Source organism: Aotus nancymaae, unplaced genomic scaffold, assembly GCF_030222135.1.
Source record: "Aotus nancymaae isolate 86718 unplaced genomic scaffold, 86718_ANA_hifiasm-v0.15.2.pri h1tg000041l, whole genome shotgun sequence".
Lineage (NCBI taxonomy): Eukaryota > Metazoa > Chordata > Mammalia > Primates > Aotidae > Aotus > Aotus nancymaae.
Genome location: NW_026988455.1, coordinates 26,190,840 through 26,479,197, shown reverse-complemented (window position 1 = coordinate 26,479,197; position 288,358 = coordinate 26,190,840). Strand labels below are relative to the sequence as shown.

At 44.6% G+C, this 288,358-nt stretch overlaps 2 protein-coding genes, 1 long non-coding RNA gene and 1 pseudogene across 5 annotated transcripts; 2 read left to right on the top strand and 2 right to left on the bottom strand.

Annotated features, from left to right (window-relative positions):
- Positions 1–68,010: 68,010 nt before the first annotated feature.
- Positions 68,011–277,388, top strand: DAPK1 (death associated protein kinase 1). 3 transcript variants are annotated; one of them, XM_012463619.2, is made up of 26 exons: positions 68,011–68,050; positions 69,263–69,432; positions 172,871–173,092; positions 204,995–205,133; positions 206,410–206,539; positions 206,706–206,754; positions 206,842–206,868; positions 207,348–207,500; positions 207,852–207,897; positions 209,093–209,182; positions 210,487–210,579; positions 213,306–213,425; positions 213,870–213,968; positions 214,676–214,774; positions 216,802–216,900; positions 217,887–218,084; positions 219,501–219,698; positions 224,941–225,039; positions 235,384–235,461; positions 249,011–249,233; positions 255,039–255,227; positions 265,858–266,055; positions 267,473–267,611; positions 268,926–269,046; positions 271,825–272,013; positions 274,897–277,388. In XM_012463619.2, the coding sequence occupies exons 2-26, from the start codon at positions 69,371–69,373 to the stop codon at positions 276,127–276,129; spliced, it is 4,293 nt and encodes a 1,430-aa protein (XP_012319042.1). In that variant the 5' UTR covers positions 68,011–68,050; positions 69,263–69,370; the 3' UTR covers positions 276,130–277,388. The 3 variants fall into 3 exon arrangements, with proteins under 3 accessions (XP_012319042.1, XP_012319038.1, XP_012319051.1); XM_012463615.2 differs by lacking the exon at positions 68,011–68,050 and adding an exon at positions 68,157–68,394; XM_012463628.3 differs by lacking the exon at positions 68,011–68,050 and having other exon boundaries at positions 69,187–69,432.
- On the top strand, positions 102,513–123,439 carry LOC135268635 (uncharacterized). Its single transcript, XR_010336929.1, has 3 exons — positions 102,513–102,577; positions 108,794–108,844; positions 122,908–123,439. It is a non-coding gene; the product is annotated as an uncharacterized LOC135268635 (long non-coding RNA).
- Positions 247,879–247,997, bottom strand: LOC135268761 (5S ribosomal RNA; annotated as a pseudogene).
- On the bottom strand, positions 259,885–261,976 carry LOC105725040 (zyxin-like). The gene is given in 2 exon segments (XM_064361290.1): positions 259,885–260,513; positions 260,516–261,976. Coding segments are annotated over 2 exon segments (1,740 nt in total). The 3' UTR covers positions 259,885–260,234.
- Positions 277,389–288,358: the final 10,970 nt, after the last annotated feature.

Below are 288,358 nucleotides of genomic sequence, written 5' to 3'. Positions count from 1 at the left end.
TCTGGTTTACAGTTTTAGGACTCACATGTGAAAAGGTCTCTGTTTACAGTTTCAGGAATCACATATGAAAGGGTTCCAGTTTACAGTTTTGGGACTCACATGTGAAAAGGTCTCTGGTTTGATCTTGCTTTACGTAAAAATAGTGTCTTCCAGAGAGTTTTCCCAAGACCAAGCATGTTATTTTCAGGAAGGAGATTCAGGAGGCGCCAGCTGGTCTGCTCTCTCTTCTATTGAGATGCACAGTGGATGACAGAGGGGGAGGGAATCCCAGATGCCTGGGTCTCCTTCCTCAGTGCAACATGGCACAACAAAAGTACATGAACCCTAAAAGGAAATAATGATTGGGGGCCAACTCTGAGGCTGACTGCCACACCTATTAGCACTCTTTGTTCTCCTGTGACTTTGAAAAGGTTGCCCACCACGGCTCCAATTTCTTATCCTCTGCTCTCTCAGGCAGAGTTCCTGTTTGCAAGCAATCAAAGTTGACACTAGGTATTCCCAAGAGAAGTTTATTAAAAAGATATTGTTGGAAGTGCTGGAAAACCAGAGTTGCTGAAGTTGAGTTTCCAAGAAAAATGCCCAAAACCAGGCCACAAGACTGAGCAGAAGAACCAAAATTTCCCTTGCTGTGGCCACTGCTACTGCTGTTGCTTAAAAAGCCAAAGCTAAAACACAGCTGCAGTGTACAGCTGACCCTTTAACAACACAGGTTTGAACTGCACCTATACATTTGTTTATTGAGACGGAGTTTCGCTCTTGTTGCCCAGGCTGGAGTGTGATGGCACAATCTTGGCTCACCACAACCTCTGCCCCCTGGGTTTAAGTGATTCTCCTGCCTCAGTCTCCTGAGTAGCTGGGATTACAGGCATGTGCCACCATGCCTGGGTAATTTTTTTATTTTTAGTAGAGATGGGGTTTCTCTATGTTGGTCAGGCTGGTCTCGAACTCCCAACCTCAGGTGATCCACCTGCCTTGGCCTCCCAAAATGCTGGAATTACAGGCATGAGCCACCATGCCCAGCCCAAATTTTTTCAACAAAAATTACACTGAGTGTGCTTGCCTCTCCTGTCTCTTGTTCCACCTCTTCTGCCTCTGCCACCCCTGAGACAGCAAGACCAGCCCCTCCTCTTCCTCCTCTTTCTCAGCCTGCTCCACATGAGGATGACAAGGATGAAGACCTTTCTGATGATCCACTTCCACTAAATGAATAGTGTATTAGTTTGTTCTCACACTGCTATAAAGACATACCCGAAACTGGGTAATTTATAAAGAAAAGAGGTTTAATTGACTCATAGTTACACATGGCTGGGGAGGCCTCAGGAAACTTACAATCATGGTGGAAGAGAAAGAGGCACATCTTACATGATGGCAAGTGGGAGAGAGAAGAGTGAACAAAGGAGGAACTTCCAAACAGTTATAAAACAAACAGATCTCTTGAGAATTCATTCACTATCATAAGAACAGCATAGGGAAACCTCCCCCATGATCCAATCACCTCCCATAGGTCCCTCCCTCAACAGCTGGGGATTATAACTCAAGATGAGATTTGGGTGGGAACACAAAGCCTAGGCATATCAAATAGTAAATATATTTTCTTTTTCTTAATAACGTTTTCTTTTCTCTAGCGTATTTTGTTGTAAGAATACAGTATGTAACACATATATAAAATATGTGTTAATCAACTGTTTATATTATCAGTAAGGCTTCCAGTCAATACTAGGCTATTACTACTTAAGTTTTGGAGAAAAAAAAATAATACATGGATTTTTGACTGCACAGGGGTCATTGCCCCAACCCTGCGTTGTTCAAGAGTTAACTGTAGTAAAATATTCCACAAGAAAGCCTGTTTCCCAAACTGTTGGTTTCTGAACAGTTGGTTAATATGGGTGTATCTGATGAGAAGCTGCATGAATTACATTGCTGCATCCCAGCTGCTAGAGAGGCTCAGAAAACTCAATTTTCTGAGTTCTGTTTTGGTGAGGCAAAATGCAAAAGGCTGGAAATATCCCAAACATAATACGGGTTTACAGAAAGTGTAGGCCACCCAAAACAATGACAGACTGTCCGCAACATATCCACTTCCTTCTTTATCCTTGCAATTTGGCTTCTCTCTGAATTCCACTAAAGCTGCTTCTCAGTGGTCCCCAGTGTTGTTACATGGGCCTTCCCAACCTTGGATCATTCCCATGCCTAGTGGGGAAATTAACTCTTGGCCAGCATCTTAGGTCAAGTTCCCCAAAAGTGGACACTGAGTGAATTCATGCCTTTTACTTTATTTTATTTTATTTTTTTGAGACAGTCTCACTCTGTTGCCCAGGCTTGAGTACAGTGGCATAATCGCGGCTCATTGCAACTTCCACCTGCTGGCTTAAGGCAGTTCTCCTGCCTCAGCCTCCCGAATAGCTTAGATTACAGGCATGCATTATCATGCCTGGCTAATTTTTGTATTTTTAGTAGGGACGGGGTTTTGCCATGTTGGCCATGCTAGTCTCGAACCCCTGACCTCAGGTGATCCGCCTGCCTTGGCCTCCCAAAGTTCTGGGATTACAGGTGTGGGCCACCACATCCACCCATGCCTTTGATTTACTAAGGAAGTTTCTCCAGAGAAGTCAGGTTAGGAGGTGGGGGATATAGGGCAGCAGGGTCCTACACAAGGCCCTACATGATTGTGCTCTGTCTCCCCAACCTCATCTCACCGAACATTTCCCTTGCTCACAAAGCTCCCTCTGCAGCAATTTGCTCCCCACTGCTGCTAGGCATCATGCCCTTTGTTGCTTGAGGGCTATTGTCCTTGCTCTTCCCTCCACCTAAAGACCTTTCCCCTGGCATGGGACACGACCTTCGTCATCCTTCAGGCCTCAGCTCTCTTGGCATCCTATCTCAGTGCCCTTTCCACTCCTTCCCCAGGTGGTAGCAATCATATCACTCTGTATATGTCCCTCAAAGACTTTATGATAATCCAGGATTATTAATGGCTTTGTTCAAATGTTATTGTCTCCCTTCTCCAAAGACAATTGAAAGTTGCCTGAAGAGGGTTGCCTAATATATATGTTGGGAGCCAACAATTCTTAGATCGTGGTAGGCATTCCAAAAATAAGTGTTAAAGTAACGAATGGAAGAGTATGCTTTGGAGGAGGAAGATGTTGTTAAACAGGACAGCTAAACAGAACAATGTAAATCAATAGATAATTTAACCTCATAAAAGTTTAAAACTGCTGTATTTTAAAAATTAGTAAACCAAGTGAAAAGTGAAAAAAAAAAAACTTGGAACACAAAAAACAAGAACATAGGTTTGTTTGAGAACCCTTACCAAGTTAAGTGACTGATCTCACACAAATAAGAGGATTTCACTTTATTAAAAGTAGAAAGAGGCCCAGAAGTGAAGTGGTCATACGATACAGTGGAAAAACTAATATACTAGGGATGCTTAATAAAGTTACTGGGTAGCCAGGCGTAGTGGCTCATGCTTGTAATCCCAGCATTTTGGGAGGCCAAGGTGGGTGGATCGCAAGGTCAAGAGATGGAGACCATCCTGGCCAACATGGTGAAACCCTGTCTCTATTAAAAATACAAAAATTAGCTGGACATGGTGATGCATACCTGTCTTCCCAGCTACTCAGAAAGCTGAGGCAGGAGAATCGCTTGAATCCGGGAGGCAGATGTTGCAGTGAGCTGAGATCGTGCAACTGCACTCCAGCCTGGGTGACAGAGTGAGACTGTGTCTCAAAATAATAATAATAAAATTTTAAAAATAAGGTTACTGGCTGGCATGTAATGTACAGTTGAGATTTATGATCATGAAACTAAAGCAAGAACCATTCAATGCAGTTGTGTGTTATTTTCCAGCAATAATTACTTGTCCAGGTGAAGAATGGGATTTAATCAAGATTGCATGTTTGCTAGATGAGTAAGCCATTGAGGAGGGGGCCTACAAATTTGTGGCATGTGCAAGAGGTGATTAGAATGATGGACCTTCTACCTGACCTTAGTAAAAAAAATGAAAATGAATACAGTGCCTGACTGTGAAAATACACTAGGATCAAAGGATTAGAGGCCTCATTGAGACTGAAGAATTGTTGGAGTGAAGACACTAGGGTTAGGGATGTAGAAGGATAGGAGGTGGTGGTCAGATAATGGGATACTGAAGTTAATTTTTAGTAATTATGCATTTAAGATCATGAAATGTTCATGTTATGGCCATGGTGATCAATAGTTGAGGTAGGATAAAAAATATTTAAAGTAAAGAGGTAGAGAAACTGAAACTCTGATATGCAAGATAGATCATCCATGAGGTTAGGGAAATCTCAAAAAACGGAGTGGAAAGATCAGTTTTGAATGAGTGAGCCATTAAATGCTTTGGGGATGTGAAGACCATTTAATCTTCATAAGAATTCTACATAAAATTCAAGAATTTGGCCAGGCACAGAGGTTCATGCCTATAATCCCAGCATATTGGGAGGGTGAGATGGGCAGATCAGTTGAGCCCAGGAGTTTGAGACCAGCCTGGGCAACAGGAGGAAACCCCGCCCGCCTCTACAAGAAATACAACAATTAACTTGATGTGGTGACACATACATGTGGTCCCTGCTACTCAGGAGGCTGAGGTGGGAGGATCACCTGAGCTGGGGGAAGTTGAGGCTGCAATGAGCCATGATTGAGCCACTGTTCTCCAACCTGCGCAACAGAGAAAGACCCTGTCTCAAAAAAAAAAATTCAAAAATTTTACCTCTACTTAAAGAAAGTTTATTGAATGATTACCTAAAGTCATGCAGGATACATAGTTGAGCTGGGGTTTAAACCCAAGTTTCTCTGACTCCAAAGCTTATCAAATTCTTTCTCTGCCAGTATGCATCTTCCATTTCTCATTGATAAGACCAAGCAGAGGGCAAGGTACAGTGGCTCACACCTGTAATCCCAGCACCTTGGGAGGCCAAGGTGGGTGGATCCCAAGGTCAGGAGTTTGAGACCAGCCTGGCCAACATGGTGAAACCCCGTCTCTACTAAGGATACAAAAAATTAACTGGATGTGGTGGCGTGCCCCTGTAATTCCAGCTACTCCGGAGGCTGAGGCAGAAGAATTGCTTGAACCTGAGAAGCAGAAGTTGCAGTGAGCCGAGATTCCGCCATTGCACTCCAGCCTGGATGACAAAGCGAGACTCTGTCTCAAAAAAAAAAAAGACCAAGCAGAAAAGTTAAGGCATGATCCATGACATGCTCCAGTAGTGACTTCTAAGCTCAGAAAATAAATCTCAGCAAAAAAAAAAAAAAAACTATATATATATTTATATATAAATCCTGCTGAAATACTTGGAGCAGGGGCAGGGTGGGGGTGGAATCAGACACTAGAAATGTTTAATCTTGTTGATATCATCAATTTTTAGACGCTACAGTAGAAATATCACTTAACTGCTCAGAGGGATAAATGAGGTTCTGGAAGTAAAAGTAAGTAAGTGAGCCACAGAATCATAGAGCTGGAAGGGATCTTAGTAAATATTTCACTCACTCATTTTCTGCTTAGAAAACTGATACTCAAAAGTTGAGTGACTTGCATAAATTCACAAAGCTAGGTGGTAAAGTCTGACCCAGGTAATGTAAGGATCACCAGCCCTTTCTATCATGTAGACTGTATGTTTTTCCCACTCCAGAGGATTTTAAGTCAGAATTCTTGAGAGTTATATGTCCTTTCCTAGATAACAGTTCCCCAAAAGTTAAATGCACTATGCTTGAGAGTCTTCTCCAAGGTGCATTTCACATGATTGATATGCATTTGGCCCCTTTTTGCTCAATTTTACTGATGGCTGGCCACCTCTCCAATCCAGAAACAACCTACTTCATAGAAACCATGACTGTAACCTGCTCTAAACCTGTGGTCAAATCATGCCAGAGGCTAGAGTCCTCTTCCTGATGGGATCTTTCCCAGGGCTCTGTTGAGGAACTGGAAAGTCCAGTTTCTGCAGCCAAGAGAGAAATCCTAATCTCTGAGCACTAACATGTGAGACAATAGAGGACCCTCACCACCTTCGAAAGGCTGAAAATGGGCTGAACTGTCTTGGCCTCTTCAGTGAACGCAGAGTCAGCAGATGAGTGTGTTCTTGTACCTTCCAGCTTTATGCTTCTCCTGTGGTTGGGAGAAAGGAGCTGGAGTGGATTGGAGGCAAAACTGAGATGGATTAGGAAACTTCCTTGTCTACAAGCTTACTTCAGGAATAGTCGATCACGGCTCTTCAACGTGACTAAACGTTGCGTTAAGCATCCTTTGGCCTGAAGACATCAGCTTTCTAAAACAAGGGCTATTAAGGCAAGTGGCTGTGTAGGGCCTCATGCATTATGAATTTACTAGTCATGGATGAATACAAATAACCTTGCAATCAGGACACAGCTGGTAATTAGAAAAAACTCTTCTTCTGATTCAATTAACCATCTGAAGAAATTAGGTTTTGATTTAAATTTGGGTTTGAATGCTATAGTCCCCTTTAAAACAAGGAGAAAGATTGACAATTCTGAAGCATAGAACATCTCTTGCAGATTTGCAACAGGGGAGTTCTCTCCACTACGGTTAAAAATCAATAAATTAAAAGAAAATGACCCACCATGTCTCATTGTTGGGAATAATTGTCATTGATCAGCTCAGGAGGGAGAATGGAGCAGAGTAGCTTCCATTTCCAAAATCAGATCTTCCTCATAGTTGAGACAGCCTCCTGCTCTAACTGGGTTGACAACAGGAGACGGACCTAGGGTTGGGAGGCTGGCCGGTGATTACCCAGCAAGTAGAACACAGAGCTCCCCATTTTCCAATCCACTGCACACTGCCCATAGCACACGACCCCCACAAATGTGCACAACGAGGGAGGAAATGCGTGACCTCTTCCATACCAAATCTAGTTGTTCTCTTTGAGCCTAGGACTCTGAAATGCCAGATAGAAGCAGAATGTGTTCCCAACCTCCACCCATGACAAGTGCTTTAATAAAATCTAAGAAATGTGGCCGACATCCCAGAAGAAAGGGGTTGCCTAGCAGCAGTGACCTTTAAAGAAAGGTCAGATAGACTTTTCCTAAAGACTTTTTAGGACATTGGGAGCCAAGTTTCCAGATGATTTATCTAAACATAGTACTGAACATTTACCACCTGCATTATCGGAGGGAGCCTTTGAATACTCAGCCTCCAAAGATAAATATTAATAATAACGTCCAACATTTACTTGGTGCATTGTTTCACGAAGTATGGGACACATCTCTGACAGATGACACAGATGGTATGCAAAGTGGTTTTAGGTACTATCTGACGGATATTTGTGATTTTATAGGTTATATAATTGTTTAATTATGTGTTTGAAAACATACCACTTTGCCATTCATCAGATTGAATGGACATGGACTGGGTGTGGAGGCTGAGGCAAGAAGATCACTTGTGCCCAGGAGTTCAAGGCTACAGTGAGCTATGATTGCATGATTGCACCAATGCACTCTGGCCTGCGTGACAGAGCAAGACCTTGTCTCTTAAAGAAAATTTTAAAAATATAAAAAGAATAAATAGAGTTGCTTAAGATGAAACTAAGTTTTAGGAAATGATTTAAATAAACTCAGTTTTAAAATTTAACTAAAGAAGAGCCAGTTCTTAAATGTGGCTGACATTTTGCAAGTAGTGATTGGTGCTTGCTTTCTTCCAGGTGCTTTGCACTGGATTGCAGTCTCTCCTTCATCCCTTGTTTTTCTGGAAACTCAGGCTAATCGTATCTGTAAGTTGGTGAAACTGAACCTACTTAAATTTTGTTTTCTTGTTTTCTTTTTTTTGAGATGGAGTTTCACTCTTGTCGCCCAGGATGGAGTACAATGGCGTGATCTTAGCTCACCGCAACCTCCACGTCCTGGGTTCAAGCTATTCTCTGCCTCAGCCACCCGAGTAGCTGGGATCACAGGCATGCACCACCATGCCTGGCTAACTTTGTATTTTTAGTAGAGGCAGGGTTTCTCCATGTTGGTCAGGCTGTTCTCAAACTCCTGACCTTAGGTGATCTGCCCACCTCAGCCTCCCAAAGGGCTGGGATTACAGGCATGAGTCACTGAGCCTGGCCAGGGTTTTGTTTTATTTTTTAAACATTTCACCCTCTGAATTAAATCCTCTTGGGATATGGAGTTTGCAGGATTATTGACAGATGTATGAAATTATCCTGCTTTAAACAGAAAGCTTTAGAATTATTTCAGGGTTGGGATAGATACCAACTCATGTAAACAGACTGTGTACATCTCTTCCCAACTCTGCATTCAGGTACAGTACATTGGTAGCTTGAAAATGACCATCATAAGAGTATTTACACCACGGATATTGGCAAATGCTATAAATTAGGAACCTGTAGTGGTGGCATGGCCTGTAGTTTCAACTACTTGGGAGGCTGAAGTGGGAGAATCACTTGAGCCCAAAAGTTTGAGAGGCCGAGGCAGGCGAATCATGAGGTCAGGAGTTCAAGACCAGCCTGGCCGACATGGTAAAACCCCGTCTCTACTAAAAATACAAAAATTAGCTGGGTGTGGTGATGCATGCCTGTAATCCCAGCTACTGGGGAGGCTGAGGCAGGAGAATGGCTTGAACCCAAGAGGCAGAGGTTGCAAGGAGTCGAGATCACGCCACTCTACTCCAGCCTGAGTGACAGAGCAAGACTCTGTCTCAAAATAAAAAAAGCATTCAATTAGGGATTTTTGAAAAATTTTCTGGAGCAAATATTGAACAACACAGTTGTTATATATTTTAGAAAATAAAGTTGTATTCAACCTTATTTTAAAGTCTACCTGCAACAGATTGCTAGGTCCCTACAGAATCAGAAACATCCACCTAACCATTAGCAGTAAGTATGATAGCAGAAGCGCATTGCGTAGGATAGGACCGTCATAAGGGGGCAGGATTTTAAAGTATCTCCTTTTTTGTTTGTTGGTTTGTTTAAAATAATATTTATCCCTACCTTCTTTCCAGTCATTCATTCTTTTTATTACTTCAACTTTTACTCTAAGTTCCAGAGTACATGTGCAGGAAGGATGTAGAGGTTTGTTACATAGGTAGACGTGTGCCATGGCAGTTTGCTGCACAGATCATCCCATCACCTAGGTATTAAGCCCAGCATCCATTAGCTATTCTTCCTGATGCTCTCCCTCCCCTCACCCCACCCACAAAAGGCCCCAGTGTGTGTTGTTCCCCACTATATGTCCATGTGTCTCCTCGTTCAGCTCCTACTTGTAAGAGAGAACATGCAGTATTTGGTTTTCTGTCAAAATATCTACTTTTGTTACATGGTTAAAAGTGGGCCATTGACTTTTTAAAGAGATGCCTGGCTACTATATGTTTCAAACGCCACCAGCAAATCAATCTGCTCTCTACCCTTTTATGCTACATATCACTCCTAACACACTGTAACTAACTGAAATCTGATTCATAACAAACACCAGGCTAATATTAAAAGAACAGAGAAGTGGAGATGTCACAAGAAGTCAATCAGCAAGTTAAAGACGGTGTGAAGGAGGAGGGGAACAATGTTGCTAGGCAACCATCCCTAGTAGTTAATTCACATGTGTCGATGCGAGAGCCTTGTTTTCCTTAGCACCAGCTAGCCCAGTGTTTCCGCACCACCTACTCTGATGTTCCTGTAACTGCGAGAAAGTATCTATGGAGGTCATTAAAGTCCAGGACCCAGGGGTCAGCCTGATTGGCCAACCCCCCTGGAGATTAGAACTTCAGAAGATGTGTAAGCATTCTGCTTCCCTTTTAGATTCATACCTGTGGATTCCCACTTGACAAATACTATAATCTCACATGAATAGAACTCATTACAGCAGGGCTGGCTAATTACCCAGTGGACATTTCATCACTGATTTCAAGCACACTCCATGGACTGATGGATTACACCTTGACTGTGGCAAGGGTGATCAGATCGCCTTGATTCAAAGCTAAGAAAAATCACAGTTCTCACTGGGCTTCACTGTGGCAAAAAGTTGGCCACTGCAGGGCCTCCACATTGCACCGCTCCAGGAAATATACTTTACATTTTTGTCTATGCTAAAAATACATTGCATAGAAATTATCAACTCCCTCACAGATGAAGAAAGCAAGGGCCTTAGAGAAGATGCCTTCAAGCTCTTTAACTCACTAATAGCAGAACCAGGATTATACCCCAGGTCTCTGGATCATAATCTTTGTAATACACTAAATTGCCTCCCATATATTTTTCTTTTATGTATTTATTTTTTTGGAGATGGAGTCTTGCTCTGTCACCCAGGCTGAAGTGGAGTGGCAAGATCTCATCTCACTGCAACCTCCGCCTCCCGGGTTCAAGGGATTTTTCCTGCCTCAGCCTCCCAAGGATCTGGGGTTACAGGCACCCGCCACCATACTCGGCTAATTTTTGTATTTCTCGTAGACAGGGTTTTGCCATATTGGCCAGGCTGGTCTCGAACTCCTGACCTCAGATGATCCACCCACCTCGGCCTCCCAAAATGCTGGGATTGCAGGCATGAGCCACTGTGCTTGGCCCCATATATTACTAATAATAGCAATTAAATGATGCTATTTTACTATATTGAGCATTCACTATGTACCAGGCTCTGCAAATGAAGTGATTTACACATATTTTCTCATTTCTAAACATGATGAATGGAATAAGCTCCAGGCCCTGTGGGGCCTGGGTCAATGACATGTTGGCCAAGTCATAAGAAAGGATTTGGCCAAGTTTTAAAAAGACTAATTCTGAAGTACAGTAGCACTTAATGTTCTCCATGCTTCGAAGTACAATACGGGCTTCTCCCTGACTCTTAACCATGCTGCCCCAGGGAGATAAGATAACTGAGCAGGTGTAGCACAGCCCACTGGTTCTCCTCAACTTCTCCATGCTGTAAATCTTACAAGGGCGAAACCAACAGGCAGCCTGAGGCTGGATGGAAAAAAAATTTGGGCTTAAGCTATCACATTAGAAAATAAGATTATTTATTTAGTTATTTATTTTATTTTTGTTTTTTAAGACTGAGTTTCGCTCTTGTTTCCCAGGCTGGAGTGCAGTGGTGGGATCTCAGCTCACTGCAACCTCCACCTCTGAGTTCAAGTGATTCTCTTGCCTCATCCTCCCAAGTAGCTGGGATTACCAACATGTGCCACCACACCCAGCTAATTTTTGTATTTGTTGGCCATGCTGATCTTGAACTCTTGACCTCAGGTGATCCACCTGTCTTAGCCTCCCAAAGTGCCGGGATTACAGGTGTCAGCCACTGTGCTTGGCTTAGAAAATAAGATTTCTTATTCAATTCTACAGTATGAGCCCGTTAAAAAATTCAGAACCATTTGAATGGAGGTGAAGCTGAGCACCATTGATAAAAGGCTGTGCTGTATTACTACCTATGTCTGTCATCCCATTAAAATAACTTCTGTCATCCCATTAAAATAACTATGGCTATTTTATTGGGAGAAACCACCGGATATCAAGAAAGATTAAGTGAATTCTCAGGAACATAGAATGTTATTGTTGTTTGCTGATCAGGGTGATAGGCTGTATTCACTGAGTAGTAAATGGAATGCAAAATTCAGTTTCTAGAGAAACTTTAGAGATTATGTTATAATCGAACACTTGAATTGAACATCTAATGGTTCTTTATGGTGTTCTGATATATTTCTCAGTTTGGCCAGTGCAAAAAAAATCTAAATTTGTATACTAATGGTAAATAATACACTTAATTTCCATTGTGGATGGTCATCTATATAGAATTTTATTATTGGAACACATTTATAAAGGTCTTGTACTTGGTGGGCATTTGTTCAGCTGATGCATTTGTTTTATATATTTTCTGATGTGATGTTCAGTCAGATGCAGCCACAAGAGGAAACAGAAGAAAGACTTAGTAAAGCAGTTTATTACACTCACAGGTCCTAGAGACAGAGTATGGCATACCATGCAGGCCACATGGAAAAACACCAGGGCGGTCAGGAAGCAGAAGACTGGAGCAAGTGGGAAGCCTTAGGCCAGAGCCACTTTTTTTAAGAGAAGGAGTTTTGCTCTGTTGCCCAGTCTTGACTCAAACTCCTAGGCTCAAAAGATCCTTCAGTCTCACCCTCCCAAGTACCTGGGGCTACTGGCTTGTGCCACCATGCAGACTTAGGCCAGAGCCTTTATTGGGGTCTTTTGCAGGAATAATAGGTGGAACAATTTAGAGTGGGTTAGTTTGAATGACTTTGGCAGACCCTAATCTACAGTGGTGGTCTTTAGTTGCCTGCTACCTGACCCTCAGATGATTAAAGCCCAGGAATATTTTCTCCTGGGGTGTACTGGCAGGATAAAGGAGGTATGACTCTGGATTGGTTAGTTTGCATATCAAAGGTATGCTCTTGGCTGATTCTTCTGCTGTCAGTAAGAATTGGCTACCCCAGGGAAAGGCAGTCTCACCCTAGCCAAAAGCTTGTTTTAAAGATGTCAACTATGGTTTGAATATGTTTCTCACGGTTCATGTGTTAGAAACGTAATCCCCAGTGCAACAGTGTTGAGAGGTGGGATCTTTGAGAGGTAATTAGGTCGTAAAGACTCTGTTCTTATAAGTGGATTCATGCTGCTATTTCAGGAGTGAGTTAGCTATCACTGATAAAAGAATGAGTTCAGCCCCCTTAAAAATGACAGCCAGGGCCGGGCGCGGTGGCTCACGCCTGTAATCCCAGCACTTCGGGAGACCGAGGCGGGTGGATCACGAGGTCAAGAGATCGAGACCATCCTAGTCAACATGGTGAAACCCCGTCTCTACTAAAAATACAAAAAATTAGCTGGGCATGGTGGCGCGTGCCTGTAATCCCAGCTACTCAGGAGGCTGAGGCAGGAGAATTGCCTGAACCCAGGAGGCGGAGGTTGCGGTGAGCCGAGATCGCACCATTGCACTCCAGCCTGGGTAACAAGAGCGAAACTCCGTCTCAAAAAAAAAAAAAAAGACAGCCAGAAATGTATGAATGCCGGATAATCTCTTAACGTCTTCACATCATTCTCCCTCTGCTGCATAATTCAATGACCACATCCATATGCTTTTGCTGTCAGTGGGACTCAGACACCCTGGCTTCTCTCAACCACACTGACATCAGGGAGCCCATTTCAATTGCAGTCGTTTTCATCAGCATTTTTGATCTTTCAAGAACAGCTTGTAAAGCTCTTTTTAAACATTGTGTTGCGTCTCTTGTCAACGTAATCTTCATGGCAGGAGTAACGGGAACGTTTTCTGGGTTCTACCCAGGGATATAACAAGGGTCAGGGAAAGAAAAGTTAAAAAGATCCAGGCCAGCATATGTTACAGTAATAATGATTACTAGAATTTCTAGTAATCATTATTCCTGATTATGACCTTTCATGGTTTTTCTGTGCCATTTAGTAGGGGCTAACATGTAATCCAAGATTATGTGAGTTAACCCAGAGAACTGGTAGAACCAAAGTTGCTGAGCTAATCCTAGCCCACTTTATGCTGAATCGCTAGTGAAATACACCCACATGAATATTTGAGTCCTACCTGTGGTGAAACATTCCCAAAATGTGTTTCAAAAAATATGCCTAGACTTTTAATGCCATAAATTTATGAATCCTTTCAGGTTCTTCTGCATATGACATTTGAATTTTGTACTTCACCCTCCAATCGTATTGTGTTTGAATCTCAGTTATCTTTAGAGCATCAGTAAGAGATGGGGCTTGTGAAAAATTATCCTCTTCCTTCTACGTAGGAGATGTGGTTTCCCCAGTCAAGAGAAATGCTATAGATGGCATTTTAGAAAGTTTGGAGGATCTTTAACAACATCTTTCAAATTTTGTCATATATCTCATTCTAATTACTGCGATTTCTGGTCAAAGCCTTAATTTTCAGTAAGAGACCTGGTCAGATTGCAAGTTAGAGTAGCAATCTGTGGAGTTAATCTGTGCATTTGGATTTTAGTTATTTTAGCCCCAGGTCTACAAGCCAAAGGCATACTACAAGCATTCAGTGATGTCTAAGCATTTTTTGGCTTCTACCTACATTATAAAATAAATTTTATATCATAAATAAGTTTATATACAAGTATAATTGAATTGTAAATTACATGAAACATTTCTTACCCCTACTATATATAATATACTTTGATATTTTCTTTTCTGTGTTATTTTTAAACCATTAGTCATGAATACACAATGGTGGGTTTCAACCACAATCTCATAAAGTTTTTGAGTGTTATTTCATGTCTTGTGGCAAGAATTTCAAAGTTTGAGATAGCTGTTAAAATATCCAGTGATGGCCGGGAGCAGAGGCTCACGCCTGTAATCCCAGCACTTTGGGAGGCCAAGGAGGGTGAAGGTGAATCACCTGAGGTCAGGAATTCGACACCAGCCTGACCAATATGGTAAAATCCTGTCTCTACTACAAATACAAAAATTAGTTGGGCATGGTGGCGCTTGCGTGTAGTCCCAGCTACTTGGGAGGCTGACACAAGAAAATTGCTTGAACACAGGAGGCAGAGGTTGCAGTGAGCCAAGATCACACCACTGCACTCAAGCCTGGGTGACAGAGTGAGACTCTGCCTCAAAAAAATTAAATAAATAAAATAAAATATCCAGTGATGTTAGAAGAAACCAGCCTACTCCATCGCTCCCAGCATTTCTCATTCTCTTTAAATGGCCCACAGCCACAGCTACCTACGTCTCAAGAGCTTCCCCCTCAGTGGCACATTGTGTCCAACCTGATCACAGATGAAAATTACCTTAGCAGTTTGCCAGTTTATAACTGGCCTCTATATGTTTTGGTACATAAATGGGAATTTCATTACTTAATTTCAATAACTGATTCTAATAAACCACATTTCCTCTTATCTTGATTCCACAATTCACAGTTGTGACATCTATTATTTGTGTCTGGGAATGTCTCTTTCTTTAGGACGTATTTTCCACCCTGTTCCACATGGCCTCGATGGAGCTGCCAGGCAGAAAGCCCTGCCAGGCAGAAGGCTGGCACACCATGTCAGGCTAGATCAATCAGACTCTCTTTTCCACAAGTTGAATCTTTAGCAAATGAAGTCAGAGAAAAACTTTATAAAGAGACTAAATATTCCTGAAGTTCAGGTTCTCAAAACTTCAGTTACTTTTTTTCAAAGTTTGGTTGTAAGGGAATCATAATATGCCATGCATAAGGATTAATTTGCTCTGAAGGCAATTAAGAAATAGCAGACACGGGAAGAATTCTCTACGCTCACCCTTTCCAGAAGCCTAAAAGGGGACATAAATTTCCCTTAGTAAAAGAGTCCACTTCCTGTCCCTGTACCAGAACACAAAGAATAACTCGGTAACAGGAGACAAAAAGTCACACCAAGACGAGATTGCATGAACAAACCTTATTAAATAACCCTTACCTTCCAATTGTTTTGCTCTCATATTTACCTTCCTACATTGTATCATTCCTAGAAGCCTTTATTAGGCAGGGAACTCCAGAGAGACAGAATCATTAGAATATGTATATAGATATGTAAGAGGGGGCTCACTAGGGAAATTAGTTCACATGATTATGGAGATTAAGAGGTCCTGGCGGGGCGCAGTGGCTCTTGCCTGTAATCCCAGCACTTTGGGAGGCAGAGGTTGGGGAATCGCCTGAGGTCAGGAGTTCGAGACCAGCCTGACCAATATGATGAAACCCTGTCTGTACTAAAAATACAAAAATAGCCAGGCGTGGTGGCAGTCAACTGTAATCCCAGCTACTCGGGAGGCTGAGACGGGAGAATTGCTTGAACCCAGGAGGTGGAGGTTGCAGTTAGCCAAGATCACACCATTGCACTCCAGCCTGGGCAATAAGAGGGAAACACTGTCTCAAAAAAAAAAAAAAGTCCTACAACAGGGCTGGGCGCAGTGGCTCTCGCCTGTATTCCCAGCGCTTTGGAAGGCCAAGGGGGGGCGGATCACCTGAGGTCAGGAGTTCAAGACCAGCCTGGCCAACATGGTGAAACCCTGTCTCTACTAAAAATACAAAAATTAGCTGGGCATGATGGCAGGTGCCAGTAGTCCCAGCTACTCAGGAAGCTGACGTAGGAGAATTGCTTGAACCTCAAGGTTCAAGGTTCAATCCGGCAGCAGTTGCAGTGAGCCAAGATTGTGTCATTGCAGTCCAGTGTGGGTGACAGAGTAAGACTACATCTCAAAAAAAAAAAAAGTCTTACAATAGGCCACCTGCAAGCTGCAGACCCTGGGATGCTGGTAGCATGGGTCAGTCCAAGTCTGAAAGCCTCAGAATCATGGACGCCAATGGTGTAATTCTTAGTCTGAGCCCAAAGGCCTAAGAACAGTGTGGCTGCTGGTGTAAGTATTAGCATCTAAAGGTCAATGAGTCTGGAGTTCTGACACCCAAGCACAGGGGAAGAGAAAAAGTAAATTGCCTTTCTTTTGATTTTTTTGTTCTATTTGAGCCCCTACCTGATTCCCCTGCCTCAGCTTCCTGAGTAACTGGGATTACAGATTACAGGCATGCACCACCACACCCAGCTAATTTTGTATTTTTAGTAGAGACGGGGTTTCTCCATGTTGGTCAGGCTGGTCTCGAACTCCCAATCTCAGGTGATCCGCCTGCCTCAGCCTTCCAAAGTGCTGGGATTACAGGGGTAAGCCACCACACCCAGCCTTTTGAGATTAAGTAATTTGTAAAGAAAAGAAGTTTAATTGGCTCGTGATTTCACAGGCTATAAAGGAAGCCTGGCAGCGAATTTCATGAGTCTGAGCCCATCGCCACACTTCGATTTTTGCTTCTGGGGAGGCCTGAGGGAGCTTTTACTCATTGCAGAAGGCAAAGCAGGAGCAGGCACCTTAAGTGGCAGGTGAAAGAGAGTGAGGCAGGGAGGCACTACACACTTTTAAACAACCAAATCTCATGAGAACTCTATAACAAGACAGCTCCAAAAGGGTGGTGCTAAACCATTCATGCAGGACCCGTCTCCATGATTCAGTCACCTCCCACCAGGGCCCACTTCAGGCATCGGGGATAACATTTCAATATGAGACCTGGGTGGGAACACAGATGCAAACCACATCACAGCTGCAGTCCTAGGGACTGAGGAAGCTTGCCTGAGCCCAGGAGTCTGAGTGAGCTGTGATCACACCACTGCAATCCATATCACACCTGCAGTCCTAGGGACTGAGGAAGCTTGCCTGAGCCCAGGAGTTTGAGTGAGCTACGATCACACCACTGCAATCCATATCACACCTGCAGTCCTAGGGACTGAGGAAGCTTGCCTGAGCCCAGGAGTCTGAGTGAGCTGTGACCACACCACTGCAATCCATATCACACCTGCAGTCCTAGGGACTGAGGAAGCTTGCCTGAGCCCAGGAGTCTGAGTGAGCTGTGACCACACCACTGCAATCCATATCACACCTGCAGTCCTAGGGACTGAGGAAGCTTGCCTGAGCCCAGGAGTCTGAGTGAGCTACGATCACACCACTGCAATCCATATCACACCTGCAGTCCTAGGGACTGAGGAAGCTTGCCTGAGCCCAGGAGTCTGAGTGAGCTGTGACCACACCACTGCAATCCCTATTACACCTGCAGTCCTAGGGACTGAGGAAGCTTGCCTGAGCCCAGGAGTTTGAGTGAGCTATGATCACACCACTGCAATCCATATCACACCTGCAGTCCTAGGGACTGAGGAAGCTTGCCTGAGCCCAGGAGTCTGAGTGAGCTGTGACCACACCACTGCAATCCAGCCTGGGCAACAGAACAAGACCTTGCTTAAAAAAAAAAAAATTCTTACTCCAGGAGAAGAGGTAATGTGTACTTTTCTCTTGATATTTCATAACATAAATACTATAATGTAACACTGGCAATACTTAATAATAAATGTCTAAATATGTTATATGATACAGGATTAAGAGAGAAATGAAAATACAAATACTTGTTTAATATATGTATATATATGTGTGCATTTGTGTATACACACACACACAAATATACAAATATATTCTTAACAAAATAGGGAGGAAATGCTTATAACAATTGTAGTCCTCGTTTTGCAACTGACCACATGGTTGCAGCTGGTATATATAACGTCTTTTTTCTGCTACCAATTCTGTAGTCCCTTTACCTCTAGCAAGTACCTCTTGGTCATGGTTCTTTACCTGATGAGGTGACTCAAATCATCATTCCTAAAGAGTCTGGGCCATTTTATAGTTCTGCTTAGATTGGGTTCTTGTAATTTCCAGTTGACCTTAACCACAGGAGGTGGTAATACCAAGAGATGCCCTAAGGAATCTTCTGTATTGCAGACATACTCTTCCTTACCTGCATTGTGGTGTAGTAGTAGAATTTTCCCTTGGTAGTCAAGATCAACACCCCAGCCAACACCATAATTCCCTTCCTGGCCTGATGACCCAGAGGCATGAAGAACTCAAAGCAGTTGGGTGGTAGTCTTAACTTCCAGTTCAATGGAATCATCATTGTGTCTCCTGAAGGAAGCATTCTTTTCTCTAGAACTAAGGCCTCTAGACCAGCAGGGCACAAAGTCATGATTCAGAGCACATAGAGCCTTCTGGAATACCTTGCCCCAGCAATGCAAAGTATTGTTACCCACATGGCACCGTAACTGCAGCTTCACAAGGTCATTCCATAGTTCTACTAGCCAAATGCTTCAGGATGGTGGGGAACATGGTAGGGCCAGTGAATTGCATGAGTCTGAGCCCATTGCCACACTTTGATTTTGAAGTGAGTTTCTTGTCAGAGTAATGTTGTGTTGAATACCATGGTGGTGGATAAGATGTTCTGTAAGTCCACAGATGGTAGTTTTGGCAGAAGCCTTGTTAGCAATAAAGCCAAATCCAAATCCAGAGTAAGTACTTATTCCAGTAAGGACAAAACATTGCCCTTTCCATGATGGAAATGCTCCAATGTAATCAACCTGACACCAGGTAGCTGGCTGAGCACCCCAGGGAATGGTGCCATATTGGGGCTCAGTATTGGTCTCCGCTGCCAGGTCAGCTTTGAGGGGTGGGCGTCCCTGTCACTCAGTCTATGCATAACCTCCATCTCTGCCACCATGGTCATTGCATTTATGAGCCAATTAAGCCAAGGTAGGGGTGTCTGGTGAAGGATGTTGACTGATATTTACAGAATGGGTCATTCTATTCACTTGATTATTAAAGTTCTCCTCTGCTGAGAGGTCATTCTTTGGTGAGCATCCACATGGAACACAAATATCTTTGCATCCTTCGCCCACTCAGAAAGCTCTGTCCACATATCTCTTCCTCCATTTTCTTTTGTTACCAATTTTCTAATAATGTTCTTTCCAATTCCCTCACCACCTGGCCAGACCATTGGCGACAGCCCATGAATCAGTATATAATCACATATCCAGTCATTTCTCCTTTCAAGCAAAGTGAACTGCTCGAAGTTCTGCCCATTGTGAAGATTTTCTTTCACCATTGTCCTTAAGGATGTCCCTGAAGGGAGCCAAAGTGCTACAGCTCTCTACTTTTGCACAATTTACGTGCCTGTTTATTGTGCAGACTCGTCTGTAAGCCAGGCCCTAGTCTTTTCTTCCTCTGTCAACTGAGCCTAGGGAACTCAAGTACCAATGAGCCTGCGGAATTATATGGCCTAAAACTAACTGAGGGACTGTGTTAGAGGGACTTCTGGTGGTCAGCTGAGGGTGGCATTGTTGAGAGTGCAGGAATTCTCTGGCTTACCCGCCTCAGGCCTTGTTCAGTTTTCCCAAGCAGGCCACGTAGAAATCTTTGTTTCACCTTCCCGCTGCTGGCTCTTGGAGGCGGGGGCTCTGTGACTCAGGGATATAAAACAAGGAGCCAATCCGATAATGGAGTCAAAGAACAATCAATCCAGAGGGAGTTCAAAAGAACTCCTCTCATTGGACGAGAACATGAATGGGGAGGGAATAACTCAAGAGTGAAATATGCAGCTGCCCCTGCCTGGACAGCATCCTCTTTCCGGATCCCTTTCCACCAAAGCGTGGGAGCTGTCCTTTCACTCTGCCTAGTAAAGTGCACTTTCGCACTGTCTTTGGGTCCACGAGTTCTATTTGAACTGTAAAACTCACTGGGTCTCCAGGGTCCCTTTCTCCATTCTTCCGTGTTAGGAAGGCCAAGAACCTAAGCTCCAGCTGCAGTGATGGTTCCTGCTTCCCTGGTGATTCAGTGGCTAGGATTCGGTGGTTTTCACCAAGGGCCAGGGGTTCAACTCCCGATGTGGGAACCAGGGAATCCGGCTGCAGTTTTACTCCTCCGGTAACATAACCATCACACAGCCCAAATTCCTTTTCCTTTGTGTTATTACCCTTTGTTAAAATGTCATAACCACTTCTTGGGGGATTTTTTTTTTTTTCTGTAAAGCCTGCCCTCCTCCATGTGCATAAAAAAATAAACCTTTTCTCTTGTTCATTGGTCTTTATCAGTTTAATTCACAGGCCCCAGTGACAAACTTGAGGGTAGCAGGAAAGTTTTTTTTTCTCCTGCACAAAATAGCCACCCAAGTTAGAATGAGAGTTCAAGAAAAAGATTGATTCAGCAAACTGCAGAATCCTTTCAAGCAACTCCGACAAACAGCCTCATTATCAGAAGAGGAGCTCCTCAGTTACTTAGCTCTGTGATTCAGTTACTGATGCAGAATTCCAGGTATCCCATCTTCTAGCAGGCACTGCTTCCCTAGTCAGGCAAATGGTGGTTGTTGGGGGGAGACATTCTCAAACTAACTCCCCATTTTTTATCTTTGAGATGAGTCTGAAGCATTAAAAACAAAAACTATTTTACATTAATCAGAAATGTCCAAAAACTGTCATTCTCAACACTGAATGCCCACCAGGATGAACTGGGGTGCTTTTTCAAAATGCATATGGTTATAATACAACCTTGGAGATTATAATGGAGTCCAGATACATAAATAGCTATGTGACATATAATGACATTTTGAGCAATGATAGACTGAATATATGATGGTAGTCCTATAAAAGTATAATGGGGCTGAACTATAAAGAGGTACTGTTTTTTTGTGTGTGTGTCTCTTATACCATATTTTTACTATAACTTTTCTCTATTTATATATGTTTAGCCACACGAATACTTACTATTGTGCCACAATTATCTACAGTGTTCGGTACAGTCTCATGTTACACAGGTTTGTAATTCAGGTGTGTAGCAGGCTATACCATCTAGGTTTGTAGAATTACATTCTATGATGTTCGCACAACGACAAAATTGCCTAATGACACATTTCTCAGAAACCTTGCTTGTCATTAAGCCACACGTGACAGTATTTTGAAAAGAGGTATGTTTTGATTCTTGTGTACAGCCAGGGTTAAAACTCACTCACTTGGAAACTGGAGTAGCCGGAAGACTGGAGGTGAGGAGGCTCTGTTAGATCCAGCTCTGAAAAAATCAACAGAGAGCCGAGGGGAGGCCAGCAAGTCTATGGAACCCTGGGAAGGAGATGACATCGAGTATGGTCTTCCATGTGTAAAGCATAGTTGCCTTATGATGTCTCTTCGCCTTCAGATTGCTGCAAATACCTGAAATTATGCTATTAAAAGTTCATCCATACAGTGACCCTTTCATAATAAATATTAAACCCTCACAGACTCTAACACATTAGTTTCTTCCCATCCCTCAAAAAAAAAATTTTAAGGCAGGGAATCAGACAGGTCAGGAAACTTTTGATAATAGAGCAAGGAGAGACATGAAAGACTGCAGCAGGAGTGAGATGGTCTGTGGCAGAGACCACCAACTGCCTCTGCAATATTCATTTTCCCTTTTTCCTCCCCAGCAGAACTGAATGACACCTCAGACAGCCACAGCCTCGATAAGACTACATTTCCCAGAAGGCCATGCTCCTCAGGGTGGCCAATGAGATGTTAACAGATGTATGGTTTCCATGCTCCTTCCTTAAAGGGGACTGACAGTTGAGAAGGTTATTCCTCTGCTCTTCCACTTTCCTTTCTGGATTCCACACAGAAATTCAGAGTTAGTGGCTCAAGCACCAGAGGCCATATTCAACCATGAGTCCATCATGGTGGAAGAGAAGGAATAACAAAGTCCAACTTGCTGCTCATGAGAACTTCAGCTGCCTGATCTCAGCCCTAGACTGCCTGCCTCCAGATCTGTCCTATATCAAAGGAAGAATAACCTCTGTTTTGTTTAAGTTGCATAACGGGGTTCCCAGTTATGTGCAACCAAGATTAATTCTGGAGGAAGAATCTGGAGTATAGCCCTATACCCAAAGTGGTCATTTTCAGGAGAAACTCTCAAAACGAAGGCTCTGAAATGTCTTTATCTCTGATACGGTTTGCTATTGTCCCCACCCAAATTTCATCTTGAATTGTAACTCCCACAATTCCCACCTGTTATGGGAGGAACCTGGTGGGAGGTGATTGAATTATGGGGGCAAATCTCTCCTGCACTGTTCTCGTGATAGTGAATGAGTCTCAAGAGATCTGATGATTAAAAGGAGGAATTCCCCTGACGGAACTCTCTCTCTTTGCCTGCTTCCATCCACGTAAGCTGTGACTTGCTCCTCCTTGCCTTCCACCGTGATTGTGAGGCCTCTCCAGCCATGTGGAGCTGTAAGCCCATTAAGTCTCTTTCTTTTGTAAATTGCCCAGTCTTGGGTATGTCTTTAGCAGCAGTGTGAAAGTGGACTAATAAAACATGTTTTTTAAAAAAATTAAAACGGTAGTCAAGTGGCAAGTGAAAGATGAGCTTGGCTTCTCTTTTGTGGCATAGCTGAATACAGCATAGAACAAGCACCCACACAATGCCTCCGTTTGCAGAGTCAGTCCCAAAAGTCTCACCTCAGCATGCTTCATGCATTTTACCATCTCTTCTTTCAGCTACCTGGCCCCCATCTCACTGCTCATTCTCTCTCCGTCCCTACCCTGACCCTCAGTTCCTGATGGCCATCTCACATGTGGCCATGGCTCTTCTGGGCTCTTCACCCCAGCTTCAGCACCTCATGCTGCTTTGCTTTAGCGTCCCAGGATTGTCCACCCCAACATCCTCACCAAGAGAGGTGCCTCCCACCTGCCCATTGCACAAAACCTGGACAGCATTCACCAAGGAAATGTCAGCATGGTAATAGATGAAGAGCCACGGATTACAGTGAACATAGCCTCTTAAAATGCTTAGTGAGGCCAGGCGCAGTGGCTCATGGCTATAATCCCAGCCCTTTGGGACATCGAGGCAGGCAGATCACTTGAGGTCAGGAGTTCGAAACTAGCCTGGCCAGTATGGTGAAACCCCATCTCCACTAAAAATACAAAACAATTAGCCAGGCATGGTGGCATGCACCTGTAATCCCAGCTACTTAGGAGGCTGAGGCAGGAGAACTGCTTGAACCTAGGAGGTGGAAGTTGCAGTAAGCCGAGATCGCGCCGCTGCACTCCAGGCTAGGTGACAGAGCAAGACTCTATCTCAAAAAAAAAAAAAATGCTTAGTGCAGGAATTAAATTCTAAAAATGAAGATCTGGAAGTAAAAACTTAGTATTTTAGAGATTGTCTGTGTTTAGTTGTTTTGCATGAATTTAGGTATCTTTTCCAAGGTCACATCCTATAAGAGGCAATTAGAAAATTGTTCTAGACCATCTGACATTGGGTACTATAATGTTAAAAGTTTTTGATTACTGATAGAGTTGCTGATAGCTCTAAGTCCTGGTCTCTTTGCAACTATTTGTAGCAAGCACCTAGCTACCTGCAACCTGCCCTGATCTTCCCCTGACAAGCAGCCAGCAGGGTCTGGAGATAGTCCTCCCTAGGCTAATGCTCTAAGAAATGGGCTGTGGTGGCAGCAGGATGAGCAGCCGTGACCACATGGTCCCTAGGTGCCTGCATTCCTTCACCCTCCCTGCAGTGCCCCTCTCTGGCACTCCACTCTGGGAGGGCCTCTCTCTGGGACACTCCATAGTCCTGTTTCCATGGCTGAGCCCTATCTGCATTCTTCATTGTCCATCAGGTATATTCATAAGCAGGAATCTGCATGCTCCACCATTCCATGGTGATCACTTACCCCTTGGCGGCCATAGCCACTAATTGGCTTCTGAGAAAAACGTGCTCCCACCACCATTCCAATACAAACACACACTCGCCTGCTTTGGTTCTCAAGCCCTGTCGGAATCCAGCTTTGTGTTCCAAGCTTTATTATATATCTCACCCTAGGTCTCTCTCTTTGTTCACTACCCCTCTCCCAACTCTCACTTGAAGGCTGACACAGCCTGACCACACTGACTATATTGTCTTTGGCAATGTCTATCTTGGGGACCTTGAATGAATTACTTTGACCTTCTCCACATCAGTTTCTTTATCAGAAAATGATGAGGTTGAACAGTGAATTTAAAGATCCCTTCCAATTCTGAAAGGCTGCAAAATTTTGTACATAGAAACTTCCTCATACATGCAGATGCTGTCTCTCCAATCTATGCCTATATCATTTCTGATTAATAATATTGACACAAACAATGATAGCTGACACCTATAGAGTACCTTCTATGTGCCAGGCATAGTGCTAGGCACTTTACATGCATTATGTCATTTGACTCTTAACTAATCCAAATGAACATGATTACTCTCCCTGCTTTGCTTCAAGAAAAAACCAGAGTGGGCCGGGAGCGGTGGCTCATGCCTGTAACCCCAGCACTTTCGGAGGCTGAAGCAGGTGGATCACAAGGTCGGGAGATTGAGACCATGCTGACTAACACAGTGAAACCCCATCTCTAATAAAAACACAAAAAATTATCCAGGCATGGTGGCACGTGCCTAGAGTCCCAGCTACTGAGGCAGGAGAATCACTTGAACCCAGGAGGCAGAGGTTGCAGTGAGCCAAGATCGCGCCACTGCACTCCAGCCTGGGTGACAGAGGGAGACTCCATCTCAGGAAAAAAAAAAAAAAAAAAGCAGAATGGGCTGGGTGTGGTGGCTCACACCTGTAATCCCAGCACTTTGGAAGGTCAAAGCAGGAGGATCACTTGAAGTCTGGATTTCAAGACCAGCCTGGGTAACACAGGGAGACCTTGTTGCTAGAAAAAGTTTAAAAATTAGCCTGGTTTGGTGGTGCATGCCTGTAGTCCCAGATACTCAGGACACTGAGGTGGAAGATTGCTTGAGTTTAGGTCAAGGCTGTAGCGAAGTGTGATCAACCAATTCACTCCAGCCTAGGAGACAGAGTGAGACCCTGTCTCAAAAAAAAAGAAAGAAAAAAAGACCAGGGTGTTAGAGAAATATTTCCAAGATAATGAAGAGTACAGCCAGGACTGGAAGTTGAATCTGACTCCACAGCTTAGGATCATAACCACTGAACTATTCCAAGATAGTGCCATGAACCTAATGGTCACATGTCGGTGTTCAAATCAGTTCTAGGTTCAAATCACTTTCAACATCTAGTAAGTAATCAATTATTATCACTATTATTCTTATTGTTTCCAAAGTTATTTCATTACTGTCTCCTCCTAGGAGCAATAGATTCCTTTTGATTGTAATACACTGAGATCACCTCGTAAACAAATAAATTAATTAAAAATACTGCAGAAGAAGGAATTCCAAGAAAAAAATGATACCACATTTTGTTCTTAGGAGAACAATTCTTTTTTAAAACTTGAAAAAAATGCAATCTCCTCACATTGTGATTGCTTCTAAGGATTTTTTTTTTCTACATACAGAATTCAAAGAACTGATTTAACGGGAATTTTAGTTCCACTTAAAAACTCTACACTGGTAATAGCACATTCTACAGATATTATGCTATTGGGTAAAGAAGCACCACTGTTCCTAAGCAACAGACTAAAAGCAACTTAGCAAGAAACCACAGCTCAAGGGCTGTGAATTCCACATTCCACTTTGCTTCTGTGACCTTGAGCAGGTCATTTGCTCCATGTACCTTTGCTCTTCATTCTGTTAAACGGGACTAAGTTCAGCCTTATTTTGAAAAAGGAATTTCTAAATGCTATCTGCTAGTAAAATGTATAATTAAAATGTATAATAGAAAGTTATTTGTCCATTAACATAATTGTCTACCCATTAACATACATGTGTGGTCTTGGCTTTCATGCATTAATTATTAAGAATTTTTTAAGCAGAGTCTTCCTGAATATAAACTAAAGTGAAATTTGTGTTCTATATTAAGATTCAAAAATATGCGAATCTCAAGGGATCCCAGGTCTGAGAGCTATATAATTTATATGAAGACACAAACACTTTGGATATAATTATTCTGCTGCCCATAGTTATTGCAGACTAAATTAAGTTTAATTTAGGCAGATCCAGAAACCTTTTTAGCATCTCAGTAGGGAGGACGGCCCACAATTCCTTAAGTTTCATGTACCACTCCTGTATAACTAATTATTATCATCATCCTTATTATCAATGATAGAATGATGAAACCTAATTGCTTAATAGAGTAGTTGAGCATCAGTAAACACAGGAAAGCCCCGTCATTTTTCTTATGTTATTATTTAATAAAGCAGTAAACATGAAATTCAACCTCACAGTACATCTGCTTCTATTTTGATGGAGATAAAAGGTGTTTGTAAGTACCTCTGGGAAAAGATTCTCAATTAGACTGTTCACCTCAAAAGATTCCATAGGATTATCTCTGAAGAACAGCTGAGAACAGAGTGTATCAGGACTTCATTTCTTTTTTTTTTTTTTTTTTTGTCTTTATCTCTTCTAAAAAAAAACAAAAACAAAAACAAAAAAGAAACCAGGATTCGTGTGCAGAATGTGCAGGTTTCTTACATATGTATACATGTGCCATGGTGGTTTGCTGCACCTGTTGACTGGTCCTGTCAGCTTCCTCCCCTCACCTCCGACTTCCCAACAGGCCCCGGTGTGTGCTGTTCCCCTCTGAAAACTTCACATCTTATACTGTCTTTTGTTTGTTAGTTGGTTTTGACTTTTGTTTTTGTTTTTAATTTTTTTAGATCAAACAAAACCATGTTGATTTGGAAAGCTTCCAATAAACAGCATTTTATTTGGAGATTTCCCTTAGCTCATTTTGAAGACATATCTGATGAGCACACACTGTTTAAATAAAAAAAAGTAAGGAAGACATGTCAACTATTATTAATAGAGCTCTCCTTTATTTAACCAAATAGAATTAATAATAATGACTCAAAGCAGGTGTTCTCTCTTTAGGGGAATGGTATATGTATACTGGAGGTATCAATTTGAAAAGTGAAGTCAATATTTGTCTTAGTTTACATAGCAAACAGACAGATCAAACAAACAGCTCTTAGTATAACAAACAAATTAATCTTGGCAAATTTTTTTCTACGTTATTTCTGATCATAACGAGATCAGCAGAAACCCAGAAAATATTTACCAAGGAAGTCATACACAGAAAAGGTAATACACTTTTCCTAAGACCACAAATATTATGACTATGTGATGCAATCCAAATATCCCACAGTTTAGGTGCTGACAGAAAAAGACAACCGCACGGTCTCTAAGGACTGAGGCTGCTGCCTGTTTCCCATCACGTATAATGGTAGATTACCTGGAGAGGTGCATGCTGCAAACAGGGTGTGCCCCAGGCGGGCAGGTCTATGCAAACCTACCCCCAAAAGTACCTGGAAGCTGAGAGGCTGAAGAAAGAGGCTGACACATCCAGTTTCTCAGAAGAAAATATTTAATAGAACCTTACGAACAGAAGCCGTGTCTGTGCCTCAGGTGGTGGTGAGACAAGATGGTGGATCCCTGCCCCGCTACTCCCCAAACCCAGGGCTGCATAACACAAGGAAAGGGTGATTCAGAAGGGATGTGTAGGACAGCTGAAGTACAATAACATCAAGGTGGTTTGACCTAAGAATAGGATATCCAGTAAGTACCTGCCCCTATTCAAGGAACAATAGGTAAACTGGAAATCTTAGAGGTCTCCCTGGAACTGGAGTTAATATTCATTAGAACTCAACATGGAAGATTAGCATCCAAGATGGAGCTGCTTCAGCCCCCACAGAGTGGAATTAGGCATTTCTTGATAGTGGCATCTATGTCACAAAAAGAACTTGAGTTAACCTACCAGAAACCTCTTCCTCCCTTTCATGATCCCAAGGACAGATTTATTTCATCCATGACTGTTCTGGTAATAGCTTTTCATGGTGAAAACTCTTGAGAAGGCTCACTTAAACAACTGTTTCTTTTTTTCCAACATAAGTGTTTTACTGCCAGACTTGCTAGTTAGCAAATAGATTGCTGAACCTACAGTTCAGGCAAAGATATAGTCCTGAGTTTACCCAGAGACACACACGTGGGATGCTTTTGGATTGTGTTCCATGTTTGGATGACCCCAAGTTGTTTTGCTTCGCCTAGAAATGCCATCACAAACTAAATGTTTGTGTGTCCCCAAATTCATATGTTGAAATCCTAACCCTCAAGATGATGGTATTAGGAGGTGGAGGCTTTGGAAGGTGATTAGGTCATGAGGTGGAGTCTCATGAATGGGATCAGTGCCATTTAAGAGAAAACATGAGAGCCTGCTCTTTTTTTTTTTTTTTTTTTTTTTTTTTGAGGCAAATTCTGGTTTTCTCTACTAGCTGGAGTGCAGTGGCGCAATCTTGGCTCACCACAACCTCCGTCTCCTGAGTTCAAGCCATTCTCCTGCCTCAGCCTCTCAAGTAGCTAGGATTACAGGTGTGTACCACCATGTCCAGCTAATTTTTGTAGTTTTAGTAGAGACAGAGTTTCACCATGTTGGCCAGAATATTCCCAATCTCCTGACTTCGTGATCAGCCTGCCTCAGCCTTCCGAAGTGCTGGAATTACTGGAGTGAGCTACCATGCCTGGCCGAGAGCCTGCTCTTTCTTTCTCTCTTCTCTGCCACATGAGGATACAAGGAGAAAGAATTAAGAATCCCCCCAAAAAAAGATTGAAAATTTAGCTTTTACATATACATATATATATGACAGAAAGAATGTGCAGTCCAAAGAATAGCTTCCTGGCCTGTTCCACCAGCGACCACCATGAGCCATCATCTCTTCCTTCTTTGGGGGTACCATACACGATTAGCATATTATGTTCAAACTGTATTTATTAACCTTTAAATTGTTTTTATACCTTATATAAAATTATCATTGATAAACTTTTCTCTCTGTGCAAATTGTGAGCGTATCTGGATACTCATCTGGAATAGATTCTAATTTTTTCTATTAAAGTTTTTAATAGAAAATTTTGTCTTCTTTAATGGATTTTTACTTATTAGCTGCATTTATAGGGATAAATGATAGTTGCTAAGCAAGGGAGAGGTGTTGTATGGTTTCAATCTGATCTGTACAAATGTATTCTTGTACCTTCTCAGTGGAATCTTTTCTCTCAAGTGAATCTGTTACCTTCACTGGGCCCTAAACATGACTCTGTTTTTCAGATCTCTTTCCTTTCGGTGGACTATTTCTGCTTCCTGGAATTCTCTCTTTTCAAATCTACCCTGTCTAAATCACACACATGCTTTACTACCCTACTTGAAGGCCACAAGTGGCCACTGTTTTCCCTGGAATCCTGATTATTTTATTGGCTACACCATTTGTTCTCCCACATAAGCATACCTTATTGAACGTTTCCACCACCTGGTGCATAGTCCCAAGACTTGCTCCCCAATTAGACTACAAGTTACATTGTGTTCTCTCCCCAACACTGGCAGTCCTCACGCCATCTAACAGGAAGCTAAACAAATTGTAGGTGCTCCATAAATATTTATTAAATTGGAGTTTTATGAAATTAATTGTTGTTTTCTAGCCCATCCTGTAATAGGAGCCAAGCCTATGCACACCCAAGTCATTTTAACAAAGTGCATCTTCCTTTCAAGACGGTCTGAAACATGCATATACATATTGCCCTACAGACACTGATGGGAATAATAACACAGAGTTTTGTTTAACACTTGGCTTTGGAGACAGCCCTGAGTGTGAAATTTGGCTCTACTACTTATTAGTAGTGGGACACTGAGCTTGTTTCTTAATCTGCCTAAACCTTGGATCCTTAATTAACAAAATAACAAAATGGCATTTTCTTTTGTAGACTTAAAGAAATGTTATTTCTTCCTTTATCTCTTAGATAATTTTTAACATACCTATTTTAAAGTCATTTTCAGATTGCTCCATTAATTTCATTTCCTTGGGAGTAAATTCCTCACCCAGTGCTAAAACCTGTCTTTTTTAGCATTAGCTTTCTTCATCTGCTTTGGGCTTGGAGTTTGTGGGCTCATGATGTACAAGAGTTTCTACTTTAAACACAAAACAGTATGCTCTCTTTCTCACCAGTAGTTCTACTGTTTCCTCCACAGGACACCCCTGTGCTTGCAATAAGAATCAGACCTTATAGGGGAATCACAGGGCTCTTGCATTAAGATAGCATTGAAGATATCTTGGATGCATAGATTGAGCCACCCACAAGTCACTGGATGCCTTTCTAGAGGGAAGCTATCTGCTGCCTTCCCCTGACCCTCTGTATTAGTCCATTTTCTCACTACCATAAGGAAATATCTGAGACTGGGTAATTTATAAAGAAAAGAGGTCTAATTGGCTCACTTCTGCAAGCTATACAGAAAGCATGATGCTGGCAACTGCTCAGCTTCTGGGGAGACCTCAGGAAAACTTTTAATCATGGCAGAAGGAAAAGGGGGAGCACAAGTTTACATAGCCGGAGCAAGAGAAAGAGGGAGAAAGAGGGGAGGCGCCACACACTTTTAAACAATCAGATCTTGTGAGAACTCTATCACAAGACAGCACTGGGAAGATGGTGCTAAACCATTAAAAACTGCCGCCATAATGCAATTACCTCCCACCAGTCCCTACCTTCAACATTTGGGGATTACAATTCCACATGGGATTTGGGTGGGGACATAGAGCCAATATTATTCTATCCCTGGCCCCTTTCAAATCTCATGTCCTTCTAAAATTGCAAAATACAAGCATATCTTTGACAGTCATACAAAGAGGAAGGAGGAGAAGCAGAAGAGGTGGAGGGCAAGGAACAGAACAAAAAGCTTATAAAGAGGAAGATGAGAGGGAGGAGGAAGAAGAAGAAGATGGCAAGGAGAATGAAACTTTTTCCTTAGAAAGTTTACCTTTAAATTCCAAATGGACAATATTCATAAACAGCAAATACACAGATCTGATTCTCATGATCTTTAGCAAATCAACATATGATAATAAGTAAACTAGAATAAACCATGTGGGTGTGCATGTGCATACACATGCACACACACATGTATGTGTTGTGGGTAGATGAGAAGTAAGGAAAGACCACTAGACGTTACTGGAGATCATCTACTAACACCTCCTTATTTTATAAGTGAGGAAAATCAAAGCCCAAAGAGATTAAACTCAGACTCAGAAAGAATAAGTTACTTGCCTGTGGTCACACAAATGCAGACCCAAGACTGACTCCCCAGACTTCTAACATTTTTACAGTTTTCTTCTAATCTCATCCACAGGAAGAAGTAGGTTAATTGAAAAATACTCCCTGAGTAAATATGTTTTGAGTCAAGCCAAAGGAAGTGGCATTTATAATTTTGGTTCTTGCAAATGCAAATTCTGTAGAATACTATGTTGGTGGGTCTAATGATTTGTAAAATGTAATTAAAATGTCTTTTCAACAAATACAATTCATTCTATTATGAATAGTCTGCATTCTGGAAAATGACAATGTAGACAGAAGAAATGAGAGTCTCCATGGAATAAAAATGGGGTGCTCAATTTTTGCTGGGGCAGCCACCACTGGTCACAGGGAATGATGGTCATGTGTGACGTTGGACCAATAAGGCTGTCACCTCATAACTGACTTCTTAGATCACTGGACTCTGACATTCCTGATTTGGTTGTTAACCTCTGGGACTAATCTCCTGAAGAAGCAAATTAACTTCAAAACTGCATCACGTTCTTCTCTTAAACCAACCTTAATGGATAGATTTGACATCTCTTTCTTTCTTATCAAAGATGACATTCTCTACAAAGGATCTGTTCATAGAGTAGTATTGAATTTTGACATTTTATTAAACTTTGGTTTGTTTTCTGAAGCTAAAGTCTACTCTCAACATCAACTTTGGGAGACACTAATATAATAAAGGAATTTATGGCTGAGCGCAGTGGCTCACTCCTGTAATCCCAGCACTTTGGGAGGCCAAGCTGGTTGAATCACCTGAGGTCAAGAGTTCAAGACCAGCCTGGCCAAGATGATGGTATTAGTAGATACCCTGTCTCTACTAAAAATACAAAAATCAGCTGGGCATGGTCGTGCATGCCTGTAATCCCAGCTACTCAGGAGGCTGAGGCAGGAGAATTGTTTGAACCCAGAAGGAGGCGGTTGCAGTGAGCCAAGATCACACCACTGCACTCCAGCCTGGGCAACAGAGCAAGACTCCATCTCGGAGGAATTAAAAAAAAAGGAATTTGTTGCCCTAGCTACCCATGCTGCACTTCTAAAAATAATATTGTTGATGAGACGATCTTTTCACTGGAAAGACTGTGATTTTATCATTCACAGAGTTCCACTTTTTTTTGGTAAGGAACAGGCTTAAGTATTTTAAGCTAATCATTCTTTTTCTAGGAAACAATCCTAAAGAAATAACCTGAAACTCAGATTAATATACAAATAAGCTCTTAATCATCTATCATAATAAAAAATCAAAATTGGTCTAAATGTTTAACAACAGTAGAGTAATTGAATAAAGTAATATGTATACATATCTGGAATGTTGTACTATTGAATTCATGGTTTGAGGAGTATTTAAAGATATGGGAAAATATCTTCTATGGAATGAAAGCCTCCATGAGAATAGAGACCATGTGTGGGCTTGCTCAGTGTTGTACAGCTGGTCCTTGAACAACACAGGTTTGAACTGCATGGATCCGCTTATACATGATTTTTTTCAATAAAAATTTCACTTACCGTGCCTGTCTCCCCTTCTACCTCCTCCACCCCTTTTGCCTCTGCCACCCCTGAGACAGCAGGACAACCCTTCTTCTTCCTCTTCCTACTCAGCCTGCTAAACATGAAGATGATGAAGATGAAAACCTTTTGATGATCTGTTTCCACTTAATATTTTCTCTTTCTTATGATTTTCTATTTTAAATTTTTATTTTCTTAATAGCATTTTCTTTTCACTAGTTTACTTTGAGAATGCAATATATAATACACATTACACACAGAATATGTATTAATAGGCTATTTATGTTATTACTAAGGTCAACAGTAGGCTATTAGTAATTAAGCTTTGGAGAAGTCAAAAGTTATATACAGATTTCTGACTGAGGAGAGGTGTCCCTAGCCCTCATGTTGTTTAAGGGTTAATTGTATACTCAATTTCTAGCACAGTGGCTCAATGAATACTTGTTGGTTGAGTGAGTGAGTGATAAAAATATTAAGTTAAAAAAAGAACTCAAAGTTAAGTTATACATATGTTTTAAATGCAACTATTCCTTCTCAAATAAAAGACTCCAAAGAGGTATTGTTACTGTTATTTCAAACAAAGCAGTTCCTTCTTATGGCTTTATACCATGTCAACATAATTAAAATGTATTTGCTTTTGAAACAGAAACATGTTTCTGTATGCTAATATAGATTTTTGATGCATATGATAAACAACCTAAAAGTAAAACAAAAGATAGACAGTCAAGCTTTTTTCTAATCAATTTTTCTCTCCTAATTCTATTATATTGAAACTTATTTTTCAAAATCTGCTCCTTGTTGCCATAGCAATGAGCTCCCAATGTGAAATTATATCACACTGGCTCTCTTTCAAGTTTCAATAATGTGCCGTTACCACCCACTTCTCTTTCAAAATGTTCAAATCCTCTAATCAGTGAGCATCTTAATAGCCTCACTTTTGGGGAACTGAAGTAGCTGCTGGGGGGCTGAGGAAAAGGTATTGTATGGAAAGTGGGAGTGAAATAAAAGAAAAAGAAATAAGTGAAATTTGAAAATAAATTAATTTACCATAGAAAATAAGATTTGACCTTCCACATGTAGCAATCTTCTCTTCCCAACATACCTCAAATGTTAATTTTATAAATGATCTGCTAGGGCCAGGCATGGTGGCTCACACCTGTAATCCCAACACTTTGGGATGCCAAGGCAGGTGGATCACTTGAGATAAGGAGTTCAAGACCAGACTGTCCAAGATGGTGAAACCCTGTCTCTACTAAATACACAAAAAAATTAGCTGGGCATGGTGGCACAAGCCTGTAATCCCAGCTATTCTGGAAGCTGAGGCAGGAGAATTGCTTGAACCCAGGAAGCAAAGGTTGAAGTGAGCCAAGATCACGCCACTGCACTCCAGGCTTGGCAACAGAACAAGACTCCATCTCAAAAAGATAAAAATAAAAATGGGCCAGGTGTGGTGTCTCACACCTGTAATCCCAACACTTTGGGAGGTTGAGGCGGGCAGATCACCTGAGGTTGGGAGTTCAAGACCAACACGGAGAAACCCTGTCTCTATTTAAAATACAAAAAATTAGCCAAGTGTGGTGGCACATGCCTATAATCCCAGCTACTCGGGAGGCTGAAGCAGGAGAATTGTTTGAATCTGGGAGGTGGAAGTTGTGGTGAGCCGAGATCACACCATTGCACTCCAGCCTGGGTAATAAGAGCAAAACTCCGTCTCCCAAAAAAAAAAATAGAATAAAATATATACATAAGTGATATGCTAATAGGGAATTGAACTTTAATTGAAAATGAGAGTAATTTGAGAATAAAGGTATATGGTCTGTATTAAAACTCAAGGGAATATCCTTAATATAGAAATAATCGTTACAAAGCAATAAAAAAAATTTGCATTTCAATAAAACAATGGGAGATAGATATAGATAGGCCATTTACAAATGAAAAAAGTAAAACGGTCAATAGACACATAAAAGAATGTTCAACCTTGCTAGTAGTCCAAGAAACAAAAATAAAACAAGATGCCATCCTTTGCTTGATGATTCATAAACATCTTAAAGGCTGAAAATGCCAATATAGCTAGAATTTAAAAAAATGGACATTTTTATACAACTTGGTAAGAATGCAAATTGTTTTGATTTTTCTTAATTTCTTTTGAACTAGGATTTCCACTTGCAAGAATGTACCTAAAGAGACTAAAATAGAGATATATATTCACAAAGATGAATGAACAACTATATTTATCTTAACTTTTTTTTCAGACAGAGTCTTTCTCTCTTACCCAGGCTGGAGTGCAGTGGCTCGATCTCTGTTCACTGCAACCTCTGCTCTCAGATTTAAACCATTCTCATGTCTCACCCTCCCAAGTAGCTGGGATTACAGGTGCCCACCACCACACCCGGCTAATTTTTTGTATGTTTAGTAGAGACAGGGTTTTACCATGTTGGCCAGCTTGGCCTCGAACTCCTGACCTCAAGTGATCCACCCACCTTGGCCTCCCAAAGTGTTGGGATCACAGGCTTGAGCCACCCTGCCTGGCCTCTTAGCTTTGTTTTCATACCAAAAAAAAAAAAAAAAAATGTAATCAACCTCAATGTCCATCAATAGGGAAGAGTTATAGAAATTATAATTTAACTATGTGACAGAATGTTCTCAAATCATTGAACATGAAAATGATGACTTGATCTGTATTTCTTGACATTAAAATATCTCATATTGACATGGAAAGATATCAATATAACATGTGGCAAACAAGAAAGAAAAGCAGATGGAGACTAGGAAGACTTCTGAAAATACCCTAGGAAAAATAAATGTGTGTGGGTCTCCACAGAAACAGGTCTAGATGCTGCCACTCTAAAATATGAACTGTGGTTACTTCTGAAAGCTATGCTGAGCTGATGAGTGATTTTTTATTTTATAAATTCTGTGTTATGTGAATATTTATAATCAGCAGGTTGAAATCAGGAAAGAAAGAGAGACATTTCCATTTCCATTACACACAGGATAATTTTCTTACAAAAAAATTTAAGACATAAGTTCCCAGACACGTGAAGTTATTAAGACTGAAGCGGACCTTGAAAATCATAGTCCTAAAAGGAAGTGGTGGTGATTGGGTTGGGAAAGGTTTATGGAAATCCCTGGTTCGAATCTATTACTGAACACGTAATTATTGACCCCAACCCGGACTTAACCCTCTCATTTTACAAAAAAGGAAGGCCAGACTCTCAAGGGTGAAGGTGCTTGCTGTAGGTCACAGGAGTGAAGGGAGTCTAGGTCACAGGAGTCAGTCCCTGGTTTCCTCACCCAAACATACCACCCTCATTGTGCAAACTGGCTTTTCCCTCCAGCAATTTCAAGTTGCTGTCTATTTTGTATAGCCAAAGAAGGTTTTTGTAGTGGATGACAAATCTTGAGCTAAAAAAGCAACATAGTATGACTCAAACAGTGAGCTGAGTTTGCATAGAAATTACAGGCCTGTGCTGCTGTTGGGTAAGATTTTGGAACTAATTACTAGGTATTCCCAAAACAACACCTCTTTGGGCATCATGTGCATTTCTGAAAATTTCCTGAGGGTGATTGCTGGCCAAGAGCATTTCCTGCATGAAAATCCAAACAGTAGCTTATTTATTGTTACACTCTAGGGCAAGATTTCTAAGAATCTTTCTGTGAATCAAAGACTTCACTGGAAATAAAGCTGTGTGGAGTCCCTTTGCTACCTGGGGACCTGTTCAGCTAAACAAGCATTTCTGTTGCTAATGTAAATCGACTTTCCTGAATCAAAGTGATTCCGGTTTGAATTTGCCTATGACGCACATGAGTATGAATGGAGTAGCTGAATGGGGAAAGCCCACAGTCTTGACCTGACCTGTCTTAGAACACTGAAAAATGTCACACGTTATGTCTGTGTGTTTCTGCTGGTGTCTCCTGCGAAATTTCACATCTGGCCTCAGCCACCTTCTCCAAGAGGGTGCACCCCACGCTCTTCCTTTCTATTTAGCAGTGTTTTCTTTGCTTTCTGATACTCAGGGACCTGTCTCTGCTGCCGGTGCCCATCAGAGGAAGGTCAAAGTCCTTTCCCAAGACTCTCTTGGATGCTCCCAATGGTGTCAAGCCTCAGTGACAGTTGGTAATGCATTCTCTGGAGACTGGGGAGAAAGTTTGGCGGATACTGGGACACAATTTGTCACCTGAAGCTGAAGGGAGCTGAGTCTTGAGAAAAAAAAATCTCTTAGCAAGTCTCTCAAATTATCAGGCCCAGAAAGAAATTTAAATTTAACAGCAGTCATCTCATTCCCCTTTGAGCTAAATAATTACCTCTTGAAGCCTGAGGCCAAGTAGGCACAAAATGCCATACACTCTTTAGTTCAAAAGTGCATAGCCAATCACTAACCAATGTTATTTCTGTAAACCAATGAGAATTCTTGACAAACAACTTTTAGTAATCGGGCCTCCTCTCCTGATTTTTTTTTTTTTTTTCATTAAAAAATGTGAGCCTATCTTTTATTCTTCGAAGCACTCACCAAGACAACTTGGAAGTGTCTTCTCAGCTGCAGTTCTTAACCTTTGCACCTGAATAAACTCTCTCTAAACTAGATACTGACCTTTTTGATTATTTTAGGTTGGCAGTCTGCACCACTGTCTCCACCAGAGCCAGCAAGGTGGAGACCGAGCATCAAAACACCCTCCCTATTCTCTCTTTCCTCCAGGCCAAGATAATCATCCTTACCTTTCATTTAACAATAAACAGACCTGATGCAAATCAGCTCATGCAAATCACCTCTTCAAGACCACCCCCCAGCTCATTGGACAGGTCTAGACAAGTCTGAATGGGCTCAAATAAGGATCTTGGCTACATGCATTTCCCTTGTCATTTTATACTCTAAAGCAAAAACCTGTTTTGGAAGAATGACACCAGTTTGCATGGTGCTAAAAAAAGTTTAACACCTGACTGTCCTAAAAATTTTCAGGTCAAGTTCACTGTGAAGGAAATGTGAAATGCAATACATAAACATAGATCTGAAAACCAACAAAGACACAAAAACCAAACAATAGAAATATTTTCCCTTCCTCTGGTTTCAAGGTGTTGTTTCTGTAAGACCAGATCAAGTCACTGCTTGGACAACTTTTTAAAAGACAGCAACAGTTTAAGCTTAATTTTGTTTTAATTTTTCAAAGTGAGCTTTAAAAAACACCTTATGTGACTTCCATGAATACACTGAAACACCATGTTACACAGCAGCTAAAAGAGAAGACTTGACTCCGTTTTGATAATAAATGGTGGTGCTCACTAATGTCCTCAGATCAATGTCAAACATGCGGGATTATCTACATAAACACACAAAATTTAGCACCTCTAAATTTGACTACTCAGACATAAATGCAACTGGTCTAAGAGAAGATCAATGTTTACAGCTTAAAATCACTCAATATTTAATTTAAATGCAAGCTGGTTTATGCCTAAAAGCAATGTCTGACATAGCAGAATTTTTTTTTTTTTGAGACGGAGTCTCGCTCTGTCGCCCAGGCTGGATGGAGTGCAGTGACGCCTTCTCGGATCACTGCAACCTCTGTCCCCTGGGTTCAAGCAGTTCTCCTGCCTCAGCCTCCCTAGTAGCTGGGATTACAGGCATGTGCTACCATGCTTGTCTAATTTTTGTATTTTTAGTTGGGATTTTTTTTTTATATCCCTAATAGCCCAAACCCAGCAAAAAGCGTTATGCATTTGCACTCAGGTGCTAAGTAGGTTTCAGGACCTCAACAGGCCCACCTGACTAGATATCCAGGAATGAGAGTAGTAAGGCCCGCTCATACATCTGGCCCAGTCTTCAAAAGCCTGCTCATTGGCCACACCAATTTCCTAAGGGCTTTTCTAAAAAAAAAAAAAATTCAGATAAATCTAGACCCAACTCTTAATATTGTTTCTTTAATTGGCTTTTGTTTTATGATCTTTCATTTCAAATGTCATGCACACTTACGAAAGAAAAATCAGAAAATAGAGATAAGCAGAAATGTCAGAGGCATTTGAACCATAGTGACTCCAGCTTGACTAGTGGCTGGGTAAAAGGAGGCTGAGACCTACTGGGCTGCATTTCCAGGAGGTTAGGCCTTCTTAGTCATAGGATGAGATAGGAGGTCAGCATAAGATACAAGTCACAAACACCTTGCTGATAAAACAGTTTGCAGTAAAGAAGCCAGCCAAAAGGCCCGTATGGTGGCTCACACCTGTAATCTCAGTGCTTTGGGAGGCTGAGGCAGGAAGATCACCTGAGGTCGGAAGTTTGAGACCATACTGGCCAATATGGTGAAACCTAGTCTCTACTAAAAATACAAAAATTAGCCGGATGTGGTGGCACACCTCTGTAATCCCAGCTACTTGGGAGGCTGAGGCACGAGAATCACTTGAACCTGGGAGGCGAGGTTGCAGTGAGCAGAGATCACGCCACTGCACTCCAGCCTGAGCGAAAGAGTGAGACTTGGTCTCAAAAAAGCAGGCCAACACCTACCAAAAAGAAGATAGCCACAAAAGTGACCTCTAGTCATTCTCACTGCTCAGTAGATGTTAATTATATTGCATTAGGATGCTAAAAGACACTCCCACCAGCACCACGACAGTTTACAAATGGTCTATATGGTCTAAAAAGGGGAGGAGCCCTCGGTTCCAGAATTGCCCACTCCTTTCCGGAAAACTCATGAGTAATCCGCTCCTTGTTTAGCATATGATCAAAAAGCAACTCTAAGTATACTCGTTTGAGCACCCCGTGCAGATGGAGTAGCCATTCTTTTCCTTTACTTTCTTAATAAATTTACTTTGGCTTTGCTCTCTGGACTCGCCCCAAATTCTTTCTTGTGCAAAGTCCAGGAAACCTCTCTTTGTGTCTGGATCCGGACCCCTTTGCAATAACAGAAAGAACGTAAAGAATATTCATAGTCACTTCCTCTGGGATGGAAAATGTGTCGATTCCTTCAAGAGTCTTCCTTCTGGAACCCCCTACATATAATGATATTTTTACAAAACTAAACAGCTGAAATATGTGCTGTTTTATTACCTACCATAATTTAGGCCAGTGGTTCTCAGATTGATCTGTACCTTATAATCACCCGGGGAGACTTTAAATATCTTGATGGCTAGGCCTCACTTATTACCACTTAAATAGTAATTTTGGGGATGAGACCCAAACATCCATATTTTTTAAAATCTTTCAAGTATATCCAAGATGCAAACAAGATAGTGAAGGATGCCTTACATAAAGAACGGACAGGAGATTAGATGGGAGTGAAGTAGGGCAGTGATTGTCAAACTTTGGCGTGTATCCTGATCATCCGGAGAATTGGTGAAATACGAAGGCCCAGGCCCTGTATTCCCATGACTCTTAGATTCCATGCTTCTTATTGGCTCTACAGGCCATTTACATACTTATCAAGTTGGAGAACCAACAGTTTAGGTGACCAATCCCCTACTGTTTGATCACCTCTTAAAGGACCTGATGCCCCCATCCTTACTAGAGTGAACTTTTAAGAGCTAGGCTGTTCTATCCAGTAGCCTCTCATCACATGTGGCTATTAAGCACTTGAACTATGGTTAGTTCAAACAGAGCACAGCTGCAAATTGAAAATGAGCACTGGATTTCAAAGACCTAGTACACATTGAAATGGCAAACTGTCTGTCATACTGAGTTTCTTCTCTTTCTTGAAATTACATATGTGGTTCACATATTCCTACGGGACAGGTTGCTCTGGAGGCAGGGCCTATGTCTGTTCACCGCTGTCTTTCCAGCAGCAGGCTCATTGATTTTGCGTCAAGTAGGCACTCAATACTATTTTTTCTTTTTGAGAAAGGAAATGAGTCAATGAATGAATGAATGAACACAGCCATATGACAATCCAGTCAGTCATGCAAAATATTACTCTACAGACAAAGCAGAAATTTGGAAAATAGACACAATTTTGGTATGGGTTCCTCTAGAGGCCTTTCCTGAGACTGGGATTCAAGTGCAAGTGATCTATTTGGATTGAGATCTCCAAAAATATTGGTAGAGAAGTAAAAAAGTGAAGCTGGGAAGGCAAGGAGGGCAATAAAGGGTATGTTAGGAGACAGTTGCCATGGTGGGCAGCTGGGACTTAGTCCTGCTGGGAACTTCAGGAAATGGTGTGAAATATGTGCCTGGGAGCTATCTCCCCCATCCAGGGTGAAGGAGCTAGGGTGTTTATACACCATTTCCCATCAGTCCTTCGTGGAAAGCTGCTAGAAGGGGCACATGTGTTCATTCCCAGGCACTTCTGTGAGCCCCAGCAGACGGAGGAACTCTTCAGGCAAACAGACAGCAGTGCTTACAGGTGCACGTGCTAAAATAGTACAGCTGAGGGGACAGGAGCAAAGGATTCAGAAAATGCCCCCGCCAAATATGCTGCTTTGGTGTATTGATTGGCTTCAGCTGAAGTCGCTTGAAAAACAACAAATGTAGTCTTTCTCTAAACTCCTCTTATCTGCCTAAAGACAGCTCCTCCAGAAGAAACTCAATAGTCATCAATCCCCTCCTGGGGAGTTTCATCAACCAGAGAAGATTAAGTCTTATCACAGGAGAGGAGACTAGGAGTGAGTTCCACACCCAGACAAACTTTGCTGCCAGCTCTCATCTGTTCTTCCAAGGGCTTATCCATCTTTCCCCCAAAATCATTTACTCTCCCCTAAATTGCCTATATCCCCCCTCCCCTCTCCCATATGAAGAGGTTATATAAGCTCCTAAATCTCATCGGATTTTTGGAGAGCTACTTTTTTTCCTCCTGTGATGCCTCTGTGCATATAATAAATTTGCATACCTTTTCTCCAGTTAATCTGCCTGTTCTCAGTTATTTCATGGATAAATGGACACGAACTTCAGTGAGTAAAGGAAAAGTCTTCCCTTCTCCACAGGAACATAGCCAGGAACAGCTAACTATAGTCCCTTTTGGTGGGCAGGGAACGGAGTTACACTCTGTCGCCCAGGTTGGAGTGCAATGGTGCAGTCTCGGCTCACTGCAGCCTCTGCCCCCTGGGTTCAAGTGATTCTCCTGCCTCAGCCTCCAAAGTACCTGGACTAAAGGCGCACTCTGCCACACCTGGCTAATTTTTTTGTATTTTAGTAGAGACAGGGTTTTACCATGTTGCCTAGGCTGGTCTCAAACTCCTAAGCTCAGGTAATCCACCAGCCTCAGCCTCCCAAAGTGCTAGGATCACAGGCGTAAGCCACCTTGCCAGGCCTATAGCTCCTTGTTAAAGAAGCCAAGTAATTCCATCACCTAATAACTAAAATTGGTACCACTGTCATGCACATCCCACAGATGGTCAGTAAAACCCCTTGTCAGCTCTTCTTTGTTGACCCTAGAGGCCCCAAACAGATGTGGGGACAGGCTCCCGGCCAGGAGCCCAGTGTTCCTTGATTAAGAGCGTCACACACTGGGGTCTGTGGGACGGAACTAGGGGAGGGACAGCAGGGGTTGGGGAGTTGGGGAGGGATAACATGGAGAGAAATGCCAAATATAGTTGATGGGGAGGAAGGCAGCAAACCACACTGCCATGTGTGTACCTATGCAACAATCTTACATGTTCTCCACATGTACCCCAAAACCTAAAATGCAATAAAAAAATAATAATAATAATAATAAAATAAAATACAAAAGAATTGTCCAAACAGGAGGGTCCAGCTTCTCTGTCACTGAGATCACTGCTCAGCCCTTTATCTGCTGGTAGTTACCCCTAGGCCAAGATGGTAGGCGATTTTCTTTCTTCTGGTTTCTGCATTATGATGCAAACCCATCCAGGAATGTGGCCAGCACTTGTCTTTAGATTGCCCATAATGCATGCACACAGGCCTGAAACTGTACCCACTTAATGTTTTAATAAAGAGTCTCAAGTTTCTAGTTTCAGAAAATATAACTTCTCTGGGTCTTAAATCATTTCACAGAGACCAGACCATAATGGTCCATTTTTGGAGGTTAATTCAGTCTGGTTATAATTTGAAATGAGTCAGGAAAGGCTCCAGAATCCTTTCATTAAGCACAATAAAGCAAAGCAAATAGGACCAAAGAAACAGTAAGCAAATAGGAAATGAGAAATGGCTGCTTTGGGGGGGATTGAACTCAAAGCAGCCCTGAGTTTCCACAGTAACTTTAAATCTACTTGATACCATAAAAATGCATCTGTGGTTTTCATGAACAATTCATTTGCGTCAAGGCCTTTGTCTCATTTGGAGGACTTGGGCCAAAACACTGTCACAAGCTGTCATTGCTGGAATTTTACATTTAAGGCCCTTTCCTCTAGTATTTATTCCCTCCCTCTGGAATGTAAGTGGTATAAAAATCTAGGTTATTTAATGAAATATTTAGGTTATAAATAATTTAGATTAAAAAGTATATATATACTCACACATACATAATCTTAGAGGTTCTGCAAATTGTTAGGCTCCCACAACTTTTAGGTATTGTTTTAGTTTTTAGTTTTTGTTTTTGTTTGTTTGAGACAGAGTCTCACTCTCTCACCCAGGCTGGAGTGCAGTGGTGCAATCTCGGCTTACTTCAACCTCCTCCTCCCTGGTTCAAGTGATTCTCCCACCTCAGCCTCCAGAAGAGCTGGGATTACAGGCATGTACCATGACACCTGGCTAATTTTATATTTTTGTATTTTTAGTGGAGACAGGGTTTCACCATGTTGGCCAGGAGGCTGGTCTCGAACTCCTAACCTAAGTAATCCACCTGCCTCGGCCTCCCAGAGTGTTGGGATTACAGGTGTGTGCCCCACCTTCCCACAACTTTTAAAAGAGAACCAGGAGGCCGGGTATGGTGGCTCATACCAGCAATCTCAGTGCTTTGGGAGGCAGAGGCTGGAGGATACCTCGAGCCCAGGAGTTCAAGGCTACAGTGAGCTCTTGCACCAATGGCCTCCAGCCGGAGAGACAGAGCAAGATGCTGTCTCTAAAAATATACATATAGCTTTTTTTAAAAAAATAAAAACTGTCTGGACAAACAGCCTCCATGAAACTTCACCTAAATGTTGCCATGAAGGAACATGGGCTTGACGTTTCCAAATCTACTGACTTTACATGCTTAACGCCCAAATTTTTATGTGAAATACTCCTTTTATTTAAACATTGGTAACTAATTAAAAAGTTTTAAAACACTGTACAGACCCATAATGAAAGGGCTAAGTAGAACGAAGATTTAGGGAGCATGTTGAGTTGTGACCTTGGAGCATGCAAGATTATGGCCTCAAATCTACCATGGAGCATATACAGCCCCGGGCATGAACTGGGACACATGCGAAGATCTATATAATGTGTTCTGCCCTCCAGGAGCTTCCTATCCTGGAGGGCAAATGATGCCTACAACTAATGTTTTCACACAAAGTAAAATATATATATATAAAATAAATAAGCAGGTGGCATGTAATTATCAGGGCACTTCTAGAGAAACAGAACCAGTAGTAGTTAAAGGATTTTTTATTTATTTTAAGAAATTGGCTCATGCCATTGTGGAGGCCGGTGTGTTTGTGACTTGGAAGCGCAGGGAGGGGTTGATGCTGCAGTCCGGAGGCAGAATTTCTTCTTTTCCCAGAAGCCCCAGTTTTTGCTCTTCGGGTTTTCAGCTGACTAGATGAAGCTCACTCGCATCATCAAGGAAAATCTCCTTTACTTAAAGTCAACTGATTGTCAGTGTTCACCTCATCTATAAGCTACCTTCATGGCAACACCCAGATGAGTGTTTGAATAACTGGGTACTTTAGCCCCGCAAAGCAGACACATAAAAATAACTACCCCAGGGGAATAGTGCTGGCAGAGAGGTGCAAAAAACCTCTGGAGGAGTTCAGGAGAATGAAAAGTGAAGGAAACTTAGAGGGTTGAAAAGAATCCCCATGATAAAAGAGCAAAGAAATAAAGCCTTCTTAATAAAGAAGACAAAAAGAAATGATACTGATAAAGGTAGCCAAGCATATGTCAGCTGTCATATATTAATTTTTTTTTGAGACAGAGTCTTGCTCTTGCATGCCAGGCTGGAGTGCAATGGTGCCGTCTCAGCTCACTGCAACCTCTGCCTCCCAGGTTCAAGTGATTCTCCTGCCTCAGCCTCCTGAGTAGCTGGGATTACAGGCATCCACCACCACACCTGGCTAATGTTTGTATTTTTAGTAGAGATGGGGTTTCACCATTTTGGCCAGGATGGTCTCAAACTCCTGACCTCTGGTGATCCACCTGCCTCGGCCTCCCAAAGTACTGGGGTTACAGACTTGAGCCACTGCGTCCAGCCTATTATTTCTTTCTTTCTTTCTTTCTTTTTTTTTTTTTTTTGAGACAGAGCCTTGCTCTGTTGCCACGCTGAAGCTCAGTGGCAGGATCTCAGTTCACTGCAACCTTTGCCTCCCAAGTTCAAGCGATTCTCCTGCCTCAGACTCCCAAGTAGCTGGGACTACAGGTGCATGCTATCACGCCAGGCTAATTTTTGTATTTCTGGTAGAGACAGTGTTTCACCATGTTGGTCAGGATGGTCTTGATCTCTTGACATCGTGATCCACCCACCTTGGCCTCCCAAAGTGCTGGGATTACAAGCGTGAGCCACCATACCTGGCCTATTATTTCTTTTTAATCATCTCAACTATCCTAATGGGGCAGGAACTATCATTCTCCCCACTTTATAAATAAAGACACTGACCCCAGTTTTCCAATGTCACACAACTATGATAGAAATGGAACTCCAATTCAGGCAGTATGAAATCTCCCGAGCCTTACCCCCACTCATAGCTCCCTAATGAACTCAGACATGACCTCATTCATTCTCACAAAAGCCCTATGAAATAGATATCATTGTCCCCTCTTACAAATGGCTAAACTGAGGCTTACAGTCCAAGGTGGTGGCACTGGGATTTGAACCTGGTTTATCTGACTCTAAATTTATGCTCTGGCCACCCCAGCATGCAGCACACCTCTGCCTTGCTCCAAACATACAAAGAAGAATGTGTCAAAGGATCTAGTTTATGTTCAGATGTAACCTCCGAGACGAATGGAGCTTAATTTCAAGACGTAAAAAATGTTGGTAGAACAGTAGAAGTAACTTCTTGGTTGTCCATCAGAAAAACGCACATATCAACTAGAAAGGAAAGATTTATTCTTGGAGAACCTGGCTGCTTTGAACATTTGCCTCCCCAAAGACCAGAGATAAGGTTATAATCATTGAATGAGAATATGTATTGAGACTCTGAATTTCGGTTATTGATTGGCAAGAATAAAAACACAGCACTTTCCACCCACACAGAAAACAACACTGAAGTTGGCTTCTCTTAAATGAAAATATTTCCTTGGCTTTCTCTTAGCTACATATTTTTAGCAAAAATTAAATATACACTGCAAATCATGTCTTTTTTTCTTGAGTAGGGAATAGACTCATTTCAATCTAACTTCAAAGGAGCAACCAGAAGACTTTTCTTTCCCCAACCACTTTGAAATACTCCTACACTATTTTATCCTTTTCTCTCAGTGAGCTATTTTTTTTCCTCTCAGAACGTAGAGTATGTGAGAAATCTGTACTGTTCTATTTTTGCTGAGGAATGAATTCTGAGCTCACTTCGAGCTCAGAAAATTGTCATCTATTCACTTGTCACCTCCTCTCTAGACCTTCATGCTAGAGTCAGTGCCCGGTCTTTCTCCCTTCTATGATCATGATGATAACATGAAATATAGGCTAATAATTTAGCTATTGTTTAAGACTAAATGATGCCCTTTCATTGTCATTATTTTTATCTTAATTATATCTCCACAATATATAACAGTAATCATCCAGTTCCTCATAATTTTGTGATGGGCATGATATTGCAAATCAGATCATAAACATAAAATCTATATTCATTGGGCCCTGTTGTATGCCAAGCCCCAGGTTATACAGACACTGAAAACTCACAAAAACTCTATGAGGTAGATACTAGTATCCTCATTTTTCTAAGGAGGAAACCGAGGCATAGGTAATTTCAGTAATTTGCTCCTGTTTATACAGGAAGGGAGCCGAAATTTAAAGTGAAGCATCTGACTGCAAAGACAACTTGTGGCTATAACCATGTGTACAACCCCCACTAAATAATTGTGAGGTTTTGCCAGGTGTGGTGGCTCAGGCCTGTAATCCCAGCACTTTGGGAGGCTGAGGCGGGCAGATAACAAGGTCAAGAGATCAAGACCATCCTGGCCAACATCGTGAAACCCTGTCTCTACTGAAAATACAAAAATTAGCCAGGTGTGGTGGTGCGTGCCTATAGTCCCAGCTACTTGGGAGGCTGAGGCAGGAGAATTGCTTGAATCTGGGAAGTGGAGGTTGCAGTGAGCCGAGATTGCACCACTGCACTCCAGCCTGGTGACAGAATGAGACTCCGTCTCAAAAAAAAAATTGTAAGGTTTCATCTTCTTGTTTTTCTCTTTCTTCTTGGAAGTTTAAAACTACATTTTATGGAGGCAGAACAAATGAACACAAATACTCCAGAGGGAAACACCGTGGATAAGTAGGTGGCCTTATTTGTCATTCAGGATAGGTGCCAGTCAAAAGGTAAGCTATGAATCTACTCCCTAGAATAAGCTACTGAGTGGAAGGCGAAAGCTCTGGAGACTCTTCATGAAAACCACCTGACTTTAAGAACCCTGATAAGATTTCCCTGATGTTGTTGGGTGCAGTGGCTCACCTCTGCTATCCCAGAAATTTGGGAGGCTGAGGCAGGAGGATTGCTTGAAGGTAGAAGTTCAAGACCAGCCTGGGCAACGTAACAAGATCCCATCTCTAAAAGTAAAAAATAAGATTCCTCTGATGAAACAAACTATGATAAATCATAGACACAGGGCTTGACATCCAACTCAGCCTCCTGCTTAGCTAATGTGATAATGGAGGTCTGAAGTAGAAAAGTGCCTTACCCAGATTCACAAAGATTTTGGGAGAACTAGAACCCGTTATCTAGTTAACCTGCTGGCCTCTCAAACAGGTGAGTTTAGCCAAAAGTGCATGATTTTAAAAGTCAATTCAACACAGAAACAAGAATATCAATGTGATAGATGTTCACTCTCTGTGTAGCCATTAAAGCATGTTTCGGCAATATCCCAGCAGCCCCAAATCTCCGTTAACTGGAATTTCCATAAAAGATGCTCATAAGTCTTCAAGATCCCATGGTGCCTTCTGGATCATTACAGAAAAGTTAAAATGACAGTTGGTGCAATTTCTTAAAAAAATTGTTTGAGCCCGGCGTGGTGGCTCACGCATATAATTCCAGCACTTTGGGAGGCCAAGGCAGGCAGATCACCTGAGGTCAGGAGTTCGAGACCAGCCTAGCCAATGTTGTGAAATCCCATCTCTACTAAAAAAACAAAACAAAACAAAACAGAAATTAGCCAGGCGTGGTGGTGGGCCCCTGTAATCCCAGATACTTAGGAGTGTAGTATTGGGGTTCAGGGTGCCCTCAGCTCCCCTGAGAGGATGTTTCTCCAGGTTCCTAGTCTCCTGCCCTCTCAAGAGTGAGTGGGGACCACAGCGCAGTGCGCAGTAAATGCCTCAAAAGTGTTTGTAGAAAGTGATTTATTTAAAGCAGAGAGAGAAAAAGGAGAAGGAGAGAGAAAGAAACAGCTAACTCTCACACTGAGTGAGAGAATCCAGAAAGATGGAATCCAGGAGGAAAGCAGCTTCCACACTGAGTGGAAGGGAATAGAGAGAGATGGAGTTTCGGAGGGGAGGACAGGCTTCCAGGAGAGAGTGTGGAAGGGGACCAGAGAGGGAAAATCCAGGAGAGAGAAAGACAGCTTCCACGAAGGGAGTGTTCATGGAAGGGGACCCAAACATGGAGTCCAAAGGGGTGTGGAAGAAGGGGACTTTTAACCTGGGAGGAACCCCCACCTTCTCTAAGACCTCTGGCCAATTAAAGGAGCTCCTTTGAACTTATACTGGAGTGATTGACTTTTAGTTTCTTCCCATGCCCACGAAATTTAAACATAAACCGTTAAATCTCCCGGATGGAGACGGATGGGAGGGGGAGAAAATGTGGCGCTGGAAAGTTCTTGCCCTAGAAACTACACCCCCTTGTGGACCCAGAAAAAGAGCACCTTCCCTCAGTAGGCTGAGGCACAAGAATTGCTTGAACCAGGAGGCAGAGGTTGCAGTGAGCCAAGATTGTGCCACTGCACTCCAGCCTGGGCAATAGAGCAAGACTCCATCTCAAATAAAATTATTGGTTTTTTTTTTTTTTTTTTTTTTTTTTGAGACGGAGTTTCGCTCTTGTTACCCAGGCTGGAGTGCAATGGCGTGATCTCCGCTCACCGCGACCTCCGCCTCCTGGGTTCAGGCAATTCTCCTGCCTCAGCCTCCTGAGTAGCTGGGATTACAGGCACGCGCCACCGTGCCCAGCTAATTTTTTCTATTTTTAGTAGAGATGGGGTTTCACCATGTTGACCAGGATGGTCTCGATCTCTTAATCTCGTGATCCACCCGCCTCGGCCCCCCAAAGTGCTGGGATTACAGGCGTGAGCCACCACGCCCGGCCCAAATTATTGTATTTTTAACTGACAAATAATTGTATATGTTGGTCAGTGCGGTTCTGCTGTTTTGCACTCCATTTTGTTCTGCCTTTGTATATGGCATTTTATCTTGCCTGTCCTGAACTCAGAGTACGTTTATTAACCAGAGCAGCCAGGCTAAGCAGAAACAGTTAGAAGTTGACAGAGGTGGGTCTCCTCGTCTGTCCAAAAAAAATCAGTGGGTTCTAAGTATAATTGGGAAAAAAATCGTGGCAAAATAACGAGAAAAAATAGCTATAATACAGCATCAAGACCTATTAGACATAGAAAATATTGTCATTTCTGCTTTTCATGCAGGGGGAAGGCTTGCTTCAGCTTGTACATAAAACCTCAATAAACTTACCTTCTTCTACATATTTAAAGTAATAGAACTTGGTCTAATTTCAAGAATTACTTGGAAAGTGGGTGGTCAACCAGGTGGGCAGAGTCTAGCAAGGGAATCCAGGTGGCTCTGAAGAGATGAACACAGGTAAGCAAGGGTTGCCGTTTTAGGAGATCTGGAGGTCAAGGTCTGGGGGGAGACTGGTGTGCAGGAGGTTAATCAGCGAGTGCCCTTGGGATTCATACTTGAGAAAGGGAAGGAGAGGAGATAGGACTGGCAGAGGGCAAAGTGGAGCAGCCACGATAGAGGCTACAGACAACCCCTCCAGGAGCTCTAGAACTGGGATAACCCATTCAGAGTCATCTCAAGTTCAGGAAACCACCTCCAGTGGTCACTGGATGCAGCCTGCTCCAGCTAGGGGATGTGGCCTCGGGCCAGAAGGCTGTCTTTAGCTGGGGCAAGTCCTGCAGTGGGCTGACAGCTAAGGGTGTTGTGCCAAGAGCACTTCCCGCAGCCAGCTGAGGAAGTGAAGGCTGCACCCCTGAAGGGGAACCTGGGTTAGGGGCCACATCACAGCACTGTCCCAGGAAAATCAACATCTCCCTCTGCTGGGAGCACGGCTTTGGAAAACTAGGCAAGAGTGTCAGGGCTGCCATCCTAAGATAGTGTTCAGGGCAAGACCCCACCCCACCCCCACCCCCGTTTCTGGGGCAACGGGGAGAACAGGGCCTGGAAGATGAGTCTGTGCTTCATAACAGAATGCAAATGAGATCGAAGGTCAGGCTGTCACAGGGCCAGCCCACACAGAGCAGGAACCAGCCTGAGTTTTGTGGATGCTAGGGGGGCCGCAGGTGGCCCGTGCTCTGCAGCATCGTCTCCTCGGCCACCTAGTTAACCAGGAAGCACAGGGAAGCCCCTGGAAGCCCAGCAGGACCACCTGTGTCAGCCCAGCCTGGTGCTGGTGTAGGGGTGTGAGTGAGGAGGTGGAGGGGGAGTATCCTAGTTTTACCAGCTTTAAGGAGATGGAGAAGACAGGAGAAAGACAGCGAGGGTAAAGGTAAGTAATTAACTGTAGTTTGCAAATGCAGGATACCTTACATTTTACAAAAGCCTTTGCGTAGATATGATTCTAATTTTTTAGTTCTGCCCCTAGAATGTTTATATCTAAAAACATTATCTGTAAATGAATATGATAGAGTCTTTTTTCTCTTTTGTTTTTTTGAGATGGAGTCTCTCTGTTGCCCAGGCTAGAGTGCAGTGGTGCAATCTTGGCTCACTACAACCTCTGCCTGCCGGGTTCAAATGATTCTCCTGCCTCAGCCTCTCGAGTAGCTGGGATTACAGGGGCACATCACCATGCCCAGCTAAGTTTTTTACTTTTGGTGGAGATGGGGTTTCACTATATTGGCCAGGCTGGTCTTGAACTCCTGACCTCAAGTGATCCATCCACCTTGGCCTCCTAAAGTGCTAGGATTATAGGCATGAGCCAGCACGCCCGGCTGAGATTCTTATAACACCGCTGATATCAGAGTGCATCTCTCTTTCCTCTCTCCCCCAGGACTCTGGAGCCACGAGTAACACCCGGCAGGAGAACATCAGGAGTGTGTGGGCCACTGCAAGTTTCCCTGGCCACGTGACCATTCTTATACCAGGAAGACGCCTCCAGTAGCCCTTTCTTCACTTCCCCTTTCACTTCCCTTGTTCACAGTGTCAAGGGACCACCAGTTTTTGGAGATTCACCCACACTGTGAAGGTGGTGAGGTCATGTTGCCACTTTGACAATGACATGGCATTTAATGTTTAATCAAACCAACTATAGCACTCTGTCACTAGGGACAACCTTTTGGACAGCTCCAAAAAAGTCCCCCCTCGTGTTCTGCCTGCCGGATTAAATGAGAGTCTTGTTGAAGAAAACATAAAACAGGGAAAGATAAGCCCTCAACAGTTATAACTGTTAATAAAACAGGACACTGCAAGAGGCAATGTTAGAAAAGAAACTTAGGGGGGAACTAGGGGAGGGACAGCAGGGGGTGGGGAGTTGGGGAGGGATAACATGGGGAGAAATGCCAGATATAGGTGATGGGGAGGAAGGCAGCAAACCACATTGCCATGTATGTACCTATGCAACAATCTTGCATGTTCTTCACATGTACCCCAAAACCTAAAACTCAATAGTATATATATATATACACACATATATATGTGTATATACGTGTATATATATATACGTGTGTGTGTGTGTATATATATATAAAGAAAGAAAAGAAACTTAATGTCCACCTAGGTAATCATATCTTCTTATCACGGGACCAAAGCACAAATGTAACTCATATATGTTTGCCCGTTAAAATTAAGTAGTGGGTCACATCCCCATCCCTGTAAACACTGGTTTGAACACCTCCAGAGGAAGGCAGGGCAATGGGAAATTATACATGTAAAGGCTAAGGGACCAACTGAAAACTTCCATTGCTCGATGCTCACATGACCTCTTTGAGGTCACATCCTCTTATCATAATAGGCAAAGCATAACCCAGTGCCAATTAACAAATGCTTTATTAGGGTATTTGCATGTTTGTAACCGTTGAGTAATGTTCTTGCAAAGTGGCATCTTGCCGTCAATTTACAGGTACTTAATTAATGGCCTTGCCCCAGGATAAACATATCCTGTGTTAAATAAGACAATGAAAGCTTGTAAAAAACAAAAATGTATCATGCTCTATTTTTGGCTTTGATGATGGTAATTTTTGGCCTTTCACCAAACAGATCGAGATGTACATATTAGCCATGTACAGCTTTTTATGTCAATCAGACCTCAGTAAAGTGGTTTTAAAAAACTGTATCTGGCATGTCATTGCATTAGACATTGCCCTTCAACACAAAATTGTAAACAATTATTTTAAACAAAACTTTCATAGCAGCAGTTGACAGGATATTAATTCTGCCATTTCTCTTACGACTTGTTCAGCCACACTTGGAAGATTTCAAGAGGTTACATATACCATAAATTAAATATAACATGTTATGTTCTATCACACACATCAATATATACTCTCTTTCAAGAATTCCAGGAGCACTCTTGATACCATTTTGAAGAAAATTCTACAAATCTTTTCTTTAAAAGAAAGCTTGGCCCAGTGTGGTGGCTCATGCCTGTAGTCCCAGCGCTTTGGGAGGCCAAAGCAAGAGGATGAAGCTAGTTCAAACCAACTTGGGCAACATAGCAAGACCCTATCTCTCCAAAAAAAAAAAAAAAAAATTAAATTAGCCAGGCATGGTGGTGTGCACCTGTGATCCCAGCTGCTCAGGAGGCTGAGGTGGGAGATCAAAGCTGACATCCCACGGGCTGCACTGAGCTGTGATATGCCACTACACTCTAGCCTGGGCAGCAGAGCGAGACCCTGTCTAAAAATAAAAATGTTAAAAAAGCTTTTTGTAATTTATTTTTTTAAGAGTACAACTAACTTATATTTAGTATTTTGTGCAATTCCTTTGAAAAGTGATTATCCTCAGTCAAAAGCATGCATTGAGTTTTCCCCAATCATGTGAATCATTTTAGTTCAAGTATTTTGGTTGCTTCTGTTTCTAGGTTACCGTTTGTACAGAACTCACAGTTCTCAAGAGCTAGAAGACTGAAAGTCCTGGGTTTCCCTGATGACAGATTTTAAGAATATTTCATTGCCTCTGCATTGTAACCAGAATATTGAGAAATCCACCTGGCTAATTCTATTTAATATTACAGAGCACTCCAAAGGCAGGACATGATATGTTAAACATTTGCAATGCTGCTTAGAAGTCTGCCTTGCTGCAATCATATTTTAAAATGGTTTATTTCACTGTCAAAATACAATGCATTCAGTCATCATTAAATACCTTTTTCTCTGCTTCTTGGCAGGTGCCTATTGGTCACGGGGAAAATTTGCCATGGTGTATAACTTAAAGATGCCATAAAGTTTGCACCTTTAGGAACCCCTATGCATTGGTGTTCTTAAACGGCTTGCAGTGAGTTTTAGAAGCCAATGGATCTAATTTAGCACTACTGTTATCCTCTCTGAAAATAGATCTGTTATGCTTGCAATTAGCATATCTTTAATCAAAAGCTAGAGAAGGAGGAAAGGAGGGAGGGAGGGAGGGAAGGAAGGAAAGAAGGAAGGAAAGTAGGTCTAGGAGAAAAAACAATTATTTGACAGTTTTACTTAAAAGTGTCCTGTATGTAGGACATTCTGCTAAGCTGTGGGACACTGAGCAGTAATAATACAGGGTACATTCCTGAAAAGCAAACAATGTACTTTGAGAGATGAGATAATCAAACATGGAATAATGAAGATTATTCAAAGGAATACATATTTAGGGGGTTAATTACATAGAAATAATTAAAGAGTCACCACAGAGAAGACAGATCAATGTAGACCATAAATATTAGAAAAAGTTTCAAGGAGAAAACAAGACAGAAGCTGGACCCAAGGGATGCTTAATATTCCAAGAGGAAGTTTCCAAATTTGGGAGTGCTCTGATATATACAATCACAATTTCCATAGAAGTGGTTTCACCTATATTTACATCTGCCTAAATTGCCTTAGAAATGGCACATAAATAAGAATGTATCCATATGGTTATATACAGAACAATGGAGTTGAAAGATACACAAAACAGTCTACAAATATTTAGTGTTTCTAGTTGTTCACATGTTCCTGGACAAAAATAAGGTTCAATAAGTTAGGGAAACCTGGTGCTCCAAATTCCTGCCTTGGAACACCCCCTTGAACAGTATCCTATTAAAGGTCTGAGAAGTTGTGCTGAAAAGAAACTGTTTAGTTTTTTTTAGTTTAGAATTCCCCAAGTTTATGTAACCACGGAATGCTTTTTTTGCTGACAGATCACTTTTGTTAGCATGTCAAAGAATGGAACTCCATAGAACGCAGTTTAGGAAACAGTGATCCACAATAATACGAGAATAAACAATTCACTAAAAGATGAACCAGAGCTGGGCACAGTGGCTCACACCTGTAATCCTAGCATTTTGGAAGGCTGAGGCGGGCGGATCACGAGGTCAGGAGGTCGCAACCAGCCTGACCAGTATGGTAAAACCTGGTCTCTACCATAAAATACAAAAATTAGCTGGGCCTGGTGGTACATGCCTGTAGTCCCAGCTACTTGGGAGGCTGAGACAGGAGAATCACTTGAACCCAGGTGGTAGAGGATGCAGTGAACTGAGATCACGCCACTGCACTCCAGCCTGAGCAACAGAGTGAGACTCTCAAAAAAAAAAAAAAAAAATGGACCAGAGACCTTAACATGCAAAGATGTCAAGATAAGAGTATGAAAAGATGCTCCACAGCATATGTCATCAGGGACACGCAAACTAAAACAATAATGAGATCTCACTATACTGCCTGTTACAGTGGTTGAAATCCAGAATGCTGATCATACCAAATTCTGGCAAGAGTCTGTGGAGCAACAGACTCTCATTCATTGCTGGTGGGGATGCAGAATGGTATAGCCATTGTGGAAGACAGCTTGGCAGTTTCCTACACACCAAACATAGTCTTACCCTAGGATCCAGTCATCAAGGTTTCTGGTATTTACCCAAAAGAGTTGAAAATGTATGTCCACACAAAAACCTGCACACCAGATGTTTAAAGAAATTTTATTCGTAATTACCAAAACTTGGAAGTAATCAAGATGTCCTTTAGTAGATGAATGGGTAAATAAACTGCAGTACATCCAGACAATGAAATATTATTCACTGCTAAAATGATATGAGCTATCAAGCCATGAAAAACCACAGAGGAACCCTAAATGCTTATGACTAAGTCAAAGAAGACTATCTGAAAAGGCTACAAACACTATGATTTCAACTCTGACATTCTGGAAAAGACAAGACTGTGGAAACTGTGAAACAATCAGTGGTTGCTGGGTGTTAAAGAGGGAGGAATGAATAGGTAGAGCACGGAGAACTTTTAGGGCAGTGAAACTGTTATACATAACATTATTATGGTGGCTACAATTATAAATTTGTCCATATTCTCAGAATGTACATGGTGGGAGTGAACTCTAATGTAAACTATGAACTCTGGGTGATAATGTATCAGTGTAGATTCATCAGTAAGAGCAAAGGTACCTCTCTGGTGGGAGATATTAATCATGGGGGAGACTCTGCATGTGGGGGCAGAGGTTATATAAGAAATCTCTGTACCTTCTGCTCAATATTACTGTGAACCTAAAACTGCTCTAAAAACAGTCTATTAGCTGTGTGCAGTGACATACATCTGTAGTCCCAGCTCTTCAGGAGGTTGAGGGTGGAGGGTAACTTAGGCCCAGGAGTTCAAAGCTATGCTGCCCCATGATTGCACCTGTGAATAGCCACTGCACTCCAGCCTGGACAGCATAGCAAGACCCTGTCTCTAAAAACGTAAATCCAGTCAAGCAGGCATTATACACCAGGGAAATCTGGTTCACATGCGTATTTTCTTTGCCACTTTATTCACATTATCTGTCTGGTACAAAGTTTTGTTTAAAAAAATTAAAAAAGGGGAAATTGGTATTAAGAGCTATTATGCCACTTGCTCAAGACCCCATGGCAGAGTTAATGGCATAGTGATGCATAGAAGGAGGTCTCCTCAGCTCCAGTGTCCAGCTTGTTCTACAAGCTTCTGCCTTACAAAACCTTCCTTATCTATGTCCTGATACTCTCAGAAAGACAGATGAACAGATTAGAACAGTATCAACACTGGTCTGGAGAGGGAAAAAATAGGAGCCTAAAGTCTAACCTGCTCAAATATGGCCAAATATAAGTAAAATTGTAAAAACTTGATTAAAGTAAAATACCACGTGATTTTAAAAGTGTAAAATTGTTCAAATGCATAGAAATGGTCCCAATAAGAATTTGCAATCACTAACCAATTCCATAGGAATATCTGGTCCACTTTCTTCCATTTATTTATTTATTTATTTAGAGACAGAGTCTTGCTTTGTTGCCCAGGCTGGAGTGGAGTGGCGCAATCACGGCTCACTGCAACCTCTGCCTCCTGAGCTCAGCCATCCTCCTACCTCAGCCTCCCGAGTAGCTGGGACTACAGGCACATGTCACCACACCTGGCTAATTTCTGTATTTTTTGTAGAGACAGGGTCTCACTATGTTGCCGAGGCTGGTCTCAAACTCCTAGACTCAAGCAAACAGCCCACTTTGGCTTTTCAAAGTGCTGCGATTACAGGCATGAGCCACTCTGTCCAGCCTGCTCCACTTTTTTAAGCCAAATGAATCTGTTACTTCTCCTTGGGAATGGGTGCACTTCCGCTTTATTCTTGCTTTGAAAAAGCAGACATTAAAATGAATCATGGTTGAATGTAGTGTATGGAGAAAAATCCAGTGCAGTCAAAATATGTGAGAGCCACAGCTCCCACTTGTCATCTCTTTTTGGGTTGAAATTCCTGTGATCCATGCTGCTTGACAGTTGCTTAACAACTGTCAATTAACAGTTAACAAGCTGTCAATTATTTTAAGTTTTGTCCTTTTAACATTTTTAAGTGTGATTCCTTCTCCTATGTCTTTAATCATTTTAAACCTTATTTTATAGTCTCTAATTGTCCTGTTATCTGAAGTTAGTGGGAGTGAAATTATCTTGGTTACTTATTAAATCTGCTGTACCTAATTATGCTATGTTGGTTCCTCAAAAACTTTGCAGTTTTCCATTGTCAGCTCATCTTCATTGGGGTTTGGTTATTCTCCCTGGCGTGGAATGAGGACAGGTCTCTCCAGAAGAGTTCTCCAGTGGAGAAACATTTATTTGACTATGGATTTATTAGAACAGTATCAACACTGTTTCCATGTGAGGATGAGACCTGAGATTATATAAATTCTCATGGATATTATGGCACATCAGCTTTTTGTTATTAATTTTTATAAGTGGGTGAATTTTCATCGAGTCTACCTCTTACTGAAAGTTTTGTCTTTTGGAGATAAAAGTGCTAAAAGTCTCATCTCCTGTCCCACTTGGGTATTAAAAACCCATCCCAATCCTATCCCCCATGCTGTCAGAGCTGGTTGTATCTTCCTTTCTTTCAGGGGCAGATGTGCATTTAAATTATGCTTGCTCTATGTTATTGATATGTTTATAGTACCCCGTAGCTAGAGGGTTTTTGAGTTTCTTGTTCACCATCCTGCCAGATTCAGAACTTTATCCTTTATCCTTCACTGTGTGAAGAATACCTTGAAAAGTTAGGGAATATTTTCTTCTGTGTTAATTGCTTTTTAGTGTAATGAATTAACTACAATAACTTCCTGATATACAGGTGGCCTTTTAAAAACGTTTATTGACTTTGGAATAATTTGATTAGGTATTTGATTGTAAGCCACATTATAAGCTTTTAAAAAACTTGTAGGTGGCCGGGCACAGTGGCTCACGCCTGTAATCCCAGCACTTTGGGACGCTGAGGCAGGCAGATCACGAGGTCAGGAGTACGAGACCAGCCTGACCAATATGGTTAAATCTCATCTCTACTAAAAATACAAAAATTAGCCAAGCGTGGTGGAACAGCTCAGGTTGGTTGGATTTTCTTATATGCTTCACTCAGCAAATCTATGAAAAATACATAAAACTGTTATAGGTTCAAAGTTTTCCAATTACCTGGAAAAGGTTCTTGTTTATTCTTTTCTGGGATCTTTTTTTATTTTTAATAATAGTGTTTGTAAACAAACTGAAGATGCAATAGTGAAGGGGGGATTTTTTTGGTCAAATATGAGATCCTCATAAAAACATCTTTCTGTGTAGCAACCATTGATGTCAGGAACTAACACACTGAATACCTCATACCATTCTTTGGAGCAGCCAGCACTGATGAACTTGAAAGCCTCTTGTTGCTTTATGGAACTTTTCTAAGAGAGAAAAGGAAATCAGCTCAACATTTCTTGGACAGATATTAGGGACCTGGCCCATTCCAACTACCCTCCAAAAGTCCTTCCAAACTCTAGGAAGACCAGCACAATTATTAATGGCAAACTGTTTAATTAATGTTTGTTTTACTCGGTATCCTATTTTAACTAGAATTTATGATTCCATAAACTGGCATTTTATGTGATCTTGTATACACACACACACACACACACACACACACAACTGTAACGATGAATGAAGTGCTATGGTGGTTATGTACAGTACCGCTGCGCCCCTTTTTATTATTCTTGAAGGATAATCTTACCGATTTGTATTTCCAAGGAGGTTTTAGTTGCTGAGCCTTGACTTTCATGATATATTTTTGTTTACTGCCATGATTTATTTGATGCCAAATTCTTGGTCAGTAGTACAGCTTGCAATTATTGCACTCTTTAATGAAAAAGAGCTTTCTGTTACACCAGGAACTGCATAATCCTCACGTTTCCTGAAATGCATTTTGGTTACAAGTAAAGACCACCACCTGCATATCAGGACGTTATTGTAGTTAATCCATGACATGAAAAGGCAGTTAATCCAGAAGAAAATATTTTCTAACTTTTTGAGGTATTCTAAGATACAAATTTCTAAAAGATATAGACTTCTAATGTTCAAGGAGCCTACAAGTTTTTTTGTTTTGTTTGTTTGTTTGTTTGTTTTAGGAGAATCTCACTCTGTAGCCCAGTGGCACAATCTTAGCACACTGCAACTGCCACCTCCCAAGTTCAAGCAATTTTCCTGCCTCAGCCTCCTGAGTAACTGGGATTACAAGTGCACACCACCACATTTGGCTAATTTTTGTATTTTTAGTAGAAACGGGGTTTCACCATGTTGATCAGGTTGGTCTCTTACTCCTGATCTCATGATCTGCCCACCTCAGCCTCCCAAAGTGCTGGGATTACAGGCATGAGCCACCGCAACTGGCCACCTACAAGTTTTTTAAAAGCTTATAATGTGGCTTACAATCAAATGACTAATCAAATTACTCCAAAGTCAAGAAACATTTTTAAAAGACGTATTTAAGTCATTTAAGATATAACTTTGTAATAGATGAAATTATCTGTTAATATTTGAAAAATTAATCACACATGCAAAAAGCTTGGGTAGGATCGTAGGGGTGTTCTTTAAAGCTTAAGAGGTTGAAGTAGACTAAAAAGTGGGGAGCGGAGGAGGGAGTGAAGAGAAGGTGTGCAGGAGAGTTGGGCAATGCATTTTCAACTGTTTTGCCTTTTCTCATAACCTGGATTAGGGGATGGGTTGTAGTTAGAGAGCTCTATTTATTGACTTTATTCGAGGAAACGTAAGCAGGAAAGTTTAAAAAACCCAAGTAGATCCTTTCTTTAAGAGGATTCTAAAGAAATACAGAATGTGATTGTGGTGCTTCTACATCATAAATCCCTGGGTCTTTTTCACTGCCATCCTTATTTCTCAATAAACAATTACATGAGGCCTGGTGTGGTGGCTCATGCCTATAATCCTATCACTTCAGGAGACCAAAGTAGGAGGATCACTTGAACCCAAGAGTTCAAGACCATCCTGGGTAACAGAGAGACCTCATCTCTACAAAAAATAAAAAAGTTAGCTGGGCGTGGTGATGCATACCTATAGTCCCAACTACTTGAGAGGCTGAGAAGAAAGGATTGCTTGAGCCTGGGAGGTTGAGGCTACAGTGAGCCGTGATCACGTCACTGCACTCCAGCTTGGGTAACAGAGTGAGACCTTGTCAAAAAAAATTTAAAAAGAGAGAAAAAATGATAGAAAATGCTTAAGCAACACATTAAATTGCATCCATATTTTTATATGGTTGTCAAAAAAGAGTATATTCGGACATATTAAGTCTATATAAACAGAAAGCACCAATTTTATAGGTGTGTAAATTTAGAGCTCTTGGTATGTGAATATAGCATTGGATGGATCAAAGATTATTGCTATCTTTGCAAATCTTCAATCTGACAGAACCTTTCGGAAAAATTTATGGCAAGTTTGTCTTTTTTTTTAAAGCAATGTTTCTATAAATCCTAGCAAAGTGCTATGAATAAGGCTGTAAATCACTTTTCTGGCTTGAGTAATGAGACTTTTATTTCATGAAACCATGCCAGGAAACCTAGAGGCTTTCATTGATATTGAATCTTCTGTAATATTTAATGTCTATCCAACCCAAAAAGATGAATTTTGATACGGACTGAAAATATTTTTACCACAATTTTCACTGAAAGGAAAATAAATAGAGATCAATGGTGTTAAGTTGGAAGTTGGATGGTTTGAAAGAGGTTCATTAGTCATCAGAAGAGAAAAAAAATTATAAGCAATAGAAAATAAATCAATGTGGATATAAGTTCAGATTTATCTGTAATTATGATTGGCACATCCATTTCTAATGGATGAATAATGCTGACTGTTTCTTTCAGGATGACATTTTTTCCAGTCTTGCTTGAAGTTTATTTGACAAAATGGAAACTCTTGAATGCTTTATTCTGCTCCTTTCCAATTATTATGTTGGTGCAAAAGTGATTGTGGTTTTTGCCATTATTTTTGCGCCAACTAATATATTCAGCTATTCTTACAGGGAAACGTGGTAGAATCTAGTAGCCAACTGGGTAAGATCTCAATAGCTAATGAGTCTGGTGGGAAGAAAAGTGTACATGTTACACAAAAACTAAATTTGTACATGTTAGCAAAATGAGTGACACATACACTATTACAAAGCACGTCCATGACATTCATTTAGGAACCTGATTCACATTCCCAGCCTTGAGTTTTGCAAGTGCTGTTTAATGTTACCCATCTTTTGCTTCAGGTAGTGACAGAACTTCAGTGAAATTGGTCCAGGCATAAAAGAAATTAGGGTAAGGACAAAATTAAACCTGTAACACAGGATCACTGGTCAGTGACTTGTAAGTGCTTATTTGCACACTGCCTGTTTTTACAAAGAATTTAATACATTCAATATCACAGGGCACAATACATGAAAATTGGGGGAAAAAACTGAGTCAGAGGGAAGGTAGGACTAGAGAAGGAGGATGGGCAAAAAAAATCCAACAATGGTGCCTTAAACCTGGGCTCACAAACTCCTAGTTCGGATGGCTGTATAGGGTAATGCAAAACCCCTCATCTTTAAAACTTTGCAGTACAAAAGGGCTGGGAGACTGGAGAAATCTTGGGAGAAGGTGTCTGAGAGGTACTGCAAATCATTCACAGCTTAGCAGGAAGTGAGTAATGTGCATTTGCTATTTTGTTTGTGAATATTCATTTCTGCTCTGAAAAAGAAGAAGAAAAATGAGATGAGGAGACTCATAGGATGTGTTAAGCATAGATAAGGAAGTTTGGGACCTATCAGACCAAGAGGACAGCAAATCTTTATGATGCAATAAATACCGTATACCAGAAGCATAATGAGGCACTCCACATTCAGGAAGTCTTAATTCACCACCCATTGATGATGCCCGTTCTGGCCCCACCTCTTCTCTGCCCAAGAAACAAATGAACAAAACAAAACTCCTTAGCTCCTCATCAGATTAACTGGCAAGCTGCAGCTACTGGCCAGGCATTCTTGCCCCTCTGTATTTGCTTGGGTTTGTATGCTACTGTTCCAGGGTTCTGCCATTAGTACTCTTCTTTTTAACCTTTTACACCCTGTCCTTAGGTGGCCTCATCCCCTCCTATGCCCGCAGCCCCCGCTAGAGTCTACACCAGGCTCACTTTCTCCTCATCCCTCAGGTACCCATCACCCATCTCCCAGACATCTCTCGGACATCATCTAGATGCTCCATAGGTACCTCAATCTTCATAACCCTAAGACTGACCTCACCTTCTCTCCCCAAACTGCATATATATCTGTATTTCAGCCTATGTGACAGCAAGATATACCTAATCACTCAACCAAAACTTGGGGTGTCACCCTGACTCTGTCCTTTTCCTCGGGTACCAAGGTCCCAGGTCCTGTGATTTCTACCTCCTTAAAGCATCTCATTATTTTTCTATACCCACCATCTGTGCTAAATTAGCATTAATTAACTATCTTCAGAGTGATACAGCCACATGCTGAGCATGATGGACAAGGACCTTCAAGGTGAACCTACCTTGGTTCACCTCTCCACTGTCACCCGAGTTCTGGCATAATGGAAGAGACCCTTCTCTCCACTCTTGCCTCTTGCCATTTCCTTGCCTTGGTTCTGATTACTTACAGATACCTGAATGAGTCATAGTCTTTCTCATATCCAGGATTGTACCCTTGCTGTTTTCCTCTATTTAGATGCCCTCCTTGCCAACTCCCACTGCCCCACAACCCATCACACTAATTGCCCACAAGTTTATCCTGCTTACTCTTAATCTCTTTTCAAATTTTTCAATAGATGTCAGCTTCTCTAGGAAAGTTCTCTGAAATCCCAGCCTTCCCTCCACCCTCACCCTCCGCCCAGCCCTTATCTGAATTAAGCACCCTCCCTGCTTGTTTTTATCATCTTCTGAGATTCCTCTCTTATTACACTGTCACTCAGAGATGGCATGCTCAAATCAGGACGATTCAAGGAGATGTGAGAGAGGTGCAGGGGGACCATAAGGGATGGAGCAGGAACCCAAGTTAGTAATGACAGCTGGCACCAACCCTAGGTTTGAAGAGATAAAGGAGAGAGAGCGGCTACCAAGACCCAGAAAGAGAAAACCATGTAAAAGAGGGGGCCTGTGAGGAACAGCAACCTATGTTTAGCTGTGGACTGAGGCAATCTTGCAGGGAGGAGAGCTGAGGAATGACTATCTTGGCTTCACTCTCTCCTTCTTTTTCATCTCATGCCAGGTGCCCCATTGGCTAAGCCTACCAGCAACCAGAGGACAAGGAATGTGTTAAAATAATCTTATGGCTCAGAGAGTAGATTAGATGTAGAGCGACGAATGGATTATATTTAGCACAATCGCAGTTCTATTTGTTGATCCGTCTCCCTCATCAGGCTGAGTTACCTGAGGACAGAGAATGTTTCTCTTATATCTGCATCCCTAACATCTGCTGGACACTAGATACTCAAGAAATGCTTACAAATGGGATCAGAGAAGATGGTAAACTGGGCGTTAGATGGAGGTTTATGCTTTCTGAGCTTGCCGCATGCTTTCTGGAGAATCCAAGGCAAAATGAGAAACAGAATGAGCTCTGTACTTTTGTCTGATGAAAGAAAATATGATTTGGTGAGAAGAGATGAATACTTTTAGCACTCAATGCGGAGAGGAACTGGGATCAGTCATGTGACTGCCTCTATCAGAGGCTCTCAACTCTGTAATGAACAGAATCTTTAAAGGGAAACCACAACGCAGAAACATTCTTAAAAATATTAGCCCTTGATAAAACCAAATCCATATTACAAAAAAGCAACCCAAAAGTGGAACCGAGTTAATCTGGTCCACTTTGATTGAGCTGAGAACATCTTGCCGGGAAATAATGGTTGTCTTAGACTTCAAATCTGACTTCCTACACAAACCTTCAGTGCAATCCTCCCTGTATTTTCTCTTCTCTCCTCAGCCAAAAGATGGAAAAGATCAACTCAGGAACTTACGCTGGAGGAGCATGGATTCACTAGATGGCAGGAACCTGGGTTTCTGAATGACTATCATGGAGCTAATCTCTGCCTACTCCCTGCAAACCTCTGTGCTGAGAACAAGTAACAGAAATTTAATGTGTTAAACCTCTGAAATTTGTTGGGTCTTATAGCAACAGTTATTTTACCCTAATACAGTTGTAAAATAATGTTCTAAAATCTACACTCGGGTTTGTTTAAAATACTATTGCCATGATTATTATGATCCATAGTCCATATCATAATCAATTATTTTTATAGAAATCCTTCTCAACTGGCATCTCATAATTTGTAGCTTCTTATATTGTTGTCTTCTGTTTGTGACATGCCTCTCTCAGTTCTTTTTGCTTGGGACATGATAGAAAATAAAATATCCAACATGTTGATGTATTTTATAATGTACAAAATCTTGTTTCATGCATTATCTCTTTAGATTCTCCCAACAAATCTGAGGAATATGGAAGAGTCTATAATCATCCTCACTTCACAGACAATGAAACTGAGACTAAGACATTTACATATAAAGTGGAAATAACCACTAATTTATTTATTAAACAAAAAACCCAATTTATTTAAAGATTAATTGAGGTAATTATTTTGTCTGTCTGGAACCTGGTATGTGTTAAGAGTTTTCTTAATTTTTCTAACTTTTTAAGAAGATAATCTATTGTTACATAACAAACCACCCTGAAATAATGACTTAAAACATTAAAAGTCATTGATTTAGCTCACAGAACTTGAACTGGAAGATATAAACAATGGGGAGTGAGGGTGAGGCTGGACAACTGGCTTCTTTGGGCATCTCTAGTTCTTTCTGTGGTCTTGTCACACGCCTCTACACAGCAGCCTTAGGGTAATCGTGACAGCAGGAGGCTTTAGAGTGGGTGGAGGGGGAGGAGGGAGAGAGGGAGGGAGAGTGAGAGAGAGAGAGAAAAGCAAGCAGGCAGGAGCTCTAATGCCTTATGACCTAACCTTGGAAATAAATTACACTGTGCCACTGCCACTACCTTTTCTTAGAAGCCAGCAGATAGGGTCACTGCGTATTTATTAAGAGGGGAATTAGACTCCGCCTCTTGATTGGGGGAGTGTCAAAGAATTTGTGGATATGTTTTTAAATGACTACATTTTCCCTTTCTAACATGCTTGTCTAAATTGGTGCACACATGAAGCTCGGGGATCAGTGACACATCCAAGATCATTAAGCTGTTAAATGGCTCCACCAATATTAGATCTAATTTTGTGACTCCAAATTTCATGCTCTTTTCCACTACTCCAGATTATCTCCGGTGAACATCATTGTCCAATAGGGGAGTTAAGACATTCTAGCTGCCAAATAGATTCAATCCTTTTAATTGCCTTAGAAAACATATTTTTATTTTGCAGAAAAAAAATATTACCCATAAGGTAGTCATCCATAAACACCTTCCAAGTTTATCCCAAACATCTGTGTTTTAATATTTTTTCTCCCAACAGATGTATTCGTTTGCATTTTCCCAGATGAATCACTCTTTCTTTTTGTTATTTTTGACTGTATTTCTCACCTCTCAAGATCCTTTTGTATTAATTATCAAGCCCACTGCTTAGGCTAATATCATCTCCCAATTTGGTGATTTCCCCTCCATTCCTGTGGGCCCTTCCTGTGGATCATTAATGCAATGTTATTTAAGATTAGAATTTGGCCAGGCATGGTGGCTTAAGCCTACAATTCCAGCACTTTGGGAGGCTGAGACAGGAGGATCACCTGAGGCAAGGAGTTCGAGACCAGCCTGGCCAATGGTGAAACACCATCTCTACTAAAAATACAAAATTAGCCAAGCGTGGTGACCTATGCCTGTAATCCCAGCTACTGGGTAGCTTGAAACAGGAGAATCGTTTGAACTCAGGAGGCAGATTTTGCAGAGAGCCAAGATCGGGCAACTGCACTCCAGGCTAGACAACAAAAGTAAAACTCTGTCTCAAAAACAAAAAACAAAAAACTAGGATTTGACATAAAGCCTGAGGGGCATTCTTTTGTTTTGCCTTGTTTTCAAGAGGCCCAAATCTTCAGTCGAAAATTTCTGTTGAAATTTTTTTTTTTTTGAGAGAGATTTGAACCAATTCAGTTTAGAAAGCCTGGGGATTTGAACAATGGTGTGGATCGGAAATCTCTTCATCTATCAGTTTTCATCATTCTAGGCAGTAAAATAGATTTCCCCTTAGGAGCTTTTCTCCGTTTGGGGTTCTCCAGCAGTAGGATGTGGGGAATCATCCCTTCTTCGTCCCCACCCAAACATTTGAGGGGAGCATGGAGTGGGAAGTAAAGTGAATAGAGGTCTCCAGTGGATATAGGGTCTTTGTGTAGACCAACACAGTCCTCAGAAATCTAATGCAAACCACGTAGGTGCTGTTATATTTTCTAGCAGCTTCCTTTTCAAAAGTAAACAGGTGATGCCATGCGTGGTGGCTCACGCCTGTAATCCCAGCACTTTAGGAGGATGAGGTGGGCGGATCACCTGAGGTCAGGAGTTCAAGACCAGCCTGACCAACATGGAGAAACCCCTGTCTCTACTAAAAATACAAAATTAGCCGGGCATGGTGGTGCATGCTTGTAATCTCAGCTACTTGGGGAGGCTGAAGCAGGAGAATTGCTTGAACCCGGGAGACGGAGGTTGCAGTGAGCCGAGATCGCACCATTGCAGTCTAGCATGGGCAACAAGAGCGAACCTATATCTCTAAATAAATAAATAAATAAATAGTAAACAGGTGAGGCCGGTCTTGGTGACTCAGGTCTGTAATCCCAGCACTTTGGGAGGCCGAGGCGGGCGGATCATGAGGTCAAGAGATTGAGACCATCCTAGCTAACATGGTGAAACTCCGTGTCTACTAAAAATACAAAAATTAGCTGGGTGTGGTGATGCACACTTGTTGTCCCAGCTACCCGGGAGGCTGAGGCAGGAGAATCGCTTGAACCCGGGAGGTGAAGGTTGCAGTGAGCCGAGAACGTGCGAGACTCTGTCGCAAAAGAAAGTAAACACGTGAAATTAATTTTAATAATATATTTTATTTAAACCAATATATCTAAAATATGATCATTGAACATGTAACGAATATAAAAATATTCATGAGATACTTTTCATTCACATATCCATTCTAAGTCTTGGACTAATGTGTATTTTACACTTACAGTACAATTAATTTGGGACTAGCTGTATTTCAGCTCATCAATAGCCAATAGCATATTGGATAGCACAAATAAACTTTTCGTCTCTGTTGCTTTTTTGGGTCTCGGAGACCTCAACCTTTTCCTCTCGGATTGCAAACCTTTTTGCCTTCAAACCTGGGTTCCAACACCAAACCGGCAGGGGAATCCAGTTTAAGGAGGTCCGCTCCCTTCCTGCCATTCTCTATTCCATTAACCTGTCTTGTGGTAAACATGGGACTGATCCTCCAAAATTACCTTATTAGTTAGTTTACATATTTATTATGTATCTGTTCCACCAGAGTGTAAGTTTCCAGAGGGCAGGGATTTAAAAAACCTGTTTTGTTCTCTGTGATTTTCCCTTGCCAACACCGTGCCCGGCACAAGCTGGGATCCCAGTACACATCTGCGGGGCGAAAGAACCGTGTTTCCCTAGAACCCAGCCGGAGGACAGCTTAGCGATGTGTCACAGGTGGGGCGCCCGCGTTCCGGGCGGCCGCGCTGGCTCCCCTGCCGGCGTGGGTGTGGGGCGAGTGGGTGTGTGCGGGGTGTGCGCGGTAGAGCGCGCCAGCGAGCCCGGAGCGCAGAGCTGGGAGGAGCAGCGAGCGCCGCGCAGAACCCGCAGCGCCCGCCCGGCCGGGCAGCTCGGAGGTGGGTGGGCCGCGCCGCCAGCCCGCTTGCAGGGTCCCCATTGGCCGCCTGCCGGCCGCCCTCCGCCCTAAAGGCGGCGAGGAGCCTAGAGGCTGCTCTGGAGCAGGAGCTGGAGAGCAGGGCCGAGCCGACGCCGGGGACATTGTTCCCTCCGCTGAGGGGACTCGGCGACCCTCGCGGCGGCTGGCTCTGGAGCCGGCGCCTGGGCGGCTGCGTGGGATCTGCGCCCCCCACTCTCTCCCTAGCTGTGTTCCCGCCGCCGCCCCGCTAGTCTGTGGTGCTGGCGCCTATGGTCGGCCTCAGACAGTGCTCCGGAGGGACCCGGGGAGCTCTCAGGCGCCCGGGTGAGTGGCCAGGCGCGGTTCCCCAGTTCCCCCGAACCCCGGGGCCAGCTTTTGCTGTCGCGGCCAGGGCGCGGTGGGGTTTGCCCGGGCAGCGCCTCGAGCAACTGGGAAGGCCAAGGCGGAGGGAAACTTGGCTTCGGGGAGAAATGCGATAGCAGCCGGGAGGCTCCCCCAGCCCCGCGGGACGGGTGGGAACAGGTGGCGCCGGCCCGAACAGGCGCTTTGTGTCGGGGCGCGGGGATCTGGAGCGGACGGCCGCGCCTCGGTGGGCCGCTCCCTTCCCTCCCTTGCTCCCCCGGGCGGCAGCACGCCGGGTCGGCCGGGTAACGGAGAGGGAGTCGCCAGGAATGTGGCTCTGGGGACTGCCTTGCTCGGGGAAGGGGAGAGGGTGGCCACGGTGGCAGGAGAGGCGCGGGAGCCGAGAGGTGGCGCGGGGGTGCCACCAATGCCGCAGGCTGAGAGGGATGCTTCCAGCGAGGCGCGTTGGGTCTGGGCGAGGGCTTCATTCTTCCGCGGCGTCCCTGGAGGTTGGAAAGCTGGGTGGGCGTGTGTGCAGAGAAAGGGGAGGCGGGGAGGCCAGTCACTTCCGGAGCCGGTTCTGATCCGAACACACCGCCCAGCGTTTGGGGTTGCGGACCTCAGGGTGCCGTGGTGCCCGGCCCCACGCGCGCGCGGGGCTGAGAGGTCGGGGGCGTCCCTGACCGCCCAGCTTTAACAAAGCATGCTCCCCTCCACCCCGCGAGGAGGGGCAACTCCTGAGACCTGGTCTCCAGCCAGCGGGTCTTAGCGCTGGGGAGGTCTACTTCCTTTTGGAGTTGCCATTTTACTATTATTATTGCCAATTTTTTTTTTGGTTTGTTTTCAAAAGGACTGGAAGCTGATGCATGAGGGGGCCACGGAGGCACAGGAGCGGTGGTGATGGTCTGGGAAGCGGAGCTGAAGTGCGCTGGGCTTTGGTGAGGTGTGACAGTTTATCATGACCGTGTTCAGGCAGGAAAATGTGGATGATTACTACGACACCGGCGAGGAACTTGGCAGGTAAAGGGGGTGCCAGAAGCTCACGCTCCTGGGTTGTGGAAATGCATAACGATGGGGCCACTGGGTGGTAAACAAATGCAGTTTGAATCAGGCTTCTCCGTCTCCCTCGCCCTTTCTGGAGATGCGCAAATCATAGAGAAAAGAGTTACTAATGCAGAGATAAACCGCCTGATCCAAAGGCCTGGGGGTGGAGGAGAGGCAGCCGTTCAGGGCTAGATTATGATGCACAGTGTATTGATCAAGCCCCCTGGACAAGAACAGATTTAATTGTCTACATTAACTTTTGTCAGCCCTTGGCCTTCCGTGACAACAGGACGAACACTAAGATTATAATTGCAACTGGAGTTAGCTTTTATGTGTGATTTAAACGGAGAGTACAAACTAATTAATTGGCTTTAAAAATCTTAGTACTTTTCCCTTTATCTGAATTTTCAGTGTAATGCGAGCAAATTGGTAGGTGGTAAATGGAAACTTGCCAGATGTTGATGTTGGGCTTGGATTTTGAAACTTCTTCCAACCAGGAATTTAATTACCCGGTTGGTGTTGGTGGCTTTGGTTTCATTTACAATGTTAAATTTTTAACAAATCAATGAGAGTCTAATACGGCTATCTGAATTCAGAGCATACCTCCTTTGCTGTAGCAGCTGTGATTCCAGTGTAAAATCTTTCAGTTTCTAGGTAAACAAAGAAGGGTTTCTTCAGGGGCATCTAAGGGGCTGATTGCTGTTTCCTTTGACTGTGTATTAGACAGAGTGTTTTGGGCTGGGTCAACTTTAGTAGAAAACCTAGTTTTCATACCTACATTTAAAACTGAATTTACGGAATTTGTGGTGTATTTGCATTGTCAGTGGAGCAGGCAAAGGACCTTTAAACAAACAAAATATGTATTTACTTATATGTGCACTGAAATACTTATTTTCCCATATACATCTGATGTCCTGATACAAAGCTTCCTTTTTCTCCATGAAAAGGAAATTCAAAAACACACATTCTAGATTACCTAATGAGAATTATGAAAACTAAGCTTAACTGAAAAATTTTTAAATTCAAATGATAGTGTAGAATTTTTATATACGTCACTGTAACATAATATTTCTCTAAGTGTTTAGTATTGACTGAAAACATCAGTGGGGTCTGTACTTAGGAGGAGCTCTCTGTTTATGGATGATCTGGTGAGTAAATAAGGAAAGCTCTTGAAAAATCACATTTCATGGATATGTTTAAGATTGGTTTAACTGGAATTAAGTAACTTTCTTGTGGTTTTCAGCAAGATGAGTGGGATATGGAGTTTTCCTTTGGGACTGGGGAAAAAAAGCAAAAAAAAATTTTTAATTTGATTTGCATAGTGTGGTCTGATTATTTAAATGTTGTTAGAAAGACAGATGACTAAAATTAGTTGAGATTTTTTGTATTATGGATTAAGTATATTGACCTTTTCATTATGATTTTTTGGTACAGTGATGTGTTATGAGAAAGAAATAGAAAAAGAGGCTTCCCTGTGGTTGGTGAAGGGAGTTTGTGCCCTTTATTTCAGGGGCGTGATGATGAGGGAGGTGGTTTGCTTATTTGTCACCAGCACTTTGATTGACTCCGTGTACATTTCTGTGTATAACTTTCTTCCCAGTGTGGAAGGCACATTGACAAATTGTTTATTAAATAATTTATGTGACCTAGGAATTTTAAAGAAATGCCCTGAAAAACTGGAAGTCTTAAGAATGAAACATAACATACCCATCTGTCCTGTATAATTGCTATTGTTTTTGCCAAAAACTGAGTGAATGGTTGTTTTTTGGAAAATTTTTCAAGTCCTGTGATTTTATGTCTGCCTTGGATGTAGCCACTTCCTGAAAACAAGTCCTGATGTAAGATGGACATGTAGGAAGATGCTGCTTATGTGACATCATGTGTCACTGAGGGAGGATTGGGAGTGAAGGCAGGAGTTTGGTGGCAGAAAATGGAAATGGGCAGATATGTGGCACAAATGCAAGGTCATTCCAAGCAGTGACTTATTAGCAGACCAGTATCTAAGATTTAAGACTTTACTTAGCCAGACAGGGTAGCTCATGCCTGTAATCCCAGCACTTTGGGAGGCTGAGGCGGGGGGATCACAAGGTCAGGAGTTTAAGACCAGCCTGGCCAACATAGTGAAACCTCGTATCTACTAAAAATACAAAAAAAAAAAATTAGCTGGTCGTGGTGGCAGGTGCCTGTAGCCCCAGCTACTTGGGAGGCTGAGGCATGAGAATGGCTTGAACCATTCTCGGAGGTGGAGGTTGCAGTGAGCTGAGATCGTGCCACTGCACTCCAGCCTGGGTGACACAGCAGGACTCTGTCTGAAAATAAATAAATAAATAAATAAAGACTTTACTTATATATCTTTAGCAGTCATCTAAATAATAACGATTCACTTACCTTATAAATGTAATGAGACAAAGTCCATAGCTAGGAGGAAAGATGGGTTTTTTAAAAAGTAGAATACAGTATTATTATGAATATTATTTTACTATTGGGAAAACTGAAAATGTGTGTATTTGTGTGTACTGCCTAAGACTTCCGTAAAAGCTCTCTGCCAACTGTCAAGAACTTTATAAAGTATTACAACTATTGCAGCAGTGATAGAGCAGGTGGACCACTGGACAGACCCTGGTCCAAAACCTGGCTCTGCAACTTGCTAGTTTTCTTGAACAGGCCATTTACCCACTCTGACCCTTAGGATTTTCCTCTATAAAATGAGAGGTCTAGTGCTTAATTCATGGCTGTTGTAAAAATTAAGCAATCTAACTTGTAAAGGTAGTTTATCAGCAGTGGTTAAACAACTATAGACATTATCTGTAGACTGGCTGAGACATGTGGGTGCCCCAGGCAAGCTAATAACTTGGCCTGCAACTCAATATTCTTAAGTATCTGTTTACCAACTTTGGGAGGGGAGCCCTTATGGGAAAAGGGTTATAGGGAGATGGGTTACTGACAGCATTCAGCCTTCACTATGATTCTGAATAATGCCACCCTGGCCTTGAGCTGGCACAGCCTCCAAGCAGAAGCTAGTCCCTGCAGCAGACGGACTTGTCATCTTTAGAACAGTATTTGGTGGCCTTCAATTTCGGCTTCTGGAGGCCCTTTAGGGTCTCATGTTCTATGCCAGGAGGCGGAACAAAGAACGGCCTCCATCATGTTTAACTGAGAGGAGTTCTTATAAATGCAGTTTTCTCCACCTGCTATTACACCGGGTTGTTTTAATGCCCCAGGATGCCCTAGCATCTCTTATCAGCTGGCTTGCCCCATTGTTGGGCTCTAGTTACACCCTTGGCCGTCGTTCAGCCTAACCTGTGAGCCTCCTGGGTACCTCTCTGTGTACACTGCTTTCCTGAGGGACTGGCCTTCTTTCCTAGTGCATCATCTGACCTTATATGATCTTAAGACCTAAGTCCCACTTCCTTAATGAATCTCTCCACAGTGAATTTTCCCTTTTTAAAGTCAAGTGACTTTTCTGAGACTTTGTCCGTGACCATAGACTGCCCAGTGACATGTTCCATCCTGTTTTATATTTATTAGTCTTGTATTAGTCTTTGCAGCCAGCTTGTGAGTTTCTTTGGGGTGTGCTCTGTGGTTTGGAGTTGTTGCAGCCCTTTCTCCCCATGGTGTGCAGTATGCCCTAGACTTCTAGCAAATTGGTGTCTGTGGTCAATATGGGATTAATGCATGCCTAAATGAGCTAATGCAGTTTGGCAGGTGCAATTTTGAGACCAGAATGGGGATGTAAGCTGCAAACGATGATGCAGATGCTGATGCTGTTAGAGATGCAGTGTGCAGTGTGGAAGAACCTCAGGAAGCTCATTTGGAAAGTGGGGAGTTACCTACCCTGGTAGGGTAGGGTGTTGTGAGAATTACAGATGTGGCTTTAAACATCTGACATGCAGTCACTGTCTAATAATCTGTCTATCTTTCTAGTCCATAGATAGATATATTACGCATTTACTGAATGCCTACTGTCATGCGTCATATGTGTGTGTGTATATATATATATGTGTGTGTGTGTGTGTGTATATATATATATATATATGTATATTTTAGAGACAGGGTCTTACTCTGTTGCCCAAGCTGGAGTGCAGTGGCACAATCATAGCTCACTGTAACCTTGAACTCTTGGGCTCAAGCAATTCTCCCACCTTGGCCTTCCAAAGCTCTGAGATTATAGGGCAGACACACTGTGCCTGGCCCCTAATATATTATTTTTAATAACCTGTTTTCTCCATCACAGCATTTACCACATTGCATAGTAACTGCTTATTTGATGATCTGCTTTCTCCATGGGGCCATTACCTTGGACTTGCTCCTCACTTTTTATTTCTAGTGCTCAGGTTGATGCATGGCACTTAGGAGGTGCTCAGTAAATGCATGCTGATAGACTGAGTGGATCAATATACGTAAAGCAACTTGAAAGATATGTATGTTTTAGGCCCTCGATAAATGATGGCTTGTGGTGAAGATGAACACTTAGGATATAATGGCTGCAGCTCATCAAAATAAAAACTGCTTTTGTTTTTGCATTCTTTGTGCCTGAACAGTAATGAGCACAGCAGCCAAAATTTTCAAGCACAAGATCAGTTTTAAACAAAACAAATGAAGTGGAGCATTAAATATTTTACATTGGTTTGGATGGTCATTGGAAGCTAATAACTCAAGTTTAAAACATTCCCCTTTTGGCATAAAATCCATAGTCATTTTAATTGAAGTAAGAAATTGTCATAAGCCCAGGCAGTCCAAGTACATCTCTTGGCTGGTTTACTGTGGATTACAGGAGTTAGTCCTAAGAATCATAGCAATCCTTTGTGGCTCATAGAAGGGGAGAGACTTTCTGGCTTGTTTTTTCTTAGGAAATGGGAGCCACAGGCCACCAATAGGTTTCTACATCTTTATAGGACTGTGCTGAATGTGACATTTTTCTTCTTAATGTTTTTGACTCAGAATGCGCTCAGATGTTTCCTCTGATAGAAAAGGGTTCAAAGTTTTAAGAGAGATAAAGTTCTCAGATACGTAGATTAGAAGCAACGGTTAGTGATTTTTAAAGTGTGTATATTTTAGGAGGTCTAATAGTAATCTTCCAGGATGTGAAAGGAAGGCGTGATGGTGTTAGTAAGTGGTAGTTTGGTTGAATGCTTGCTTGCTGACAGCGGGAGTGTGTTGCTGCATTCGGGCAGGCATCATTTAGGTTCAAGGGGGCCAGGAGCAGAGTGTATGGAGGTGCTTATTGGTTGGAAAGCCAGGGAACATGGAAGCTCACTTCCTGGTCCCCCATGCTCTTTTACCCTAGGCTTGTGTCTCACCTGGCCAATGAGGAGCCTGAAGGCCCCATAACATTAGTACATGCCCCTGCAAAGCCATGAAAAACTCATAGGAAACCTACAAAGATGGATGCCCAGATAAATTCCAGTGCAGTCATCCCTCAATATCCATGGGGGATTAGTTCCAGGACCTCTGGGGACACCAAAATCCACGAATGCTGAAGTCCCTTATATAAAATGGTATAGTATTTGTATATAACCTATGTAATCTTCCCATATATCTTAAACCATCTCTCGATTACTTATAATACTTAGTACAATGTAAATGCTACGTAAAAAGTAGCATTAGAATGTTTAGGGAATAATAATCAGGAAAAAAGTCTGTATATGTTCAGTACAGACGCAGTTTTTTTCTGAATATTTTTGGTACAAGGTTGATTGAATCCATGGATGCAGAACCCACAGAGACAGAGGGCTGACTGTAGTTGTATACAGATGTTACATCAGGAGAGGCAACATCGTCTCTTCCACGCTGTTCTCTTCCCTCCTAGCAGAGTTGTAATCCAGACCACTTCTTTCCAGGTTATTGGGGGTGAGGGCCGGAGCTGCTGGATATCTGATATCCCTGAGTGACATGGTCAAAGTCATACTGCCTGACTCAGCAGGGAAATGTGTTAGGAACTTTCATCCTTCATTCTAGCCAGCTACCATGCGTACCTAACAGTTTGTATAAATGAAGTAAATATTATTTTAGTAGAAATTCATTTTGGATTATGAAGCAAAGGAAGCCACCCACTGACAAGAGGGGAGTGGTTTCCATTGGGAAAGAGCAGCCTAGAGAGCTCAGGGACGTTGTTTGTGTGTGTTTGTTTTTTTTTTGAGACAAAGTCTTGCTCTGTCGCCCAGGCTAGAGTGAGCAGGGTGATCTCAGCTCACTGCAACCTGCACCCTCCTAGTTCAAGCAGTTCTCTGTCTCAGGCTCCCAAGTAGCTGGGATTACAAGCATGCACCACCAAGCCCAGCTAAATTTTTTATTTTTAATAGAGATGGGAGTTCACTGGTCTTGAACTCCTGACTTCAAGTGAGCCACCAGCCTTGGCCTCTCAAAGTGCTGTCATTACAGGTATGAGCCACTGTGCCCAGCTGGGACTTTGACCTGGAGGAAGCCCGAGTGACCAGCATTGCCTCCTTTCACATTTTATCCACTTGTGTTTAGAGAGATCAAGTGGCTTTCTCCAGAGAGCTGGTTGGTTAATAGGTGGCAAGACATGGACCCAGAATTCTGGGTCAGGTCTAATTTCATTATCTATGCTACTTCTGATTTGGCAATTTTTCTTTTTTGAAAGCTAGATGAAGTTGATATTTAAGAGAGGTGAAGTAGGCAGCCGTTTGACGCCAATTTATTTCAGCATCTTCATGGAGAGAATGGTTAGGGATAAATAGTAGCTGCTTCATGGAAGGTTTTCGTTCCAAGCCCAGCCAAAGGCAACAGGGTCTGCCCTTCGAGCTCAGAACTTTCACAGCCTTTAACCACACGTTGGGACCTTCTTTTCCTTTTCCGAATGGCTTGCACCTTGCAGTTTGGAATGCTGTTAACGTGTGGCGTAGTTTTACTCAAGAACCAAGTTAATGGTTTACCTTTTCAGAAAACTTCAAAAACACTTTCATTGTTATTTAACTTTTGAGTAATGTAATGTCTGAGAGTCTTGTCTCTGACCTGTGTGCCTACCTGCCAGTGACCAACAGTTTCTCATTTCGTTATGTGGCTACTAGTCTGGCTTGCTTAGCGTTGGTGAGGGATTGTCTGGGACTTCATGTGGAAGATCATATTTAATTGTTTTGCTCTGGTTTGTTGGGGTAAATTATCCAAATGGAACGCATCCTTTCTTCACCTTGAAAGAGGTTGTATGGCAATACCAATTATTTATAATAAATCCGATGTATGACTTTGGGTATATTTGATTATAAATGAAATTTTTTAAATGTGCAGTTAGAAGAGGTTGGAAGAAAAAAGAGGTTGACATTCAGATTTTCCACATCATCTAATGAAAATGGATTTAAACTAACTTTCTCTAACTAGTAAATCTTTCTTAGATAAGCATAGTTGTATCCCAGCTCCAGAGTTAACGTGCTAGGTGGGTTTTTACAAATAAAATGTCTAAAACTTTAAATAGTTGTGTTTTATCTTCTATCCCAGTCAAAAACAAAACAATCATGTGATGGTAACTTACCTCTGGAGATACCTGACAAGTGTGATCCATACTCACTTGCGTTTGTCACTTTGGTCTTCTTTAGGTGACGTTGAAAGCTGGTGTGGCTTACAGAGCACACTGTGGTCATTTGAGTGTAGCATTGGTTATCTCTGAGAAGTGATCACAGGGCTTTTTCCTTATGTCCCACCTTTCCATGTTTCAGTTGTGAGCTTGAAAAATTTTATTCAGTAACCTAACGTATAATTAGAGATGCCAGGGTGGCGGGGAGAGGAGGAAAGGAGGTGTGGGAGAATGTTGTTGATTTTTTTTTCCTTTATAAACACATACAGCTTTGGACGAAGAACATAATGTTTGAGCAAATGAATGCTTGTAAACTGCCGATCTCTGGAGTGTGAAAAGTTTATACTGATGGCGCTTATATTCATAAGCCTGATGGGTTTTGGCTGGGAAATTTGGCTCGAGGTACGGACTTCTTTTGGGACACATTTTATTTTCTGTCAAAACTGCCTGATTACTCTTATTTAGGAAATATGTGATGAATGGAGCTGGCTGGTACATTTTTAAGTACAGTTGATATTGTAAATTTTCACCTAAAAGAACTAATTTTCATTGTTGAATAGTTATGTCTTAGTTCATTGGTTTTTACTTTTGAAACTGTATACACTTTCCCTTTTTTTTTTTTTTGATATGGAGCCTCCCTCTGTCGCCAAGGCTGGAGTGCAGTGGCATGCTCTACACTCACTGCAACCTCCACCTCCTGAGTTCAAGTGATTCTCCTGCTTCAGCCTCCTGAGTAGCTGGAACTACAGGCACCTGCCACCACGCCTGGCTAATTTTTGTATTTTTAGTAGAGATGGATGGGATTTTGCCATGTTGGCCAGGCTGGTCTGGAACTCCTGATCTCAGGTGATCCGCCCTCCTCAGCCTTCAAAAGTGCTAGGATTGCAGGCACGAGCCGCCGTGCAGGATCAACTTTTACGTTTTACCTTAAATATATTGTCAGGATTTTTGAGACCTTATTATAACCCCTGACATCTGACCCTCAGTATAGAATTTTCCAGGTGAAAAAGACATGTAAAGAAAGTCACCAATGCCATTCTTTTTTTTCTCATTCATGAAAACGATTAGATTTTCCTCTGAGCTGCCTGTCTGTGTGTCTCCCTAGCACCTCATATGTCTGTCCAGGACTGGGCTACCTCTGAGGGAGGATAGGTACACCTAAAGTGATGCAAGAAAAAAAGTGGCAGAAGGATACAATGGGACAGGCGGAGAGAAGAGGTCAGAATGTAGTGTCAATTCAGTTCTGATGTTTCCACCCTCCTTTGAGAAGTTTTTCTAAATTGTTTTGCCTCCTCTGTGTAAAGCTCAATTCTTTGGGCCATCTGTGGTTTATGGGTAAGCAGCAGAAATGTGTGTCTCTGGGAAAGTGATGAAAGGCTGTAACCTTTGGAGTGTAATATTTAATAGACTAGGAGTTACAAGCTGTTTGGCTTTATAAAAACAAAGCTACAGGCGCTGCAGGTATATGTATCCCGTAGAGAACAGACTTTTAACAGGTACTGCCGACATTGGGGATGCTCAGTGGTACATAATACACAGAAGAGCTATCCTTAGGAATTCGGTAACGCCGAAAGCGCTAAAAAGTTATTTATCACCTTAAAAATAATATTTCATTGGCCTATAATTCAGTATAATTGAAAGCAGAGCTTGCCAGCGTTTTCTTCTGTGCACTTGGGATGGGAATATAGAAAGTTGTCTTCCTAGATGTTGGCTTTGCCACTCACTATAATCAGTGTGTGAACTGCTGGGAGCAATGCCAGAATCTCTCACGGATTTCATTCTCAGGAGCTCCTCTGGCGTCAGAGGACCACGGTTTCTTTTCCTTCTCCACTGCAGCACATGGAGGAGGCCCCTTCCTCACTTGCTCCGCTCCTTTGCCATGCATGGAGGCAGTGGCACCAGTGAGCCCACAGCCAGTCCGCTTTTGCCCTTTTTCTAACCAAGTCACTATAGATGGTCTAAACAGAAGATACTGTTCTTCCATTTAGAATCGATAAGGGTGTGCTCCGGACTCCATCATACGTTCCATTATGTACAGCCGCAGGCATCCGATTCAATTGTTTGGGAGAGGAAGTGAATTAGCACAAGTGGAATATTTACTGGATGGAGTTTTGTCAGTCTGTGCTTTCCTCCCCACCCCATTGTTGGCTGGAAGAGATAAGAACCCTTGACACATACGGGAGTGGACAGGGTATTGTCAGCCTCATGGCCAATGAACAAACCTCTTGGTTTTGTTCATTGTGATTTGGACATTGAATGAGTAGATCCTGTTTCAAGAATATTACTCATTAATATGAACCATATGAACCATCCTTTTGTAGGTCTTGTGTTGAGAAGCAACATTCTCTTTGGTGTAGATAATTTTTATCTGCATTGAGAGAAGTTATAGTAATCTGGAGAATGAGAAGGAAATAGACGTACAAAATGGCCTGACCAGTTTCTCCCGACAGCTTCTCCAGAGCATGTCCTAGGCTACTCCACCAGGAAGGCTCTTGCTCCGATTTCCTGTTTTCCTTAACAATTTGAAGTAGATAACTGGCCACTTGGCATTCTTTGACAGGGGGCTTATGGGTGAGATTCTTGGCTTCTCCTATGGACTCTGAGTTTTCTAAGGGTAGAGAACATGGCCTTTTGTCTCTGGTGTTGGTTGGGATTAAGCTGAGTGCACAGTAAGCCTTGTTTATTTAGTTGCTTATAAAGGTGCATATGCAGAAATTAGAATAGCGTTTCAGGGCTTTGCACCCAAATCCCTGTCTCCGCAAAACAAATTAGCTGTTACTTTGGGAAAGTCACTTGACTTCTGGGAGATTCAGTCTTTCTCGTCTGTAAAATGGGGATAGTCATCACGGCTACTTCATAAGGTGGTGGTGAGGATGTCTGCTATGTGTCAAGTGCTAGGCACGGTACTAGGCACACAGTAAGTGCTCAAGAGGTGGAGGCTGTTTAACAAGACAGAGCAGGAACAGGAGAAAGAGAGGAAGAGAGACAGTATAACATGCTTCTGAAGCTGTGTTCCTGGGTCCGGCCTCTTCTCCATTCATTCCTGGCCTGGCCTCCCAGAGGCAGAGTGCAGGTAAGGGCTCACTTCTCTTCAGTTCCATCCTTCCTCCCTCTCTCTTCTCTGCCTGTCTCTCCTTTGGCTCAGCCTGCCTGGTGGGCTCATTCTGCCAAGTTTGCCTTTGCTTATCTGATCCATTTTTCTTTTTCTTTTTCTTTTTTTTGAGATGGAGTCTTGCTCTGTCGCCCAGGCTGGAGTGCAGTGGTGCCATCTCAGCTCACTGCAACCTCTGCCTTCCAGGTTCAAGTGATTCTCCTGCCTCAGCCTCCTGAGTAGCTGGGACTACAGGCATGTGCCATCATGCCCAGCTAATTTTTGTATTTTTAGTAGAGCCGTGGTTTTACCATGTTAGCCAGTATGGTCTCGATGTCCTGACCTCAGGTGATCTGCCTGCCTTGGTCTCCCAAAGTGCTGGGATTACAGGCGTAAGCCACCGTGCCCGGCCCTGATCCATTTTTCTAGGTATGCCTGCCTCCTTTCAGCTGGACTCAGTTTATATGCTGGGCTCCCTTGGTGAGTACACCTGTTTATGTGCTCCTTAGATGATGCTGAGAGTTCCTGAGAAACATATTGACTAGGAATTTAGCTGTGCATTTGAAAATTGGCTGCTAAAGGCAGAGCTTCAAGGGATACCGCTTTCAAACTCCCAGACCATAGAAAAGGGAGGGAAAAACTTCATGTTAAGGAGGATCTATTAAGATGGGAAGAGATGCATTTAAGGAAGCAGAGACAACTAAAAGCTGCTCCATAGCCAGGAGGAGTTACCTGCTCAGAAAGAAGGCTGCTCCTAAATGCTTTGAGGGGTAACATCCTGGTGTTATAGGGAACCTGAGACTATGTGAGCACAAAAATTAGTGTTTTTAATGCAGCATGCTTCAGTTCCTGAAAGGTAGATTTTATTTTTCTAGCTTGCTTTTTAAATGAAAAAACCATCTTTTATTTATTTGTTTGCTTACTTTTTAGAGACGAAGTCTTGCTATGTTACCCAGGCACAGTGGTGTGATCATAGCCCACTGCAGCCTCAAATTCCTGGGCTCAAGTGATCCTCCCATCTCAGCCTCCTGCGTAGCCAGGACTATAGACGTGTGCCAACACACCTGCCTTAAAAGCCATCTTAAGTGGCCAAATGAGACACTGGGAATTTGAATAGGGATACAAATAATTGATTTTTTTTCATGGATCTTTAGGGAGAAAGGAGTCTGAGGTGAATGTGGACACCTGAGACCCTGACCAAGAGAAGCCTAGTGCAGCATCTAAGTCAGACCGCAGATCCTGAAGCTCCATTCAGTTCTGACACAGACCAATTTAAGATGTGAAAATGAGTGTTTTGCCAAGCCAAAACTGTCCGTGCCAAGAAAAGCCTATTAGGTTGGTGGCTGAAAGGCTGGATTGTTAGGACGGACTGAATGGCGAGGCCCTGCCAGCTGCTGTGGGTAAATGCCCACTTACGTGTCTAAGTACTCATCTTGTTTCCCTGGAGTGGGGTCTGGTTTGTTCAGGAAACATGGCTGCTACGTGAGAGGCTGCTTTCTTTTTTTTTTTTTTGAGATGAAGTCTCACTCTATCACCCAGGCTGGAGTGCAGTGGCACGATCTCAGTTCACAGCAGCCCCCACCTCCTGGGTTCAAGCGATTCTTCTGTCTCAGTCTCCCGAATAGTTGGGATTACAGGCACATGCCACCATGCCCAGCTAATTTTTGTGTTTTTAGTAGAGATGGGGTTTTGCCATGTTGACTGGGCTGGTCTCGAACTCCTGACCTCAGGTGATCTGCCTGCCTTGGCCTTCCATAGTGCTGGGATTACAGGTATGAGCCACCATGCCCGGCTGAGAGGCTGCTTTATTTTAAAGGATTCTTTCTTGTTCTTTGGGCTTGTTGGGTGGGTATCTTTAGTTTGTAAAAGTAACATAAAACTGACAAAATCTGAAAAGGAAAGTGCTTGGAAATTGGGTCTATAAGATGAATTTAGGTAAAACATCAAGGGAACTAACAGATAGACAACAAATAAGCTATAAACAGCTACCATAAATAGGCTGTTCAACGAAACTATCATTTGAACTGTAATATTTGTCCATCATTTTTTTAAGTAATTTTTTTTTGAGATGGAGTCTCACTCTGTCATCCAAGCTGGAGGGCAGTGGCATAATCTCTGCTCACTGCAACCTCTGCCCCCCAGGTTCAAGCGATTCTCCTGCCTCAGCCTCCCAAGTAGCTGGGATTGCAGACGCCTGCCACCACACCCAGCTAATTTTGTAGTTTTAGTAGAGACGGAATTTCACTGTCTTGGCCAGGCTAGTTTTGAGTTCCTGACCTCGTGATCCACCTGCCTTGGCCTCCCATAGTGCCGGAATTATAGGCATGAGCCACCGTGCCCAACCATATTTGCCCATCATTTATTCATTCCTCAAGGGCTGGTTGAACATCCGAATGATTTTCCTGCAGTGTTGAGCAGAGCCCTTTATCTCAACAAGCTTCTAGTCATGTAGGGTAGACAGACTTTTGCACAACCAACAGGATTAGAAACCCTAAATACGAAGTGATATGAAGCATGGAAAAATGTTTTTTGGCATTCAGCCAAGGAGAGATGATTCTGACTCGGAGGTTTCATTCCTTTATTCAGATTCTTGTGGATGACATAAAAATGTAAGCAGGGGGGTGCAAGCATGTGTGTGTGTGTGTGTGTGTGTGTGTGTGTGTCTACCCTTTCCTTCCTTGGAGAAAACTGGAAATCATACATGAAAGAAGTGGGGACAAGGAAACCAAGATTTGCTAGGAACTCGAGACCAGCAGCTGGAGGGAGGTATTGTAATTCACATTTTACAGATGAGAAAACTGAGGTTCAGAAAGATGATTAGCCTTGAATAATGTGTTTAAAATGCTGGAAGCAATAGTTGGACTCCCAAGCTGCTAAGCCATGTCTGGAAATTGGGTGGTGGGTGGTGCAGCTCATTTTGTGACCTGTTCCTCTGTCACTGTCTTGGAAGAGAAGTTTAAAGAAGTTTAAAATATCTAGCACAGTGCTGGGACATAGACGTGTTCAATGCATGTTTTTCTCCTTGCCTTCTCTAAACCAAGTGTTCTCAAACTCGGCATTAGTGACAGCCTGCTCTGGGTAGTTTTCTGTTGTGGGGGCTGTCTTGTGCATTGTATTTTAGGATAGGGTATTTATAATAGGATGTTTAGCAGCATCCATGGACTCTACCCACTGGATGCCAGTAACAGCCGCCTCCTCACACTCTTTTATGACAGCCAAGAATGTCTCCAGACATTGCTAAATGTGTGCCGGGGGCAAATTCTCCCACCCTCCGTTGAGAACCACTGGGTTACAAGATCAACAGTAATCAGTCTTGACTGATGTGCTTAGGGGGCTGGAGCTGGTGTAGGGAAGGAGGAGTCTGCACCCAGTGGGCAAAGAAAATGCCCCTAAACTTCCTGTGGAATGAGCTGAGAGAAGATATTGATCCTGGGTGTCCAGAGCTGGGGAGGAAAGAGAATAGGCTGCCTCTGAGCATGAGGTCTAGGGCAGTTGCTGTTTTACCTGGTTTGTATGGACTGTCCCAGGAGTGCAGTTTCTTGTATCCCAGAGGTCTGGGCTGAGACAGACAGTGAGTATGACCTGGAGAACCTGCTGGGGAGACTTGAGGGTGTCAGAGCTCTATGGAATCACTTTTCCCTCTCCATTCAAATAGCCACTGCAATTCCATATCTATTCATATAATTACTTCAAAGTATCATTCTCTTCCTTAAGACTAGAAGCTCCTGTGATCTAGGTCTGTGACTTGTTTTCTGGTTGTTGAATTAAGCACAAGAACCAGCCCCAAATCGAACATTTGAGTGAGTGATATAAATGAATGAATGAGTGAATGGAAGGAGGGTTCCGATTAATTGTTGGATTGAACCAAGCCCAACATGATTAAATGTAACAGGTATAAAGATGAAGCCAGACAATTAAGTTGGAGAGAAAAAGCAATTGCTCGAATGCAGCAGCAGGGAGGCTTGTCATGACAGTGTCCATTTGGAGAAGAGTCTGAGAGCTTTGATAATTCACATATGTCCATGGAACCCACAGCCACGTGACTGCATTAAGAAGAAAATACAGCTTTTGTCTATACCATAGAAATTGAATGTCCACAATGGGAGTTGCTGGTTTCTCTGGTTTTTTTTTCTGAGGTGATTCTGCATCTGGGACATGAGAGTGTTCTGTTCTGGGAGACACAGTGACAAACTTGGGGGAGTCCCAAGAAGGCAAAGGTCGGAGAACCCCAGTATCTCATGAATAATGTATTTTACTTAGCTATGGAGTCAAGCACCATGTGCATCTTTTTGTAAATATTACTGCATTTAATTCCTCAAAATAGCCTCTTATGGGGATCCTCTATTTTAGGGCTTGGTAGACTTTTTATGTCAAGACAGTAAGTATTATAAGTTTTGTGGGCCACGTGGTTTCTGTTGCAACAACTCAACTCTGTTGTAACTTGAAAGCAGCCACAGACAATATGTGTCCAAAAGGGTGTGGCTGTGTTCTAATAAAAATAGGCAATGGTCTGGCTTTACCCTGTGGACCATAATTTGCTAAGCCTTGCTCTGTTTTATTGAGGAATAAACCAAGGCTTAAAGATATTAAACCTTTTAATTTGCTGAAATGAATAAGTGGCAGAACTGAAATTCAGTTCTGAGCCTCTCTGGCTCTGAATCCCATGAAAATGCACATGGATGGTCTTTTGGACAGGGATAGGCTTGTTTTGCGGGCACTGGGGGTCCCACTGGGGGTCCCAGTGGGGGTCAGTGGTAGGAGCCATGGGGAGGCAGATTTGGCTCAGCAGGAAGAACTCAACTGTCCAACAGCAGAGCAGACTGCAAGTGTGAACACTGCAAGTGTGAACACTTCAGTGTTCGCACTAAGTACCCACCTGGTGGGGATGTTGAGGAAAGGATTGCTGATTTAGAGAGGAAGTTGAGCTAATAGCCTCTGAGGATCCCTTCCAATTCTGTGGATCTGTGATCATCAGCAAAGGGGACCACGTGGGTAACAAACAGCTTCCACCAGGGTGCTCAAGCAGGAGCTGCAGGGCCAGTAGCTGCCATTTTCTTCCCATTCCCAGGGTCCGTCCTGCTGACCTCTCCCGCCCACTCCTAATGACCCTTTCCTGCAGGTCGGTCTTACCAGCCTCCCCCCATTTCCCTGCAGTGGTCAGCAAGTGCCCTTGTCCCCCTTTCCCTAGCTCCCAGCTCTCACCGCACAGTCAGCTGAATCCCCAGGGAGAACACAAAGCAGAGAGTTGGACAGTAATGGGCTTGCCCCAGTATCCCAGCCATGCATCCCTGCCTCTGAAGGGATGCAGATGAATGTGGCCTCTTGCTGTTTGATGTCAACTTGGAGTTCACTCCCTGGCTGTACTCGCCCTCTAGCTTCTGCCCTTCTCCTTGGTGTGGAAGCGGGATTCTGTCTCCAGCATTACTCCAGTTTTTCCCTTGTGTCTCTACTGGATTCCAGACCCTCTTGCACACTGGCAGTGTTGCACTGTCCATACTGTTGGGGCTCAAGAGCCAGCCAGGTCATAGCTATGGTTTAGGCCATGTTGGGTTCTCCCCTGGGTTCAGTCCAGCCATGGCAGACATGGAGTTTCTGCCTTGCCCTCCCTGCTCAGCAGGCTGCATGAGTCATGGCTCCTCGACTTCCCATTGCTGGCTGACCTTGGTTCCACCTGCTCTCTCCCAAGGGTGGCATCCTGCTTGCTGTCTTGATGATTGTTTCGAAACTGCCTAATAGCTGTGATTTTTTTCAGACTGATTTCTAATTTTTCTTCGATGTCAGGTAACTCCTTGTTTCTTATTCTCTTCGGCCCCTGGTTTCTGCCTCTCCAGCAGGCTGGATGGTTTAGCATGCTGTGTGTGTGCCAGGGGCAGCCCACATGGCTTGATTATCTCCTCACCCCCCTGGCAGGAGGTGTGAAGAATGCTTCCTACAGTATGCAGGCACCCTGGGGTTGGGGCATTTTTCCCATGTACTAACCAAGGCTCGGTGGATTGGAGAAGCTTGGAGGGGTGGATTAGGAGGGCATTGTGCCAAAGGAAGGTGTGGCAGTCAGGGTGTTGGCAGGGAACTGGGCCCTCTTGATGGTCCAGATGTAGGTTATGGGATGGTCAGGTACGCACTGTCTGGCAGCAGAAGGGGAGCCTGTATCATGCCTAGGGATGCACTGGAGCCATAGAGGGGGGTCATCAGTACATGCCACATCGGGGAAGAAGCACCACAACTTCTCTCTTCCTGTCCCCCACCCCCTAGTCCAACCAGTGCCTCTCATTAGCCAAACCTAACAGGAACCACCTGCAGGGAGCCACCCGGGTGGTGCAGTGTGTGAGGAAGAGTGAATAATGCCATTGCGGGCAGGGGAGGACAGACAGATGAGACAGATAGAGAATAACCGGGAAGTGGCATCCACTTAGTGGGCTCTGATAGCAGGCTTGCTGCATTACTGCTTTCCGCTGGGGGTGCAGGTGGTCAGTATCTGTAGCACCCATGTGCTGGGCCCTCCTCTCTACCGTCTCGGTGGACTGGGTTTATAGTCCATTTTCCATCCAAAGGCATTCCTGAGCCTCCCACCTCAAGCAGTGTCCCCTTTTGCAAACTCCTGGGGTAATTCCTCATTGACACTCATCCAGCACTAAGACTCCCCACTGTTCTCTTCCCCCCACCTCCCATATGCGTATCTTTCCTAGATTGTAAACCCCTAAGGTGTTATATTCTTTTGTTTCCAGCATCTTGCAAGAGGAAGGCCCTTCAGAAATATCTGTTGTTTAATGATCAATTTCATTAACTGGTGAGAATTACAAAATTCTGAACTGAAGGACTGTAGCCATGGTTCCTATGAGTTTTAAAGGTGAACTGAGGAATCGCTGAAAAGTTCCTTACGATGCATAGTGTGTTGTGCACATATGTTCATCCTTAGCATCACCCTGTGAGGTGACAGCCCCATAAAGGTGCAAAGTGGGTCCCGAGTAGGCTTCAGATAAAATGGCTGTTTCCATTGTAGCATACTGATGATTTCCCCCAAATCTGTTGGTACTTACTACCATGTTAGCTATTCCCAGTGTGATATTTTTTAATTTGAAAGCAGAATGGGGAGGTGGGTCTAGAGGGAATAAAATGTGGTTGACCCCATTTCTGCTACAGAAGGGGAAATGGGCACCAGAGATCATAAGTGCCTGGGTCCCCATCTGCCCCGTAGCACGGCTAGTGTGGTTCTGAAAGAGAGCAGCACAATATGTCACTGAACCTGCGTTTTTACAGCACAGCTGTTTGCCCGGGAATATTTACCTTTTTTTTTTTTTTGAGATGGCGTCTCGCTCTGTCGCCCAGGCTGGAGTGCAGTGGGCGATCTGCAACCTCTGCGTCCTGGGTTCAAATGATTCTCCTGCCTCAGCCTCCTGTGTAGCTAGGAGGCGTACCCCACTACGCCTGGCCATTTTTTTTTTTTTTTTTTTTGTATTTTTAGTAGAGATGGAGTTTTGCCATGTTGGCCAGGGTGGTCTTGAACTACTGACCTCTGGTGATCCACCTGCCTCGGCCTCCCACAGTGCTGGGATTACAAGTGTAAGCCGCCATGCGTAGCTATATTTGTCCTTTAAAAGGGAAAACCTAAGGAAACTGATGTTAACCCTTTGCCATTGCCAATCTCATTGATGTTGGCCAGTCAATCCTGTCAAATCTTAGTCTCTTTTTAATTGATGCTTGAAAATTGGAGCCTCACAACTACTTGCTAGGTGGATCTAGGGCAGTAGTTTCTGGAAATGACTGTAGACTGTGCCAAATGTCTTTTGAGCTTGTAACCTGACCATACCTAAATGGCCTAACTTTTCTCTAGGAGCATCACTTTTTCCTTATTTCTCTGTATCTGTAGAGTAGCATAGAACTGTATGCACAGTTTTCTGCTGACATATCAGTATCTACACACCTATGTGGGTATCCACGTTGGTGCCTGAAAAGTCTGGCCCACGCCCAGTATTTGGCAGCTGTAAAATGTTAGATGAACTTCCACCCTCAGTAAAAGCAGCCACCCTTTCAAAATGGTCACAGGCATCCATCCAGTAGTATCTTTCTAGGAAAGAAAAAAAAAGATTTAGATGTAGTCAAGACAAAGTCGAGATTGCAGGAAGAACTGCTCTGAGCAGGTTAGTTCAAAGGACTTTGGAAGAGGTGCTCCTTGGCCAAGTCGAGTAAGTAACGCCAGACTGACAGGAGGAAAAGCAGCTTAGTTTGGGGTCTTGTGCCCAGTCCTGCTTGTTTAGGCCTTTGTCCCTGTTTGCCTTCCTGGGGCTGGGTCTCTGGGCCCGGCCGATGCCCCTGGTCCTAACCCCAGCTTTATCACTGGGTTCAGCAAGGGGAGCTGGACAGCAGGCACCAATGGCAGGCACCTCCCGTGTACACCATTACCTTCATTCCTCTTCTCAGAATTCCACAGTTGCCCCTATTAAAAGACTGCTGTTGGTCCATGCCAAGTACTCTGGAATAGATAGGAGTGGTATTTCTGCCCTCTTAGAGGGCTGGTGTTTGCCAGATTTTCCTCCTCGCTGCAACCCAATGACAATTGTATTGCCCCAGTGCTTCAGGAATCTATGAGGGTGATTGGTGGGTTTCCTAAGATTTCTGGGAGAGTAGTTTACTCAAACCTTTTATGAACCAAAGCCATGTTCCCTGGGAGTACCTGACTGGTCATGTCAGAGACATGGTGATTTGGGGCTGTCGTGTAACCAGTGGCCCACTCTGTCTGCTGCCCAGTAAGGCCAGCTGGGGAGTGTCCTTCTGCCTTTTTCTCTGCCCCATGTCTGGGACACAGGGATGGCAGCCAGGCCTGGGAGCAGCCAGCATCCTCCAAGCGATGACACAGCAGCACCGATTCTGACTTTTACTCAGGACCTGGTCTTTTTCCATGACAATGAGGTAGGGCCCAACCTCCTCTAAAGTGGCTTCATTTCTACACAGTTGTAACTGCTCTGGGGGTATCAGTGAAGTGGGGGTGGGAAGGAAGGCATGGAATGCCAAGAGAATAGGGCCCAGAGGATGTCCCCGCCCTCCAGCTTGGCCTTTGATCCACACACTAGGGAGGAGGCTGTCACTGTGGGTGTCTTTGTTAGTGTTTTTGTGTTTGCATAGTCTGAAATGCTGTGACTGTTTTTTGTTAAGAAAGATAGGAAACAAAGAAAGAAAATTGGAGCTTCAAAAAGAAAGAAAGAAGTCTTAATATAGAGTTGACTTCTTCCCAGGTAAGTTTTAATTGCTTCTCATGCTTATAGAAAGGTGTATCATGTGTTCTAAAAGGTTAGAATTTAATTATGGTTTAAAATTAGTTCTATAGGAAGTGCTTGGAGGTGCACCCCGGGAGAAGAAGCAGAGGGTTCCTGCAGAATTGTGAAAACGGGCTGATGGAAAAATAGGCTCTGGTGCTGAGGGTTTGGGAGCTTTGCCAGCATCACAACAAGGTGTGAATTAGCCTCCTCACACTCAGGAGGAAGTGGAGGAACTGCTGGGGTGTGAGGCTGTGAAAGGACCTTGGAGAGCCAAGTCCTCCCTGCTCAGACTGGGACAGGCACAGCTGGAGACAGCAGTTTCCAGCTCTGCGGAGCTCTTGTTCTCTGGGTTGCACTCCTTCCTGTGATAATAAAGAGGTTGAAGACAAGACAGGTGCTTGAAAGCCGAAATACAAGGGGAAAGTTGTTTGAAGCAGGTGTTTAAAAATCAGCCACTTTGGGTGGATGCAATAGGATATTGGTAACAATTTTAAAGCTTATATGGTTTATTTTCGACCCTTGAAGGTAGGTGGGAAGTGGTTTTTTGTACTTCTTTTACAAACTGGGAAACCGGACCTCAAAGAAGTTAAGCTTGAGGCAGCAGAGTTCAATGCAGTGGTGAATCAAAATGTCTGTGCATACATACATACCTGTGTGCATACATATGTACATATACATGCATGGTATAAATATACATGCACATACATCTGTACATGTACTGCTATAAAGGGCATATAACACAATTTACAAATAATAGCAAGCTGTGTGCACTCTTTTTTATAGATCCATTCAGCCAACGTAGGCTCACAGAATGCTTTTATTGATTTTATTGGGGCCAGCCTATGACTGACAATGGTTTAACAAGCAGTTGCATCCCAATTCACTAATTCTTTACCTAGTAAATTTATTACCATTAAATCTAATATGTGATCTACTATTAGACTATTTCTCACCTTGTGCAAATTATATTCCTTAAGCTGAGCTTCATTTTGGCTTCAGCACTGCTGATTGCAATAGTGCTGGCTGTGTTTTGAGCTTTTGGTGTGGTTGCAGGGGTGGTTGAAGCATTGTTTGATTTTATATCACCTAAGGGTGTCTGTGTTCGGCAACCAGGTCATGAAATCCCTGAAAAACGAATAGTTGTCTCTTGTGAACCAGTACAGGCAGGCTGGAGCACATCACTAGTTCCATTGTCAAGGTCTGGAAAGGCAGGTGCTTGTCTGTCTTATTCAGTCTTTAGCTCCAGACCCAAGGAGGTGCTGAATGTATGATTAGAGAGTCAATGAATATTGGTTGGATGGATGGATGAGGTTTCAAAGCTGGGACCAGGAGCCAGTCCATGGGACTTTAGTTCTTATTCTATGAGGACAAGGTCATGGGTGGTATTGAAGAATTACAGGAAAGGAGGGGCACCAGAGACTGTCTCCACTGTCAGAACTCAACTAGCATGTCATGCCTTCTGGTGGGATTCAGCACTGGGGCACTGTGGTACAAAGAAGAGGAGATGGATGACATTTCATTTGGCATACTTTTTTTCCAAGATTTATCCAATCTTTTGGCAATTTTGTTTCCCATCTTTTAGGAAAGAGAAGACCTTCTTATCTAGTAGTTTGATGACTTATGGTTGTTGCTTTGGTTTGAATATTTATCCCCTCAAAACTCATGTCAAACTTAATGTCCAATGTGGCACTGTTGATAGGTGAGGCTTTTAAGAGGTGATTGGAAAGACAGCTTTCATGACTGGATTAATTCATTCATGGATTAATAGATGAAAGGGCTAACGGATCAATGGGTTATTGTGGGAGTGCAGCTGGTGGTTTTATAAGAGGAGGAGAGGCCCAAGCATATCTAGTGAGCATTTTCTTGCCCTCTCACCATGCAGTGCCCTCTGCCACATTATGATACAGCAAGAAGGTGCTCACCAGATGCTAGCACTATGCTCTTGGATTTCCCAGCCTTTAGGACCATGAGCTGAATAAATTGCTTTTATTTGTAAATTGCCCATTCTGCAACAGAAAATCCACTAAGACAGTAGTCAACAATATGTAACTAGAAGTCCAGTTATGGAGAACAAGAGTTATATTTTCATTCTCAGACAGGTCCCTTTACATCTTATAAAATGAAAAATGTAATACATTCATACAGTTCAAAAGTCAAAGATAGTATCTTGCCCCCCAGTGACTAAAGCTCCTTCTAGTGATTCTTGAGATCATTCCATATGTATTCTATGCATATTTAAGACAATAAACATAATTTTTTTCATGTTTTTACTGAAATTGTAGCATGTTATACACATGGTTCTGCCTTTGGCTTTTTTTTTTTTCCCCACCTCATGGCGTATCTTGAAAATTACCCATTACTGTGTAGGAAGAAATGCCTTTTTCTATTCTATGATTTACTGTCATTTACTTAACCCTTTCTATCTGTGAGCTTCTAGGATTCTAATTTTTCCATTATAAGCAATTCTGCAATGATTGCTGTTGTATAAAATGTTGAAGCTATCTGTAGGTAAATTCCTAGAAGTGGAATTGCTGGATGAAAGAGAACATGCATCTGTCATTCTTGTAGGTGTTACCAAGTTACTCTTCATAGACCATACATTTTCAATCCAACTGTAAAAGAGAGCTGGCTTCTTTCCCTGTCCCACAGCTGCTCGATTCTTGCCACTTTGATAAGTGTAGTTTCATCAATTGTTAAGTGTGAATGAGTGTAAGTATGTTTTCAGGTATGTTTAAGAACCATCTGTCTTTGCTCTAAACTTTGTTCAAACTGTTTACCCACTTTTCTCTAGGTTTGTAGACTTTTATTAATTTGTAGGAGCTCTTTATATATTAAATAGTTTTATGTCCATGATATGATTTGCATATCTTTTCCATAGGTTGTCATTTGTCTTTCGGCATTGTTTCTGGTGCCTTTCTCCCCATGATTGTGTTTTTTGTGTTGTGATAAAATATACATAACATGAAACTTGTCATTTTAACTATTTTCAAGGGCACAATTCAGTGACCTTAAGTCCATTCACGTTAGTTGTGCAGCTATCACCACCGTCCATCTCCAAAAGTTTTCATTGTCCCAAACAGATATATTTTTTAAAGTAGTTAGATTTATCCAAGTCTTTTAATCTTTTATGGGTTTTGTTATCAAAGTTAAAAAGGCCCTTACCACTCTGAGTTTGCTTGTTTGTTTTGAGACAGGGTCTCATTCTGTCACCCAAGGCTGGAGTACAGTGGCACAATCATGGTTCACTGCAGCCTCGACCTCCAGGGCTCAAGAGATCCTTCCACCTCAGCCTCCTCAGTAACTGGGACTACAGGCACGAGCCACAACACCGGCTGATTTTTTAAAAATTTATTGTAGAGAAGGGATTTTGCCATGTTGCTGAGGCTGGTCTTGAACTCTTGGGCTCAAGCGATCTGCCTACTTTGTCCTCCCAAAGTGTTGGGATTACAGGTGTGAGCCAGTGAGCCACCATGCCTAACCCACTTTGAATTTTTTTTTTTTTTTTTTTTTTTTTTTGAGATGGAGTTTCACTCTTGAGACCAGGCTGGAGTGCAATGGTGCAATCTTGGCTCACTGCAACCTCTGCCTCCCAGGTTCAAGTGATTCTCCTGCCTCAGCCTCCTGAGCAGCTGGCATTACAGGCATGCAGCACCACGCCCAACTAATTTTGTATTTTTAGTAGAGATGGGGTTTCTCCATGTTGGTCGGGCTGGTCTTGTACTCCAGACCTCAGGTGATCCACCCATCTTGGCCTCCCAAAGTGCTGGGATTACAGGCATGAGCCACGGTGCCTGACCTTACATTAATTTTTAAAATATTCTCTCATAATTTCTTCTAGTACTTTTATGGTTTGTCATGTATGTTTAAATCTGTGATTTGCCTGAAATTTATTTTGGTGTAAAGTGTGACGTATGGCTCCAGGTGTAGTTTTTCCAGAGCCCCTCGGTTGCCATTTGGTCATCAAAACATGGTTTGAGGGCTGGCTAGATTCAACCAGGGAGATTTTCTGCATTGTTGGTAGCTGTAGGGAACCAGCAAAGCTGCTGTTTCCAGGAACTCTTATGAGCTGGGGAGTGAAGGGCTTCAGAAATGAAGCTTGAGCTAAACTGATTAAATCCCACTCTAGGAAAATATGAGCCTTATGGTATTTATGTTTGCTGTATTCAGAATCACAGGCATGCTAGTGAGTGCATTGTCAAAACGTGTTGAAGGACAGTCTGTAGTATCTCCACTCAGGGCGGTGGATGAAACAGGTATAGCCCACGAGAGGCAAGCTAGTCTCTTTGACAGGGTGTTCCTGGTGGATGAACAGTTAGTGCCCTGATAGAGGTTCTTAAAGAGGAGGGGCTGGAGTCCACTGCTCTGGGCCTCTGCCTGGGTGAAGGGGGGCCTGCTTCTCTTGGCCCAAAGGCCCTGCACAAGCCAGCATGCCCTGACCTTGGAACTGTTCCTCAGGTCTCTGGACTTGAGAGTCAAGGAGTACCCTCTGTGTTCCAGCCGAGCTGGGCCTGGGACGCCCTTGCCCTCAGGGCCCCCAGGTGGTTCCCTCAGGCTGCAGAGGATGTAGAGATCAGTTCTGTGTGTTCTCTACGCTGACGTGGAAAGTTGGGAAGCACACACTTGAGCCCTCGAACTTCCTCTTTCTCAGAGCCTAACGGTGGAGCTGGGGGGATTTCCTGCCAGAACCACCTCCTCACAGAATTTTAGGAGAAGCCAGCCAGGTCCTTTCACACCCAAAACAGTGTGAACATGCATGTTTACACCAGCACAATTCACAATTGCAAAAATGTGGAACTAACCCAAATGCCCATCAGTCAACAAGCAGATAAAGAAACTGTGGTATATATACACAATGGAATACTACTCAGGCATAAAAAGGAATGAATTAACAGCAATCACAGCAAACTGATGAGATTGGAGACAATTATCCTAAGTGAAGTAACTCAGGAATGGAAAATCAAACATTGTACATTCTCACTCATAAGTGGGAGCTAAGCTATGAGGATACAAAGGCGTAAGAATGATACAGTAGACTCTGGGAACTTAGAAGGGAAGGATGGGCAGGAGGTGAGAAATAAAAGACTGCAAATTGGGTGCAGTGTTTACCACTCAGATGATAGGAGCATGAAAATCTCAGAGATCACCACTAAAGAGCTTGCTCATATAACCAAACACCACCTGTTCTCCAATAACCTATGGAAATAAAAACTTCAAAACAAAGCAGTTGAACGGTGCACCCTGAGGTCTCCCTGGGGTCCCTTGTACCCCTCAGGAGCCTGTGGATGGCCCTATACAAGCAGTTGGGTAGAAGACTGTGTCTTTCTGTGTGTTTGGATGGTTACCAGAACTTTCTGCATCTGGTTTTCACCATGCCCAATGCAGTGCTTACCTAAAAAATGCATTGAATAAATGAAGGCCAAAATACCAGTTTCCAAAAAGAACCTGAGGTGCTTCTTTCTCTCAGAGCAGCCCTGTTTGGGCCTTGGGCCTTGGGCCTCAGGTCCACCTCCTCTGTGTTTGTCTCTCTTCCCGCTGTGAACTCTGTGAGACCTGGCACTGTGGCTGCTCCCAGCTCCTCACACCTGGCATAGGGAGGGTGCTTAATTTCCCCTCCCTGTTGCCTTCTCCCTGGAGTGAGGGCTCAGTAGTTCTCAAGTTCATGACCGGGTTTAATAGTCAGTTGAGCAGTAGACTTACAGATCGAGGTATCCCTATACGTTTGTTTTTAAAATATTAAATTTACCAAGAAACAGTAAATATTTAAAATTTTTTGTTGAGTTTCGCTCTTTAGCTGATTTCTACTAGTTTTTTTGGTTCATTTTAAAGGTATAGTTTCTATGCTAGGAGTGGTGTCTCTTGTCTGTAATCGTAGCACTTTGGGCGGCTGAGGCGAGAGGATCGCTTATAGCCAGGAATTTCAGCCCAGCTTGGGCAGCGTAGCAAGACCCTGTCTCTACAATTAAAAAAAAAGAGAAGGAAAAAAGGTATAATTTATATTCAGTAACATTCACACCTTTTACTATACAATTCTGTTTTAACAAATGCATAGTCATGGAACTGCTACTGCCATCAAGACGTACAATAGTTTATAATCCCCTAAACTTCCATGTGTATATTGTAGTTAATGCTCCCCACTTCACTTCATCTGGCAGCCGCTGTCAGTTTTCTATCTTGTAGTCTCTCCTTTTTGAGACAGACACGGAAATAGAATCATAGTATATATACCTTTTAAGTTTGGCTAGCATCACACGTTTGTGATTCATCTACATTTCTGTCTACATTAATAGTTCATCCCTTTTTATTGCTGAGTTGTTTTCTATGGTATGAATATGCTACAGTCTATCCGTTCACCAACTGAGCGACATTGGGATTTTTCCGGTGCCTTCCTAGTATTCTGTTTCCCTCCACTTGTCTATGAGAAGTTTTCTAGAGAATCATTGTGATACTAACCAGGTATATTTGGTATATCTCTTGAGGACAAAGTTTTTTGGGCAGCATCCCCCAAGACAGCCTGTACAATTGTGTACTGAGTGGTCCTTTATGGTGTTGAGATGGTAGTGGTGGTGTCACCGTGCCCGTCTGATTGATTGACACTCACCATTCGGCCATCCTTGGTTATTCTCTGCTGCTTCCTCTGGTGAACAACATGATTTCTTTGATGTTGATGCCAATTAGATGTGTTATGAGGACTTCTCTGAAAACTCAGAACCCAAATGTAACCATCTCCAGATGCTGTTTCTACTTCAAAAACAGTTGGAGGATTGTAAGCCAGAATTTCTTCCCATTAGCAGTTGGGGGCAAGAAGGAAAGGGAGGAAAGAAGCAGTTGCCAGGGATCTTGGACTATAGAAGATGACACCTGAAGGTGAAGGGCCCTTGATGGTGTTAGTTTTCTGTGATTATTTAGCTGATGGAAACAAAATGCCATAATCATTCTCTAAGAGCAAAGCCTGGTGTAGAGCTTCACTCTGCCTCTTCAGGTGTCAGTCTTCGAGTGACTGTGAAAGTACCCATTGAAGACACTGCTTTTGCCTTTGACTTATGTGCTCTTGAGCATTGTATGTCCTTGGGCTAATCACTTGCCTTTAGATCCTCTGCTCTGTGGGGAGGGGCTTGGAGGAGATGGGCCTCCTGGGTCTCTCACACTGATTCCTTCCTCTCAGGACCCCCCATGCCCAATAGTCTTTGCAGCCTGCTGGATCTACAAGTCTAGAAACAGCCATTCCATGCCACAGGAACATTCTGCTTCCATTGTTGCTTGCCGGCCGGCCTTACACAGATGACCATGCACTGTACAGGCAGTGCTCGGGCTGGCCAAGGTGACTCCAGCAGAGCACAAAACAGAGCTTGCTCCTGCTGATGTGAGGTTTGTTCCTGGAATTAGATAGTCTCTGCATGTAGGTCTATAAGGAAGGCGACCTGGCAAAAGATCCCCAAAGCCTTTAAACACCACTTAAATAGGTGTGTGTGCAATATTGTCTTCCATTAACAAATACATCAAAACACAAGCCTAATGTTTTCTTCGGACAGTTTCCAAACACCGAGCTTCTTTCTGAACTATTACTGGCCAGATTATTGGGACTATTCCCAGGTGTTTATTTCACATCCTCCTCTTTTTGCAAGTGTCATTTAAAATACTTCTTTGAAGCATGCACATTAAGCCAGGAGAAAATCCTAGGATGGGAAGCGATCTTATGGCTGAGGCCTTGTCTGCGAGCAATGGTTTGCTGACCAAAATGCCGAAGCCCTCCTTTGCTGCCGCATTCTACTGACTTTGAAATGGGAAATTAAATTTCAGAAACCTTCCGATTGCATGCATGCATCCCACAGTATTTCATACACCAATACATATATAGGTAGTTTGAATTCTGTGCACCAAGCCACTTGTGTTGACGTTGATACTGTACTGTGGAAGAGGAGCATACTTTAAACACTTGCCTCTATGAATCAGACGTGAGAGAACTTCAGCGTGGGTAAGTGCCTTGATTCCTTATTTTGTCACAGTGCCTTTTCTAATCCCTCTTCCTGGAATGCTCTTCCTCCGGAGAATCACATAGCTAACTCTCATCACCTGCAGCATTTGTTCACATGTCACCTTCTCAGTGAAGCCAAACTGACCGCCCCATAAAAATCACCTCCAACCTCACACCATACCCCATTTTCTGCCATACTTTACTCTGGTGTATGACCTTCCAGGAACATTCGACTGGTAAGGGAAGAATGCTTTAAGGGAGCATGTGTACGATTCCAGTAAACACACTGTGTGTGCTCACCTCCCCAGTGCTAGCAGGTCATTGAGCCTGCAGACAGCCACCCCAAGGGAAGAATTGGGAAAAGGGACACAAGACCCCAGAAGTATGACAGTGTGTAAAAACCCAAGTCAAGAGGTTGATCTCTCAAGTCACCTTCTGAGCCCTCTTCCAAGTGTACTTTACTTCCCTTCGTTCCTGCTCTAAAGCTTTTTAATAAACTTTTACTCTTGCTCTAAAACTTGCCTTAGCCTGTCTTCTACCTTATGCCCCTTGGTCAAATTCTTTCTTCTGAGGAGGCAAGAATTGAGGTTGCTGCAGACCCGTATGGATTCGCCACCAGGAACACTAGTACCTAGTAGTTTCGAAATTAAAAATTAAGGGTATCATTTATTCTGTGACTCTTTGAGCAGAGATTGTGTCTGTTTTATCCTGAGCGTCTACAGCAGTCCTTGCCTGATGCATAGTAGATGCTCAGTAAAAAGTTGTGGAGTGAATGCCTACTTTCTCTAGGGGATGCAAGGCATAGTCTTCAGATTATCAATTTGTGTTTATTTCTTGACTGTAAAGGTGGAGGAAAGGCCCAGGTGTCACAGGAGGGGACTGAGCTTTAACAGTATATGGAATGCAGTGGACATTCCTTTATCTGCAAGGACCATTGACTGCATCGAGGCTGCCTGGAGCAGGGAAGCTACCAGACCCATGGGGCTCAGGCTAGGCTGGGAGAGTGCCAGGAGGCGAGTCCCTGTCACCTGCCCCTGGAGCAGGTCAGTCCTGTTCTGTTGTTCTGAGGTCATCTGCTCTAAATTTCCTCCTGTTCACCTCTGGCCCTTTAAACATGGGATTGGTGCAAAGGAGGAGCTGACACCTCCCTAACTTCCTTATGCCTCCCGAGCTTCTCAGAACCCCTGCTTCCTCCCTAAGATCTTGAGAACTGCCTTAGAAATCTATGCGGACGAAGTGAGAGAATGTGCCTAAGTCCTTATCGCAGTGCTGTTTCTACTATTTATGCTTTTCCCCTCTGGAATTTGGAATAGAAAAATCACAGCCTAATCTTGCCCCTTTCTTTTTCCCAGTAAGAACTTTTATCTTATATTCTATTGTTATTATTCCACTCAACATAACTTAGAAGATTTTCCTGAATGTGAGAAATAAGCTGACCCTGAGCCTGCCACTTTCATTTGGTCGTCTGAAGTCCTGGGGAAGCAGTTGAGAGATCTTGTAACTTTTAGTGTTAACCTGAAAGACACTGTCTAACCAACATAGGTTGTATCGCCAGTTTCTACAGCTAGCCCTCCATAGGGTAGCTTCACTTTAAATGTGCAAGCTAATTTCAAGTCTGTTTTGTATGGGGAATTTATATTAAGCACCTTAACAACCTCAGTGTCTCCAGGGGTCAAATCTTATAATATGTCTACTTTCCTTGACCTGTTTTGAAATTGGAAGAGAAAGTTAATATGCAGCCCCATGCACTCCCTTTTAGATTTAATAATGGATGAAAAGTCCTTTTATCCACTGTACTTCTTCAGATATTTCGGAATAATTTCCTTCTGTTTGAGGAATATGAAGTTAGTTCTTTAAAAAGATAGACTTGCTATTTAATTTTTAAACCCTACCTTCATAGGGAATTCTGACATTATGGGACAGACTGAGCCAATTTCCCTTTGTGACATTGAGGTTTCATGTGCCAGAGGCAGATGAAGGATGCACAGAGGGGAGTCTTCCTGTCACAGGTGGGAGCAAACATCCAAGGAAACCACCAAGGGTCCCTTTGAAGGTCAGCCTCCCTGGAACAAAGGTAGTCAGTGGGGCCAGACCAATGACCTCTCCATATTTATGCAGGTCTCTTCTTCAAAGGAGATTTTAAGTAACTTCCTTCCCAGGGGGATGGAGCAGCTGTAAGCCACACATTAGCATCAGGCTTTTTAAAAACAGAGACCAATGAATTTAAGAAATGCTTACCCTTTGGATAGACAAGTGGAAGCTTGGATCTATTTTAAAGTGTCTGTCTAACCCCTTCTCTCTAGTGTGAAGGGACTGCAGGGAGAGATCTATGTCAAAAATATTATTTAAGGAAAAAAGGCTCTGATAATTGCATGTTGCATGCAGTGGGCTCAGTGAGCTTTTCGTTTCCACTGCAGTGTGGATCATGGCTTGTGTGTGAGTCCCCTCTGACTAGAGGGCTGGTCTTCTATCCATGCCTGATGTTCATGCCCGATGTTCACTGCCACTAGCTGGCCGGAGTTCATTACTGGTACCACCAGCCTTTGGCTTGGTCATTCAAAGAACAAACAATATTTGAAAATGTGCCTGATTTTTCCATTGAGCCTTTCCTATGTTTTCTTCATAGAGCATCGAATACTTTGTAATTTGGGAAACCAGAATAAATAGAAAAAAGAAAAGTTAGGATGGTGAGTCCATCTGAAGGCTTCGTAGGTGGTTCAGGGAGAAGTTGGGGATAAGAGGGCTTCACTACACAGCAAAGACTGGAGTGTCTCAGACTGGTGCAAACTGTGCTGCAATATTGATCTGAGGATGAGTAGATAAAGGCAGAGGAGCAGTCACTTCAGAGTAATGCTGAGAAAAAACAGTCCTCTCTCCAACCTAAGGCATTGAATGTCACAACCAGGATTATGCCCAGGATTTCATACAGGTGCTGTATATTGTACAAAGCTTAAAAGGCTGGTTGCCTGAAAGTTCAACTATTGTCTTATTGTTTTTTATGAACATAAGGGAATCTCCATATAATTTTAGAGAATATTGGAATGCAGGAAGAGAGGCAAGTCTGAGAGGTGGGTATCAGTTCAGAGAAGTCCCCAAGGGCCTCCTTATTATGCAGTAGTTTTCCCCATGTGTGCCCCCTGGGCTGATATTTTCTTTATAATGTGTTCTAGAAAATACTTAGAGCTTATGGGCCTGACTCTTGGTTCCCCCCACCCCCCACCACTTTTTTTTTGAGATGGAGTTTCGCTCTTGTCACCCAGGCTGGACTGCAGTGGCACCATCTCAGGTCACTGCAACCTCCACCTCCTGGGTTCAAGTGATTCTCCTGCCTTAGCCTCCCGAGTAGCTGGGATTACAGGTGCCCGCCACCACACCCAGCTAATTTTTGTGTTTTTAGTAAAGACGGGGTTTTACCATGTTGACCAGGTTGGTCTCAAACTCCTGACCTCAGGTGATTCACCCGCCTTGGCCTCCCAAAGTGCTGGGATTACACGAAGGAGCCACTGTGCTGGGCTGGTTTTGCCTTTTAAGAGTCATCGTCATTACTAACAAACACATTCCTCCACAGGCCTTAGTGCTGAGTGAGGCCCGATCTCTTCTTTCTGGCCAAATTGGGATTAATGACACCCTCTGATTTACTCATGTTGGCAATCATATTGTGCCATGATTAACCGGTGCCAGACGTCACCAAGGTCCTATGGTTTACTTCAAGTGTCAGCAAACTATAACTCCAAGGCCAAGTCTGGCGCACTATGTGTGTATAGAGCCCCTGTGCTAGTAATTTTTTACATTTTTAAATGATTGGAAAAGGTTTTTAAAAAGAACAGTATTTTGTGCCATGTGAAAATTATATGAGATTCAGATTTTAGTCTTCATAAATAAAGTTTTACTGGAACACACCCTTGCCCATTTGTTTGCTCTCTGGTTGCTTTCACACAGCAATGGCAGAGCTGAGTTATGGTGATGGAGACCATGTGGCCCTCAAACCTGAGAATATTTATCCTCTAATCTTTTGCAGAAAGTTTGCCAACCCCTGGTTTATATCATTAGGGTAATCATGTTGTACACTTATCTTATGATTTTAAATAAAATTCCAAAATCTAAAATGTATTCTTTTCATGTATATTATAATCTAAAAATTCTTATTTTGATAGCATTTTGGTACCCCTATACAAAACCGAAAATGCCAGACAATGAAAGAAATGTGTAAACTGTGGAATATATGGAGCCAGGCGTTCATAATAGAGCCAGCTGATGCTTTGAGAGATGAAAAACCTCATGTCTCCTCTTCTACCCTCTCCCTCTTTTCTTCCAATGTTTTATTATGAAGATTTTTAAATACACAGAGAAGTTGGTAGAACTTCACAGTGAACACCAATTTGCCCTCCACTGAGAGACTGTAATTACTAACATTTTGCCACATTTCCTTTGTCACATATCTAGACAATCATCTGTCCATTTAAACTTCGATGCATTTCAAAATAAGTTGCAGATGTTAGGACATTTCAACTATGGGTTACTTTTATTTCCACTGTTGATTAGGTATAGTCTGAAGGGTGTGGAATATTTTCATTTCCTGAATGGAATAAAAGGTGGGAGTTAAAAGCAGATGGGAACAAGCAGAATGATATAAATGTAATTAAGGCCTGGCTTAAAAAAATATGTGTGCCTGTATATACACACACACATTGTAAATTTTGTGTATACTCACATATAAAATATATATATACACATGCGCATGTGTATATATGTATGCATGTCTATATGTGCAAATAAAAGAATGAAATTGTCCATAAAGTAATGCAGTCTTTGAGAAACTGCTGGGAGAACCACATTTATTTGTCAGTGCGTAGGCACCAAATCAGTATTGCGAAATTAAAGATGCTGAAGTCTTTGACATCTTTAATTTTACAAAACATTTATGTTCTCTCAGAGCACATCCAGAGGCAGGAGAATGAGTGCTCGTGTGTTCACAGACAGCACCAGCCAGGTGGACAGGTCCAAGACCGCAGGTCAAGTCAAGCTGGAAGGCACCTGTGCCTGTGGGGTGCTAGCCACCACTGGGAACAGAGATGAACCGAGAAGCCTGCTGGAGCACCTTTGAAAGGCATAAAGCAAACTGCTACCTGAAGGACCCAGGAGGAACCTTTTGATGGTCAAATAATTCTTTTATGATAGGAACAATTTCTAATTGGTCCACGTGTCCACTCATTTTCTTTTCTTTTCTTTTCTTTTTTTTTTTTTTTGAGATGGAATCTCATTCTGTTGCCCAGGCTGGAATGCAGTCTCATGATCTCAGCTCACTGCAACCTCCGCCTCCTAGGCAAGTGATTCTCCTGCCTCAGCCTCCTGAGTAGCTGGGATTACAGGCACATGCCACCATGCCCAGCTAATTTCTGTATTTTTAGTAGAGATGGGGTTTCGCCATGTTGGCCAGGCTGGTCTCAAACCCCTGACCTTAAGTGATCTTCCCACCTTGGCCTCCCAAAGTGCTAGGATTACAGGTGTGAGCCACCATGCCCAGCTGTGCCCACTCATTTTCTAACAGCAGTTCTCAGGTTCCTGTCCTTAAGGCCCATTTAATTATACATTTACATAATGCTTTGCAATTTTTAAGACACTTTTCTTGGGCTGTGATCCTGTGGGAATTATTATTCCAGTTTCTTAGAAGATTTTTTTTTTAATTTTGCAAGCTGCTATGAATTCTTGGGAAAAAAATGCATGGTAAACATTAGGCATACTTTTCAGTATATGCACAATGTGTGATATGCCACACATATGGCCAAAATGCAGTTGGCTCATTTTGACTTTTTTTTTTTTTAAATGCTGCCATGCTGTTCCAGTTGGGTTGGCTTGGAAATTTTTAAACTGACGATTTCTGCCTCTCCCAATCATTGCTCTGTAGGGCAGGGGTACCACATTGGACATTTCATTGAATGTTCGGAGGCCCTACATACAATGCTGATTCCGAGACAGATACTCCATAGATGTTTACTTTCCATTGAGTTTGAGTTATTAGTAGGATGCCTTAGTTTGGATTCCACTTCCAACTTGAGGATCAGCAAAAACTGCTTTATGCGTCTTCAGTGTTCTCGTTAGGTAAGGACTGTAGGGACAGGCAGAGTGAATGGTTTAAATGCCTTCCGGTTAGGTACCCTTATTTTTAAAGTGTGAGGTGTCCTTTCTTAATTTATTTTCTTTTTGTTTTGAGATGGAGTCTTCTCTCTGTCACCCAGGCTGGAGTGTAGTGGGATGATCTGGGCTCACTGCAATGTCCGCCTCCCAGGTTCAAGAGATTCTCCTGCCTCAGCCTCCTAAGTAGCTGGGATTACAAGCATGCACCATCACGCCTGGCTAATTTTTGTATTTTTAGTAGAGACGGGGTTCGCCATGTTGGCCAGGCTGGTCTCAAACTCCTGACCTCAAGTGATCCACCCGCCTTGGCCTCCCAAAGTGCTGAGATTACAGGCATGAGCCACTGCAACTGGCTCTTGATTTATTTTCTGTAATTGATTTGATGTGTGCAAATGTGTTTATCAGAAGGAAGAACACTTTCCGGAAAAGCATTATTCAGAAGATTAAAGGAAAATCCTCGCCATTAGTTCTTAGTTTCTTGAAACCGTGATGGAAATGGATAAACAGATGACACAGAGTCCATCCGTTTTTCTGTGTTCCGTGTGTTTCTAGCCCCAGGCAAATCCTGCCAAGCTCTGTCTATTGTAATGGTCCCTGTTTCTGGTGTCACCTCTGGCTTGAGAACTGCATTTCCATTAGCCCCCCTTTCCTGTACTTTAAGGAGGAGGGGATTATTGTTCTCCAGGCATCATCAAGCAGAAAATCAGCGCAGAGATGCTTATGAGCATGCTGTATCACACTAGTGTTTTTTAGATTTATTTTAGTGTTTAATTCTAACATACAGGAAACTAATCTTGTTTTTGATATTGAATTGCATAAACATTTTAAGCCCTGCTAAGCTTTGAGGGTGATTAAAAAACAGCTGAACATTTGAAATTTGGTCTATATGGGATCCTAATTTGGTGTTCTCATGTGTGAAGGTCTCCTTTGATATCAAATATATAATGTTCCTTTAATGTAATATTGTCTGTAAATGTGATTTCTTTTTCTCCAAAAAAGGTTATAGTCTCTGCCCTACTTAACCTAAATATATAGCCCATCAATATTTTATTTCTCTTTATCATAGGAACGTAGTTTAAGAAATCTTAGACTATGCCAGTTCATAAACTTTCTAAATAAATTGTTTACAAAATCATTAGCTATATATTATTTTAAATAAAGTAGTCAATGGTATAGTAATATCCTTCGCCCAAGACAAAGAATTAAGGCAACTTAATGTGTTTGTATGTTAAGAGAGGAAAAAAGGTGACACAGATGTAAATCGGAAGACCCATGGTGCTTATCTCTGGGGAGAGGATTACATCTGGGTAATTTTTATTTTCCATTTGCTCATTGGTTTTCTGAAATTTCCACAGCAGACTGTTACCTTGGTAATGAAAACAAAATGATACTTGATTTTTCAAAGAGCGTCATTTATACCTGTTCCCCAGCCTCTTCCCCCTCCCAAGTGAAGCAGGGCTCGCCAGCTGATTCATTTATGTTCTTCCTTGTTTTCTAGGTTAGCATGTTGCTCAAATCAGCCCCTGGTTGCTCTAGGAGCTCAGGAGCAGTTTGGTGTCCTCAAAGCAGCCCCTCCCCTAAAGCTACAGCCTCTGGGTTAAGGACTTGTAGCAGAAGTGCTAGTGTGAAGTGTCTGGGTTTTCTGGTTTGTTCTTGGACCCACAAAGCACAGAGAGCTCCCAAACATGTTCTCAGGATGGGCGAGGGTAGAAGGTGTAAGTCATGGCGCCTACATGCAAGTGAAGACGTTTTTAAGACACCATGTGCGTGAGCACGTGCCCCAGACGTGGTTTATGATGCAGACTTTTTTCTCTGGGGAAAGGCTAAATAATTAAAGCTCTTATCTGTCTGTACTGATTTTTAAAGCCAAGAGCCTAAGATTCTGACAATTGAATTCGTTAAAAAAAAATCTGCAAGTCATGTGGGAATTGTTAAAAATATTTTGGGGAATAGTAATTTTAACTTAACCTATAATAACACAATAAAAATTAAAGCACTTAAAATATTGATTTAAGTGCTTTATTTATTATTGTATTAACAAATCAGGAAGCTGATTTCTCCCACCACCCTATACCCATGTCAGACTTAAATATAACTAGTATTATTTTGTTCCTTTTGCAAATTACTATATTTATAGCTACTTTTCCTATATTTGCCTTTAGGGCAAATTACATTCTCTTTGAGAATATTTTATTCTTATTTAAATTTTTTATTGTCTTGAATAGCCACAGTTATGATAAATTTATTCAAAATTCAATGATAGGGAAGAACTTTAATTAACCTGATTATTTCGTATTTTTCTAGTGGAGTAGTGGTGTTATTCTATCATCTGAGCAATAACAGTTGTTTTAGACTAAGTTTTACCTTGAAAAAGTTGCTATTGGAGACAGGAGGCTTTCATGTGTTTTGGAAGCTCTCCTTAGTGCATCAGTGTCTCCTGTCACGTGGGGCATATGCAGCCAGCTCTGCATGGGTGTATCGGGAGATGTTTCTGGGTATGGTGTGGGGTTTTGTGTGTGTGTCTGTGTGTGTTTGGTGTGTTGTGAATGTGGTGTGTGTATATGTACTCGTGTATTTCATATGTGTAGTTTGTGGATGGCGTGTGCATGTGTGTAGTATGTGATATATATGGTGTGTGTGGATGTGGTGTGCACGTCTGTGGAGGATCTGGTGTGTGTGTAGATGTGTAGCTTGTGTGGCGTACATAGTAAATGTGGATATATGTATGTGGCATATATATATGATCTGTGTGTGTGCGTTAGTGTGTCTACAGGAGCACTGGAGAATGGCATGGAGGATGCATTTCTTATCTTCTGTTCTTAATGGAGAAGGATTTCTGGAAGCAGCAGATGGTGTGAAGTGTGCAGCTGTGAAGTTAGAAGAAAATCTTAGTAAGGACCAGATTGATTCTGAGGCCCAGGAAAGAGTATCCTCATAAAATCAAGCACCTAACGCTATAAACATCAGATAGCAGGGCCCCAGGCAAGCTGGGGGTTGAGAGGAGTCACAATGTGCTCTCATTTACAAAAGTAGTGGCTGCCAGCTTTTTATCTAAAATCCCTTAGGAATTACAGTTGTTTTACTGGCCCAAAATGCTTTGTAACTCAGCAGATGGCTTGAAGACTTCAGTATCTTCCCATTTTTACTTTAAGGTCAAAAGGATTCTAATTAAAGCTAAAGCTACAATTTCAATGTCATTGTTTAAATGAATTCACCAAGACTATAGCTGTGGAATCTTTTCAGAGGAAATTTAAGATGTTAATTTCCCACTGAAGTATAGTCTAATAATTGAGCCAAATAATGGCACTAAAGAATGACGTGGGGGTTTGCCCTCTTGGAGTCCATTTATTCTTAAGGAAAGATTTTTCCTCTTAATTATCAAAGTAATAATGGCTATTGGAGGTGAAGAACTGAAAAGAAAAAAAAAATCACCAATAATCCCATTCCCAAAGAGAATTGTTGTAAATATTCAGTCATTTCCCAAGCATATCTGTAGATGTCTGAGAGTGTGTAGATGTCGGTTTTGGTTTATTTTGCAGATCTGTGCTCATGTTATATACATAAAGCCTATATCCTTCCACTAGCCTTAAGATTCTATTATTTTCTCACTTTGAAAGGCCTTTAACTGAAGTCCACTGAAATATTCAATAACACGGTTCATTTGTCTTTGAGATGGGTTGTTAGAACAAAAATGCTAATGGTTCTTTTAAAATACTGAAATAAGTGAGACCCAGTATTTGTGGGAGTGACTTTCTGCCCAGCTGTTTTCTTGTTGGCTGATTCCACAGGAATTGCCCACATACGAAAAAGAAAACTGTAACAAATTAAAAAACAAAACTTCATCTGCTGGACATTAAATCTTACTTGTAATTTTAAAAATTAAGTTATAAAACCACAATGAATTATTAGAGCTTTACAAACCGTTTATTGACTTTTAAAAACTTTAGTTTTAAAAATTAAGTGTTTTAGTGTCATTGACTGTGATGAATCTTTGTGCTTGTTAGTAAGTTTGTTTGGATGCTAAGAAATGTGCTAAACAGCCCCACTGGATTTTATATATTTAAAATATATATTTCTTAAAACAGATATTTTATTTATATTTAAACACATACTTTAAAATATAAAATTAAATTCTAACTAACTTAAGATTAATTTTATTGCTAACATACAATAAAAGCCTGCATATATAAAAATATAGATACTACATATATATATATAAACATATAGATGCTACATATATCTTATATATGTAGACTTTATGAAGACTCTGTATGTTAGCTTAAATTAAGTCTTCGGAAAGTGATAAGAATTGTATTACATTAAAGCAATTACTGAAGTTTAAGATGTACAAATGTGTAGTTTATGACATGGATTTTATGTGATTGTGAAAGCTAAGTACAGTAGTCTTCTCTCATCCTTGTTGCTTTCTGAGATTAAAGTTACCCATGTTCAATCTCGATATGAAAATGTTAAATCGAAAATTCCAGAAATACACAATTTATAAGTTTTAAATTTCGCACCTTTTTCTTTCTTTCTTTTTTCTTTTTTTGAGACAGAGATCTAGCTTTGTCCCCCTGGCTGGAGTACAGTGGCGCAATCTCGGCTCACTGCAACCTCTGCCTTCCGGGTTCAAACGATTCTCCTGCTTCAGCTTCCCAGGTAGCTGAAATTATAGACGTGCACCACCACACCCGGCTAATTTTTGTATTTTTAGTAGAAATGGGGTTTCACCATGTTGTCCAGGCTGGTCTGGAACTCCTGACAGGTGATTTGCCCACCCCGGCCTCCCAAAGTGCTGGGATTACAGGCGTGAGCCACCGCGCCGGCCAAATTTCACACCTTTCTGAGGAGAGCGATGAAATCTCTCACTGTCCGGTACCATCTGAGATACGCAGTGTCTTTTGTCCAGCTAGTCACGATGTCTGCCTACACTCGCTGACTGTCTATACGCCCTGCCTGTTAGACACTCAGGAGCCCTGTTCGTATCAACGATTGTCGTGGTCTGGCAGTGCTTGTGTTCAAGGCACCCTTATTTTACTTCTTAATGGCCCCAGAGCCCAAGAGTAGTGATGCTGGCAGCTCAGCTGTGCCAAAAAGAAGTCTTCAAGCACTTCTTTTAAGTGAAAAAGTGAAAGTTCTCGACTTAATGAGGAAAGAAAAAAAAATATTCGCTGAGGTTGCTAAGGTATACGGTAGAAGATACTTTGAGAGAGCGAGAGACCACATTCACATGACTTTTATTACAGTATATTGTTATAGTTGTCGTATTTATTACTAGTTATTGTTGTTTTGTTAATCTCTTTTTTTTTTTTTTTTTTTTTTTTTTGGAGACAGAGTCTTGTTCTGTCATCTAGGCTGGAGTGCAGTGGTGTGATCTCGGCGTCACTGCAACCTCCCCCTCCCGGGTTCGAGCAATTCTCCTGCCTCAGCCTTCTGAGTAGCTGGGATTACAGGCATGTGCCACGATGCGCGGCTAATTTTTGTATTTTGAGTAGAGACGAGTTTTGCTGTATTGGCCAGGCTAGTCTCCAACTCCCAACCTCAGGCGATCTGCCTTCCTCAGCCTACCAGAGTGCTGGGATTATTGACGTGAGCTGCCGCACCCGGCCTGTTGTTAATCTCTTACCGTGTCTAATTTATAAATTAAACTTCATCCCATGTATGTTATGTAGGAAGAAACATAGTAGATACAGCGTGCTGTACTTTCCATGGTTTGACGCATCCACTGGGGGTTTTGGAATGGATCCCCCGTGAATAAAGGGGAACTACGATGTAACCTTTTCCCGAAAGCTATTAAATCAGTCTGCTAAGATAAATAATTATAACTGATAATAGGCTTGTCAGTGAGACCATAGTAAATAATTCCATTATTATGTATATCATACCATAACGTAGTTGCTCACTTACCTGTCTGTTAGGGGAACCTGCATCTCAAATTATCTTTTAATTTTTAGGGCTGGCATATAGTTGACCCATAATTGTTGAATTAGTAAATTCACACCAAACTGTTTTCTCTTTCCCCGAGTTTATCTGAACTGTGACATACATACCACAGAAGTATGTTCTGAGTTTTTCTTAGCCCAAGCCTCACACAGAAATGAAAGTAATCTGAAATAATTATCAGGAACATTCTTGTACTTTATCACATTTTAATGAAAACCCTTCAAATTCCTCAAACAGTAATATTATTGGTTGTGTACACATTATCAAAACCATTCTTAGAAAATACAAAATCACAACATTCAATAGAACATCTTTTTAATAAACATTGAATATTGGTTCCTACTTTTATTCCACTTGTGGGAAATGCTTGTGTGTTCCTATGTAGTTTATGTCCATACAGAGTGTAAGTGGTTTCTTCTGTAAACACTTAATGATGGAGGGCCAGGCATGGTGACTCACACCTGTAATACCAGCACTTTGGGAGGCCAAGGCAGGCAGATCACTTGAGACCAGGAGTTTGAGACCAGCCTGGCCAACATGGCGAAACCCTGTCTCTACTGAAAATGCAAAAAATTAACTGGGTGTGGTGGTGTGTGCCTGCAATCCCAGTTGTTCAGGAGGCTGAGGCATGAGAATTGCTTGAACCAGGGAGGCAAAGTTATAGTGAGCGGAGATGGTGCCATTCCACTCCTACTTAAGCAGCAGAGCAAGACTGTGTCTCAAAAAAAAAAAAAAGAATGATGGAGAAAGACTTTGTAGGCTGTTGTAGTTTAGACTCTGTCCAACTAGAAGCGACATGTGGCTTTCCGAAAAAAAACACTCTAGACACTCTAGTTAACCAATCAAGAAATAAAGAGGAAATGTGATTAAGAAGAGGTAGAACTTCTCAAAGATACGTTTTCATGAACTACTATTTATGTATTATATCTCAACACATATTATGGTGACTTGTACAGCTATTACCATTACCCAGTGTGATACATGTTTTCCTGTTCTATATTTACCGCATGTCTATATAGGCCATGTATATTTATGCTTTTTCTGGTTTATTACGATTAGATTTTGTGTTCTGCTGCTGCTTGGGTCTCAGATCAGAGTGCCGTTGTTCATCTTGAAAATGGTATTGATTGTCACACAGAATCAAAATACATTTTTCAAGAAATAGAAATCAGTAGATTATTTTAGACCCTGAATTTAATGACAGCAGCGGGAATTATAAGCCCTCGGTTCTGATGAGAAAGAGTCAGGGACTTATTTAGATAAAAATAGCTTACAAGGTTTTTCTAGGAGTCAGCAAAGTTTCATACTAATCTGTACCTTTAGGACTTCATAATGATTTAGTTCAATTTAATCCCAGATTAGCAGTGAAAGATTAATACTGAGTTTTTTAAGGTGGGAAATTCCATATGAACAATAATAGATAACATTTCCTGAGTACTGAAGGCAGGTCAGACTGTGTCAGAGTTTAGCATTGCTTCTTATGGATCATCTCATGAGTCATCACAACAGCCCTAAGAGGCCAATGCCATCATGCCTATTTTACAGATGAGGAAATTGAGGGATTTACCGACAGTGACACAGAGAGAGAGTAAGGGATCAAGTCATGCTGTGAGCCAGGCATCCCTGAGCCTGTGGTCAGCATTTCAGTGTGACACTATAAGCAGCATGCACATCATTCCTTACTTCACCAGAGCTGCCCTGTGCCATAGGGATTTTGGCTGGCTTTTCCTATATACGGTCTCTGCTTCATAAGAGAAGTCAGTATTTACCAAGTACCTATGCTACTGGCTGGCTTACACTCAGTGACTTACAAGAGGAAGGCTCACGAAACCCTCTGAGGTAGGAAAGATCATTCCCATTTTAAGGATGAAGAAACTGTGGCTGAGTGGCTCATTTGCCTAAAGACAGATGACCAGTGAGAAGGGAAACCCAAGTCTATCTGAGTCCAAGATTAATGCCCTTGCCGTTGCCTAGATCTGTCTGGCTTTGGAGTCAATGTGGAACCCCTCACTGGGCCTTCAGCGATGGGATGCCTGCATGCATGCCTCACCCTCCCCAGGACAGAGTTCATGGAAATACATGAAATGGCATCACAATCAGAAATAGGTATTCTATTAACTTGGCTCATTGTTAGCATGTCTTTTTACTATGAATTAGCGTAATATAGACTGCATAGGTGACATTAGAAAAATTTTTATTGCTTTTTCAATGATGTTTGTAGACATTTTATAAGAATTATTTTAATAAGTAGGGATTTAAAATACGGCATATGTTGTGTAGAGCAAGTTAGAGAACGTTAAAATAAAAGAATATGTAAAAGTGCTCCTTAAGGTTTCACGTTTATGTGCAAAACAATGTGTAATTCTTGATCGGGGCCGTGATAGTTTTGCTAAGAATGTCTACAACAAATGATCTGATAAAGAAGTTGCTTTTACCATAGCAGAGGGAGAAAAGGGAAGAAGGAGACCTTCACACAAAAATAAAATTATAATGGCCCTCTTAATGGGCATAAGTCTGAGTCTCTCTCAGTGCTTGTAACTAGCAAATGAACACTTTTCATACACACAATTTCCATTGCCTACTAGTTGAATATGACTATGAATCATTTTGAATGCAATTTCTTTAAAATACATCGTTAATAATGTTCTCTGGAGAGGTAGAAAGGTGGATTCTTATGTAGTTGATAAAAACAACACCATCAGCCAAAATGACTCAGGATTATTTTTTCATTTCATGGAACTTTCTGCAAATTAATCATTTGTCCTTATCTGAGTTTTTCTAAATAGTTGCTTTATTAACATTGCAATGTTTGGCAGTACAGTTTGTGAGCTGGATAAAGTGATAAAACCTTGGGAAAAATGTAAAAGACTCACTTTTTAACTATCTAGATTAAATGCATCATCTACGCTGTCTTTGAGTGGTCTCTCGTGGTTCTGTAAGATTGACCATTTTGTTGCATCCTCAAAAAGTATAAAAGCAGAAGGTTTTGTTTTTTTCTTTTTTGTTTTTGCAGTCTTATGTGTTTGAATTTTGTTTATTATAGTGTTATGCTATAGTTTTAAGGATGAGGATTCAGAAGTTTTCATGTGGGCTTAATTAGCAGTCTGTCATATTTAAAAACAAACTCATGTTGAAATAATAAAGGTAGAAGTTATAAATATATAATCTCCTGGAAGGCAGGGAATCTGTCTATGAAATTATTTCAGTTAAAGTTTCAGAAGAGGAACACACATGAATAAGTATATAAATACGTTAGCTTAACTTTAACAAATTATACTAAAAGCATAATTCATTATCTAAATTGTAGAAAAATGAGAAAAATCACCCATAACACCACTAACTCAAATCTGTCATGAGTTTTAGTTAATAAATGCTTTTTGACAATGATAGATTTTCATAAATGAATAAGTATATAAATATGTTAGCTTAACTTTAACAAATTATACTAGCAACATAATTCATTTTCTAAATTTTAGAAAAATGAGAAAAGTCACCCATAACTCCACTAACTCAAATCTGTCATGGGTTTTAGTTAATAAATGCTTTTTGACAATGACAAATTTTCAATTTTAGATATTGCATGTATGAACAGGGAAAATTTCATTGTGATATTATGCTGAAGAATATATAGTACTTGAGAATATGTACGTATGTATGTGTGTATGCATGCATAGATACACACTTGTGAACATTAATGTATGTACATGTAAATATGCATGTAACTATATACACAAATCAGAAAATTTCCCTAATGCTCCTTCCAAACACAATCTTCAACTTTCTGAAAATCATTACTTTTGCGAGGTTTTTAGTGATTGTAACATTTATTTTTATTTTATTTTATTCTATTCTATTTTACTTTTTTGAGACGAAGTCTCACTCTGTTGTCCAAGCTGGAGTGCAGTGGTGCAATCTTGACTCACTGCAACCTCCACCTCCTGGGTTCAAGCGATTCTCCTGCCTCAGCCTCCTGAGTAGCTGGAATTATAGGCATGCACCACCACACCCAGCTAATTTTTGTATTTTTAGTAGGACAGGGTTTCACCATGTTGGTCAGGCTGGTCTCGAACTCCTGACCTCATGACCTGCCTACCTCAGCTTCCGAAAGTGCTGGGATTACCGGCGTGAGCCACCACCCCCAGCCAAAATTTATTTTTAATAGCTGGCTTTGGGTAGTCCCTGCACACAGTCCCTCACACACTGGTAAGATGGATTATGCATGTAAGACTTCAAACATGCATAATCCATGGGAACAAGGGAGAGCTGGAAAACGATCATTTTAAAAGGCGTGTTTAAGATGGACATAAAGCTGATTTTCCCACCAGTACTCAAAATGCAGGAAGAAAGACATTTTGCTAGAGCATGAAATTGAGCAATGAAGATTTTAATTTGGTCCCGTTCCCTATCCCTGCTAGGTAAGGTAGTGACACAGCTCTGCTTCCATGCACATTTGCAGCCCGGTCCCCAGCCTCTCACAGACAAGGCCACTCTGGACCTGAGGACAAGCCCGTCTTCAGTACTGTCGGTGGTTGTCCCCACACACTCTAGGTTACTTTTGGGATTTGATGGATGGCTTTTCAAATTTGCCTTCCTATCTGGAAGATTATCATCAGCTATCCCTGTATTTTGCAGAAAGTGCAATACTCCTGAAGAGCAGAAGCTGTCAGACCAGCTGCCAAAATGCTTCACACCTTTTATTCAGAAAATCTAAGGCCTCCATTTGACTGGTCTCCCTAATTCTCCTTGCAGACTGGGCTCCCGGGCACAGTGTTAGGAAGTGCTTAATGAGCTTTAGAAAGGGTTCCTGAACCAACAGCTAAACTGTTGTTAATAATCTCAGCTCCAGCAGTTACTTGGGATGAAGAGATCTTAATGGCTGCTTTAATTAAAATATACACAATACTAGAGGATTAGTAGACCATGAGCAAGAACTCTAAGCAATTCATTAGTTTTTCTCAATTTTAGGCGAATGTGGAAGGTACTAGAAGAAAATATGCAAACTAGACAGGCATCAGTCAGAATGTTTAGCCTTGCCTCTGCTGGTGAGCCTAGGTGAGGCATTTCAGCTTTTTTTTTTTTTTGAGATGAAGTTTTGCTCTTGTTGCCCAGGCTGGAGTGCAATGGCGGGTTCAAGCAATTCTTCTGTCTCAGTCTCCCAAATAACTGGGAATACAGGCATGCACCACCACACCTGGCTAATTTTTGTATTTTTAGTAGAGACAGGGTTTCACCATGTTGGCCAGGCTGGTCTCAAACTCCTTACCTCAGGTGATCCACCCACCTTGACCTCCCAAAGTACTGGGATTACAGGTGTGAGCCACCATGCCTGGCCGCATTTCAGCTTTAAAATAAAGGGGTTCATCTGATTGTCTCATCAGTTCCATAAGATGCTATGTTTCAGTGATTGCTCATGATTCTGTAAGATGGACATTGTGTTGCATTCTCAGAAGGTATAACAGAAGAGGGTTTGGTTTTTGTTTTTGCAGTACACATTCTCAATACTTCCCATAGCATAGAGGGTTGAGTCATAGAGTCCAGCCAGCTCTTTGGCTGGTAAGTTGATTTTCTGTTAAATAAACTTGAGCTTTCCTGTGGTGAGACTGGGTGTGGTGGAGCAAAGCCATTTTAAAATGTAGGTTTCATTCAGATATGGTGAAACTGACAGACCTGGGAGATGGCCGCCAGTGAAAAGATCTCACAGTTCCCAAGAGGAAGAGCATCCCATGTGATGCAAGGCTGCACTGAGAAGCAGCAGGGTCTGTCAGGAGGCAGAGGGAGTGAGGGGAAAACGAGGGCAAGAGCCTTTACTGCATTTCTGCAGAAAGGAATGGGCAGGATTGAGGGCTGGCTAGTTTGGGGAATTTCTGCAAGCTCTGGGAGGTAGATACTGTCCCTGTTTGCCTGGCACCTGGCCCTTGGTTGGTTAAGGCAGCATTGTGGCCCAGAGGAGGTAGGTGTGGGTGGTCTGGGCTCTGAATTGGTTGGCTTGCATAGGAAAGATGTGCTGACCCGTGAGTTTACAGTCTCTAGGAATCCTCTCTAGGAGTCCGCTAGTTCTGGGAGGGGTGGTGCCTCCAGGGTCAGCAAGGCCTCAATGCTAAAGTATCAGGCATTCAGAAAACAGAAATGTAGGATCGATCCAGAGACAGACAGCGTGTTGCCTTTGGGTGACAAGCTGTATGAGCCTTTCTCTGTCTTTCCCCATCCTCTTTCCACCCAGCTCCCTTTTCTCTCTTGTATTCCATTCTCCCACCTTTCCATCTCATCTCTTTGTTTTCCTAACCCGTTCTTTCAACAGAGGACTCAGATGAGGTTAGAAGAGGCTACACTGCCTAGAGCAATCTGCATTCCATTTTACCTTTGTAAAGAAAAAAATCAACCCAGTGCAGGGACTCATGTCTACAGTCCCAGCACTTTGGGAGGCTGAGGTGGGTGGATCTCGAGTTCAGGAGTTCAAAACCAGCCTGGGCAACATGGTGAAACCCCATCTCTACAAAATATATGAAAATTAGCGGGGTGTAGTGGCATGTGTCTGTAGTCCCAGCTGCTCGTGGGCTGAGGTGAGAGGATGCTTTAAGCCCAGGAGGTGGAAATTCAGTGAGCCCAGACCATACCACCGTCACACCACCCTAGCGTGTCTCAAAAAACAAAAAAAGCAAAAAATTATAGGAGGCTTTGAAAAGCTGATATAATAGTAACAATAATAATTTGATATAATAATAATTATAAAAACTTGATGTTGTAATAATGACGGTGATGACGATAATGCCAAGAACTCCACTGTTGTCTTGGCAAACCTGTTACTGACTTCCAGAGAAAAGATTCATTTCCTTCTCTAGATCAGCACTGTCCAAAAGACCTTTGCACAGCGGTGGAAATGTTCTATGCTGAACATACAGTATCCCCTACCCGTGTGTAGCTACTGAGCACTCAGTAAGACTGAGGAACTGAATTTTTAATTTTTGTGGACTTTAGTTAAGATCAATTTAAATAGCTACATGTATTAGGGTTTTTCAGAGAAACAGAACCAAAAGTGTGTATGAAGAGAGTGTGTGTGTGTGTGTGTGTGTGTGTGTGTGTGTGTGTGTGTGTAGGCGGGGATTGATTTTAAGGAATTGGCTCCTGTGATTGTGGATGGAGGCTGGCAAGTCCAGAATTTGCTGGGGGTAGTCGGGGCAGGGCTAGGGTACAGGGTGGAGACCGGGGAACGTCTGATGCTGCATCTGGACTCTGAAGGCCCAGAATCCCCCTTTCCTGGAAAAGGTTGGTCTCTTTCTATTCAAGGCCTTCTGCAGATTAGATGATCCCATCCAACCCACATCAGGGAGAGTGGTTGGCTTTACTCAGAGTCTGGTGATTTAGATGTTAATCTCATGTAAAATGCACCTTCACAGAAACATCCAGAATAATGTTTGGCCACATATCTGGGTCCAGAGCCCAGCCAGGTTGGCACATAAAATGAGTCACCCCCCTCGCCTGGCTGGTAGCTGCGGCGCTGACCAGCACAAGTCTGGAATCAGTCTGCATGTACAGGGCCAGGCATTATTCTAAGCAGTTCAGTGGGGCTTCTGACAGATGAACACTGTTATGTTAACCTTCTCTAGGCAGTGACAGTAACACACCACAAAGAGTAAGGCTTGCCTGAGGTCACACAGCCAGCAAATCAGGATTCACTCTCCAGCTTGGCGGCAGAGGCTGAGTGCTTCACTGTCACCTTCCACAAGGCCCCCTTGGTGAGGAGGGGCAAAGCTGTTTCCTAAACATCAATTTTTTTTCTCACCAGGGCCAAAGTCCAAAGTCCTGGGTTAAAACCCTGGTTTTCCCCCTAAAAAGCTATGTGACATACAACATTGAACCTCAGTATCATCATCTATAAAATGGGAATAATGATTCTCTCCTATATTTTATCTCTCTCTCTCTCTCTTTCACCGTTTTGTGGACTACATTTCTCCTGTTCCCGTGTCTGTTCTGTTGCAAAATATAAGCTTGATAATGTAATCAGTAAAAAACATTTGGTGATTGAAAAGCTGAACTGATTGACACTTTTTTCTTTAAGCAAATGCCAAAACGCTGGATTTCCCAACAACAACTAAATTTTTGTATTCAGAGTTTCTTCCCTCATGCAAAGAGGAAAGCATGGCAGTGTTATCATTTTGCAAATCTTTTCTTTGGGATAGCCGTTTCTGAGCCAGCGTTCCATGGATTTGGCTGCCGCCTCGGGAGCATAGTACTGTCATTGCTCCTGGTGAGCATGCACTAAAGGTTTGCCCTGCACTGTACCTGAGGTTCTCAGCCGAGTTTCCTGTGTATGTTTCAGGATCTGGCTGTGTTTTGTGGGGCTATGGACAAAGTCCACCCTCCACAGCAGGTTGTAAAGAATGCATCCTTTGATAATTCACCGCCCACTGAGTGGATTTCTTTTTGGTCTTTAAGTTCAGGGGCACATGTGCAGGATGGATGTGTAGGTTTGTCACACAGGTAAATGTGTACCATGGTGTTTTACTGCACATATCATCCCATCACCTAGGTATTAAGCCAGTATCCATTACCTATTCTTCCTGATGCGCTCCCTCCCCCATCCCCCTGACAGGACCCAGTGTGTGTTGTCTCCATCCTTGTGTCCATGTGCTCTCATTGCTCAGCTCCCACTTATAAGTGAGAATATGCAGTGTTTAGTTTTCTGTTCCTGCATTAGTTTGCTGAGGATAACGGCTTCCAGCTCCATCCATGTCCCTGCAGAGGACATGATCTCATTCCTTTTTGTGGCTGCATAGTATTCCATGATGTTTATGTACCACATTTTCTTTATCCAGTCTACATTGATGGGCATTTGGGTTCATTCCATGTCTTTACTATTGTGAATAGTGCTGCAATAAACATACGCATGCATGTATCTTTATAATAGAATGGTTGCTATTTGGAGGGAGGGGTTTATACCCAGTAACGGGATTGCTGGGGATTTCATTCTAATGTAGTTTGTTGATTTGAGTTATCCTCACTATCTCTGAAATGAATAAAAAATTCTTAGTACCACCCAAACCCTATTCTGTTTTAATTAAGCATTTCACACAATTTAAATTAGTTTTACAAAGAATGTAGAGTGAAGAAACAGTGCACGTTTCAGCACAAAATAATGTCCCCTTTCCCCTCCTTTTAGATTGCTTTCATGACCTGCCTTCTAGAGCCCCAGTAATGCATTTGTACGGCTGGTAGCAGAGCACCGAAAGAAACCATGATCAGTGTGGTAATGTTTTTTCACATTTTGTTTTGAAAAATTTCAAATGTATGGAAAACTGGGGAAAAAAAGTATACCCATGCGTCTATTACCCAGATCCAATTAACATTTAACAATTAACATTTTACATCTTTCCCTCTATCACACCATCTTCATTATTTTATGCATTTCAAAGTAAATTGCAGGCATCTGTCTCCCTCACCCTTTTAATGTTTTATCAGGCCTGTCGCTTCCTAGAGCTCAGTACTTGTTGCTGTTTTTTTCTGTGTTGGGTAAAGTTTACATGTAGTGAAATGCGGAAGTCCTCAGCACATCTTTTGATGAGGTTTGACAGATGCTTTCCTTGGGTAACCTGAACCCCTGTTGGGATGATCACAAATCATTAGCCCTCACCCTAGAGAGTTCTCTCTTGCCCCTTCTCAATCATTCCCAGCCCCATCCCTCCAAAGGAAACCGGTGTTCTGATTTTTTCAGCATAGCTTCCTTTAACATGTTTGAGAACTTCATGCATATGAGATCCTAGAGTGTGTTTACTATGTTGTGTAAGACTTCTGTGGTCAGCCGCATTAGTGTGCTAGGGCTGTTGTAACAAAATACCCCAGACTGCATGGTTCAAACAAGAGAAATGTGTTGCCTCACAGTTTGGGAAGCTGGAAGTCCAAGATCAAGGTGTCATTTAGAATCTGTTCCAGGCTTCTCTGCTAGCTCCTGGAAGTTCTTTGCCTTGTGGTCTGCACATGGCATTCTGCCTCTCTATGTCCAGATTTCCCCCTAAGAACCTGGACCTATGGTCCTCCTAAGGACACCTGTTATATTGAATTGGGAGCGTACCCTGCTGCAGGATGACCTCATCTTAATTAATTACATCTACAGTGACCAAATTTCCAAATAAGGCTACCTTACGAATAAGGTACTAGGGATTAGGACGTCAGTATACAAATTTGAGGGGGTCATAATTCAACCTATGACACCAGCACCTGCGTTGTTTTATGTACCAGTGGTTTGCTGTTAGTGCCGAGTAGTGCCCCATTGTAGAAATGGACTGTAGCTACAAGCCGTAGCAAGCCATGCTGGTTGATGGGCACTGGTTTTGGCTGCTGTGAATAAAGCTGCTAGGAACATTTTTGCACAAGTGTTTCTGTGGTCATATGCTTTTATTTCTCTTGGATATATACCCTGACCCGGGGGAGGGGGCCAGCCTGGGGACAGATGTGGAAGGATGGTCCTCTGAAGGCAGAAGGCCCAGCTGGTGGATCTCCCCACCTTGTACAGCAGCCGGGACAGCTCTTCCACAGTGCCGCTCCAGTCCACTGGAGACAGCAGCTGCAAACTGCAGAACCCTGCTTCTTGAATGGGCAACATCGTCATGCCTGTTAATTTAGATTTTAAACCAATCTGTTGGTTTCCCTTTGAGGTTGGTGATGAAGTCCTTAAAGACCTAAAGGCTGAGGTCCAGTCACCTGGACCAGCAAGGAAGTGGGGAGCCGGGGAGATTGTCCTGTTCCCAGGACAGTAGTGACAGTGGATGAAGGACAGGGCAGCAGCTTTTGAGGATAAGGAAGAGAGAGGGGACTCAGGGACTCATCATTGGCCCATGACGGGAGAGGGGGGCTGGCCCAGGGCCACATCCTCCTGCATCCTTAAGGGAAGGTGAGGGGCCTATGAACTCTCTTGGGGCAGTGCAGGGCCTGATACAGTGACATGGAGAAGCTGTAACTAAGCTGGAGAGAGTCACTGCAGAGCCCAGGAGGAGAGACCCGAAGATAAGCATCACCCTGTGCTGTCATCTCTAAGAAGCAGGCGGTGCTGATAGACATGCGAAAGTCTAGCCTGCAGCAGATGCGAGTCTCAGATGCCCCTGTGGGCAGTCGGAATCTAGATGAACAACTACACTCTGGAATAATCTCAGCTGCCAGTAAGCCGGAGGGGCTTCGAGGGCGAGGAGTCCCTGTGATAACCAAGATCAAGTTCTAAGCCAGCCAGCAGGAATTGCCAGGCCAGCTCACCTTTCAGGCTGCTGGTGTTGGAAACATGAGACTGTGCCTCCCGGCTCAGGCAGGGCCCTGCCGGGGGTCCCACAGCTTCCAGGAGCTAGTAGAGAGCCCAGAGTCTGGCAAGGCCAGCAAGTGGGGAGGGGATACTGCTTGGTAGGAGGTTCTCAGTAGGGAGCGTGAGGCTTGGTCTGCCCATAACACCACAGCCCAGGGCTTTCCGTACCTAGAACTTCAGTCCCAATCCCACTGATCCCGTCCCAATCCCACTGAGACCATCCCAAAGAGGCCAAGGGAGGGACGTCTGCAGCTGGAAGGAGTGTGCCAGCTTGACCAGTAACAGGGGCACCGCTTTCTGGAAAATATGGAAGAACCTAATGTACATTAGGGCTGTGAAACTTGTGGCCCACACACTAATTTTCTCTAGCACCCTGGCAGACATACGCACTGGTGGCATCTCTTTTTATCAAGTACTGACAGAAAAAAAAGCAACTAAAATAGTTTTATTTATTGTTATATAATGTACACGCTGTAAAATGTACTTTTTTTTTTGAGACAGGGTCTTGCTCTGTCGCCAAGGCTAGTGTACAGTAGTGCGATCATAGCTCACTGCAACCTCCAGCTTCTGGGCTTAGGTGATCCTCCTGCCTCAGCCTTCCAAGTACCTAGGACTACAGGCATGCCCCACTGCACCCAGTTAATTTTTTTTTTTTTTTTAGATTTCTAGTAGAGATGGGGTCTCTTGTATTCCTCAGATTGGTCTCAAACTCCTGGCCTCAGGCGATCCTCCCACACAGCTTCCTGCGGTGTAGGGATTACAGGTGTGAGCCATTAAGCCTGGCCATATTTACCCTTTTAACCATTTTTAAGTGCACAGTTCAGTGGCACTAAGAACATTCATGCTGTGTTGCAGCCATCACTACCATTCATCTCCAGAACTTTCTCCATCTTCCCAAGCCGAAACTATGTATCCATTAAATACTAACTCTCCATTTCCGTCTTCTCCTAGCCCCTAGCAGTGACCATTCTACTTTCTGTCTCTGAATTTAAATTTGCTTTTGAGAAGACACATTGGGCCGGGCACTGTGGCTCACACCAGTAATCCTAGCACTTTGGGAGGCCGAGGCGGGTAGATCACCTGAGGTCAGGAGTTCAAGATCAGCCTGGCCATAATGGTGAAACCCCATCTTATTTAAAAAAAAAAAAAAAAAAAAAAAATCAGAAGACACATTGTTCTGGTCCTGACGTTGTTGATTTTTCTTTTTCTTTTTTTGAGGCAGAGTCTCTCCGTCGCCCAGGCTGGAGTGCAGTGTCAGGACCTTGGCTCACTGCAACCTCCACCTCCTGGGTTCAAGCGATTCTCTTCCCTCAGCCTCCTGAGTGGCTGGGATTACAGGTGTGCGCCACTACACCTAGCTGATTTTTGTATTTTCAGTAGAAACAGGGTTTCACCATGTTGGTCAGGCCAATCTCGAACTCCTGACCTTGTGATCCGCCTGCCATGGCTTCCCAAAGTGCTGGGATTAGAGGTGTGAGCCACTATGCCCAGCCCTGACGTTGTTGATATTTAAGGTCCAGCTGGCCAACTAGGCAGAAAACCAAGCAAAATCTCTCTCATCAGACCTGAGTATTTTTTTCCTTGTCTTGTGTCTGTCACATGGGTGGGGTTGAGTGATTGGAAATATTTGATATCTACACAGCAATCTTTCTGCCTTTGCCATCATCCTGTGCATATGCTTCTTGATAATTAATGTGTGCATTCAGTTAACCATTCATGCGATCTTTTCTTTCATTTGACTCTCCGCCCCTTAAGGATATGGGCCCTGTCTTGTTTGTCCCTGTATCCCCAGCCCTAAGCACTATGTCTGGCACTTAGGGTGCTCAATTTATTTTCTTTTTCTTTTTCTTTTTCTTTTTTTTGATATGGAGCTTCAATCTGCTGCCCAGGCTGGTGTGCAGTGGCATGATCTTGGCTCACTGCAACTTCTGCCTCCTGAGTTCAAGTGATTCTTGATCAGCCTCCTGAGTAGATGGGATCACAGGCACGTGCCACCACGCCTGGCTAATTTTTGTATTTTTAATAGAGACAGGGTTTCACCCTGTTAGCCAGGCTGGTCTCAAACTCCTGACCTTAAGTGATGTGTCCGTCTGGGCCTCCCAAAGTGCTGGGATTACAGGCGTGAGCCACTGTGCCTGGCCTCAATATTTGTTTTCATTATTCCACAGATGAGGGCAATAGGGAGAGAAAGTGGAAGAAAAATGATGAGCCAGGCGGCTTGTGGGCAGAAAGGGGAGGCAGGAGAGCATTCCCAGTCTGCCTCTCACTGAGTTTTTACCTGTTCACTAGAACAATCGGCAAACTCTGCTGTCAACTAAGCAAACTCTAAATTTAACATTTGGGGACCCCCTTGGAGAGTAGTTGAGAGCTATGTGCTCCCCTCTTCAGAAAAATCCTCTCAAATATTCAATGCGTAAGCCCAGAGTCTCAGCAAATTCCCAGGCCCTAGGTCAGCAATCCTGTTCTAAGACATAAATCACGGGCAGTAATTTGATTTTCATCTAAGGAACTTAGTTCATAAAGACCTACTGATCCATTAAAATTTCCACTTGATATTGCCATTAGTAATCTCTTAAACAAGTCCAAGGAAACCAGAGGAAGTTATTTCTTGAATGCTTTTATATCATGCTTTCAAGAGTTCGTGCTGCTGACTCCAGTTTTTAAAATTATTATTCTCATCTTCTGCAATGCCTTGAGGCATGTTTTTAGCTGAATAGCAATCATTATGGGATTGTGCAATACTGGAAGAAGCAGTAAAAATAAAATGTAATACCAAAAAAAAAAGCCTTCTTTTCTTCATCTAGGAAATTCAGTTTAAAGAATTTTTACCTCCGGACATAATGGTGACTATGCTGGAATGCTGTCTCTGAGTCAAGCTGGAAGATGGACTGGACCACCGTTGGCCTTCCACACGAAGCCCCCGCCACAGTAGAACTTAGGGCGCTCATGTAGATCCCCCGGCAGTAATGTGCTAGTTGCTCCTATAGTCAGGAGGCATCTAGGGAGACCGCTGATCTCCATGGCAACCTGGACCCAAATGAGCAAAGCGCCATCAGCTGGCCTCAGCCTGATTGCTCTGGAGGAAGGGAGAAAGCTGATGTCTCCTGCCGAGGCCATGCAGCCATTTTCCCTACCCGCACGGAGGTCTGAGAGTAAGAAGGCAGAAGGCCCTTGGCTTCAGCCAGTCACTAAAGGGAAGCCCTGCTGGTGGCAAGATCTCTGCCACAATCTGCAGTGAGAATTTAATGACGGCTTCTGTTGTAGAGGCCCCTTGATCTCTGGAGAGGGTTCTGGGTGCCAAGGGACTTTCTAGAACTGTGGAGGAACCCTGCATAAGCCTCTCAGAGCCCTGAGCAAAGAGGTGGGGAAAGCCATCTGAGTGTGCACCAGGGTCTCATCACCCTGCAGTTCTCAAGGAAAGCCTCAGTGTCATGACTTAGGGACTCGGGGGATTACATCCCTTTTTCTCAGCAAAGTAAGTTCCTTATTTCTAAACCTCATGGACCCAGAAAACCCAGTTCCTGATCTAGCCGTCCTGTTAGGGTACTTCCGTAATAGAGCATGTTCTTAAGCAGACATTCAGTCAGACAATCAGGTCTCAGCTAAGCCTTGTCTTAACCTTTTAAGCAACAGATCTGCCCTCCCTTTTGCCTTATTTCTTTTCCTTCTCTGTCACAGACAGAGACTGGATGAGAATGACATTCTGGGGCCATCTGATATTCTTCCTTGAGAAATATTAGTAACACAACAGCAGAAAAAACAAAGTGAAATTTAAAAACTCATGAAGCATTTAAAAACATATTGTTAAGAACAAATATGCAATCATGCAAGTACAACTTACTAGTATGCTTTAACATACTATTAAAACATTACCGGCTAACTAAAAGGTAGGCGAGTTCCACATCAATATGATTAAACAATTGCATGGGAAAATTATTATTTAAAGGAATGGAAGTAGTCACTAGTACGTGTTGTCAGTAGATACTGTTTTATTCCTTCTTTTGTTTGTTTTTTTTACTTCCTCTAACATAGATCGTAGGAAACAAAATACTGTTTTATTCCTAAAAAGACAAATGAGAAAATGAGGTATTATGAAGGAAGAAGCGAGAGTAAATGCCACCATGGTAATTACCACCTGGGGACAGATGAAGAGCTGTTTATTTGTATTCTAATCTCCGTCACTGAAAGTGATCAGTGATGCAGGACCCAAAAATAGAAGGACATTTTGGGTGGACATACAGTTAATAATGACTTATGTGGTCCAGCACCTGTATGGGCTGGCATTGTTCTACGTGCTTTTTCCTGTGTTACCTCATTTAATCTTCACAACAGTGCTGTGAGTTTGCTACAAGTATTACGTTGATTCTATGGATGAGGAAACAGGTGCAGAGAGGCTCGGTACTTTGCCCAAGCTTCCTTTGTCAAAGCTCACGGAGCTGGGAGGGTGACCATGTTTGTGTGTCCGTACCCACCATGCATGCTGCCTGCCACGGGCATTTGCTGTCTTTCAATCATAGATTTATTCGGTGTCTGTGGGAAGCCACGTATGGGTCAGTATTCTGGCCACAGCAGTGAAAGCTACAGTTGACCCTTTCGTGTTAGCATCAGGAGGAGTGTGGGGAATTGGCAGAGCATGGGGAGGGTGGTGGTATCCTGCCGAAACCCCGTGGAGTAGCCTCAGCTGCCCTTTCACAGAGTGGGATTTGGTCTCTGAGACGTGAGGTCTTTCGCTTATGGTCATGGTACAAGGTCGTGGTACTTCCTGCTCCAGGAGCTTGCTGGAGAACATTCCAACTGAGGCCTGTGTGACTTCTCAGCCCATATCCTCAGGACAAGGAATTCCCTCCTCAGGTTTGGAATTGTTTTTCCTGGTCCTTGTTTCCAGTAGGTAGTGAGAATAGACAAGAGTTGCACCTGCTGGACAGAGCCTTTGCTGGGCTGCCTTGTTCCCTCAGGAGCCAGCCCTGCAGCTGGGGGTGGGAGAGAGGAGCTTCTCTGAGATGTGTCATCAGGGAACCTTGGCAGAGGTGGGCAGGTGACCTTCAGCTTTCCCCTTGGCCTCCAGGGATTCATATCTCGTAGAGGACTGAAAAGAGGAGGGCAGCCTTGTCCTTCCCCTTCTCCTTCCCTCTTGGCGGTGTTGCGGGATAGGAGGAAAAGCTCTTCCACAACATCCTTGAAGCTCAGCGCCTGGCGTTGTAAAGCCAGTGGTTTTCAAACCTCTGGGCTCAGAACCTTTGTTCAAAGCAAGTGTTACCTGGCAGCCATGCATCTGTCCAGACAGCCCTGTGAGGAATGCTCAGACCCCTCTTAGAAGACTCTGCAAACCCACATCTTTCCCACCGTGGCCCTGCCAGGGAAGACCCTTTGTCCCATGCCTTCCGGTCCTGTTCTCTCTCCGCTTCATCCGCTGCCTTCCTCATCCTTCCAAATTAGATGATTTGTCTCATGAAGAAAATACGGCTTTCTTTCTGTGACTCAAGCATCCTCTTTTGTGAGCTGTAAAACCATGCGGATTAAGAAATGATGAATTTAAAATAATATTAAATGTCCATAGCTTTTATTGACAAATGATCTTGGGACAGTCATTAGGAGATTTTTTTTCTGTTTCTTACAGAATCCCCCTCCTGTTAAAACATTACTCATGGAGAAGTGATCCATTAAAAGAAAAATGTATTGGATTTTAAAAAATACCTAATCCTTGGCAGGGCGCCATGTTTCGTGTCTGTAATTGCAGCACTTTGGGAGGCCAAGGTGGGTGGATCACTCAAGGTCAGGAGTTTGAGACCAGCCTGGCCAACATGGTGAAACCTTGTCTCTACTGAAATTACAAAAATTAGCTGGGTGTGGCCTGTAGTCCCAGCTACTTGAGAAACTGAGTCTCGAGAATCACTTGAATCCAGGAGGCAGAGGTTGCAGTGAGCTGAGATCATGCCATTGCACTCCAGCCTGAGCGACAGAGTGAGACTGTCTGAAAACAAATAAGCAAGCAAACAAACAAAAACCAATAAACAAAAACCTAATCCTTTAGTCAGGTGTGTCTCTTGTTGGATAAGTCAGTTTGGAATCTTTTGGGTGTTTTCCTTCTTTTACTTGCTCAGCTATAATAAATCTTTCATTTTAATTTTGATCATCAGCATTGTGAGGTCCTGCCCAGCATAGTAATGGGCAGTTAGTTTGTTACAGTCCCATCGTCTCGCCAGCCCCTTGAGAGCTGCAGGAAGCTTGCAGTCTGTCTGGTTTCACGTGATGGCCATGGAATCTCTTAGGGACTGGCATCTTACCTGCACAGTGGGTATGCATCTTGGCCTGTCAGCACCTCTCCCTGAAGCATCCCAGGAGATACTAACCAAAATGAATCATGCTGTCTTGTCAAGAGCAGCCCACTGGACTGCACTGCACACCCTGAGGGTATACCCACAGATCAACAGGACAGAATAAATAAAGCAAGCTGAAAAAGAAATGAAGGGATCTAGTTAAATAAGCTTTGCAACTAAAAAATCTTCAATGAATACAGGATCTCAGAATCACTTGATAATATGTTCCACATACATAAATACACGTAGGCACACACACACAGCCATGCGAGTACAGATACACAAGGTGTAAGGTGGTCATTGCACACCATCGTCCCTTTTGACAAAAATGAACAAGTCCTCGATACTAGCTGGTCTCTTGGTTTCTGCTGTTTGTTACCTGTCATTGCAGGGAACAGCGGTGATGGAGGGGGGTTTCTGTTGACTTGGGCAGTAGTTCCCTTCTGTGGACCACTTCATTGCTTCATTGGATTCGTTGGACAGCCTGCCAGAGCCAACAAGAGGGCTCAGTTAGAGCCCACTCTGTGAGCTCCACCTGCCCATTCGGGCTCCCATGCACTGAAAGCATGATTGCAGTGCTCCCCGTGGGTGGACTCCTGATAGACAGGTGGAAAAGGAGAAATCAGATTGCCTGGAACCTGCCCACAGGGCCTCTACCCAGTGGGGCACCAGGGAGGTAGCTCCCATTTCAGTCATTTGTTGGAAATTATTCCCAATCTGGGTGGAGAGGGTAAATCACAGGGGGGGGTGTGTGTGTGTGTGTGTGCGTGCGCGCGCACACGCACACATGGGTACACCAGCTATCTCCTCCTTCTTCTCCCCAACAAAATGACAACTGGCATTCGTGGAGCCTTTACTGTAAGACAGGGATTTTGTGCTTGATCTGTATTATCTAATTTAATCCACTTAACCCTATAAATTATATGAACTATTATCCTTGTTTTACAAATGAAGAAATTAATGAAGAGGTTATGTGTCACCTCTAGTATTCTAGAGTTTCCAATGCTCCAGATAGGCTTCTTTTTATTACAGGCTAGGCTAGGCTAGGCTAGGCTAGGGTAGGGTATGGTAGGGTAGGGTAGGGTTGGGTAGGGCAGGGAAGGGCAGGGTAGGGTAGGGTAGGGTTGGATAGAGTTGGGTAGGGCAGGGTTGGGTAGGGCTGGGTAGGTAGGATAGGGTAGGGTTGAGTAGGGCAGGGCAGGGCAGGGTAGGGCAGGGCAGGGTAGAGCAGGGCACAGTAGGGTAGGGTAGGGTAGGGTAGGGTAGGGTAGGGTAGGGTAGGGTAGGGTAGGGTAGTATCTACACCAGTGCTATGCATAGACCTTTCTGCAGTTACGGGAATGTTCTGTGCTGCCCAATGTGGTAATAGCTAGCCACATGTGATTGCTGAGCACATGAAATGTGACTAGTGTTTCCAAAAAGGCAAATTTTTAATATTTTTTAATTTTAGTTAAAGTTAAATTTCACTAGCACCATGACTAGTAGCTTCTGTGCTGGACTTTCCCTGCAGCTGTGGGCCCTCCCAGAACGCTCTCAAAAGCAGGATGTAGGATGACTTAAACTTGATTAGCACTATCTAGTCATTGATTAATTTGAAAGAACTTTGCTGAGCCCCTCCTAGGTACTAGGCAGCTCAGGCTGTCAGAATCTCTGAACTCCAAGAATCACTCCATGGTTTTTTTGAACTGAGACCAGTGAGCAGCGAATGTCTGCAACAGTCTCGGGTGTTAGAAAGGACTTTGGTGTATACCTTTGATGCCTGATGCTCCAGTGAGTGATCCAGTGTCACCAGACGCTTGTATGTCCACTCCTCACAAGGGCCCCTATCCTTCATGCCCACCATCTCGCCCTTCCTCTGCCTCCTTCTGCTTCTTTTGCCCCCCTCCTTGGTTTGTGAGGTCTTCTCTCTCCTCTTCCCTTGAATCTTTTTCTTTTTCTATTTTTTTTTTTTTTTTTTTTTTTTTGAGATGGAGTCTTGCTCTGTTGCCCAGGCTGGAGTGCAGTGGCTTGATCTCAGCTCACCACAACCTCCACCTCCTAAGTTCAAGCTATTCGCCTGCTTCAGCCTCCCTAGCATTTTTTTTTTAGTAGAGACAGAGTTTCCCCATGTTGACCAGGCTGGTCTCGAACTCCTGACCTCAGGTGATCCACCTACCTTGGCCTCCCAAAGTGCTGAGATTGCAGGTGTGAGTCACCACACCCAGCCTGACACTTTAAACTTTATTTTAATATGTGGTTACAATCACATAACATTAAATTTGCCATTTAAACATTTTAAAGCATACAGTTCATTGTGTCAGGTATACTCCAGAATTTTTCATCTTGCAAAACTGAAACTCCATGCCCATTAAACACAAGGTCCCCCTTGCTCTAGCCCTTGGCAATTACTAGTCTACTTTCTGTTTCTGTGATTTGGACTACTTTACATACATCGCATGAGTAGACTCATACAGTATTTGTGCTTTTGTGACCTGCTTACTTCACTTAGCATGATGTCCTTGAGGTTAATCCATGTTGAGGCATGTGTCGGAATGCACTTCATTTTTTTTTTTTTTTTTTTGAGATGTAATCTTGCTCTGTCTCCCAAGCTGGAGCGCAATGGCACGATCTTGTCTCACTGCAACCTCCGCCTCTTGGGTTCAAGCAATTCTCCTGCCTCAGCCTCCCAAGTAGCTGGGATTACAGGCGCCTGCCACCATGCTCGGCTAATTTTTGTATTTTTAGTAGAAACAGGGTTTTGTCATGTTGGTCAGGCTGGTCTCGAATTCCCGACCTCAGGTGATCCATCCGCCTCGGCCTTCCAAAGTGTTGGGATCACCAGAGTGAGCCACCTCACACTGCCAGAATGTACTTCCTTTTTGAAGGCTGCATATTATTCCATTGTGTGTATAACATGGCCTGTATTCATTCATCCATCAGTGGACATTTGAGTACCCTTCTCTTTTACCTTTTTTTCCTTTCCCTTCATTTCCCCAAAATGTAATATGAAATTAAAATATCTGAACCATTAATATATTAAATGAGGAGTAGTTTGTGCTTATTTTCTATCTTAAGAACAGCAAGAGTTGTACCTTTATGCCCTCCCCAATCATTGCTACAAAATACACCAAATGCGTTAGCCAGAGTGAATTTTTATTCTAATGAAACATTTCATTGATTTTTTATTTTCTCTGGGTCGTTAACTTCCCATTGAATAAAGAAATTCCCCAGACCTGCCCTGAGGGATTCCCATGCTCCATGGAAGTTCAATAGGCATTGCATTGGGATGCTAGAAATGGAAGCCCCTTAGACAGCAGTTTACACAAGTTAAAGGTTCATATTCTTCTCATCCAGAAGTGGGGCCATGTGTGGACAGTGCTCACATGGCAGCTCCTCAGTGCCATTGGAGACCCAGGCTCCCCTGGGTTCTGTGCCCCTCCTTAGGGTGTCAGCCAGAGTTGCATCCACCAGGCCTAGGGTTCAGAAAGGCCTGAACTCTGTCAAGGGGAAGGGAAGATAAGCAAAATGGGGTGCACTCCTGCTTCACTGGCCCCCTGAATGGGCATCCCTGAGAGCTACCTGCAAGGGGCTCTGCACACTTATCATCATCCCGACTGCTACAGGGACCCTCACTCCACCCCAGAGCATGGAGAAGAGACACATTGATGCCCTGAGTAGTGTGGGGATTCTCGTGGGGAGCGGGAAGAGGGATGCAGGGCAGGCCTCCTGTAGTTCTGTATCCACCTGGTGGTCTTCAGTTTTTACCTTTTTGCAGTTCAGGTGATGGAACAAAGACACAGCAGTTGAGGATGAGCCATACGTTCATCATAGTTATATTGAGTCAGGATGGGAAAAGTCATGCCACTGTAACAAACAGCCCCAGTAGTGAACATAAGTTAGTTGGAGTCTTGTCCTCATGTGTCTTAACTCCAGGACCGAAGCTAATGAAGCCTCCACTGTGTGGAAAACTGCAGTCACATTGGTGAGGAAGAGGCTGTCACAAATTAAGGACTGGCTTTTAAGGCTTTCATCCAGAATCAACACAAGGAGTTGAGCCCACTTTCATTGGCCAGAAGTCACATGGCCACACTCAATGTGAAAGCATGGGTGTGTTCTCCTACCTCATGATGAAAGGAGAGGACCCTGAAATATTTGATGACTATCACTGCCACAGTAGTTATTTGAATAGAGAATTATATAATATTTTTATAGAAATGAATGTTAGAAATTGAGTCATTTTCTAACTTAAAGTCTCTACATTATTTACACCTGAAGAAAGTTGAGATTGTCGATGTAACCACCTGACATACTGTTTTGCTTAATTTAAAACACAATGTCCAGAAGGAAATAAATCTTGCCAAGTGTAACTCATCAAATAATAGCATGTCAGGTGCCCAAATCTGGAAGACAGATTGAAGCAAAAGTCTGCTGCCATTGCAGAGTGAAGACAGTTTGCTGTATATTAAGCTTAAGGAATGATTTAAAGAGGATTCTGCCCAGGCATGATGACTTGCTCAGCGTTTTTATAGAACCTAAAACAAGTGCTGATCTCTTAAACTTTTTTACTTTCTTCATGACAAATGATGTGATTTGGAGTGAAGGTTGGGTAATGGAAGAAGGGTGATGATCCACCTGGAGATTTGTTACTGGTGAATTTCAGGGCAGATCTTGTGTCCCTCTTTGTGAAAGATCATGTTCCTATTCCGTTGTCTAGAAGCATTTTGTAAGCAAAAGAGACTTTTTGTTCTTTAGTAACTGTACCTTTGGGCATTCTCTCCTGGTAAATTCCAATTCCTAAACTTATCAGTACATGCATTTGTGAGAATTTAGTCAATCAATCCACACAAATTTATTAAACACATACTGTGTGAGAAGGAATTATGGCAGTTGCAGTTGAGGGCACAAAGATAAATATGATTTTAAGCTCCTTGAATGCTTTTGCGTTTAAGGAGTTCACACTCTAATTTGGAAATATAGTGTGAACACCTGCACTGACACCATTTCCTTCCACTCTGGGGTGGGTTGTAGTGTTCATGGTCCCAGGGAACTGTGCCTCCCTATTGCATCTTGGCTTGACTCCCCCTATTCTCTGAATTGGGGCTGGCCTTGTGACTTGCGCTGCCCAGCAGTCTTGCAGAGAGATATGTGTGATGTCCAAGGCTAGACCTTGCCCTTGTGGGACGTTTTGCTGTCATGTAAAGATGCTCTGTCAAGCCTCCTGGAGGATGAGAGTTCATGTGAAGTGAGAGGCCCAGCCATCAGTCAGCACAGGCCACCAGATGTTCAGGTGAGGCTGTCAGCCCACCAGCCAGCACACTTCCTCCCCTAGACCGCAGACACATGACTGAGCCAGCACCAGGAGGAACAGACAACCTGCCCAGCTGAGCCCAGCCCATGTTACAACCCACAGAGTTATGAGCACATGAATGATTGCCATTTGGGTCCCTAAGGTTGGAGTGGTGTGTTCATACCCAATGGATGATCAATGTCCACTCCCTGCTGAGCCCCTCTGTGACAGCCACACAGACCTTCTTGCCATTCCCCACAATGGCATGGATTTTGGCACAGTTTGGATATGTTCTTTATTTAGTTTAGGATGCCTGTCTCCCCTTTTCCTCCTTGGAACTTCTTTGTCCTATCTTCAAATCCCTGGTGCTTCTCCAGATTCCCTCTGGAGCCCTCCATACACATCTGTGTTACTGGCACTTTACTTTCTGTATTGCACTGTACTGATTTGTTTATAGATTATTCTGATGCTGACCTCTGCAGGAGAAGAGTCTATTTTCTCTCCACTGGCTCTTGGGCCCCGACTCAGATCCTGGCACACAGTAGGCATGGTGGGTCATTGGGTGACAAGGCATACAGAATAACTGCTGTGTGATCATGAGTACTGTGCTGGGAGTCAGGGGGTGTGACTGACCAGTCCTGGCTGTCCCATTTACTGAGACATGTGTGACAAATGACTCACCACTTAAGGCTCGTTTTTGTTATCTGGGAAATGAGGATTGCTGTCTTCGTCTACTTTTTGCTGCTATAGTAGAATACCTGAGAATGGGTAATTTATGAACTATAGAATTTTATTTTGCTTATGGTTCTGGAGGCTGGGAGGTCCAAGACCATGTCACCAGCATCTGGCTATGGCCTTCCTACTGTGTTATTTCATGGTAGAAGGCAAGAGGGATGGGTGGGAGGAGAGAGAGAGAGAAGAGGAGGAAGGAGCAAAAGGGAGGGAAGGAGGAGGGGAGAGAGAGAGAGATTGAGAAAAAGAGAGAGAGGGAAAGCAAGGTAAACTCATCCTTTTAATCTGGAACCAGCTTCCACAATAACTGCGTGAATTCATTCATGAAGCAGAGCCCTCATGATCTAATCACCTCTAAAGGTCTCACCTCTCAACACTGTTGCATTGGGGATTAAATTTTTAACAAATCAAATTGGGGGACACATTCAAACTACCCAGTGCCACTGGCTATTCTGATTCCAATTTTCACATGTGGTAGAAGCAATAAAGACGATGGCCCTGTGGGTTCATTTCTTCGTTGGTTTTGGCCGAAGGCAGGTGCTCTTCACTATGTCTGGGAAAACAATGCTTACCAGGGAAGACCCTGTCCACGTTTGCTGAGCACTGGCAGGCAATGTGTCATGGAAATTCCCAGAAAGACCTTTCACAAAGGATCTCAAAGGGCCTGAGGTCATGGATGCTCCAGAAAGCACCACCACAGCTCCTTGGTTACTCCCAGGATGTTGCAGAGGTCCTGGCAGCCTGGAAGGTGAACAGGTGAGAGCATGAAAAGGAGTGTCAAGGCTGTAGAGAAAGAAGAACATCAGACAGAACTCAGGGAGACAACTCTGCCTCTGGGAGCTTCTCTGAGGGGTTGAAGCAAAACACTGAAGAATCACAACCCCAACCTCTGTTCAGAGCAGAATCTGACTTGAGGACGCAGCTCTCAGGAGCAAAGGCAGGGGAGCTCGAGGGATCATCTTCCAATACCCACCATTTTATACTTGGGGAAAGTAAAGCCGGGAATGGTGAAATGCCTCGCTGCAGGTCATTGCAGCAGGTTAATTGGAGAAAGGCAAGTATGGCACTAACTCGGGTTACAGATTGAAGGATTTACCTTCTGAGCTTCTGGACCTCCAAAGAAGGCTGAATGTGTGATGTTCTCTGTCTAGAAAAGAAGTAAAATGATGAGGAACTCAAATCTGACTTCTTGAAATCAGAGGTTTGGGCTCAAACCCAGACCTACCATTTTAAATATTCTGTTCTTTTTCCCTTTTTCCTCTCTTTCTTTTATCTTCCTGTTTCCACTGCTGCTATTATTTGTGTTATTGCTACTTTCTACTCCTATTTGTACATGAACACTTATCTTTACCATATGGCAGGCATTGTGCGAAGCTCTTTACATGTATTATCTCATTTCATTCCTCCAAGAACCATAAGAGGTGGGCATTATTCTCTCTATTTTGCCAATGATGAAACTGAGACCCAGAGAAGGTAAGCACCTTGCCTGAGGTCACACAGCATCTAGTGGCAGTGCTGAGATTTGAACTTCTGTCTCTCTGTCTCAGCATTTCATTAAGAGTTCTTAGAACTGCATCTCAGCTATCTCATTATAGAGTTGTGGTCAACTAATAAGCCATTCTTGTTCTTTAAGAAAGTAGAATCTACATATCTCCAAGATGAGATGACTCAACAAGGTAGTGCCTCCAAAAATTGAGGCAATAAGCAATGCCCCAAATGCTCCAATTGAAGAGGAAAAGTAGAGGGAGACACATAGTTATTGGTAAGGAGATTTTCTAAATAAATAAGCTTAGATTTATTTAAAGGATCTACCAAAAATAAGGTGAGGAGAATCAATTATGTAAGTAGTGATGACTACAGAACAAGCATAGACCAAATCCGGCTAATTGTGACAAATACTAATACAAAAACAAAATAAAACAAAGCAAAATTGTAGCCTGATATTCAGAATAAGAAGAACAAGGATGAGTTGGACACGTTGGTTGGGCTTTTGGAAGGATGAAAGGAAAGTGGCAAACACCAGCAAGCTGGTCATCTTAGGCCAACCATGTTTCCATCTCTGGACACAGCACTGCACTGATGAAACAAATTTTATCACAGCATGCAGGGGGTTTTGGCAGGGCGTTGGCGATGTCTCTCCTTGCAATCACCATGGAAAGAGCATTAACTGATATCTATGCATTCGGGTCCCTGCTTGCATAGAAAAATAGCAGGAAAGCTCATTAATGAAAGGTCGCTAATGCAGAGAAGTTCCCCAGAATTCACGTTGGCTGGCAGTTATCTGAAGATATAGATGGACTGCTTATGAAATCTAGGGTTCCTTCCAAAACAAAATTATTGTGAGATTAAAATATTCTCTTTCTATTGACAAAGCAAGTGAAGGCAAAGTCATGGGAACGTGGCGGGCTTTCGAAATGCCTGGCCTCTCCTCCCGCGGTGGCTGGTGCCAAGTCAATCTGTAGCTGATTATTGTCTCGAATATGTACTCAAATGAGCTGTGTAGCAGGCCATCTGCTGTCTCCTCGACTTAGTTGATAGGCCCTGGAAAAGGGAAATTCTGCCAAAATGCAAATATCCTACTAAACTGATAATATAGGGAGAGGAGATATAGGTCTGTGGCGGAATGGGGGTAGGGAAGGGAATGGGGAAGAAATAAGTGACTGTCTTTGCCCCTCCTCTTTGTCTTTCCATCCTCCTGTGGAAGGTGTGGATCAGGAGACCCTGCTCACAATTGGAGGGGTAAGACTGGAAGTGACCAGGGAATTAGGCAGTTGTGAGGATGCTTTTGTAGCCTCTTCATTTGAATTCAAGAACTTGTAGCCTCTTGGTTTCCTCTGGCACGCTTGCCATGCTAGGAGCCCTCATTAGGATTAAGCTTTTCTCAGTGTTTAGAGATAGGGCTTCCACCTGGATTCCTCAGATAGCCTTCGAATGAGTCTGTGAGCCCCAGCCCACCAAACCTCCTCCCTCCGTGGCGTCCCTCCCAAGCATGACTCAAGGTTTCTGAGTTGCTGTGTTGCATGGATTGGCTAGCGATGGTTTCCATGTGCATACTGCTCCATCATTTCCAAATGCTTTCTGTTCAATTTCAGTGCCTTCTAATATTTACAGACACCCCAAAAAGGCTGCCACTCTTCAGTTGAAATAGTAACGCTAAGGAAAATAAGTCTCCAAGAAGACCATCCGAGGTCTCATGGCTCAATGAGTAGAAGACCAGAACAGTGATTACAAAGCCGTCACCAGCTCTGCCCCTTTAGGGTGAGTTACTGATGAAAGAAGAGTTGGCTCTGCAGACAGCAGTGAGGAGCAGTGAAGCCGCCCAGGCATAAGGCACTGGGGAGCTGCGGGCCTGTGTCCAGCTGGAGCGCACGGGGACATCTGAAGGGGCAGTCGCTAGGCACTGGGCGCTGACTGCCTGCAGGACATGGGCCAGTGCTGCCAGCTCTTCCAAGTCTTCATGCAACGCTTGGAATTAGAGTTTTAAAATATTGACAGTGGATTCAGTTCTTTTCAAAACACCGTGCCCATTGCTCTGGATCAAACAAACATCATCCCACACAACACTCCAGTTGTGATCAGTGGATTAAAGCAATACTCCTTGGTGAATGACCCTTCTTTTGATGGCACTTGCCTTTTAAAAGAGTTTTGTTGAAGCAATTTAGCTTCTAATTAATGCAGTCCGTTGGGGAGATGTTTCTTCATGGAGGCATCTGCTTGTGCCTGCTCCAGGATCCCCAGCTTCAAGGAATGTTGGCTAAAGACAGTGGAAAAGTGGGATGCAGTGTGGATGGTGTCACCTTGCAGCCTGGCTGTGTCTCCTCTGTCCTCTCTGCACAAGGTGACAACCCTCCAGGATGTGGAAGGGGAAGGCTGTCACATGTACCTTGTATGATGCACCCAAGTCATTACAAATCATTTTCTAAAAATTCTTACATGGGTAATGGATATCTGAGCCATATAGTGTTGGGGCTGTTGCAAAACAGGTTTCAAATTGCAGGCCACTTTCAAATTGCAGGCCTTGATCATTTACTCCGTGGGTGGGAAGGGGGAGCTGTCCACAATAAAGAGCTCAGCTCTTGTCCTCGTGTGGTGGTCTAATGTGATGAGCAGGCTTTATACCGAGAAAGGAATTTTAGAGGAATACAGAATCCAGCTAACTTAGTAAAAGTGATTAAAAAATACTGGAGGTGTTGGGGGAGGCAGATTCTCTTGATAGAGGAAATTCTCCAGGTAATGTATGACTTTTTAATAAGTAGTAACCCTTTGCACTGACCTCAGTGGTTCTCAGCCTTGGCTGCTTGGGGAATCCCTGTGAACTTTACACTGCCTGTACTTGGGCTCAGCCTCAGAGATTAGGATTTAATTGGTGTGGAGTCTGGTGAGGGCATCTGGACTTTCAACAGCTCCCCCGCTGACAATGGTTGAGAGTTACTACTCCAGTCTGTGAGTTTTAGACTTTACAGTGCATCAGAAGCACCCAGGAGCTCGTTAAAATGCAGATTGCTGGGCTTTGTCTTATGAACTGAATCCAGAATTTAAGGGGGAACCCAGAATCTATTTTTAAAAGCTCTACCTCTAGCAAGACTCAGGTGATCATTGGCTTATGTGCTTCATCGCAGGTGTCCATATAGAAACACACAGATGGGTTATTTCATTATTTGAATTAGTAAATATCAATACTTTAGTGTCTGCTTTTGACAAGCAGTTGAATGGGAAATTGATTTCCTGAAAAGGATGTCAATTTAGGCTCAAAACATGTGATTACCTAAGTTCTCACTGTAGGAGAATTCAGGCGATAGGCTGTATTTGTCAGAGGAAGTAGGTGCAGAACTGGATCCCGGCAGTGTCAATGTGGATGCATCTGTGTGTGTAGCAGCGCCTTTTGGTTAAACCCAGGCTTTCCCTACGAGAGGTCTTCCAGTCCATTAATCTTGTGTTAAGTTTCTTGGCTGGAATGGTGGTTTCTGGAAGTGGTGCCAAACAGCTGTAAATTCAAGGCTGAGAACTATTTGTCCTCTTCCTTTATTTTCAAAGCTTCAGAAAGCAACTTTCACTAAAATGGTAAATGAAGTTTTCGGTATTATTTTCTGATTAAAGAAATCACCGTAAATGACTACTTCTAGACTTCTGAATGTCATGATTTTATTTCTGGTCTTATTATGTTTGTGTTTCTGAGTCTTAATGAGCTAGAAATGCTTATAAGACAAAAGCAATGTGTGTTTTTTCCTGCATCAGGTTCTTTTACACCTTATCTTGAAGTTTGCATAACTGAGTCACTTTCTATTTTTTTTCTTTTATCATTTTTCCATAAGAGAAGAATTTCTGTTAGCTGCAGTCCAGGAAAGAGAAGGCACAAACACTGCTGATCAAATACTACCAAAGCTTTTATGGACTCTTGACCTCATTTTCCCTCCCATATGTACACAAGACACGCTTCATTCTTGCTCTGTTTACGCCTCTCTGTCTAATAGAAATGTCACTTCTGACTCCAACCTTGTCTAATTATTAACACGGAGAGGTACTGCAAGTTGTCAATTAGCAAAGAAGAGAAAAATTATGTTTAGGGAACTAATTTTATAACATCTTAAAATGGCTTCGATGTAAATCTGCCACATGCCTCTTTTTATATCATCAAATACTTTGCTTTACCTTGGAGAAGCTCACCCCCAGGTTGGGACATGAGCGTTCCCATTCTTTTTATTATTTTGTTATGCAAAAAAACCCAAAACAGCCAGTTGCACCTCTCATAAATAATGCATGTTTTCCTAGGCAGAACTGTAGTCTATGTGACACCTAGACTGTCACAGACTACAGTTCTGCCAAGGGAAGGGACAAGCAAGGGACTGCTTGAGGAGTGAAATCTGGCTTCACCCTCACATGCACTTCTTAGGGAATTCTTTATAGGAAGGAGTCATCATGCATGGCAGTGATTTGGAAGATTTCATTCCAAAGATTGAACTGCCCGTTCAGCTGTTCAAAATGCCTGATTCCCCAGATTTCAAGGACAGCAGAGAGAGGAGAGAAACCATTTGGAAACACATAGGGTGCCGAGTAAGAGTCTCAGAGATTTTCTTTCTTCCCATCTGAAGTGTCATATGCTCCGTTTGCTTCCCTTGCTTACATGTGGAACTGACCCCTAACGGTGCTGATAAGAGAAGAATAAGAAAGTAAACACCCCCAGGATTTGAGGCTGATAGAAAAGTCACTTGGTTTCAGTGAACTGGACTGGAACACGAGCCTTTTGTTTGCTCTTGAAAGTTTAGCACTTGAATTTCAGGTTGGGCTGTTTAGTTCATTAAAGAAAATGTGGATGCCTCATGCCAACGCCTGTTTTCTTTAGGCCTGGAGAATAGAAGGCATTGTGTATTCTGTACACACACACTAAGGAAACAGTGACTCGATTGTACCCTGGGAACAAAAGCCATTACCTGAGGACAAGATGGGAGACCCCAGGCTCCTGCTCACTGTTTCTCTCTGCAGAGTCAACATTGTTGGGAACCCCAGAGCAAGTGTCTGCACTGTTGCTGGTGTTTGCCTGTGAAATTGTCATCCGTGGACTGGTCTCTCCTGGAGCTTAAAAATGAGGGGAACTTGGCTCTGTGGGGACCTGGCTTCTTGTGAAGAGACCCAGAGCCTAGGCCCCATCCCCCACCCCCCAACACACGCCTGCGCGCGCACACACACACACACACACACACAAAGACCAGAAGCAAAGCAGGAGGAGATGGAAAAGGGAACGGAGGGGGTTTGGTTCTCTCATTTGATCTGTCTCCTTGCAAACGTTCCAGTGACACAAATTGATGGTTGATTCCTGCGGCTGCCCATCTGTCTGCCAGCAATCCAGCTTCAGCTGACACCATGTAGAGAGCATTTGCCCACTTTCCTTACACAGTGATCTGAGGGCAGTGCATATGTGCCAATGAGAGGGTTTGGGGCCTTTGTAGTTTGGGGGGACACCCTTGATTATTCTCTCACCAGAAGGTGGTACCCCTGTGTCCCCGGGAATAGGGACGTGGGGGTTGGAGGCCTCTCTCCTTCTGAGGGGCTAAGTGGTTGGGTTTGCTGTTGGCTGGAGCCAGCTCTTTGGTTACGGACCCTGGAGTCCCAGGATCTTCCTTCCAGGACTTTTGCTTTTATGGATCAGCCAAGGCCAACTTATAAGTGTTCTTTGTTCACTGTGGAGGATAATGTCATGCTAAGGGCTGGGAATTAAAAACTCACAAGTAGAAAGACTCGCTTCAGGATTGGAAACTCCCATCCCTCAGTTCTCTTGAGTTTTGGTGAATCTAGACTGATGAATACAGCAGCTAATTGTCATAGTAGTAGCAGCAAGTGCAAAGCTAGCATTCAATAACCTCTCACACTGCCCCATGCCATTTATGCATTAACACTTTTAATTCTCATAATAAGAATCCTTTATTTTTTAAATGAAGCAAATGACGAGCAAGTATTTAGACTGAGTTGAATGGGCAATGGCTATTAAATATATTATATTCTCCTTGTAGTTGTGCCCTTATCGATGGGAGCCAGCTTTTCTCAAAATTCAATGTGCTTATAAGTCACCTGAGGATCAGGCAGATTCCAATTCAGTAGGTAATATTGTTTGGATATTTTTTCTCTCCCAGATCTCATGGTGAATTGTAATCCCCTATGTTGGAGGTGGGGCCTGGTGGGAGGTGTTTGGGTCATGACAAGTGCTTAAAAGTGCTTTCACGCTTTAAAGTGTGGAGTTCCTCCTCTCACCTTGTTCGTGCTCTCCCCATGTGAAGTGCCTGCTCCCACCTCACCTTCCACCCAGAGTAAAGTCTCCCTGAGGCCACCCCAGAAGCCAAGCAGATGCCACTGCCATGCTTGTGCAGCCTTCAGAATTGTGAGCCAATTAAACTTCTTTTATTTGTAATTTACCCCTCATCAGGTATTTCTTTCTTGCATTGCAAGAGCAGCCTAACGCTGTAGGTCTGGGTGGGGACTGAGATTCTGCCTTTAAAACACACATCCAGATGAACCCCATGCTGCTGGCCCACAGAACATATTGGGTGGTAAGGTTCTAAGCTAGAGATTGTCAAGCCTGGCTGAGATTCTGAAACACACAGCTCTCCTCCCACCTTCCAGATGCTACTGATTCTGAAGACAGGAGTTTTGCTTTTACAGAACACTGAGCAAACTGGGGTCCTAAGAGTATCTGTGATCTCTGCAAGGCCACACGGATGGCACCCAGCCTCCTGGGGTCCTGAACGCCTTCCCACCTTGTAATACCTCTGACTGCATGATAAATGGCATCAGGCGCTGAAAGGTGTGCACAAGTGCATGTCTTTCCTTCTCGCTGACGTCTGCCACAGCTGACAACCCACCTCGGAAGCCCAGGGGAACGAGCTTCATTTCCTGCCTTGTAACCTGAGCCTGGTCTTCCTCCAGGTGAGCCCATCTTGCACTGCACATTTCTCATAGGAGGCACTAAAGCTCTGTCTCTCCTGGATAGAAACCCTGCTCCCTGGAGAGATGGCGACACTGGCTTTCTGTCCTTTGCACACAGCCATATAGTAATATAACATCCAGAGATGATGGAAGAAGGAGCAGAGAGGGAGGGAAGGGCGAGTTTGGAAGAATGGGGATATGTGGCTCTGAAGGAGTCTTGGTGTCTTTGCAGAGAAGGACAGCACAGCTGAGGCCTTCCCCAACACGCTGTGCTGTGCTGCCTCTTCCTGACCACCAAGGATCAGACTTCTGGAAGAAGAAAGTGGCTCCAGCTGCAGTCAGCATTTTATGTCAGGGTCCTGTCATCTCAGGACTCTGACCTTCTCTGGTTACTTCTACAAAGCTCCAGTACTCCAAGTGTCAGGAATTGACTAGGCTAGGGAGCCAGTGTCCAGAAATTGACCAAGCTATGAGAAATGGTCTTGTGGGCTTCACTTAATGGCCCTTATCTCTATAATTCTAATGCAAGCTCACCTTTGATCATTTGGAGTTTTGAAGGTTTCTTTAGAGATATTTTCATTACTGAATGCTAAGGATTAGTTTGGGCTGCTTGTGACATAAAAGGTCAAATAATAATGACTTAAAGAAATAGGAGTTTATTTCTATGTCATATAGAAGGAGTCCAGGCTGATACGGCAGCTCTGTGATATCAGACTTTGGCTCCTTTTATTATGCCACTCTGCTATCCTAAGCATAAGACTTTGACTTCATGGCCAAGATGACTGCTCATGCGTTAGCCATCACATCTTTATTCCACCCAGCAAGAAGAAAGAAGAGAGAAGGAAAAGCATGTCCTTTCCCATGAAAGATGTTCTTTGGATATTGGACACAATAATTCTGTTTACATTCTATTGGTCAGAACATAACAACATGGCCACAGCTAGCTAGTTATGTGGCCATAAGGAAGATTAGGAAAAGTAGCCTTTATACCAAATGGCAAATTCTCAGCTAAAAATTGGTAATTCTAGGACCCAAGACAAAGTGAAGATCAAATATTGGGATAAACAACTACTGTCTCTGCCTCGCCAGGGTCTTAAGGTCATTCACACCTAGGTAATGTTTGGATTTAGTCCAAACATTTCCAACAGATGCTTCCCGGCCATTTTCTACATATCACAGGAGGTTTGCAGTCATGCTGCATCTCTTAGAAGAGGCAGAGCTGGCTCTTAGAAGTGATATTAATCAACCATGGCTTAATAATTTAATTAATTACAGCTGGCATGGAGTGCAAATATAAGAAGAAAACTGCTGGCAGTCATCTAAGTTTAAAGGTAGAAGGTGGCCAGGCATGGTGGCTCTTGCCTGTAATCCCAGCACTTTGGGAGGCCAAGGTGGGCAAATCACCTGAGGTCAGGAGTTTGAGAGCAGCCTGGGCAACATGGTGAAACCCGTCTCTACTAAAAATACAAAGAAAATTAGCCGGGCATAGTGGTGTGCACCTGTAGTCCCAGCTACTCAGGAGGCTGAGGCAGGAGAATCACTTGAACCCAGGAGGTGGAGGTTGCATTGAGCCAAGATTGCACCACTGTTCTCCAGCCCGGGCAACAAAGCAAGACTCAGTCTCAAAAAAACAAATAAAATAAAATATAAAATAAAGGTAGAAGGCAAGATGCATACATTCATAGCCATTCTCTCGTTCCAGCCTCAGCTTGCTGGGGATGTGCACGTGTGTTTGGAGCTAGGCAAAGAACTTCACAGCAACAACCACAGCAGGAGTAGAAAAATGGGCCTTGCCTCAGCACCAGAAGGAGTGCATGGGTCTGTGTCAGCATTGGCTGCTTTACGGGCTGTGGTGAGGGCAACGAACCTTAAGGAGCATGTGGGTTCTGAGATCCCAATTTCAAAAAAACAAAGCCTGGAGCTGGAAGTCCCAGGCATGTCACTGTTCCTCCATGGGAGTTACAAAGGAGTAATTTGAGGAGTGGCATCAATATTGTTTAAATCTTGAGAATCAAATAGATTTTGAGAGCTAGTGTAGGGCTGAGTGGAAATTTTCCAAATTTCTTCACAGATGAAGACTCATAAGTGGGCTGAACGTTCTCTCTCCCTCCCAACTTTTTTTGACCTAACAGCCAACACAAAGTATTCCCTTCAGAAGAGCATGTACGAAGAGTGGTAGAAAAATAGGAATAATTTTCTTCAACCTAATCATCCCAAACTCAAACAAAACAACCGTCACATTCTCAGGCATTAAGGAGCTCCCTGGCAAGGGAAATCTAGGGCCAAACAGCACGTACAGATAGAATTTTTACCATATGGGGCCCATGACAGACACAGCCACACCCGGGAGGAAGGCTGTGAATGCAGTGAAGTCCTGAAACCCAGGAAGCCAAATCTCACGTCCTACAAATGCCTTCCGTGGTTCAGTGTTTTGCTTTTTCTCTAACCAGCTCAGGTTAGCAGTAGTCAGATGTCTCAGCATGATCATCTCTTTAATGTTAGTGTTCAGCATTCCAAACTTGAGTAGACTGTGATGAGCTCATTCTTCATAAACAAACACACACACACACACACACACATACACATATACGCATGGGTCAGAGTTAATGCAAATGTGTTTGAGTTTGTGCTAAAGGCAAGCTGAACAAATGTTTTCCTGTAGTGAATGTGTTACTTCTTCTTCCTCTTTTTTTTGAGATGGAGTCTTGCTCTGTCACCCAAGCTGGAGTGCAGTGGCACAATCTCGGCTCACCGCAGTCTCCGTCTCCTGGGTTCAAGGAGTTCTCCTGCCTCAGCCTCCTGAGTAGCAGGGACTACAGGTGTGCACCACCATGCCCAGCTAATTTTTGTATTATTATTAGGAACGGGGTTTCACCATGTTGGCCAGGATGGTCTTGATCTCCTGATCTCATGATCCACCTGCCTTGGCCTCCCAGAGTGCTGGAATTACAGGGGTGAGCCACCGCACTTGGCCAAATGTGTTACTTATCTGTGTTAATAATTATAGGAATAAAAAACAAAGCACAGTGGACTCCTATGTTTGCTCTTATGTTTTCTAATGTCATCTAAATCATGTCTCTTCAGGCAGCGTGTTCGCTTCTAGGGATGATTTTATCTTGTCAAGTGTATTTGTTCTTGGAGGAAGGAAAGCAGGCTTGGGTGACTGGCGAGCCTTAGTTGCATTTTGGCCTCCACCACTTAAGAGCTGCCTGTTAATGATGAATTACTGTGTTTCTCTGGATCTCAGTTTTAATTGTCCTACAATAGCAATGGCGGTGCCCTCCTTGCAGCACTGCTGTGAGGACGAGGTAAGCTCCAGGGTATAGACGTGCAGGATCCAGCCCAGCCCCCAGCAGCCTGCAGCAGCTCAGTAAATGGGCATTTCCTTTCTCTGCCTTGATTGTCCTTTTGTCTTCTTTGGATCAAAACTTTGCTGCTCAGTGTTTAGGGGAAGAGATAATATTATGGTTTATCACTCAAATATGTGAATCTGGAATGAAAGTCAAGGTCAATGAGGGACGCCTAAGCAGCTGTGGCTGTACAGCCGTGGTTCCCAAAGTGTGGTTCCTGCACCTGCGTCATTATGATCGCTGTCTGGAAACTTGTTAGAAATGCAGATTTTCAGGTTCCACCCCAGACTTACAGAATTAGAAACTTGGGGTGGGGCCCAGCGATCTGTGTTTTAACCAGACTTCAGGTGATTTGAATGCACGCTAACATTTGAGAGCTACTAGTCTCAACATCCAAGTTATCAGGGCTCCTTGGATCTTCGACTTCCCTGAGGAACAGTTTAAAATACAAAAGCCAGGGCCCCCTCCGAGAGATACTAATTTAATGAGTCTGGGGTAGACCCCAGGCACGAGGATGTTTTAAAAGACAGTGTGCAACCAGGATTGAAAACGATGCAGCCATAAAAAATGATGAGTTCGTGTCCTTTGTAGGGACATGGATGAATCTGGAAACCATCATTCTCAGCAAACTGACACAAGAACAGAAAACCAAATACCGCATGTTCTGGCTCATAGGCGGGTGTTGAATAACGAGAACACATGAGCATAGGGAGGAAAACATCACATGCTGGGGTCTGTTGCTGAGGGGACTAAGGGAGGGACAGCAGGGGGCGTGGGAAGGTTGGGGAGAGATAACACGGGGAGAAATGTCAGATATAGGTGACGAGGGGATGGAGGCAGCAAACCACCTTGCCATGTATGTACCTATGCAACAATCCTGCATGATCTGCACATGTACCCCAGAACCTAAAGTGCAATAAAAAAGAAAACTAAAAAAAGAAAAATTCTGCTCTAAAGAATTTCTGTCTCGATCTCTCCCTTTCCCCTCCCCTCCTTCTCCTGTGTTTCTTCTCTTCCTTCATCTCCTCTTTAGGGTGGGCATTGGAACTGGAGGAAGAAGAAGAATTCTTTTGGAATAGGTGCTCAGAGGAGATAATGGGGATGAGGCGAGAAGCTACCCACAGCCCATAGAACATTTCCATTGCCTTTACCTCATTTCTTGGTGCTCTGATATTTTTTGATGGCAGCCTTCTTCCGATTTTAAACGTTACTCATGCTCATGTAGAAAGTTTGAAAACAAAGTAGAAAACTTTGAGGGAGAAAATAGGACTCTCTCATAATCCCATCCCCAAAAGATCCCATTAAATGTTCACATTTTGCTGTATTAGCTTCCAGTCCTGCATCTATATATCCTTTTAAATAGAAAATTAGGATCATATGGATGTATGTAGTTGCATAGCTTGCATTTTTAACCAAATATTACATTATGATAATGCATGATATATTTTTAATTTCATTTTCAAAGCTGGCATCAGATTGCACCATGTGGATTTATCATAATTAGCTCAGCCGTTTTCCTCTGGTGAATGTCATTCTTTTCTTCCATGATGGGTACAAATATCCTTGTAAAGCAATCTTTGATTGCTTTTCTGATTATTTCCTTAGGATAGTTTCCTAGAAGTAGATTCACTGAGCCAAAAGTTATAAACATTTTAAAGGTTCTCGTTACATGGACCTAAATTTGTTTCCAGAAGGGTTGTGCTGTCTTTACTCCTACTCTGAATAAGACAGTGCTTGTTTCCTTGTACTCTTGCTAAAGTTGCCTGTTACCTTAAAATACAAAACTAAACCAAAACCAGAAAATAACCCCATTTTTCACTTTGCAGAGCCAAGTGTTTGTGCCCTTGACCTCTAGCAGCTCTCCGGGAATGTGGTCACAGATTCCTACACCCATGTGTCTTCATCTTCCTTTTACTCATCTTTCCAGAGTCATGTTTATCTTTCAATGGCTGACAGCTTTAGTTTGGGGATTTTCGTCTTATCTTGGGATTTGAGACCATCTGGGCTTCTCAGCTCTGCTCTTGCAGCTCCATCTTTATTGTATCTGGGCTTCATCTCTAATGCTTTTGTACCATTTAACCTCTTTGTGCCACACACACCAGCACAGACCAGTGTGGCGTTTAGGATGACACCCTCAAGAGGCCCTTAATAAAAGCTCTGGGATATTGCAGCAAAAGGCACACATAGCATTGCAAAGTTATATTATTCAAGTTCACCAAAGTATATGGAATCTATTTCAAGGTGACCCTGCACCCCCTCCTCACCAATACACACATTTTCTCCCCATACACACATACTCACTCAAGTGCACTTCCTCAGTGCATCACAAAGGGAAGTCTTGAAGGACCTCTGACTAAAATAATCACAGAATCCATCTTCTTGGACCTCCTTGATAAATGATATTTGATGGAAGCAGTGAATGACTTGTTGCATACTTTCCTTGCAAACTGAGTGTGGAAAAGGTAAAGCACATTTCCACCGTTTCATTTAACATCCTAGCTTGTCACCGTGGCGAAGCCATGCAGGTGAATAACTTCAGCTTTGGGACCCTCCTGGAAGAAGCTCTGTGCTGGAAAGGTGGTGGCAAGGTGGTGGATCCCTTATAGTTTTAAAGCTGCCTCTGGCACCTTTACACCCTAGTTGCTCTACTTTGGGAATAATAGCAGAGGTACCCAGAACTGAGCATCACTCGGGAGGTAGAAAGGCTGGGAAGGACAAGAGCAGAAAGAAGAATTGAAATCTTCTGTTCTGGGGTCAAGGCCACAGATTTACACATTCTCTTCTATTATTTCCAAGTGATTCTTCTATATTTCTCTTTTTCAATTCAGGCAAATCGGCTGCAGGAATAAATGATCACTTTTCTTTTATCCCAAAGGCTCCTGGACAAGTTTTGTCCCATTCATCCGTCCTTCCATCCTGCCATCCATTCATCCGTCCATCCATCCATTCCTCCAATAAAAATGTATTAAGTAGTAGTATCCAACTTACTACTAGGAAGTAGCCACTTGTGGATCAAGGTTTTCTAAAGCCTAGCAGTGATGTGTAACACAGGAGTGTGTGTTAAATATCTGGAGGCCCAAGTGGTGGCTTGGTGGGCATTCACTGGTATATAGAGAATGCTGTTTTCATTGAACTGGACTGCATGAAAAACATAAAGAATCATGCCGTTATATAAGACCTCGTTATTTAATGGCAGCGGTATAGCAGATAAAGCAGTGGAGAAGGCAGGCAGGGAAAATCTTTAACTGCAGGTTAGAGAACTTTACAGTTATTGATGAAACTGCCCTGTGTGCTCTTTCTTCCTGATACTTGCTTTCAGTTCCTATTTTAAAAATAAATAAATAAAAAGGGCTGTCATTATGGTTAGCTCATTTTGGGGATGTGGCTGGATAGTGACCCCCAAACATATCCTCCTCCTAATCCGTGGGACCTGTGAGTAGTTACCTTCTATGGTAAAAGGGACTTTTCCAGAAATAGCAACCAGGAACCTACATGGGGGCAGTTCTCAATGCAAAGCAATCTCAAATATTTTGTCCTAATAAATATATTTTTACTTTTTAGACAACATGCTCTAGTTTTGTGTTTGGAAAATATCATCCCTATAGCAGATGACACAGAAATGAATTCTACCCTTTGTCTCTTAATCTTTGGAGGAATTTCTTGCTTCACAGTTGAGTTCATTGGATATTGAGCACTTACTGGATACAAGATTGTATCCACAGCTAGCATAAGACTGACTACAAAGATGAATACCCGCTCCTACTCTATATGACTTTACCACCTGCTCTAAGGCTCCCATCACTTTGGCCTTATGCGATGCCCCAATAGTGATTAGATTGCCCCTGTAAAGAAGACACGTATGGCTCGCCCATGTAGGACCAAGCAGTTAAGGTTTTCTGAAGTTTTAAGGAGAAGCAGTGCTCCAAGTATGGGTCTGTCAGCATATGAGGACACTTAGTGTGAATATTTGATCATTATTTTAGTGTGTGCCCTTTGTACAACTTGACATTGACACTACCGTGAAATGTAAATTACATGGAATTCCATGGGACCAGTAAACCCTCCCCGGCTGAGCTACAGAGTTAGCAGAATGAACGCGTGACCCAGTTAGATAGCTATCTCGTAACTTAACCAAGTTACTTCTCTCCACTTGCTTTCAGTCTCCTTAACCGCTTTCAAAATCATCACGTAAAAGTCTGTTGCACACTGTTTCCCTAGCTGTTCAGACTAGCCTCCAAATGTCCATAGCTTCAGGAGACGCACGGACACCTGTGTTCCCTTCAACTGCATAGTCGTGTTTTGTTTTCATTTCCCCTTCCGAGGGGAGGAGCGGGGACTAGCAATGAATGGCACCTGGCTGGGGGTTAGCCTTGAACATCCTAATATTCAGTAAATAGGCAAATAAAGTCTCTTTGTAGGCAAATAAACTCTGGTTTGCCTGAGTACAAGCCATGATGTTGGACTCAAGCTGTAACTTTAAAACAACAACAAAAAAAACTTAGTTAATTTCACTTAAAACAGTATCCTGAAATCAGAATGGATTTAAAATTGCATCGCTATCATTACCAATAATTAGAAAATATGGTTCCAGAGCCTGTGGTTTTGGAGGCTTTGAAGCTCATTTCAGCTGTTTGTGTGAGTTGTAGCTTGGTTGGGTTGTAAATTAGAATCTGATTCTTCCCCGTAACTACCCTAGTTCCCTTCTGGTCCTGTGGAAGATAAGCCATTCTGGGTCAAAAGCAATGTGCTCACATGACCAGCCTACAAAACAGAGTCAGCCTTAAAATCTCCAGGACTGAACTGATTTGGAAACTTGGAGAAACTTTGCTATACAGGAAGATGTCTGCCGCCAGGGAACAAACCAGCAATTCATCTTGTGCCTTTCATCTGGAGTAGATCATGTGCCCTGAGGTCATATGTATTTTTAAACATTTATTCCCACTCATTTTCTTTAATTTGAGACTCTTGGGCTTAATGTAATAAGACATTTTAACTGAAATTTAATTTGAACAGGGCCTCACATACAGAGTTTGGTACTCTACAAAAAATAACCAAACTTTAAAAAGAAAACAAATCCAGGAGGCCTTCAAAACTATACCACTCAAAATGATCAACTTTATGATTTTAACAAAGATTTATTTTGTATGCTGCTGGAATGTGGCCCTGTACCAAGTACGGCCTTCTCCTCCGGCTTCTTTTTTAATGAGCTGGAGTAGCTAGTGCGATCTGAAATGGATATACATAAAACAATTCTGAAAGAGTTGCTAGAATCTTGGCTGTTTTTCATTGTACCAAGTGGTGAAAGCAAAGTGGAGTTGGAGGTGAAATGAGTTAAAAGGCTAGGTGTGTCATGAAAAAGCCAACAGAGAAGCAGCGATCATTAGAGTCTCTGGTACTGAAGCGTCTAGCTTTGTTGGGGCTTGGTAATGGTTGACATTGAATGACAGTCTTCGCTGCTCTGCAGTACAGTGCTCAAGACCTAAAACATGTGGTCAGGAGCAGCTGGCAAGTTTGTCGAGACTGACGCGCCTCTGATGGCCATGAAGTGTTTCTCCTTACTATGGTCACGCCTTGCCAATTATCCTCTCTTTTTTTTTTTTTTTATTTGAGATGGAGTCTTGCTCTGTCACCCAGGCTGGAGTGCAGTGGCACCGTCTCGAGTTACTGCAACCTCCGCCTCCCGGGTTCAAGCAGTTCTCTGCCTCAGCCTCCTGAGTAGCTGGCATTACAGGTGCCCACCACCACACCCGGCTACTTTTTGTATTTTTAGTAGAGCTAGGGTTTCATCATCTTGGCCAGGCTGGTCTTGAACTTCTGACCTCATGATCCATCCCCCTTGACCTCCCAAAGTCCTGGGATTACAGGCGTGAGCCACTGCGCCTGGCAGTTCTCCCCACTTTTAATGGGGTCACTGACCATAAAAGACCTTGAGATATTGGGTGATCAGAACCACAGCAGCAGGAGCTGCTGCGTGGTAAGTTGAGCCCCCAAATTCCTTCATTTTTTGTCAAGAGGCGGTTGATCTTGGCAATCTTGGGATTTGTCTTCTCCAGATAAGAGTGTTTGCAGTTGGCTACTTTAAAAATGATATTCCATTTTTCTTTCTGTTATTTAATAGGCTGAAGGAAATAAACAAAGGAATGGTAAATAAGGAGAAAGACTCTTAAGTGGTTGTAATTCACAGCCAGGTCAGGGAAGAATAATATTTCATTATTACAGATTCCTCCTTTATTGTGATATTAGAGAAAAATCCTCTCCCATCATACTATGCCTGACACATAAGTGTTCAAGGAATGCTCATTGAGTGGGTTAATAAATTAATGAATGTAAGTAGCACTCACTGGGAATGCAGGAAGAGACCCCAGTTGTTCCTCAGCGTATTTAAACTTGTCACTAGGCAGGAGCACTAAGCACTCTACCTGTAAATGCCTGCAGCAAATGTAATGAGTCCCAAGCGATAGGCTTGTTAATTCTTACAACCTTGACAAGCAAGGGGAAATAATGATCAGTACTGTGATCGCTTGAAAGTAGGGAAGAAATGAATCAGCCCCAAGTTTAAGAAATGTGATGCATAAAGAAAGAGCAGACTTCTGTGAGCAATGAGAATCTAAGTTTGCAGCCTTCCCCTTCACCGCCCCGCCGTCATAACCTGCACCCCACCCTGGAGTTCCTTGATCTCCTCATTTCCAGTGACCTTCGCCTCCACTGCGTTGCTGTCACTAGAAACTCCACCCAGACCCCCATTTCCAGGCAGCCATACTCACAGCACCTTCTTCCCGCTGACTAGCCCACCATTCCATCATGACAACTCTTCAGCCTCATTGGAAACTTTCACTTCACCATGTTTTCTCTATTATTGCCCTTCCTTCTTGAGTCCATGGGGTTGGAAGTGGAGGTGAGGGTAACTGTGAAATAATTAAGATCATACAGAAAATCCACTTACCAAGGAGGACCACGCTTTTAAAATCAGCTGAATCATAATCTCTATTTTTATTTACTATTGGGGCTGGATACGTTTTTGTGGCCATATTATTAGTATGCTGCATATAGATCTTTTTAAAATTATTTTTTAAATTGAAAGATAAAATTGCATGTATTCACTATGTGTAATGTGATGTTTTGAAGTAGGTATACATTGTGGAATGACTAAATTTAACTAATTAACATATGTATTACCTCACATGGTTATCATTTTTGTGGTGAGAACACTTTATATTCATTCTCTTAGCATTTTTTCAAGAATACACTACATTATTAACTATAGTCACCATGTTGGAAAATATCTCTCTTGAACTCATTCCTCTTACCATTTTTTATGGCTGAATAGTGTTTCATTGTGTATATATACCACGTTTTCGTTATTCATTTATTCACTGATGGACACGTAGATTGATTCCATGTCTTGGCTATTGTGAATAGTGCTGCAACAAACATGGGAATGCAGATGTCTGTTTGACATACTGATTTCATTTGCTTTGGATATATACTTACTAGTGGGATTGTTGGACCATATGGTAGTTCTATTTTTAGTTTTTTGTGAAACCTCCAGATTGTTTTTCCATAATGGCTGTGCTAATTTGCACTCTCTCCAACAGTGTATGTACAGGGTTCTCTTTTCTCCACATCCTCATCAACACTTGTCTTTTGTCTGTTTGATAGTAGCCATTCTAACAAGTGTGACATGATAGCTCATTGTGATTTTTTTTTGAGATGGAGTTTTGCTCTTGTTTCCCAGGCTGGAGTGCAGCGGTGCCATCTTGACTTATTATGGTCTTTACCTCCCAGCTTCAAGCGATTCTCCTGGCTCAGCCATCCAAGTGGCTAGGACTATAGTCGCCCACCACTACGCCCACCTGATTTTTGTATTTGTAGTAGAGGCGGGATTTCACTATATTGTCCAGGCTGGCCTTGAACTCCTGACCTCAGGTGACGCACCCGCCTCGGCCTCCCAAAGTTCTGGGATTACAAGTGTGAGCCACCATGCCCAGCCATATATCCTCTTTTGAGAGATGTCTGTTAAAGTCCATTGCCCATTTTTAAATCAGGTTATTTGTTTTCTTGCATTGGACTTGAGTACCATGTATATATTTTGACTATTAACTACTTATCAGATGTATAGTTTTAAAATACTTTTTCTCATTTGGTAGGTGGTCTATTCACTCTGTTGATTGTTTCCTTTCCTACGCAGAAGCTTTTTCATTTGAGGTAATTCTATTTGTCTATTTTTGTTTTTGTTGCCTGTGCTTTTGGGGTCATATCCAAAAAGTCATTTCCCAGACAGTAGAAGTCTTGATGTTTGCCCTTTGGGAGCCATATGCTCATTTGCACGAACCAGTTGTTAAACTATCAGGGATTCGCTAAGCAAGGCTGAATGGAGACTTGTGAAAGCCTTCAAGTACACAAATGCTTGTTGTAGCATGTAGGTTGTCCAGTTGGCTTCTGTACTCCAAACAGCAGAATACGTTTAAAAAGAAAGCTATCTTCATGCACGAAAATTATGAGCTGGAAATGTATTCACATACTTTTAAGAAAATTATCCAGAATACACAGTCTGGGTTTCTAAGCTAATTTTGGTCTCTGTTATTCTTCTAATAAGGTGAACAGTCATACCTTTTATCTTCCAATGATTAATGTGCTGAATTAGCTATGGTTCACCTCAGTGACTTCGCAAGTATCTCTTCTGCTTCCCTTCTATAAATAATTAAGCTATGTCCTAGTTTTATATTATAGCTATAAAATTAGCCTAAAGCTGTGCCATTTGACATGACAGCCACAGGCCACTTGTGGCCATCAAGCACTTGAAGTGGAGCTGGTTCAAACAAGAGGTGCTGTGTGTTTAAAGCACCCACTGGTGTTCAAGCACTCAGAAAAGGGCAAAATCTGTCATAACCATTTTAATTATTGACTACATGTTTAGATGATAACATTTCAATATATTGGGGTACATAAAATGTTAAAGTTCATTTTATGTTTCTTTTTACTTTTATTAGTGTGACTGCTAGAAAATTTCAAATTATACCTAGGTGTGGTGGCTCACCCCTGTAATTCCAGCACGTTGGGAGGCCGAGGTGAGTGGATCACCTGAGCCAAGAGTGTGAGACCAGCCTGAGAAATATGGTGAAACCTCACCTCTACAAAAAATACAAAAATTAGCCAGGTATGGTGGAGAGCACCTGTAATCCCAGCTACTTGGGAGGCTGGGGTGGGGAGGATTACTTGAGCCCAGGGGATCCAGGCTATAGTAAGCTGAGATGGCACCCCACTGCACTTCAGCCTGGGCAACAGAGTGAGGCCCTGTCTCCACGGAAAAAAAAGAAAATTTCAGATTACACATGTGGTTTGCATTTGTGGCTTGTATTATATTTGTGATGGACAACTCTGTCTTAAAGTAAGTCATTATTTTAATTTATAAATGATTACTGCTTAAAATTTAAATGTATGTGTATACATAGAGTTATACTACGCACATAGTAATATATATGTTTACATATACTTATATAGTTATATAATTTGAAGATTACATAACTATAATCTACTTCCTGTGGTAAAACACTATTGGACAAGTCATTTAAAGAAATAATTGACACTAGTGCTTAAATAGATTAACGTATATCAAGTCAACCTTAAGATAATCAGACTATAAGTTCTCATAGATTTTATTATGTAAAGTTTTATTCTTTTTGCATATGTTTGAGGGAGGTTACAATTTTGGAACCAGTGCAAAGTTCATTTTCTTTTTTTTTGAGACAGAGTTTCGCTGTTGTTATCCAGGCTGGAGTGCCTCCTGGGTTCAGGCAATTCTCCTGCCTCAGCCTCCTGAGTAGCTGGGATTACAGGCACGCGCCACCACGCCCAGCTAATTTTTTGTGTTTTTAGTAGAGATAGGGTTTCACCATGTTGACCAGGATGGTCTCGATCTCTTGACCTTGTGATCCACCCGCCTCAGCCTCCCAAAGTGCTGGGATTACAGGCGTGAGCCACCGTGCCCGGCCCCAAAGTTCATTTTCATCTGTTTTACTCTGAATCACTAACGTTAACTCTTCTGAACCTGTGACAGCCAGCATTTGTAAAGTTAATTTGAGTGTCCTAAAAGTCACCTTCTTCAGTTTGTTTACCTATATTATCATAGTCTAAGTAACTAGTAGTGAAAAACTTCTAAGTAACATTCTCTTTAGTGATTGAGCCAATAAATCAAACAATAACAAGAGAAACTTGGAATTCCAGGGACCAAGGCTGAATAAATCAATTTCATTCACCTGTCCAGTGAGCGTTTGCTGAGAAAAGGAGATGTACAACGCTGCTCTGTGTTTTAAATTTTATATCCTTAGCAAGAGCAAACTCCCTCTCCTCCCTCACCTAAAGCTGAGATTCAGAAGTACAGGATGTGTTCTAATCACTGTACAAGTTGCCTAGTTCATCAGAGTTGGGCACATGGGCCTGATCTGGAAGCTGGCAGGAAGTTTCCCTGGCAGGAAGCTCTCCTCCATGTTCCCTGCCTTCATATAAGGCAGCCGGCAGCATTTTACATCAATATTTAATAATAATGTTAGAAAAAGTAGATCTTTCTCTATTCCCTTAGGTTATTTAAATTTTACTTTTGACGTTTTGTTTTCTAACATTGAGCATTTCTCAGGAGCATGCTCACCTTGTGTTTCTTATGCAGAGTAAGTATTGGTTTTGCATAATCAGAGCCTCCAAATCAGCATGAGAAATTTGAGGCTTCTTTGAATTCATGCAAGCTCAAATTAGAAACAGCCTCAAACAGCTTCAGTTAGAGTCTTTCTTCTGTGGCTCTCCCAGAGATGGTGCAATAACTTATAATTATCCCAGGGTGAGGTTACCCACAAAATTTGACCATCCACTTCTAAGGCCAGAAAGACATCAGAATAATGTTACTCAAGGGCCCAGGACATGGGAATTTGTCATTCTTGTTCCTGTGCTTTCCTTCGCCGTCAGTATTTAAGTGTTTAGTAAGTGTAATCAGTTTTAAATGAAAGGGCAGCAACCAGCGCCACATGCTGAGGTGTCCTTAAGCCAGCAGCCTTCATGGAGATCCATTCAGCAACCCTCGCTCAAGATGGCTTCTCCAGGAAATGGTAAAGGAGAGCTTGCATAGCTTTTGCCTTCTCTTATTTTCTGTAATGGGACAATGTATGAGATTTGGCACATGCCTAAGAGATGCAGATGGTTTTAAGCAGCTATATACAATAATAGTAATTATATTACATATCAGGCACTATTGAAAGAAGTTTACATGTATAACTCATTTAATCATTACAACAGCCCTTTAAGGAAGATATGGTTAATACGTTGTTTGCCAGTGAGGTACCTGAGTCACTGAGAAGTTGAGGAACTTGCCCAAGATCACACAACTAGTAAATGGCAAAACCAGGATATAAAAGCAAGCCCTCTGCCTCCAAAGTGCATAAGTCATAATGCCATACAGAAGATTAAACTAATTTTATCTGTCTGGATATTTATGCTAAGTTTTAGTTTTGGAAGACTTAAATTGGTGGTTTCTGAATCCTGTTGAAAAAGCATCATTTCCTTCCTTACCAGCCCCTGTTAGAATCTGACCAAAACCTATTTGGGATTCTTGGATATAGACACAGCGGTTCTGTTCCCAGCTGTGGTATCTCTTAAGCCCTTCCAAATATTAACATTATAGTTGTGTGGTAGCAGGCAGCATCTAAAACATAATTGTATCTTTTCATCTCTTTTGAGTGTTACAGCTACCCTATAGGCTAAGCATTATTCAACTCAGTTTTGTTTTGTTTTGTTTTATTTCCCAAATGACCATGCTGAAACTCAGCAAAGGTCTTGAAGATCAGTGTTCACAGATGGTAAATGGCAGAGGAGGGCAGCATCCAGCATTCTTTCTCCCAACTGTGCATTTCCTGTCACATTGTAGATACTCTCTGTCACTCAGAAGGCACAGATGCATAAAATATATTTCCAAATAGAGACTAGAGAAGTTGATAGAAATATGGATTTATTTTAAGTTTCAATCTGGAAACATCATGATCACAGAGATTTAGAAAATGCTTGAAGAAGAAAATCTGTTGTAGGATTTTTACTTTACTCTATGCTATGTGTTCTTTTAATTAAGTGAGGAGTGCACTAAATGAAAACCTCCATGAGAACCATCCAGATTAGTGCAGAGCATCTTAAGGGTGGAAGGAATCTTGGAGACCATAGTCCAGCCTCCCACTTGATGCTGGAATAGCTTTGCGACTTCCTGGCAGATGGTCTAATTTCCTCTACCACCTTTCCAATATCGACAGTTCTCATGCCCAGAAGCAAAACCTTCTTTATTGCACTCATCCTCCCTTGACTGCCGTCTATATGATCAGCATCTTTCTCACTAAATGCAAGAGTCCAGACTTGAGCACAGGAGCACTGCACCCCTTAAACTTACCGGGGACTGCATTCATAGCATTAGCAGGGAGATTACACTGCACTTGTGTTGTCTGTGGTCAGCTAGTACCATCAAGTATTTTTTTTTAATATGGACTGCTATTGTGCTAAGTCTTCCCAATCCTGTACTTGTGAGGTTCATTTCTTTGAACCTAAATACAGAAATTCCTGTTTATTTCTTTTGCAAATTTGATAATTCAGCCTCTTGGGAGAATTTAGATTCCAAGTTCTGTCAGTATATTAGCCATTTTTCTTTGGGTATCTTAGCCATTCAAAAGTGTGATAAATATGCTTTCATATGATATACTGAATGAAGTATCAGGGACAGGATACTCTGAAAAATACCTTGTCAAGGACAGTATAAATACGAGAGCCTGCAGTCCACTCACCAAAATCTAGGTGATTCATGTTTCATCCACCAAAATGTCATGAAAAATGATGTCATAGGCCTTGGTGACATCAAAACACGTTTAAAATCTATATTCATTTCCATTCTACTTGTCTTACAGCCCAGCTGGGGGCAAGGGGAAAGTTCTTGCTACTCATTGACCATTTGCTAAGTGTTTCTAATTCATCGGATCAAAAGTCAATTCTTGATGTTTGCTAGAAATTAATAAGCTAATCGATCTTGGAGAGGGCTCCAGTTTGGTTCCCTTTGAACATCAATATGGCTTCACTCATTAGTATTTGTCCATGATTGCCAGCAATGATATGAAATTGCTTCTCCCACACTGTGACTTACTGTTCTCAGACCTGGAGACCCAAATTTTTAAAAAAATACCTAACAGGCAATGTTTTATTGTCTCTTTTCTTACTTCAAGCTTTGGTTCCACCTTAACAATATTTTCCTGATGCTTTCCCAAGTGCAGATCATTGACCTCACAAAAAAAAAAAAAGAAAAAAAAGGAAGCTAAAAAGCGTTGCCTAGTTTTGTTTCCTATATGCCTATTCCACAATCGGCTGTAATCAGTCATTTTAACCCTTTTCTGTCTGTCTTCTTTCTCACAACTGAACTTAAGTTTTGGAGTTTTCTTCTTTTCCAATTCTGAGTTCCTTGAGGCTTCTTGAATAATTTGTGCTACTTGAAAAAAAATTTTCTTTTTTGAGTCAGGGTCTCGCTCTGTAACCCAGCCTGGAATACAGTGGCACAACTGGCCTCACTGTAGCCTCTAGCATGGAGGCTCAAGCTGTCCTCTCACCTCAGCCTTCCAAGTAGCTAGAAACACAGGTGTGTACCCCAGCCCATCAAATTTTTTTAAAAGTTTTGTAGAGATGGGGTCTCACTATGTTGCCAGAGCTGGTCTTGAACTCCCAGGCTCAAGGAATCCGCCCACTTCAGCCTCCCAAAGTGCTGGCATTGTAGGCGTGAGCCACTGCACCCTGCCTATTTGTGCAATTCTGTTGTGCTCATAAAAGATCATGATTCCTACTTTCTGATTTCCCATTTTTTAAAAATCTGACCTCACGGAGTTAACAGATTGCATTAACCTTTCAAGGGCAATTACAAATTGCTTAATGACTATGAATAATTTTTACTTACAAAATATTTAGGTTGTGCTCCAATTAGGGAATCTACCCAGTTACCTGAAGTCATGGCTGAAGGCAACTGCTTACACAAAGCAATTAGCCTGTAGGAAACCAGGAGAATTCCCGTGAAGTGTCAATGGCCCATATGAGGGCTGTCCTGTACTTCTGCTTTTCAGATGAATGTACAGGATCCAAATACACTGATTGTCCCTTAAGCTTCTAAAGCAAGTGGGCAGCTCCCACACAGCCAGCTATGGCTCAGTAAATAATCAGAGCCCAGTAAATGAGAAAGTAAATGCATGTGGACTGCCCTGAGCCAGGATGTTCTTAAAGCAAAGGGTGGACATCTTGCATGATGTTTTTCAATGCTGGAGCAATTAATTGTTTTTCCATGTCAGTTGTTTTTCCATGTCCAGAAAGTCAGTGGAAACAATTTAAACAGATGAGTAGTCAGCATATAAATTTAGGAACCCATAAAGTGATGGAGTCGATGTGTATTATGACTAAAATTTTCTCCAATGTACTATGTTAGGCTCTGGGGATTCGAAAGTGGTGTTAATTTTCAGAAAGAATCCTATATATAAGAGTGGTTAAACTTTTTTTAAAAGCTAATGCATTGGTGGGTCACTATGAGGGAAATTAAAATTTAAACTCAACAAACCAGTTCTTCTAGTATTCATGTTACTTGTTTATGGTTCTCATTGTAGTGACTAGCGATGTATCTCATGTCTAACGAATGATGAAGTAGCTGGAAAAATGGGTACTATGATTGTGTATTCACACTCCCACTAAGTGGAAAGTAAACTCCAGATTGTGATTTGTTAAGATTCTCCAGCTTCGTAGCCAGCCTCTTCTGCCCAGAGCTTACCTCCACCGTGAAGCCCCCTTACCACCCGGAAGCCCAGGTGCCTTCACTTCTGGAGTTGCTGTAGAAGTCAGCACCCTGGAGCAGAAAGTCTGAACAGGGTGGCTGTGGTGATACACATGTAACTAGAGGTGTGCCTGCTTCCTTCATAGACTGTTCTCCTCTCCAGGACCATTGCCAGCATTTCCTTTGGGCCTCATGATGCTGTGCATGGTGGATGGAATGGATTCTTTAAACAGGGCAGGCTGCCACCTCAGATTTCCATATCACTGCAGACAAGCACAGCCTCTTGATTCAAGTGACAGACGGTGTTGACCCTCAGCTCTGCAGGGACCCAAGGCCACCCATGCTGGGAGTGGTGTAGAGCTCCTCAGCCCCCCACTCACTGTAGATGAGGAGGAAAAAAATCCAGCAAGAGGAAGGGCTTCCCCCACCATTCCCAGCATGGGCTGTAGGAGAGGTCATTCCCCCTTCTCACCCACCAGTGGTCTTCCCATTTCACCCCCCTGCCTGCCAGGGGATTATGTTTCCATCCACAGAGCTTCTAAAGCCTCCCAGTGGTGATCACTTCATGTTCCACAGAAGTCAGATTCCACACTTTTGTGGAAGCAATGCTCCCTGGAAAGGTTGTCGAGTTTGCAATCCCTGCTTCAGGAGATTTCACCTCCAAACCTCTTTCACATGAAATGTATTTTACTTTGTTTAGTGTTTGACCTGAGACTTAATTAGTGACACATTCTCTTCAAAAGCGGCACTTCCTAGAGGTAACGCCATTGTATCTTTGCTCTCCTGGCCGTGGTGGATACAGTCTTGCCCTGGCTCTCACGATAAGCTGCATGCTTGCTCCGATCCAGTCGCGAGGGTGAGGTCAGCCTCGTGGCTGGCTTCCAAGGAGTTCTGCTTCCATTGAGAGAATACTCAGGCTTCCTGGGAGCTCCGGTTTCTCTGTGTAACTTATCATCTTTCCGTTTTATCTGAGTGGCTCTCACTTCAGGTAACTCCAGCACTGCCTTTCCCTGCCAGCCTCTTCTTGCCTGGCCTGAAGTGACCCCTATATTCCCCTTCCCATTTTCTCCTCCCCCTAGACTTCCTCCATGAGGTCTTCCTCCTCCCCACTTTGTTCAGAGCCAAAGTGACAGATCTGTAGACATCATGGGAAACTGCTTCGCCTAGAGCACTGTGGATTCTTCTTTGCTGGACTGACAGCCAGACACCCACTCACTTCCTCCTTGAGACCTGGGCCTGTGACTCTTGCAACCCCTGACTTGGAAGACCCTGAAGAAGCTGGGCTGCCCTCAGTCGTATTCAGTCTCCAGAGCAGGACAGACCTGTGAATGATGCCCCGCAAGCACGTCGGCCACCCAGCTGCACTAAATGCCACATAGCGCCAGGCATATTTGAATTTTCCCAAGATACTGAAGTGCAAACTCTTCATCAGTTCAGACCAGACTTCCCGGTGTAAGGTGGAGCTAATTCTTCCAATGACAAAGCATGACAGAGTCCCAAACCTACCCTTTAAAAACAGGCAGGTGAATAGTATCTCCACCTAAATCAAGAAGAGAAACCATGAAAATATTAGACATCTTTCTTTGTTCACTTCTTCTCATGCCCCAGAGCGGAGCAGGGTTAATATTGGAGGGGAGTATCTCACAATTCCTATTTTAATCTGGGCAGTTTAGTAGAGTATTTGCACAGTAATGACCGATGCCCTCAGACTACCAAGCTCTGTCCTTTCTCTTTCCCTTTAGCTGGTTCTTCCTCGTCTTGAATCTTAGTACCCTTGAACACATCTGACTTTCTTCCTCTTCTTTTGGCCGTGGAATAAGGAACTTCAGCTTAGCTTTTTGTTTGTCTTCTTCTTCCCCATGAAGTTATATGAACCTCCTGCCGTCTTTTTCAGCTTTTCCTTCCCCTGAGAGCAGTTTGCCAAGTTGAGAACAAATCGTTCCCTATGGCCCAGTTAACTTTGACTCACTGGCTGAAAGGGGATTACATGACAAAGTCAGGATGATCAAATGATGGGATTGGCTCAAGGCGATAGCATGGTGAAGTCAAAGTGATCAAACAAGGAGCTGACCCCTCTGAATCTCAGCCAGGACCACTCGAGAGCCAGGGGGCTCAGCTGGGGTCTTGGGGCAGGAAGGTCTAATCTCCAGCCATCCAATGTGGTCAGCATTCATTGAAATGGAACAGCCCCGATCCTGGTGTAACAGTAATCTGTAGATACTCTTTCTTTATAAGGGCATTTTAGTCTCCATAAAACTGGACTCAAAGTTCAGCTGTGATTCCCATGTAGGGTTTACTACATTTGGAGAAAATGTATGAAGTATTGTTGTTTATTTGTCTGATCCATCAGAGGCTCTGTTTTTATCAAATGGTGCTTTCCCAACACTTACTTTCTTCCTTCCTTTCCTTTTTAGCTTTACAGATAAAAACCAACAGCGAGCAGCAGGCAGGTGTTTTGTGTTAGGTCCCAGAAATGGTGCTGAGTAAAGTGGGTGTAGTTCACTTAGGCTTTAGCTGAAGCCAGGGCCCCCGCTCACTCTGCACATCCCCCACTGGGCACTTGCAAGTCTGTTCCACTGACATGTCTCATTAGTAAATTCCTGAAGTCATGGACCATATCTGAAGCAGGTAGGATTCTCTAGGGCAGCGAGTCATAGCAAGTGAAGGAACTGGGCCTAGAGGAAGGCAGTGGTGCATCTCTAGTCTTAGGACTCTGCTCCGAGGAGTCCTCCAGGCTCCGGCCTCCTTCCTGCCACCACCATGCTCTTCCTCGGGGTTAGCTGCCATGGCCAGTATTTACTGTGCTCTCTAAACCTAGTCCATCTGTTCTCAGTTGCCACCCAAAATACCCAGCCCCACCGACTGCCTGAAATTAAAGAAACACTCCGAATCCTTTGCCAGTCTCAGGTGGTGAAGAGGGCTGATTGCCTGTGGCCTCTAAGCAGCCCTTTCACCAGTAGCCAGAAGGAGGCAGAAGGAGCACCAGGCCTGAGGAAGTGAGTGGCCTCCTCTCCCAGGCCTGACTCAGTTGGTCCCCACCCTTCTAATGGGTCAGTCCCCGGAAGGTCTGGGGCACCTCCCACCTTCAACTCTGTGCTTGGCTCTTCCAGCCCACGAAGGAGCAAGCACTGTGATTGGCATCCTGCCCTAGGGATTAATCTGAGAGTGCTGAAAATACAAAGGAAACAGTGAATACAGAGTCCCCTTCCAGGAAGCTGCCCATTTAACTGGGAGAGAGGACCAAAGCACACCTTCCCAAGAAAATGGGACTTCAAAATGCTTATAACCAAAAATATATAAGGAAAGGAAAAGGTTTTGTGGTTAACAGCAACCCCAAACCATGAGAAATGCTGCATGCTATTTCCCCTCGTGGAAAGGGCCACGTCGACTGAGTCCTTCATAGAGTACCCAGTTATGACTCTGTTTACCTACTTTTGCTTAAACTTGCTTGGCCATGACTCCCATTCTCCAAGCAGCATCTCTTTATATGAGCTCCAAGACCTCCTTTGGGAAATATTCTTCTAGATGGATCTTGGACCTTCCTCCTGCAAAGAGATATCATGGGGACAAGGGGAGTGAACGAAGGCACCCACTGCTATCTTTCTAATCTCTCCTCAGTTTAGAGTCCTAACCTGCTCTGGTTTGCAATTTTCATGATAAAGAGGTGTCTTGAGCCACCTGACACCCTACATACTTGGTTTCTTTGACCCCACTTGCAATACCAAACAGTGCGTGGAGCCTGGCTCTTCCCCAAGCTGGCCTTGGGTCCTCAGTTGTGCCACCTTCTCCTCTGCAGTCTTCCATGGGTCCTTGTCCCTGGAAGGATGCTTTCCCCAGAGGACCCACCTCTCTTCTGCTCTCCTCAGCCCGTTGTGCTGTTCGCCCTTCTCTTTCTGCATCTCATTCCTACCTCTGTGAGTTGTTCTGGTTCCCAGGGTGACAGGCTGCTGTTTACCCCCTTGGTAAACTCTGCTTCTCCCTGTTGGTGCCGTGGCAACCTGAGCTGCTTGCTCTCCAAATCACAGCCCATTTAACCGAGCCCTTGTATCAGTTTAAATAGTTTTTGGAGGGTTGTACTTTTTTTATAACAATAATTTTTTTTTAATCACCTGCTTTGCTTTTTTTGGTAAAAAGTATTGCTTTCCTCCTCATAGCTTCTCAAAGGGCAGAAAGAGAACAATTACAAGTGTGGGCTACAATCCAAGGGAATTGTGTACCACTTGGTGCTGAAGTACTGAGTTCCCAAAGAGGGTTCACCTTCATCCTGTGCTGAAATCCGCGAAGCTGGTGGGGTTAGGATCAAAGAAGGGGTTCCCGCAGAAGGCGTGGAGGGAGTGTTTCCTCTTCACATGCATTCTGCTAAAGGTGAAGTCACTGTAGATACTCACTGGGCGTTCAGACCAGGCAGGAGGAAGATTAGGTAGCTGTATTTACTGGATCGTATGTAGCATTTGGGATTTGTGTGTTTTCCCAGGGTGGAGACCTGCTTCGCTGCAGAGACTGGGGAAGGGAAAGTTGGAGGCCAGCAGCAAGCCCCGCCCAGCCAGAACACTGAAGGCATCTCAGTCAGGGTCTTTGGGTTTTGTTGGTGGTGTTGAGGTCCCTCCTAAATGATGCAGCACTTTTCTCGAAAGGTGGGAAATTGTTGCCATGAAGAGAAGCAGAGAACTTCAAAAGTGGTCCATGTGTGCTGGTGTGTTGAGAGGACCCGTTTGTCTGAGCCTGGGACAGGGCCTGCATTCAGGGTGGCCTGGACACCCTCATTCCCTTCCTGGGCTCTCCTGTGAGGCTGCTTGTGATCTGGTCACCTTCTGTGCTGAGTCCTTCCTCTGCACAACTTCTGGGGCGTTCTGTTAAACCCACCATCCAAGAGTCTTCAGTGCTGTTCTGCTGATCCATTGCTGCGTACCAAACCACTCCAAAACTTGGTAGCTGAAAATAGCAGTTTATGATGATCTCTTAACTCTCATGCTTCTGTGGGCTGCCTGGGCCCAGCTTGGGGGGTTGTGCCTGGGTCTCTCAGGTGTTTGCATTGAGAGGTTGGCTGGACCTGTAGCTGTCTGAAGACTTGATGGCCCTGATGTCCATGACAGCTCACACACATGGCTGGCCTCTCAAAGCTGCTGTCAGCTCAGCTGGAGTTGTGGGCGGGAGCAACTGCGTGCGGCCTGTCCACACAGCCTTGGCTTCTCCCAGCATGCTTGTTGGCTTCCAAGAGAGAGCTCCTAAGAACTCAGGCGGAAGTCGCAGGATCACTTCTGCCCCTCACTGGTGCCTGCTCAGATTCAGGGGGTAGAGATTTGAGGGTCACACTCAGGAGAGCATGTGGGATAGAAAGGTGGCTGAGTCCATCTTTGGAAGATGCTGTCTGCTTCCCATCACCTACCTCCAGCTGAAAGCTTCAGCATCTAAGCAAGGCTGCAGGGGCCTTTGAGGACCAAAGTGGGCGAACCAAATACGTCTCCATCTGAAATGAAAATAGCTTTGTTGAGTTCAAATGGGGAAAAAAAAATGTAGAGACTTAACATTTAGATTTCAAATTTGTTGGATAGAAAAATGACAAGGAGAAGTTTGGTGATGCTTTTCAGCTCCTGAAATCCTATCTTCTTGGCTTCTCTGAGAAGTTCATGAAGCTTAGGCAGTTTGGTAATTTTCATCCTTTCCATGTGCTTGATGTGTTTAGAGAAAACAGTGTGCACTCACATGCATGGCCTCATTTCATGTTGTCATTGTACTTGCACAGATGGGGAAACTGAGGCTCAGAGAGGCCTCCTGCTTTCTCAAGTTATTGGCAGAGCTGAGGCTGACATTGCTCCATCTGCACAGGGCCCTGTTTGTGTGCCTCACCCAACGCCTCCCTGGCACTCCTCTCTTCCTCTAGAAATACGAAGTAGGCTCTTTCATGCCTCTCTGCCTCTGCTCACGCTGTTCCTCCTCTCAGAAACTCTGTCCCTACAAACACATCTTCTTCCCCTCCCGACTCACACTCAGTCTTCAGGGCACAGCCTCGGAAGCCAGCTTGGGCATGGGTCTCCTAACTGCACCCTCTCTGCAACAGCAACTGAGTCCCTTTTTTTCCCTCTTCCCACAGTAAAGTATTTCATGCTTGTCTCTCCCCTAGTCTATAAACCCTCAAGGTCTTATCTCCTGCTGTAAATGTGAATATTATCAGAGGTTAACTCATCCTTGAGAAACCGTTTCTGTTCCTCACCCCTTACCTACAACCTATAATTCTAATATTCTGGCAGAGTTCAAGCTGCCTGCTACTCTGGCAGAGAAGGTCTTCTACAAAAATAGATCACCCATAAACCACCACTAAAACTGAGCCAGGGATTTGATACGAGTTCCAAAGTAGAAATTATTTTGTGTTAATGAGAAACCATATTGCAAAGACTTGGGAGGAGCAGAAAGTTGGAACTTATCAGCTGTTAGATTTAAACCAGATCTGTTTCCAGCATTAATGTAAGGAATTCATCGTAATACTAGTTACCATAAATAATTCTTAACTGGCATGTGTGTTGAATAGATGCATATCTCAAGCAAAAACATGAAAAAGGAGATGCTGTTTTCGTCACTTTTTTGGGGGATCTGCACCCACCTGCTCCAGGTGGGACCTTGTTCTAATGTTGTGTCTGGATCAGGACCAGCAATGGAAAGGTTAGACCCTGGGCTTGCCACCAGCTCATGTGGCAGGCATTAACTGTCGTGTCCAGTCAGATTATGCTTTTTCCATTCTGAACGTTACATCTTCTCTGACATTGTATGTCCACACCTTCATTCTCCCACGTGAACAGAGCCTCCCACAAGTAAATAAAGTTGACAGTAAGACCTGACTGGATTTAACAAAAGTGAAACAGGTTTCTTTCTGAGGCACCAGGAGAAGACCTGCAGAAATAGGAACACTGCCATCCCTGTGGCTTGACCTTGAGAATCAACCTGGGTTTCTTTCCGATCGTTACTAGAATGTTTCCCGAACACACACACAGACGTGGTGTACTTTTATTGCACAACACCTCAGAGCATCTTAAAGCAAAGGTTTTAATTAATTAGGACACCTTGTGAGTCTTCATGACCCAAACATATTTAACCACAAACCCCTGCCCTTTGCTTTCCCCTCACAAAGCACTTTCCTAGAGTGATATTGGAGTCTGTCTGTAACTTCACAGTGAAATAACTTGTGTGACAAACATAATGTGTACAAGGTCCACACAGAAATGGGGCTCAGAGCCTGGAGCTTTGGAGGCAAATACACTTGAGTTGGAGTTCATTTCTCAGTTATGCAGCTTACTTGCTCAGTGATTTGGGACAGTCTTCACAGGGCAACAAGAGCAAAACTCCGTCCCCAAAAAAAATCTCTCTGAAACTTGATTTTCTCATTGGTCAGAAGAGATGACAATGATGTGTATCTCACAGAGTTGTGATTATTAACCAAGTAATATGTGTGAAGAGCCTTGCATATAATCCTGGTTCCAGTTTCTTCAGTGACTGCAGAGGTAGCAGTCAGATTAGATGTATTAGTGAGTCAGACAGAGAAATTAGATGTCAGCTTGTTCTTTATGAAGCTTACTCCTTTTAGCCATGTGTTTCCTCTTTTTAATAAAATTGGTGATTACATTTCAATCAACTTTTTAATATAAAACTCATTAAAGGAAGAATGTGTCTCATTATCTTTGTATGTATCTGACCATGAGTAGTTAAGAAATGTGTATTACATTTAGTGGAAAGTTTTTAATAGTAAAATTAATTTGGTGTCTGTATCTAATGCAACAGACTGCTCTGTCAGCTATTAAATGAGGGAGAATGTTAGTGCATTTTTGGGGAAAAAAAACTGGCGTATGGTCGACTTTCATTATGTGTGAGAGTTATGTTCTAGAAATTCACTGCACACACTAAATCATTGCTCCTAGGAGAAACCCAGGGTTAGGTTCTTGTGAGTCTCTGGTCAAATCATTTTTGTCATTTTTGCATAACCTTGTTTTATGTGTTTTTCTGTTTAAAGACCTCTTATTTAATACGTGTGTGTGTGTGACTCATTAACATTGAGCTCATGGCCAACAGCACATTACACATGGCTGAATGAAGCTTATCTAACACACATAGTCTCTCCCTGAGTCACATCACAGCTTTGTTGTGCTTAGAAACACTAGACAGCACCACAGTACTATACTTGAGGGTCATTGTATGCAGTGAAATTACCAATAAAAAATGTGACACTAAATGGGCTGCGGAAAGCGGACTTGTTTATGGTGTGAGAGCTGAAACAAGAAAGTAGCTGTTCGACTTCAGCTGTGAATGTGTGCAGCAGCCCCTCCAGTTTTCCACGATCCTCTCCAATTTTCCACGATCGGTGCGTGTCCACAAGTGACTGTGAAAGTGCCATAAGTGTTGACTTGGAGGTTACAGATAAATTTCAGGCCTGCTGCAGTGACTCATGCCGGTAATTCCAGCACTTTGGGTGTCTCAGGCGGGAGGATTGCTTGAGCCCAAGAGTTCGAGACCAGCCTAGGCAACAGAGCGAGACTCCATCTCTACAAAATATGTAGAAAATTAGCCGGATGTGGTGATGTACTCCTGTAGTTCCAGCTGCTCGGGAGGCAGAGATAGGAGGTTTGCTTGAGCTCAGGAGGTTGAGGCTGCAGTGAGCTGTGACTGTGCCACCACACTCTAGCCTTGGCGGCAGAGTGAGAACCTGTCTCAAGAAAAATAAATTAGTAATTAGGTGAATTCACAAATACAAAATCCATGAATAACAAGGATCACTTGTACTGCTTTATCAAAATTAAATGTCATAGCATACAAAGAATTTCTGTTTTCCAGTAAAGAGCTACCTTCCCCCATCCATTGAACAGCCCCAGCAGTATTAATGGTAATTAACTAATAATGCAGCCATCTGTATTGGTGTTAATTACTGACTGGCCTCAGTGCACTGGCGTAAGGAGGGGGCAGAAGGGACGAGAGCCCCCAGCGTGGCTGCAGCGGTGGTTTTGCTGCTTTGTGTGTGGTCGCTTTGCTCCCTGGTCTGTCTGAGCTCACCCTTGAAGCTGGATCACAGTATTCCTCTGGGGGCACACGATTTAGGAATCCTCACCAGAAAAGTAAGCACAGAAGCCATGTTTTCAAGTTGTTGTTGTCTTTGGGGAGGCGGAGGATGGGTGAGGAGGAACTGTCCCCTGAAGGAGTCCTGATCCAGGGTGGAAAGCAGGTCCAGGCCCCGCTGCCCAGGAAGGAAGGGATCGGAGCAGCAATTCACCAACAGTCCAACTCAAATTAAACCTCACAAAGCAAATTACTGTGATGAGGGGAGAGTTTCTCTGGAGTCTGCTGGCTGGAGTCACAGTTTGCTGGCCGCCAGAGAAGACTCTGCTGTGGAAATGCCCTACAGGCTTACCCAGTGCACACAAAAGCCCGACTTGCGACTCTGAGCTCCCAAGGCCAGGCCAGCCTGCCTGAGCAGTTGTAAGCAGCAGCACACCCTCTGGGTGGGGACAGGCAGCAAAAGGAGGAAGGGGTGAGGATTTAGCAATAGTTGTACCCATTGTTAACCCAATTCAGCCCTGTTGTGGGATTTTTTAAAAAGCCTTTTTGTCCTATGAGGGCTCTTTTGTCTCTGGCAGTCGTGAGAGGTAGGTATTTTGGGGGTAATACTGCACCACTGTGAGACTGAGGCAACACTGTGCTGATGAAAAGAACTCCAGTTGTCTCAGATTAATAATAGCCTGCAGTTATTGAAGACTTCCTGTGGTCTGGTGCTGTTCTAAACACTTTATGCATATTGGCTCATTTCATCCTTCTCCCTTCAAATTAGCCACTTGTTTATGCCCAGTCTACAGATAAGGAAACTGAGGCATAGTGTGGTTAAGTCGTAAATAAACCCCAGGTTACACAGCTGGCTCCTAGCCGCTACACAATTCTGTTGGACTATAATGCAGCACTCTTTGTCTAACTCCTTGGGTTCTCAGCGTTATAGATTCAGGCATCAGCTGCAGCACATGTGCGCTGCGCATGGACTACATGAAGCAGGCCTGCACCCCGGGCCTCCGGAGATGGGAACATGAACCTGGCAGCCCTTTGTCCTCCAGGCATCGGCAGTCTGGGAGGGTGGGAAAGGCAAGAAGGGGCAGAAAATGGCAGGTCCCCCTGATGGATATGGGGGGGCTCTGTGGACTCAGGGATATAAGAGATGGGAGGAAAGGGGATAGATGGTTAGGGGTGTCCGAGAAGAATAGGGAACAGTATCTTAAAAGAGGTGATATTGCAATAGGTCTACACCAAGTTTCTCAAGCTCATTCTAGACCCTCATTTTTCTCTCTGCAGTCAGGGCTAGCATGTACCCCAGCATTCACACGGAGCTGTTCCCACCCACCAGCCCTTATCCCCTCCTCACCAGCCAGCACTCCTGGTGTGGGGACCCTGCAGTGTGAGTGAGGGATCCATTGTCAGGTAAGAGAGTAAGTTCCCCAGGTTTTGCAGTGAACTAAGGCGCCACAGTTCACCCCGGCATGTGCACACGTGACACTCAGCACCTGCCTTCATCCTGCTGGCAGGGCTAACCTGCCTTTACTTATCATCTTCCCATTAAAATGGAGAAACTGCCAATATAGAACATTTGGAGGTGAAAACACACGTAGAAGAGTCATTGTATCCAGGTGTGCACTGAAATTCTTTGTAACTCTCCTGCCAGGAGGTTTTTCTTTTTTTTTTTTTTCAAGACAGAGTCTTGCTCTGTCACCCAGGCTGGAGTGCAGTGGCTTGATCTCGGCTCACTGCAACCTCCACCTCCCAGTTTCAAGCAATTCTCCTGCCGTAGCTTCCCGAGTAGCTGGGATTACAGGCACATGCTGCCACACCCGACTGATTTTTGTATTTTTAGTAAAGACGGGGTTTCACCATGTTGCGCAGTCTGATCTCAAACTCCTGACCTCATGATCTGCCCACCTCGGCCTCCCAAAGTGGTTTTTCTCTCTCTCCCTGTCTCTCTTTCTCTCTCTTTTGGCTTTTTAGTTTTGCATTTTAAAGCACCATGATTGAAACTACTGAGTCTGCCTTGAGTTGTAAGTCCCTGAGACAAGTTGCTATGGCCATGTGTGAGGTATGAACAGGCCCAGACTCTGGAACTATCAGCCGCTTGTTGGTTGGCTGGACTGGGCTGGGCTGGGCTTCCCTATCCTGGGTCCTTTTGAATCCGCTTGGTGGGGACACAATAACATCTTTGTAAGGAGAAGGCTGGAGTATAAAGGAAGCAGCTGACTGGGTTTTGAATTCAAGCTGTCTTCCCTGTCTCTCCGTGTGCCCCATCTCTGCCACCCTCCACCCCACAACAGAGGGAAGGTCTTTACTCCTCAGAGAAATTGGATTTTGGTTGTAATAAAGTCATTACATAGACCCCATAACTGCTTAAGGTACCAAGTTTACAGGCAGTCACGGCTGGCATTCCAGTGTAATTTATTCTTCAGCTCCTCAGCTATCTTGCTGCAGGGGAAATGTGGGTATTAACAACCTGTCATGCAAAAAATTCGACCGGACTATAAAGATAATTCTTCTTTCTGCGTTTCTTCTTCGCTGGTCTCCTACTGCTAAAGTAAATGACTAATGTTTTAAAGTATCCATTCTTTAACATCAAAATATTATCCTTAATTTTCTTTTCTCTCTCACTGTTGTCTTCATGTGAGGATAAAGCCAGCTAAAAATACCTGTGATAATTCTTTAGATAGCAGTTCTCCAGCAGGTGCCAAGAAACACACAGATTCTGCAATGGGTGGATCGACCCTTCCTTGGGCACTAGGGAAGAAAGAAGGGACCAGCATAGGTACAGGAGGATCTTTCCATTGTGTTCCACTGCCTGTCCGGGGACCTGTGCCCTCTCACCATCTCACCCACTGACTGCCTACTCCTTATTATTATTCTGAGTCAAATTCTGTTATTATAGTCTTTACTATATAGGAAAGGGGAACTGGTTATTGCTATGGCATTTAGAAAGAAGTAGAAAACACATTAAACTGACTTGAGCCATAAAAGGAATTTATTGGCTTATGTCACTGAAACATCACAGGCAGATGGTTTCAGGCCAGAGCTGATCCAGCGACTCAGTGGTGTCACTGCAACCTGATTTCTTTTCTTTTACTGGCTCTACCTTTGCAGTGGTTGTCTTCAAACCAAGAGTGGCTCTTCTCATGGTCCCAAAATAGTTGGCAGTGGCTTTGGGGGATCTATCACACTCAAAAGAGAAGAGTCTCAGAAAGCCTTTGTCTCTGCATCCTCTGAAAGGTCTTACTTAGGTCATGTGCCTATCATTGTGTCCAGGAGAATGGAGTGGATTGATTGGCTCAGCCTAGGTCACATGATCCATATTTACCCTTGGGGGTGGAATCAGCTTTTTCAGAACCATAAAGATCCCTGGGTAGGGATACCTTGAGAAGGGAGGAGAGGGGAGATAATGCTGGATAAATGACCAACAAATATTTAGTACATATGACTTACTAGTTGCTTAATTGTGAATAAAATAATAGACCTTTTTCTGTTTTGTGTATTTCAGTTGGTTAATCTTGGTGCTAGAAATATGTTGTTGAAGGTAGGGCTTCATATATATATTTTTTTACCAATTCCCTGGTCTCAATCCCTTGTTTCCCGGGGCCAGAGACCAGACGTGCAGGAAAAGAGCATGCTGGAAGTGAGGTTAGATCACAGAGTTCCTAGATGCTGTCCCAGGACCTGAAGTGGAAGGGAAGGAGGAGTGGACAGAAATGGAGACATTTTCACCCTTTCAATAAAATGTACTTTAAGAGTTTGTATTCTGACCAGGCGTGGTGGCTCATGCCTGTAATCCCAGCACTTTGGGAGGCTGAGGCAGGTGGATCACTTCGGGTCGGGAGTTCGAGACCAGCCTGACCAACATAGAGAAACCCGTCTCTACTAAAAATACAAAAATTATCTGGGCTTGGTGGTGTGTACCTGTAATCCTAGCTACTTCGGAGGCTGAGGCAGGAGAATCTCTTGAGCCTGGGAGGCGGAGTTTGCGGTGAACTGAGATCGTGCCACTGTACTCCAGTCTGGGTGAGAAAGTGAGACACTCTCTCAAAAAAAAAAGTTTGTATTCCTTGCAGCATCGTTTTTAAAGACACAGGCTTAGTGAAACTGAATGATGATATGGAACATCCCTACCTAATTTGTTACTTTTCCACAATTTTAACTTTCCTATTCACAGTTCCCTTGTCCCCCTCTGCGCCATGCCACGTCCTCACTCAGATCCTGGTTTTTTTTGTTTGTTTGTTTTTTTGTGAACGGTAAAGAATCCCCCATCTTCTCTTTTCAGCGGACAGTTTGCGGTTGTGAAGAAATGCCGTGAGAAAAGCACCGGCCTCCAGTATGCCGCCAAATTCATCAAGAAAAGGAGGACCAAGTCCAGCCGGCGGGGCGTGAGCCGCGAGGACATCGAGCGGGAGGTCAGCATCCTGAAGGAGATCCAGCACCCCAATGTCATCACCCTGCACGAAGTCTATGAGAACAAGACGGACGTCATTCTGATCCTGGAACTGTGAGTTCCGCCTGGGCCGGGCTGGGGAGAGGGTGTGGCGGGCATCAGCTGCAGCTTCCTTCCAGCTGGACCACGCCACGGAGCACCCAAGAGAGGCATCAGGCATTGGTTCTGCTGTACGGGGTGTGTGAGAACAGCGGTGCTGCCTGACCTGAGACCCAGCTGCAGAGGTCCAGAACAAACTCTAAAGAGCCGCTTCCATCACTGTGATTTCACCCAGTTTGCAAAAGGCTCTCCCTGTCTTGGCATTCACCACTTTCTGGGGTTTTCCTGTTAAGCTTCAAACCGATGTCCTTCTCACCTCTCACTCTATTCCTGTCCTCTCTCCGTTTTTCTGCTTTTCTTCCTCTGTTCTCTTCGTCTCTTCCTCCATCTCTTCCTCTTCCCTCTATCTTAAACGCACGAACCCCATTTTTAACTGTTGAATCCATCATCACTAATTATATGAATGGTTAGAATTGAGCCAGAATCACTAAAATAGGACTTGTTTTTAAAGCAAGTTGCTGATTTTCTCAGGCAAGCTGTGCCCATCGGATGTTGTTATGGGAAACTGATTGCGGCGTGTTATTCTGTGGTGTTTCTGGTCTCCCTCTCCCACCCCTCCGGTCCCCAGCTTCCTGCCTGCTGTGCTGAGTGGGCCCCACTCCCTGTGACTTAGTCCAGCAGCAGATGCTGGCAGGAGAGGAGAGGAAGCCATCCCAGGGCACACATCTGCTCTGTCTCTGGGCTTTGGGGATGGAGGCGAGATGTGAGTGCCTGGAGGAGGGACAGAAGGAACAAAAGATTTGAGGATAAACCAGTCCTTGGTGGCTCTTAGTGATGACAGGCTCCATCCATTTCCTGGAAGCCTCTTGAATTCAGATTTGCCCTTTTGCCCATCTAACAGTTTCCTTCTTTGCCATCCAACTGCCCCTTCTTTACAGATATCTCAGGGGTAAGAAATGAGGAGAAGGAAATGAAGGAGGAGGAGGTTAGCAGAACTGCCAAGCTGGCTCCCAGGTGCCACCCTGCAGGTACCTTGGCTTTGCAGTCCCAGGTGCCTGCAGTCCCCACAGCATCTTGTCTCACCACTGGGATTTGGACACATTTATTTGTGGGTCTCAGCCACAAATTTCTTAACTATAAATTGGGGTTAATAATACCTCAGAAGGTTATTGTGGAGATAAATGAGATAAGAATTTGTAAATACCTAGCACTGTGCAGGTTTGTAGATGAGAGTAATACGTTCCCTCCCTCCCTCCCTCTCTCTTTTCTTCCTTCCTTCCTCTTTTCCTTCCTCCCTTCCTCCCTTCCCCTTCCTCTCTACCCCTTCCTTCCTTCCCTCCCTTCTTCCTTCTTCTTTCTGTCCCTCCATCCTTCCCTCCTTCCCTCCTTCCTTCCTTCTTCCCTTCCTCCCTTTTTCCTTTCCTCCCTTCTCCTTTCTTCTTCTCCTCCTTCCTTCCTCCCCTCCCTTCTTCCTTCCTTCCTCCCTTCCTTTTTCCTTCCTCCCTTCCCCTCCCTTCCTTCCTTCTTCCCTCCCTCCCTCCAAATCAGCAGTTCTCAGTCTTGGCACCAGAAACATTTGGGGCTGAATCATTCATCCTTCAGGCTGACCTATGCATTGTAGAATGCGTAGCAGCATCTCTGGCTTCTACCTACTGGATGCCAGTGCACTCTTTCCCCATGTTGTAACAACTAAAAATATCCCCAGACATTGCCACATGTACCCTGGGGGCAAAACCTCCTGCTTCCCCCCATACTTCCCCACCCTCACAACTGAGAACTGTGGCTTTAAAGGAAGAGCAGAGCTTTAAGGAGCCAGGAGATTAAGGATCTGCTTAGGGTACACAGAGGAAAAAATCATGGTGTAATCTTCCCTGAGGCTTTATGTGGCTTCTGGGAGGCAGCAGCCTTGAGTGAAGATGGGGACTGTGGAACCAGACAGAACTGGGATCAAAACCCAGGGCAAATCCTTTCTTGTTTTTAAGCCTACATTTCCTTCCTTAAGACAGTGAATGCAAAGTGTCTGCAAAAAGAAACATAACAAATCACAACTATTTCGCCTTTTCAAATAATTCCCAGGTTGTGTTCAGTGACTCAAGAATGCCACTTATCCTCATTTCATACTAAAATATTTGAGCAATGCCTACGAGTCACTGCCCCCCTGTGCCTGTCTGCATGTGTATACTGTGCATTCAACTTCTGTTGCCTGACTCAGTTCACAGATAGTTCTCATTAGGTGCATGTACCCTGTGCATAAATTGGGCGGCATACAATTCTTTTTTTACTATTTGATTATTTAAAAATTTTGTTTCTCATACAGCACATAGGGCATTGGAGGAGGATAGTATCATTCTATGAAAGTTAACACAGATAAATCGTGTAACCAGCCCTCTAACCAGGACTCAGAACAGTTCCCATATCCCTAAATACTCCAGTACCCCTTGTATTAATACTGCCCCTTCATGCCTGTCCTCTACTGCCTGACTCCTGGCAAGCCCTGTGCTGACCTTCATCACTGTTTGTTATAAAGGCAGACCTGAGACTGGGTAATTTGTGAAGAAGAGAGTTTTGACTCATGGTTCTGCAGGCTGTACAGGAAGCATGTCTGGGGAGGCCTTAGGAAACTTACAATGATGGCGGAAGGTAAAGGGGAAGCAGGCACCATCCTCACATGGCCGGCAGGAGGAAGAGAGAGAGAAGGGGGAGGTGCTACACACTTTCAGACAATCAGATCTCCTGAGAACTCTAGCAGGAGATCAGCAAGGGGGAAGTCCACCTCCATGATTCGTTCACCTCCCACCAGGCCCCTCTTCCAACGTCGGAGATTTGGGTGAGGACACAGAGCCAAACCATATCACTATTGTTTTGTCGTTTGGAAATGTCCAGTGAATCGAATCATATAGTACACAACTGTTTGAAACTAGCTTCTTTCACTCAGCAGAATGCATTGGAGACTTGTGCATGAAGAGAGAGTCCATTTTTATTACTGAGCAGTATTTCATTGTAAGAATTTTTTATAATCCATTCACCCATTTGGCTTGTTTCTAGTATTTTGGTAATTATGAGTAAAACCTTCACATACAGACTTGTATGTGAGCATAGGTTTGCATTTCTTTTGAGGAAATACCTAGAGATCTTGGGATTGCTGGATTGTGTAGTAAATGTGTGTCCAACTTTATGAGAAACTGCCAAACTGTCTTCTAAAGTGAGCATGCCGTTATACTGTCCCTGCAGCAATGGATGAGAATTCCAGTTGCTCCACCAGCACCAGACCCTGTACTGTTTTTTAACTGTAGGCTTTCTGATAGGTGGATCTTGGCATACAGCTTTACACTGTTAAGTCTGTGATGACCCTGAATGAAAGCTGAGTGAGCTCACCAGGAACAGCTGTTAGATGGAGTGAGCTGGAGGGCTCCTAGGAGCTGGCCACTTCTTCACAGGGCTAGACAGGTCCCTGGTTATTTGTTCTTCACAAATTCTAGCATCCCCTGGGAGCTGACTGTTTTTGCCTCTTCACCACTCAGGAATCTGACGGGTTGTGATGGTTACTTTGATGTGTTCACTTGACTGGACCATGTGGAACCCAGATATTTGGTCAGACATTAATCTGGGCATGTCTGTGAGGATGTTAATTGGGCATGTCTGTGAGGATGTTTTTGGGTGAGATTAGCATTTGAATCTGTAGACGGAATGAAGCAGAACACCCTCCTCAATGGGGGTGGCTCCATCCAATCAGTGGGAGGCCCAAATAGAACAAAAAGACTGACCCTGAGTATGAGACCGTTTTTCCTGCCTAACATGACTTTGAACTGGGACACTGGCTTTTCCTTGCCTTTGGACTTAACTGAAGCATCAGCTTTTCCTGGGTCTTGAGCCTGCTGGCTTGGGCTGGAACCATACCATCAGCTCTACTGCATCACCAGCTTGCCGACTCACCGTGCGGATTTGGGGACCTGCCAGCTTCCATAATAATGTGAGCAAATTCCTATATATTCACATGATGTGCAGGATGCATATGCACGCTAGGATGCATGTTTCTCTGGAGAACCCTGAAAATATAGCGGTACTAAGTACCAAGAACAGAAAGTGTACCCTTACTATTATCTTGGAAGCCTGTCCCATTTTTTATATATTTACATTGCCTTGAACAGGTGTGCTGTAATTTTTTTTCTTTTTGCTATCCTTGTTTTGGAGGTTATGTCTTGTAATTTTTAATAGACTATTGAAAAGACTAAATCTGTCCAGGAGAAACAGTCATCTTTGCCTTTGAGAAAATTATCATCCTAAATTCTAGTATCTTTAATGGTAGCTTTAGTCATCAGTGACAGATTCCATCTCTACTTTTCTTTCTTAAGAATGCTGAAGTACAGTGGTGGTTAAGGAGAGAAGAAAAGTGAACAACTTGTCAGAATTATTTTTTTACCATTGGATTGTTTAAAAACTTTATTTCTCATACAGCACATAGGGCATTGGAGGAGGATGGTGTCATTCTATGGAAGTTAACACAGGTAAATCATGTAACCAGCACTCTAACCAGGACTCAGAACAGTTCCCATACCCCTAAATACTCCAGTACCCCTTGTATTAATACTGCCCCTTCATGCCTGCCCTCTACTGCCTGACTCCTGGCAAGCCCTGAGCTGACCTTCATCACTGTTTGTTATAAAGGCAGACCTGAGACTGGGTAATAACCCCATGAGGCAACAGTGGCTGTTTGTCTGAATCCTCTGGCTCAGTAATTTTTGAGTGGATGTAGTTTTTGGATTTACTGCTTTGAGATCAAGCTCACAGCAAGTTGAACTTCCCCTGAGGCTTGCTGATGAACCGGGTCCCCTTGTTGAAGCCTGTGCCTCTCTACCTTTATATATGTGAGCTCTCTCCTCCAGACTTCAGGCCCATCCTTCCCACTGAAATAAACATCCCAAACTACCCCTCCACTTGGTATTTTACAAACCACTGCCACTGACCCAAAAACGTATCTTTTCTGTCCTTTGTACTGAAACTATTGGGATCTGTGTTAAAGGTGCAGTTGTCAAATCCCAGTCCAGGACCTGCCCTTTAACATTTTCGCAAGCCTGAAAGTAGCTTTAAAGTCATGAGTTTTTCCCCCACCTTGCTCCACTGGAGAATCATTTCTCAGAGGATCTATCATTGCAGCTCAGCATAGCATACGCCTGAAGGAGGCAAATGTGATGATTTAAAATCACAATTTCAGATTTCATGTCCTCCACATCCCATTGTTCTCTAATGAGGTCGTGCCAGTACCAAAATTTCTTCTTACTGTGTTACAGCTCACCCACACGTCGTCACACAGGCAAGCCACTACAAAACTTCTATCTTCAGGGCTTGAATTGTTTCATAACTTGCCTTGTTATCTGGTGAAAAGTGAAGCCAAACTCACAGAACTTAAAGTCGATGCTATTTCTAAAGTGTGTGGCCTTGTTCATCAGCAGCCCTGCCTTCTAGCTTTCCCTTCCTAAACTTGCTGCTCAGAAACAGTGAAGTATTTTGGTCTGTGGATAGTTATGCATTTTTCTGCTTGGCTCTTGTCTACCCAGCCATTGTTCAAAGCCAAGTGCCCTTAGGGGCTAGGCATACGGTATAAATAAGCATGGTTGGCCTCCATGAAGCCTCAGTGTCAGGGATGCAGCCAGGGATGGTGGAGACTGACTGTGGCTAACTGGAGCCCTGAGGCCCCACCCCAAAGGGACAGCCACCAGTCAGTTGATTGTTGCTGTGTGTAATTTTGGATTCAGTGTTGTCAGCTCTTCCAGTTTTTTCAGGAAGTCTATAATCTAGATTTTTAATCTTGGCAGTCAGTTCATCATATTCATGAACGGACAAAATAAAACATCTGAAGATTGCGTGTCCTGCACAGACTTCCATATTCTAGCCTGTTTTATGTAAGCAGTAAGTTGATTGCTACTCTAGGAGAAGTAACATGAGAAAGACTGCCTCAAAGGGTTTGTGATTCTTAGGGAAGGGCAAGATGCACACTTAGCGTTATGAAGTGATTTTTTAAAAATGTACAGTTTAACTGAAAACAGGGCTCTTAAACTTTAGCATGCATCAGAATTACCTGAAGGGCTTGTCTGACTATTCGGCAAGCTTCCAGAGTTTTGTGTTCAGGGGGTTTGGGGTGGGACCTAGGTGTTTAGATTTTTATTTAATTTTATTTTTTATAGAGACAGGGTGTCCCTATGTTACCCAGGCTGGCCTCAAGCTCCTGTATTCAAGCGATTCTCCTGCCTTAGCCTCCTGAGTAGCTGAGACTGGGGCGTGAGCCACTGGGCCCAGCTCAGAATTGACTTTTCATTTTTTTCTTGAGACAGGGTCTCATTCTGTCACCCAGGCTGGAATGCAGTGGCGCAGTCATAGCTCACTGCAGCCTTGAATTCCTAGGCTTGAGTGATTCTCCCACCTCTGCCTCCTGAGTAGCTGGGAATTGCAGGTGTGTGCCACCACATTCAGCTGTTTTTTATTTTTTGAACGTCAGAATGTCTCTTTGTTGCCCAAGCTGGTCTTGAACTCCTGGGCTTATGCAATCCTCTCACCTTGTCCTCCCAAATTGCTAGGATTACAGGTGTGAGCCACAGCGACCAGCCAGAATTTCCATTTTTTTTCCTAACCTTGAAAGCCAGAATTTCCATTTTTAACAGATTCCCAGGTGATGCTGATGCTGATGCTGCTGGCCTGGGGTTCATCTTTTGAGAGGCTGCACTTCCAAAAAAGGATATGTTGAAGTGCCATGTCCCTGTCTTAGTTCATTTTGGGTTGCAATAACAGAAGACCACAGACTGGGTAATTTATAGAGAAAATAAGTTTATGTTTTACAGTGCTGGAGACAGGAAGTCCAGTCTGCTGCATCTGATGTGGGTCTTCTTACTGTGTCATAACATGGCAAAAGACATCAGGTGGCAAGAGAGGGCAAGAGCCCACTCCCAGAGCCCTTTTTTTAAGGCACTAAACCCACCCATGAAGGTGGAGGAGCCCTTATGGCATAATTGCTTCTTAAAGGCCCAACCTCTCAACACTGTTGCAATGGCAATTACATCTCAACTTGAGTTTTGGAGAGGACAAGCATTCAAACGATAGCACCCCAGTATCTCAGAACATGACCTTTTTGGAAATGAGATCATTTTAGATATACTTAGTTAAGATGGGGTCATACTTAAGTAGGACGGAGAACCTAATCTGACAGGACTGGTGTCCTTATAAGAAGCCCGTGTGGAGACAGAGGAATGGAGTGAAGCATTTATAAGCCAAGCAACCTGCCAGAAACCAGGAGAGAGGCATGGAGCAGATTCACCCTCACATTCCTGAGAGGGAACCAGCCCTGCTAACATACTGAGTTTGGACTGCCAGCCCCCAGAACTATGTGATAATAATGTTGTTTTAAACCACCCACTTTGTGGTCCTTCGTTAAGGCAGTCCTAGGAAACTAACACAGAGGTACCAGTTAACAGAAACTAGATTTCCTGGACTGGGAGCGTACTCACATGTTCATCTAAATCTCTATAAGCAATTTAGAAACAAAGATAGCATAATGCCTAATTATGATCATGCCATCAGGCAACTGCAAAATGATGTAATATGTACATCTTGCTCCCTGCAGATATCCTGAGCAGAGATGGGGCTTCGGAGTCTAACATAATAAAGAAATAGACATCACCAGGTTCTGACCTGCTTCAGGATGGTCACCTGATTAGCTCTGGATCACATGTCTGAAAGGTTACCATGTTAAGAATTATAAAGTAAAAGCGCTAAGATGGCCAAGTAAATATTAGCATAGTGGATTGTTCCAGAGAAGTCAAGCCAGTTTGGTTCTCCAGTCCTAAATTTTCCCCCTTATTTATTCTGCTTTCATTCTGAAACACATCTTTAAAACAAAGTAACCCCATTTAGCTTTCTCTCTTTTTCTTTGTGACAGGACATTCCATTTAATTAGTGCAGTCTGCTGTGGTTGTAGCCAAGTGTAGGGCATGGAATGCTGCATTTTTAATATTTAAAAAGGTAAATTTTACTTACGTTTTTAATCGTGGTAAAGCAACATAAAATTTAACCATCTCCTCTCCCCTCCAATCCTATCCGCAATGGACGATGCCCGCGAGTCGCCCACCGACAAAGGTGGAGAGACAGGGGAGTCGGATGAGATGGTCGCTGCGCCTGGGGACCCGGGGGCTACCATCTTAACCATTTTTAAGTGCACAGTGCAGCAGTGTTAATTACACCCATATTGTTGTGCAACAGATTTCCTGAACCTTTTCATCGTGCGAAACTGAAACACTGTGCCTGTTAGACAACTCTTCTTTTTAGCTCTCTTTTTTACTTTGGCTGAGTTAATAATTTCTGAAATTCAGTTTGCCCATCACAAACAACTGCTCAGTTGTATTCAAACATTTGTGCAATATTAGGTTGCCTTATGTAGGATCATGGTTCAGTTGTTTCACTCTCTCTTTCATAACCAAAGTGAGATGCGAAATAATCAGAATACAAATACAATTTTGTTTTTCATTGTATATCAGGATGGCGCATGTATGTAGATGAACACACGCAGCCTTGGTCAGCAAGATCAGAATCACAAGAGCCTTTCAAGAAAGATGTGCAGTAATTAAAGTGATAGTTTCGAAGGATCTTAAAAGTGGCAAAGGTTGTAGAGAGCTGAATGTGGTGGTCGGGACTTGGGAAACTGATAAATGGGGGGTGTGGTGCAGAGCCTTCAGTCTCCCAGTTTCTGCTTCTCTCTGGGTGCTCACAAACCACCACAGCACACACTCAGGCTTCATCAGTGCCTTCTGCTGCCACATTTGTTCTCTCTTTTCTGAGCTCGAGCCAGCTCTTTTGACTTTTTGAACTTTTGTCTTTTTTCACAAAGGTAATTTCAAGAGCTCCTGTGGGTTCCACTTCTGGCATTCCGCTCCTCAGATATCTACTATTAGGCAAGAGCAGAAAAGTAAAGTGCATTTGGCAGCAGTCTGTACCTTTCAAAGCAGAGCTAAATCATGTAAAATAGGTAATTTCCATCCAGGCATTCTCTTGAGATAGAAAACCCTGTATGTGTCTTCCCGACACTCTCACTCCTTGCCAGTTCAGTTGAAAAGTGTTTCTTTAGTGTTATTAAATAGGTATTTTCACTCACTGAAGTGGATTGTTTGATTTCTGCACGGTCTTAAGAAAAACTGAGACAATAGGAATCTTAAAAACAAATCCCATGTGGTATCTGTGAGCTCATAGATCTGTAGTCTTTATATCTGTATCTGTAGGATATAGTCATAATTTTAGTATCTGCCATGATATTCTCCATACTGAATACAGGAGCTCTAAGCAATATTTGGAATCTCTGTTAATCTCCAAGAAAGACCCATGATTGTGGTTAAAGTGTGGGAAACAGGCATCGTTGCTGCCCACCAGCCAGCCTCAGGGACTGCCACAGCTCCAGGCAGGTGACTACTCTTAGACTCCTTCCCAGGGACCGGACTCTCCTGCACTGCTCTGCAGGGTGGTGCAGTCCTGAAATTGTTCACACTTCCTCTTAGAAACTACCCCAGTCTCAGATCTTCTTCTTCCTGTCTTGGCCAACTGCTTCCCCAACCTGCACATCCAGCGGGTGTAATGGAAGAGAACTCTGTGGAATTGTGGCTCTAGCTGTCCCCTCACATGTACTGGTTTTGCCTCTTGCCTGATTCCCTCTCATCGCTGCCCCAGTATCTTCCCCATCTTTGTCGTGGGCTCCCCAGCACTGTGGCTGCCACCATCCTGGCCAGGCAGTTGCTTCTCTCCACCCAGAGGCCAGTCCCTTCCAGGCCTTGGGGCTGCCTGGTTGGTGGTCAGGCTCCACTCAAACCTTCTGTTTGGCTTTCCTCCATTCTGGTCATATGGAGTCCACACCCAGGGCGTACTATGCCCACAATTCTGGGATGGTGACTAGGATGAGGGTTGGAGACAGGAAGCCAGGGATGGTTTGTTCCCAGCTAGTACTCCAGGAGAGAGTGCCTAGCCTGCAGGTCATAGGAGGATTGCCTTATTAGATCAGTATCTGCAACAGGTCAGTGACGGTCTTCCCAGGACATCCTTGAGCCCCTCAGAGCATCTCCTTCTGCCTCATATCCTTGCAAAATGTGGTTAACAAGCAAATACTTCCTGGAACAACCTCATACGGCTTTTTTCTCCTAATTTGTATTTCCAGGTAACTGAGTATTACGTCACCTTCTTCTACTTAACAACTCTTTTTTACCCCTCTGTGTAACTTGTCTGTAATATTGTCAAAATTACTGCTATGCAAATGAGGAACTTCAGGGCTCCAGTGGGACTGCTGGGAATATGTGCATGTTCCGCGTTGAAATGTCAGTTTCATTTCCAGCCTCTGAATGAAGGCAGTGACTGAGCCAGGCTACCATGAGATGCAAACACTATTCAATTAACAAAGTTAGATAGAAACAGGCTCAAGGACCTGGTCTCCCCTAGATGACAGAAGTGTCATTAAATTTTCCCCTAATATATTGACAGGAAAATTCAAGTAGAGTCGATTATTTCAGAAATGTAAGGCAAAAACATTCACTACTTTGGAGGTACTTGCACTTAGGCATGGGTCTTCCCAAACTGCCTGAAGAGGGGATATGGTTAAGTGACTGAGTGGCTTTCCTTGGAGGAAAAGGGAAACTACACTTCACTTTACCTTTCTGAGTCAGCCACAGCGGGCGCCTCCCTGAAGTGATCTCATTTAATCCTTGCATGCAACTCCAGGAGAGTGACGTTACCACCCTGCAGATAAGAAACGCTGTGCCCCTCTATCCAGATATAGGTCACAGGGAGGGGGTGGAGAGATGCTCGTTCTCAGACAGTAGCCACTTGAGGAGGGAATTCTTTTGTTTGAGTTTTCTGAGCCCTAGAATCCTGCTAAGCCACTGTAGGATTTCGCCTGCAAGACCCCATTGTCTGTGGCCTCATCGGCCAGCTTGACTCTACCTTGAGAATGACTCTCACATTCCAGTGGTTCTGAGACACATGTGCACCTCCTCTATTGGAAAACAGTGATGTAGAGGCTTTTGAAAGCCAACCTGGCCTTCCAGGGCCCCTCACCTTTCTGCTTCCTTCTCTAGCGCAGCTGCATTGTTCTTGCCTCTCATTTCTTAGCATTTCCATGAAGTTGGGGTGGGCAGAAAATGTTCTAGTTTTCCAGTGGGAATGCTGAAGCCCAGGAGTGGGATGGCTTCGTGGGAGGTCTGGCGTGACAGTGACATGTGCCTATATGCCCCTTTGATATGTTTCTTCAAGGGCAAGACTGCGTGCTACTGTGGCACCCACAGCACCTAAGACTCTGCTTGGCCCAGTACAGAGATGTCAAGTCCAGAGAGAGCAGGAAGAACAGCAGGATCTGAGAGAGAGTCACATGTAGCTCAAGAACCAGTTAGTTGACCAGGGAGAAGGACAATTTTGGGGGGAGACGTTGATTTACTTGCATGAGCTTCAGAAAACTTTTGACCGAGTTTCCTAAAGAGCAAAGTACCCCATCTTCTTGAATATCAGGGTTGGGTCAGTTTGGATCCTACCAGGAAGCAGATGACCCACACAAACAGGGAAATTTGAGACTTAACAAACATGCGTGCAAGGTTTAGAGAACACAATAAGTGATGGGGAAGCACCCTCTGAGAATGGAACCGTCTTCACCCTTGGACCTGAAAAGTAAAACAGGGAAGTGATGTGAGGACCCTGGAAAGGATAACTTGCTGGAGAGTACTGCATGACACGAGCTGAGTCTCAATACAGGGCCTCAGCCAAATCCATGGTCACATGGCTGGAAAGTAGGCTCCTTTTCTGTGGGCCTACCTGTTGGCCAAACCAAACAAGTATCCTGTTTTCAAGGGAACCTTCTATGAGCAACCTCCCTAAACCCAGAAGCGGATGTAGGCGATTGGAGCGTGGCTCTGGAGAGGCAGAGAGAAAGTAACCTCACTTTGGGTTTAAAGAGATTTGTCTTGATTCTCTAGTCCAGTTGACTCTTCAGTCCTGATGCTGTAGCTAAGCAGTTACAGCCCAAACTTCCCAGCGGCCCCCTCCCTCAATGGCATTCTTCCACTGAAAAAAGCACAATTTGTCACTGCATAGTTAGGGTCCATTTGATCTCATGCCCTCTATTCTCAAAGACTCTGTGCCCATCAGAAATTCTTTAAAAGGGAGTACATCTTCTGGAAGCATGATCCCCTTTTGTTTTCCCTGTTTTCCACTTCCTTGTTGGAATGGGGAGGTAGAGACATGGAGGATGACGGCCAGAAGTCTTGGCTCTTTGGCTGGTGATGGATTTCCATTGCCAGGGCCACTGGCCCAGCAGGAAAGCTCAACTCCACCTGCCTCTTCTGCCCCTTGGGTGCTGCATCCATCTCAGAAGGGATGCGAGTGGTCTTGGTGCTCCTCGGCATCCATGTTTATAACGGATGCAATGGGAAGGGTTTGCATGGAGACAGGACGCAATCTATACTCACTCCCTTCTCTTCCCTGCTGCTCATTCCCTCTTCAGACCACTTTCATCTACCTCCCATTTCCACTCCTGTCACTGAAAGGGCGCTGCCGAAACGTTCTGATATTTATGGCAAAATGCATGAATTTGTATGCAGCCCATGATACTCAACTGTCACCTCCTAATAAATTGGTATTCTCTACAGATATATGTCTAGGTGTCTCTGGAACCCCACAGTTGCTTCTCCAGTGGCCTACTCAATATTTCCCCCCAGATGGGTCCCCCGAGGTATCTCAATTTCACCATCTGCCGTAAACTGGACCCATAGCATTCCCTCCACAGCCCCTGCTTCCCTCTTCTTCTCTAGCTCGGTCCATGGCATCCCCATCTTCCTGGTTGCCAGGTTGGGAACCTCAGAGCTCTCCTTGCCTCTGTTTTCTTCTCCTCCATTCTCCACTGTGCCACACCTCTAGTCTTCCATGACATCCTGCAGGCTCTGCCGCTGAAAGAGCTTCTAGTCTCCCCTTATTACCATTCTCCTACTTTGGCCCTGGCCCAGAATCTCAGGAATTCATCCCAAATTATTGCAGCATCCTCCAGTTTCTCGCGTGTTGAGCTCACCCCTGGATTGACTACAAAACAGCTGCTTCTCTTGCTGAAGAATCTTTGGTGAATAGCACATGAATAGATGCTCAATATTATTAGTCAGTAGGATCTACAACTCAGAAGCGCCGTGAGATGGCACTTCACGCCCACGAGGATGGCTATAATAAAAAAAGACAGGCACTCTCAAGTGTCGGTGGGGATGTGGAGAAATTGGAACTCTCAAACAGTGCTGGTGAGAATGTAAATTGCTCCAGCCACTTTGGGAAACAGTTTGTCTGCTCCTCAAAATGTTAAACATAGTTTCCATAGGACTCAGCGTTTCCTCTCCTCAAACCGTACCCAAGAGAAATGAAAATATATTTCCACACAGAAACTTACAGATGAAAGTGATAGAAGTATTTGCATACTAGCCAAAAAGTGGAAACTAACCAAATATCCCTCAGCTAGTGACATGGTACGTCCACACAATGGACTGTTACTAGGCAAGGAAAATAAGGAGGTATTAATGCACGCTACAACATGGATGAACCTTGAAGACATGCTAAGTGAAAGAGGCCAGACACAATAGACCGCACTCCCTGTGGTTTTATTGACACGAACTGTCCAGAGTAAGCACATCTGTGGAGACAGAAAGTAGCTGTGTGGCTGCCGAGGGCAGGCGAGGGTGGGGTGGGAAAGGGGAGTGGCTACTTACGAGCTAGGTCTTCTCTTGGGGGTGATGAAATGTTTTAAAATTAGATTGTGGTGGGGAGGAAGGCAGCAAATCACACTGCCATGTGTGTACCTATGCAACAATCTTACATGTTCTTCACATGTACCCCAAAACCTAAAATGCAATAAAAAAAAAGAAAAAAGAAAAGAAAAAAAAATTAGATTGTGGGGATGGTTGCATAACTCTGAAAATACTGAAACCCATTGAGTGGTACACTTTAAAAGAGTGAACTGTATGGCATGTGAATTACATCTCAGAAAAGATTTAATCTTGGATGGCTCCCTCCTGCCCACCAAATGAGGTCCATGATTGGTAGAATGGTATAGAGCCTTTGAACCCATGTCCAGGCCCCTCCCCATATCCATCCATGTCTCTTCCACCCCACTTTGCCTCTGCCCTGATGCTCCACCCACAGAGAACATCTTGCCATTGCCAGGTCACACCTGTTTCCCTGTAGAACTCCTACTCATCCATCAAAACCCAGTTCACATGTCATCCTCTCTGGATTTCCTGCCTACTCCAGTTAGGTTTAATTGTTTTTGTACTTGTATTTTCCTCACTTTTTAGGCAGGCATGGGTTGATTATAGCACATACTGTACTATATTTTAAATGTTTATGTGTATCTCCTGCAGTGAACTGTGAGCTCCCTAGGGGATGTGCCAGTATTTTACTGATTTGTCTTTCTATGCCAAGCTTGTAGGAGAGGGTGTACATGCTAGCACACTGCCAGCGACCAGTGAAAGTGGTCAAGGTTGAATTTTGTCAAGGAGACTGACTGGGAGACAGCAGTAAGGACTCTGAGGAACTGCAATGAAGAGGTTTTCCATGCAAGGACGGTGGGGTGAAGAGAGGAAACAGAACCACAGGCATTGCTTCCAGAAGGCTCTGCCTTGCACATGACCTGCCATACTCGAGCTGACTTCCACCCTAGGCCTGAGAGGATTGAGATGCAGAACCATGTGTTCGCACTGGATGCATGGATGGGAACGAGCCCAATATAAGGACAGTCGATGGGACTCCAGGGGACAAGCGCTGAGAACTTACTATATATCTAGCATTGTCATGCTAGAGGCCGATGACAGTCAGAGGTGGGCGGCTGAAAGTAATGCTGCTGATTGTCATTGTCATCTGTAGAATCATGCCCATCACGTAGCAGGTGCCAATGCATATTTCTGCAAAGAAGGAAAGAAAGAAGATGAGCTCTTCAGACAATTCAAAGTCTCCTCTGCCCATTACAGCATCCTCCATGGCACCCATCCTGCTCTTCCCCTGGCATGCATGGTCCCAGACAGATGATGCTGTTGAAAAGGAGATCTGAACCTCATCTGCTCTTCCTTAGAGGCCTCTGGTGGGGGAGATCTCTGTTCCTAGCCCCTGCTTCCAACAGAGCGGGGTTTCAGGCCACCCGCTCCCTGCCCCTCTCCTTAGGTGGGTGGTGGAGACTGTGCTTTTCACCCTCCTTGGTCTCTGATCCCCTCTTCTTTCAGGGCCAGGCTTTTAGAGCTCAAAGAGAGAAACTGAGATGGAAAGCAGGTGACAGCCTCACCACCTGCTGAGTGAGTTCCAGCTCTTTCTCCTTTTCCATCTCTTTCTCCTCCTCCAACCCTTGTTCCCCATCCTCAAATTGAGGGAAGAATCATTCTACTCTATGCCTGTTAAAATTGCAGCTTTCCAGATCTCAAGGTGGCTAAAGGACAGGCAGCATGTCCCTCGCATCAGCTGTGTGCCTCTGATGGGCTGGTGGTCTTCTCTCCTGGGGTTTCCAGGTCATGAAAGGGCAGGGGGAATTAAGCCCAGTCGAGGAGGAGGAGGAGGAGGAGGAGGAGGAGGGTGGCTGTGCTTCCCCGGATAATAGCCTTCCCTTGTTTTCAACTAGCCCAGGCAGATTGGTTTTGGAATAAACCTCCATCTATAGCTGTCCCTGCTTGGCTTATTTCATCCAGCCTTTTGTTCCAGCTCCAGTTATAATTACCCAGGCTGAAGAGATGCCTGGCGGCCCCTGCTTTTCCATTTGCCCCACTTTTGATTGGCCTAATTATATCTGTGGGTCTCCAAAGCCTGGGCTGAAGCTGTTAAAGCAACAAGAGACTTGGCGTATGCTGCGGCCACTCTGGCTGTTCCGTGCCTTGTTTCTCTGTGCCTGAGCACTTTCTTTAGTTCCAGCCAAGGAATCTGCATTCTGTCCACTGGAGGATGGAGCTATAGTTTGTCTCTCAGGCACTTCCCTCTTTATCCTCCTTCCTCCAACTATTTCCTAGAGCAAGGCTTCCCTCTCTTTTTTGCACTGGGACAGCATGCATTGGTCATGATCACTTACTTTGAGCACTGGGGTAAATGGCTGAGTTTGTGGCTGGAGATGAACTCCTGGAAGGTCCAGCCAGGTATCCCAGGGCTCCATACAACCCGGGAGGTGCAGGGAGGGGCTTGTGCCTCTACACATCCACATTCCATTCACAGCAACCCTCTTATCAGGCTCTGCCATTTTACTGGGGGACGCCATGCCCAGAGGCTGGTGGGCTTCCTACCTGCACCCCCTAGTCCAGATTTCCTCCATTCCTGGGGCCATCTGCAGTAAGCATTTCTGCATCTCCCGGCCTCCCTGACCTTCCCGGGGAGGAAACAGTCTTCATCATCTTCCTTGTGTGTACCACCCTATTGTTGGTGTGCCATTTTCTGAATATTTTCCAGACTCTGCATTTCTCTTGAAATATAGGGCCCAGGGCAGTCTGTGTTAAATATGAGGGTGTCTGCCTCTTGCTTTGGGTTTGAAATCCACACTGCATTCCTGATGCAGGCAGCTAAGGGTCCACTCTGACTCTGGGCTTTTTTCTCTCATCTAGCATGTGGTTTTTCTTATCTGAATTTGTTTTTTAATTTCACCTGAAGTGGACACTTGAGCACCACCCTCTACCCGCCCCTGCCTGTTCCCTTCACCTCCTGTTAGAACTGCGGCCTGGGTGACTCCAGACCCTCGGCCTCTCGTCACCAACCCAGGAATGCGTGGTTCCCCCACCAGAGCCTCGGCAATATCAGGGCCCTTTCTCACACGTTACCACCTCCCTCGGTATGCACTTGGGATGCATACTGAGCCTCTGTTCTATAATGGCTCTCATGCTTGCAGCCTTGTATTTTTTTTATTATTATTATTTCTCTGAGTTGATGGCCTCCACCATTTTCATCTCTGAGAGGTCTCTGGGAACTTTAACAAATTCTGATTTCATCTGTTTGGAGTATTTGTATGGTACCTCCCCCATCCATTTCTGTTTATTGTGCCCCCTCGCTCCCTATCCCCTGTGGAAACAAAAATGCCAGAAGACAATCAGAAAATGAGCCATGCCCAGTGCTGGGGTAGGAGGATGTGGTTTCTGTGACTCCTTCGTAGGTGTGACAACCTCCTACACCAGACACCCTGCAGGGTGTGAGTGTCACCCCGCTGCCTGAGCAGCAGCCTCCAGTGCCTCACAAAACAACACTCAAGGTTGCTGCTCCAGAGGGCTGTCTCTCGAAAAACCAAGTCACTGAACCAAGAGCTCATTTTCAAGAGCTACAGTCATTTTGATTGATTCAGTGGGTAGAGGGAAGGTGGACTCTCTTCCCTGAAAGGGAGAGAAAAAAAGATTGTTTTTGGTTTGTTGGCTTGTTTTATAAATGCCTCATTATATCCCACATAATGCTTCCTCAATTTAGGAAAAAATAAGGACTTCTGAGAACTGCAGCCTCCTGTTTGAAAATCTGCACCTCAGCAAACTGCTGCTTGATCCATTTGGGCCTGAATTTGAGTATGCCATCATCTGAGTCAGTGGGTTGGGTAGTCATATAAGGGGCCCACTAGGACTTGAAAGCACAGTTGTTTATTATGCTGTGCTGGCAATGACTTCCACCTTCTTAACAGCTGAGTAAAGCGGGCTGGCCCCATGTCCTCCCAGGCCTGCTGGTATCGATAAATCACGGTGCATTTTCTTTTCACCAATCCAGCATTCTGTTCCCATCTTGGATGCTGAAAGAAAGTCATGATTTTGCTTTTTTCATTTATGAATGAAAGTGATTACATTAAAATCTTCCTTTTCCACTCAGGCTGGACCATAATGCAGCTTCCCTGATCAGTCTTTCATGCCTATGGAAGACCACATTTCTGAGGCTAGAGACCTTTTGGAGATCCCAAAGTATTTCCAAATGTGGAGCTTTCTTTTCTTGGCACAGTTGGCGGAGCTAACAGGTTTGGTCCCTCATGCATGAGGCATACATCCCTGAAACATAAGGTTTTCTGTGCTGGTAATGACAGCCTGTCCCCATCATCAACCAGGACACAAAGGAACTGGAATAAAATTGCCCGTTAGTTCTAAGAGACATTGGGGACCGGGTACAGTGGTGACGTTATGGTCTAGAGGGTGGGTTGGGAGTGGAGTTGTAAGACAGGATGGTTTTTATGAAAGGTTCTGGGTTCCTGAGAGGAAGGGATTGTGCAGGGGATTGAGCTAGCATTTCCCCTGTGTGCACGAGGACTGTGTGCCAAGCTCTTGCTCAGAAGCGTCTTTCATTTGATCTCATTGAATGTTGAAACCCTGAAAAAACATCCACCTCTGTAGAAAGCAGGGCCTGAGGAGCAAAACCCCTCAGATAGGAGGTAACACTTTGTTCCTGGACTGGGAGGGGAACTCAAGCAGCTTTATTTTTTCTGAATGCTGATAATTGCCATTTACTGAGCACTTTTTATATGCTGGGTGTATTATATATATTGTGCCATTTAATCCTCACCAAAGCCCAAGGAGGCAGGGTTCTGAGACTCTTGGTACAAAAGAAACCACTCCAAAGCTTCTTGATGTGACATGGCAACAGTCATTTGTTTTGATCACAAATCTGAAATCAGGACAAGGCTCAGCAGGGACAGCTTTTCCCTACTCTTTGCAGCCCCAGCTGGAGCGGCTGCCTTGGGCTACAGGATTCCCTACTTAGATGGCCCCTGACATGTGGGACATCACTCAGAGGGGATCCCCTTCCAAGATGTCCTCTCACGTGACCGATAAGGCAGCGCTGGCTGTCAGTGGCAAGTTCAGCCAGAGCTGTTATTTCTGCCCCACCTGTGTTCCTCCACAGTGCTAGTTGGGCTCTTCCACAGCATGGCAACTGAGACCCAAGGTCAGGTCCTCCAAAACAGGACGTGGATGCTGCCAGTCTCTTAAGACCTGGGCCTGGAAACTGGCTCAGCATCACTTCTTTCAAATTCTATTGGTCCAGCAGGCACAGAGGCTGCTCAGATTCAAGGCGATGCAGCAAAAGAGACCACAGCTCTCAATGGATGGTACCAAAAGGTTTGCAACCATCTTTATTCTACTGAAGGTTAAGTGTCTTCTCCTGGATTACTCAGCCAGCAAGTGGACAGGACCCCTATACCCTGCTTTCTTGCAGATCCCGTGACACTCCTGAGTTGTCCAGAGCACCCGACAGACCTCGGTCAGCTTTCTCTGTCCATTTTTTGCCATCCACTGTACCTTTTAGCATCAGTGCCCACCACAGCTCCAGAGGTCCAGAGAAGTGGATTCTATAAGCATTCCAAAGTCATCGTTATTTGGAATTGACTTTAGAAGCAACACTGGCAGGACCCTAGGCTTGGGAAGAAAACACCCAGGGAGCATATGATAACCATCTTCAGATGTGGGACGGTGGCTGTGCAGGCCACAGTGCGGCTGGGTTCTGTGACCTCCGTTGTTCTTGAGGAGTTGACAAACTACAGCCAGTGGACCCAAGACTGTGTCACCTGTGTATGTGCAGTCCTCAAGAATAAAATGAAGACATTTTCACATTTTCAAATGGTGAAAGAATAAAAGCAAAATAGAATACATAGCAGAGTTGAACAGATGCAAGAGAGAGTGTATGGCCCAGCGAGCCTCTCACAGAAACAGTTTGTTCATCGCTGTTCCAGAAGGCAGAACCAGCACCTGTGCGACCAGAGGTAGATCCTGGATCTCTATAGGAAAGAATTTTCTAACTAGAGTTGTCCGTCAGCAGGAACAGCAGCTTTCAGCTGCAGGCCATGCAGGCAGATGCTGTGCCTAGGATGCTATAGGTCAGTGGCGTGCTGGTAAAGCTCTAACAACAGGCTGTCCAGGGAGAGAGCTTTGGTGGTAATGTTTGCCTATTTTTGTGGTATAAATGCTCCCACCATGGCCAGTCTCCAGCTGCCAGCCTAACATCACTAAATGTGGAGTGGGCAAGAGATACACAGGATCAGCCCTCTTGGGAGCTCCAGCTTCCCCTGTGATGGGCTCCGGCGATCATCGGTATGTAACGCTGCCCTCGAGTAGCTCCCGGTGTAGAGACATGCGGAGTGTTGGGGAGGGACAGTGGTGCCAAAGAAGATCTGTGAGATGCCACCTGCTGCTCTGGGCACACAGGCAGCCATTGTTAACATCCACAAGCCCAGAAAGATTAAGTACTTTGCCCTGGGACACACAGCTGCTAAATTCCACGTGCTGTTTTATTGTTCTCACATTTGGTTTAGAAAATCTTGATTTCTGCAAAAAGATTGATAAGTTTGACTGCATTTGAATTTAAAACATCCGTGTAACAAAACTTTGCTTTAAGCAAAGTTAGAAGGCAAGTAACAGATGGAGAGAAAAGATTCAGAATACGTGAGATCAAGGTGTAGTATCCAGAATATGTAGGGAGCACCCATCAATCAATTAAAATTAATGACTATGCCGGTTCAGTAAGAAAATGGGCAAAGGATGTGGACACACAGTTTACACCCACTGGAGTACAAACAGCCAGTAAACATGTGCAAGATGACCGGTCTTGCTACTAAGCAGGGAAGTGTATGATAAACATTGGTTCATGTTTTCCACTCTTTCAATTGACCAAAAGTAATAATACCAAGCAAGGGCCGGGTGTGGTGACCCACACCTGTAATTCCAGAACTTTGGGAGGCCAAGCTGGGTGGATCACTTGAAGTCAGGAGTTCGAGACCAGCCTGACCCACGTGGTGAAACCCTGCCTCTACTAAACAAAAAAAAATTAGCTGGATGTGGTGGCACACACCTGTAATCCCAGCTACTCGGAAGGCTGAGGCAGAGAATCACTTGAACCTGGGAGGTAGAGGTTGCAGTGAGCTGAGATCATGCCATTGCACTCCAGTCTGGGTGACAAGAGTGAAACCCTGTTTCTTTAAAAAAAAAAAAAAAAAGAAACAAACAAACAAAAACAAGCAAGTGAGGATGTGAAACCAAACAACATTCATGAACTGCTGCTGGAGAAGTACAAGGTTGTGCAGCACAGCCTGCAACTGAGTGTCACCTTGACCCAGAAATTCCAAACTGGGCTAGATATCCTAGAGCCTAGAAAAACTGTCACATCTTTGGAGTAGTCAGGTCCACAGGGAATCATTTCCTTCTAGTTTGTGATAGTGAAAATTTGGAATGAACGTAAAGACATTAGGGAATGGCTAAACAAACTCTTATCTAGACCTTCAGGTGAACATTTGGCTACAGTGAAGAGGATGCAAGAGAGCTATACTAATGGGCTAGTATAGATCTATACTAATTGCTAAGGTTGAATAGCAAATTGCAGATTGATGCATACAATCCGATGTCATTTATGTTCCTAAAATGTACATAAAACAATGCCACATGGTGCACAGACTTCATAAAAAGTTCTGGAGGGCTATACACCATACTCATGATAGTGCATGCTTTTGGGGAGGTAGGGAGGAGGAGGACCAGCGTTGGTGGGGAGGGGAGATGTTCTGAAGCAGCTTCAGTTTTGTAGATGGATGTTTTCATTTTTCTGAAGATCAGTATATTTGTAAGAGACCAAGACAAAGTTCAGTTCTTTCCAAACACATTGGTGGCTGTTAAGAAACCTACTATCTTCCTCAGCAAGCCCAGACCCAGCAAGCTGGCCGTGGGGAGACACCCACATGGAGAGGGGTTCGGGGGTCGCTGCCTCAGCCCATAAGGTTGACCTTGCTCCTGAGGGTCCTCTCTCGTCACCTCTATGACCTCCATCCTGGCCTCAGGTCCCCTTGACACTCTTGCCTAAGCAGGAAAATGCTTTGTGCTTAATTTATTGCTGCATAGCTGGGACAACTAAAGCATTTTAAATAAGACTTTACTGAGAGCTGAGAATGACAGGAGGAAAATAGAGTCACAGCAAGTAGGCGGTGGTGCTTATAAATCGCAGGGTTCTTGTACCTAGCTTGGAATGGCCAACGCCTCCTCTCTCCTCAGCCCAGCCACCCTCCCCCTCTACTTGCTCTCTCTCCCCTTTCCCCTCGGCTGCTCTCAGGAATGTCTAAACTCCACTGTGTCTAGACCCAAAAGAAAGACACAGACAGAGTGTCCCCTCTCCCTCGTAGCCATGGCCCACCTTCCAGTCTACCGGTTTCCTGTCTTCCCCAGATTTTTGGTCCCAGGAATGTCCATCTGCTTCAGCAAAACCCTACTCTTCAACCACAAGAGTGCGGGGCCTTATTCTGTCATTAGCATGAGGTCCACATCAGACTCCCACTCCGTAAACCAAGGACCTGGGCAAGAGGCACTCAGAGAGAGGAGCTTTGAAAGCTTCTCTCACCTATGGCTGTGAGGAGTTCAGGCCATGGATTGCTGCAGGGAATGTTGGCACCATCACCTTGTGCCAGATGCTCATATCCTAGCCATGTTCTCTTCATTAATCCCATTAGAACTGTAGGAATTAATAACCCCATTTTACAGACATAGAAACTGTGCCTGTGAAAGTAACTTAACCTCTCTGAGGACACAGAGCCCCATGCAAACCAGCCTACTGCCTACAGCGCCTCCCAACCCTAGAGCCATGTTCTTCCCTTAGGGGTTTGTTCTAAGGACCTTCAGGAGGCTCCTTCCTGCTTTCACACAACCTCCCTGGGTAAAATGGAAGATCTTCTCCCCCATGAACTTTGAGTACCAGGCATGCTGTTTTATGAGAATCCACGCAGCTCCTTTTAAGTTGTTACTTGAACTTGAATTTGAGGTGAAAACAGACAGAAAATATATTTTCAGATACATCTTGCATTTTGGATTTAAAGAAGGTAGGGCTAACTCAGAGGAGGCCTTAAGGTTAGAAACTTCGTTGATGTGATTCATTTAATTGAGGGAAACTCAGTATAGAAGCAAAAAATGGCTTCGACCCCCTCCCTGACTGTATTTCCAACCTTAGATTCACTCGTTTGACAATGCAGAACGGAATGCCCTATGTTCCATCTTTCCCTTCCTATGTCCCAGCTTCAATTTTCACTCAGCAAAGTCCTCCAGTGACCCAAAGAACTGAAATTAGAATATGAGAGGTGAGCACATGAACACCCTTCAAGACGTCCCCTAACTTAACAGGAAAGAACCTTCAACACAGTGGTGATGGTGGAGTCTTGAGTTTTAGTTCTTGGTTTATTTAGAGGCAAAGCCAAGAGGTAGTTGGGGACCACTTCACTCCTTCACACCATGTATACCAGGGTAGTTATGGTAAAGGAAGAATCGTCTCAAAATGCTTGGGGATTTACTTAAGCCCCAAGGAGAGCACCAGATATTTCTTTCTCACCCACATTTTTCTGACCTGAATTAAAACATTTTTATAGCAGTACATGAATGAGCCCTTCCTTCACAGGAGATCCAAATGCAAGACTAAGAGAACACTTAGTGGATTCTAATCATCTTCCCCTTTCCTTGCTTCTCTTTATTTCCTGAATTGCTTTAGCCAACCTGTAATAATTTATTTGCAGCTTTTGAGGAGTTATTACTTATTATGGGTTAGATTGGATGCTCCCCCACAAAACGTATGTTGAAATCTTAACCCCCAGGACCTCAGAATGTGTCATCTTCTTTGGAAATAGGGTCTTTGCAAATGTAGCCAAGTTAAAATGAGGGCACCTGGGTGGGCCCAGATCCCGTATGACTGATGTTCTCATAAACGGGGAGTTTGGATGCAGACACAGACGTGTGCAGAGGGCAGCCTACAGGGAGAGACACAGGTAAAGTGCCATATGCAGGTGAGGATGGGAGTGCTCCTCGATAAGGCCAGGAGCCCAGAGATTGTTGGCAAAGCCCCGGAAGCTGGGAATTGGCCAGAAGGGATTCCCCTCCAAGCTTTGGAGGGAGCATGACTCTGTAGACACCTTGGTTTTGGACTCGTAACCTCTAGAACTGAGGCAAGAAATTTCTGTCATTTTAAGCCACCCAATGTGTGCTATTCCATTAGTGTAGCCCCAGCAAACTAATACACTACCTATACCTAACCCTTTTGTTTTTCATTATTTTTTTAATATGTTTCTAAAATTTTATGTAGGGATGGGGGTCTCACTATGCTGCCCAGGTTGGTCTCAAATTTGTTGTGTCAAGTGATCCCGCCTTGGCCTCCCAAAGTGTTGGGTTTGCACCTGTGAACCACGATGTCTGGTCCCAACACTTTTAAAGTAGACATTTAGGATGAAATAAAATTGAAAACTTCAGCTCCTCTGTCATAGTCAGTGTGATATGTTTTCCAACGATGGCATCAGTGTTATCTGCTATCCTACCTGTAGGGACAAACACCTGGAATCCCCCTGCAGGAGCTGGATTCTAAATCCCCCTTGCCTTGGATCTGGATAGGTCTTTTCGATGCTGTGTGACTTCTGAGGCAGCTTCCGCCTTTCTTGCTGGGACACTTGCTCTGGAGCCCTGACCTGCCTCTGAATGGTCCATGTGTCTTGAGGCCAGTGTGCTATGAGGGAGCACAAACTAGCCCAGATGGAGAGACCGACCCAGAGACTTGAGACTATAAGGAGACAGGTGCCCAGACAGCCCCTGGCTGCTTCAGTACCCCTGCCGTTTCAGCTTCAGCCATTGTCTGATTGCAACCCCATGTCACCCTAAGCCACAACTGCCCAGCCAACCCTTCCTGAATTCCCAACCCATAAGATGATTGTCATGGTTAAAACCTAATGTTCTGGGGAGATTTGTTACACAGCAGTACATAACCACAATGGTTAGTGTGCTCTGTGCGTTTGCATCAGTCACTTTCTTTTAGTTTATAAAATGTATTACATTATTACTTCTGATTAAATAGTTTTATATTTAGAGCAGGCAGAAGACAACCACAAAATCTGGTAGCTTAACATAACAGGATTTGTCTCTCAGTCACTCAAAGTCTCATACAGATAGGGTAGATTGATGACCTCCAGGCAGTGAGTGACTCAGGGATCCATATTCCTTCCACATAGTCTCTGCTTCCCCCAGGCCCTTCTTGGAGTCCTGTGCCGGGTCACATGTATTCCGGTGGCCACGGCAGCCAAAGAGAGAGATGAGAATGTGGGTTGGGGAATCACATCGGATGTTTTAGGGGCCAGGTCTGAAATGGCACACATCATTTTGGTCCATATTTTACTGGCCAGATATAGTCCTGGATTCAAGGAACTTGACCTGGTTACTCAATTCTCTCATTATTCATACATAGAGCAAGGTAAGGTCCAGAGAGGTGATGTGACCTCTTTACATCCCTTCCAGTCACCCACCCCTTGAGGCCAGAATTGGAGCTGGCGCCTCCGCCTCCCAGGGCTTTGTGACCCAGGAGGCAGGCCTCGAAGGAGTGCCCTGGGGGAGCATACTTGGCACCGTATTTCTTCCACTCTGAAGAATCCTAATGTTTGCCTTGAAATGGGCCTCATGGGGTAGTTACTATGTATGCAGGGGTCCTCTGCAGCTTAGATGGTAACCAGCGCTGGTCCCAAATCAAGTCTTGCTATATTTTGGGCAATTCCTAGCAAAAGTCAGGAAACTTCCAGAATGTTTTAATTTAGAAAATTGTATCTTGTGATACCTTCTGCTACATTATTCAAAAGCCCCCACCTTGTTTTTAATGTAGTGACATATCCTAAAGACCTTCTGTCATGGCCAACTTTTAGGGAGGCTTTGGTGGTAGTAAAAGACATGAGGAGGAGACAGAACCATGTATTTTCTAGCTCTCTTGGTGAAAACAGCAAATGTTCATTAGTATTCATTTCACACGATTTCCCTGATAAAACCGTAATTTAAAATACTGACTCAAAGCCCTAATAAAGGAGGTTAACTTGCTTTCTAAATCTGCTGCACAGACTGCTCATCTCTCCTTCCATCAGCCTGCCTTCTCTTAAGCAAATTGTAGAATCTGGAACAAAGAGAAAAGGGCAAGGTTTTTTGACTGATTTCCTTGTTTACACGATTCAGCCGTTCAGCAACATTGTGAACATTTGAGTTCTAGTTCTCGGCATGCATGTGAAAAATCCTCAAGTCATTTTCTACCTTTGGAGATTTTGGGGCCAAATAGGGAATAAATTACCAAACAATGGTTATCATGCTCCCAAACCTTTGCTGCAATCATTTAGTTTTAATTATTTTGATTAATTTCTAAAGATTTTATAAGCAGAGGTCATGGCAAAAACAGCTGCCTTCATGAATTGGCATGAAGGAGAATGAATAGATATGTAGAAATGAAAGAAGAGGAGTATGTATGTAGAGATGAAGGAGGATGAATATATATGTATGGATGAAGAAGGGTGAGTATGTAGGGATGAAAGATAATTAGTATTTATGTAGAACTGAAGGAAGATGGGTATGTATGTAGAGATGAAGGAGTATGAGTATGTATATAGAATGAAGGAGGATGAGTATATATGTAAAAATTAAGGAAGAGGGTATATATGTCGGGATGAAGGGTGATCAGTATATTGTAGGGATGAAGGAGATTGAGTACATATGTAGGGATGAAGGGTGATCAGTATATTGTAAGGATGAAGGAGGATGAGTACATATGTAGGGATGAAGGGTGATCAGTATATTGTAGGGATGAAGGAGATTGAGCACATATGTAGGGATGAAGGGTGATCAGTATATTGTAAGGATGAAGGAGGATGAGTACATATGTAGGGATGAAGGGTGGTCAGTATATTGTAGGGATGAAGGAGATTGAGTACATATGTAGGGATGAAGGGTGATCAGTATATTGTAAGGATGAAGGAGGATGAGTACATACGTAGGGATGAAGGGTGATCAGTATATTGTAGGGATGAAGGAGATTGAGTACATATGTAGGGATGAAGGAAGATGAGTTACATATGCAGAAATGAAGGAAATGTAGGGGTAAAGGGGGATGAGTATGTTGGGATGAAAGATGTGTACATATAAGATATGAAGGAAGATGAGTATATGTGTGTGATGAGTATAGGTATATGTGAATGTGTATGGGTGAGGAGGATGCAGTGAATACATATGGCCTTCGGGGCACCAGTTGATGAATCCTGACCCAGTGGGATAGGGGGTCTCCTAACCTTTCTAATGTCTAACTGAAGATTTTGGCTGCCTGGACAAGCCATGACATGGACTGCTTCATAACAAGATGAGATTTGAACAGGGACTTGTGAGAAGGCTCGATGATAAAAACTAAAAGGATTAACTAGTGCTCTCCTGCTCCCGATCTTGATCACAGTCCTGATTCCTAACTCTTGGGGTTCCAGGGTCGTTCATTGTTCTTACTCCTGTGGAGTTGAGTTTCTCAGGACACAAATACTGAATAAGGCACAAGATGACCAGGCCAGAGAAGGGCAAGCCTGGTTTCCATTGGCTGAGCCTAGTAATCAAGCCCAGTTCAAGATGGTGCATGTTCCAGCCTTCTATGGCTGTGTAAAAAACTACCCCAGATTCAGTGGGGTATAGGTTGGGTTCCCTGGGAAGCAAACTCTGGGATGGAGAAGAGTATGCTTGGTGTTTATTAAGTACTGTATTTAGGATCAAGACTTGGAGAGGAGGGGAAGGGAGCAGGAATGGGTTCAATGGCAGCCCTAGTTGGCCAACAGGGAGTTCTGGGGCCAGAATGACCCTTGAGAGTTGCCCCACGTTGAGCTGAGGTGACCTAGTCTTTATATCAGGGGTCAGCAAGTTATGGCCTATAGTCCAAACCCAGGTTGCCACCTATGTTTTAACTAAAGTTTTATTGGAACACAGCCACACCCATCATGTACATGTCGTCTGTGGCTGCTTTCATGATACATCAGCAGAGCTGAGTAGTTGGGACAGACTGCAAGGCCTGCAAACCCTAAAATATTTAGGATCTGCCCTTGATAGAAGTTTGGCAGACCCTGTTATTTTCCCTCATTGATCAGTTGTTGGATGATCAGTCATGTGGCCTCGGCTGGGCTGGAGGGTCCCCTTCCAAGATGCCTTCCTCGCTCAAAGCTTCTCCGCCTTGTTCTCCAAGGAGATCTCTTCTTCCTGAGTTTCTTCACATGGAACAGTGGTTTGGCATCATCACACTTCTTGCATCTTACCTGAGGGCTTCAGGAGGTGGGACTTGGAGGCCCCCAGTCCAGGAAAAACCACAGTGGGGTTGGCAGAATCACTTGTGCCATTGGTCAAAGCGGTCACGGGGCCTGCCCCAGATTCAAGAGGGGGAACCACAGATGCCACCTAGTGCCCAAGGGAGGGTGGCATGATCATGGTGAAGAAGAGCATGAGGATGAGATGCCGTCAGACCGTCCTCGGAAAACGTGAAACACTATGGCAGACCAAGTGGCTGCTCAGCAGTGCTGTGTCAACGCCAGCTCTCCCAGGTCACAGCTGCAGTGCCCATCCCTCCCCAACTCCACAGTCCCTGACATCCTGTGGGGAGCTTGAGACAGCCATGGTGGGAATGTGACACCTCGGGAATGGTTCCTGCCCACCCCAACCCCAAAGAGCCTGCTGTTAAAGCCTCACCAGCACACCCCCGCTGCCATGGAAGGACTTCTGGTTTGAAGCCACATGTGAAAAAGGACAGCAGCATTTATTGAGCACTAAGGGTGTCTACGTGTCCTGGAACCTTGGGACGACTCTGTAAGCTATGATGTTGCCCCTTATTTTATAGAAGGGGAGTCCGAGGCTCAGCGAGGTTGGAACCCTCAGGTCCTGGCAGGATTTGAACCACAGTCCCCTCATTTTTGCCATCCTGCCTCACAGAAGATGGAGCAGGCAGGAGAAGGAGATCGTGGATCTGAAGAAAGCTTAGGTCAGCAGGGAGGAAAGGAAAGCTAGCCAAAGAAGAGCAGGCAAAGCCTGAGACCAGGGCAGCATGGGGGTGCTAGAAGGCTAAACAGTGGAGCCCCTGGAAAGGACTCGGGGCCAGCAGCCTACGCCAACTGTGTAGGTGCTGGAAGATTCACTCCAACCAGGCAGCCAAACTCCAGATGTTTCTCATTGTCTGAAAACTCTGCGTCTCTGTACTCTGTGACAACACAAGCAGGGTGTGAACGAGGTGGGGTCGGGAGGCCCTGAAGAGGGGCACAGAGAGAAAGCTGGCAGCTGGGCGCCACATTCACAGGAGGAGTCCCACTGCCTTCCCTCTCCTTCTTCCTGGGAAGCACCATGTTTAGGCTCAACCAATGGATCCGTTTAAGGAGGAGGAGGGGGTGGGAAGGGGCTTTCATATTGAATCCTGTACGAAACAGTGGTATGTTACAGGGGTGACAGGGGTGCCAGTGGCCTTCTTTATAACAACACTTGTTCCCACAAGCTAGACCTTACCCATGGGCCAGCCTTGCCGGTTACACATGTCTATTACCTTTAATCCTCTTAACCTCCAATGGAAGAGGTGTTATGACTCCTGTTTGGGGAAATGAGGCTCAAGAGAAAGGGTAACCTTCCAGGTTTCAGGGTGAACGCATGGCAGGGTTAAGACTTGGATTGGATGCTAGGACTTGACTTCTCCACAGCACGTGGCCGCAGTGCCTGAGCCAGCCCCAGTGGTGAGAGGCGCCCCAGGGAGCACAGAAGCCAGGGCTGGAGACCCAGGTGTGATGGGAGAGCTTTCTTTTCTTTTTTTTTTTTGAGACGGAGTCTTGCTCTGTCTGTCAGGCTGAAGTGCACTACCTCCGCCTCTCAGCTGGGGTTGCATGTGCATGCCACCATGCCTGGCTGATTTTTGGTTTTTAGTAGAGACAGAGTTGCACCATATTGGTCAGGCTGGTCTTGAACTCCTGACCTCAGGTGATCCACCCGCCTTGGCCTCCCAAAGTGCTGGGATTACAGGCATGAGCCACCAGGCCTGGCCTTTTTTTTTTTTTTTTTTTTTTTTTCCTGTTTTTGAGCAGATTCTCCCTCTTTTGCCAGGCTGAAATGCAGTGGTGCAATCTCGGCTCACTGCAACCTCCAGCTCAATGGGAGAGCTTTCTTTGGGGTGCACTGGTTCACAGTCTCACACTTTTCATTTTTACCTGCTATAGTTGAAGGATTTTCTCTCCTTGTTTGTTTGAAGAGTAAGATGCAAAAGTGAGAAGGAGGAGGCCTTGCCTTGTTCCGTGGGGAGACAGCATGGGGGCCATGAGGCCAAGGGCACCTTGGAGGGGAGAGGGTAGGGTAGACTGCATCTCCTGAGAACAAGGTGAGCAGTGCAGGGCAGGGGTCAGGAGGAGAGGAAGGCCACTCCTGAGGCAGGGTCCGTGCAGGACACCTACAAGCCTCCCTCTCACTTGGGCTCCTGGGCATCCTGGCTGGGCCCAGGCTCTGCTGTGTCCCCTGGGGGATAGGGGAGGCCTATGGACTGCTCACAGGAGGGTGCGGCTGCCTCTGCCAGAGCCCTGAGGGTAGGAGAGTCACTCCACCCTCCCCATAAACCAGAGGGAGGCCCTGCAGCAGGAGCGTGGAATTCAGATGAGGGAAAATGGTCTCAGAAAACTTTCAGGTGCTTGTTGAAAATGCTGAGTGTCCTAGTCACCACTCTTGGAAGCCCTCACACAGCAGACTGAAAGTGAGGCTCAGGCCGGGCATGGTGGCTCATGCTGTTAATCCCAGAACTTTGGGAGGACAAAGCAGGTGGATCACAAAATCAGGAGTTCGAGACCAGCCTGACCAACATGGTGAAACCCTGTCTCTACTAAAAATACAAAAGTTAGCTGGGCATGGTGGTGCATGCCTATAATCCCAACTACTCAGGAGGCTGAGGCAGGAGAATCACTTGAACCCAGGAGGCAGAGGTTGCAGTGAACCGAGGCCACTGCACTCCAGCCTGGGCAACAGAGCAAGACTCTGTCTCAAAAAAAAAAAATATGTGAGGCTCAGAATCTTTATTTTTAAAGCATCCTCAAACAATTCTGATGTCCATGGGCTCTAGACCATGCTAAGGAAGCACCGACCTGAAGGGTGAAGGCCTGTGGGATCTGAAACTTGGAAGAAAACAGCTTTTTTGTCATTCTTGTCTGATCTTAGGAGCACCAATTTTCTTTACTCTGAATGGATGTAGATGCAGAAGGTATAATGTTTAGGGAGCTCTTTTGCCCTAAGAAAGATAATGAATACAGCAGTTTGTGCATAATTGCACTTAATTATTATGTTGTGAATGTATGGTTAAACTTGATAAAGATTAACTTATAAAAACTCTTATTAAAACTTCCCTGTTATTTGCCATTCATCGCTACCGTGGAGTGTTTAGGGGAGCTTGTTCATCCATCCACTTGATAAAGTTTTGAGTGCTTGCTGTGTGCCTGGCTCTGTGCCGGGAGTGGGTCTTACATCAGTAGCCAGTAGCTGGGATGGGAGGTGCTGACTTACAGTCCAGACAGGGAGACAAACAAATAAATCCTCAACCAACCACATACATTTTGCTGTTTTGTAAATGTATTCTTATTAATTAAGGTATAATAAATTAAGGTTTAATAAATTTGTTAAATTTATTACTAAATATGATTTTTATAAATGTGTTAGTATTTACATACAAACCAATACTAAACAAGAAAGAAAAAACCCTTATCAGACCATATACTGTGAATTTGAGTTTTAAAGAATTAATTAAATATGCAGGTTACAAACTTTTCAGGTACTCTCTAATTGAGATAAGAAGATAGACCCTAAAATTTTGTACAAAACTGGCTTGCAGATTTTTTATCATCATTAGAGTTGAGACATCGCCTCTAAATATGTTTATTTAAAGTGTTTTAAAGATAACACTGATATTTTCTTCACGATATTTCATCGCAAGCGCTTTCAGGCACAAATGTGCCTGAATGCAGAATTGTCAAAACCTGCACGGAGAATTCTGACTCTGTGCTTGGCAGTTTCAGCATAGGCTTTCTGCTGTTTTCTTGTCTGAAGTTTGAGCACACCAATAAGAGAAGGAATAGACAGGAAACAGAACTGTTACCAATAACCCCTGCTTCCGGGTTCTCAGCGTTGCAGGTGGCGAGCTGTTTGACTTCTTAGCTGAAAAGGAATCTTTAACTGAAGAGGAAGCAACGGAATTTCTCAAACAAATTCTGAATGGTGTTTACTACCTGCACTCCCTTCAAATTGCCCACTTTGATCTTAAGGTACGTTTCAAGGTGTGAGCCAAATAGAAACTTGTGCAGATCACAGCCTTGGTTGTTTCTCTGCTAAGAAAAATTGAGGCATCTGAAAGAGTTATCTTATTTTTCCTGTACCCGTTTAACAAACAGAATTATCCATATAAATCAGCAAGCATGGAATACATACCTCCCACTGGGATGGCTAAACTTTTTGTGGGACAGAGGCTTACGATAATGAATTACATTCTGGAATTCTTGGTAAAAAATACAAGCGGTCTTAGGAGCCAGGTTTTATTAGTAAGGGGGCTACTCTTGGCTACTGGGAAATTAGCCAGCAGCCAGTGACTGGCACCAGTTCCTTGTGTGGCGCTGGGCATGTTAAGATAGAAAGTGTGTTGAGTGATGCAAAGGCTTATGGTCTGACTGTGTCACCAGTAATCAAGCAAACCAAACTCACATTGGCTAATAATTGGGGCGTTTGCCCGGCTGGATGCCTGATGTTGTTGGAGATGAAAGGGCATGTAAGCCGTCATCTCAGCTATCACAGCGGTGTGGCCTCTTTGGGAAGGGAAGACACATCAGGAGCAATAGGAAGTGGCAATGCTGGGAAGTTCTAGTTCAAGGCAGCAAGAAGCGACCTGGTAAAGCAGTGTGTGCTCTATCCGAGTGGATGATTCAGACCAGTAGAGCTGGGACAGGATTTCAGAGGAAGGATTTTCCCCATTCTTATGGTAGCAGAGCTATCAATGTCCCATTCATGTCCCCTCTTGTCCCACAAACACATGGACAGGCACACACTCATATACAACCTAAAGAGGGCTTCCTGGCATCTTGTTTCTGGCCCTGGGAGCTGTAAATGAAAAAAGAAAGATTTCCACAAAAGCAACCGCCAGCAATGGAGGATGGAGAGATGGTGGATAAAGACCCCAGCTCCCTCGTGCTGCAATTGGAGTAACACTGAGTTCTCATTTTCCTCTCCCATTCCCCCAGTTACCCCCACCTTGATAGGACACCTCGTAGCAGCTTCCTGTTTCCTGTATTTCCCTCCCAGGTGTTTCCTGGTGTCCCCTCCCACATAACCCACTTGCATCTGAATCCTTGTCTCAGGCCTGCTTTAGAGAGAACCTAGAGCAAGACATGTATTTTCCTGGTGTTCTCTTTCAACCACCCTTTCTACCCTAATTTTTGGCTCTTTTTTTTTTTTTTTTTTTTTTTTTTGGAGAGAAGAACTATTCTGCCATCTTGTCCTTAGCATAACATATCATAGCTTTTTGCTTCTCTCTCTCTTTTTTTTTTCAAGCCTGAGAACATAATGCTTCTGGATAGAAATGTCCCCAAACCTCGGATCAAGATCATTGACTTTGGGTTGGCCCACAAAATTGACTTTGGAAATGAATTTAAAAACATATTTGGGACTCCAGAGTTTGTCGGTACGTTTCTTTGCTCCTGTGGTCATTTACATCTCATGAACATTATTCTGGCAAACCTCCCCTGCTGGAAAATCCTTTCCCTGGTACATGTTCCTGGTCATTGCATGAAGATAGAATCGGTTAGTTGGCTTCCCCCCAAGCTAAATGAGTGTTTGTTTCCTCTTAGCTCCTGAGATAGTCAACTATGAACCTCTTGGTCTTGAGGCAGATATGTGGTAAGGAGCTTGTCCTTGCTGTTGTTTTCTTTCTGATGTATTTGACTCCTCTACTGATGTGTTTTTTTTGTTTTGTGTTGTTTTTAGGAGTATCGGGGTAATAACCTATATCCTGTAAGTATCAGAATTCACAATCATACCCTGTTCTTTTCTATAAGACCATAGATTTAATTAACCATTAAATGTGCTGTGTTGATCTCTTCAGCTTATGCATGCTTTTGATGTAAACATATTCATTTTACACCCCCAAAACATGTTTAGTTTATACTAATTAAACATTTTCTCCTAAATTGAAATGAGTCATAAGAAACTGTAGCATAATCACTGGAAGAAAGCATAGCTGTCCATCACTGCCGAGAAAACAGGTTTCCTTTAAACTAGCAGACGTTGTTCCAAATTAACTTGTTAAGTGAATCCTTTTGCATTAAGCTGAAGCTTGTGACAGTTAAAGCCCTGTGAAATATAATCAAACTCTAAAGTGACTATTCAAGCACCAGATCATAATCGTATTCCACACTCCAGATGTTATAGGTGCAAAGTGACAACACAGGGGGTCGTCATTAATGTTCTGTGCCCAACTTTATTTTTAACAGCCTAAGCGGGGCCTCCCCATTTCTTGGAGACACTAAGCAAGAAACGTTAGCAAATGTATCTGCTGTCAACTACGAATTTGAGGAAGAATACTTCAGTAATACCAGTGCCCTAGCCAAAGATTTCATAAGAAGACTTCTGGTCAAGGATCCAAAGTGAGTGTCCACGTTCCTGAAAGGCGCTCGGCCACGGCCTCAGCCAGCCCTGAGCCTGTACCTGTTCAATACACGGGGCCACATTTCCCAGACCCTGCTTGCTTCATCTGCCAAAGGGCAGCATGCCGTGTGAAACGCTTCAGAAAATGCACGCAAGGCCCTCTGCCCCGACTCAGTCAGTCCCTGCAGGCACAATGAAATAATCACAAAAAGACCGATGTCGTTTTTGGCTTTGTTCCCTGAGCTGCATTTTCCAGAGTGTCTGCTTGGCAGGCCCAGCCAGCATGAAAACAACCTTAGCATTTGCTGCTATCGTCACAGCACTTTTTTCTTTCTCCCCCTCCCCTCAAGGAAGAGAATGACAATTCAAGATAGTTTGCAGCATCCCTGGATCAAGGTGAGTTGCATATTACATCACTGTTTAGATCACTTTCTATGTGATTGCTTTGGGCACTCCGGTATTCGTGTGTCTCAGAGTACTGCTAACTACAGGTCACAACTAGAGTGTTGAGTTTGCTATTTGCGTCATATTTTAAGAAAAACTGACAGATTAGACTGTATATTAATGATCCCAGAGGTGGGGAGAGAGGAATAAGCCATCACGGAGCAGGATTGTAAAAGGTCAAGTCCACTCAACAACCATGTTTGGTGTGACCTGCGGGGTGTTGGCCCAAAGAGTATATTTAAATTTTTATATTGATTCCAGCATGTAAATATCAATCAACTATGGATTTCCAGCCTCTCTTGGGAACTCTGAAGATCTGCTGACACTGAGCCCTCATTCCACATGGCCTCAGGAAGTGGTACAAGTGCCTTGGTGCTAGGGCATGGGGCCCATGGCACATGACACCTTTACATTACCTGCCTGGCCTAGTTGACTTCTGGATTGCAGTTGCTTCAATCCAGGGCAGAAAGGACTAAGGGTGGGAAAGTGTGACAGTTACAGAATAAAATCATGAAACAAAGAAGTGAGCATCACAGAAGCAGGCTTTGGGGGCAAATAGCTTTGCTGTGCAAGCTCCCTGTGGTTGCCTGGGCTCTCCTAGGCAGCTGTGATGTCTCCTCCTCCCAGAGGTAGGGGACAAAAGCTAAATGCATCTATGGAAAAAGATGCAATTGTTTGTTGTGGAGGGATTAATAAATTCTGTTTCCTGTATAGAGCTGTGTGTGTCAGGATTCATTTCCTCTGATATGAACAAGGAATTCTGCTGTAAGCCAAACTAACTTTGCTGACCCCTGAGATCCCTCCCAGCTCTAAATTACTTGATGATACCCAAGTTCAAATGTCTCATAACATAGCCTCGCCATGAATCTTCCCATTCCCTAACTCTCAGTGTGGAAAGTTGTGATTCAGTTTGACCCCAAGCTCTACTTCTCCCCAGTGTTTACAGATGGTACAAAACCCTCAGACAAAAGAGTGAGCCCACTAAGATGAGGTACCTAGGTGTGGTATGTTATCCCAACTTCTCATGCTAATTTAATGAGGTGAATATGTAAGCATCCTGAATTAGGAGGTGTTTCAAAACATTGTCACATAACACATTTTAGTAATTTGAGAGCTTTAATTTTTTTTTCTTGGATTTTTATTTTAGCCTAAAGATACACAGCAAGCACTTAGTAGAAAAGCATCAGCAGTAAACATGGAGAAATTCAAGAAGTTCGCAGCCCGGAAAAAATGGAAAGTAAGATTGTTTGTTGTGGAGAGATGAGCGAATTCTGTTTCCTGTGTAGAGCTGTGTGTGGTCAGGATCCACCTCCTCTGACACTGGCAATATGGAAAATACATCCTTTCCTCTTTCTAATCACTCTGCAGTCTTCTGCACATTACTCTATTTTCAAGAAAAACCCAAAACAATATTTTAGTCAGTTTAACTCATACCATTAAATGTAATTTTGTGCTTTTTAAATCAAAACCACCTTCAATGCAAATTTTTATAGCAGTACAATAAAATTATAGTGAAATCTTTTTCTAATACTACAAGCCATATTTTAAATAAGTTCATTCTTTGTGGTAAGTAGCATGAGATTATATTTGTGCTGTACCCTGCGTAAGTGGTTCCCTCAGCCCAGCCTGTATCTGTGAGTGGTTGGAGTGGGTGTGGGGCAGGGCCATGAGCATTTGCGGTGTGGCCCCTTCTCCTTCCTCAGTGTGGATGGCCTCCACACTGGTGGGACACAGCTCTGAAACCATTGCAAACATCCTGGAACAAATTACACTTCAGTGCTAAGAAGGTGACAGGGTGGTTTCCTGTGCCCAGGGTCATGTCAAACCCAGAGGAAGTGGGTACCTGCCATTTCTCCCCAGCTCAAGGCCAGAAATGTACCTCATTTTTTTACCTACCAATTTTGGGGTGCCATGGTAGGGATGAGGAGTACCACAGCACCAGACTCTCAAAAAGTCCTTAGAATTAGGCTTAAAATGTAGGGAGAATGAACATACATTTCTCTTTCTCTCTCTCATTCTTTAACGGTACTTTTACCTTTGAGAGTGAATGCAGAGATGTGTGTTCTTAGACTAAGAGGTCCCCCACCTGTTCACTTCCAACAACTGTTGGGTTTTGGTCATCACATTGTCTGCCATCACTGCTTATGCAGCATGAAGGACACAGAGCAAGGCTCCTGCATTCTATGCTTCTCTGATGGGGGACCTGCAAGGGTCAGATCACCTTCTCCAAAGAGCAGAGAAGAAAATACACAGAGAGAAGGGATGTGGGGTGTCCGGCTCTGTAGCTCAATAATGAAATATGGAAGGAGAATCTCTATATCCTGTTGTCTTGATTCATAAGAACTTTAAAATTATTATATAAGCAAATATAGCCCAACCTGCTATAGGATTGCCCACCCTGAGAGAGTGCGTGCTGTCGGCAATGAAAACAATCTTGAGGGCTTTGTGGTTTTTGTACTCATTTGACAATTGTTACATAAGCTGTCTCTCCTCCTCTCACCCCACCTTTTTTCTCCCCACCCTCCCTTTTTTTTAAAAAAGCAATCTGTTCGCTTGATATCACTGTGCCAAAGATTATCCAGGTCGTTCCTGTCCAGAAGTAACATGAGTGTTGCCAGAAGCGATGATACTCTGGTAAGCAAACCTGTGTGCCCTGGTGCTCCTTTCTCCGCCCTGGGTTCTCAGAATGTCCAAGCTGTTTTATTTGTTCAACCTCCCAGGAACCCAAAGTCGTGGAAATGGCAAGCCTATTCCTGATCCCCTCAGAAAAATTTGGGTGTGCTGATTTATGCACCCTCTTGCTTCTTTCCTCTTGATTTGGATGGTACTGTCCCCCCTCATAGCCCCAAGCCTCTAACACTCTCCTCCACCTTGATGCAAACGTAGGCACAGAGGCCCCCGACGTACACACACACAGCAAATGCATATACACAGAGGCACACGCACTAATAGTTTGGTAAAAGAGCGTCTAGCCAGCAGAAGAGAAAAGAGCTGATTCTAATTTGCATGAACTGTAGCCGCTGACATAGAAGAATCTTGATTCATAGTAGCACAGAAGGGACAGACAGCCACCACCCCCTTCCCCCACACACGCACCAGAGAATCAGGGAAAATGCAGTGCTGCTTGCTGGTGTGTCTCCTAGCAGACCAGAAAGCCAAGCCCACTTGCATTATTGCCTTGGAGTTGACTGCCCAAGGCCCTTGAGAATAACTCTAACTTCCTTAGTTTTAATGTGAACTTTGACAGAGTGGCAAAGATTTATCACATTTGTTGTTCAGTACTCTCTAGTTATTTTTCCTTTGTAATTAGAAATGCACTCATTTTCCAATTACTAGCCTTTATATTCTTTATTTCCCCCTCAATCCAAACTGAAACCTAATCACGGATTAGCTCTTCAGATAGGCGTGGAAGCATCCGAATTCAGCAAGACTTTCCCCTGATAGTCAAACAACAGGGCTTTGTTAAGTCAGGAGGTTAAAAGGGACTCCAGAAAAGGCAGGCTCCGTCGCCCTGTGGGAACTACCCTGCCCCTGTAACTGAGCAGTCAGCATCTCCCCGGAGGAGTCGAGTACTTCAGGGTAGGAACTGCAGACACCAGCTCCCCTTTTTTCCCCTTAAGTTAGTAGCTTCACTGAGGCTCCACATTTAGCCTTGTGGAGTGAAATGGGAATGGAGATGTTTTTTAAAAGCAAAAGAGGCCGGGCATGATAGCTCACGCCTGTAATCCCAGCACTTTGGGAGGCCAAGGCGGGGGGATCACGAGGTCAAGAGATCGAGACCATCCTGGCCAACATGGTGAAACCCGGTCTCTACTAAAAGTACAAAAAATTAGCTGGGCGTGGTGGTGTGTGCCTGTTGTCCCAACTACTCAGGAGGCTGAAGCAGGAAAATTGCTTGAAACCAGAAAAACTCAAGTTTCAGTGAGCCGGGATCACCCTACTGCACTCCAGCCTGGCAAAAGAGCGAGACTCTGTCTCAAAAAAAAAAAAAAAAAAAAGCAAAAGAGAAGCCGGTTAGGGCAAGAAGAGAGAGAAGAGGAGGCTTAGGCTTAGTTTGGAAATTGTCAGAGGGTTGTTGTGCAACCAGCAAAAAGATAAAAACTTGACTGTAAGTAAGATGATGAGAATTATTAAAGATTGCAAATAAATATTCAACTGGGAGACAATACATGTGTCACAGTGAAAAGTTTAGGGTAGGAGAGGGACCAGGGGTCTTGTAGGAGCTCCAGGTGGAAGGATCCCTTCCCAGAGGTCAGATTCCCTCATCTCCATATTCTCATCATGGAGATGAGTCATAACAGTCTGCTTTATTCCTTGTTTTCCCCATTTCTCTTGGCTTGCACTTTCATGTAGATGCCTCTTAGTCGTTGACTTGAATTGTGATAGAAAAGCAAAACCAGTGGCATTCTTAAACACGCATTTTATACAAATATCACTAAAACCCACATGAAAAGCGTTTGGATTCAGAGCTATAGAGAAGAGAAAGCAGGTGGAGAGAAACGCCTTCTCCATTCTCCCCCCGCAAGCAGAGATTCAGCCTCTGTAGGTAATACTTTTCCAGATCTGAATTTTCAGTGGCCATACTTCTATGTTTATAAGTTCAGAAATTTTGTTTAGGATTTTCTAGCTGATTCCTTAGTTTTAATGTGAATTTTGACAGAGTGGCAAAGATTTATTAAATTTTTTGTTCAGTACTCTCTGGTTATTTTTCCTTTGTAATTAGAAATGCATCAATTTTCCAATTTCTGGCCTTTATTTTCTTTATTTAGAGCCTATTTCTTTTTTCTTTTTCTGTTTTTGTTTTTTTTTTTAATATAATTAGGACCAGCTTTCAGAGAATTTTCACCATGTTATTCTATACCTAGTGATGGAAGAAATTCAAGTGATCAGAAAACAATTCTGTAATTGGAAAAATTACAAATTGAGAATATCTTATTCAAAATCATTATCTCTTTGCTTCAATAGGTTTTTCTTTTTCCTTATCCAGGAAGAGAGTCTGTGCTATACCTAAAAATTTTCACAGTGGTTTTAGGAACTTTATTTTGACAGATTCTTGAGATAAACAGAAAGGGTTATTTGTCATCATTATTTGAAATCTGGATCTTGGACACTGTTTGCTCTCTGGGTTATACTGCAGGTGACATTGAAGCCCAGGTAAACAGTAGGTAGTGCTCATTTGCAACATGGAAGGAGCAACAAATTCCCTCCTAGGTCCCTCCATGATTGTGGACTTGAGGAGTAAGTGGCTTACGTTCTCCTCTGAATGCCCCTGTTAACAAGTGAGCACAGGTTTCTTTTATGTTGGTAAGAAAATCATGGCTAGCAGTGTAACTATTTTCATCTTGGTTGTCTCTCTCAAGGATGAGGAAGACTCTTTTGTGATGAAAGCCATCATCCATGCCATCAACGATGACAACGTCCCGGGCCTGCAGCACCTTCTGGGCTCGTTGTCCAACTATGATGTTAACCAACCCAACAAGGTCTGGTTCTGTTCTGCAGCATAGTGGAGGGGTGGGTCACTGCAGCCTTGCCCTTCCATATCCAGGGAAAGACCCCATCTGCTTCTCCATTTTCCCTTCCAATTGGAAGCTCCATACTGTGGGGAAAATCACTTCTGTTTAGAGGGTGATTTGAGTTACAAATAAGGTCTTTTTGCATTGAAGGGCCTTCCTTCATTCACGTATCGCATCTCTACCCACGAAATTTTAGATCCACTCATCTTGCTAATGAAAATGTCCCCAGTGATGAGAATCCAGAAGAGGAAGGAAAGGTTTTATGTTCTTCACCTGTCTTCCCTTCCTTCCATGCAGCGGTAGCTCTGTCTGTTGAGACAGTGGAGGTGTGTGGGAACAGCAATCATCGTTTGGGCTTTTCCTTTCCTATCAAACCTGAAAATTAGTAATTTTTTTTCTTGCCTGTTCTAGCACGGGACACCTCCATTACTCATTGCTGCTGGCTGTGGGAATATTCAGATACTACAGTTGCTCATCAAAAGAGGCTCAAGAATCAATGTCCAGGATAAGGTCATAATTGTTTTATTGAAATGAATTGAATTTTAAAGTATTTTCCAATGTCTCTTAATCATAGGGGTAACAGAGGGAAAAAATGTATGTCCTAATTTGTTTCTGAGTTTCCTGTAAAGGAAGATGAGCTGCTTAAACAGCCTGGTACAGCCTGACACATGCGTTAGAGAGGCAAACATTTATCCTCCCCTTGGCTCCGCTGCTTGACATCAGCATTTCTTTGTACGCTACCCAGATTTTACTTCTTACCAATCACATTTACTGAACAATGTTAGATGTCAAACGTGACAAAGTTTTATTATCTAATTATTCTCATCAAAAATGTGTTTGCCTACTTCTGTAGACGTCAGCAGAGCTGTAAGTGGAACAGATCTAGCCCTCTGCAGTAAGGGAATCCTAACCAGAGGGGGGGATAAGAGTTTACATTTACTTTGAAATCATTTTAGATTTACAAAAAAAAAGTTGGAAAAGTAGTACAGAGTTCCATCATACACCTCACCCAGGTGCCCCTAATGCTAGCACTGAGTTTAACCATGGTACATTTGTCAAAGCTATAAAATCGAATGAGGGTTTTTTTATTCATTAGGGAAGTTGCTCCTTTGGGGTTTGTCATCACGCAGGAAGGGAAATACAGTGACTCTGAGGGATGCATGCGTCCAGCTTTGTCAGCTCTCTAGAAATGTGACCCCAGGTTGGTTTTCCTGCAGGGTGGGTCCAATGCCATCTACTGGGCTGCTCGGCATGGCCACGTGGATACCTTGAAATTTCTCAATGAGAACAAATGCCCTTTGGATGTAAAAGATAAGGTAAGGCCACTTCTCTTAGGAGGAACATGAGGAAGTCGTAAATGGATGCATGTGAGTGCTGGCATACCAAGTGCGTCGAGACCCAGAAGAAAGGAATCAGGATCAGAATTCAGTTCACCTGCAGAAAATTTAAGTCGGAAATTTCTTGTTGCCTGTAGCTTGATCTAATATTGGAATCAGCCTTAAGCCAAAATCTTTCAGGCAGTTGCCATAATATGCACGTATTGAATTATAATCCCCATAACATAAAAACCTCAAAGTTCTAGTAGAAAGACAACCAGACAGAGACCTCGGTCCCGATTCAGTTTTCTTACTGATTCATCCTTATGCTTTTAAGCAGATCTTTCCTATTCTCCTCTTGTTTGATGTAGCTGATAGTGCTGACCTGACAGTCACAGACACTAAAAGATACATAATGAGACAATGCATATAAAGTAATAAAGTAAGGCTTATTTTTGGCACAACAGTGTTATAAAAGTTATTGATTTATTAAGATACCTTGCTTTCATATATGTGTGTTTCATTCAGTTCACACAACAATCCAGTGAATTAATTGGCTGTGCTGGAACCTGAACCTGGGATTCCTCCATTCTCATCCATTATTAATTCAGCTGTACAATGTTTCAACTGTACAATTCAACTGTACAATGTACTTCTCTACTTCCAATACTGGCAGACTAATTTGACATGCTTAGTCAAGCTGCCACACACAGTTGCATGGGTTGTGCACTGCACCATATCTGAGGGGTAACATTCACATCAGAGACACACATTTATTATGGCAGTTGTCTGGAAGGTGGCAACACTATATCTTGTTTTGTCTTCTTAAAATTTGTTTATTCTGATGATTGTCTTTGGGCTGGATAGAAGTAAAGTATCTTAAAGGATTTGCACATGTTACTAATTCACAGGAAGTCATTATATGGGCAAATAGTGATGTTCTTTAAAATTTCTGAGAAAATCTCTAAGAATATAGGAAAATAAGTTTCTAATCATAGGCAATGAAATGAGAAGCTTGTTAATAAATAAAACTGTTCCTTTAAGTAACTGCTGAATGATGAACCTAATAGTAAAAACTGAATGCTGTGTTTTAAAAAAAAAATCATGGCCAGGCATGGTGGCTCACGCCTGTAATCCCAGCACTTTGAGAGGCTGAGGCGGGCAGATCACGAGGTCAAGAAATCAAGACCATCCTGGCCAACATGGTGAAACCCTGTCTCTACTAAAAATACAAAAAAATTAGCCAGGTGTGGTGGAACGCGCCTGTGGTCCCAGCTACTCGGGAGGCTGAGGCGGAAGAATCACTTGAACCCAGGAGGCGGAGGTTGCAGTGAGCCAAGACTGCGCCACTGCACTCCAGCCTGGTGACAGCGCAAGACTCCATCTAAAAAAAAAAAAAAATCGGCCGGGCGCGGTGGCTCAAGCCTGTAATCCCAGCACTTTGGGAGGCCGAGGCGGGTGGATCCCGAGGTCAAGAGATCGAGACCATCCTGGTCAACATGGTGAAACCCCGTCTCTACTAATACAAAAAATTAGCTGGGCACGGTGGCGCGTGCCTGTAATCCCAGCTACTCAGGAGGCTGAGGCAGGAGAATTGCCTGAACCCACGAGGCGGAGGTTGCGGTGAGCCGAGATCGCGCCATTGCACTCCAGCCTGGGTAACAAGAGCGAAACTCCGTCTCAAAAAAAAAAAAAAAAAAAAAAAAAAAAAAAAAAAATCACACAGCAAGAAGTATCAGTATATAAAAAAGATTGAGAACAGCCATCAGGGAAAAGGGAGAGCCATCTCTGAGTCGTTTGCACTTCACAGGAGGAGCCAAGTGTGTAGGCTTAATAATCACTGTGTGGTGGACACCCCAACCCCAGTCCCTGTCCTAGCCACTGTAGGGGCATGTGCCTGAGGTGGGTGGGTGGGACCAAAGTGGATGGAGTGGAAACAGGCAGGCTTGGGTGCAGGTCTTGGGTTCTGGTCTCTGTAGTCTCTTCACAGACATGGCTCTGAATCATCAGCTCCTTTTCTTCTGCAGTCTGGAGAGACAGCCCTCCACGTGGCAGCTCGCTACGGCCACGCTGATGTGGCTCAGTTACTGTGCAGCTTCGGCTCCAATCCCAATTTCCAGGACAAGGTGGGTTGTGGCTGGTGTCTTTCCTTCCTCTGCTCTACACATGGATGTACAGGCAGCCAGATGATACAGTCAGGGCCTTTACAGTTTTATGCAAGTTAGGTTTCTGTCTTCCACTACAGAGGGCAGGGACTCAAACAGAAGTACTAACTAAGGTGTGCAAGGTGCAAATGCCAGGATCAGGTTCTAACCATTTCATTCATTCATGCATTCAATCTGCTGAACAGCCCTATGAGGTTGTTGCTATCATGCTCATTTTAGAGATGAGGGAACTGAGGCAGGGCAAGTTTCTGTAACTTCCCCAGGCTCACAAAACTCAGGAGTGGTAGAGCTGGGGCTTGAACACACACAGTGTGGTTTCAGTCCATATTTGTAACCACTGAACTAGGATGGCCTCTCATCGGCAGATAAATGTATCTAACGATGTTGATCCTGAAATGCAGGACTGGTCAAAGTGCGGCTCTCCTAATCACTTCCTTGCCAAAGCAACAATACTGCTACCACTCACCTTGTGTTATAAACATGACAAAAAGCTAGAGGCATCAAGGTTGAAACTCATGCCCAGAGAAGTGCTCAACTACTATTAGTAGTGTCAGATAAAGCCAGTGAGGCACTTATTAGAAAGATGCTATAATGCACCTGCACGAAGGATCTATTGTTCAGAGAAGCAGGGCCCATGGTTTCAATGGGCTCCCAAAAGTCAATTGTCAGTCATATGCTGAGAAAGCCAAATTCATCAAACATGTAAGTGTGGAGGAAAAAAGAAAACTGAAGAACGAGAGACATGAGATCTACCTCTTAATGGTGGTGGCTCACACCCATCTTGTTATTTCATTCCAGATTAATCTTTCACTCCAATACCTGTGAGCTCTTTCCCTCTGCTGCCTTGGTTGCATTTCTGCCAGATTTCACAGGGACTCTCACCTTGTTTTATACTTTCTTTCCCATGATTGTGTTCTCCTCCTCTTTGCACTCATCTCCTTGACCAGGAAGAAGAAACCCCCCTGCACTGTGCTGCCTGGCACGGCTATTACTCTGTGGCCAAAGCTCTTTGTGAAGCTGGCTGTAACGTGAACATCAAGAACCGAGAAGGAGAGACGCCCCTCCTGACAGCCTCTGCCAGGGGCTACCACGATATCGTGGAGTGTCTGGCCGAACATGGAGCCGACCTTAATGCTTGCGACAAGGTGCTTTATGGGGGAAGACGTCATACACACTGGGTAGTGATCTAGGGGTCGAGAGAGATCACAAGGCTTCTCAGTTTGTTTCCATAAGATGACAAACTTGAATGCAGCCAACTGTAATTACCCCTTCTCTTCTCTGTTCCAACGATTCTGTGAACTTTTCTAGATTGTATTTAATAATTAATATTAATTTGTATCATGTAACAAAATTCATGAATTTGTCAAATGACTTTGGTCTCTAAGTAACTTTTAGCTTTTTTAGCTTTAGAGCCAGTACACTGAATCCAAGACAATTCTCATTGGGGACTAACATTGGCAACATATTATTAATTTCTAGATGAACAAAGAAATAGGTGGTTTACTTACTTCTATCATCTGCTGTGTTGTAAAAAGACAATAAACCACTCTTAGTTATCTGGCAATCTCAATTCTAGACCAGGTGTTCCATGTTTTTAATTAAGCAAATTTAGCATCATCTGTTTTTATTGTGATCCGTACTTAAAACAAGGCTGTGCTGTTGCTATATATAGTTAGATTGGGATTCTGTAGTTAATTTAATATCTGCCCTTTGTGAAGTTATTTTCTTGGAACAAAGCAATGGTTCTCATGGGGGGAGGGAGTTTCGACTTTGTCCCCGGGGACATTAGATAATGTCTGGAGACACTTTCTGGTTGTCACAAGAGATGGAGGTGCTACTGGCATCCCATCCATCCCAGCCAGTGGTGCTACTAAACATCCTGCAGCTCACAGGGCAGCCCCCTTGACAGAGAATCGCCCAGCCCCAAATGCTGATAGCACTGAGGCTGAGAAACCCTAGCACATTCAGTTTTAGAAATGTTTCAGAACTCTCCACTCAGCTCCTAAAACTCAACACATCTATTCATCAGGGATTCTATAATAGGCAGAATGAATGCCCGGGCTGGTTTTTCATGGGATGCAGAGGTTAAGACATGTTAAATCTGCTTCTCATTTATATGACAGCCCTTGAGCAAGTTATTTCACAATACTTTCACATTTTTCCTGGTGCAAAGTGAAATAATAGGCTCTCTATTTAGGAAATTGGCAAAGATTGCTGGGCAAATGTTTTAAAAAGTGTTTTACAAATGGTTTGATTAAAGAGGCCATTGGAGTATCAACAATTACTTATGTTCTATCTGATTGTACTGCCCAAGCCCAAATTAATCAAGCTGGTGCAGCTTAGGCTGTGATTATTTAGAGTGGAAGATGTAAAGCTCCGCATCCTCCCAGTCCTTACCCCTGCTATATGAGTATAGTTTCTTCATTTAAATCCTCCACTAGGCCTTTTAGTAGTGATCTTGTTGCCAATTAAACCTCACCCAGTGGCGGCAGGAAAGATGGAGAGACGGAGGTCACATGCCTAAGTGAAAAGCTCTCATGATCTCTGGGGTTTGTTTCCAGGATGGACACATTGCCCTTCATCTGGCTGTAAGACGGTGTCAGATGGAAGTAATCAAGACTCTCCTCAGCCAAGGGTGTTTCGTTGACTATCAAGACAGGCACGGCAATACTCCCCTCCATGTGGCGTGTAAAGATGGCAACGTGCCTATCGTGGTGGCCCTCTGTGAAGCAAACTGCAATTTGGACATCTCAAACAAGGTACGCACAGAGGATAGGATCCCTCCAGCTTCCAGCTGTGTCCATCCATCCGGTTCCCGTCCTGAGTCTCGATTCTGTGTCCATCCCACCCGATTCCGGTCCTAAGTCCCAATTCTGTGTCCATCCACCCGGTTCCAGGTCCCGATTCTGTGTCCATCCCACCCGGTTCCGGTCCTGAGTCCCGATTCTGTGTCCTTCCACCCGGTTCCGGGTCCCGATTCTGTGTCCAACCACCTGGTTCTGGGTCCCGAGTCCCGAGTCCCGATCCTGTGTCCTTCCACCTGGTTCTGGGTCCCGAGTCCCGATTCTGTGTCCATCCACCCGATTCCTGTTACTGATTCTGCGTCCTCCCCTGTGATTCCAGGTTTTGGTCAAGTTTCTGTTTGCATGTGTTTGTTGTTGAAAGTGGATGTTACTTACATGGACATGTACTTTTTTATAAAGTTTTGCCATCTTAAGTTGCGTTTTACATGTGAGTTTTGAATAATTCCATAAACAGAAAATTATTATAATAACAAATATTTTCTGCATAGCTCACTGTATACTGATGGAAATCCTGCGTGTGTGTGTGTGTGTGTTTGTGTGTACACACGTGAGCATGAGGCTCTATAGAGGAATCAGAGACGCATGGTACAAATTGTGGCATCTTTCTAGAGCACTAAGTCTTCAGGAAAATGTCTAATGACATTCAGATTTGATCCCCAGGACTCTATTTTTCTATTTATTTATTTATTTATTTATTTTATTTTGAGATGGAGTCTCACTCTCTCGCTCAGGCCTCTATCACTTAGGCTGGGGTGCAGTGGGCTGATCTTGACTTGCTGCAACCTCTGCCTCCTGGGTTCAAGTAATTCTCATGCATCAGCCTCCTGAGTAGCTGGTATAACAGGCCTGTGCCACCATGCTCAGCTAATTTTTGTATTTTTAGTAGAGACAGGATTTCACCATGTTGGCCAGTCTGGTCTCGAACTCCTGACCTCAAGCAATCTGCCCACCTGGGCCTCCCAAAATGCTGGGATTACAGGCATGAGCCATCACATCTGGCCCTATATTACTCTTCTCAGCTTTCCCCATTGAGAGTTTTATGGGCAAAAGTTCCTAGCACCTTTTTTGTGCTTAGCAAATGTGGTAAGACCAAAGGGATGCTATCATTTGGTGAAAAATGGAGAAATGAAAATAATTAATTGTGCTTTTAGGTTCGTAAAAAATTTCTTATGTTGACATCTAGATTTTAGCCACCACCTACCCTTTTCTCTGAATCCCATATAGATTTTCATTACCAAACAACATAGGATATTGCAGATTCCTGTGATTTTAGCCCTGTAGCTATATTAAAGACAAGCATTATGCTGTTACGATTATGCTAAAAATGAAGTCCAAGTGCAATTAATTATTTAATTTCAGGAAATGTTTATCAGTGGCATATGCAATGCCAGCAGGATTCTAGTATGGTGTGTTGGAGGTAAAAGAATATCTGAAACAGCTGGAAAATTATACTGTTATGTAAATGTATTCCTCTTGCTTGTTATGTGATTAACTCAAACAGAAATTGAAATTGGTAATTTCATATTCTGGGGCCATGAACAGGCAGTATCCCCAGCTTTTAGCCATTAGCTGCTGGTTGCTCTCTTAGTTTGTCCCATTCTAATCTTGCCAGGTCAGTTGTGTAAGTGGCTTAAGGGGAAAGCTAAATGTAGTATGAAGTAGCATCAAGACCTTGGCTAGAATCTAGAATCAGCTCTCCCCTTCTGAGCGGGGGAACGGAGGAGCTGAGATCTCATGGTGCTTTGCCCTAACCTAAAGAGGAAATGGTGTTCTTCCCAGTTCCACTCCATACCTAAATGCACAACTTCACTTGTTAAACACACTCTTTAAAAAATCCGCAAGACAGTCCCAGACTTTCATGTTTTGAAACAACTGGCTTATTTACTGGAAAAGTCTCACATTTTTCATGCGGCAACTATCTATAAGTAAAGTTGATAAACGCTGACATAAACTTACGTAATTACTGTATATGGCACAGCAGCTGTACGTAGGGGCCTTCTGTCGATGATTTTGTTATTGAATGAAGCTCAGCTGATGTGAAAATCATCAGTTCCAGTTTCAACCCCTTGGAATTGGCAGCAAAGTTCAGACCCTAATTCAGAGCCCATCTGGACATAAGTGTGCTGGCTGCACACAAGCTCAGCATCTCCGCCCCCGAAGACAGGCTCCCCAGGTTGGTTTTGATGCTCCCATAATTGGCACACCCTGACTTTGGGGGGCTTACAGCTTCTCCAGAAGGGTTGCTGTCAGGCTTGTTTTGCTATTTTTTTAAAAAGGAAAGGTGATGGGGGCTCTAGAAGGGCTTAAAAGAAGCACGGGAATATAACAGAAGGCATCGTTTCCCACCAAAACACATCCAGCTTTATAGAGACTCACTCAAGTAACTGTGAGCATGGGGTGGCACAGTGCAATCCCCATTCCACAAGGAGGCTGTTGCTCTTTCTCCATTGCCTGGTCTTGCCTTTTCCTTATCTGGATTAAATTCCTCCAGAAATAAAAATGGCCACTCAAATCCTACCCTGTCACCAGTACGTGTCAGAACCTCCTTGCTATCTTTGACGCTCATGCAGTGGAACAGACATTTCTGCATTCTTCCACTTTCTCATATGGAAATCAGGAGAGTGGCTGTTTAACTGGCCATATTAGAGAGCTTGGAAAGGAAAGGAAATAGATGGTGCAGAATGTATGGCCCCATTTGTCCCTCTTTGAGTTGTTGCTTCCCATAAGGGCAGACAGAAGGCATTTTTGCACATGCACGCATCTGGGAGGATGAGAGAGAACTCCCTGTCTGTCAGGTGTTTATTGAGGCCCTTCCAGGGCAGCACTGTGCCCAGCTGGAGGGAGGAACCTGTAGATGCCAAGGTGAATGGCTCTGCCCTCAGGCTGCTTTTAGGCACACTCACATTCAGATGTAACAGCATCTCATTGTCATTGCTGCTGTGATGGGCACGAGCTGCTCCAGAAACACAGAAGCAACAATTCAGATATGAAAGAAATCAGGGAAGGCTTTTCAGAGGAGATCCCTTAAGATGATCAGGGCTTTGACAGATGGAGAAGAGGGAAGCCAGCATGTCTGCTGTGGGCTGGTGCTGACACGCAGGGGGTGTGGGGTCGGTATTTAGAGAGGGGATTATGGGAAGGGAGAAAATGAAGCTGGAGACATTGGGTCCAGGTGGTGGCAGACCTGGAATTGAAGGCTAAGGAGTTTGGTGTCATTCTCTCCCAACGTGGGCCGGTCAACAGTGTCCATTTCCTCTGCCCTTTTCTTCATCACACTCTCTTCATCAGCTTTCTTCCCTTCTGTAAAACTGTGCATTGTACAACCAAAAGTACATCTCCCTTACGCTGCATCTTCCAAACATTTCACCCCGTCTTCAAAACCTTCCCTTTTCCTTCTCACATGAACTCTAGAATGCTTCAAAGCTTCATATCTGCTTTCTGCATTACTGCAGAAGATAATAATAAAGAAATATGAGTGCGTCCCACACTGCAGCAGTGTTTACACTGGCCAGGAATTGGAGCTGCCTAGCATCCACCCTCAGTGGCTGAATGAATCATGACAGCCACACAGTGGGTGCGATTCAGGCATTCACGAGAATGTGATCGCTCCAGTTACAGGCATGGAAAACTGTTCCCAATCTACTGTTAGGTGGACAAGGCAAGGGACAGAGTGGAAGTTGGGCTATGATCACATCTTGGCTGTTTAAATTAGTTCTCTCCTGTTGAGGATTCATAGATAAGCGCTCAGAAGGAAATGCACCAAAATGTTAAACAGGGACAGCACTGAGCCGGGCAGCTTGAGCTTGAGAGTAAGCCACGAAGCGGAGAAGGAGGGTTTTTATTTTGTATTATATGTTTTTCTATGGTGCTTGGATTTTTTTGTTTTTTGGGACACAGTCTCGCTCTGTCGCCAGTCTTGAGTGCAGTGGCACGATCTCAGCTAACTGCAACCTCCGCCTCCCAGGTTCAAGCAATTCTCTGCCTCAGCCTCCCGAGTAGCTGGGATTACAGGCATCTGCCACCACAGTTGGCAAATTTTTGTATTTTTAGTAGAGACAGGGTTTCACCATCTTGGCCAGGCTGGTCTTGAACTCCTGACCTCGTGATCAACCTGTCTTAGCTTCCCAAAGTGCTGGGATTACAGGCATGAACCACCACACCCTGGCCAGGCACTTGGATTTTAAAAAAGAACATATGTTAACTTTATAACAAAAACTGATATTTAAAAAGAAATAGCATAAAAAAAGACATTCCCAAACTTTCTTAGTTCACAACATCCTCAGGGGTTCAGTAATTTTTTTTCATGGTTCCTGTAGATCAAAAGTAATACACAACAACAGTTCTGTTCATTGAGTGGTTCAGTCCAAACGACTTAGTAACCACTTAGGTCCTAACAGCTTAGCAGCAGTTGAGAAAAATAATACACAGAAACGGAAAGAAAACTAATCTTTTCCTTCTTCCATGACCACATTACTTACAATCTGATGAGTGCTCCTGTTGGGCACTGCACTTCTGAAACCTTGACTCAGAGTAGACACGGCCTCATTTCCTGTCCACGGTGATTTCCTTAAGACTCTTCTTCTCAGGGCAGCCACCAGCCCCCTGCTGTGAAAGACATGATGTCATGGAATGCAAGGCAGTACAGTCCAATGATGACACTGCATACTTCAAGTGAGTGGTTCACCTGGTCTCAGAACCAGGTTCCTTATCAAAAACTGTAGATATTCCTGGGCACCCCTATGAATTCAGTGCAGCTCCCTGAGGTACCCTGGCACACAATTGGTGAACCACAGGCACAAACAGGGCTTATGGGCTTGTTCTGGAATTTCCACTCATCAGAATGTCTTCAATATCTGTCCTCCATGTCTTCTTCCCTGGCTGAGTCTAAATTTGAACGATGGTGCAGATCTTGCTGGAACTCTGGGCCTAGAGCCCTTGGCTCCTGCCTCCTTCAGGCCAGCACAGCAGGAAACTTACTTTAGTTATATTTGCAGTTATATTTTGAAGCTGCAAAATACTTGAAAAGGTTCTGCCTGGCTGGCCTGCCCCAGTGGCGAGCAAGTTTCAGGAGAAGGGAGGTGGCTTCTTCCTTCTTTCTGGTGGCCCCTGACCCCTTCCTTCACGTTGTGTCTCCGGAATGTCATCCTCAGCAACTGCACGAGAAGAACAACCTTTGGCCTTTTTTCTCTTTTCCCAGTATGGACGAACGCCTCTGCACCTTGCGGCCAACAACGGGATCCTGGACGTGGTCCGGTACCTCTGTCTGATGGGAGCCAGCGTGGAGGCACTGACCGCGGTGAGTGCCCACAGGGCTTCACGCAGGAGGGAGCTGCTGGGAGCTGTTGGGAGCCTCTGGCACCTCCAGGGCAGGAGGGACAGGGCTTACTTGGCAACTCCACATTGTAAAGCAGCCAGGCTGCTGTTGAGCCGCAGCTCCTCCGCCGCAGTGACACAGACATGTGCCCACACATGCCCAGCATAATGTCTCCTTAATGTTTGTCCTCTTCTGTCTCACCACCCCCTGCTCTGCCAGGGATTCTGCTGCTTCCCGCTGGCCTTTTTTGTGTCACACACCAGGGCCCCTGCCTGGTGGGATGTGTGTACTCCCCCTTCCTAAATACTCCCCTGCCCCAGTGCACCGGAGCCTCTGCCCTTTAGAAGGAGCTGGGGGAGGAAGAATCCTCGGTGGGTGTTGGGTGCAATCTCCACATGTGCCCCACAAGATGAGGCTGCCGGGTGCCATAAGCAGGAGTTGCTTACAGGGTCAGGCTTTGCAGAGTATTTTAAGTGAGATTTCTTCAGTTCCCTCCCTCCCTGCTCCCAGTGCCAGACCTAGCCCCTCCCTGATGAGGAAACCCTTTGATTCACATTTCATGAAATACCCAAGAAGAAAAATGCATCAGCTGATGAGGTATGGCTGCAGTTCTATGGCTGCAATGAAATAGCATCCGAGAGGTTGCTGGCCTGAGAGTAGGCTGACCATCCAGTTTTTGTGTGGGAGAGTCCTGGACTCGCAGATTACAACTTTGCTGACAGAGGGTGATTGTCTGAGGAGACCAAGTGGTGTTTTAATGTGGCAGCCAACCTCAGGCCCTCAGGCTGGAAGAGAGCCTCATTTCCTGGAGATCATCCAGAGGTTAGCACACCATGGCCCACGGGCCCTATCCCACGGCTGGGTTTTGTAAGTGAAGTCTTATTGGGACATAGCCATGCCTAAGGTTTGTATTGACCCTGGCTGCTTCCACACCAGGTGTCAGAGCTGAGCAGTTGTGACAGAGACCATGTGGCCCACAGAGCCCAAACAACTGACTTGCCTGGCCATTGATGGAAAGTGTTTTCTGACTGTTGGGCCTAGGATGTCACCTCCCCGAGTGCACTCATGTAGTCAGGATGTCATTCCCTCCCCAGAAGTAAAAGGTCTGCTCTGTGTGGTGGGGGACCCGGCTCTGTGCGTCCTCTGCAGGCCCAGTTATTACCAGTACTCCACATGGGATGGGGCCCCTTTCTAGGGCACCAGGTCACGCACTGCAAACGCACCCACCATACCTAACCCACATCACCCTGCTCTGCCCGACTTGCTAGATCCAGCGGCCATTGTCAACGTCAAGCCCTGCCCAGCCATGCTTGGGCGCAGGGTCTAGTTACTCCCTGATAGAACATTTATATGCATTTTCAAGACGAAGAAATATATTTTTTTCTATGTGTTGCCTCATGAAAGACCCAGCCAGGCCACTATTGAAGACGCCTGCAGCTGACGTTGCCGATTCCCGCAGTGCGGGCTGGGGCCGCTGAAATGTGCGGCCCCCTCTGCGGGGTCCCTCCGAAATTCTTGGCTCTTTCTGCCCTTCCCCACGACAGCTGCGCCCGTGATCCCCGCTTGGCGCCTCCTCAGGTCCCTCCGTGCACCTCCTCGCTCTCCCGCTTCCCACCGTAGAAGCGTCCTGTCCCCAGGCCCCTCCCACGGTGCCCAGAACCAGCCTCGGAGCCGCACCCGTCGCGCGCATTCCGCCGGCCATTCAGTCTCTCCGCACACACCGGGCGCGCCGATAGCGGGGAGGCCAGGGGGACAAGACAGGCGGGCGCCCCTCGGGAGACTTCTGGAAATGGGAGAGGGACGCTGACCCGAGAGTCACGGCTGTCAATTACAGTCACCGAATGGGACAGCGTGGTGACAGGAAGGAGCAGGTCCTGAGGGTGTGGACAGAGGCTGGGGGCGCCCCTGCGGGGGGCATCGCTGGAACCTGCAGGCCGGGTCCCCACCTCAGAGGGGCAGAGTCCCGGGAGAAGCGCCCGGTTCAGACCCGAGCTCGGCGGCCTACAGCGCCCTCCCGTGGTGGGAGCTCAGTGGCTGCAGCCGGCGCCGAAGCCCCGGAGCGGGGAGGGTGAGCAGAGCTGGATGTGTCCGGCCTTCCCCGCAGGGAACCGCGGCTTCCTCTCCCGCTGGGCCGGGGAGACCCCGGAGGGTCTTACTGAGGACGCCGCTCTCGGAAACGTGACTGCACCACGTCCCTCGGTTTAAGTTTCCTAACAGCCACATCGAAGAAGGAAAAAGAAACAGAGGAAATGAATGTCAATAAAATATTAGCACAAGATATGCAAATATTACCCTACTAACCTGTAAGTCAGTAAATTTATTGATTTATTATTTGTACGCATTTGTGGGGTACAAGTGCAATTTTCTCCATGTATATTACATTGGGGTGAAGTCAAGGTCTTTAGTGTGTCCATCACTGGAGCAAAGCACATTGTATGCACCGAACAAACTCCCATCCTCCAGGCCCCCCTCCTCTCACCCCTCCAAGTCCCCATTGCCCATCATTCCACACTCTCCTTCCCTGTGTACACATCATTTAGCACCCGCTTTAAGTGAGAGCATGTGTTATTTGGTTTTCTGTGTCTCAGTTGTTTCACTTAGGATAATGGCCTCCATTTCCATCCATGTTGCTGCAAAGGACATGAGTTCCTTTTCTTTTTCTTTTTTTTTTTTTTTTTTGACAATCTCTGTCGCCAGGCTGAAGTGCAGTGGCTCTATCTCGGCTTACTGCAACCTCTGCCTCCCAGATTCAAGCGATTCTCCTGCCTCAGTCTCCTGAGTTGCTGGTACTACAGGCCCACACCACCACACCCAGCTAATTTTTTAATTTTTAGTAGAGACGGGATTTCCCCATGTTGGTCAGGATGGTATCGATTTCCTGACCTTGTGATCCGCTGGCCTCAGCTTCCCAAATTGGTGGAGTTACAGGCGTGAGCCACCACGCCCAGCCTGATTTCCTTTTCTTAATGGCCAAGTAGCATTCCATTGTGTATATATACAACATTTTTAAAGTCCAGTCCTCTGTTCGATTTCCTACCTTTGCTACTGTGAATAGTCCTGCAGTAAACATACAAGTGCAGATATCTTTTTCATATAATGATTTATTTTCCTTCAGGTAGTTACCCAGTAGTGGGATTGCTGAAACGAATGGGGGTTCTATTTTTAGTTATTTGAGAAGTCGACATGATTCCACGACTGTTTTCCATAGAGGTTGTACTAATTTACATTCCCACCAATAATGTATAAAAGTTCCCTTTTCTCTGCATCCTCTCAAACATCAGGGTTTTTTTTTTTACTTTTTAATAACAGCCATTCTGATTGGTGTTAATATGATACCTCATTGTAGTTTTATCTTGAATATCTCTGATGATTGGTGATGTTGAACATGTTTTTCATGTATGTTGGCCATTTGTCTTCTTTTGAAAATGTCTCTTTATGTTCTTACTGCACTTCTAAATGAGACTATTTGAGCTTTTGTTGTTGTTGTTGTTGTCAAGTTGTTTGAGTTCCTGATACATTCCGGAATTAGTTCCCTGCTGAATGTAGAGTTTGCAGATATTTTCTCTCATTCTGCAAGTAGTCTGTTCACTATGTTGACTGTTTATTTTCCTGTGCAGAAGCTTTTAGTTTAACTCCTCTTTGTTTATTTTTAGTTTCGTTGCCTATGCTTTTGAGGTCTTCGTCATGAATTATGTGCCTAGACCAATGTTAGAAAAGCTTTCCCTGGGTTTTCTTCTCGTAGTTTTATAATTTAAGATCTTCTGTTTAAGTCTTTAATCTATCTTGAGTTGACTTCTGCAAATGATGAGAGAGAAGGATACAGTTTTAATTTTCTGCAAATAGATATCCAATTTTCCCAGCACTTTATGGAAAAGGTGTGTCCTTTTTCCGTTGTATGTTCCTATCAATTTTGTCAGAGAGAAGTTGGCTCTAAGTATGTGGCTTTCTTTCTGGGTTCCCTGTTCTGTTCCATTATCTTTTTTTCTGTGGGTACCATGCTGTTTTGGTTACTATAGCCGTCTAGTGTAATTTGGAGTTAGTCAGTGTGTTGTCTCTAGCTTTGCTCTTTTTGCTTAGGATTGCTTTGGCTATTTGAGCCCTTTTGTGGTTTCATATGAACTTTAGAATTGTTTTTTCTAATTCTGTGAAAAATGAGGGGGTATTTTGATGGGGATTGCATTGAATCTGTAGATTGTTTGGGGCAGTATGGTCGTCATTTCAACAATATCAATTCTTCCCATCCATGAGTACAGGATGTTTTTCCATTTGTTGTGTCATCTACAATTTGTTTCATTAGTGTTTCTTAGTTTGCCTCATAGAGATCTTTCACCTCCTTGGTTAAATATATTCCTAGTATTTTTGTTGGTAGCTATTGTAAATGGGATAGCCTTCTTGATTTGGCCCTTGGCTAGATCGTCATTGGTATATAGAAACTCTACTGATTTTTGTATGTTAATTTTGTATTCCAAAATTTTACTGAATTAACTTATTAACACTGAGAATTTTTTGGTGACATCTTCAGAGTTCTCTAGATACAAAATTATGCCATCAGCGAACAGGGATCATTTGACTTCGTCTTTTCCAATTTGGATGCCTTTATTTCTCTTGCCTAATTGAACTGGCGAAGACTTCTAGTATTCTTAAATTATTGAGATCTTTCACATTCTTTGGTTTACACGAAGCCTTCCTTCTGTGCACTCACAATGCATGCCTACTCTGCAGGCTTCAGGCTGAGTCAAGGCCTAGGGAGGGGCCTCTGGTCTTCCTGGAAGGCCCAGCACCCACGCCTTCCTCCCACCCTCCAGAAGCAGCTCCATCCTCCTCTACTTCAGAACCACCCCTGACCACCAGCAGCCCCTGCTGCCGTCTTCCCACTCAGCTGGGTCCTCAGCCGGGATGACCTGAACAAGTCTGCATATCCTATCCCCTCTTTGCCCTTGCCTCCCCAACTCCTGCAGCCTCCACTGTCTGTCTTCCACTCCACGTGACCCTCAGCAGAGTCCCCACTCACTTCCTAACAGCTCTTTCCTTCCAAACTTTCTTATCATAAAACAAAACATAGATGGAGAAGCACATGAACCAATATAAAGCTTAGTGACTTTCCACAAGACAAACACCCTTGAATTCCATGCAGGTCAAGCAGTAGAACTTTCCCAGCCACCCCGAAGCCCTCATGAGCCTGGCCCGGCTCTCACCCCGCCCCCTGTGAGCGCTCCCTGACTCGCAGCCAGCTCTTCCTTTCCCTCTGTCATCTTTCCACCCAAGCCCTAGCCGCTACCCGTGAGCCTCTTTCACTAGATAGCCCCAGGACTGGACACCCTTGGTGAAAAAGTCCCCGTGTCCTGCTTCTCCCCGGGCCTCTGCTTCCTGCTGGTCTACCCTGCAATCCACCCTCTCCCTGTCCATCCCCCCAGCCCTTGCTAGCCCCCAGACTTGCAGCCGCCCAACACGGAGGCCCATGTTCAGGTCTGCCCAAGTGCCAGCTTCACACAGCACCTTCAGTGGCCCCTGACCTCCCCATACCAGGTCCCCTCCCTCCAGTTCTGTGCCTCCTCCTCCCCAGTGTCCAACCTCTGCAAAGGGCTTCAGCACGCGTCTGTCACCCTGCCAGGAACACGAGAGCTCTCCTTACACTCTCCTCAACTGTTAACAGCCAGCCCGCAGCCTACTAAGTCTCCTCCCAATTCTCCATGACCACGAAGCACCTACCCCTCCAGCCCCCACCTGGTTAAGAGCATCACCCTGCAGTTCCTCCAAACCAGTCGGACTCTTAACCCACCCCTGCACTGTAGCCTCTTGCCCCTTAGACTGGTCCATCCAGCTCCATGTTTATCTTTCTAGAAATGCTAGCCACTCAGTGCGCTCCACTTTCACCTCCATCTGGGTCTCCTCTGCCTTCAGGATGTGACCTCTGCAGCCTCTGCCCAGCCCTCCTTTCCCCCCTGCACCCCTGCAGCTGTGGCCAGGTCCTGGGAAGCCCCTGCCAGCTCCCCTATCATGGAGTTGGCACCTGCTGTCCTTTCACCCTGGAGCTCCCTGTTTCCCCCTTCACTCCCCTGCGCATAGTGTGCCCACAGTGCCAGCACACACAGGCACACATCTCTGTGCCCACTTCTGCCCTGAGGCTACCTGATATGCTCTGCCTTCAGAGTGAAAGAGACTTGGAATGCCTGCTACGGGCATGTGGGCACACAGCCCATAACATTCATGGAGCATGCCATGGCACCCACTCATCCTCACTGTCAGCATTCACCTCCGCCCAGGAAACCTGCGTCCCAGCCTCTCCGGTGTGTGTGATTTACCCCTGTGGGCTGCGGGTCCCTTTGCCTTCCTTGCTCTATTGGAATCATATCCAGATTTCTCCTAGGAGGAGTGAGCCCTTGGGCAGGGATCACTGGGAATTCATTGCTGCCTCCTAAGTGAGCCCCCTGCTTCCACCCTGACCTGTCCACAGCCTGTTCCCCACAGATCTGCCTGGTCAAACGTAAGGCAGATCTTGTCCTCCTTGCTCAGATGCTCTAGGAGCTTCCCATGGGGGCCAGAGCCCTTCAAATGGGGGCCTCCCCAAGGAGCTGCCCCTGACATTGCCTCCCTACCTCCATCTCCTGCTCCTCCTCCTCCCCTCTTCCTCCGCATCAGCTGCATGAGCTTCCTTGACATTCTTCAAAAGTGCTGGCCATCCACTGCCCCCAGGGCCTTTGCACTTGCTGTTCTTGGGCCTGAGCAGCGCCTTCCCAGGTATCCATGTGATTTGCTCTCTCACCTTCTGCAGGTTTTGATGCAAACTTCACCTTTGCAGAGAGGCCTTTCTCTCCCCCACTCCCTTATTGCCACCAGGACTGCCCCTCATCTCCCCTGCCCCATTTTTCTTCATAGCACCTATCACCACCTGACCTAAGTGAGTATTTTACTCACCTATTTGTTTCTTGTCTGTCCTCCCCACTAGATTCTGGATCCCGTGAGGATAGAGTCTTTTGTTGGTTTTATTTACTGCTGTATCCATAGGCCTGTGCATAATAGGTGCTCAGTAAATACCTGCTAGATGAACGTACGAAGGAAGGAAGAAATGAATGATGCCATAGTCCAAGCAGGACATGGAATGTTTGTTGACCGAGTGCTAAGTAGATGAGCCCTTATAATTCTGTAGATTAACAAAAAATCCACATTTGTCCCCACACTATCTGAAGGTGTTTAAATGACTGTGTATCTTCGTTCAGAGCATCTTTTCATTGGGGGATACACAGATTGGTTTCCCTGTCAATGCCTGCCCTAGTTGAGACCCCATCTGTTCCATTGCAAGGCATATTACACGTGACACTAGAAGTCCTGACCGAGAGCACTTCCCCAGATGTCAGTAAGCAGTGTGACTGTGAAGGGCAGGCTCCTAAAACTGGCTGGCCTTTGGGGCTCTGGCTTCTTGAACACAGTAAGTGAAGTGGCCTTTCACCTTTCCATGGATTTCTTTCCATGTCATGCTGCCAACTTGGGAATCACTGCCTATAGTCTAGAATGTAGTGTGGGGGGCTGCTGACGCACAAAAGAGACACCCTAATTTCTAGACCCAACTCACCCTTCTGCAGCCACTTGGTCCCCAAGGCTCAGGTTGAGATGATGGACAGCTGGGTGCCGAGACACTTGGCCATCTTTCTGTATCTTTTCAATGCATGCACTTCATTGAGTCCATGAGCTCTGTTGGATAGGAGGAGGGCAGCAAGCGTTAGTGCTGCTTTTCAACCTCCATCAGGGTGTCCAGTAGAGCCGAGACCAAAATGCAGAGATCTGACTTCTACCCCTTTCCCTCTCAGACAGAAGGCCAGGTGTTAGGGCAAGTCTCAGCTCTTCTGTGAATAATTTCCAGCACTCCTGCTGCTTCTGTGCCTGGCACTGTGCGGCTTCTTTCCATTTGGTTTTCTCTCACCTGCTCAAGAACCTGTGCAGGGAGAGTTACATTTTCCATCTTCCAGATGAGGAAACCCAGGCTTGGGAAGGCCAAGTGACTGACCACATAGCCGGTGAAGGGTGGGTTCAGGACTTCAACCTGAGTCTTCTCCCAGCTTCAAACTGTCTCCACTGCACTGGCAGGCATTTCTGTTGAAAGTCCGAATAGTATCCTTTGAGCAACATGTTTTGCAAGCTGTAAAGTGCAGTGTAAATGTCAGGAACCATTTTTATCTTTTTATTTTTTATTTTTTGAGATGGAGTCTCACTCTGTCACCCAGGCTGGAGTGCAGTGGGGCAATCTCAGCTCACTGCAACCTCTGCCTCCTGGGTTCGAGCGATTCTCATGTCTCAGCCTCCTGAGTAGCTGGAATTACAGGCATGTGCCACCACACCCGGCTAATTTTTGTATGTTTAGTAGAGACAGCGTTTCACCGTGTTAGCCAGCCTGGTCTCAAACTCCTGACCTCAGATGATCCACCCACTTTGGCCTCCCAAAGTGCTGGGGTTACAGGCGTAAGCCACCAGACCTGCTGTGAGGAAGTATTGTTGATGGTGGTTCCCTTGACTTTGAAGAGGCTGAACAGTGAAGAGTTCAACCTGTCAGTGAAAAGTCTCTGCCCGTGTTATGTGCACGTCTGAGCTCTGCAAGAGGAGCGTCCTGTTCAGACGTATCAGGGGCAGGAAACTTCAGTCAAGGCTCAGATTTCCTCTAACTAGGGCAGTGGTTCCCAAACCTTGCTGCTGCACAGTATAATCACCTTGGAGCCCAGGATGTACCCCATACTGATGACAGCAGTGTCTGTGTGGGAGATGGGTGACAGAATATTTTTAAGTTTTACAGGTGATTCCAGAGTGTAGTGGAGAGCCCCTTCTCTTTATGGACTCTTCTTGTGTCCATAAAGAAACTAGAGCATTTGGCATGGATCCCTGGTTGGAGATGCAGTGTCTGATAAGGTACCTAATTCACCCCCAAAGCAAGCTTGAAACCCTCGCCTGCCCACTAGAGGATATTTCAGGACTTTAAGGGAGCAGAGAGAGACAGGCAGTCCTGATTGTGCAGCAAGCCTCCTCTGTAGCAGCCATCTGGACTTCAACCAGCAGCCTAAGGCAGTGGTCTCAGCAGGGTGATTTTGCCCCCCTCCGCCCCCGCCCCCTGCCGCCCCAGCGCTCCCCCTACCCCACAATTGGCAATGTCTAGACTGATTTTTGGTTGTCACAACTGGGAGTTAGGGTGCGCTACTGCCACCTAGTGTGTAGAAACCAGAGATGCTACTAAAATTTCTAAGAGGCACAAGACAGGCCCAACAACAGAGAATAGTCTGGTGCAAAATGTCAGTGTTGGCAAGACTGAGCAGCACTATCTGAATGGAACCCAAGGCATGACTCAGGGAGTGACTCGGGTTGAAGAACTGAGAGGTTGCTGTTAAATAGATTTCGGATATCCCTAAGCTTCTACAGGGATGCAACTTTGTTTTTGATAAGCATTGATAGATAAACCAAATCCTTGTTTTTTTATTTAAAAAAATTCTTTTTATTTTTTTAATTGCTTTTCATCTTTGTACTTTTGAATTTTTAGTGATCTCTAAAACTACAACAGAAAAGCCCCTACATGTCCCTTTCTGCCCAGTGGCAGGGGAACAGTGACAGTTTCTGCCTCCCAGGGGTGACTGCAAGGATTAAGGCTTGCAGAACACTGACACCTGGGTCTGGCACATATTATAAGGTGGTGTTCAATAAATCCTTGTTGTCATCATGCATATTCATGGTGTAGATACAGAAACAAATTTATTTAGTGTGAAACTGCAGCCTATGAAGTCTAAATGAAAAGCAAGCATAAAAGTGCTGTGAACTCTTATTTCCTTGTTTTCTGTTCACCAAACAATCTTTCAATCAAAATTGACTGTCAAACTAAGTATTTCCTTTGAAATGTACAGTCATTACCAGGAGTTAGCATCATGCAAGGACTGGGTTTGTTCCTGTGAGGACTGAAACGTGGTAGCTTGCACTAACTAGAATTTGGCACCTAATGAGAATCTTAACTGTCTCCCTAATTGGAGAGAGGGGTTCGGAACAGGGAGGAACCAGCCAGCTAAGGAGACTGTGGAGTTGTGATGAAACCTGTGGGCCTGCGAGGTGTCGCTGTTGGACAGGAAGACACCAGTGTGTATGTGCTTTGTTCCTGCTTCTTATCTTCCTGTCCTGGACAACCGAGTGAAATAAGGATCTCGCAGCCAGGGAAACACACTAGGACATGCTCTTTGTCCACTTGGCTTGCATCTCACACCTGCTATGCTTGTTTCTGCCTCAGACCCACGGAATTGGGGTATGGGACACACACAGCTCTCCTTTTTAGAGAAAAGAAACTAGTGCATTTTTCTCCAACAGGATGGAAAGACGGCAGAAGATCTTGCTAGATCGGAACAGCACGAGCACGTAGCAGGTCTCCTTGCAAGACTTCGAAAGGTGAGAAATTCTGTTTATGGGTCTGAAGTTCTCTATCCATGTTTATGTGAAAAATGCTCAGTCTTTTTCCTTATTTGAGAATGAAGAAAATGAGGCTCTAGACACCCAGGTCTTAGGAACAGAGTCCCTGTCCTGTGGTTTGTATGTCACTGGGTGCAAATGCATCAGCTCCCTATCTGTTTCCTTCTCTATTTGGACTTGGAAATCCTTTGGCCTTTTTGCAGGTGCTGTGCCTGGTTTCTGTCCTCCCACTCTCTCTGTAAGAACCACTCCCACCAGGTAGGGGGAGGGATGAGGACGCTGACTCTGCCTCTTTCCTTCTTAGGTTTGAGCTCCAAGATAGCTGTTAAGCTCCTGTTTATCAAACATTGTTGCATTGCTCTAAGGCTTAAAGAAATGAGACAAAAATAAGCAAAGGCAGGTGTACCCTTTCCAGCCTGCAGAGTAACGGTTGTGTCAGGAGACTTCACAATAGCCAATCCCTTCAATCCAGGTACTCTGTATTATTTATAATATAGTAATAAAAATTGGAAACATCAGATAACCCACAATAATGTCTAGTAAAAATCCCAACAGCCATAGGATAGAATGGCCTTGGCCTTTGAAAATTTTTTTTTTTTTCAAGACAGAATCTCGTTCCGTCACCAGGCGCCAGGCTGGAGTGCAGTGGCACGATCTCGGCTCACTGCAACCTCTGCCTCCTGGGTTGAAGCAATTCTTCTGCCTCAGCCTCCTGAGTAGCTGGGACTACAGGCGTGCACCACCATACCCAGCTAATTTTTGTATTTTTTAGTAGAGAGGGGGTTTCACCATGTTGGCCAAGATGATTTCAATCTCTTGACCTCGTGATCCACCCACCTTGGCCTCCCAAAGTGCTGGGATTACAGGCGTGAGCCACTGCGCCCGGCCTGAAATATTTTTAAGAAGTTTTACTAATAAGAGTTTAATGCTTGTGGGGGTTACTGGGCATCAAAGCAGTAGACAGATTGTATATACGTAATAATCTCTACTGTGTTAAAATACCTAGAAAAAAAATAGAAGTAATGCTTTTTGATTTTGCTATTATACTCAACATTTTCTTCTTTAAACATTACTGTATTTTAAAAATTTTTTTACAATAATAGTAATCATTTTCAAAAAGAACCAAACTATCTAGAAATAAAATGATAATTCAATTGGTTTAAGTGCTTGCTGAGAAGATAAGGTCCAAAATATGCTCCAGATATCCCACAAAGATCTTGCCGTATAGACTGAGAAGTGCCTGGGGGAGAAGTGGTGAGGTCATAACCTTCACAGCCCTGAAGTTTGAATTTTCTTTTTTTTTTTTTATTTTGATACGAAGTCTCCCTCTGTCACCAGGCTAGAGTGCAGTAGTGCAATGGCATGATCTCGGCTCACTGCAGCCTCCACCTCCCAGATTCAAGCGATTCTTCTGCCTCATACTCCCAAGTAGCTGGGACTACAGGCACACACCACCATGCCCAGCTAATTTTTCTGTTTTTAATAGAGACGGGGTTTCACCTTGTTGTCCAGGATGGTCTCGATCTCTTGACCTTGTGATCCACCCACCTTGGCCTCCCAAAGTGCTGGGATTATAGGCGTGAGCCACTGTACCCAGCCAAGTTTGAATTTTTATGCTTGTCCTGTGCTCTTGCCAGGGGCAGGGGGCCCACAGATTGGGAAAATTTCTTTCCTTGTGCAGAATATAGACTTGGAGAGACACACTTCACTGAAGTGCATATGCATATTAAAACCCCTTGGAGCTGACCTGGCAGGGGTAAAGTCATGGGTGATGGATTTTTACACCCTCCTGCTTTGGCCTCAAAGGCACTGAGCAGATGTTGGTAAACTCTGAGAGCAGCAATTCAGTCTCCCCTTTGTAAATCAGGTAAAATTTACCTAACCTTACTCAGCTGTTCATACCAGAAATTCATAAATTAAAATTACGGGCTTGGTGATTTCTCACTCTGTACCATTATGGACTGTGTCATTATGCCTGTGAATTTGGACTAGAAACTCAAGGGAAACCTTTTTGTTTACAAGCAAAATAATCAGGGGCAGGGGAGAACCTGTGAGTCATGGTTAGCAGTCAAGAATGAGCCTTTCCATAGAGTTTCCTAAGTTTAAAATTCACTATCTTTGAAGCAGAGGACCAGCCAAACCAAACACAGCACAAGTCCCAGTTTGCAATCTCTGGCTTTGCTGAATTGCACAGCACAGGTCCCTGCATTGCACACAGAATCTCATGTCCATAGGCTGGTATACATCAATTACCCATGCAGCATCCACTGATAGCAAAAAGAGAAGTCAAGTCTGGCTTTTGCACAGGCTAAAACCTGTTTTTCCTGTTAGTTATTAGGTCTCTATTATGGTACACTAGTAATTAGAAGGGTGAAAGACTTCTTCGACAGGCTTTTCTAAGTGCATAAGCCTGCTTGGTCAGATGTGCTCAGGTTTCCACACAGAGAGGCTGCAAACCAACCTGCAGTGCCTGGCACCTGGCTGGCATCCCTGAGTCCCCGTGCTGTACCCTCCCAGGTGTGTGAAGTCCTAGCTCAGCTCACACGCACCAACACGTCCACCACTACCGGCCCCTGAAAATCCACTTACCACATTCTCTCTCAGTGCTGTTTACCGTCTAAGAAACAGCATCATGGAGCAGGGGCAGCGGGACCTGCAGGTTCAGCTCATTGTGGGGCAGACACTCAGCTGCAGCACGGTGACCTGCAAAAGCCCAGCAGGTCACTCAGGAGATACTGGCCTCATGCAGAGAGAGGAGGCATCTTGGGGGCTGTGCTGTGTTCCGCTGCCCATGCCCCCTTAGCAACAGTCCCTTCTTTGACTTAAAAGTAGATGACTGTGCAAGGCACAAACCCACATATACCCTTCCAGAACGAGTCTGCAAATAGCAAAGGAATGCTCAGAAAAAGGGCCGAGGGAGAGCAGTGGGTGTGATAGCCAGGGTTGGTCAGATCGGTGGGTGGAAGGTCTTGCTCCCGTCCTCTGTCCCCGTTTTCTGCAGCCTGCTTAGATGACTGTCACAGTGAGGAGTAGAGATGCAAAGCACCTTGCTGTGGTGCTTCCTCCGTGTCCTCAGCAAAGGGGGCTTGTTCCCATTTAGAATTCCGAACTTCCGGAGATGGGCTCTCGCTTTGTCTCAGTTTGGGATTTTATTTCTTTTCTTCTATCCATTGGCACCTTTGTTTTGGTGCCTAGGTTTTTTTTGGTTTTTTTTTTCAGACTTTGTTTCACTCTTGTTGCCCAGGCTGGAGTGCAGTGGTGCAATCTTGGCTCACTGCAACCTCCACCTCCTGGATTCAAGTGATTCTCCTGCCTCAGCCTCCCGAGTAGCTAGCTGGAGATTACAGCCATCCACCACCACACCCAGCTAATTTTTTGTATTCTTAGTAGAGATGGGGGTTCACCATGTTGGCCAGGCTGGTCGCGAACTTCTGACCTCTACCTGCCTCAGCCTCCCAAAGTGATGGGATTACAAGTGTGACCCACCGCATCCAGCCCAGTGCCTAGATTTTTAAAGGAGATGGGAGGTGGACTATTACGGCATTTTGTATTTTACCATTATCCTGTGGTGTTGGTCAAGGAAAAGAATGATCACCTTTATTTTTCTGAGACAGGGTCTCAGGCGGGAATGCAGTGGTGCAATCAGTGCTCACTGTGGCTTCAAACTCCTGGGCTCCAGTGATCCTGCTGCCTCCGCCTCCCAAGTAGCTAGGACTACAGGCACGTGTTTCCACACCCACCTGGCTGATTTTTAACATTTGTGTTAGCAACAGTGTCTCGATACATTGTCCAGGCTACCTCTAACTCCTGGCTTCTAGTGATCCTCCTACTTCAGCCTTCCAAAGCAGTGGGATTACAGGCGTGAGCCAGTGCACCAGGCCAGAAAAGTCATCTTAATGCCCTAATTAAAGGACAATATCATGCTTATCACCCAGAATCCAGTGAAAAGTCCCCCCTCATCTTTACGTTGAAGCAGAATTCAGAGTACTGCCTGAGAGCACAGGCTCGAGGTCAGATGGCCTGGGATCCAACCCCAGCTCCGCCACGTTCTCGCTCGGTGAGCTAGCAAGCTGCTCAACAGCTCTGTGCCTCAGTGTGCCCTCTTGTCAAATGGTTGAGTCTGCTGCTACCTCCCAGGACAGTGATAAGGACTGAATGGGTCGATGTAGATGATGTCCTTAGCACAGTGCCTGCACACAGTAAGCACCATGTGTTTGCTGCTCTTGTTGGAATCCTGCAGCTCACTCTGGAACAGCTGTGAGGTGTGGCGGTGGCCCCTGTGGCAGGCACCTTGAGTGTCACTTGTGGTGATGGCCACCATTGAGTCATCATTGTGTGTGGTGGGCACTGTGATTTTGCAACATCCCCAGGGTGTATAGAGGGGAACGTTCCTGCAGGAAACCCAGATTCAAAGAGGTGAGCAACATGCAAATCAGTGCAGACCTGAGGTCCCAACCTGACCTGGAAATACCTGCTGTCTGCCTTTAATCAGTGGGCTTGGGATGCTCCAGGGCAGATTCCTGGCCAGGTGAGATGTGTCCTTTCCACACTGGCCGCTGTGCCTGTGCTGAGCCACCATGCTTTGTAGTGCACAGGGATGGCCTTCCCGTGGAGGGGCCCAGGGTTCTAATTCCCTCCATCAGACTCTTCTGGATGCCCTGGAATTTGTTTGTCTTCATCATCCCTTGGTGGGCTCTCGACATTAGCTCCAGAACGGGAGTTGTCTGCCAAGCATTGCTAATTGCAGTCTTTCTTTCTTGTGTATGAATATAAATCCCCATGCAAGTCACTGCTTGGCACCTGGGCACACCTGGTACTGGAATTTGGTTATTGGAAATGACTGCGCTGTTCCAGCATCTTCCTTGGAGAATGCAGCACTGAGGATTGTGGAGGGAGCCCAGGAGCAGGCAGTGCCTGGGAGGAAGCCAGGAAGGGGACTGACCTGCAGTTATAACTCGGGTCACCTGGAGGAGGAGACAATGGGGTACAAGGTGGGGGAGGGGAAGGGGAAGAGGTCATTCACCCTTCAGAGCATCTTAGGACCATTTTCCTTTCCATGTCATTTCTCCTTGATATTTCCCAGTGTTTCTCACTGGGTGCTGTTGGCAGTTTGGGTGATTGGGAGGTCCTGTCCTTGCAGGATGTTTCTTGTCCGTGGCCTCCAAGCACCTAACATGCTAGCGTCCCCTACAGTCCCACCCCATACTGTGAAAGCCAAAAGAATGCCTCCACACATTTTCCCTCAACCCCTAGGGTGCTACCACACTCTGCAAGAGCCACTGCGGGTTGATCCAAAACGCAGTCCTGGGGAGAGGTCTGCATCTGGGACAGCCAAGGATGGCGACCCTACATTGCCTACATTTTATTTGGTTTCCAAATGGTCCAATTGTGCAAAAGAAATGCTTTTTTTTTTTTGAGATGGAATCTTTCTCTGTCACCCCGGCTGGAGTGCAATGGTAGGTTAGCAAACAATGGCCTACAACCCACCGCCTACTTCTGTAAATAAAGTTTTATTCAGACACAGCCACACACTCTTGTCTGTGGCCGGTGTTCATAATGGCAGAGTTGAGTTGCCATGGAGACCATCTGGCCCTCTACAGAAAGGGTTGCTGCCTCATGGGGTAGGTGCCATGCAGGGAATTAAAATAGGATGAAGGATCTCGGCTCACTGCAACCTCCACCTCCCAGGTTCAAGTGATTCTCCTGCCTCAGCCTCCTGAGTAGCTGTGATTACAGGCACCTGCCACCATACCCGGCAAATTTTTGTATTTTTAGTAGAGGCGGGGTTTCACCATGTTGGTCTGGCTGGTCTTGAACTCCTAACCTCAGGTGATCCGCCCACCTCGGCCTCCCAAAGTGCTGGGATTACAGGCGTGAGCCACCGCGCCCGGCCAAAATAAATACTTTCTATCTATGCTCTCAGCTCTGATCAGTTGACATTGCCTAGGAATGTGTCTTTAAACTATATTTGCTAGGGAAGCAATGGGATTTGACATCTGGAAATAGAACCAAAGTCATCCTGGAAGGTGTGCAGGGGAGAGGGACTGGCTGTTTGGATCCCTGGACAGTCCAAGGGGCAGGGGCACTAAAGATGGCTGAGGCTAAGGCCACAGCTCTTGGGCAAGAAGGAACCTGGGGCAGGGCTGAGCTGCATGGGATCGACTCTGACCCCCTCCGCATTCAGTGAACTAGGGCAGTGGTGTGCGGGAGCCTCGGTGCTGTCCCTGAGAGCTGAGCATGCCTTCCCAACTCAGTGACATCACACAGGGGTCTTGAAATCAGCCAGAGTGGGAGCATTTGCACCACAGGAGTCAGCAGATGCTACAGATGAAGTCTACTTCTCCCTACCACAGGTTGTTGATAGATTCTTCATTGCTTTGAGGGTCCCTGAGAGCCCCCGCCTGGCTGTAGGTGCCACCTTGTCACAGAAGGAGGTTGTACCTTCTACTTCCTTGTGCTCAGTCAGTGACAAAGCGCCGTGCAGCTATCCAAAGCTGCCTGAGGACTGTGTTGTTGCTCAGCAAAACCCAATTCTCCTTCTAGAAGAAAGGAGGGACCCCATCTGTGAGAGAGGTGTTGATCTAGATTGATATCAACATCCATTTTTACTACAACCATCCCAGGTCCCATTCTTATCTGATTTTAAAATAAGAGTTTCAGTGGGAGTGAGGAGTTGGCTTATTTTTATTTTGTTTGACTCTCCTTCTAATCTGATTTTCCATAAGTCTGATATTAAAAGTAGGCTGAGTGCAGTGGCTCACGCCTGTAATCCCAGCACTTTGGGAGGCTGAGGCGGGTGATCACCTGAGGTCAGGAGTTCAAGACCAGCCTGCCCAACATGGTGAAACCCCGTCTTTACTGAAAATACAAAACAAATTAGCCAAGCATGGTGGCGCGTGCCTGTATTCCCAGCTACTCCGGGGGCTGAGGCACAAGAATTGCCTGAACCCGGGAGGTGAAGGTTGCACTGAGCCAAGATCACGTCACTGAGCTCCAGCCTAGGCGACAGAGTGAGACTCTGTCTCAAAAAAACAAAAAAAGTAGTTTGATTTTACTAAACCTAAGACCCGACAGTGAACAAAGGTGACCAGGAATATTTTGAAAAATGAAAACAATTTGGGGGTTTGCCCAGAGTGAAAAAGTCACCACCCGCAAACTGCATTTGTGTAATTAAGAGCTGCTCTCCACCGTGCAGTCTCCCTGCACCCTGCCACGTGGGCAAGGCCACGTTGCCTCTCAGTGCTCTTATCCGGCCTTCCCAGACCGTGGATGTTCTTCCCCATCAGCTTGATGTTTGGTCCTCTTGTCTGATGAGAAAGTGAAAGCTAAGTTGCTGGGGAGAAAACAGTACTGGAAGAAAAAAAAGTAGAAACTAGGTGATTTACCAGGGCTTCAAAGAGCAATGCAGTTACCAAATTTCACTCACGCACTGAAAAGGTATTCCCAGTGTCTACTGTAAGAGCTGTTCTGGACACAGCACAGACCACAGTGAACAAAATTAGCAGAACCCAACCAGCAAACCAATAAGAAAAATGTGTAAGTCAGGTCAAGGGTTGGCAAACAATGGCCTACAACCCATCGCCTACTTCTGTAAATAAAGTTTTATTGAGATGCAGCCACGCACTCATCTGTGCCAGTGTTCATAATGGCAGAGTTGAGTTGCCACAGAGACCATCTGGCCCTCTACAGAAAGGGTTGCTGCTTCCAGGGCTAGGTGCCATGCAGGGAATTAAAACAGGGTGAGGTGAGGTAAAAGGATGGTGGGTCTACATTTACCTGGCTTATCAGGACCGCTCTGATGTGAATCAAAACCAAGACCTGAAGGACAAGAAGAATGCTGGGGCTCACTCGAGGAAGGGCCTGAGGAAGGCAGAGGAAGAGGGAGTGCAAGGGGCCGGGGCAGTGAAGGGTTGAGTGAGCCCCAGCATAAATCAACAAAGAAGGAGGGTAACTGGGCTAGGGCCACAGGATGGGCCTGGGGGTGCAGGCAGAGAATGATGGCGTGACGTGGCCTAAGAGGCAGCGCAGCTTTATAGACCTTACCCAGGGGCTGAGGAGATCAGGTTTGGGCCCAGTGTGTGAGGCAGGCAGGTGCGAGATCTGTCTTAGGTTTAGGAATTCCCCCAGCTGCTCAGACTGGAGAAAGTATGTGATTAGAGCTAATATAGGTACATATACTCTACCCTACACATACACACACACACACGCACCCTTATGACCACCTGGAAGGTTCTGAGTCAGAATTCTGCACTCCTTGGAGTTTGGTGCTGCCTCCTCCTCTTCCCAGCCTGGTCCTGCCCTGACTGCAGGAGGTCTGCCCACACCCCAGATGCCTCAGGTCTCCTGAGTACCCTCCAGCCACACCCACAAACCTAGGGGACACACACTGGAGAGCACTTCAAGCCATGAGCCAAATTGTCGGTGGCACCATAGTCCCCGCTCCTCTCCCCCAGGGGTGTTGGCTGCACAAGGCTCCCACCTGGCTCAGCCAGGGAGGGCCCCACCAGCCCAGGCTTTGTGCCAGCCTGGTCTCAGGGTGGTCTTGTAACTTTTGTTAAACAGACACTGTCGAAGGACTACTGAACTCCCCCTCCAAATAAATCAATCTTCATACCACCTTCTAGACCTGGCCTGGAGCCCTCTCTGGGTTGGAGACACAGATCCTTGGGTGGATGAAAGCTGCTTTCCCAGGGAGAGGCCTCTGGGCCCCAACCCATCCCTACCCGCTATCTGGTAGTGAAATGTGAAAACGTGCCTCCACCAATGAGGGAGAGATTTCCAAAACTTCTCTTCAGGATCACTGCATCTAATTCAGATTCTCCAAAGTTCTTAGTGAGCAGAATGAGGGGTCATCTTCCAGGATCAGCTGAGATTTTCTTGTGAAGGGGAATACCCAAAGATATTTTGCTTTTCTTTGCCTTTCAAGATGATGGTGAATTCTGTAAGTCTGGATCAGTGCAGTTTCCTGGCTTCTCTTCCCAAAGACTTGGTGAAGGGTGAGTGGGTCCATCTCAGCCAAGGCTGAGAGCTCTTGGTAGACGGGAAGGGGTTGCACCAAGGACATGTGATGTGAGTCCCTCCACAGAAACATTTCACTCCAAAGGGTGCCCTGTCCAGGAAGTGCCTTCCGAGCGGGATGCCCTGTGAGGGGCCCTCCTCGGCTGGTCCTCAGTGCTTGTAACTCCAGCACATCCCTGTCTATTCCTGTCTTCTCTGCTTCTGAGGAAACTGACACCTCCCTTTCAGTGTCCAGCAGTGGGAGGAAGACCTGGTGGTGAGTTCTGGATTTGCTCTGTCACCTTGGGCAAGTGCCTTGGCCTCTCTGAGCCTCGATTTCCTCGTCTGCAAGGGAGAAGGATGGTATTAACCACAAAGGTTCCTTGGAGGTTTCCATAGGGAATGTGAGTGAAGGCACAGCATGAGCTGAAGGCGCCATGCACGTGGAAGTTACTGCTGCAGACAGGAAATGCGTCTGTCTCAACTCCTCCTGCTGCCTCCTCGTCCTCCTCCATTTACTGGGCCAGCCCATGAAACAGGCAAACAGACTACTGGGAGCTCTCCCCACCCAGCCACTGCCGTGCATGGAACTGGAAGGAGTGATCCAGACTCTCAGTACAGGGAAGGCATAGCTTGCCCTCATACTGGGGAGCGAGTTAGCCTACAGGTTCAGTCACCTCTAGAAGCCTCTCACAGGGCAGCGGTGTCTGTAGGTGACATGGTTTGAGTCTCCTGAGAGTAGAAGGGCCTTTGGGACTCCTGCAGAAGAAACGAGCTTGCCCCATTCCTGCAGGCAGGACGGATGTGTGCACCAAAGCTCAAAGTGTCAAGATCCAAGGAAGAAAAGAGCTGCAGGCAGATTCATGGCAGTTTCTTTACCAAAATGGGGACACCTGGGACCCAATGACTAGATTTAACCAGGAGCAGTTTTCTGCCTTCCCTCCATATCAGGTGAAGCAGACTCGGGCCAGTACGAAGGAATGTCTATGTGTGGGGAGCTGCATGTCAGGGAATAGCTGGAGAAGTTTGCATCTGCCCCATGGGACACTCACTGTGGAAGTTGACCACTGCTCATCACAGTGGATACAGCTTGGGTGCTTGTGCGTGGCATGGTGTGGGCACAGCCTTGGACTCACAAGGAAGACCCAGGGCTGCTGCAGAAGGCTGGAGTAGGTTGGGAGGTGCAATTGCTCCAGGTCAGTGGCAGCCCAGTAGCATGGGTGCACCTGCAGCAGTAGGTGGCACTGGAGGGGATTCAAAGCCCCATTCCTTCCAGCCCGACAGGTGCCACCCCATGAATAACTCCTCAGAATAGAATCTGTGCAGCTTTTTTGCTGATTCAGGTAATCAGTCAGGGACATTGCTCTCGAGACCCCCAGCCCTTTCCTTCCCCTGTGGTGCTCTGTCTCTGAACCTCTTGGGATTGGAGGTCAGAAAAAGACACCAGAATAAGGACCACCTCACATTCTACTGATCATGGTTTGGTGCCATAGCCTCCACCCCAGCTGCCCCAGCATTTTACAACATGCCTTGTGTCATGCCCCCTTGACAGTCCTAAAGTAGAATTTATAGACAGGGGCGCATCTACACAGTTAATTTTGAAAGATCAGTAGCGTGCCCTAACTGTAACATAACACAGACTTCATGGGAGCATGCACGTAGTGAAATACTCTGGGTGTCAGCATGCATGTGCTGGGACACAGCCAGGAGGATGCTAGGGAACTCAGCTGGTCCCTGTACCCACCTGAAGGATCACTGAGTACAACCCCCACAGATGCCCATGGACACTGGAGGGCTGGAATGGCAGCTCCAGCGCCACAGCAGCGTGCTGAGCTGATGTCCAGAAATCGGAGACAGTCCTCAGGAAAGATAACAGGAAAAAAGCAAAGTGTAATTATTTGCCAATCTGTAGCAGCATTTGTGGATAACTCAGTATATATTAAATACTGTCCCCAAAACCCTCCGGATGATGTGTAAAGTGTAGTTAAGTTGTCAGCTCAGATGATTGTAAACAGGTTTTTCTCCTATATAAATCCTCATCAGAAGCTCAGAAGTCAGGGGACCCAGGAGAATCTTCGCTGCAAGGGGCGTTTTGTTACACCGTGTCCAGACACCCAGCGTCCTGCTGCAGGAGCATCCCTTCAACATTGTGGGAACTAAATGTCACCGCAGGTTTCCACAGTGTCCACCAGGGGTCAGTGTAGTTCCTGTTGAGGAAGCCTGGTCCTGGCCTAGGAAGGGAACATGGAAGCCCTCCGAAGAGTTATGTATGGGTTTGTAGCAATGCAGTTATAACAGCGAAAGTAACACTGGCGCTGCTGGGAGAGATCAGCAGTAAGTGAGCGCCTCTCAGGATTTAGAACTGAAGGAATGGTCCCGCCAGGTGTAGATCACATGGAGACACCCTTGCATGGGTCCCTCTGAGTCCTGTCATTTATATGACACCAGCTTATGGAGATTCTATACCTGCTAGGGCTGGGAATTCCATCTCTCCCTGCAGATGGGCTCCTGGTCTAGAAGGGCAGAGCACCCCATAATTACAGGCCAGGGGGTCACCATGGAGAGCCACGCATGGTGGGAAGAAGCTTCCAGAAGGAGATGGCAGGCAAGACAGGTTTTGTGGCTTGTGGGAACTGCAGGTCAAAGCAACAGGGGTCCTCACACGTAAGGGTGAGGAAGAGGTCTCAGGCTGCACCTCAGAACTCCTAACAAGTCCTCGTTAGGGAGCAGGAGCAGGATGGTGGGAAGGGACGGTGGTATGGGGGAGGTGACACCAGGTGATGTGTGCCACATCACATAAACGTTGAATACGTTCCTTGGGTGCACTGAGCCCCTTGCCTACACTATCCTATTGAAAGCTCTTATTTGGTATTAGATGTGAAATTGCTCACGTGTCTGCATCTCCCCAAGACCATGGATCTGGGCTGAGACTAGATTTTCCCGTGGTCGGCACTGCGCTTAGCACAGAGTGGGGGGCTCCCTAAATGCTGGCTGATGAATGGAGTGAGTGAGCAGTGAACTGTCTCATGCTGTGGAGCTTCCTGCTTCTCCCTATAGGGTGGAAAAAGAAGAAGGTAGCAAGGATGTTGTGTCCCCGGCCCCTTCTGCAGCATGGAGCTTGGACCTTGGGGTGCCCCTTCTCTCATCCTCTTGTCCCGTTACTGTCCTAAAGGATCCAGACCCCTCCACAGAGACGGACACATGCCCTTGCTGGTCAGACAGGGCTGATCCTCTTTCAGGATTAAATTAAAGGCTTCTAACTTTCTCGATCTCCTGGCTTTCCATTTTCTTTTAGCCTCTTAATTGATGAGGGTAAATTTTTGATTATCCTTTTTATTGTATGAGTTTGGTAATATATTAAATATTTTTATTATACTTTTCTCTTTAAAAAAAAAAAAAAGCCTACAGTACCTAGTAGTCCCAGGTGGTCTCCCATCCAAGTACTAACCACGCCTGACCCTGCTTAGCTTCCGAGATCAGACAAGATTGGGCGCATTCAGGGTGGTATGGCCGTAAACTTATTACGCTTTTCTCAAGCTTTAAAGTATTTGTTGGAGGTCTGTTCCTAGGCTTCTTAGGTCATTGTGTGGTTGAAACCAATAGTGCTGGTAGATATTTTTAATATTCACGTACGAGTGACGTTGCATGAGTTAAATCTAAAGTGCTAGTAGATAGTTAACAGTAAGATAAGGTTCCTATTCCAAATCTACAGTTAGGAAGTGGACATTTGAGACTTCCAATTATGTCAATTATGTGTTACTGATAAATTTTTAAATAAAATGTGGGGGGTCCACAAAAAATTGAAGGCTTCACAATTGCTGCACCTAACTTGTTATGCATCAAAATGCAATGGAAATAGGCAAATCCTTAAGAGACAGAAAACATCTCTGTGGTTGCCAGGGGCTGAGCAAAGAGCGGAATGGCAAGTGACTGCTCACGGGTACAGAGCTTCCTTTTGGGGGTGACGCAAATGTTCTGGAAGGAGACAGCAGCCATGGTCGTGCAGCACTGAAAATGTGCTAAAAGCTTCTGAATTTCACAGTTGAAAATGGTGACTTTGATGTTTTGTGAATTTTACTTTCAAAGTTTTCATTGGAGGTAGAAATAAACACAACCTCCAGCGCAGTGGCTTAACACCTGTAATCCCAGCACTTTGGGAGGCTGAGGCAGGCAGACCACCTGAGGTCAGGAGTTCGACCAGCCTGACCAACACGGTGAAACCCCGTCTCTACTAAAAATATAAAATTAGCCGGGTGTGGTGATGCACACCTGTAATCCCAGGTACTTGGGAGGCTGAGGCAGGAGAATCACTTGAACCCAGGAGGCGGAGGTTGCCGTGAGCTGAGATGGTGCCATTGCACTCCAGCATGAGCAACAAGAGTGAAACTCCATCTGAAAAAAAAAAAGAAAAGAAAAGAAATAAACATATCTTCAGCACGGGTAAAAACATCACACAGGGCATTAGGAACCTTGAAAATCATCATTTGCCTCTTTTTCTGTCACTCACTGGCTCTTTCTCATCCGTGCTCAGGATACACATCGAGGACTCTTCATCCAGCAGCTCCGACCCACACAGAACCTGCAGCCAAGAATTAAGCTCAAGCTGTTTGGCCACTCAGGGTCCGGCAAAACCACCCTTGTAGAATCTCTCAAGTGTGGTCTGCTGAGGAGCTTTTTCAGAAGACGTCGGCCCAGACTGTCTTCTACCAGCTCCACCAGGTTCCCCCCGTCACCCCTGGCTTCTAAGCCAGCAGGTAGGGACCTCCATGCTCTCCCCTGTCTCTCCAGCAGGTGTCAGCTTCTGCATTCTCACCTCTCAAGGTCTAGGAGGGAAGGGGGTTGTGTTTGGGTGACTTGGCCTGTACTGGACTCTGTGGCCTTAGCAGCAAGGTGGGAAGAAGCTTCCAGAAGGAGATGGCAGGCAAGACAGGTTTTGTGGGTTTCCAACATGGAGAAACCCCATCTCTACTAAAAATACAAACTTAGCCAGGCATAGTGGCACATGCCTGTAATCCCAGCTACTCAGGAGGCTGAGGCAGGAGGAATCACTTGAACCTGCAGCCAAGAATTAAGCTGGTGGCCTTGTGTGCGCCACCTGTTGTCCAGCAGTGGCAAACTGACTTGGCAGCAGCAAAACAAGGACCTCACTGAAATCACAGACACAAAGGTCCATCCTCATAAATGTGCAAACTGCAGAATTTGCACAGTCAGCTTTGGGGACACGACTGCAAATTGCATTGCATTCTACTCAGGGGCTCTGGCCTTAGAGACAAAAAGAGCTCAAACTCAAACAGCCCAAGCACAGCACAGATCAAATACCAGCCCAGGAAGGGTCCTCACCCCTTATCCTTCTTCCTGGAATGCTGTGGGCAGACTCAGTATTGTGGATACATAGAGCAACGAAAAGGGATTTCCAGGAAGCACCATCCTGCTCAGCCCCAGGGGTCTCCAGAAGCTCCTTAGTGGTTTCCAGGGATGGTCTCTCTGGTCACATCACCCTCATTGGGAAGCTCTGCTGCCTTTTGGGCCAGCCACAGACAGGGTTATCCATTCACACTAGGGGCTGCCAGGACTCACACCCAGAACTGCAGGGTTGCCTTTCCTTCCCAAGGGAGAAACACCTGCAGAGAACAAGAGAAAATGATGCGGTCTTGGGTGTGATTGCAGCTGAATCCTCCTTTAGACAGAGCAAGGTAGCTTGTGGGAAGATAGGAAGAGACTTTGGAAGAATTTCCTAAACCAGGTCAATTTTGTGCTTTGTGCCTTGATTTATTCTCTGTACACGATGCCACAGAAGAGTCAGATCTGTTCTCAGGTTGACGCCAAATGTGTTCAAGTTTGTTTCTCTTACTCCCTCAGTGAGGGAGGATGCTGGGGAGCATTGGGAGACCCTTTGTCTGTGTGTCCTGCCATGGGGACGGCGTCTTTAGCCAGGACTCCTAGAGGGGTCCCGGTGTGGGAACAGCAGCCCCTCTGCAGGGAGAGCCTGCGGAGCAGGCGCCGCTAGCTGCCCTCAGCCCAGTTGTAGGGTCTGGGGAGGAGGCAGTTTCCTGGTCCCTGGGACTCACGGTCAGTGCAGCCTCCCGAGCTCGACCTGACATTCCTGCCGGGGCTGCAGGGCAAGAGCTTAGCTTCTCCTGCAGGGCACTGCTCTCTCTTGAGTCCTCTGCTACTTAGTGCTTTAGAACCTGTCTGCTCCTGTCATCTCGGGGATGCTGGCTTTGCCTCTACAAGGAATTGAAGGAGGACACTTCCCACCCACCTTCCCTTCTCCTGTAGCCAAAGTCCTCAGGCTCCCAGGAAGCTCCACTCGGAGAAAGTCCACGTGGTTCCCCACGTGGCCAGGCTTAAGAAAGCAGCAAATGCCAGAAAAACAGAGAAGGCAGAGGGCCCAGAGGGGCATCCAGCTCGCAAGGTTGCTGCCCCCTGGGGACACAAAAATCCCAGGTGTCATGCAGGACCCTCCATAGGAGCCAGGCCCCGTGGGAAGGACCTGGGGAGTCCCGTAGCTGGTGCCCACCCGGGTTCCAGACACTGCCCACGCAGCCTCTCATTTGACTGCCAGGATCTATGTGGTCCTCTCATGAGCCCATTCCAGAAGAAAGTAACCCAAGGCTCAAGCAGAAGGTTGGTCTGCCGGGAGATGGGGACACAGCAGACAGGGGCCTCCCAGAGAAGCTGCAGTGCTCTGCTGAGTGTGAGGAGGGGAGAGAAAACATTGAATGAGTTACTGTCGTTTAAAAATCAAGAGATTGTGCCTGCACATGTGGATATTTGGCTTTTTGTGTGAAATTGGAAGCTTTATCCACACTGGACACACCCTCCTGCCTGGCTCTGGATGGTGGGGAGGGGCAGCTGCCCTACTTAGAGGGACACAGGCTCCGATTTCACCACGGTGGTCTCCATCTGCACCCCAACTCCAAGAGTCCCTCAGAACAGGAGAGAGAGCTCAGAAGCAGGCCCTGCCCCCAATGTGAAATTCTACTCTGTGATGGCATTTTCCTCATGGGTGAAAGACAGTCCCCAGAGCAGGAACACGTTGGAGCATGTGGGCCCTGGGTAAGATTGTGACTAGTCAAGGCCAGAGGTGGTGCTGTGTCCCAGAAATGTTTGGCCAAAGCCAGGCAGCCTCCCGGAGGGCCTGGCAAGGACAGAAGGGGTGTGCAACCCCATGGAAGCCTCCACTGCTTAATGTTCAAGTGGCCTGATGGCTCCAGAGGGGTGGGCAGAGTGTTATTCAAACAGTCCCTGGAGGTAAGGACCTTCACCTGCGGTTAAGCCAGAGGCTGTTTAGAGGCAGGAGGCTGTGCCCACACACCCCATAGCACCTTCTGCTCCTGCCCCAGGTGGAGGAAGTGTGCTCTGGTGGGTGCCCTGCAGCCTGGTGGCTGAGGGATCCCTGGGCAGGAGGCACAGCTCGGCAGCTGGACTCGGAGATGGATGAGACAGAGAAGATGCCCCTAGCCCAGGACTGGGCAAGTCACCAGGCACTTGCTGCCCTCACAGCTTGTACATCAGCATCAGACAGTGCCCAGGAAATGCAGAGCAGGGTGCAAGCACAGGGCGCCGTGAGGGCGGCCTGGGGAGATGGGGCTCTGGCAGATGGTGTACATGCTGGGGGCTGACGGAGCAGCATGGCTTTGATAGACACCGAGGAACTGCCGCCCCTGAGCCCACCTCCAGGTTCCTGAAGCAGCAACACTGTCACCTCCCGGGGTACTGCTCATGCCTGGCAGGCTGTCCTGGGGTCTCTTTCAGGCCAGGGCTCTGGACACTCTTGATCTCTCCTGGAATTGTCAGGCCTTTTTCCCTTCAATGGGAGAGATGCCTACATGGCGACAGTTATATCATCAGACAGCAAGAAGTTTGCTTTTAGAATTTTGGCCCTATGCCACTGCCGTTCTCTTGAGAACCCTGGAGGCCAAGGCTGAGCTGCCAGCCAGAAGACAGGACAGGGTGCACCCATCGATGTCTATTGCACACATCACTCAGCTGTGGGGACACTGAGGGTTGTGGCTGTTAAGCTGTGGGAAGGAAAACATCCAAGGTCATAGGACGCATGAATGTCCGAGAAGAGTATTTAAAGAGACCATTCCTGTTCCTGCCAAGAGGAGCCTGCAGGAGGAACCCCCGTGACAACGTGAAGTGGGTTTCCTGGGAGCCACCATGGTACACCACCAGGGGGCAGTAGTTAACAAAAATGATTTCCTTGGGATTTCAGTGCTTCCCCATGAAATGATTTTCCTTTTTTCTTATTTATGTATTTATTTATTTTGAGACAGTGTCTCGCTCTGTCGCCAGGCTAGAGTTCAGTGGCGCGATCTCGGCTTACTGCAAACTCCACCTCCCAGATTCAAGCGATTCTCCTGCCCCAGCCTCCTGAGTAGTTGGGACTATAGGCGGGCGCCACACTGCCCAGCTAATTTTTTGCATTTTTAGTAGAGACAAGGTTTCACCACGTTGGCCAGGATGGTCTCGATCTCTTGACCTCATGATCTGCCTGCCTCGGCCTCCCAAAGTGTTAGGATTACAGGCATGAGCCACCACACCTGGCCAATTGTTTTCATAATACCATGCACAAAGCCTGTCCTAACCTTTCATCCTCCTACGGAAACCATCACCAAAGAGCAGGAATGACTGCCATTTACCAACGTCTGCTCTCCTCATTAAGCACACGGCCACATGCCACTAAAACGAGGCTTGTTCCTGACAGGCAGTCACCCAGACATATAGATCCCAGGTCATGGGGAAATAGACAGACCCATTCTTGGGCAACCCCACAGCTTTTGTCAGACTGGGATTAACAGTATGCAGAGAAATACACTAAAATGGCAGCTATGTTGACATCAAGGTTTATGTCATTTTGCTTTTGTTTCCTATTTACATTCCCCTCTGCCAACTTTCCTACAGAAATATGACATGCATATATGTTTTTAAGAATAAATCTTGGCCAGGTGCAGTGGCTCACACCTGTAATCCCAGCACTTTGGGAGGCCGAGGTGGGTGGATCACGAGGTCAGGAGATCGAGACTATCCTGGCCAACATGGTGAAACCCCATCTCTACTAAAATACAAAAAATTACCCAGGCGTGGTTAGGCTCACCTGTAGTCCCAGCTACTCAGGAGGCTGAGGCAGGGGAATTGCTTGAACCTGGGAGGCAGAGGTTGCAGTGAGCTGAGATTGCTATACTCTAGCCTGGCGACAGAGCAAGGCTCCTTCTCAGAAAAAAGAAAGAATAAATCCTGCCATCTAAGTGCCCTTCCTTTTCTCCTTGTACCTGACCCTACCCTTAGGATCCACTTTTCTCCTCCTCATCCCCTCTGTTGGATATCCCCGTCATCCATGTCCTCAGTCTTAACTCTTTGGTCTTTAAGTAAGGGATTACCTTGGTGTTTGGATCACCTGTTTTAAAGTCAGGCAAAAGGTGAAATGGTCACTCCTTTAGTGCCTTGCAATGTCCAATGTATTAATTGTAAACCAATGGTACTACATGGTACAGTTAAGATCAATGAACCCTTCTCCAGTGCAATTGGTTCACCAAGTTCTTACGGAGAAGCCACTGTGGGCCCTGAGTCACAGCCCTGACCAGAAAGGCAGCTTCTGCCTGCACAGGCCCAGTGGGAGAGATGGGGAGAGGGGCAGCCCAGTGAGTAACTGCGGCGGTGAGGAAGCACAGGCTGTATGCCCAAACGCGGGGGACCTAGACTCTGATATTAGCTCCCCCACCACACACATGCTGCCCCACTACTACACACACACTTTAAAAACTGACTCACTTTTTAAAATGTACTAAAATACATTGATTTGAAAATGAAGCAATATCCTTACCATAATTTGGAACCCAGTGCCACTGCCATAAGTAAAAATCAATGCAGTGAACAGCAACCAGTGTGAATAAAACCTACCTATACGCTGATGCCCACACCCTCTTTATTAAAAGGGAAAATGAGCAGGTATTGAGGAAATGCTAAACTCGGAAGGCCTCAAGTGGAGACTTGCTGCTGGAACAACTAAAAGGCCTTCAAGGGAATTTCAAAAAGGAGTAGCTTTCACAGTGTGTGATTCAGCATCATTTAATGCCATGGCCTGCTACTGTCTGAAATCATTTTCCATTTAACCCGCAATCATCATCTCATGTGCAAGAGAGAAGCCGCTCAGCGGGAGCTGGAGGCAGACAGAGACTGCAAGTATCAGAGAAGCAGCAGGAAGTGAGAAGGGAAGAAACCCCAACCTCTGCCCTCCCACCCTCTCTGCAGCTGACCCTAAGCAGAAGTCACATGGCAAGTCAGCCTAGAGACACAATCCCTAGGATCGGCCACGTGGGCACAGGGCCGGGCAGAAAAGGGTTGTGGGGAGGTGGAGCAAGTCGAAAAGCCCACAGCCTACCTGGGAACACTGCTGCCCTGCCCGAGTGAGGGCAGACACACTCAGCCTGAAGCCAGAGTTGGGATGGGGACAGAGGCGTGCTCCAGATAAGGAAACCTCAGGGCCAGCCTGGGAGAGAAACAGGCGCACACTGCACGCTGCGAGGACTCACGCGATCCTTTCCGTCCTGCAGTCTCGGTGAGCATCAACAACCTGTACCCAGGCTGCGAGAACGTGAGCGTGAGGAGCCGCAGCATGATGTTCGAGCCGGGCCTTACCAAAGGGATGCTGGAGGTGTTCGTGGCCCCGACCCACCACCCGCACTGCTCAGCTGATGACCAGTCCACCAAGGCCATCGACATCCAGAACGCCTATTTGAACGGTATGCTCTGCCTGCCCCCAGGGAAGGACTTTAGCTTTCCCTTTGACAGGGCTGTCAGTCATCCCTAAAGGGAGCTTGTCCTGGGCTGTAACTGTCACTTCCAGAAGGAAATCCAACACAAACTGATATTCGGTGAGCCAGGACTGAAGCATGGCTGGCTACCATCCCTACCTACACAGTAAAAGTAAACACTGGGGTATTGTCAGCACCTAGTAAAGCACTTGGCATACAGTAGGTGCTTGATAAGTGACTATTAAGTAAATAAATAATATTTGTACATATTTATGGGGTACATGTGATATTTCACATAGAATGTGTTATGATCAGTGAGGTGTCCATCACTTTCAGTTTTTATCATTTCTACGTGTTCGGAACATTTCACGTCCTCTCTTCTAGCTATTTTGAAATATACAACACGTTGTTAACTATAGTAACCCTATTCTGCTTTTGAACATTAGAACTTATTCCTTCTAACTGTATGTTTGTACCCATTATCCAACCTCTCTTCATTCTCTGGCCCCCGCCCCCCACCCACACAGCCTTCCCAGTGTCTGGTATCTGTCTCTCTACTCTCTACCTCCATAAAATCAACTTTTTTAGCTCCCACATGTGAATGAGAACATACAATGTTTATCTTTCTGTGTCTGGGTTATTTGACTTAACGTAATGACCTCCAGTTCTATCGTGTTGCTGCAAATGACATTATTTCACTCTGTCTTATGCCCAAGTATAAACAGAATTCTGTTATGTGTATACCATGTTTTCTTTATTCATTTGTTCCTTGATGGACGCTTAGGTCAATTTCATATCTTTGCTATTGTGAACAGTGCTGAAGCAAATATGGACGTGCAGGTATCCCTTTGATACCCTGATTTCCTTTCCTTCGGAAAAATACACTGTAGTGGAATTACTAGATGATATGTTAGCTCAGTTTTTAGTCTTTTTGAGAAATCTCCATACTATTTTCCATAATGGCTGTACTAATTTATATTTCCACCAACAGTATACAAGAATTCTCTTTTCTCTGCACCATTGCCATCATCTGCTATTTTTTTGTCTGTTTATTAATAGTCATTCTGATTGGTGTAAGAGGATGTCTCACTGGTTTTGATTTGCATTTCCTAGATGATTAGTAATACTGAATATTTTTCTCATTTACCTGTTAGCCATTTATATGTCTTCTTTTGAGAAATTTCTATTCAGGTTCTTTGCCTATTTTTTCCCCTTTCTTTTTCAACTTTTATTTTAGATTCAGGGGCCCCGGTGCAGGTTTGTTACCTGGTTATATTGCATGATGCTGAGGTTTAGGGTACAAATGATCCTATCACTCAGGTACTGAGCATAATACCCAATAGTTTTTCAACCCTTGCCTCCCTCCCTCCCACCCCTCTAGTACACCCCAGTTTCTGTTGTTGCCATCTTTACGTCCGTGAATATCGAATATTTAGCAACACCTTGTAAGTGAGAACATGCAATATTTGGTTTTCTGTTCCTGTGTTAATTCACTTAGGATAGTAGCCTCCAGCTGCATTCATGTTGCTGCAAAGGACATGATTTTCTTCTTTTTTATGTCTTCTTAGTGTTTCGTGATGTATATGTACTACATTGTCTTCATCCAGTCTGCCATTGATGGGCACCTAGGCTGACCCCATGTCGTTGCTGTTGTGAAAAGTGCTGCAATGGGCATTCGAGTGGATGTGTCTCGTTGGTGGAACAATTTGTTTTCTTTCAGATATATACACAGAAATGGGATTCAGGGGTCTCTAGATCAAAAGGTAGTTTTAAGTTCTTTGAGAAATCTCCAAACTTCTTTCCACAGTGGCTGAACTTACATTCCCACAAACAATGTGGAAGTGTTCTCTTTCCTCGCACTGTCCCCAGCGTCTCTTGTTTTAATAATAGTCATTCTGACTTGTGTGAAGTGGTATCTCATCTTTTAATACTGATTCAATCTTGTTACTCATTATTGGTCTGCTCAAGTTTTCTATTTCTTTTTGGTTCAGTCTTTGTAAATTATGTGTCCAGGAATTTATCCATTTCCTCTAGATTTTCCAATTAGCATATAGCTGTTGATAATAACGTCTGATGATCTTTGGTATTTTTGTGGCATCGGTTGTAATATCTTTTCATTTCTAATTTTGTTCTTTTGGGTCTTCTCTCTTTTTTTCTAGGTCACTCTAGCAAATAGTTCAGCAATTTTGTTTATATTATTAAAAAAACTTTTCATTTCATCAATTCTTTGTAGTTTTTAGTCTCTATTTTGTTTAGTTCTTCTCTGACTTTTATTATTTCTTTCCTTCTGCTAAATTTGGGTTTGGATTGTTCTTGCTTCTCTAGTTCCTTGAGGTGCATCATTAGGTTGTTTACGTGACATGTTTCTGACTTTTTGATGTAGGTGTTTATTGTAATAAACTTCCTTCTTAGCACTGCTTTTGCTGTAGGTTTTGGTCTTGTGCTGTGATTTTCATTTGTTTTAATAATATTTTCAATTAGTGCCTAGTTTCTTTCCTGACCCTATGGTCATTCAGGAGCATGTTGTTCACTTTCCATGTATTTGTACAGTTTCCAAAGTTCCTCTTATTATCGATTTCTAGTTTTATTGTGTTGTGGTTTGAGGAGATACTTGATATGATTTCAATTTTTTTATATTTGTTGAGACTTTTTGTGTGTCCTAATATATGTTCTATCCTGGAGAATGTTCCCTGTGCTGATGAGAAGAATGTGTATTCTGTAGCTGTTGGATGAAATGTTCTGTAAATGTCTGTTAGGTCCACTTGGTCTAGCACACAGTTTCAGTTCAGTGTTTCTTGGTTAATTTTCTGTCTATATAATTTGTCTAATGCTGAAAGTGGGGTGTTGAATTCCCCAAATATTACTGCATTGAAGTCTATCTCTCCTATAGATCTGATAATATTTATTGTAAATATCTAGGTGCTCTGGTGATGGATACATAAATATTTAGAATTGTTATATCCTTTTGCCAAATTGATCCTGTAAGGCTGGCTGCGTCGCGCCCCCTCCCCTCGCGGGGCGTTTGGACACGCCTCCTCCCCTTGCGGGGAGTTCGGACACGCCCCCTTCCCTTGCCGGGAGCTCGGAAACGCCCTCCTCCCTTGCCAGGAGCTCGGACATGCCTCCTTCCCTTGCCGGGAGCTCGGACACGCCTCCTTCCCCCCCTCCGGGAGCCCGGGAAAAAAGCCCCATCAGGACCTACCTGATACCATTTTGTCCCATCCAGGTCCCACTCCCTGCCTACTATTTTGTCCTATCCGGACCCCAACTCCCTTCCATCCGGGTCCCACTCCCCTCCATTTTGTTTCATCCGGGTCCCATTCCCCTCCATTTTGTCCCACTCACCTTGGGCACAGCCAATCGGACGCCTCCACTCCCTATAAAACCCCGTGCCTGAGAGGAGTCCGCGCGACTTCTCCGGTACCTCCTGTTGGGCCGCAGAACCTCGTTTGGGAGCCTGAATAAAACCCCTTGCATTGGATTATTTTCGTGCTGGCCTCATTTTCTTCGTTTCGTCCTCGGCGAGAACAGACCTTACAGATCCCTTTCCCATTATATGACCATCTTTGTTTCTTTTTACTGTTTTTGACTTAAAGTCTGTTTTATCTGATATAGATATAGCAACTTACACTCACTTTTGCTTCCATTTTCATGGAATATCTTTACTTTCGGCTGAAAAGCCTATAAGTATCTTTATAGATAAAATGGATTTATTGTCAGCAGCATATAGTTGGACCATGTTTTATTAGTTAAAAAAACATTGTGTATCTTTGAGGTGGAAAAGTTAATCCATCTGCATTCAAGGTTATTATTGATATGTGAGGGCTTATTCCTGTCGTTTTATTAATTGATTTTTGTTGTTTTGTATACTCTTTATTCCTTTCTTTCTCCTTTAGCATCGTTGTTTGGTGGCTTTCTGTTGTGATATTTGTGTCCTTTCTCTTCCTTATTAATACGCTTGTTCTACCAGTGGATTTATACTTTTGTGTGTTTTCATGATAGAAGAATTGTCCTTTCACTTCCAGGTGTAGGACTACTTTAAGCATTGCTTGTAGATTTGATCTAGTGGTGATCAATTCCCCCAGCTTTTCTTGTTTGGGGAAGATTTTATTTCTCCTTCACTTACGAAGCATAACTTTGCTGAGTGTAGCGTCCTTGGCTGACAGTTTTCTTCTTTCAGCTCTTCAAATATAGCATTTCATTCTCTCCTGGCCAGTAGGATTTCTGCTGAGAAATCTGCTGTGAGTCTAATGAGTGTTCCCTTGTAAGTGACTAGACTTTTTTTTTTTCTGTTTTCAGATTTCTCTTTGTCTTTCACTTTTGGCAATTGGACTATAATGTGCCATGGAGAGGACCTTTTTTCAGTTGTATCTATTTGGAGATCTCTGAGCTTCCTGCATCTGAATTTCCCAATCTCTTGCTAAACCTGGGAAGCTTTTAAGGATTATTTTAATAAATAGATTTTTACCTCTTTCAGTTTCTCTTTACCTCTGGGACACCAAAAATTTGAATATTTGATTGCTTTATGGTGTCCCATATGTCACAAGAGCTTTGTTTATTTTTTTTCATTTTTATGTTTTTATTATTTTTTTTTTTCTGGAAAACAAGGTTTTTTTATTTGTAGCTATAACTACAACCTGGCAGCACAGGGGAGGGTGGGGACGTCCTGGAGGGAGTACAAAGGCTGCTCGGGGGCCGGCCGAGGGCGTGGGTGCAGCAGTGAAAGCAGCAGCACTAAACCTGGTGCCCCTCAGGTGGGTTCCTGGAGGACGGTGGACAGTCCCTGCGGGATGGGTGAGGACTACACCCCAGGGTGGGGAACTCTGCACCCCTAGGCCACCTCGGGCCCAGGGTCAGGGCACCTGGGATGCTAGCATGGGGCTGTGAATGGGAGGGGCTAGACATCAAAACAGTGACTGAGGTGGGGGCAGGTGGTCTCAGTGTGGGCGGTCCACAGTGGGCATGGCCTGCGGTCCGCAGAGGGCCATTCCTCACTCAGGTCTGGGCTCGACCAGTGTGGCACTTCCGACAGAGCACGTGACCGTCCAGGGGGAAGCCGCCATTGTCATCTGCCTCAATCGACAGGGGCTTCCCACAGTCCTCACATTTGTAACACTTCATGTGGAAGTTCTTGTCCAGGGCGACCACTCGCACGGTCTCATCTTGGCCAGGCTCAGGCATGATGGGCTCCGAGCAGACGGAGCATCTCGGGGCGTACTGCTTGTGGTAGTCGAGGACACAGTGGGGCCGGTTGGCCTGGTCCACGATGAAGGAGAGGTGCCTTCCAGGGGGTGGGCGCAGACCACACAGGTGAAGCACTGCGGATGGTAGGCTTTGCCCGTGGCTCTCAGCATGCAGTCAGTGATGGGCTGCCTGCAGGTGTTGCACTTCTCCAGGGTGTCAGTGTAGCAGCCCTCGCAGTACGGCGCCCCCTCCAGGCTGTAGAACTGCTGGCCCTGGAGCTGCTGGGCGCACTGGTGGCAGGTGAAGCAGGCGATGTGGAACAACTGCCCCAGGGCACGGACGGCCGGCTGAGCCCGGGCCAGGGGCTGATGGCATCGGCCACAGAGTTCATTGGCGGCCACTGTCTGCCTCTGAGGATGCTCCATGTCCTGCATTAGCTACTGAGTCAGCTGCTCCAGCTCCTCCACCTCCTCCACCTCCTTCAGAGTCAGGGGCCCTGGGGCCCCCGGGGAGCGCACCTGGTTTTGGTTCTGAGCTGGTGGGGGCACAGGGTGCTGCTTCTCCTGCACTCGGGGCTTCTCCCTCTGCTGAGCATAGGTGAAGCTAGGGGGTTGAGGGGTGCCTGTGCCAGCAGAAATAGCTTTGGGGTGCCCCAATTTTTGATTCAGCTGTGACCCAGGTCCACCTGGGGCTCCAGGACTAAACTTGGAAGCCACAGGAGTAAACTTAGGAGTCACTGGAGAAAACTTAGGGGCTGGTGCCGGAGATGGAGCTGGGGGACCTCGGGGCTGGGTGTTAGCCAAAGACACAGGCTGGGGCTGGGGCTGGACATGGAGTTGGACCTGAGGCTTAGCCTGGGTCTGGGGCTGGGGCTAGGGCTGGGGTTGAACAGGGAACTGTGTCTGGCTCGCAGTGGGAGCCTGGAGCAGAGGCTGGGAGCTGGAAGGGGCTTTCCAAGGAGGCAAGGGTGCTGTGCCCCCGGCTGCAGGCTTAGTACTGGATTTGGAAATGAATGGAGTAGCCACTGGTGGGGGCACATATCCAGATGACACCCGGGCTTTGAAAGGATCATTTTTGGTCATGTCATCCAGCAGTGAGGACAGAGAGTCGATCTCCTGGTCAATACTGCTCACCTTCTCCCTGGGCTGTGGTGGGAGCGGTATGGGGGCTTCTGGCCCTCCTTCCTCCTCCAGAGGAGGCGGCGGGGAAGGGAAGATCTCCTCTTCCAGAGGTGCAGCGGGAAATGATTCCTCGATCGGGGGAGGGGGCGGCGGGAAGGCACCTCCCAGAGCACCCTCCGCATCGTCGCCATCCCCAGCGAGGGGAGGTGGGGGTAGGGGAAAGTCTTCCGGGGGCGGCGGGGGGATCTCGCCGATCCGGCCCATCTGTGCGCGCTGGGCCCCGGGCGCCGGGGGAGGCTCGCTGTCCCCAGGCCGGAAGGGATTCACTTTGGGCTTTGGGGCCACCACAGGGCCGAACTTCTTCTGCGGGGAGTAAAAAGCCGGAGCCGAGACCGAAACGGAGATCGCGGGAGACGGGCGGGGGGCCGCCATGGCCGGGCGCGGGCTGGAGCTTGCGCGCCGCGTCTCGGGTGGCCGCCTCGGCGCCGGGTCCGCGGACTCTGCGTCCCGGTCCGGAGCAGCCTCCAGCCGGGCGGGGTAGGACCCACGGAAGGAGGAGCTATTTTTATGTTTTTAATGTTGTCTGGGTGATTACGAAAGACCTATCTTCAAGTCGTGAAATTCTTTCTTCTGCTTGATCTAGTCTATTGTTGCAGCTTTTGAATGAATGTTGTTCTATTTTATTCAATAAGTTCTTCAATTCTAGAATTTCTATTTTGATTCTTTGGTAAATTTCTCATTAATATTCTGAGTTGTTATTCTGATTTCTTTGTATTGTTTTTCTGGACTTGTGCCTCACTGAACTTGTTTAATATCATTATTTTGGATACTTTTTTTAGATTGCATACATTTATTTTTCATTTGAATCTGTTGCTGAAGAGTTATTGCGCTCTTCTGGAGGTGTAATATTTCCCTGCTTTTTCATGTTTCTTGTGTCCTTACATTGATATCTGTGCATCTGGTATAATAGTCACTTCTTTGAACTTGTTGAACTTGCTTTCATAGGGGAGGACATCTTCCTGAAGATGTTTCTGTGGTGTTGGTTGGGTAGGGCACTTTGGCTTTGCTGGGTGCATGCAGTAACATAGTGGCTATATGGTTTTTTTGTTTTCAGCTATAAACAACTCCAGTGGTGTCTGTGATTTTCTCAGTGGCTTAGGGTATGGTTGTTAGTCTGTAATTTTCTCAGTGGCTTAGGGTATGGCTGTTAGTGGAGGCTATGGAGAAGTTTTTCTGGAGATGGGGATACCATGTGGGCCAGTCCTCAGAACCTAGCAGTGGCAGTGGTGGGCTGAGCATGCCTGTCCTTGGGCCCTAAGGTGGTATATGCTGGCACTGATACTAGTGGGTCAAGGTAGGTTGATTCTTGAGCCCTCCAGGCAGCTTGCTCAAGTGCTGATAGTTTCAGTGGGCTAGGTGGGTAGTCAGGTTCTCCGTTCCCTGGGCAGCAGGCATGGTGTGGGTGATGGCAGTAGTCATAGTGAGACAACCCCCTGCTTCCCAAGCAATCTGTGCTGATGTTGGCACTGGCTGCAATAGACTAGGCAGGCCAGTACCTAGCCCTGCAGGTGGCACATGCAGGTGGGTGCCAGCTGCGATGGTAGTGGTAGGTTGGCTGGGCGTGACCTCAGGCCACTAAGAGGAGTGCTCAGGTGCCAGGGATGGTGGATTAGGCTGAGTGATTCCAAGGCCCCCAGACAGCATACTCAGGCACTTGGGGGACTGTGGAGTCCAGCTCAGCAGGCCTGTCCCAGGCCCCCTAGTGGTGCATGTGATCCCCAGCCCCTGGCAAAATGTTGAGTCAGGGAGGCAGTGGCTGTACTGTGGCTCTGCTACCGGGGAGAGTGGGCCTGCTTTCAGTGTCAGCAGCCATATGCAGCCAGCTGGGAAGTGTGTGATTTGCGCGTACTTCAGACCTGGTGGTCACAGCAGCAGTGGCTGCAGACAGGGGATTCCATCCTTGGGGCACATGAAAATGCACAGCCACTACTCTGCTAGGGATAGTGGGGTCTCTGTCAATGACTCATGCCTAGACCTTGGTGGCAGCTGCCAGCCAAGGCAGTGGGTGCAGGCAGAGATGTAGGTGGGGCTCTAGGGATGTGGAGATGCCAGGGCTGTTGGGCTACAGAGCAGGATGCAGTCTAGTGGTGTTCGGAACATACAAATAGTGTCGCAGCTGCTTAGGACTCAGAGAGTTATGGGAGCCAGCCTGAGCTCTCTCTCTGGAGCAGTGCTGTCATGCAGTCTCCAGGCAGCTCCCTCGACTAATCTCAGGGCCCACAGGGGTGGAGGGTCCCCCCGCACTGGGGGCAAAAATTGCAGAAATTCATGGTCCGTGTATATTCTGCTCTCTTAAAAGTTGGGCTTTCTTCGAGCTCCCCAGAGCAAAGCTGGCCGTGGCAGCACAGAGAAAAGAGAAGCCTGTCTTGGGACCCCAGGCCCTGCTCCCATCTGCTCTCTCACAGCCCCAGCCCCAACCCACATCAGGACCTCACACTCCAAGAGCCAATTTCTGAGTACCAGAACTTTCCACACTGGGCCTAAGCAGCCAGCTTTGAAGGATGGTCCCTCCTGCTCCACTACGAGGCTGAGAAAAATTCTTAGATCTCTGATTGTGTCTTGACTACAGGATTTCGGGCACAGAGTTAGCACCGAGGGGGAAACTAGGTGAAGGGAGCTTTCAAATCCTGTGATGCAGTGGCCCTGCCAGGCCACCCCAGAGGCCACTGGTGGGCAGCCACGGTCCTGGCAGGACGTGGCAGTGTAGGGGTGGGGCGTCTCAGGTACCACCTCACATCTGGACAGTCATTGGAGGTTCTGAGCATTGTGGGAGCTCCAAGTGGAATCTTACCCGCAGACACTTCTGGGTAAATGGGCAGCCTGCACAGCTCCAGCGTGGGAAAGCAACTGCCCCCACATACAATCTTTGACCTCTGCTTGACTTTCCTGCCTCAAGGACCCTACCTCCTCCCAGGTTCATCCACCTCCTGCACCAGCAGAACTGATCAGCTCTGCATCTCACACCTATGCATGCTTCTTGCTTCTTCTGAGCAGCCTGAACAGGGCCCTCGCTCACCTCGGCAAGTCAGTCCCTGTTGAACCAAATTCAGGTGACTTTTCATAGTCACTGTTAATTCAATATCCTATACTCTGGCATGTTCCAAAATTCATGTATACTTATTCAGGGCACAGAATCTTTTCACCTACCTGCTTTCATTTAATCCTCTGTGGGACTTTGTGAGTTTGGGAATCACGAACCTAACGTGGGCAGTTTGTCCCTGGCTCCTTCCTTGTCAGGAGTAAGCTCTGCAAGTAAAGGTGGAGTGTCTGTATTAAGGATATATGAGCCTACAACTGTGTTATTATGGATGTGGTGTTCACACTTCTGTGTAATACGACCTGGTAGATATTTGCTTTTTCCTCAGGTGGTTCTCTCTTTTTTTATATACCAATATTTGAGGGGAGTAATACAAAATATATATGTATACACACACACACATTTCCATGTAAGCATCCAGGTATGCACATATATGTGCACATGCATGTTGTGTGTGTGTGTAGCAATCCAGGATGTAGGAAGTAGACATGGTATAGCTATATATACACACACACACAATAATGAAGGTACTTAGGGAAAGAGTTAAGCAGGTGCAGACATAAGTAGAGAAACAGACATGATATACATGCTATAGATATGTAAGTGTGACATAAGTTGATCAGGACTTCAGTAGATGTGTGTCTTAGTTCATTTTGTGTTACTATAACAGAATACTCGAGACAGGATAACTGATAAGAAAAGAGGTTCATGTAGCTCATGGCTCTGCAGACTGGGAAGTTCAGGGGGCATGGCACCAGCATCTGCTTTGCTTCTGGTGAGAGCTTTTGAGCTGGTCTAAACGTGGCAAAAGGTCAAAGGGGAAGTGGACACATGGGAGGGAACAAAAACCTGCTTTATATCAACCCACGTTCTCAGAACCTAATCCATTCCCATGAGAACTAATCCATTCTCACGAGAGCAAGAACAAACTCAGCTGCTCACTCCCACCAGCACCAAGCCTTTGGGGAGGGATTTGCCCTTAGTACTCAAACACCTCCCACCAGGCCTCACCTCCCACAACACCTCACTGAGGAGCAAACTTCAAGGTGAGTTTTAGTGGGGACGAACCATACCCAGGTCACAACAAGATGTAGATATATACAGAAGAATGCCATAGTATCACTGTGCCTACTTCGAATTGAAGTGCTAAGAGAAATTATGACTGAAATGTGATTGGTGATGTTTCACGATTGTTATCATTTTTCTTTTTCTGTAGGAGTTGGTGATTTCAGTGTGTGGGAGTTCTCTGGAAATCCTGTGTATTTCTGCTGTTACGACTATTTTGCTGCAAATGATCCCACATCAATCCATGTTGTTGTGTTTAGTCTAGAAGAACCCTATGAGATCCAGCTGAACCAAGTGATTTTCTGGCTCAGTTTCCTGAAGTCCCTTGTCCCCGTTGAAGAACCCATAGGTGAGCTAAGTCCCTGTGGGCCAGTGATGTCCTGCCTGTGGTTGGCCATGGATCGCCTCCTCCTTCCAGGCTCCTGCTCCGCTGCCACCACTGCTGCTGGTCTTGTACCAGGCCATGAGCAGATCCCACCATTTGTGGCTAACAACTGGGCCACCTTCCTTTCTGCTTCCTGCTAGGACACTTCTACTCCGAGAATCTTCCTGGGGCTCAGGTGTTCCTGGTATCCTGCAGGGAGTTTTTGTTTCATGATTACATATTCCTGCCTCAAAGGTCCACATCTGAACAATTCTTTGAGAGGCATGTCTCACCTTTTTTCTTTGAGAGCCATGGTCATTGTGTGTTGGGTGCAAAATAGAATCCCTGCTTGGATAGCGACAGCACCTTTGCTTAAAGGGTACAGAATTAATCAGCAGAATATGCTCTTCTTCATCCTGTAATTCCACTAAGAAATGAAGAAAGGGGTCAGGTGCAGTGGTTCACGCCTGTAATCCTAGCATCATGGGAAACGGAGGTGGGCGGATCGCTTGAGCTCCAGAGTTCAAGACCAGCCTAGCCAAAATGGCAAAACCTCGTCTCTACAAAACATACAAAAACTTAGCCAGGTGTGGTGGTATGTGCCTATAGTCCCAGCTAGTTGGGAGGCTGAGGCAGGAGGATTGCTTGAACTGGGGAGGTTGAGGCTGCAGTGAGCTGAGATCGTGCCACTGCACTTTAGTCTGGGTGGCACAGTGACACCCTGTCTCAAAAAAAAGAGAGAGAGAAAGAAATGAAGAAAGGAATCATGTTGACTGAATGTGTTATCTTAACTTTATTCCTAGAGGAGAGGATAACATGAAATAAACTTCTTCTGGTCTTTGCCCACAGCAAGAGAAGCAACCTTCCCTGGTGAAATGCAACACTCAGCAGTCAATTTTTTTCCCTGAAAAGCATTTAATAATACAAGGAATTGGGCTTAATGCCCCTCCGGGTACTGCCAGTTTTGCCCCTTTTTTTCTTTTTTTTTGAACACTCCCCTAAGTGAGAGCCTGTTTGTGTGACAGGCAGGCTGTTTATCTCTGACCCATCTCTCTGGTGCTGCTGCACTCAGAGATTTCTCTCTGGTCTTGTAAATGGCATCTCCCTTGGCAAAGGTTAAATTTTCCCTCTCCTTGCAAGGGCTGTTTGAAGACTTGAGAAACTGCCCTTGGTGGTTCTGGTCCACTTTGAGCCACCTTCCTTGTGGCCTAGGCCATGGGCTCATCCTGTCATTGGTCATGCTGGGGGCACAGCAGGCATGAGGCTGTCATGTCTGTGACAGGTTGCACTTGTACCTGGAGAGTTGGCCTGGGCATGAGACCAACACACTCCCTCACCTGGGCAGGAGAGGAAGCCAGGTAGGAGGACCCACCTCCTGAAGCAGTTCCCTCTCTGCCCCCAGCCTTCGGTGGCAAGCTGAAGAACCCACTCCAAGTTGTCCTGGTGGCCACGCATGCTGACATCATGAATGTTCCTCGACCGGCAGGAGGCGAGTTTGGATATGACAAAGACACGTCGTTGCTGAAAGAGATTAGGAACAGGTGAGGGGCAGCCATTTAGTCCCCAGCTCACAGGTAGCCTCCTCTCCCTGAGAACTGAAGCAGAGCTGTGAAAAGTACAAGTCTCGTGAACCAGAGAAAGGTTTTAAAGACGTTTCTTTCTTGGTTGACTCTTTTGTACAGGTCATGAGTCCCTTATTGGAAATGATTCGCTCTAGAAGTGTTTCTGATTTCAGATTTGTTTGGATTTTAATGTATTTACGTATACATAGCAGTTGAACATCCTAATTCAAAAATTCTAAATCTGAAATGTTCAAATGCGTGTCTTGCATGTCTTGCCTTTGCCCAAAAGGTTTTTGAATCTTGGAACATTGCAGTTTTCAGATTTCTGGATTAGGGATGCACAACCTGTAATTTTCATTTTTATTAAAGCAATGAATCCACATAATAAATCAAATACAAATGAAGAGCACGTGATGAAAGGTAGCCGTCCTCCCTTTCTTCCTACCTCCCAGCAGCACTGCCCAGAGGTGACTTCTTTTAGCTGTTTAGGTTTCAGTGTACAGTATTCAGTTGTTCAGAAACACGAATCAGTATGTCTTACAATGTAAGTTACAACCTACTAGTGAGTCTTAAAATTCATTTAGGGAGTCATGGCCAATTCTTTTTAAAATGGGATGGAATGGAATGGGATAGGACAGTAGATAGGATAGATCGTAGTACTTTTCATATCAAGTATTATTTTGTAAAAGGTCTGTTTCACTGATGAGTATGGTATGTACAGGATCGTAATGTAAAATATGTGTTTTTACTTAGAGTCTATCAAAAAAGTTTGAGCCTGCAGCTCTATATAATATGCTAGTATCTCTGATCTTGCATTATCAACTTGAGACACTTATCTGTTGTCTTGAGACACTATATCTGTTGTCAGATATAAAAATGGGGCTTCTATTCATATTTTTAGGTCAGTGGTGTAACTTTTGCATTCACACTTCTATTCTTAGTCCCTCCACTTTCCACCGTATTGCTTGTCCTCACTTGTAAGGTGTGAGCTTTAGGCCTCACTTTTCCTGCACCAGGAGAAGCTGACATCTTTCCATGCACTGCTCATGCTGCTTTGTGCAACCCTGAAGGTCCCAATCCTATGACTCGGAGCATATGCCTATTTCCCCAAGTCTCTGCATCCACTGTGACAAGGCAGAGCCCACCAACAGCAGGGATGGAGGGGCCTTTGCAAGGAAACCAGAACTTTTCTTGCCTCCTACCAGCCTCTTGGGCCAGTAGGAGCCTGGTCCCTCCGTGGAAAGACCTGGGGAGACTGACTCACTGCTGAAGAGGCTGCTGCTGTTCCCTTAGGTTTGGAAATGATCTTCACATTTCAAATAAGCTGTTTGTTCTGGATGCTGGGGCTTCTGGGTCGAAGGACATGAAGGTACTTCGAAATCACCTGCAAGAAATACGAAGCCAGATTGTTTCAGTAAGTGCACCCTGGAGAGGGCCTGGACCCCTTTGTACTTCTTTCTTGATTTGCCTCCGGTTTCAGGGAATTGCTTTACAGTAGGACCCAGTAAGAGGGGTCTGCCTGGACATGTTTTTATCCAAGGGCTCTGGGACAAGAAAGGAAGAAAAGAGAAACAAGTAGACGATGGGAAATGAAAGTTTATTATGGGCAAAGGTGGACCACTTGAATTTCATGAAATTCTTACCGATTTATTGGTTTCTTTTAAAATATTTTACTTATTTTATTTTTCCGGACATAAGATCTCATGCTGTCATCCAGGCTGGAGTACAGTGGTGTGATCATAGCTCACTGTAGCCTTGAACTCCAGGGCTCAAACAATCTGCCCGCCTCAGCCTCCTGAGTAGCTAGGACTATAGGCACGCACCACTGTGTCTGGCTAATTTTTTTGATTTTTGGTAGAAACAGGGTCTCACCATGTTGCCCAGGCTGGTCTCTTAACTCCAAGGTTCAGGTGATCCTCCCACCTCAGCCTCCCAAAGTACTAAGATTACAGGTGTGAGCCACCATGCCTGGCCAATTTTGGAAAAAAATAATTGAAAAGTGACTTATTGTGGAATATTTGGAAAATTCAGAAAAGTAGAAAAACAGTCACAAACTTTTTTGAAAGACAGAAAAGAATAAATGAACAAAGAGAACAAGACTGCATTCTTGGGTTGCAGGATATGACTGAATATTTTATTTTTCCCTAGTTATATAAATGTAATACAATTTCAGTTAGCATCTGAATGGGTTGAGGGGATTGGGATTTTTATCTTAAAATTTCCATGGAAAAATTAAACATATTATAAAGCCCCTGATAATCAATACAGTTAAATAGGAAGAAAAGCTTAAGAGAGTATAGAAGTAAATGGTAATATTTTTAGAAATATAATGAAAAATAAATATATTTTTTGTAGTTAATGGGGGAAAAGATTATTTAATAAATGAACCTGGCACAACTGGCTATTTGTCTGGAAGGAAATAAAGTTGGACTCCTACACCCTACAAAGTCCAAAAATAAATGGATTAAAACTTTTAAATATAAAAACATAAAACAATAAATATTGTGAATAGAAACTGTGGAGAGTGTATTTTCAAAATAACGAGGGACTGAGGAAACCTGTTAAACCAAGATATAAAACACTAGAAGTTTTAAAAGAAAATATACCCATTTGAAAATCTAAACATTTTTAAAATTTTTGTCTGGCAAACAAATTCAGTAAACAAAGTTGAAAGGTGAAATAGGCTGGGAAAAAGCATTCTCAATGCATTGGATGGATAAAGGGTCACACCATAATATTCAGAAAGCTCTCCAGAATTGGTAGGAAAGGGCAGACATCCCAGTGGAGAAGCGGTGGCATTCAGTCTGGACTCTCCCTGCTGCCCAGGCCTGAGGACAAACGCGAGCAGATGCCTGTCCCCCTCTCTTACCTTTGAAGCTGCCTCTGGGTGTATCTCTCTCTTTCTCTTTCTCTTTCTTTTTCTTTTTTTTTTTTTTAACTGCTTTGCTAATAGGAAAATGCTGTGCTTCCCACACCAGATTCTGGTTCCAGACATGCTTCCAGAATTCTCAGGAAACCCTCTCCTGTCTCAAGAAAACCCTGCCCTTGCACACCAGATATCCTTGCTTTCCTGTTGGGGACCCACTGTGGCATCATCAGAAGATAGGGGGTAGTCTGGCGAGGCCTAGGAGGAATCCATCACAGAAACCGGGGCGGTGATCCGGGAACTAGCAGTGGTCTGTGAGGCCCCAGCTCTTCCCCACCAGGTCTGGACTGGGGCTGCATTCCCGAGGCAGGGGGGAGTCCCTGAAGATTTTCAAGCTGGGTTCTGGCAAGATCTACGGCTGCAGACACCCCACGTCCCACTCCCAAACTCCTGAGCTCAGGCAGGTGGAGATTCTGCACTCACCCCTGAGAACCTTGTTTTTGAATGCAGAGTGGAATTTAGCTGACATAAAAGACAGGATTAGAGAGGGGAGCGCGGAATTAATGATGCAGTACAGCCTGTGGCATGTGTGGTTTCTAATCAGGAGGTGTGGGAATTATATGAATCTGTAACATAGACTGATTTATTTAACCACCTTAAAAGGTTAAAAATCCACTTCAACCTTCTTACCAAGAATGAGTCTAATTGGAAACAATATTTCAACAATAGTCCTCATAAATGCCTAATTTACTGGCAAAAACTTACTCTAATATTGACGATACCCATTCTCTTTTCCTGTGTTCATAAAGTGACCATCGCCTGAGTGAAACAGAGACAGGATGGAGAGAGCGAGGGAGGAAGTGAGGGAGTCAAACAGGAGTTGGTGAACATTAGTTGATTGAGTGACCGAATCCACAATTCCAAAAACATTCCTGGAAGAATCAAAATCTATTTAACATGAACTCAAGAGCTTCTATGAAACTTCACAGTTGAGCAATAGATTAGGCTTAAAGGCAAGTCTGAAAAACAACTGCCCCAGTACTTAACCCAGAAAGCACTAACTACGTGACAGTGGTGTGTACCTGTAGTCCGGGCTACTCAGGAGACTGAGACAAGATTACTTGAGCCCAGGGGTTCAAGACCAGCCTGGGCAATAGTGAGGCCCAGTCTAAAAAAAGAAAAAAAAACACAAACAACAAAACCCACTCACTCATTCATCAAATCACATGCAAGGTGCCTGAACGAAAGGCGTCCTCTCCACCGCGGCTCTGCTCAGAGCACCCACAGCTGCAGGTGAGTTAACTTGTCCCGCCCTGCCCCTTCTAGGTCTGCCCTCCCATGACTCACCTGTGTGAGAAAATTGTCTCCACGCTGCCTTCCTGGAGGAAGCTCAATGGACCCAACCAGCTGATGTCACTGCAGCAGTTTGTGTATGACGTGCAGGACCAGCTGAACCCTCTGGCCAGCGAGGAGGACCTCAGGCGCATCGCTCAGCAGCTTCACAGCACAGGCGAGGTGAGCCCCTGGGAGCCCAGGCAGGGGTCCATGAGAGGTGCCAGGGACTCAGCCCGTCTCAGATTCCAGCTCTTGTGGTGGTGTAAGCCTGAGGAAGCAGTATGGAAATGGCCCAGCTACCTACAGTATTTCCAGACATGTGACAGTCACATACAGCCTCAAGTGACGCTCTGAACTGCAGTTCTTGCCCACCTTAGGAGCTGTCATTTAATCTTGTCGTGTTTTGCTTTTGTTTCCAGAGTCTGTTAGTTTGGGAGTGCAGTGCCCGCTGCCCCGGGTGACTGGGTCTCTCTTCACTCCCCCTGGGCACCTGGTACTAACTTGCTACTCCTGGCAGCCTTCAGGATGGCTGCTTTCTGTCAGCGTGGAGTTACCAGCTCCACACAGATCTCCTGGGCACAAAAACATTGAGAAGAGGCAGTGAGGTGTCCTTGTGGAGACGATGTCTGGAGACACAAAGACACAACTCCAGTGCACAGACACACCGAGTAATCGTAACTGGAGATGCACATTTTCAAAACCCTAGCAAGCCTGACAGAAATGACTGAGAATGGGAGGGTTTGCTCTGGTTGTGTGACATTCAGCACTTGGTCGTGGTTTGGAAACCCCATTCTGATGGCATCATATGCCTGTCCCCACAAAGGGGGCATTGCCTTCACATTTCTCCTCCATGTGAAATCAGGAGACTGCATGAATTAGTGTGAGCCAAAAAGAGCAGTTCTGAATATTGAAACTAAAAACAGCTCTGAGATTATTAAAAGCCAGATGCTTATCTCTCCAGTCTCAGGTGCCAGGTCTGGCCCTATAGCCAGTTTGTATGAGTCACGCTGTCTTGAAACTAAACCTGAATCCCAGGTCAATTACCTTGAAAACTGGAGCCACAGGCAGTGTTTCATCAGCCTTTAAACTCCTAGTTAAATAGGCAGAGAATCTTCTGACTCCTCCAGGAATACTTTGAAGTGATTAAATCCAAGGAATAACACAAGTGAAGGACCACATATTAGATGACAAGATACTGCTGGATATAAAAAATGTTTCAACTCTAATAATAAACTCCTTTGGCACAGGAGTCCCTCGCTTTCTAGCACTAGACCAGCAACTTTCTAGATCATAGCATGTAGTCTCCTTTATTTGACATTCCATCCCTGCTTGTCCTTGAAACTTTAATAAGTAAATGAAGACGTAAAGAAGGAAGGAAATTAAGCAGCGAGAACTATATTGTGTGGCCCGCCTCTGACTGGCCCCGGGCCTCCTCCAGACCTGCCTTCCGTACCTCGTCTGCAGATCTTCAGAGCTCCCCAGTGGCCCTTCTGATGTCTGTTTTCTGGCCCAGGTCCCACATTGTGTTTAGCTGGCTGTCTTGGCTCCCTGCTCTCCTCCACCAGGGGACAGCTTTTCAGTCTTTGTCTTTCCTGAGCCTGAGGAGATGAGCATATTTAGGACCAAATTGCAAATGGCATTCCAGCAAATGCTCCATCAGGAACTAGATCGATATTGGCTCTGCCCTCCAGGAGTTTTCAACCTAGGTTCAATTTTGAATAGACTCGTAGATGGGGGCATCTTTAAGATTTAAGCCAGACTGTGGGCAGGAAAGTACCACGTGGTCACCAGTGGAGCCGGAGCCTCCAGGTGAGGGAGTCCAGTGGGATGGCCACCCTCCCAGAGGGGAAACAACTGTTCCATAAGGGGAAAGTGCCTTCTGTTTTTTTGTCACTTTTTTTTTCTTTGTCTAAGAAATAAGCACAACCAAAAAGCTAAAGTCCCCTTGGGCCATCATCTCTGGTCTCATTCCTCTCTCCCCTTCTCTGAGACCAACTGTTATCATGACAGCATAGCTTTCCAGGCCTTTTCTAGGTGTGTGTCTTAAAAATCTATATAATGGTATAATAATACAATGTTCTTTTTTTTGAAAATTTTCAAGCCTTTAAAGAAATTGCAAGGATAGTACCATGAACTCTCATATATGCTATATTTATTAATTTTTAAAATTTACTTATTTACTTGAGATGACACCTCACTCTGTTGCCCAAGCTAGAGTGCAGTGGCACTATCTTGGCTCACTGCAGCCTCCACTTCCTGGGTTCAGGCGATTCTCCTGCCTCAGCCTCCCGAGTAGCTGTGATTCCAGGCACAAGCCACCACGCCCAGCTAAGTTTTGTATTTTTAAAAGAGACGGATTTCACCAGGTTAGCCAGGCTGGTCTCGAACTCCTGACCTGAAGTGATCCACCCACCTCGACCTCCCAAAGTGCTGGGATTACAGGCATGAGCCATGGTGCCTGTCCTACTACATTTAAACCGATCAGTTGTTGACATTTTGCTACATTTGCTTGATTCCTTTCCTTTCTATTTATTTGTTTATTTTGCAGGCATGATGACATTTCTCCCCTAAATAATTTAGCCTATATTTCCTAAGGAGAAGGATATTTTCCCACATAACCCAATATAATTGATGATTCCAGAAACACATTAATATAGTACTGTGAGTGAATATATCATCCTCATTCAAGACTTTGCCACTGGTCCCAGTAATTTCTTTTAAAGCTGTTTTTATTTATGTACTTATTTTGGGATTCAGAATCCAGTCTAAAATCACTCATTGCCATCTCTCTTTTTTTTTTTTTTTCTTCTTTGGTTTCTCTGGCCTTTTTGAAGACTCCAGGGGATTTGTTTTTGAGAATCTCTATTCTGACATTTTCAAGCTGCTTTTCTCCACTTGGTGTTTGGTTTTTGAGATGCATCCATGTGGAATGGCCTCTGGTCACTCCTTAGAGCGTCCGCTCAGCCTCTATTGCTGGGATCAGTCCCTTTAGTGCTCTGAGTGGCTGGTGCACCTGGCCAGGGCTGTGCCCCTAAGTGTGAGTTTCTGTTGTCCCTCCTGCAGATCAACATCATGCAGAGTGAAACAGTTCAGGACGTGCTGCTCCTGGACCCCCGCTGGCTCTGCACAAACGTCCTGGGGAAGCTGCTATCCGTGGAGACCCCGCGGGCCCTGCACCATTATCGGGGCCGCTACACCGTGGAGGACATCCAGCGGCTGGTGCCTGACAGTGACGTGGAGGAGCTGCTGCAGATCCTCGACGCCATGGACATCTGCGCCCGGGACCTGAGCAGCGGGACCATGGTGGACGTCCCCGCCCTGATCAAGACCGACAACCTGCACCGCTCCTGGGCCGATGAGGAGGATGAGGTGATGGTGTATGGCGGCGTGCGCATTGTGCCCGTGGAGCACCTCACCCCCTTCCCATGTGGCATCTTTCACAAGGTCCAGGTGAACCTGTGCCGGTGGATCCACCAGCAGAGCGCGGAGGGAGAGGCGGACATCCGCCTGTGGGTGAACGGCTGCAAGTTGGCCAACCGCGGTGCCGAGCTGCTGGTGCTGCTGGTCAACCACGGCCAGGGCATCGAGGTCCAGGTCCGCGGCCTAGAGACGGAGAAGATCAAGTGCTGCCTGCTGCTGGATTCGGTGTGCAGCACCATCGAGAACGTCATGGCCACCACGTTGCCGGGGCTCCTGACCGTGAAACATTACCTGAGCCCCCAGCAGCTGCGGGAGCACCACGAGCCTGTCATGATCTACCAGCCGCGGGACTTCTTCCGGGCGCAGACTCTGAAGGAAACTTCACTGACCAACACCATGGGGGGGTACAAGGAAAGCTTCAGCAGCATCATGTGCTTCGGGTGTCACGACGTCTACTCGCAGGCCAGCCTCGGCATGGACATCCACGCGTCAGATCTGAACCTCCTCACTCGGAGGAAACTGAGTCGCCTGCTGGACCCGCCCGACCCCCTGGGCAAGGACTGGTGCCTTCTCGCCATGAACTTGGGCCTCCCTGACCTCGTGGCAAAGTACAACACCAATAACGGGGCTCCCAAGGATTTCCTCCCCAGCCCCCTCCACGCCCTGCTGCGGGAATGGACCACCTACCCTGAGAGCACGGTGGGCACCCTCATGTCCAAACTGAGGGAGCTGGGTCGCCGGGATGCCGCAGACTTTTTGCTGAAGGCATCCTCTGTGTTCAAAATCAACCTGGATGGCAATGGCCAGGAGGCCTATGCCTCGAGCTGCAACAGCGGCACCTCTTACAATTCCATTAGCTCCGTTGTGTCCCGGTGAGGGCAGCCTCTGGCTTGGGCAGGGTCTCTTTGGACTGCAGAAGCAAGGGGGTGATGTAGTCCATTCTTCCCTTTGGAGATGCTGAGGGTGTTTCTTCCTGAGCCCGCAGCCAGAGGGATACCACTCCTCCCTCTGGCTTGACCTGCTTCTCTGCCGCTACCTCCCTCCCTCTCTCATTCCTTTGTCTGTGGATGGTCATTCTAGTTAAAGAGCAGAACAAATCCGTTACTCTGGCCACTCGAAAAGCTGGTGTACCTCCTCTCAGTGTTTTGGGCTCCATCTCTCATCCTCCAGTACCTTGCTTCTTACCGATAATTTTGCTGGAATTCCTAACTTTTCAATAACATTTTTTAAACTACTATATTGATTGTCCTTTAGAAAAGAGAAGCGCATATTTATCCAAAATGTGTATTTCTTATACTCTTTTCTTTGTTACACCATTTCCTCGGCTTCTCTCTTTTATATTTGTAGGAGAAACTCCCACGTATGGAATCCCACTGTATGATTTATAAACAGACAATATGTGAGTGCCTTTTGCAGAAGAGGGTGTGTTTGAAGTCATCAGAGTCAGCCAGGAGCTGTCACCAAGGAAACGCTACCTCTCTGTCCCTTGCTGTATGCTGATCATCGCCAGAGGTGCTTCACCCTGAGTTTTGTTTTTGTATTGTTTTCTGACAGTCTCTCTGTTTCGTTTGGCAAGGAAAGGGAAGAAAGGAATCCTCCTCCAGGGTGATTTCATGATCAGTGTTGTTGCTCTAGAAAGATATTTTTCAGCTTGCTTTTGTTCTAACGTCAATGTGAACGTCCACATGAAACCTACAAACTGTCATGCTTCATCATTCCCTTTCATCTCAGGTAGAAGGTTGACACAGTTGTAGGGTCACAGAGACCTATGTAATAATTCAGAAGACCCCTGACTCATCATCTGTGGCAGTCCCTTGTAATTGGTGCATAGCAGACGGTTTCCACTGTTAGACCCTGGTTTGATAACTTCCTGTACTTGAAGTCTTAAAAACAGAAAATAAAGGAAGCAAGTTTTCTCCCATGATTTTAAATTGTGATAGAGTTTTAAATTGTTATGAGGGAACATGTCCTAATTCTTCTGTCCTGAGAAGCATGTGATGTTAATGTTATATCATATGTATATATATATGCGCTATGTATATACATATATATTAATACTGGTATTTTTACTTAATCTATAAAATGTCATTAAAAAGTTTTTTCTTTTTTTTATAAATAAACTGTTGCTTGTTGCATTAGTTTTGTTGATCTTTAGTTCAAAAGGATTTCTTTTATTTGTTGTGTTTTTACTGCTGTCACCCCATAAAGCGGGACAACCCAGTCCAAAACCAAGGAAATCATTACACCTAAACTCTCACGGTTATTTAGATGCTAATTGTTACTAAAATTAGGAATGATGTGGGAAGGTAAAAAGAGTCCAGGTGATTTTCATGTTTCTTCCCCTTGTAAGGAAAAGAGGCCCCTCAGATTTTTCTTGGGTGAACCAGTAAACTGAATTGACTCTTTTAGTCTTGGCAACGGGGAACAGAGGAAGCTTTGCTAAGAGAAAAGCTACAGCAGAAAGACCTTCATGACTTAACATTTGCAGTTCATTTTTGCTTCATGCAAGTTGTCCACAATAAACATGATTAACTTTTATAATGAGAAAAGAAGTACTGATGAATAAAATGAAAACTAGACATAGCTGTGTCTACAAAGGATAAGACTGAAATGGAGACTGTGGTCGCCTTAAAGAGTGGAAACTCCTTTTCTTGTCTCAGCTGCTTCCTGAGGGTTGGCCTCATTCTCTCCTACTTCAAAAGACTGCTTCCTATTGCAGGAATATAGCAGCAGGTAGCTAAAAACTGGAGAGGAGGTGTTCGTCTCTCAGAGCATCTATATGTAAAATTCCCGAGTGGGACTGATTGGATTAGCTTGAGTCACATAGCTCTCCCTGTGCAAATGTGGAGGAGACAGAGTTACTAGGATTGGCCTCATCACCCAGTGAGCTGGGGTGGATGTTGGGGGAGGAGCAGTTCTCCCCAAGACCAGGGTTCTGTCAGCAGAAGAAAGGTGAGGGAGGATGCTGAGCAGACACATTTGAGGTACTGCAAAAGTCTTGATGCTTTCCTTTTTTTGAGAGAGAGAGGGTTTGGTTTCTGTCACCCGGGCTGTAGTACAGTGGCATGCATGATCATAGTTCATTGTTGCTTCGAAGTCCTGAGCTCCAGCAGTCCTTCCGACTCAACCTCCTGAGTAGCTAGGACTGTAGATGTGCCCCACCATGACTGGCTTTTTTTTTTTTTTTTTGAAGAGATGATCTCACTGTGTTGCCCAGGCTGGTAAACTTCTGGCCTTAAGTGATCCTCCCACCTCTGCCTCCTAAAATGATAGGATTACAGGCACAAGCCAACGCACCCAGCCGGTGCTTTTGTCTTATGCAAGTCCTAGGACAGGGACCTGTTCATACGGTTATGGGGGTCCCCAGGCTCCTGAAATGTTGGGACCATGCTCAGGAATCATTGCAACCTAAAAGGTCAAGAGCTTCAGGGTCACTCAACTCACTGCCCCATCTTGGGAAATGCCCTGGAGGACTTTTCAAGAGGTAGTTTGGGGTCTTGTGTACCAAAAACTCTGGTCAGGCTGAAACTGGCCACTCCCCACTATGTGTAGCTGGCTCTGTCCCCTGCAGGAGGAGGGAGAAAACAAGACCATAGCTTACTTCCTGTGTCCACAGTGAGAATAAAAAGGTGCAAATTCTAGGAGTCAGAAAGAAAAGTCGATCATGGGACCCTGTCTCAGAGTTGCTGTGAAATGCACTCAGGAGCCATGTTCCTCATCATCTCTTCACTATAGTGTAACAGCCCCTGGGTACCATGTCCAAACTTGGGCCACCCTGGGGTGCCTGAGATCTCCAATGTGGACAAAAGTATCCCAGGGACCCAAAGCCAGTATGGTGAGGGCTTGAAGGCGTCTGTGGGAGTTGCAATGGATTCCAAAATCTCAACCCTTACACCTTCTAAAAGGAATCAGAACTCAGTGGAAATTTTGCTGGTCTTTTTTGTAGAAAAGGTGTTAGGGTGACAACTACAGGGTTCACAGAAACCATAAAACTACATTTGACCCTGTTCAGCATCCATACTATTCTTACTGAGCCCTGATAGAGTGACCCAAAAAAAAGTCACTCCAAAGTGAGGGGCCCAGTCTGGCTGTTCTTGCATAAACAACTGCTAGATAACAGCTGGGCTGTAAAACCAAGAGGGCAGTGGGGGGATCGGAGCTTAGAAGTAGAAAGCGTTCATTAAGAGTAAGAAGGTGGGCCAGGCACAGTGGCTCCCAGCACTTTGGGAAGCCAAGGTGGGTGGATCACCTGAGGGTCAGGGGTTTGAGACCAGCCTGGCCAACATGGTGAAATCCTTTCTCTACTAAAAATATTTAAAAAATTGACTGGGCGTGGTGGCATATGCCTAAAATTCCAGCTATTCGAGAGGCTGAGGCAGGAGAATCACTTGAAACCGAGAGGTGGAGGTTGCAGTTAGCTGAGATTGTGCCACTGCACTCCACCCTGGGCAACAAGAGCGAAAATTTCATCTCAAAAAAAAAAAAAAAGAATAAAAAGATGAAGGCCGGGCATGGTGGGTCATGCCTGTAATCCCAGCACTTTGGGAGGCTCGAGATAGGCAGATCACTTGAGGCCAGGAATTCGAGACCAGCCTGGCCAACATGGTGAAACCCTGTCTCTACTAAAAATACAAAAAAATTAGCTGGGCATGGTGGTGGGCGCCTGTAGTCCAAGCTACTTGGGAGGCTGGGGCAGGAGAATCGCCGGGAGGCAGAGGTTGCAGTGAGCCAAGATCGTGCCACTGCCCTCTAGCCTGGCAACAGAGCAAGACTCCATCTCAAAAAAAAAAAAAAAGATGGTTTCAGTTTGCAAGATGAAGAAAGTTTCTGGAGGTGGATAATGGTGATGATTGCACAACAATGTGAATGTATTTAATGCGACTGATCTGTGCAGTTCAAGTTGGCTAAAGTAGTAATTTTATGTTATATATGTTACCACAGTATTTTCTTAAAAAAAACTAAAAAGATAAAGCTGGAACCTAAAAATGTCCAGATAACCGTAGAGCTGGCAGAGTTACGTACAAGACTACTATTGCATTCAGAGCAGTCCAGCAGAGAAGAGGCCCCCAGAAACGGGGGACAGGAAATGGGATTGATTGCTTTTTAAAGAATTAATATTTGTTGTTTCAAAAAAAAAAAAAAGGAACTTTCAAGTGGTCCTCAGAGGAGGAAGAAGTGAGAGTTTTGTTTGGCTTCTTTTCTCTTTTAGTTTGCAAAGGGTTTCTTTTTAGTTTGAATTCATATGTGAGACGGCACCACAGTCTTTGCAGGACTATGAATTCCTGATAACTTAAACTGAACTGTTTATCAGGAATAGCAGGAGAGTGAGGGCCCAGCCCTGGCTCACTGAGGCCTCAGGGCTCAGCTCCACAGCTGCCTGAGGAATTTGCTCTCAAAGGCGATCTTCAGTGATCCAGATCAGAGCTTGGCTTTGGGTTGCAACCTGAGGGGGAGGTCAGACTTTAGCGTTACCACCAAAAGTCACATGCTGATGACAGGCTCCAAATCCCACCAGCCCAGAACCTTGTAGCTTCCGGATGTTGACTCAGGACGCTACAAGGTTCTGGGCTGGTGGGATTTGGAGCCTGTCATCAGCATGTGATTTTTGGTGGTAACGCTAAAGTCTGACCTCCCCCTCAGGTTGCAACCCAAATGAATGCCATGGCCAGAGAGAGTGGGCCAAGGAGGCACCTCTGATAGGGAGAGTTAAGGATCAGTGAGCCCCTTCCACCTCCGCTGAGCAGAAAGGAACTCCTGGAAAGGCCTCCAGGACACCAGGACAGACAGCTGCAGAGCTCTTCCTGTAAACACTGGGCCTCAGAGGTTGCTGGTTCCTGCCTATTTGCTCCCAATGTGGATTCTTGATCAAAAAGGAAGGAAGTGTGTGCGTGTGGGGAGGAGGGGCAGAGTAGAAGTCACAGAAATGCCCACAGTAGGGGTCCTTGGGGTCGCTGGGCTAACCCTGGTGGCAACACCCTGGGGGCTGGCACTGGGTAACGTCGGCCTCCCAAGCACCCTATGCTGTGACTCCAGCCCCCAGGATCCTTCTCAGGGGACAGAGAAGGAGCTCAGGTGAGCTCTGGGTGGATGATGCTGTCTTTTCCCATTGAAATCACAGAAGTTTACAACTAAAGAGAACTTCCAAATTGTTTGAGTCAACCACACTCTTTGGGGGCTGGAAGCAGAGAAGAAAAGATTTAGAAAAAATGACACAGTTCAATTATTAACAATTAAGACTAAGCGTCAGGCCATTTGACCACAACTGAGGACCCCTCATGCTATTCTAAGTATATTATACTGCAGTGTATATGTGTGTGTGCATGTGTGTAAATGTGTGTGCCATGAGTGTACATGTGTATGCATGTGTATTTTGTGCATATATGTGTGCATTTGTGTACACATACATTAACGTATGTGCACATGTCATGTGCATATGTATAGCAGTTAGTGTGCATGTGCACATGTGTATATGTGTATTGTGCATGTGTGTATGTGTGTATATATGGGGGTAAGTTTGTCTTTGTTGATATGCACATATATGTTTGTGGGGTGTTGTGTGGTGTGTGTGGGGTGTGGTGTGTGTGGGGTGTGGTGTGTGTGGGTGTGGTGCTGTGTGTGTGTGGTGTGTGTGTGAGGTGTGTTGGGTGTGTGGGTGCATGTGTGGTATGCGTGTGGTATGGTGTCTGTGTGCATGTGTGTGTGGTGTGCGTGTGTATGTGGTGTGTGTGGAGTATGTGTGAGGGATGTGTGTGTGGTGTGTGGGGGATGTGTGCATGCACATGTGTATGGTACAGTGTGTGTGTGGTGTGTGCATGTATGTGGTGTGTGTGGTGTGTGTATATGTGGTGTGTGTGGTGTGTGTATGTGTAGGGGGTGTGTGTGTGTTTGGTGTGTGGGGTGTGTGTGAGGTGTGTGGGGTGTGTGTGTGCATGTGTGTGGTATGTATGTATGTGGTGTGTGTGGGGGGGTGTATGTGTTTGGTGTGTGGGGTGTGTGTGAGGTGTGTGGGGTGTGTGTGTGGTATGTGTGTATGTGGTGTGTGTGGGGTGTGTGTGTGCATGTGTGTGGTATGTGTGTATGTGGTGTGTGTGGGTGTGTGTGTGTGGTGTGAGACATTCTCAGGTCATAATGGCTTGTTTTTCTGACTAAGAGACTTGATTCTTGCTGATTCAGCCATGAGTGTCCATTTCCCACAATCAGGGTTACTAAGCAGGACATCCGGAGAACTTTCTTCCTGTCTCACCCATCCCGCCTGCTCCATCCTTAGAGCAGAGCCTCAAATGCTGGAGGTCCTGTCCCAGTGTGTGCCTTATGGGAAGTCTGCAGAGCCCTCAGGTTGCGTCACAGCCAGCGTTGATGAGCATCATCCTGTCTTCCAGGAAGGCAGGCCAGTCACCCAAGAACGAGCCAGGGCTGCCTCTGTAAATCACGGGATTCTGTGACCCAGATTAACGTGGAAGCAGAAACCAGCAGCTGCTGCCGCCGCAGGCGCAAATCAGCAACTTCAGTCTTTCTGAGGCTGGCCTTCCCTGGCCAGGGGCTGCCCCTTGCCTTTGGGGCAATTTGAGGCAATGAAAATTTTTATTCTCCTTGGTTGTATTTTCTAGACATGTTCAAAGGTAACTGAAATCATATGAAGTGTTCAATTTTAAACCCTGCCTTTTTCAAACCAAAGATTATGACACTGCTTTTTTATAATGTTATTAGAAGCTTTTCAGAAATATTCCTTTTAATGGCTGCACAATACCATAATAATGGTGTCATATCCCAATTCCCTAATGTGAAACACTCAGGCGTTATTTCCTACTGAAAACAAAGCTGGGCTAAACATCTTTATGCACAAGTTTTTTCTGTGTTTTGGACTGGACATGATATACGTGGTTTTTGGCTGTCGGTACATGACAATTAAAATCCAAAAAGAGAAAATATTAATTGCTGAGCAAAACGTTGCATTTATGTTGCACTCTATCTGGTTTTCTTTTCTCTCAGAAAAAAATATTATTTTATTAATCAATGGCCGAAACACCTTATAATAATTTTTACCAAATTTTTTGCTACATATAACAGGTTTTATAATATCACTCTTTTAGCAAGAAGGGAAAAAATTTATTCTTTCCACTATCATGAGAGATTAATTACTCAATAATTACAGTTGTTATTGATTTAGAAAACTTTGAGTTTCAAAACCCGTTATAGGCAGTGTCATAAATTTTAAAAATTGTTGTCAAATCTGGGGAACACTCTATCAAGTTTAGTTTCATTTGATTATACATAAGCTGTAAGATTTTCTGACATTCCAAGTTTAATTATCTACTGACTTATTTTCAATGCTTTTTGATGCCAACACTCATTATCCAATTGTCATCCATGTCCTTCTCTGTCTGGCTTCATGGCCTGAATTTCCTTTTGCTGGGAAGGCAGCCTCCCCAGTGCTCTGGGCCATTCTTTGTGTGGCTCCATTGCCATCCCGCTCCAGGTACCAAAGGATTCAGCTTCCGAAGTCTGCTGCCCACCTTGGTGTCTGGACACATACTCCTGGAGCACCTTGAGTCAAAACAAGCCACATAGAGTGAAGACCCCGATACATCCTGTTGACGTGGAGAACAGCCAGCCGCTGAGCAAACATTCAACACTGGTGACACTGTACAATGTTCTCAGCTGGGAATTTATCTCATTGTTTTCACCCAGTGGCATTTTATCTTATCCCCCCATAAGCTCGGCAAAAGTTAACTGAAGGCTTGATTAGATTCTCTCTTGTCATTTTGGAATTACTATTTTCATTTTTTAATTTGAAAATGAGATGAGAAATAAAAAGGAATCTTACTTCTCTCTGCCCCTTAAAGCTATTTCCAACAAACAGTACCTTTTTTCTTTGAGACAGAGTCTCGCTCTGTCACCAGGCTGAAGTGCAGTGGTGTGATCTCAGCTCACTGCAACCTCCGCCTCCCAGGTTCAAGCGATTCTTCTGCCTCAGCCTCCTGAGTAGCTGGGATGGAACTACAGGCACACACCACCACACCCAGTTAATTTTTGTATTTTTAGTAGAAATAGGGTTTCACCATGTTGTCAGGATGGTCTTGATCTCCTGATCTCATGATCTACCTGCCTTGGCCTCCCAAAGTTCTGGGATTACAGGTGTGCGCCACAGTTCCCAGCTGCTTTTTTTTTTTTTAACTGTCTCTTGAACCTTGAGAAGGCTTGCTATTGCCAGTGGGTCCCACACTTTGGGAATGTTATGAAATAGTAAACTTTTTTATAAAGAACATGGGGAACTGACACTCTGACACTTGTTATGCAAAGAACAAAACAGTAATAAGTATCCAATGCTGTCACCAATCATAGTGCCCCAAAAGAAAGAGAAGGAAAGAAAGAAATTAATAAATAGAGAAAAAAATTCCAAAAGAAAAAAAATAAGAAAATAAAGAAGCTCACAGGCGTGCGCACAGTGGCTCATGCCTGTAATCCCAGCACTTTGGGAGGCTGAGGCAGGCAGATCACTTGAGGTCAGGAGTTCAAGACCAGCCTGGCCAATAGAGTGAAACCTTGTTTCTACTAAAAATACAAATATTATCCAGACATGGTGGCACGCGCCTGTAATCCCAACTACTCGGGAGGCTGAGGCAGGAGAATCACTTGAACCCAGGAGGCAGAGGCTGCAGTGAGCCAAGATAGTGCCACTGCACTCCAGCCTGGGTGACAGAGCAAGACTCTGTGTCAAAAGAAGAAGAAGAGGAAGAAAAAGAAGAAGACTAAGAAAGGAAGGCAAGGAAAAAAGGAAGGAAAGAAAAGAGAGAGAGAAAGTAGGAAGGTTATAGTCTTAGAATAATGAATATTTCTTTCAATGGAATACCTTAGGGGGTAAAAACCATCCAGTGTTCCTCCTTTTTCTCCATTTCCCTGGACTAATAACAAGCTCATGATGAGCTGTGTGACTCTAAAGTTTATTGCTGTGTTTTGTTTGCTCAGGAGCATTTGCTCTTTGCTATGCATAGAAGTGCAAGGAAAGCCCTCAGGCCCCGTCCCATGACACATTTCATGACCATGTTTATTCCATCCCCTGAATACTAAAACTTACCTAAGACCTCTGAGGGAGGGCCACACTTTAGGAAGCACAGTAATTCTGGTTGCTCTTAAAATAGGGCACAGGGCCCAGGCACAGTGGCTCATGCCTATAATCCCAGCACTTTGGGAGGCCAAGGCGGGTGGATCACCTGAGGTCGGGAGTTCGAGACCAGCCTGACCAACATGGAGAAACCCCATCTCTACTAAAAATACAAAATTAGCCAGGCATGGTGGTGCATACCTGTAATCCCAGCTACTTGGGAGGCTGAGGCAGGAGAATTGCTTGAATCTGGGAGGCAGAGGTTGTGGTGAGCCAAGATCATACCATTGCACTCCAACCTGGGCAACAAGAATGAAACTCTCTCTCAAAAAAAAAAAAAAAAATGGGGGGGTTGGGCACAGGATTCGAGAGTCAGGAGAAAGTGGAATGTCTCAAAGTTCAGCCAGAGCATCACCTGCTTTGAAATACGAGAATCAGTCGGTCTCTGCTCAAATGGTCACAGGGATGGAGGACTGGAAAAGCAGATTTTAATTCCTAAGCATGTGGACACTTGCCACTGTACTTCTCATCCCTTGTTCTATGTTCTGTCTTCCAGGTTATAAAGAAGTCCTGAATCCTCCTCCACGATACCCGCTCCACTGTTTGTTAGCACAGCTATGATTGTTTTCACTCCTAAAGGCGGTGGTGCAAGGCAAGGTGATCTGGAGCCAGGCCGTCCTGGATACCCACCCAGCTTCCCAGGAGCCTGTTAGAATTTGGAAGGACATTTAGCTCTGTTTGTAAAGCTTGGCTTTTTGTTGAAAGCCAGGGGCTCAAAAATTTTGTTTTATTAATAGAAGCTAAACCCCGAACATTTGGCTCTTTTTGTTCCATTTCCTTTTTCTTAATCTTAAATATTTCCAAGACAATGGGTACCTCTGCCTGTATCAAGGACAGATTGCTGATAGGAAAATCAACAAGAAGTAAACATTATTATTTCAAAAATACTATCCTCATCCATTTAAAATTAAAGGGCTAAGAGAAAAGGATGTGAAGATTTACGCTGAATGGGTCAGGAGTTTCAGTTTGGGACGAAGAGAAAGTTCTGGAGATGGATGGTGGTGATGGTGGCATGACAATGTGAATGAACTTGATGCCACTCCAAAAATAGTGAAAATGGTCAAGTTTATGTTATGTCTATTTTACTATAAAAGAAATGGGTTTTCGGTGGGCAGGTGTATAAGGGAACCCTCTTGCCACCTCCTGGCAAGAGCAAGAAAAGAGGTTGGAATATCAGCAGTGCGAGCTCTTCCGAGGGCAGTGGTGACAGCCTGGGAGACTGGTGAGCGTAGCAAGGGTACGTTCAGGTCTCTGGTCCTAGAGCATGAGTGTGGCAAGCCAGCCTTGACTTCTGCCTGCCTAGGAGGCATTCTAGGAGGTGAGCCTGAGTGAGCAGGCGTGAGCTCTGTGTGTCTTGTATGGAGCAGTAAATAGATGATCTGGCTGCCCATACAGACTTTGTGGACTGCACAGAGTTGCCTAGAGGGAGGTCCTGCGGGGCCGGAATTTCAGCCTGCACTCAACTCATCAAGCCATGGGCTCTCCCATGGCCATGTCTGTCCACTGCTTGCAAAGGGATGGGTGATCTGGATGGGTGATCCTGGGCACTAAGCCTTGACCATTCTAAAACACTATTTGGCACAGCCTGGATGAGGTTTGTACCTAGAGTGAGTAGATCCCTCAAGTTCCCTGAATACTGCACCATGCAAATCATGTAAAGTCAGCCAGGAGGGAGACAGAGTGTGGGAAAGAACACCAGCCAGGAAGCATCACCCCCTAGCTGAGTGGATGAGGCTGATGAAGAGAACGTCCACACCATTAAGGAGACTCTAGCATTCCTTTTCTATGTTTGCCTTTGTCTTGGATAATGCCTGAGTAAAACTGGACATGAGAGTGTGGCCACGGAAATTATGGTACAGGCCTAAGAGAAGTTGTAACTTGAATTTTCCAAGCTTCATCGACACTCGACCATTTCTTCCCACTTTGTGGTAACTCATTAGCCCCTTTCTGTTTCACCCATGCAGCAACCCTGCTCTTGGGCTTAATTACTCCAGTATGCTTTCCAGAACTATCATATTACATTATTCTTCTTGAAATTAATTTGGCTTAGATCACACTCCCCCAAATCTAGTCTCTCATTGTTCAGGGAGCCACTCGTCCTCCCCATGGTTGTGCAAGTGTCCTGGGGTCTTCTGAGCAGTCTGTGTTTGCTGCCTTTGGTCATCCCAACATGTCTGACCCGCCTCCCCACCCTCCACGTAACCCGGAGTGTGGAAATATTCCAGAGCCCACATGCTCTAAGCTCAGCCCCCCAAGGCATGAGTGCAAGGAGGCCACAGCCCTCAGCCTCTCACAGAAAACTCGCCACTCCCCCAGTTTTGGGGATGACCCTTCTCTCCTCTTTCTCCAACTCCACCAAGCTATGTCAGCTTAACACTGACATCTAAGTTCATAAGAGACATTTTCAGACTGGCTCCAGGAATTTAGAAAACCTTTTCCTCTCTCTTCAGCCTTGGCTTTTGGACCATTGTGAACTCGGAAATCTATTGGGAAAGTCTAGTTCTGAACACTGATTCTTTTTTCTCTTTACATTCCTATTGTTAAAATCCTGATCGTCTGTGAGAAAACAATAGCCCTGTCTGTATAGCAGAGATGTCCTTGTAAAGGGAACACACACACACACACACAAATCATATATTTTCATAAGAAAGTATCACTACCCTTGTGTTATATACACCACGGGTCTGCAGGCATGAGACTGAGGTCACACTGTGAGTATTCTCCCCTCCATCCCACCCCACACCTACCCTACAACCTGCTCCAGAACCCCAGGAGAAGATAAGATTTTTCCAAAACGAAATGGAGAGTCACAGAAAACAGGAAGTGCTTTTGAGGAAGTTTTCCATGGAAGCATTAGGTGAGAGTTAGGAACTGTGTGGTGGGAAATGACCACCCGGTTGGGGCCCTTGGGAAGGGTGCGGTGTCTTGGTCACTGCTCCTGGG

Excerpts from the sequence above, each read along its gene's own strand:
- DAPK1 (XM_012463619.2), top strand. The coding sequence starts at position 69,371 with ATGACCGTGTTCAGGCAGGAAAATGTGGATGATTACTACGACACCGGC. Across the intron at positions 214,775-216,801 it reads CTTTGGATGTAAAAGATAAG|TCTGGAGAGACAGCCCTCCA; the intron begins GTAAGGCCACTT and ends TTTCTTCTGCAG. Across the intron at positions 249,234-255,038 it reads CCTGGCTTCTAAGCCAGCAG|TCTCGGTGAGCATCAACAAC; the intron begins GTAGGGACCTCC and ends TCCGTCCTGCAG.